The 288,358-nt window shown below is 43.9% G+C and overlaps 2 protein-coding genes across 4 annotated transcripts; one reads left to right on the top strand and one right to left on the bottom strand.

The window, feature by feature from the left end:
* Nucleotides 1-86,942: 86,942 nt before the first annotated feature.
* LOC147626751 (uncharacterized) lies at nucleotides 86,943-203,575 on the bottom strand. 3 transcript variants are annotated; one of them, XM_086816773.1, is made up of 7 exons: nucleotides 202,817-203,573; nucleotides 202,259-202,442; nucleotides 142,703-142,870; nucleotides 142,309-142,536; nucleotides 90,513-90,743; nucleotides 87,569-87,797; nucleotides 86,943-87,473 (listed from the first exon to the last, which is right to left on the bottom strand). In XM_086816773.1, the coding sequence occupies exons 1-7, from the start codon at nucleotides 203,017-203,019 to the stop codon at nucleotides 87,346-87,348; spliced, it is 1,371 nt and encodes a 456-aa protein (XP_086672899.1). In that variant the 5' UTR covers nucleotides 203,020-203,573; the 3' UTR covers nucleotides 86,943-87,345. The 3 variants fall into 3 exon arrangements, with proteins under 3 accessions (XP_086672899.1, XP_086672898.1, XP_086672900.1); XM_086816772.1 differs by having other exon boundaries at nucleotides 202,259-202,445; nucleotides 202,817-203,571; XM_086816774.1 differs by lacking the exon at nucleotides 142,309-142,536 and having other exon boundaries at nucleotides 202,259-202,445; nucleotides 202,817-203,575.
* LOC147626752 (uncharacterized) lies at nucleotides 130,501-132,310 on the top strand. The gene has a single exon (XM_086816226.1). The coding sequence runs from the start codon at nucleotides 130,835-130,837 to the stop codon at nucleotides 132,308-132,310; it is 1,476 nt and encodes a 491-aa protein (XP_086672352.1). The 5' UTR covers nucleotides 130,501-130,834.
* Nucleotides 203,576-288,358: the final 84,783 nt, after the last annotated feature.

Raw genomic sequence — 288,358 nt, 5'->3', positions numbered from 1 at the left:
ATCTTTTTTAGAAGATCGGTTCTTCTCTTGTTTGGGAAGAGACTATTGTTGTGTTCCACTTAGTTCAGGCTTTAGTAGTAGGTTTTGGGTTTTCCCAGTTTTGTGGTTTTTTCCAGACCAAATTTATAGAGGACATCAAGATGAAAGCATGGTAGTCAAATGGAAGATACTTTTGGTTTCGGGATAACACTTTAGGATAGTGGTTGCTTACCTTTGGGACTGGTAGTATTGTCAGCTTTGAGTTACCCAGATTATCCATTTGCTCCGGATTAGGCTTTTGTGACAAGGAATTGATGCTCATGTCATGTTACTTGAGCAGGTCGATCTCTTAGTCAGATTTTCCTTGAGACTATTGGTTTCGACCAATAGAGGGTGTTTCTCTAGTGTTGCGAGTATTGTCAGATTTGAGTTACCCAGATTATCCATTTGCTCCGGATTAGGCTTTTGTGACAAGGAATTGATGCTCATGTCATGTTACTTGAGCAGGTCGATCTCTTAGTCAGATTTTCCTTGAGACTATTGGTTTCGACCAATAGTTTAAGGTTGACGGTATGCATAAGGTATGTGAAGCAGGCCAAACATGCTTTCCCACATGAAAATCATGTCAGTGCAAGGCCAATGGATGTCATACATTCAGATGTATGGGGACCGTCGACCAAGACTCCAACAATTGCAGGTTGCAGGTACTATGTTACATTCATTGATGACCACACTAGGAAAGTGTGGGTTTATTTCATGAAGCAAAAAATTGAGGTGTTTGCTCACTTTTAGAGATTTAAAGCCTTGGTCGAGAAGGAAAAAGACATGCAAATAAAATGCCTAGGATTAGATGGTGGGGGAGAATATTTCTCCAATGAGTTCACTGATTTCCTAAGAAAGCAGGGAATCAAGAGAGGCAGTTTACGTGTAGGTACACTTCGCAACAGAATGGTGTTATAGAAAGGAAAAACAAGCACATTGCAGATGTGGCACGTGCCTTGATGGCTGAAAATTATATGCCACATTACTTTTGGGAAAAACTAGTAGCAATTGCTATCATTATGAACAGGACACCCATTGCAGCTCTTCATGGTATGACTCCTGAACAGAAGTTTACAGGCATAAGACCGGATGTGTCTCACTTGAAGTGTTTGGGTGTATTGTATATGTACATGTTCCTGATGAAGTGAGAACAAAGTTGGATCTAAAGGCAGAGAAATGCATCTTCATTGGTTATGCTATGGAGAAAAATGGTTATAGATGTTATAACCCTACCACTCGAGAGATGTGAGTAAGCAGAGATGTTGTCTTCGATGAGATGAGTAGCTGGTATGCACCAGTAGTAGTGAAGGCAATAGAAGATGCAAATGTAAGAAGTGCTGATGTTGCACCACATGTAGGGCAACAATCACAGGTGCTAAGTGGACCTGAGGAATCCTCAAGTAGTGGATCCAATGTTAGCCCATGGTCAGGCAGGTTGAGAAATGATGAAGGTAAACATGTATCACAAAAAGGGAAGGAAAAGGTAGATCAACCTTTTGTGCCTGATCTTTCAGCAGGTCACTCATATGTGGATGGTGACTCTAGTGGCTCTGATCACAGCCTTGATGAGGAGCTTGGCATTCTGTCTATGGTTACTCTTGGTGAAGGAGGACCAGGGCTGTTTTGAGGACACCTGGCAGTGATCCAGGTGTACATAGGTCTACAAGGGTTAGATACCTTGTTGTTGACAGATTGCGATATGATGGATATACAACCCATCATTATGCTTACATTACAAGAGGTTGAGCCCACTTGCTTTGGGCAGGAAATTGGAAATAAGAAATGGGAAGATGCCATGGATGAGGAGATGGCATCATTGCATGCAAATGCAACATTATAGTTAGTGCCTTTGCCTAAGGAAAAGAAGGTAATTGGATGTAAGTGGGTGTATAAAGTCAAGCACAATGCTAATGGTTAAGTGAGAAAGTACAAGGCAAGATTGGTTGCCAAGGGCTATGTGCAGACTTATGGCATAGACTATGAGGAGACATTTAGCTTGGTTGCAAGAATGGCAACCATGAGAGCTGTTATTGGTATGGCTGCCACAGCAAAGGGTTGGTCTTTACATCAAATGGATGTAAAGAATTCTTTCTTGCATGGTGATTTGCAAGAAGAAGTGTACATGATGCAGCCACCAGGTTATGAGAGTGATTCACATCTAGATTTTGTGCGCAGGTTACAAAAAGCCTTGTATGGCTTGAAGCAGGCACCCACCAGAGCATGGTCAAACAAGATCGGGGAGTATCTTGTTACCATTGGATTTCAAATATCCAATGCAAATTTTTCACTATATGTGAAAAAGACAAATAGAGGAATCATGCTATTAGTCATCTTTGTGGATGACTTGATTATCACTGGTGATATACAGACATACATGATGTCAGGATGCTTTTGAAGTAGAAGTTTGAGATGGACTTGTATTTCTTCAACATAGAGGTGGTGAGATCACCTCATGGCATTTTTGCTATTGCGAGGCAGTATGACTTAGACATGTTGTCCAAGTATGGTATGATAGGCTATAAGACTATTTCAGTGCCATTGGAGCAGAACACAATGCTTTCCACCGCAGATATAGGTGAGCTTTTGGAGGACCCCACTACATATAGACGCATAGTGGGTAGTTTGATCTACATGGCCATTACAAGGCCAGACTTGAGCTATGTTGTTGGACTTAGTTAGTTTATGCAGGCCCCTAGGAAGCCACACTTGGATGCGGCTAGACAGATCCTCAGGTACATAAAGTCCATAGTTGATTATGGACTTTTCTATAGGCTAGTACAGAGATACACTTGCATGGGTACACAGATGCTGATTGGGCTAGTAGTATTGCAGACAGGAGATCTACTAGTGATTTTATGTTCTCATTTGGGAGTGCTACTGTGAGTTGGAGTAGTAAGAAGCAACCAACAATTGCCTTGTCGAGTACAGAGAGGTAGATTACAGGGGTGCTGCTATGGCAGCGTGTGAGGTAGCTTGGTTTCAAAAGCTACTTGGTGGTGACATGGGAGAGCCCATGGATAGGGCAGCTGTCATATATTGTGACAACATGAGCAGCATACAGTTGGCCAGTAACCAAGTATATCATGCTAGAACGAAGCACATTAAGGTGAATTATCACTTTGTGAGGGAGAAGGTTCTAACAAGAGATGTAGATCCAGTATATGTCAGCACAGAGGATCAGGTGGCTGACATCTTCACAAAGGCATTGGGCACAGAGAAGCTCCATAGGTTTAGGAGCTTACTTGGAGTGCAGTGTGTGGAGTTGAGCTCGAGGGGGAGTGTTGAGATATAGAGCTCAACTAGTGCTACGACGGACATTGATGACCCGCTTGGGTGATAGCTTCCATATCTACACCACTAGCATGGTTGGTGAGATTATGGGTGATATGCGGCTAGTGGGATGACAGCCATTTTGGATTACTAGAGACTGGCATAGTTATAGCATCAGCTCATTTAGTCGGGTTCACATTATGGACCGACCCTTGTATGTTGTAGTAGTTCAGTACTAACCCATATAGTGTGTACTCTTATCTTTATGTTATGTTGGTTGAGTAGATAAGAAGAAGATAGAAGATCCTCATAGGACCACATACATCACTATGTATAAGCTATAATTTCTTAACATCTCTCACAAATCCATCCATTGGAATCAGCTATCCATCTCTCTCATGTGTCTTGCTTTCTCTTTTGTGTGTGTGTTTGTTTGCTAGGGTTTGAAGCTCTCCCTCTCCCCCACATTCTCTTTAATTCTCTGCACCCTTTCCCGGGAGTAGTACCTCACAAGATTTTAGATCACATCATTCACCATATCACATCTTAGGTGAGCTCATGAGAAAGCTAAGCGTTCATCACGAGAGAGAGCTGACGAGAAGTCCCGACCCAACAAGCACAGAAGGCTTATTCTCTTACCAGAGGATGAGGAGATATAGATTATGTCTATCCATTTTGTGGATATATACTTTTTATCAAATTTAAAAACCTTATATATACGAGAATGTTATCTTGACCAAATTATCTCTTATTAAAATATGCACTGCATCACATAGCAATGGCACAGAATGTAGTTCATTCTTAAGAACTATTGGCCCTGGGCATTGCATTCCAACACTTGGCCAGCAATCAAAATAGAGCACCTACATTTTATGAAGAATGTAAGAAATATTATTTTTATCATCCTTATCAAGCTTCACTTTTATGGGATCACATCTGGATAGCGCGAGATGAAAAGTTCCCCATCACACCATGGTCTAGTCACCCTCCCGCTTGACCACCACTAGACCTATGGAGCCGGTGTGAACGCACACACCCATTAATTGATATTCCTTTATGTTATGCCCACACGCTAACGACAATAGAGAAAATAATGTACACACACACACACACACACACCCCACAGAAAAAGTCATTAATTAATGACCCTTAATCATAAAAGAAACCTCACCTTGTATAAACATAAATTTAGGCATAATATTTTTCCATGAGACCCTTGAATAGCCTATGATTAAAACTAGACCTTAACTTGATTAGACCTTGATTTAGAGGACTTACCAATATATTAAATTTTCAAGTTTTGAACCTTAGAGTGTAAATTATCCTAAGACCAAAAATTAATGAGTTGACTAGTTAAAAGGTTACTAGTCTAGTTGTGTAAATTTAAGATTCTAGATTCAAATTCAAGAGTAGGATTATCAAGATACCTTGATAAGCATATAAAGACCTTAGAAATTGACCACCATGGTAAAGGTAAATGTCACGGGACCCTTTAATCTTCTTGAAGAGAATAATCAAAAACTCATAAAATATATCAAATATTAAAACAACTACTTGAATTAAATTAAAAATTAAAGCATATAACAAAACATAAGGCAAGAGAAAGAAAAACATCACCATCAACACAAGGCTGGGTGCAATCTCCCCCCCCCCAACGTGAGTGGCTTCTTCTCGCGTGGGTATTTGTGATATATTCCAAAAGTAGGCTTTGAGCCAAAAATAAAGTACACATCCATATTTGGACTTTGCCATTTAATTAGCCTTTGTCCTCAAGCCTTCTAAGGTTTGCACAATTTTCTAATACAATAATCTAACTTGTGCACATATGCACATTACAAAATAAATCAACTAGTGCTCGTACGCACACTGTACAATAAATTGACGCGTGCGCACACACACATCACACTGATGTCAAAATAATATCAAACGCCATAATACACAAAATATTATGAATTTAATAATGAGATCTGTTCACATGCCACGACTCAATCCACCATCCGTGCGACACCTAAATCGGTACCCTCGCACTGTGCAACACCTACATCGGTACCCTTGCACACCTCATCACCTAAACTCATAAACATAAACCACGTCAGTAGTAACAATCAATTGACATTGCATCAATCAATCCTAACGTGTTCATGAGAAATAGGCATCATTAAAAAATATATAAATCAAATATTAAATGACCATGACTATCATTCGTCAAATAACATGGATCATAACAGTCCCCCCTGTTGGGAAGCAACTGTCCTCAGTTGCGCAATCAATGAGTGGATGGCTTCATGGCACAAGTGGAGGACAAGATCATCACATCAAACAATTTCTGAAAATAAAACCAAACAAGTGAACGCATGTGAAATGGATCTAAGTGTCCCATTCCACAGAGGTACCTTTCACATACAAACACTCGCTGGTGAAAGATAGAAGACATAGATACGTCTGGTGTAGCCATGTGAAACCAATCTAATGTCCCATACCATAGATTAATTCCACACGACACTACCTTAAGAACAGAAGTTTGAGACGGAGTAGCTGATTCCCTCTGAAATTTTCATTCTGACATAACTTTTCTCTATCCTCAAAATTAGACTACAAGTCTTATTCCAAAAATGAATTAGGTCGAAATGAAAATTCTTATCAACTTAAGATTGAAAAATAATCACTTACATTACTATCAATAACTTGATGAATTTTGGGGATTTGTTCTTGATCTTAATCTTGTAATTGTCTAACTAAATTCAAAAATTATAATCTTTGAATAGGTTTATAATTCTTGAATTTGTGAATCTTACTTATAAACAATGAAATCTAAAGGGGATCTTGATCTTAAGCTTAATCTTAAACTTGAAATCAAAACTTGAAGAAAGAGAGACATCTTGCGTCCTAGTTAATAGCAAGAACTTGATAGAGCAAGAACTTGTGTCCTAGTTGATAGCAAGAACTTGATATACTAGTAATGAATCTTGGCTTAGATAAAAAAATACTTGAATGGACGAAAATTGAGAGATTAGTCTTTAATTAATCATAATTGCAATTCTTGAATAAATCTTGTTCTTAAGGGGTTTAAATCTTGTGGTTGAATATATCTTTGACTTAGAGCAATTCTTGGTCTAGAAAGAATCTTGTACTTGGATAGATCTTAAACTAGAACACTTGAAAATTTAGACAAAACTTTACTTGAATTGGTATAAACTTCGTAATTGTGATTAGTATACAACTTAAGCTTGGTTTCTAGTCACTTGAGAGCTATTTTCTTTACTTTTCTCATCATCACTAAATTCGATGGTGAAGCAATTGATAACTTGAATCAAAGATTGGAGAAACTTGCTTGGTTCTTGAATCTTCAAATTGGTCTTAATCTTCTATGAAATGTTAGCAATCATTTTTACTTGAATTTGGGCAACTAGATCTTGAAGATAACTTTTGCTAATCTTGTCTCGATCTTTCTAATTAGGTCATGGTATCTAAATTTTTTTTCAGGAGCTAAAGTTTTCTAACTAGGTCTAGAAGAAAAGAATATTCAGAAAAAAGATACAAAAGCAAACGAGAAATTGTATACAATAAATAACTTTTTTACACATACCTCCACCTTTGGTTAATGTGTCGAGTGCGTTAACCTCTTTGGTGTCAAGCATGTCCTTTGCTGCAATTTGGTTCTTCTTTTTAGTTGGGCAAGATTTAGCATAATGTCCCATCATCATTAGGAACTCAATGGAGTCTTTTTGGGCCCTTTAATTTTCCATTGCCTAATGGAGGTGATTAAGAAATAGACAAATAGAGAGATTACATGTGGACTGAAACTAATGGTTTGTAAGAGCCTAGAAGGTAGTGATCAAACTTAGAATAATAGGCTAAATAGGCTCTTTTTTAATTTTTAAAATCACCTAAAACTCAAAAAATTTATACATATATGAATTTTTCCTCTATTTTTTATAGAAAAGGATAGCTGCAGCCATCATTAAGTAAGGTCTCTAAAGTGATAGAGGCCCAAAAACGAGCTCCCATCATCATCTTGCATTCAATGCACATTCCCCTTCACTTTCCACTATCCCTCTCTCCCATCTTCCCTCCAAAATGCTCTCTCTTCCCCCTTTCTCATAGCAGGGCGTTTTTCACTCTCTAGACTACTTCTTTTAGCTATCTACCTCTTGATCTACCTCTCTCTTCACTCACAAACCTAGATCTATAGCTATGGAAGCTTGATCTGCAACCTCCTCTCAGAAGCTATGGAAGTTTGATCCTCACTTACATTTCCTTACTTCATCCTTCTACCTTGTCCAACCTCTTTTCACAGAGTGTAACCGGCAGAGCCAATCTATGGAAGCTTGATCTGCAACCTCCTCTCAGAAGCTATGGAAGTTTGATCCTCACTTACACTTCCTTACTTCATCCTTCTACCTTGTCCAACCTCCTTTTACAGAGTGTAACAGCAAAGCCAAGCTATGGAAGCTTGAGTTGCAAATGCTTTGGCTCTCATAATCTTACTCATTGTCTCCTCTCACCCCCTCTAATATCCTCTTTCAAAGTGCAGTAATAGCATAGCCAAGCCCTTGGAACTTGCTCTACAACTCCTTCTCTTATGTACATCTCCCTAGTCTAAGTTTTTTCCTCACCATTCTATTTTCCTTTGCCATCAAGGTTTATAATCTCCCTAATATATACATCTGATGTCTTCTTCTAAAGCTCGAAGGCCTCCGATCAGTATTCAATCTCTCTCTTGAAGCAGTGGTCAAGATGAGGATGGGCACTGGAACATCAAACAGTACGAGAAGTGGAATTGGATTACGATGTAGCCTAGTACAAGAGGAACCCACAAGGTGTCAAAGCGATACGTTGATATACAAAGTCACCATTGGAAAGGGCGGATATTGGAGCTCAAACAAGATCGTGATGGAAAAAAGCTAGCCAAGGTCCAACATGTTTACAAGGCAACAGAGCTGCTGACACTAGCAGACCATGACAAACGTCAACGATTTCCTGCAAATTGTAAGTCATTTCACCACTTTATATTCTTGTTTTTAAATCAATTGTGTGCTAATAATGGTATACTGAGCTGCTTTGATTGTTCTTGGGTTCCTCTGCGTAGATATTTTTCCCTCAAACTATAGTGAGTGGGAGCCTATGGAGGCAATTTCAGGAACCTTTGAAGCATACCATGTGGAGCTTGGTAGTTTAATCTTTGGAGGGTGTCCAGCTGCACAACTTCTTGCACGAAACATCTTCTTCTATGAGGATACATATGTGGTTCCCATGACAGCAAATGGTATTGGAAAATTAGTTCCAGAACCTACACCAACTCTCACATCTATTGAATGGCCAATTCTAGACAATGTTTCAGTGGCCATGGCTTGTTTGTGCAGATCGAAAGCAAGGTGCAAAATGCTATGAAGTGCACATATGGATCTCACAAAGCAACCATAACCTGCTTCATACACCTCTTTGTGTACCTGTTCCGTACAAGTGACACACATCGCACCCCAACTTTATGGATTGCAAAGGGGGAGAGAGCTCTCACTTGTTTCTTATCACCTGCATGGGATAAAAAAGTTGTTCAACACAATGGAGACACCATCAGAGCAGATGCAGAGTAATAGTTGAGAAGGTTGTGATGCGCTACCATATTGCCAAGCAACAGTTGTCCATTGCGTTTCCTTACAGGTGATGGAAGCTTACAAATGGAGAATGGGAGGCGTTAGACTCCGACACAACCTCTACAGAACAGGGTGTGCTACATATATCCATGCAAGGTGGGGATGTAGAAGATGTTGCTGTGAATGATGATGACTGGTCCCTTGCCAACTTACGTGACTACTTAGTTCTTCACAATTCTCACTGAGTGGTGATTTTGCTTTGATAATCAATGGAAGAGTAGTGCGCAAAAGGCAGGAACGATCTTTTCTTTGTGTAGAGAAATTACTTTCCCTGTAATCTTGGATTGAAGTAAATACAATTTCAATTTTTTTGCCTCACTGTCTTATTAAGGTTTCTCAATTGTCTTGTGCAAGTTTTATTTTTTTGTAATAGTGTAAGGTTGGTCACACAAGCATCTGTGGCTTGAGCCACTAGTAAATTAGAAATGACCTTGTGATGGAAGGATACGTTCTTGCTTTCGCATACCATTTTTAAAAAAAAATTTGTACTTAAAAATTTTAAAAGTTTTTAGAAATTTTATAACAAGGTTGCCCATGTATAAACGATACTTTACTCATTTTCATCAATTGACAATTACCGTTCTCTCCTAACACTTGCTCTCAATTTCGCACACCTTTCTGTATCACACACTCTCTCTCTCGTGCAATCACTCATAGTCATGGCACCTCTACTTGACGCACTTATTACACAGCTAGGAAAGCTTGAGCTACTTCATAGGGTTGACGAGATCGTCCCTATGTTTGAGGGAGCAATTGATGTGCGTGCAACAATGCATCTACATGCGGATGCTTTTACAGATGTCATTGAGTATATGGATCAACACATGAGCACGTACTCCATCATGTTTGAGGGTGATGAGGGCCTATGGGTTCCGGTTGACCTCATCAAGTACTCAGGGAAGACAAGAATTTTAGATTCCGCCTATCAAGGTTTTTAAAATCCCTCACAGAAAAGGACTACAGGAATGAGGAGGAAGACTTGCTCTTGGATCTACAAATGGGCAACATCGGCACTTCTTTCGTGAGCTGGGACATGGTTTTGGTCCTTCTGTTACAAGAGGGTGTAGCGAAAGAAAGTGGCAAGGAAAAAGAAAAGGGCAAAGCAAAGCTAATGGAGCAGGTCCCAAGAGGCCCATGCTGAGGAAGAGAATGTTACAGAACAATGGGAGGCCTCAATGGCATTGGTGGCTCTACAAGAGAATGTCCCCGAGGAGGTTCCAGACCTACTTCTAGAGGGCGATGAAGTACTTGAGGAGGTCCTAGACCTTGTTGTCATGTCTTTGCATCCAATCATTATTGATGGGAAAGAATTTTTGTTTCTGGATGACATTGCCAAGACACTCGGGTTTCGCGAGGATGAGGCACTGTCTATTATTTCCATGAATGCTGGGGGTCAAGACAAAGGGAAAGTGAAAATCTCTTTTGAAGATGACAACCTCACAAAAGCGCTTGCATACGATATTGGTAGTAGCAGTTCCTTGGAAGATGTAGTGGCCAAAGCGCTCGTTGAAATAAAGCAAGATATGCAATTCTATGAGAGCGTAGCTGCCTTTGAACCACACATGCCCTTGATTGCTGGCGATGCTCAAGACCAAGGAAGCATAAACTTGACAAACGAGCAACTAGTTGCAAGTGACGATGCAACTGAGGTATGTCCTAACTTCTTAGTTGTAAAGAAAATTATTTTTAGTTATATCATTTCACGCTTCCTAACTTCTATATTGACATGTTGATAGACTGCTTTTGAAGTGGACAAGTTTGCTATGCGCGTAGGAGGAACGCGGCCAAAGTCAGAGGGTCGAGATGCATCTCTTTGGCACTACATACCTGCCCTCAGAGCCGACATAGTGTGGGTTTTTCATTTAGACTATTTAGAGATCGCCTATGCCGAGCTCCTAAAATGTAAAGCACTTAGTGCAGTCTTGTCGGAGGACCCCTTAGCCTCAAACATAAATAAATGTATTTTGGTAGCTAGGGAAGCTGCCTTGTATTGCTTTACGGGCAAGCATCTCGGCTCAGTTTTACACCATTGTGCCCTTTCTCAAGCTCAAGGAATCAACGAGCCGAGTGATATATTCCAAAGCTTAGGCCAGAAACCAGCCTCTAGAACTCTCTCTCCTGAGCTCTTCCAAGAGCTTATTAAAAAGATGTAATGCAAACTTCTCTTCCAAGTTTAATAAAAAATTTTGTTGTGCATTGTAAGTTGTGATTTTTCCTGGCGTACTTGTGATATACCATTTCAAGCCAATTTCAAGCTTTTGTTCATGTGTTAATAGAAAATATTGTTTAGGATTCATTTTAAATGTGATCGTGATTAAAAAAAGTATTTGGGATTGGGTTAGAGCGGTACGAAAAAATGTTGTATTTATAGATGTATACACACTCACATATATGTATATATATGTACATATATGTATATATATATACATATATATATATATATATATATATATAAGATATATAGGATATATATATATATATATAAGATATATATATATATATATATATAAGACATAAGATATTATAAGATTTTGGGGCTATTATAAGATATATATATATATATATATATATATATATATAATATCTTATATAAATATATAAGATTTTGGGGCTATTAGGGCACCTAAAGGGCCCTATAGGCATCCCAAGACCCAAAAAAATCAAAAAAATATTAAAAAATGGCCATGTGCGCTACGGTGCGAAAATCTGCATTTTGACCTGGTCAAACAGGCGATTAACGCGCCGTAGTGCACATGGCATTTTTTATTTTATTTTTTATTTTTTTGGTCTTATGAGGCTTATAAGGCCCTCAATACGGGTCTCTAGGTGACTTTATAGACTCTACCTTTTTTGTATATATGTGTGTGTGTGTGTGTGTGTGTGTGTGTGTGTGTGTATATATGTGTGTGTATATATATATATGTGTGTGTGTATATATATATGTGTGTGTGTGTATATATATATATATATGTGTGTGTGTGTATATATGTGTGTGTGTGTGTGTGTGTGTGTGTGTGTGTGTGTGTGTGTGTGTGTTTGTGTGTGTTTTTTCCTGTGTGTATAGTGCTTTTATATTTTTTTTAATGAAATGTTCATTGGCATTGAGCATACAAAAAAAATTGGACTCAACAAAGAATTTGACACAACTCAAAAAGATTCCATTAATGTTTGAAAATGCTACAAAGGATTTCGGGAACATTACAAAAGTTTGTAGGGAGAATTACAAAGTGGGTTAGCCTATTGAGGTAGAAGGCTATGCTCTAAACATAGGCGTAGGGCTAGGGCCATATCTACAGGCTTCAAAGTGACTCTCTTTGCATGTACCATACACAGCACTGAGTCTTCAAAAACGGAAACTACAATATCTTCAGCAGCTTCTTGAAGAGCTTCAAGAGCTGTGCTCTATATGCGGTCAACCCTGTCAGTAAACTTTTCCATTGTTTCTCTCACCAGTCGAGAGAATGGTGCCTTGGGGATGAGAAGATCTGTGCTTTTCTGTTATTTCCTAATCTCTCGTAGCGCGACTATCCCTGGCCTCCATTTTCTCTTCTTCTTTATAAAAACCGGTGGAGGCAGTGGTGGTCTTTGATTCTCCCACGGTGGTCGTTCAGACCTGAACTTCTTTTTCTTTTGTGCACGCTCTTCCTCTTCTAGCGGGTCTCGAAACTTGCCCTCCATTCTTTTGCCACACGTCTTGACTAAACGTCTGGATGTTGTGGCTGCTTGTGGCTGTGCTTGGCTTGCCCTCCTTGCGTCCTCTTTGGGTTGCTGTCTCTTTTGCATTTCTTTCTCCCAAGCCACCCTCACAAGAGCAAACTCTTTGTCAATGATATCTTTCGTGATGCCATAGGACAAGAGCTCGACCTCCCTGTTCTATAAGATAACCTCTAGCTGCTCTAGGGTGTCGGCCTCAATAACAATCTCGGCCCTTGACCTTCCTCGGCTTCTTTTCGATGCCGCTCTTCTTTCGCTTCTCTACTAGGCTCTACTTCTTCAGCTTCCTTCCTGCGCTGCACTTCTTCGGCCTCCTTCATGCGCTCTTCTTCTCTCATCTCCTTTGCCTCTTGCTCTGTTACTATAGGTAGATTTGTCCTTTTTGTTGTAGCAGGTAGTGGGCCGAGTTGATCGAAAAACCGCTCGTCTTGCTCCTGTTCTTCTGGCATGGCCTAGGTATGTACGTGTGCGAGAGAAAGTGGGAGGGCAAGAGAGAGTAGAGCACAAAGAAGAAATTGAAATGTGGTGGTTATAAATGAAAAATGACTTAAATATGTCTATAAATATATTTTTTTAAAACTTTTAGAAAATTTAAAAACACAAAAAGATTATAATCAGAGAGTTTAAGCCCATGAGGAACCACACCGACGCTTGCTTGCTACCCACTGCCGTAGTCTCTCCCTAGCATTTGATCGGTTGTGTCCTTCAGTTCTTCTTGCATTAACGCCTAAGAGACAAATTACCGTGAGATTTCTGTCTTTTTTTGCCAACCAGAACGCGATAGAACTAGTTGAACATTTCATGGAGCGCAGTACTCTTGACTTTGCCACCACCATGGCGAGTGCCCTTAAAATATACGGCCTTTGCTTGGTAATGTGATTTCTCCATGCCTTGATTGCTCCAAAGTGCTAAAGAGCCATATCTATCGAGAAAGTATGGCCCATGTGCATACAATATATGCTGCATAGAAAATTACAAAAAGTCAACAAACAGTATGAAGAACATACTACAAGGACACAAGAACATACTACAAGGACACAAGAAATATAACATTACCATGTAGTGAGTAATGTGTGTTTCTCCCCATGCCTCGACCATTTCTTCTATAAATCTACAAGTGGCTTGTTTAAGTGCCTCAATACCATGGTCATCCAGGTGAGGTCGCTCTAGAAGATCGACCATTTTATCACACACCTCCCATACACGTGCACGTTTTAGGCCAAGCCTGGCATCATTTACTCGATATGTTGTAACATCACATATCTTCTTCCAAATTTCAAAGTTAGTGTGGCTATGAGAACCCAAGTGGTTTGATAGCAAGTGTCTTGCCTTTGATCCACCCATGCAAATTTTATTAGGGTTGTCTTGTGTAGGGTTTGATTTTCTATCCTTTGTCAAGACCACTGCTCCAGCATGTAGTCCAATAGAGGAAAGTACACCCTCTAGTGCATGTATTGACTCTTCTCGTCAATCTTCAGGCTCCATGTTCCAGACATAGTTTATGTGGAGCATCAATAGCTTATCCAAAATCCTGAGTCTTGCATGTAATGTGCACATATGCACTTGACATAGTGGAATGTCCAAGATTGGGTTCCAAGCATTGTCCTCCTAGTCACGACTAGGTGGCTTGCTCTGGTCATAACTTAATATGCCATTATGCCATACCTTTGATCCTTTCCTCTGTTCAGCATAAAAAATGATTGCTTTTTTTGCACCCACGTGTTTTTGACTTTTGCCTTTGCTAGGTTGTTTTCCTTTTACTCTTGAGTCTACTGCTGTCTTGGAATGACAACAGTAAACACATGAGAATATAGTATTTGCACCTGCTTTACAACCCAACATACACTTTAAGGTTTTTAGATCGCCACCCAAGTGCCATTCAACGTTAAAGCAGCCTATCCCAGGAACATCAAGCTTTTGACCATTGACCTTACAAGAGACGACATGTTGAATGCCAGACCATTCAAAATTCCACCTCAAGGTATCATGGTTCTCTTTTGGGAGGACCCATGATGCTTGCCACCTGATTGAATGCCGTAGTAGTCTTGCTTATGCCCTTGACCCCTATTATTGCTGTCTTGACTTGCATCCAACTCTTGGGTCTCTAAAGGATTTCCTCTAAGTGCTCGGCTCATCAAGGTTAAACTAACACGCTCCAGTCTTTGACCTTTAGCCACTTGACATTCATCCAGCTTCAATACAAACACGGCATTTCTACCTGTCTCTTCAAGTGTGAGGCCATAGTACTGAATCATTGCTTTTTGTAGCACTTCCATGTCAATGTAGACATTGTTATATGCATTGTATTCAAAGGGTTTGTTTGTTGGCATTGGCATAATATCCTCCACCCACTTGTACCCATTAAACATGGATGCAATATCACCATTAGCACACTTCTTTGCCATCTGTAAGCTATAAAGTGTTGGAAGCAAGGATTGCGTAACTCCCTTTGCTCGCAACCCTAAAGTGATTGACCTATACATTGCTCTGTAACCTTTCTGGCTAATACCTGCTGAGTCACATATATCAAGCATCTCTTTGGGTGTGACAATTTCTTTGATTTCCTTCAAGAAATGTCGACGAAGGGTCTCCCGCAGCTTATCATCATTACCAGAACTTGTTATCATTTCCATGATATCCTTCTCCTAAAGGACATGCTGAAGAAGGGAGACATTAACATTGCCTCAGCTGCATTGTTACATCCTAGTATAGCTGTTGCACATGCCCTACAATCGCAAGAGTCACCCATGAGAGATGCTTTATTCATTAATTGCTTCTCAAAGTTGCTATAATTCCTACAAAAATTTTTACCTGGTTGTTTGAATACGCCTCTTGCATGCGCCTGCTGTCTTAGAAAGTAACCCAACAGCTTTACGTTTTCTTTGCCTTGCATGATATCCAATGGGAAGGTGAGTGAAATGGTGAACACAACGCCAAAGATTATGAGTGGAGTGTTGAAGACGAACATAATTATCAGTAAATTGATTTATTGTGCGCACACGATCCGCTAAATTATTCTTCTGCACCTCAAGCTCCTCTGAGAGCTCTTTAATCCTCTGCATCAAACTATTGATCTGCTTAGTCGACGCCGCTTGAAGCTGGTCGAAGGCAAATTGTGTTTGCCTCTTTCCAGCTGCCTCATCTAGCCACAACATGTGTAATCTCCTACAATAGCCAAGAAGCCCATTGAAACCATCACCAACAAACTTCAAAAAACTTGTAATGCTTTTGAATGGTGGAGGGGCACCAGATATTGGATCTGGTGGATAAAGATTTCCATCAATCCAAAGATCAATGGCCTTTGCTCCTTGCATTCGAAGCTGATCGTATGAAATATTGGGTGCAACATGCCTACTGCGTAGGGTTGCGTATTCTGTCTCCAAATCAACCTGAAGGCGGATCTTAGAAGGCTTATTGGTGATGTCTTGTAGTGCCATATACAAGAAAGTAGGCTTGTAAGCTTGGGTTGAATAGGAGTGGAAGGAGCAGGATATGGAATCAAAAAATAATGGGAAGAATGGAGATGAGGGTTGCTTCTCTAGAGCTGCATTGTGAATAGAGAAAGAAGCTGCAAAGGGAGCCAAAGAAACATAGAGAGAGTTGGCAATGGTGAGAAGGAAATGCAAAGGAGACAATGCATCATGGGAAGCTTCTTTAGTGCAAGCTATGGCTGCTAAGCAATATAGAGAGAGAATACATCATGAAAAGATTCTTTTGTGCAAGTCATGGCTACTACTGTGGGTTTGGAGAGAGGACCAAGTATTGTAGAGAGAATGCTCCTGGTAAGCTTCTTCCTTGCAAGCCATGGCTACTACTGTGGGTTTGGAGAGAGAAGGCTCATTTAGGAGTACAGATCTGCTAGCTATGGAGAGAGGACCAAGTATTGTAGAGAGAATGCTCATGGTAAGCTTCTTCCTTGCAAGCCATGGCTACTACTGTGGGTTTGGAGAGAGAAGGCTCATTTAGGAGTACAGATCTGCTAGCTATGGCTTTTGGAGTAGAGAAAGATGCTTTTTTCCATGGAGGAGTGCAGGGCATTTTAGAGAGAGGATGTAGAGAGAGAAAGAGATCTGGTGCACACACAAAAAAGGGGGGAAGAAAGTGACGAATTTTTGGAATGTTTGGAGTTCGAAAAGGTAGAGAGGCTATGATAACTGACTGACAGCCCAAAAGTAAGCATTAAAGTCACCTAGGTGGCCAGATCTAAGAATATCTCCTTTTTTTTATTTTTCTTATTTTTTGTGAAAAATCAAATATATGCTTTTAGGACTAGGCCTCTAGGCTTGGTCAAAGATGGATTAGCATTTTAAGCATTTCACTAAACGTCCAAATTAAAGGGCCCAAGAAGACTCCATTGAGTTCCTAATGCATCTTACACCTTAAACACTTGACAATAGACAGCTTGGATACGATGTCATTGGTCGGGCTATGCATGTCAGATGCTTCCACAGTTTTAACTTTCTTCTTAATATATTTGTTCATTCTAGACAGATGTCGTTCAATCTTTCTTTGAAAGTTGTCCCGATGCTCTCGTTCTTGATTCAAAAGTATATGGAGAGAATCAAGCTGTTCCTGAATAGTACGATGGTGCTGCGGATATTCATCCATTTCCTGACAATTAAAAGGAATAGGAAAAATTTAAAACAAGAGAAAAGATAGGGTTTCTTATCTCATATGGAACGTCGAGCTAGATGTGAGTCCTGCCAGGTTAGCTCAATACACAAATGTATAATTTTTCAAGAAGTAATCCATGTACCCTTTAAAATTAGAAAACTAGCCGTAGGTTAAAGTGCTCAACATTTTAACGATATCTTCACTAACAAGCTGTTTATATTATTCGTACTTCATGAGGGTTTAGAAAACAACATTATTCACAAGAATTTGACTAAAGTCTCAAAATTTCTCTTGAGGTAAATTCTAAAAATCTGTAGAAGAAATCCAAACTAACTATATGTACATGGGATCCTTTTCCAAAAAATACGATGGGAATAGTCAAAAAAATATTTTCTTTTGTAAAACATTTTATTGATCTCATTTGTAAAGCTTTAAGCTTATTTGAAAGCTTTTAAAGCTTAGTCAAAAGCGTAAAAATATATATATATATATATTTATATTAAATCTATGAAGCTTTTATGCTGATTAATAAGCTTAATAAAGCTTTTATAAGATTTACAATTTCTTTTTCTCCCACACCTATTCCGACAGCGCAACGCGCAAGAGTAAAAAGGGAGAATTTTAATAATAAAAAAATCAGCGGCTACTGAATTTTGTGTAGCCAGCCAAGATTTGAGGGAGAACCCTCTTTTTTTTTTTAATAGCAAAAACCGCTGCCCTTCAGGATGCGCAGGCCGTCGGCCCCGTCGGATGGAGGGAGGTCGGATGGAGAGAGGAGCAGGCTGCAACCTCTTCCCATGAAGGAGGGAGAGAGAGAGAAGATCAATTCGAAATTTTATATATATGTGGCTTTTACGCGCTTTTACTAATTGAGAGAAATTAAGAAAATCCATCACCTCCCACCCTTGATTATAGAGTTCAGACAGCCTTATTGGTTTAGCAATCATGCTATGATCCTCCATGCTCCTCTCCTTGCTCTTTCAATCCGTACGGATAGATTAAGAAGAGGATTAGTGAAAAAGAAGGTGGTTTTATGGTTTTGGGAAACCCACTAATGGTTTTCCACCTAGTTTTACCCTTTGGGCAATAGATTGATGGAGATTGATTACCCAATGGTTAAAAACAAGCTTTATTTCATCCATACATAAACAAAAATCCCTAAACGTGTTCTTCTTTAATTTAAATTCAAGGAAATTATCAAAATCACCTCTGTTTTTGTCTCTTTCACCTCTTTTGACCGCCTTCAAGAAAATTAAATTACACCAAAGCTCTGATACCACTGTCACGGTACCCTTTAATCTTCTTGAAGAGAATAATCAAAAACTCATAAAATATATCAAATATTAAAACAACTACTTGAATGAAATTGAAAATTAAAGCATATAACAAAACATAAGGCAAGAGAAAGAAAAACATCACCATCAACACAAGGCTGGGTGCAATCTCCCCCCCCCCAACGTGAGTGGCTTCTTCTCACGTGGGTATTTGTGATATATTCCAAAAGTAGGCTTTGAGCCAAAAATAAAGTACACATCCATATTTGGACTTTGCCATTTAATTGTCCTCAAGCCTGCTAAGGTTTGCACAATTTTCTAATACAATAATCTAACTTGTGCACATATGCACATTACAAAATAAATCAACTAGTGCTCGTACGCACACTGTACAATAAATTGACGTGTGCGCACACACACATCACACTGATGTCAAAATAATATCAAACGCCATAATACAGCCACAAAATATTGTGAATTTAATAATGAGATCTGTCCACACGCCACGACTCAATCCACCATCCGTGCGACACCTAAATTGGTACCCTTGCACACCTCATCACCTAAACTCATAAACATAAACCACATTAGTAGTAACAATCAATTGACATTGCATCAATCAATCCTAACGTGTTCATGAGAAATAGGCATCATAAAAAATATATATATAAATCAAATATTAAATGACCATGACTATCATTCGTCAAATAACATGGATCATAACAGTAAATGTTTAGTTGAAGGCATAATTAGAATGGTCAAGGCATTGAGGCTTAGAATTGGTTAAAGGATTCGGACAACAAGAAAGCAAGACAAGTAAGCTTATCGGCCTATTGGACTCACGAAACGAGAGACTCGCATTCGAATTAGAAATCTTGCTTGCACTTGTAATGGTTTTCTCTTCATTGGACAGCATGTGTGATGCATGGTTGATTTCCCATGTTTTCTAATATTGACCTCACAAATTATTATTATACCAGATCGATCTCACCCTAGTGGGGGATCTCCTTAAAGACAGCCGATCGAGACCTTGACCCATTTCACACCAACTATGGGTATGCTCCAGATGAAATTTGTGTGTGATGCATGGACAAGAGGGGGCTCCAATTATAAAGGGCCACTATTGCTATGAGAACTGATCCAAGTGACGGTTTCTCTAAGAACCCTGGTGCATTAGTTGGTTTGAGTGTTTGCACTTTGGAAGAGATATGGCTATCAGAATTGGCTTCGTATAGATATGCACAACATCAATACTGTGTGTGAGACATGTGGGCTCATCGTAGGGTGGCTTAGTGGTCCTGCAATGTTTAGGCTCTCAGTAGTGCATATCTTTCCACTCTAAGGATCACAAATCTAGACTCATTTATGGACATATGGTTATTTTGATGTTATATTGCGTTCCAACTTCTAATTAAGGACCGGTTTTTGCTTTGTGCGTGTGTGTGTGTGTGTACATTGTTTTCTCTATTGTCTTAGCGTGTGTGCATAATGAAAAGGAATATCAGTAAATGGGTGTGTGAGTTCATCGGCTCCATAGGTCAAACAGTCGGGAGGGCGGCTAGACCCATGGTGTGATCAAACTAGGTTGTATCGTTGGAGCTGGTCTAAGTTAAAAAAAGAATTAAACCATTGGAAAGAAAGAGGTAGAGTGGACTCGAGATACAGGTGCTTTCCAAAAGGAAGGAAAAACCAAAATTATTGTGAAGTTAGAAGCACTTGGAAAAAGAAACATGATCGTTTGTTATAACCCGTGTTAGCCAAGTAGAATTGTCAGCTCCATAATCGAGGAATAGCATGTCGGTGATGGTTCCTTAAGGCACCGATATGCCTCCTATTTGTGAGAATTATGGAGGGATGCCCCTTGGAGGAATCACACTCATTTCTCAATGATAATCTTACACTAACCTTATGAGATAAAACTATTGGAGTAGCCAAACATTGAGATATTGTAGTGTCGAGGCCTCGACTGAGTTTGATCTACCCTTATGCCACTCTTCTACTAATGAGTAATTATTTTCCAAGTGCTTCTAAGTTCATAATGATTTTGGTCTCAATTTTCCTTCCTTTTGGAGAAAGCATGGTTCAAATCTCGAGTCCACACTGCCTCTCGCTTTCTAGTGATTTAATCCTTTTTTAACTTAGACCAAATCCAAGGGTACGTCCTAGCACCGATCATACCATGGGTCTAGCGCCCTCCTGACCACTAGACCTGTGGAGTCGGTGTGAACTCACACACCCGTAATTTATATTCCTTTTCACTATGCACACACACTAACGACAACATAGAAGACAATGTACATACACACACACTAACGACAACATAGAAGACAATGTACATACACACATACACCACAAAAATAGTCCCTAATTAGGATTTGAAATGCAATATAACATCAAAATAACATATTCGCATAAAATCTCCGTGTCTACAACTGCAATCCTTAGACTAGAAAGATATGCACTGTTGAGCTTGAACACTCCGCGCGACCACTGAGCCACATGGTAGTAGCCCATATGTCTAAAACCCACTACTAAGCCTGAACACTTCGGGACCACTAGGCCACCTAGTGGTAGTAGGAGTCCACATGTCTAAAACCCACTACTTAATTTGTGCATATCCAAACATGGAGCCACTTCTAATAGCCATATCACTTCCAAGGCACGAACGCTCAGGCCAACCAAACGCACCAAGGTTCTTACAGCAGCAAATGTCACTTAGATCAATTGGGGCCGGGGGGCATGAGGGCACGGCACCGGGGTGTTCGGGCACACGGCTCCGCGGGGGCCGGGGAGAGAAAGCTAGGATTTAGAGAGTGAAAAGCCATTCTAGAGAGATAGGAGTTGGGTTAAAGTATTTAGGGAATTATTAAAACCTAGAGTAAAGCTAAGGGTAATTTCTTAAGGTTTTGGTTAAAGAGAAAACCATAGAAACCTCAAATACTTATATTTAGATAAAAACACATGCAACAAATTAGATAACTAGGCTTAAGTGGTCACCTAAGGAATGTCCATGTCAACAATAGGAGATCTAAGGACATGAATGATTCATTGACAAGAAAAGGATAACTAGGCTTAAGTGGTCACCTAAGGAATGTCCATGTCAACAATAGGAGATCTAAGGACATGAATGATTCATTGACAAGAAAAGGGTTAAATTGAAATCTCTAGTATTGTGCATTATCATTTATCCTTGGAAACCGTATTGAGAGGTTAAAGGATTTAAGGTCCAAGTACTAGAATGATGAATTGGAATTCAAATTCATATGACATTAAGTACTTCTTATGAGGATTAAGGAATTAAATTAACATAATATATGCTCATAAATTGGTGATCAAGGTAATGTTGAATTTACAGCAATGTGATGAGCTATGGTGGATCAAATGCAAGAATCAACATGATTAGTAAGTAATTAGAAGGTGATTAAGATAAGATTAGTGCACAATTAATCTAATAGTATAATGTAGGCATGAATACTCAAAAACCCAAAAATTCTCATTAGGCCAATGCCTTAATTTATAGCTTTTACATCCACAAGGTGCCAAGCACCCACTCCCACCCAATGATTTCTCCTTGATTTGTGCCACCTCCCCTACATCTGGGGACACCTTTTCCTAGAATCTTTACACACCCCTATATTCACTCATGCTACCCTTGATTCTCTCATTCAGTAGATTCTTCTCACCTTTTCACTACTACCCACTCAATTACTGACTTTTTACAATCTCTAGCTAAGGGCTTATTCTCGCACACACCCATTCACTTGCATATTTCAACACCTCCCCTCAAGTGAATAACTCTAGCACACTTGGACCCTATACCAAGTTTCCCTCTTACTTGGTAGCCCACAACCAGTGCCTCAAGTCCCTAACTCATAGTCTTGGCACTCTCTCTATGTGTCCAAGGCTACTACAAGTGCCCGTAACTTTGACTAAAGTGCTCACACATACATCTACCACATGGCTACATCATCGGTGGCTCAGAGGTGATTTTACTCTATTGTGGAAGTTTACATTATTGGGTTGTGGGGTCTCTCTTTCCTCTCTCAGAAAGATATTCTGACTCCTCTACCTTAGGAGTCTCCATGAAGTTTGCTGATGCCGATCCTTCTTCATTTGGTTTGCTGTAGAAGCAGTCTCTAGCCATGTGTCCGGGCTTCCCGCAGTTGTGGCAAGTGAAGATCCTCGCTCCTCCCCTGCCTCTTATTCATCCTCGTCCTCGTGCGAGGCCTCCTTGGGTGTAGAGTGCTTTCTCCTCTCCAGTTGTTGTTGGGCCCAATCCTTTCTTCTCTTTGACCTTGTTCTCTTGCTCTAGTAGAGCTCCTTCTATCTCATGTAACTTCAAATCTGGTACATTCTTTAAGGTTGCCACAATGTTCTCATACTCTCCCTTGTCCACACTCTTTAGAAGCACTGCTAGTGGCTCGTCATCTTCTACTTTCTTCCCAATGGCTGCAAGTTTGTTGTTTGATGCATTTATATTTGTTCTTGTGTGTGGTTTGAGGTTCACTTTGCTTCATGTCAAGTTTGTAGAATTTCATTAGTAGATTTATCTTTGAATTCTTTTCTTGAAAGCCAAATAATTTGTTAAGTTCATCCCATGCATCTTTAGCTTGTTGTATCCCTACAATGTGGTGAATGATTTCATCATTTAAGCTAAGTGCAATGAGTCCTAATGCTTTCTCATTTCTTCTCTTCCAATCATTCTCCCCATTATCCACCACTGAACATTCATATCTTCCCTCAACTAGCCCCCATAGATTCTTCCTCATGAGCAAATACATGGTTTTTGTTTGCCATGTATGGAATTGCTCCCCATTGAACTTAGCTACTTCTTGTGCAATGCTCATGATGATGTGAAGGGGTCTTACCTCTTAATCTAATTCAAGAGTCAAGGGCAGTGTCTACCCTTTTACAACTCCAATTTGGTGTTTAATAATGATTACAACAAGTTTACAAGCATGAATACACCAAAACTTGCATAAAGCCAAGAATAGTTGGTTTTGTACTGGATGGTTGGAACATCAAACCAACTTCAAATTGCAATCTAAAGTGATAAAGATCTGTATCAAATACCCAATGGTAAGTTTGAACCATAAATTATACCAAAATATAGTGATTAGTGCTAATTAATCACTAATTAGTGAGATTAATCTCTTGTTTTGTGTGCACAAAATAGAGTGTACGAGGAGGCCAGATTTGGTGCCTTAGAGTTAAAATGAGCTCAAATAATTTTAAGGGCATCAATAACAGTTAGTCTAGTAGAAGATCAAGCCCAAAAATATAAGATTTGACAAAATATTAAATGCTTAATCTCTGTTTTACCAAAGTCACTGCTGGCTGCAGATTTGATCTAGATCTTGATGCCACTTCTCCTAGATGAATTTTTGAAATCTGAGATCATAGGCATGTAGAGCACCCTTGAAAACCCTTGGGATTGAGAGGAATTAGACTAATTCCATCTGTGGAAGTGTGGATCTGCAATTTTCTCTCTCTCCCCATACTTGCCCCATAACCTCTTCAGGGCTGGATAACCTGTCTACCCCTAGCATGCCCCTAGGGTTGTCCTACAGCCCTCCCATGGCCTACCCATGGCTGGTGGGTATAGCCAAGGCCTTCTTGGCCCTTATGGGGGTGGTTTTACACTATCCCCATGTCCACACAAGTACTTCGGGTAGCCCTATGGGCTGGCCCTTTTGCTATATGCAAAACCTAATTGTCTACACACTGATCTGGCATCTAGTACCATACCAGATACACAGAATCACTGACATCATTCCAGAGGGAGACTCACAGCATGGACTGGCACTATTTCATGTGCAGGACAATGCACACCTGACCTTGGACTCATGTGCAGGACAATGCATACGTACCCTTGCTGACTTGTCTTGGACTGGTGGGCTTACATGGGACCAGTTTACCATCCCAAGTCCTACACCTTTTGGTACAGATATGTCTACGTGGCATCCAAGTGCGGGATGCACGTGACAAAGTGTACCCGCCTATTGTTATACCAAGACTATTGAATCATGGTTATTCAAGAACTTGCGCTATGCACATAAGTTTTTGGAAGTAAGTTTTGGTTTCCAAGATTTTTTGGGTTTAGGCAGATGCTTTGGCTGGGATGCTCGTCAAGGTTGTTCTTCTTTGTGTACACAGATGTTGTCTAATCCCTAGACCGAGTTATGATCACTAGTCTCATTTGGAATTCTTCTTTTCGAGAACTTGTTTCGATTTGTGGCACCTGGTCAACCATTGGCATTTATTATTTTTGATAGATCACGACAGATCCACAAATAGGTGTATTGTAGTAATAGTAGCATGGGTATGGGGTGTATCATGGTGGTATGGGACGCCATGATCCATCGCATGTTATGGGGCTACGCAAGATTGTCCAGACTTCAGTCAAACTCTGCGCCTACAAACACAAGGCTATCTCAACATTTTTGAGGGATAGATACTTTACTTTTGATACAGACAGTTATGATAGATGCTAGCTTGTGTCATAACCAGGTCTGTTGGAACAGTTGTTCCTTTCATGTTCAAGGTTCTCATAGACCTTCTAAGGTCTGTTTGGGAAGTTAGACTTCCGAGGTGATGAAGTATAGATTGATGATCTTTTTTAGAAGATCGGTTCTTCTCTTGTTTGGGAAGAGACTATTGTTGTGTTCCACTTAGTTCAGGCTTTAGTAGTAGGTTTTGGGTTTTCCCAGTTTTGTGGTTTTTTCCAGACCAAATTTATAGAGGACATCAAGATGAAAGCATGGTAGTCAAATGGAAGATACTTTTGGTTTCGGGATAACACTTTAGGATAGTGGTTGCTTACCTTTGGGACTGGTAGTATTGTCAGCTTTGAGTTACCCAGATTATCCATTTGCTCCGGATTAGGCTTTTGTGACAAGGAATTGATGCTCATGTCATGTTACTTGAGCAGGTCGATCTCTTAGTCAGATTTTCCTTGAGACTATTGGTTTCGACCAATAGAGGGTGTTTCTCTAGTGTTGCGAGTATTGTCAGATTTGAGTTACCCAGATTATCCATTTGCTCCGGATTAGGCTTTTGTGACAAGGAATTGATGCTCATGTCATGTTACTTGAGCAGGTCGATCTCTTAGTCAGATTTTCCTTGAGACTATTGGTTTCGACCAGTAGAGGGTGTTTCTCTAGTGTTGCGAGTGTGACAACTTCTCCTTGAATTCTTCTTCTTGAGCTCAAGAGTGAGCTCTTTTTGAGGAAGGGGAGTATGTCATGTGCATGCTAGGGCTAGGCAGATTGGTGATCTAGAGTGTGATATGTTGTGGGTGGACATGTGCTTTTTGGTCTGCTATTGATAGCGTGTGCTTTTTGGGCATTCCTTCCCTATTTATTGGGTGGAGGAGTACCAGTTGGGCACACATTGACAGATGGAGCATAGGGGTGCAAAGCGCATGGAGCGGGAGCACCATAGCACAAGAGGCTGTCGTCCTTGGGGGGGACAACCCCGGGTGGTAGGGGACACCAGATGAGGACGATGACAGGGCACTCATAAGGGCATGACACTCTAGCTCGTGGCTCGGTGGGGACGGCCAAGATTGTGAGCCTCGCTCACGGTTGTCATGGTTGGGTGGCGAGTATACCTGCACCGAGATATGTTTCTTCTGCTTTGCCTTCTAGGGATAGGGTTTGCTACTTTGTCTTGCATTTCATGTCTTGTATTGCAGGTTTCCTTCTCGGAGAGATCTCGGGATTTGACATTCCCTTTGCTTTTGTCTATTGGCTTCTTCCCAGTCTCCTCTATCTTTATAAAGCTCACCTTCCTTGGAGTGCCTTGTCACTTATATCTAGCCAAGTTTAACGCTGGGAATGACCTCTTCAATGACATTATAGTCTCTTGTTTTAGTTGAAGAGTCACTTCTGGCCCCTCTTTAGCTTGTTACTTCCCATCACCTTTCTTCTTACTAGTATCTTCCTCCTTGCCTTTGCCCTCCTTCTTTTGGTAGTGGCCTGTTTGGTGTTTCATGAACGCCTTCCCGCCTTGGCTGACTATAGATTGGTGGGTGTTAAATACATGGTGTGAGCTTAGTTATTGAATGAATCAAGCAATGCACAAGATTATCACATAAACAATCTCATATCATTAAAGCAACACATGCCACCACTTAGATGTTAATGAAGTGTAATCAATGAGCAATGGAGTAAACTCAAGGTCACCACAAATGCATCACATAGACAAATACCAATGAAGAGAGCAAAGAGAGAGTATTTCCACAAAGGACTACTTAGTATATTGATTACTAAGCAAGTACACAAATTATGGGCACACTACTCTCCGCTTAGCTATCACTAGCTCTCTAATGTGTGAGTAGTAACCCTCGAATTTACAGGCTCATGAGAGGGAGGCGCCTAAAGCCCTTGATTCTCTCAACTCCCTATGATTTCTCACCTGACTCTCCTAAAAGGTGATGTCCCAATCAAAGGGAGATAACTACTAGACCTACACCCATTTACTCTAGTAATTGAGCCTTCCAACCTTCGAACTTTCCACTCTAAGGTATCACTAAGGAAACTCACTAAGAATGGATGCTAGATCACATATTTTTAACACCCTCCCTTCATTAAGCATCCATACCACAGGGTGTGTTTGGACCAACTGTATCACTAAGATATCACTAAGATAACAAATTTTCCCCATGGGCTATAAGATGTTATACAAACTGCTAGAACAATGAGTTAAAGAAGTTTGCCTCCTCCTTCTCTGGTTGCTTGGCTTTGCCCTTCTCTTTCTCTTCTTCATCCTTCTTCCTCTTGTAGAAATCCTTGATGATGTGGCTCTTCTTTTCGCAATAGTAGTGCATTCGAGGAGCCTTCATCTTATTTTCTTTGACTGTATAGCTGAGTACGCATGCTCCACTGAAATTGAAGGAGTTGACGCTTTGGAAGCCTCCATGTGAGTTTCCTCTGAGGGTAGAAGTCACTGAGGTTAATGTATGATTGTTTTGATTGGCTATGTCGGAGACACACTACTCATAGCAAGGAGGCATGCTGGAAAGCAACACATAGATGGTCTCCTCCTCATCAATAGTCACACCTGCACCACTAAGTTGGTCAATCATACAACGGATGTCATTTACATGAGCAGCAATACTGGTTTTATCATCCTTTTACATCCTATAAAGCTTCTTTCTTAAGAAGAATCTAGTAGCTACATTTCCATTTACGATTCCCCACATGTCTTTCTCAATCATCTGACACATTTGCATTTTGATGCGCCAAGTGTGGTACTTGGAGCCATCAAATTTATTGGTTTTGTCAAACATTTTCCCCACCATGGTTGCCATGGTACTTAACTTGGCACTCACACACACAATGTTACACAAACAAGGAAGTCCTTTATAGCTCTAGGACTTTACAATGGAGCTTGGCTATAGAAATGCTTTTACTCAAGGATCCCTTCACCAAACAGATGAAGATGTGTGCATGTAAACTTAGACCACCCTAGATAATTTGCTTTTGCCTTGATCTTGAAGCTGGTCTTGGATTCTTTAGCTAGTGCAATTTGTGCTTTAGTTTTAGTGTGTAAAAACCTTGGCATTGTGACTAACATCTCACACTGGGCTTTCACACACGAGTGTCCTTGATAACTGGAGGACATTACAAAAAGGGCTTTTCACCTCAAGATGGATGCACACTATGGAAATAGATGACTCACACCACACATATTTTTGTTGTTTTAATTCTAGTGCTCACAAAGAAAGGAAACATACACATAAAGGTCATTTGAGGAGCCCTTGTGAAAGAGCTTTTACAAAGAATTGAGTTTTTCTTCCAAAAGTTTTAACCAAGAAATTATCCCACTATTAAAGGAGAGGAAAAAATGGAAAAAGAAATGCCCTTGAATTGTGTGCCTACTATCAATGGCTCCTTCTGCGCTTGGAATCATGCACACCGTTTGGAAGCAAGTATGGCGACGTGTTGCTACTGCCAGGGAACTATGCTGAGTCGCCTTCTTGTTAGTGTAGAGAGAGCTCTTACAGGCTGAGAATCAAGGCTCACTCAGGCCTTGTGATTCAACCCAAGCAGTGACGCCCTACTTGTTTGTGAAGACTCCTTCTACTGCGCTAGAGCTTTGAGCTACAGATAGCGCATCCGATTACTGCTATAGAAGCACTAGGATGTTGTGGTGTGAGCTCAACACAGCTCAACACAAATCTCACACTCTGATCTTTATGGTGAGCTACACATAGTAGGGTGGGAGTTGCCTCATGCGATTAGTTCCGGAGCAAAAATTGTGCAACCATTGTAACACAAGGAAGCTAGTCTCTTCAAACTAAATGTATAGCACTCATAGAGAGTTGAGCTATTGGCTAGCTCGATATTAAGCTTTCTTGGACAGTGATAATAAGCTCTTCTCACATAGAGAACTCGTCACAAATTGGTAGAGTAGAGCGCATTTTCTTATAAATATCTTCGTGGAGTAGATTACCTTATCTCTTCTATTCTTCTTGCTTTGAAGTATCTCCTTTTTGACCTAAATGCAAGGAACTTCTTGACCTCCTCCTTTCACACAATAGAGAACTCGATCACTGAGTATTTAAGCTCTCTTAGCCGCCTTGAAGATCTATTTCAAGCTTGTTATAGCTCACGAGATTGTTGCTTCTTGGAATTGAGCTCACAAAGAGCTAGAACGCAGCTCACACATAATTTCTTCACATAGTGTAACCTCACAAGTTATGAAACTTCCCTTCCTTAAACTAGTGTGTGCCACCCACACCAATGCAATGAGAAGAAGGTACAAAGAGTGTTGCACAAATCAAGGTTCACATAGAAGCTCACAAAGAGATTTGGATGTTGGCTTTCTTAATGCTCCAAAAATGCTACTCAATTGATGCTCAAATGCAACAAATGCAACAATGAGTCACTCACAAAGAATACCACTCAATGTTAATAAAGAATGCTACCCACAATCACCAAGATGTATCTATCAACTCATGAAAGATTACACTCCCATGGAAAGGAGCTCTGATACCATGTTAAAAGACATGGTGTGGACTTAGTTATTGAATGAATCAAGCAATGCACAAGATCATCACATAAACAATCTCACACCATTAAAGCAACACATGCCACCAATTAGGTGTTAAAGAAGTGTAACCAATGAGCAATGGAGTAAACTCAAGGTCACCACAAATGCATCACATAGACAAATACCAATGAAGAGAGCAAAGAGAGAGTATTTCTACAAATGACTACTTAGTATATTGATCACTAAGCAAGTACACAAAGTATGGGCACTATACTCTCCACTTAGCTATCACTAGCTCTCTAATGTGTGAGTAGTAACCCTTGAATTTATAGGCTCATGAGAGGGAGGTGCCTAAAGCCCTTGATTCTCTCCACCTCCCTATAGTTTCTCACCTGACTCACCTAAAAGATGATATCCCAATCAAAGAGAGATAACTACTAGACCTACATCCAATTACTCTAGTAATTGGGCCTTCTAGCCTTAGAACAAATCACTCTAAGATATCACGAAGGACACACACTAAGAATGGATGTTAGATCATATTTCTAATAGTGGGGACTTCCCATCATCATCATTGGCATCATCTTCATCATTATAATGATCCATATCATATTTTCCATCCTTATCTTCATGTTCATACTCCTCATCCTCATCCTACTTGCCCTTGGCCTCTTTGTCAATATCTATAAAATCTTCATTGGTTGAAGAGCTCTCACCAAAGAAAACCTTTTGAAGTTCATCCTTAGATGGCTTTGCAATTGGGATGGCCCTTGCTGGCATTTGCTCGATGGCCAAGGTGTGAGCCACCTGGTAAAGCTCTTCAACCATCGTGGAGAATACATCTTTATAGTGCTCTTCCACGAGGGCAAGCTTCCTCAATGCAGTCTCTCAATAAGTTTGCTGGTAATCTGCTGGGCATCTCCATGTGGAATCTTTTCTAGCGGTGTTCTATGGTTTCCTGGCTTTAGACAGCTTCTTCTAGTCCAGCAACTCTCGCTTCTGCTGCTTTCAACCTTTCTTCCAATGAGCTCACTATGGCTTCAAGCTATGTCACCTCAGCTTTAGAAACATCCAGCTCCTTTCTCATGCTCTGAGTGGCTTGCATGGCATGCTTGTTCTTCTGTTTCCAATCCTCAATCTCTAGCTACTTTGGATATGTAATCTTGGTTTTTAATCGCAAGCGCACCAAGACATTGGGTTCTTTGTGGTTCTTGGCCATTTCAAGTCCTTTTCTTTTCTCTACCTATGCTGGGTGGCACAGGCACCTTTCCCTGGTATTCAAAGAAGAGCTTGCCAGATATGGCCGCATATGTACAACTTTTGCTTTCCTTAGATAATCCTATCCATTTGTGCTTTCTACATTTGCAGCCAAGCATCCATCAAAATCAAATTTACCACACAGGCCAGATCTCATGGCATTTTTGAGCATGCCCTTGCTGAGATGGGTGTCTACCTACTTGAGGACTATTCTGCTAGCAATAAAGCGTACGTAATTCCTATGATTTGCTTTGCCAAGGCAATCCCTTGCTCGCGCTTTTCTTTGGTGGAAGTCTCCTCCAGATAAGAGATCATCTGGGCATCAGACCATGTGTCTCCTTCTTTGTCTATGCAGAGCCCAAGTACCGCATGCATTACCTGCTTATTAAGATATTGGGTTTTTCCTTTTACAATGTTCTGCTTCTTTTGTGTGTCATAACTATAAGCTACTTCTATTGCAATATCTGCTTGTAGACGTCTCTATAATAAAAACCTGTCAAATCCATAGGGTAATGATGAGAAAGTATGGATTTGCAAATGATCAGTTCTAATTATAGAAGCTTTCCACGTGTCCATCATGCATTGGACAATGGCTCGACTTTATGAAGTGCATTAACTGCTAGCCAGCTGGTCTGAATAGGTACATAATTCACTAGATATAACTGGCTACCTCCAGTCAACTCATCCTGGTCCATCTCTAGCATGTAACTCTTTGGCATCCTTGCTGGCTCAATTATTTCTTCTGGCACTTCCTTCACCTTGCCGCTCATCCAATAACCCAATATCATTCTTCTTTAGTTTAGACCCATTGTATACGCTTGGCAAACTCAACCCAGCCAAGTATTTCAGCTTAACACTGCCATTGCTACTATAGACCTGGTCCACTAGGGATGGCCCAGTCCATGAATTTTTCAAATTAGGCTTCTTGGGAGGTATAAGAGCACTAAATTACACTTAGCAAATTCTTTAGGTTTGATATGTTTATCATGCCAAGTTTTTCTTTTGTTCTGAACTACATGTTGTGTCTAATAACCCTTCGTTTGGTCTCATCTAGATGAAGTAAGCTATCCAGCCTTGCTCTCAATTGCTGGTTACCTCAAACTGGGAATAACAAACTCTAATGAAACCACAATTTCTTCGCCATAGGTGAGTCTCAAAGGGGTGAAATTTTATGCTATCTCATAAGCCCATAGAGCTATCTAGATCCTCACATCCCACTTATATGGCTCATCTTGGATTATCTTAGATAGAATACTCTTCAAAGTTTTGTTTGTACTCTTTGCTTGACCAGTACACCTGGGATAATAAGTAGTAGACCTTCGGTGTTTGGTTATAAATTCTTTGTTGAGCACTTCAATTGTGGCATTAATGAAATACACACCTTGGACATTGACTATTTCCAATGGACACAAATCTGATGATAATCTGGTTAAATACACCTGGGAGTAGCCAATCACCCCGAAACTTGTTGCCAATGTGCAGCAAGACCATCTTGGCTAGCTCGCTCAACCCCAAGTCTCTCGTCAAAGCACGAAGGTTCGAATCAAGAAAAAAAAATACACCTGGGATAATAAGTAGTAGACCTTCGGTGTTTGGTTATAAATTCTTTGTTGAGCACTTCAATTGTGGTATTAATGAAATACACACCTTGGACATTGACTATTTCCAAAGGACACACAAATCTGATGATAATCTGGTTAAAAATAAACCAAGTTGTACTCTAAGTTGTGTTATCTGGCAATGCTTTTGCTTCTTCCCACTTGGTAACATAATCAATAGCAATATGTACTTGTTCTTTCTCAAAGTCACCTTTTTTAATGGCCCCATGAAGTCAAGCCCCCACTTCATAAATGGCTCAAGTGCTTACTGGACTTACTCTTCTATGTAGTTCTGATCTTAAGAGGGTTTCGACCAAATCTCTCTCATGTAGCTCCTAAGGAAGGTTCTTCCTTCCACCTTTGGATTATTAAATGTTTTCATGGAATTCTGGATCAGCAACAATCATAGAATTTATATTCTCCTTGGTGTATAGGCGTTCCTCGGGTACATCAACCATTGTCGGAGGGTCAATTATAGGCTCTTCTCGTGTTGCTAGCTCCCATCTCTTCTTGGGATCTTTCGAGGGGAGGGTGGAATTTCCTCTATTATTGCCTTGGCAACATGATGCGATGTACCCTTAGATGTTTTCCCTCCCCTTTCTTTATGGTTTCACTAGCTGCAGCTCATCAAATTTCCTTTTTTTAGACATTGTTTTGCATGTGTCTAGCTCTTGTTTTTTGATGTTTCAGCATCCTTAAGTGATGCTAGATCTCATTCATTTTTTTTTTCGTCAAGGTCCATTTCCTCCACTTTGTGTGGAAAAAGACTTCGTCCCATTTTTAATGTGCCTTTTACGTCTCGTCTGAATCTAGGAGTAAGACTCCTAGATCCTAACGGGTTTATTTCCTTCCAAACAAAGGCTTGAATTTGTGGCAAGGTTTGCACAATTGTTTTGCCAATGATGGGTTTCAATCCACTGCTTTTTTGATGGACCCTTGTTCGTAGAATGAGGATCAACCTCAACTCCTTGTTGGAGTTTAAAGAATCCCTTTGCCATATCAAATAGACCACCAAACTGGTTTGAGAAGAGGTCCTTGTCTCCTCTACCTGTTCCATGATTCTTCACTACTTGTGTCTATTACCGCTAGGTTTCTCCAAGCAAACATACTCGGTTGAGTGCTTGCTAAATAACCAAAACTAATACTCCTCTGTTAAGAAGATTCTAGGTGATTGGATGCACTATCTTCTAGACATAAGTCATCCTCGAAAACTCTCCTTAATCTCAAATGCATAAAATGATGCAATTAGTAGGCTTAAACAGCACTAGGTCTGTTTGTATGCTTTTGTTCAATCACTGTTAAAACCACATATTATTTCAAATAGTTCACGCACACGTGATTGGCAATTCACGACGTGAATTAGCGAAGAAGTTCACGTGATTCAATTTTGCTAATCTTAGTATGAAATGGCTTCCCCTAGGCTCAGTAAGGTACATAAACACCAATTATATCAATTTAGAAGTAGAATTCACAAAATCCTATCACGTTGTGTGGTCTCTGGGTGATGGCCTCTATACACCACCAGCAGGCACACAAGGAAGAAACAAAAAGGGATTAGAACTGGGGGATGCTAAAATCCCAACTCCAAGGGCTCCTATCAGACCTGCACCTATCCTCTTACCTCCAACTGACTCACTTGGACACTCTTACACCCATCCAACCTCCCTTTTTGCTCCAGTTGCCTCCTCTTGCTGTCCTCCTTGGTTTGCACTCACCTCCAAAAGCTCTGATCATCCACCTAAGACGACCCAGTTGACCAAATGCACTTCTAGCTGACATAGAAAGGGTTGGTCTCCACTAGTCTTCATATAAAAAACTATTTTCCTGACCCACAACATGACCTCCATTGTCAACCCACCTTAAAACTTTGGTTCAGAGATGCATTGAGCATGTCAACTCTTCCCTGCTAACTCCATGTTAACCTTCTGACTTGGATACACTCCAGCTGACTCACTTCTGTCCAAATTCCAACATGACACTTGTCCCTAGTTAGAATATTATCTTCCTGGATCCTCACTTGTTCTCTAATGTCAATTGACCTTATTGACACAACCCCATTACCCCCCTGGACATGCCACTGACCCTCTTCTGACCCCTCTCTGACTGTCTCAGAAATCTGACGCAGAATCTTCTGACCCAGAAGCCTTCACTAAAATAGAATCTTTTCTCAAGTGTCGTCTGACATCCGCAGGCCCTCAAGCTACACTTAGTTCAATAGGATATCACATTGTGGGTTCCCTACTGTGACAGTTGCAAGCTCATAGTTGACTCCAATCTCGCTCTCCTCTCAAGGATGGCAAAACCTACTCAGCTGATGTAGGATTCCTCTCCTTTGCGATCGTTGAGACCTCAAGACATCTTGAATACTCAAACCACACTAGTATCCATCGTAATAGACACTCAGCTTCTGCTGACAGCCTCCGACTCATAGCTGCTAAACAGAAATCATCCAGACTACCTCAATCCCTTCTGACAGCTGATAGCTTACAGTCCCTAAACAGTTAGACCTGATACAAAACCACCTCCCTTTAACTTAGAAAATCTAAAGCAAAGCCAATACACCTTTAGCTGGTAGATCTAATGCTCAACTGACACCTAGCTAACATTGTACCTTCTCAACAAATTCTGACTGAGTCAGAACTAGTTTAAGAATATGTCCCCAGTCATCAGATTGACACCCTCAAGGATTCACCTCCTCAAACTCTATCAAATCAACTCATTCATTATAGTAGAAACCTTAAAACACAAGACTTTGCAATCATTCATAGCTATCTCAAACCAAACACTCTGATTTCATCAGACAAGCAAAAAAATATCAGTCGTCTCAACAACCCTGAGACCTGGGTGATTTCATCAGCAGGCAAAAAAATATCAATCTCAACAACCTTGAGACGACCTGGAAGCAAACATTTCAGAATAAAACACAAAACTCAAGCGTTCCCCTCAAGAAGTCCTTGATGAGAACTCTTCAAATCAGAAGTTTCAATAGCTACAATAGAAGATGAATCGAAATGAATCAAATCTCTGACAAAGGCACTACTCAGAAGTCCCAGGGCACACACCTCCTAGTTGGCTTTGATCTCCAGTTCACCTCTGCTCTAATCCAATCATCTCCCTTCGCTCAACTGCACTGTCTTCCCCTCTATAAACTTGGAAAAACTATAGGTATTCTAGCTTGCAACCCTCACGAAGATAAAAGAAACTGCAAAAGACACACTTTACTACTGCAGTAGCTTCACTGGTGGTATCTCAAGCCCACCCCCTCATCTATATCCCTAAAACTTTCCAATTGTGTACCTTTATGATCCCATCGGCACCTTCACTCCTTCTAGATTGTTGCCACCCGTCTCCCTGGGATCACCCATATCCTTTCTATTTTCATTTTGGGCATGCACTCTTATCCATTTAGCCACCACGTGTTTTTTCATCACTTGGATTGATCACATACTATTATACATGCATTTCACTTATCTACACGCCATGCTTGCGAGGGGTCATGGATTCACCTTACAACGTGAATCAACAAATGAGTTCACACGTGAACTCCATCCAGTTCACGGCATAAATTGATAGATATAGTTCACGTGATTTCTTTCCTCAGTCAAAATGGTATAATTAGTTTTACCTTATCATATGTACTCCAATCAAGGGAAAATACTACATCCCAAATCGTGTGACTTAGTAGAGAAGTTCATGTATGAATACTACATCCCAAATCGTGTGACTTAGTAGAGAAGTTCATGTATGAATTGCAATTCACGACATGAACTTCCAATTCATGTAATTAAGCTGGCTTATTTTTTAAAATTTATCACCTTGGATTAGTTTATTGGAGTGTATGAAAGCTTAATTGACCTTCACTAAAGGATTATCATCAATTTCAAATTGCGTGAATTAGCAAAGAAGTTCACGGCACGAATTAACACATGCAATTCATGTGATTCAAAATTAAGGATAAGGCTGTGAGGGGTGCCAGGATATGGTTTGAACTAAATATAACTTTAAACTTGTCTTACTCTATCTCTCAATCATCTCAATTTTATAATAGGTTTGGCAACTTTTGAATATCATGCATGTGTGATTTGTGGACCATCACTTGTTTTAGAAAGACCCTCTACACTAAAGAAGGTGGTGTATAACAAACATCATTGATTTCTACCTCCTCCACATCTCAAGTATGTGCCACATGATGTCTCACCACTTGTGATGAGATGTGGATATTGGTTTGAGGCATGAAGAAGAACCCTGAATCCACCACCTGATGGGATGTCAAGACACTCAATCTTCTTTCAACTTCCATATTGGTGTGAGTTGAACATCAATCATCTCTTAAATCCCATACATATCTTCAAGAAAGTAGCAACAAATATTTGGGACCATTTAATTGGTAAAAGAGATGCCAAGGGTGCAAGGGATGACTTACAAAATATTGGATGCCTTCAAAGTGCATAGCCAATTGTAGATGAGGGTGGTAACATGGTCCTACCAAAGGCACCATGGGTATTAACCAAGAAGGAACACAATAAGGTGAAAAGTGTGATTGCCTCTTTTCGTACACCAATGGGAGTAATGCATTCATTAAAGGGTGCCTTCACAAAGACTAAAAAGAAAGGAGAGGTACAATTATATCGCGTCAAGACACATGTTTGGCACAAGATATTACAGGTATTCAAATATTCCTTTATTCGTTTTCTCTTTATAGCGAAAAGAGACCATCTTGTTTGTGGAAATTTGATTGAGGGTCAAATGATGTCGGATGATGTGTGGTTGATGTGCATTGATGTGGATGATGTGGATTAATGTGTGTATGATGTGGAAATGATGTGTGGATGTGAATAAATGTGAAAATGATGTGGGATGATGTGAATGAATGTGGAAACGATGTGGAATGATGTGAATGAATGTGGGAACGATGTGGAATCATGTGAATGAATGTGGGAACGATATGGAATCATGTGAATGAATGTGGAAAAGATGTGAATGAATGTGGGAACGATGTGGAATGATGTGAATGAATGTGGAAACGATGTGGAATCATGTGAATAAATGTGGGAACGATGTGGAATCATGTGAATGAATGTGGGAACGATGTGGAATCATGTGAATGAATGTGGGAACGATGTGGGATGATGTGAATGAATGTGAGATGATGTGAATTGATGTGTATTGATGTGGGATGATGTGAGTGGATGAGAGTTGATGTGGGATGATGTGAATGGATGTGAATTAATGTGAAATAATGTGATGCGAATTGATGTAGAAAAATGTGGAATAATGAGAAATCGCGTAGAATGATATGGAATGATGAGAAAGGATGTGGAATGATGAGGAAAGATGGGAATTTTGTTTGGAAATTGTATTTGTATGTGAAACCTTTTTTTAAAAGATTGTTTTATGTCAAGAATGCTGGGGGAAGCACTTTGACTATCTTAAGGTCGCGGTGGGGACCTAAGTGAGAAATGTTGCAAGAAGCTGACGGAGAGTCAAAGAAGGACGTCTCACATGGTAAGGTCAGCCGAGGTCTTGAGTGATGAAAAAGAGGTAGAGGGAGAGGAGACACACACACAGGAGCAAACCCTAATGTATTAGTCAAACCCTAACCATAGAGGGAAGCCATGTCCCATCTCACACAATGCATAAAGACATAATCCAAAAGCTACAACACACTACTTGTGTTGTGTCCACACTTAACTAACCCTAGCTACTACTGTCCACACACTATGAATGACCAGCTGGACGTGGTCATTTATGTCTCACATATGCTAGTACCTAACATGCCAGCACATAGTGCAACTGGCACAAGCTGACATCGAGCTTGAATCTCAATAGCCCCTCTCAAGCTCATGATGTACTGCCATAGATGAAGATGTAGATGAGCTTGGGCTATCAAAGCTCTACACTCCCTGTCAAGCTCATCCCATGTACTCCCAACATAGTACGGAAGTACTCAAACTTCTCCCTGCTAAAAGTGGCTTTGTAAAGATGTCGGCCACTTGCTCTTCAGTCTCACATATTGCAAATCTTCCGTACCATCCAACACTTTCTCTTTGACAAAATGATAGTGGACCTTTATATGTTTGCTCCGTGCATGAAAGACTAGATTCTTGGCCAACTGTATGCTACTCATGTTGTCACAATGAATGACAACCTTGCCATTAAAAGGCTCACCCCAAATCAGCCAAGAGACTCTTTAACCATACTCCTTCACATGTAGCTATGGCTGCACCCCTGTATTCAGCCTCTATACTAGATAAAGCAACAGTAGGTTACTTCTTACTGCTCCAACTCACCACTGCACTTCCAAATGTAAAGGCATAACCACTAGTAGACCTCCTGTCATACGAGCTAACCTGCCCAATCTGCGTCTATGTAGCCATGTACATCCAAGCCTTTACCATGCTCATAAAGAAGAACATAATGTGCAGTGGTCTTTACATAGCGTATAATGCGTCTTACTACATCCAAATGAGGTGTTCTGGGGCTTTGCATAAATTGGCTTACTAGCCCCATAGCATAACTGAGATCCGGTCGTGTGATAGTCATGTAAATAAGACTGCCAACCATCTTTATATACATAGATGGATCATCCAACTCTTCACCAAAATCAGCCTGCAGCTTCACATTCTGCTCCAAAGGTGTACTCATTGGCTTACACCCTGTCATCCCATATTTTGCCAACATATCCAATGCATATTGGCATTGCACTAGCCATGTCCCTACATGGTCTTTGATCACTTCAATCCCAAGAAAATATCTCAAGAAAGGCATTCAATCATGGGTGGGTGAGTACTTGTCTGGTTCTACTATTCCAGTGGTTGGGCGGCTAACCCATGGGCCGGATGGCTGGAATCTATAGAGTTTTAATAATAAAATTGATAGATAGGAATATGCTTAGAACTCGAGTAGTTAATTAGAATCCTGAAGACTTCTCTAAAGAATAAATTAACGGCTGTGCCTGATTCAATCAAGAAAAAAGCATTGATTCATTCAAGTTAAGTCTGTAATAGTTTCCCTTCTATCTGGTTTATTCAGATAAAGATTAGTTTAGTATCTTGATCTCGTTAGAAAAATTCATTAAGAAAATAAAATGGTGGAATCGTCCCTGCTTTCCGGGCATGGGAAATTTTTTCGGTTTCGGTTTTTGGAAGGACCACCAGCTTAGTCTCATGCTCGGACATTCGAGGACGAGGCCCCGAGTGAGAAACCCTGCCCCGCGCAAGAGGAAGGTACTTCCGTTGCTACCATCTCAGAATCTGGTGCGCAGAGGGGGCAGTGTGATCTCACAGTTGGTATCAAAGCACTGTTGTAAAATTTATGTAACAGCAGCAGAAACTGCTTAAAATTTTAAAGTAAATCTGGGAAATAATGTTTTCACCTGTTAATATTATGTTGAATAAACTTCAATTTTTTTTTGAAAACTTATAAATTTAATTGGAAATTATAGATGGAAGTTCCATACTTATCCGGTATTCCCGACCTCACCCAGTCTCAAGATATGACTGCGTTCGCCCTTCGAGCATCTCATCTCTTCCGCTTCAACTCGAACAAGCCGAGCAAGACTCGCACGCCATTTTGAGGATTTATATTTTCCTGACTCAGCGAAGAGACAACAACATAAGTGGTTTGCAGGGTAGTATGTCCATGCCTCTCTTGCGACCGGCGTGCAATGCTGTGACAGAACCTCTCGTTGGCAACGATTCTATTAAAGCGGAAAATTGTACGTGGTGTTATTCTATATCATTCGACACCTTGGAATTTCAAACTTTCATGCCAAGTCTACAGACTCCTTAGTTGTTTTATTCCTAAGGAGAAGATAATAGCTCCCTTGTCAGTAAGTGAACGTTTGTATTAGGGCATGGCTATGGCCCAGTACCGTCGTCTTATGCATCTCCCGAGGAGATTTTGAATTCTGGAGCCGAGCTGCTCTAAACCCTAAACCCTATTGTATAAGTGATTGTTTATGGACGATCTGAGAAAGAAAAATCTGTTATCGGACATATGTCATAGATGTACATGGCCCTCTAAAAGGTTCTGTACAAGGCATTAATAAATAATACATCACTCAACACCACTCAGAGCACATCAGAGCGCAGACTCTGATTCATCGTGACAGCATAATGATTGCACAAACATCAAGAAAGACATAATAAACACTGAGCAAAGACATAGCAAAACTTCTCCTTCATTCATTAGCGATCAAAATCAACGTTCCATCCATCCTTTCCCTAGATACAACTGTCAGGGTAATAACTACTCGATTCAGATCCCAAAGGGTACATTCACACGTAACTAGCCCCCAAGCCCTTTGACTAAGGTCTAGGAATTACATAAGAAAGCCTTAACACTTGGCACAGCCTGGTGGCTAAATTTTTCCCAAAAATTTGACTTGAACCCATCAATCCCTGATCAGCAAAATCTGATTTCTACGGTAGATCTCTGATCATGTAAAGAGAGTGTCTAGAACAAAATAAAATTTTCCTAAAAAGAAAATACCTAGTGTTTGTCTATTTTTTTTTTACAGTGTTGAAAAACACTGTGGAAACATTCCGAGCATCACTATGCCTAGCCCAGTTGGTCAGTCTGAATCTCTAAGACTTGCTCTTGCTGTGCTTCCACATCCATTTGAACCTCCTTTGCAATGTTGATCACCGCCTCAGGGTCTTCATCATCTGGTAAAGCTTTATCCATACCCATCAGCAAGGCCACGTGCTCATGAGAGCTCTTTGTCTGAACAGCTCCAGATGTTTGTCCTTCAGCAGCACCTACTCCTTCTTCATGTGTCTGAAAAAGGGCTCTAATCTTCTTCAGCTTCCCTGCAGATGATTTCAACTTAACAAGCTTAAAAGGATTAGAACTTGGACTTTCTATCCCCATCATATGAGACTCCTCTGGTCTGATTGTGCTTTTCAGAGCAAAACCACTCGGCGTCTTATATTCCAGCATATCCTCTGTTTTATCCACCTTGCTCTGAAATTTGGACTTTTCAGCTACTACAAGCTGTACCACCTCAGCTTCCAGTTGTGCAATGCGCTTCAAATTCACCTCTTGCTCCATTGTGTTCACAATGCCTTTGAGGTTCTAATAAGGCTTGAAAACAAACTGCCCAATTCTTTCTCTCATCTCTTTCCATATCACTGATCCTTCATTAGGACCTCAATGGAAGGCTTCTTGGGCCCTTTTATTTGGCAGTTTAAGGGAGTCAAACCTTTTCTCTTAAGAAAAAACATTTTCTAATTAGAAGCTTCAAAACGGCTACTTTATTCGAATTTGAATTTTAGGGGGAAAATGGAATTTAAAATCTAGCAAACAAAACCATATCATGTAATATATCTATGGAAAGCTCTTGATGCGTAGATCACGGATCTGTAATCTCCGCTTAAATCGGAGCTTATATGTAGAAGTTATGGAGGTCCGAAAATTGTAAAATTGCCCCCTCCCCCCTTTTTGGAAAAAAAGTGCACCCTTTGACCACTCTTACACCTCTCTTAAAAACCCAACATTTCAGTCCACATGGCAACCCCCCATTTGGCTATTCCTTAATCACCTTGATTAGGCTTGGGCAAATTAAAGGGCCCAAGAAGACCCCATTCACTTCCTAATGGTTGAATCATTTCTCATTTGATTCTCCCCACATCTGCTTCAGAGACCAGAACACCTCTTACAGACAGTTCTTCATGCTCACTTAATATTTGCTCCTTCATCTGTTGTAAGGGTTCCAATCTATTTAGAAGCATCCTATTCTCTATTTCAAGCTCCACCTGTCTTTCAAGAAGTCTTTGCATCTCTGACTCTACACTATCCTTCAAAGATGTTGTCCATTCTTCAAACAACTTCAGAGACAATCTATTCTTAACCAACTGACTAGTCTGTTCAGAGATCTCCTTAGCTGAAGAAACTTTCAACTCAGCCATGTCAGCATTCAGAGTTTTAATCTGATTCTGCAACAATTCAACTTCTTGAGCTTTTTCTACAAGCATTTGTCTAAATTTATCATTAGCCTTCTACAACTGCTCTTCCACATAAGCTCTATTTTGATATTCCCTAATCTTTTCAACTTGCTGCAGACAAAACTTCTTCAGAACTTCAAGAGTATCTCCCACATTTTCTGAAGTGACAGTCCAAGACTGCTCTGAACCAGATTTAACATCCAACGGAGTCACCTTTGAAGGCATCCCTTGCATCTTCAAAAGATCAAATCTTTTGCTGCCTCCTGCCACATATTCCTTTTCACTCAACTGCATCTTCTTTGCCAACTTTGTTTGAGAAAGAGTCGGAGATTGCCCTATCCCAGACTTTTGTCCCTCAAAATGGTTCATCATCATCATCTATCCCAGACTGCAACACAGAAGTTGTAGCCTCTTCCAAACTATAACCTGCCTCCAAGAGACACCCTACTGTTTTCTGCTCCTCCTCTGTCAGCTGTCTATCCCTAAGTTTCCTCTTCAGAGTCAGAGCCACTGTATGTGAAGAAAGGCTAAGGTCCACAGGCTTTGCAAGTAAAGCTGTTTGAAAAGAGTCATAATCAAAAAAGGCTTTAAGGAAAGGGCCTAACTTGCTCTTACTAACTGCTCTCCTTTTATTCTTCTCTCCCACTTCAATCATAATCCTCTGATGTACCACAGTGGCCCAATCCACATCTACTCCTGCCTTTGCTGCAGCTAAAGGGGTATAAGATTCCTTTGACATATAATCAACCTTCTGGAGTAAAAGAACGCGCTCCATAAACCATCGCAATTGCTGCTTCCTGGCGGCTTCTACTATCTTCAAATGATAATAATGCCTGGAGCCCACATGATTCGCGAAATGTATTCCCCACCGTTCAAATTTGAAAATCCAAGCGGACTCTGATCCACACACAAGCTCGGAATTTCCTCTGTTCTCTGATCTTTTACTCCGCCCTGATCTGAACATGTACTCTGAACTACAGGGGGAGTGCCCACAAATGGCTTAAGTCTAAACCCATCTACCCCCTTTGGTACCAATGTTCCAAAGGCATCTGAAAGCATGAAGGTTCCTTGCCCTAAGTCTTTTTCAATTTTGTAGGGCCCAATGTACCTGAGCCTCAACTTCCCTGGGTGTGGCCCTAACTTGGAATTGTAAAGCATGACCCAATCTCCCACTTTGAAGACTTTGAACTTGACATTCCTATTTACCCAAGCTTGTCTCCTTTTTTGAATAATCTCTGAAACATAAGCACTCATTGCTCTGTCTTCCTCCAACTGATTCAGATTGTGCTGTCTATAGATCAGAGATTCTCTGAGTGGGAGTCTGCTTTCTGCAGCAGCAACTCTCAAGCTAGGCACCACAAACTCCATGGGTAATACTGCTTCTAACCCATAAACAAGCCTAAAAGGAGTCATTCCAGTGGTTACTTTAAAAGCTGTTCGAAATGACCATAAAGCTGAGTCCAATTTCATATCCCAATCAGACTGTTGTCCTAAACAATCTTCTTGATGATTTTAAGCAGGATTTTGTTTGAACTCTCAGCCTGTCCATTTGCTGAGGATGATAGGGAGTGGACTTCTTATGCAAAATCATATGGGTTTGAGTCAGCTCTCTGATAACATCATTCAAGAAGTGTGTTCCCTGATCACTGACAAGCTCAATGGGACATCCAAACCTTGTCATGATGTTACTATACAAGAATTTGGCCACACTAGCTGCTTTATTGTCTCTGAGAGCCACTGCTTCCACCCATTTAGTACAGTAATCTGTAGCCACCAGAACATAACTCTTACCTGTCTTGCTTTTTGGCTTAATAGGACCCATAAAATCTAATCCCCATTTCTGAAATGGATCTAAAGGTAGCACAGGGTGGTCTGACATCCTATCTTTAGAATTGGGTTGGCCCACTTGCTGACAAACCAAACATTCCTTGGCATATGTGTGAGCATCCTTCAAAACTGTTGGCCACCACCACAGACTTGATTGTAAAATCTTCTTTCCTGTTATTTCCCCTGAGAAATGACCTCCAGACAACCCTGCATGTGCCTCTTGTACCACTACTGCTTGTTCAAAATCAGGAACAAATCTTCTTATTATCTGATCTATCCCGTTTGTATACAATGCTCCAGCAATGACTAAAAATGGTTTGCTTTTTAGCACAAACTTCCTTTTCTGATCCACACTCATCTCTTCTCGTAACAATCCATCAGTGAGAAATAGCAACATTTGATCATAAAAGGAGTCAGAGCTCCAGCTCTGAACAACAAACAGATCAGAGTCAAGGAAATAATCACTAACTCCTGCAGCATCTTCTTTACTTTCAAGTCTGCTTACATAATCTGCCACAGCATGCTGATTTCCTGGAGTATGTACTATCACAAAGTCAAATTCTTGCAACAACAACATCCATCTTGCTAACCTTCCTGTCAACTGTTGTTTCTTCACAAGAAATAATAGAGCTTGATGGTCAACATGGAAGAAGACTTTGTTAGCCAAGAGATAATGTCAAAATTTCTGTAAAGAGAACACCATACCCAAAGCTTCTCTCTCTGTAACTGAGTAATTCCTCTCAGCTGAAGTAAGCATTCTACTTGCATAGTAGACAGGTCTGAACCAATTTTTGATTTTTGCCTGCATAAGAACAGCTCCTATTGCAATATCTGAAGCATCAACAAATACATGGAATGGTAAAGACCAATCAAGGGGCTGCAAAATTGGAGCTACCACCATCATCTTCTTTAAAGTCTGAAATGCCTTTTCTTGGGCCTCACCTAAATTCTACTCCTTTCTTGGTTAAATGTGACAAGGGTGCACATACATCTGACAAATATCTTAAATGTCTACTATGCCACTTGATCTGACCCACAAACCTAGATGTTTCCTTCAGATTCACTGGGCTCTTGGACTTTATGATGCTCTAAATTTTTCTTGGATCCACTTGTATACCTTCCTCTGAAATTATGTGGCCCAACAAAACTCCTCTTTTAACTGCAATTGCACATTTGTATGGATTCAATTACATACCATACTTCCTGCATCTCTCAAAACCTTTCCTCAAGTGCTCCAAATGCATCTCTTTGGATCCAAACACACAGAAATCATCCATAAATATCCTCATAAAAGAAGACAAATAGGGCTCAAACACTCTACTTATCACCTCTGAGAAAGCTGGTGGTCCATTTTTTAATCCAAAGCTCATTACTGTGAACACAAATCCTCCCCACTTTGTAATGAAGGCTATTTTGTGTTCATCATCAGGGTGCATCCTGATTTGATTATATCCTGAGAACCCATCCAGAAAACTATACATTTGATGCCTTGCAACTGAATCTAGCAGAGTATCTGTAAAAGGTAATGGAAAAGGATCTGTGATTGTGGCTGCATTAAGCTTTCTATAATCCACACAAACTCTGATTCTTCCATTTTTCTTGGGGACTACTACAATTGGAGATAGCCATGTTGCTTCATGTACAGGCTTAATGAATCCCACCGTGAGCAGCTTGTCAATTTCATCTTTAACCTGCTTTGCATAATTGGGATTCATTCTGTACCTCTGTTGGATAACAGGCTTAGCATCTTGCTTCAAATTAATCCTATGGGAATAAAATGCAGGATCAATCCCCTTCATATCTGAATATTCCCATGCAAAAATATCCTTGTATTCCATTAATAATTTCAAAATATTGTCTTTAAATTCTCCTTCCACATGAACACTAACTTTGACAACTTTAGGGTCATTCTCTGTTCCCAAATTCCATTCATTCAGATCATCCTCCATAACTCTAGCTGATTTCTTCATACTGTTTTCATATCTTTGCTCTGCTTTTGCAATAGCCTAATCTGTTGTTAAATCATTCTGCATCTCCTCTGACTGTGACAGCTCTGATTCCTGTAAAGCTCTAAACTATTCCTTAGTCATCTCAGTCCCTGTTTGAATATCCTGTAATTGCTGGTCTCTTTCCTCTTCTGCAGCTTCAGCAAAACAATCCTCATAATCTCCCAAAATAGTCATCACATTTATATCAAACACTGAGACAACTGCTGGATTGGCCTTCTCTTCTTCATCATCTTCTACTTCATCTGCCAGGTGTATGCCTTGTGCCCACAAAGCTCTTTGCTCCTTTGGCATAAATATAGTAGATGTCATGGGTAAAGTCTATTTCTGGTTCCCTTGTTTCAAGATCACTATATTAGCTCCCCAATCTTGCTGTAACTTAGCCTGCCTGAACCAGGGTCTTCCAAGGAGCATTGGGTAAGCCAAGTTCCCTGATTGCATCCTGAGTACTACAAAGTTGACCATAAACTTCAATCCTGCAATGAAGATCTCCTGATTTTTTAGCAAACCTAAAGGTTGTAATCTCCTCTGATCAGCCATTTTTACCTGAAAAGGTGCTGGATGCAACTTTTGGCTCCCAAATTGAATATAAACTGACTCAGGAAGTATATTAACTCCTGATCCACCATCCAAAAGAACTCCATGTATGGGCTGGCCCTGATATTTGACTGATATGGCAGGAACTTTGAAATCAACATCTTTCACCTGAACAATATTACTCATTAAAAAATTACTTTGAGGTGAATCAACACCTTTTCTCTGAAGAATTCTTTGAAACAGCAAATCTCTGAACCCTGGTACTAATGTCAGCAATTGGTCAAGAGAAATCTAAATTTCTGAATGTAACAGAGCTTCATAGAGTGAGTCAACCTTAGAAATTTCCTCTTCCTTTGTCTTGTCCTTGTTCTTCACAAACCCCTTCAATTTGTTCTAACATTAGTTCTTCCAAAGCTGGCTTCTTCTTGTCCAGAACCTTGCTTCTAACTTTCTCCTCATCTTCCCATTGAATTGGACCTTTATTCAACTTTGCAGCTCTTGTCACTGCCAAAGCAGGAACCTGTTGTTTCCCATCCTTATCATTTGCATGGACTACACATCCAGAACAATCACAAGCAACATTCTCAACCATATCAGAGTTACTCTGAAACTAGTCCTCTATCACTGTCACTACATTTAACTGTGTTATTTGTTGGTTTTGCTGCATCTTTCCTCTCTGATTTTGATCTGCTATACAGGGTACCTTACAATTGGGATACCCCTCTCTGTCCTATGCTTGCACCATAACTCACAAGCTGGACCCTGTCTATGACCCTCTTTGTCACAATAAGTGCACTTCAATTCTCCTCTAAAATTTGATTGCCATGTTTGTCTAGGCTGTGATTTGAACTGTCTATTTGGTCCTCTAGCTTGAGCAGGGAAAGCTGGATTAGATGAAGTTTTGTTCTGCTCTGCTGCTTTGACCTTTGTACACCGAGGGGAACTCTTCCTCTGAAATTTGGGTTATACTAGTAATTGGTTGCTAAATGTCCTTCCTTTGAGCATATCTGACACACTGGTCTATCATTTGTTAAAACTGAGGCATACTTCAATGCTTTAAGCCTCTTTAACAGTTGTTCATCATCCAATCCTTTCTTCTTCTTTTTGCCCTTATCTTTGGACTTTGAAGATTTCTTCTTCTTTTTCCTTTTCTGGCTAGTTGATTCATCATCTGAATCTGAGTCACTATTATATTCTGAATTATCATCAGAGCTCTGTGAGTCCGTGTCTCCATTAGAGTCAGATTCCAGGTCTCAACCAGACCTCTTTTTCTTTTGTTTCTTCTTAGTAATACCCAACCTCTTTTCTACTCTTGCTGCTGCTTGCACCAAAGCATCAAAACCTGCAGCAATGTCTACATTAGCTACTGCTGTGATCTGATTGTCTTCCTTAATCCATTCAGGAAATAAGAAGCTAACATCTCATTGGAAAGCCTATCTGCTCCTTCCAATCTTCGAGAGAGAACCCTGAACTTCTGAGCATAGTCCTCTACTAGCATTTCTTTTTGTTGAAGATCTTTAATTTTATTTATGATGTGATTGGCTGTTTTCTCCCTTCTGAACCTGGCAAGAAAACTATCTCTCAAAGCATCAAAGTTTCCAAAATGTCCCAAACCATACTGGCTAAACCAATCCATTGCTGAGCCTTCTAAGGTAGCAGCATATTGCCTCTTCTTCACCTCTCCCCCATAAGGTGTGTCATAGCCACTAGCCTCCCACCTTGTTTGTTGGAATTGGGCTACATGGCAGTCAGGGTCCTCCTTGGGTTTTCCCCTGAACTTTGCTGATCTCACCTTTGGGTTCTATGCTAGTGGATTTTGAGGATTCATTGCTGCCCCTCTAACTGGCCTCCTTGCTAAGACTGGTAATGGCTCAAACTGCAACCTTCTCCTACTACTTCCCCTAATAACTCTATTCAACAAGGTTCCCCCAAGAAATGTCCTGAAAGTGCATGAGAATACTGGTGGATTTTGAGCATCCTCAACACTTCCTGCTTCTGCATTAGCATTTGAATCATTATTTAAAATTGGAATACCCAAATCAGATTCAGATTGTACCGAACCTGTCGTTCGGAATCCCTTCTCCTTGAACAGCATCCACAAACTCATCATGTACTTCTTCCTCATCATCAATATCCTCTACTTCTTGATCCAATGTTTCCTCCTCTACATCTTCTTCCAAAATAGTTTCCAATGCTACACTTGTTCTCGGAGGAACTTCATAATCTGAATCATAATCATGACCTTCTTCATCATCATTTCTGCCTGTTAAAGCAGTATCAGCATCTTTGGCCCTTGACCTTGTATAATATCTTCTTGAATTCCCTGAATTATCTTCAGACATCCAAGGCTAGCGGTCCTCTGAATAAGTCATATCCTCCTAGAACTCAGGGCATTCGAACCCGCAGGATCGCCAATGTGTACATGGCCCTCTAAAAGGTTCTGTACAAGGCATTAATAAATAATACATCACTCAACACCACTCGGAGCACATCAGAGCGCAGACTCTGATTCATCGTTGATAGCATAATGATTGCACAAACATCAAGAAAGACATAATAAACACTGAAACTTCTCCTTCATTCATTAGCGATTAGAATCAACGTTCCATCCATCCTTTCCCTAGATACAACTGTCAAGGTAATAACTACTTGGTTCAGATCCCAAAGGGTGCATTTGTTGAGATATCGAGCTCATCTAGTGAGGCAGTGGACACTGATGACCTGCCTAGGGGATAGGCCCCACACTTACACCACTGGCATGGTTGGTGAGATCTTGGGTGATATGTGGCCAGTGGGATGACAGGCTGTGTGACAGCCATTCTAGAGAATGGCATAGTTATAGCGCCAGCTCATTTAGTCGGGTTCACACTATAGAGAACCCGTGTATGTATTGGTTGAGTACCTTTCATATTATGTGTACTCTTATTCTTGTATATGGTGTGTTGAGCGTTGAGTAGAGAAGAAGAAGATTTTCAGCCTCACCTTGTGTGTTCTCTATTAGGGTTTTGTGAGTGTGTGTGTGTGCTTGCAAGAGCTCAAGCTCTCTTCCCCCTGCATCTTTTTATGGTATCAGAGCCTGGTTCGTGCTAAGGGCTGAGCTGCAAGCAAGAGAACCACAGGAAGCGGTACGAGGGTAAGAGCTTCAACTACTCTTTCCTATTTGTGTTGGTGACACCCTTGTCGGGAGCTCTACGGGAGGCACCGGCAACGATCTCTGATTGAGGAGCTTTCTTCGCGGGAGTAAAGCTATAGGGCAACTATACTGTCCTATAGGTCCTATAGGACAACATTTTTTGGACCGAAAAAGCGTTTCGGACGCATCTGGACCTCCGTTTTTCAGAAAGCAGGCGATTTCGAGCACTGCGGGTAAGTCATCGATTCTCTGCAGAATTCTGTTTTAAGAACTGTAGGAAGACAGATTGACTGTGTAGACACTGTGGGTGCTGCAAAGAGGTCTACAGTTGCCATTGGGTGTATGTATGCACATTGAAGTCATTGGTTGTGACATTTGAGAGTACTACAGTACCGCTGTGTAAAAAATACAGCAGTTTGTGCAAAAAAACCAGAGTGCAGTTTCTGGTAAAATTGTGTGTTTGGCAAGATGTCAAATGATGGGATAACTCAGATTGTGGCTGAGAAGCTTGATAAGAATAACTTCCATGCTTGGAGGTTCAGGTTGACGAATTTCCTGATGGGAAAAGGCTATTGGGACTACATAGAAGGTGAGCATGAAGAGGCACCGGAGATACCGGATATAAATCCGACTGCTGTGCAGATGTGAAAGAGTTTAAAGACTGGAACCAAGGAGCCAGGAAGGTTATGTATTGGCTATCCATTAGTATACAGGACACCATGATTAGGCACATTCAGGATGCCAAGTCCCCCAAGGAGGCGTGGGACATCTTGGTAAAGCTTTATGAAACAAATACCAAGGCACGCAAGATATAGTTGAAGAATGAACTTCATACTGTGGAGAAAAAGAGCATGTCTGTGAATGACTATGCGCTGAAGATAAAGGGTATTGTGGAATCCCTTGCATCTATTGGTGTGTCAGTAGATGATGATGACAAGGTGGAAATCTGTCTACGTGGTCTCGGGCCATAATACAAGGCATTCAAGACGTCCATTCAGACTCGGGAAAACATTTCCAACTTTACAGATTTGGTGTCTATGCTAATTATCGAAGAGAAGAGCTTGGGTGAAGACCAACAGTCCTCATAAAGCAAAAACAGTTCAGAGCAACAGGCCTTCTACACGAGTTCAGGAAGAGGACGAGGTAGAGGAGGCCGTGGACGCGGTCAAGGAGGTGGCCGAACAGGTAATCAAAATTATGGCCAGCAGCAGCAACAACAACAACAGTCCCAGAATCAACAACAACAACAACAACATACAGGTGGAAGAGGCAAATTCAGAGACAGGGGGAGTCAAAGAGGCCGTGGAAATTGGCAAAGGCAATATAATGATGCACGTGAATGCTATTATTGTGGTAAGCCTGGACATGTGCAGTCAGAATGTTATAAGAAGCAGGTTGACATGCAAAATGGGAAAGTGCAGCCAAACAACTATGCATCCTCAAGCAGAAATAATGAGGATAATGAAAGGTTGTTTGTTATGCAGCATGTCGTGAATGCCATGTCTGAAAATGTTGATGCAGCACAAAAAGATAATGTATGGTATGTGGATTCAGGCGCTTCGAACCACATGACGAGTCATGGGGAGTGGTTCAAGGAGATGAAAAACCCGGAAAGACCAGGTTTTGTGGAAACAGGGGATGACACTGCTCATCCAATTGCCCACGTTGGAGATGTGCCATTGTCTATGCAGGATGGCAAAGTGAAGTACCTTGCAGATGTACTTCATGTACCGAACATAACAAAGAATCTGGTTTCAGTTGGCCAGATGATTGAGCAGGGTTTGCAGGTTCAGTTTAACCCTGATGGGTGTTATGTTGAAGATTTCAAAGACAAGTGCAGGTTGGTTGCAAAAGGCAACAGAGTGGGCAGAATGTTTACGTTGAATGTAGACATGCCTGAAATGAGTGCTGTGATGTTTGCAAATGGTTCAGGAATTGTTGCAGACACAGACATTTGGCATAAACGGATTGGACATGTAAATGTGCAGAGATTGAAGTCTATGCAGACAAAAGGAATTGTGACAGGGCTGTTAAAATTTAAAGTGGAAGGTATGTAGAAAATATGTGAAGCATGCCAATTTGGGAAGCAAACAAAGCATGTGTTTCCACATAACAGATATGTGAGCAAAAATGCACTAGATGTTGTGCATTCAGATGTATTGCTTGCAATTACTATAGTGTCAAATCCTTTGATTATTGAAGCAAGAGAGAAGATCATGTAGGATATATTCTTTGGCCCTATTGTTACCCTACTTATGCAAGAAAGCAAAACTCCACAGGAGTTGAATCAAGTTCAAGGGTATAGCCTGGGATGATGAAATTATGTATTATCACAGGCTATGTATTCCCAATGATGAGGGAACCAAGGGACAAATTCTAAATGAAGCCCATGACAGCCTTATTTGCAGGACATCTAGGTTTCATCAAAACCTACATGTTTGTGAAGAAAAGCTTCTTTTGGCCTGGTCTAAAAAAGGATGTGCTTAATCATGTACGTCAATGTCTGACCTGTCAGAAAGTCAAGGCCGAGAGAGTAAAAATGCCTGGGAAGTTACATCCTTTAGACATCCCCCAGATGAAGTGGGAATGTATCAGTATGGATTTTATTACTGGATTACCTTCAGTGCAATCAGGTTACAACTCCATCTTCGTGGTAGTTGATAGATTAACCAAAGTTTCCCATCTGATTCTAGTAAAAGAAACCTACACTGCAGTGGATGTGGCCAGAGTGTTTCTCAAGGAAATCTTCAGATTGCATGGCCTACCCCTGGGAAGAATAGTAAGTGATCGAGACCCCAAATTCACGTCAAGATTCTGGACTGCATTTTTTGAAGTAGTAGGAACTTTCTTGGATCTTAGCATAGCCTACCACCCTAAGACCGATGGTCAAACTAAAAGGGTGAACCAAGTAATCAAAGATATACTTTGGTCATGCTGTGGTAGGGAACCCAAGAAGTAGCTAAGCTATCTACACCTAGTCGAGTTCGCCTACAATGCTTCTTATCACAGAAGTATTGGGATGAGCCCTTTCAAAGCTTTGTATGGACAAGATTGCTTAACTCTGTTAACTTGGTTTGACCCATTGATTAGGGTCGAGATGTCTAGACAGATGCTTGATGACATGCTCCTCAATCAGAGATCGTTTGTCAGTGCCTCCCGTAGAGCTCCCGACAAGGGTGTAGTCACCAACACAAATAGGGAAGAGTAGTTGAAGCTCTTACCCTCGTACCGCTTCCTGTGGTTCTCTTGCTTGCAGCCCTTAGCACGAACCTGGCTCTGATACCATGAAAAGATGTAGGGGGGAAGAGAGATTGAGCTCTTGCAAGCACACACACACACTCACAAAACCCTAATAGAGAACACACAAGGTGAGAGGCTAAAAATCTTCTTCTGCTTCACTCAACACTCAACACACCATATACAAAGATAAGAGTACACACAATATGAAGGGTACTCAACCAAATACATACAAGGGTTCTCTATAGTGTGAACCCAACTAAATGAGCTGGTGCTATAACTATGCCAGTCTCTAGAATGGCTGTCACAAAGCATGTCATCCCACTGGCCGCATATCACCCATGATCTCACCAAACATGCCAGTGGTGTAAGTGTGGGGCCTATCCCCCAAGCGGGTCGTCAGTGTCCACCGCCTCACTACATGAGCTTGATATCTCAACAAACTTTTCATGTTGATAGGTTTTTTTTTCGGTGGGGTAAAAGGCCTCAAGATGTGGTCAATGTGCTCGACTTGGATGACAATCAGGCATAGCATATAAGGGTTAATGGGCTTGTGTGATGCATGGACGTAATGGCAAGTGTGAACATCTCCTATGGGGACCAAAGCACTTACATATATCAAAAGCTGGAGAAGCTCGTAGGTGTGAACCTTACACGGCCTATTGCATGAAGTAATTTTGGTGGAAGGTGATTGGTAGTTTTGCATGGTAGACGGCTTCATGAAGCGCTTCATGAAGCTGGAGCATTGGAGACTAGGGGTTTTTGTCGTGGCTTGAGTTGTTGCTGTGGGCCTGTGTTTTGGGCTGGGCTCTACTGAATGCGGAGAGGTGATCCAGATGATTAATTTGCTAATCAATAATTAATCAATGATAATCACTGTATTTTGGTACAATTGAGGGTTCAAATTAACCATTAGGGTTAAACATGCCACCGGAAGCATCAGTGTAACAGTTCTAGAGGTTTTTGATTTGCCAACAAGAGTAGTAGATGGCAAGAGTTGTTGTTGATCATGTGTTTTTGGTGTCCTCAAGGTGTTTGTTGTGGATGAGATGCTATGCATGTCTGGGTTTCAACAAGGGTGAGTTTATATTTGCTTTTGCTAGCTTAGAGAGCTTTTCTCACAATGAAGCATTGGGACGGGGCTATAGAGGCGGTTCTCCTTGCACCTCAATGTGATAAGGCTTTAGTGTGAAAAGATCTACCACATTATCATGTATACTACAATAGATCAGATTGGTCTCTCATGCATGGAGTCTCTCTTTGACATGGTGGTAATGCATCCTAGAAAGACAAAATTCTTGGCAACAAACAACTACCATTGCTCTCTGACTGTCAGTGAGAATATGACTAGGGGCGTCTAAAGGGACACAAAGATCCTTCATCAATATTCTCAACCATACACATTCAACTACCACAATGAATGCTGCTCCGTATTCAATTTCACAGGACGAGGTTGCCACAGTTAGTTGTTTCTGGCTTAGCCAAGATATGCACAAATTGACAAGAAAGAAATAGTTTCCAAATGTGGACTGTGGTATATCATAATCGCTATCATAATTGCCTCATCCTTCATCCAATTTGTACCCAAGAACTCGACTCATTTCCTGAGGAGTCTTGCTTTCCTGCATCAGAAGGGTAGCAATAGGGGCAAAGAATTTGTCCTGCATGATTTTCTCCTTTTCTTCATTGATCAATGGATTTGACACCACTTTTATTGCAAAAGCAAGGAGGTTTTTCTGCTGAGTGCATCTGCAACCACATTTTCTTTCCCTGGCTTATTTCAAAATCAAATTCCTACAGGGTCTGCATCCATCTCCTTTGACACATGTTGAGATCCCTTTGGGTGAAGATCCACTTCAAACTTTGATGATCTGTCATCAAGGTGAACCTTTGTCCCAAAAGATAATGTCTCCACAAATTCAGAGCATACACTGCTGAGAGTAACTCCAAGTCATGGACCATATAATTCCTCTCATGTGTTCTGAGTTTTCTGGATTCATAGGCCACTGCATGACCTTCCTGCATTAGAGCACCGCCTAAGGCAAATCCACAGGCATTAGTAACTACCTCAAAGGGTTTGGTAAAATCTGGCAATTTAAGAACAGGGTTGGTTACTAAGGCTATGTTTAGCTTGTCAAAGGCACTCTGACACAATGTTGTCCACTGAAAAAGTGTACTTTTCTTAAGAAGGTTAGTCAAAGGGGACGATAGCTGAGCATACCTAGGTATAGAGATCCTATACCATCCGGTTAACCCTAGGAATCCTCTGACTTCCTTTATTGACTTGGGTTCTGGCCATTCAACTACTGCTTGGATCTTTATGGGGTCAGGAGAAATCCCATCCTTTGACACTATGAATCCCAAGTATTCAACTTGGTCAACAGAGAAGGAACACTTGCTCTTCTTTGCAAAGAGTTGGTTTTTCCTTAGGATTTCCAAGACTTTGCGCACATGATCTTCATGGTCTAGAGCATTCTTTGAGTATACTAAGATATCGTCAAAGAAGACAAGAACAAAATCATCCAAGTATTCTCTGAGAATATCTTGCATAAGACGATTGAATGTCGCCGGGGCATTAGTCAATCCAAACGGCATGACTGTGAACTCATAACACCCCTAGCGAGTATTGAATGCTGTCTTTGGGATGTCTTGCTCCTTGATTCTGATCTGGTAGTAACCGGATTTGAGATCTATCTTTGTGAACATTTGGGTCCCACTTAACCGATCCCAAAGTTCATCAATCCTAGGAATAGGATACTTATTCTTAATTGTTAATTGATTCAATCCTCTCTGTAGTCAATACAGAGTCTTAACGTTCCATCTTTCTTCTTTTGAAAGAGAACGGGCGCACCTCAAGGTCAGACATTGGGTATGATGAATCCCTGCTCTAATAGTTGTCTTAACTGTTCCTTAAGTTCTATGGCTTCAGGGACTGGCATTTTATATGCACACTGGGCTACTGGCTGAGCTCTCGGGGCTAATTCGATCTCATGATCTACTTCAGGAGACGGAGGCATCTCAATTAGCTCTTTAGGAAATACATCTCCATACTCACTTAACCTCTCTGGTTCTTTAGCCTTGCATTTTATGTCTATCGGATTCATTTTAATGACATACACAGCTTGCCTCTTTCTGAGCCCTTTTAATAATTTGGAAGCCTTGACTAATTGCAGCACTGGGGATCCAGAAATTCCAATTCCTTGATCTTTATTCCCGTGAAGGTCAAGGAAAGAGATGGTTCCTTTGTGACAATGAATGTCAGCCTGATTCTTTTGGAGCTAATCCATTCCAAGGATTCCATCATATATTCCCAGGGGTAGGACTCTGAACTGGCACTCTATTAGGTTCCTATAGGCTGAACTGAATAAGGTCAGTCTCAAGGTGAGTGAAAAGAATCTTCCCACTGGCTAATTCCACTTGCATAGGTTTCCCTGATTTTTGATTTAGGACTAATTTACGCAGACATCCTGGGAAAATAAAAGAATGAGTACTGCCTGAATCAATCAAAAACTTGAATTTCTTACCCTGGTACTCTGCTGGAGTCTGGAGGACTGAGAATTGAGAGTTATTCCCCTGATGCATAGATCTGTCCTTTCTCTTCCTCCACTTCCTCAGCTGCTATGGTGACTGCTCTGGCTGCTCTGCAGTCTGAGGTGGAACTCTCTCTCTTTGGTTATTCCAATTCTGGGAGGGAGTTTGGAGACTGCTTTGCATGGAGGCTGTAGGCTGAGCTGGCACTCTTCTTGGGTTACCCTGATTCTGGCGCAGGGGACCCTGATTGGACTGATATGAAGGAGTCTGTCTCAGAACTCTGGGACCCTGGCTTCCTTGGCCCACAGAAGGAGATGGGCAATCCTTGAGCTGGTGCCCAAGTCCCTGACATCCGAAGCATCTGTTCTTGCTTCGAAGCTCTTCCCTTTGCATTCTGGAGAGAGCCGGAGTTCCTGCTGCGAATGTACTTGGGGAAAGGTCTTCCTTCATTTCTAAAGCTTCCCGTCTCCACATTCTGGTTAGGACCTTGGTGTCTCTTTGGAGGCAGAAAGTTGGAAGAACTTCTCGGAGTCTAAAATCTCTTGAAGGATGAGGGAGCTGGCTTTGGCGGGACTTTTATGATGAAGGCTTTGGAATAGTCCTTCGCCATTCTGATAGCTTCAGCCATGGACACTAGCTTGGCATTTTTGACGAGTGTGTCCAAGGGGTCGTTCATTCCCCGAATGAATCTGGCCATGAGTTGCTCTTTATATCTAGAGGATATTTAAGTAGAAGAGCAAAGGCCTGGTGATATTCCTCGATGGTTTTGCTCCCCTGCTTCAGCTCTAAGAATTCGTTCATTTTGGTTTCCAAAAATCCAAGGGGACAAAATCTCTTCCTTAAATAGGTTTTAAGTTCGTTCCAGGATTGAGTATTTCTGTCCAGACGGTTGGTGTCAATGGTTCCTCCATGCCACCCTGGCTATTTCCACTATTTTCAGCCTGGCAAGAGCCATTTTTCTTTGCTCATTGTAGCCGGTGACGTCAAAATATTCTTCCATGGCTTCCACCCATTTCTCCATAGCCTCGCCCAGGTTCTCCCCTTCTCCTTTGAAGGGTCCTCTGGCTGAGTTCTATGAAGAGCCTTACGAATGTCAGGGTCAAGCTCATCATCTTCAGAGAGAGGGTCTGGCTAACGGCCACGGTTTCCTCGTCTCATGATTCTGCCAAAAATGATATATTATTAAATTTTTATTTTTGATATCGATCCTAAGACTTAAGAGGTTCGGAAAACAATTTCTTAAACAAGACAATTGATCTTATTGGAGATCTATGACATATGTCCGATAACAGATTTTTCTCTTTATCAGTTCGTCCATAAACAATCACTTATACAGCAGGGAATTTTTCTCCAGAAAACATTTCTTTATTTATATAAAAGTTTTAATATGTACATACAGCAGCTCGGCTCCAAAAATCAAAATCTCCTCCTCGGGAGAGACAAATAAGACAACGGTGATATAAACGTTCACTTACTGCCAAGGGAGCTATTATCTTCTCCTTAGGAATAAAGCGACTAAGGAGTCTATAGATTTGGCATGAGAGTCTGAAATTCCGAGGCGTTGAATGATATAGAATGACACCATGTACCACTTTCAACTTTATCAGAATCATCACCAATGAGAGGTTTTTCCTCAGTGTTGCACGCCGGTTGCGCAAGAGGCGTGGACATACTACCTTGCAAACCACTTATGATGTCATCTCTCCACTGGGTTAGGAAAATATAAATCCTCAAAATGGCGTGCGAGTTTGACTCGGCTTGTTTGAGTTGCAGTGGAAGAGATGAGATGCTCAAAGACGAACGCAGTCATGTCTTGTGACTAGGTGAGGTCGGGAATACCAGATAATTACAGAACTTCCATCTATAAAAACAATTTCTTTGATTAAAAATTCATCATTAAAGAAGCTTACTGAATGAAAATACATTATGAAAATGCTTTTTTCTGAGTTTTTATTATCAATTTCTGACAAGAATTCGTTTATCCTTATTAGCTTTCAATAAAGCTCTGATAGCAGCAACTGTGAGGTCCCCCGTCCACTCCGGGGCTCCTGCCCCGTAGCGGCGAAAGTGGCGTCGACCTCCCGCGCGAGGCGGGGTCCACACACTCGGGGCCTCACTCGTCGTGGATGTCCGGGAACGAGAGGCTAGCCCGGGCGGCCCCTCCGAGATCGGTCCCGAAAGACTCCCCTTGCCTCGGAAGGTAGCACGAGCGATTCCGCCAATTGGGAAAAATCTTCTAACGAGGAAATTACTCTAACGAGTCAAGTCTTAACTAGATAAACTGATCTGATCAAACTTGAAGTCACATGATCAGATCAAGAAGAGACTTGCACTTGGTCCATGAAATTAGCGCTTTTTTCCTCATTTACGAGGCACAGCCGATGATCCCCTCCCACACAACAAGGTCTTCTCAGGATTTAAAACTAAATAATGTAACTAATCGTATCTAGTTGTTTCTCAGGAATCCTCCGATCCAGCCTGCCCATGGGTTAGCCAACCACTTGACCAGTGAATTGGTGGGATTTCTTTATAAAGATTTGGTTGGGTTTTTGCTCAGGTACCGAGGAAAAGAGTTCCCAGACCCCCTAACCGGCGATTCATGCAAAAATCAAGGTAGGCATAACACGTACACACCCAATATGAACTTGCCATTTATAACAGATTTGACTGGCTTTAAAAACAATCCTTCTATAGAAATTATAATATATTTGTGATCATAATTTTCCAAAATTTTGAGTCCATTGTATTACAAAAATGTATCCTCTGAACTCTTCGTTGAAGACCAGCTAGCCAACCACAACGAGATCCAGTATCAAAATTTGGTTATCTTTCCTTTTTGTCCATCCGAAATCTTCCTCGACGTATGCATGGGTGTCCTAGCAACCGCGAGCCCATGCATCGCCTGGTCAGAACCCTCTAGGATCCTCCTTAGGTGTCCTAGCACTTCACTTAGGGACCGCTTCGTCGGTCCTCGCCCATCGTACCGAAAGCGCACCATTTTAACCGTACCGAGGCTGGTCAAGACCTCGGCAGGCTTTGCCCGCGAGTAACGTCCCTTGACGACTCCCCGCCAGCTGTTCCAACAACGAACCTCCTCTTAGAAAAACATAAGCCAAATTCTTCCTCCAACATTGTGGCCTAAAACAATCCTTTGAATGAAAAAACAGAGGTTCCAATGCAAGTAAAATTCCAATTTGAGATCGGTTCCGAAAACCCTTTTTCCATAATTCCCAGTTTCATAATGAGGATCCTTGATCTCTCATGAGGGTAACCTACCCATCATTTTGTCCATTTGTCCAACTAGATTCTTGGCGAGTTTGGTCAAGGAAAAACTAGATTAGTTCCGTAGTCTATTCTTTGTGGTTAGAAACTGGAATTGGTCACAAAGTTTTTACTTGATTCAGATCGAGAGATGGACAAGTAGGTTTACTGTCCGTCTTTCTCGTGGTCTAACCAAATTCATTCGGTTTAGTTCTACAAGGATTCCCTTTAGATAAACATCTAGTTTTAGGTAAATATCAATTTAGTGATTTTACCAATTAAAATAGCCAAAGATATTCCTTCTATCACATAATTTCTCAACCTTAATTCATTAGGTAGAATTATGGTGGAAACTCATCTTTTGACATAAAAATTTAATTTAAATCCATCTTTTCTCAAATATCATAAAAATTCTTCTTTTAACTAAACTATCAATACCTTTTTTTTTAATAAACTTGAAATCCTTTTTTTCTCATTTCAATGAGTGCAATCCAATTATCATGAGAATTCCTCTTTTACCCCATAAATTAAATCTATTTAAAATTCTTTTTAAAAATTACATAAAAATATCCATTAATTCTATTAAGCTAAAAATTTCACTTTTCTCATTTAAACATTTGAATTCCAATATGGTGGGAATTCCTCTTTCATCATTTTAACTTATCTATGCAAAAAGATAAATTTAACTAAATTTTCTCTTAAAATCAAATAAAAATCTCCATTAATTTCTTTACACTAGGAATTACACTTTCCTCATTTAAATATTTGAATTCCAATGTGGTGGGAATTCCTCTTTCATTATTTAAACTTATCTATACAAAAAGATAAATTTAACTAATTTTTCTCTTAAAATTTAAATAAAATTCTCCATTAATTTCTTTACACTAGGAATTACACTTTCCTCATTTAAATATTTGAATTCCAGTATGGTGGGAATTCCTCTTTCATCATTTAAATTTATCTATGTAAAAAGATAAATTTAACTAAAATCTTTCTTTAATTTTTTAATAAAATATGAATTATTTTAGCATCACAATTTTTCTCTTACTTCATTGAAATACATGGATTTCCATTGTCGTGGGGATTACTCTTTTAACATAAAAATGGATTACTAGAAATTTCTCTTTTTCCTAATTAACTATTTATGCATAAACATAAAAATTAATTTTCCATGATTATAATGAGAATCATTTAATTAATCTAGGATGATTAATCCTAGAATATGGTAGGAAGTCCTCTTTTCATAATATAAATGAAAATGATTTATGTGTTTATTTTTCAAGAATTTTGCCATAGCTCCATTGCTGTTATTGATAATTCTCAATAAATTTGAAAGAATAAAGTTTAGTATTATTCATGTGATTAGAATAACCACTAATTAGATCATTATCCAATTATGGATTGATTCTTATTTTTACCCTAAATTAAATAGCATAAAAGTATTAAAAAGCTATTATTTTGGCCTCCAATTAGACAAACATAAAAATTACTTTTAGATTAGAGAAATGCTTTATCAGAAGCTTCATTCAAATTGAGAATAGGTCATAAGAATGACCATTCTTTGGGGGAGAGAGAGAAATGCTTAAAAACCATTTTAAATTAAGAATAAATGGAAATTTATGTGTTTCTTCATTACAATACATTAAAGAACTTCAATAGTATTCAAAAGCCATTCAAATTAATGCTTTGAGAAGAGAAACATTTGGAGATTTAAGAAAAAGAAGACAATAATCCACACTTTACCTCCTAAATTACTTGATTCTTTGATCACAGGAGAGGCCCCCAACCAATTAATTGGTTTGGTATGTTGTTGGAGTCTCCAAGGAAGATTGAAGAGAGATAGAAGCTCCAATCTCTTCAATTTGTAGAGGGTTTTTAGAGGATAATAGAAAATAAGCTTAACTTAGAATAATACCGGCATAGTTTAGTTCACAGATGAGAATACAAAGGAATGAGGGTCATTTATAGGTGAGGGAGGCCACTAACTAAGTCCAACTGAGTTCTATAATGTTCCAGCTTTAGTTTGGCTGAATTTGGATAAGATTTGGACTAGTTTGGCTCCCTTTTTGATTTGGTTTGATCCAGGAGAGAGGAGAGATAAAAATATCCTATTATTTTTTAGTTTAAAACTCATCCACACATGTGAAATAGGCGCCTCCTTGAAGGGCCCCCTTTTCCTTATACCCATGTGTCAAAAATGAATGATTACTCCAAAATATCTCATTTTTTTATTAATACTTCATAAATTTTAACTAATAAACCTAGTACTTAGTCAACTCTTCATCTTATGTGGGCATTTACTCATTTTTGGGTATTTTCTTTTATTCTTTGGATTTATCTTGTCCCAACACTTGGATTAATCTTAATGGTCCATAGGAATCTTAATTGGACCAATAATCAAATTTTTTTCAAAAATCTTGACCCTTAGGCTAAGGTCTTCTAAACAATTTTTATTAATTCCAATTGCACCTTGGAAAATCTATTTTGATTTTCTGTTTTAGGAAAACTTTTTTTGATATTTGTAGAATTTATTTATCCGAAAATATCCCAATATTGATTTACCACTCTCTAGAATTTTTTATCTCACTAGGCAAAACAATGAAAAATAATATTTTCTTGTATTTAGAAACATAGAATGATTACAAGGGATTGAAGTAGAGGCTTAATCAATATTCAACCCAAGGAGGAATCTTACACATAGACCAGGCAACCAAGAAATCTTTGTAGCTAAGTTTTGTCAGTGATTCTATTTAGAAATCCTTGTAGTGCTTCAAGCACATGGGATTGTAATTGTGTTTTCCCATTTTCAAGAATTGTGATTCCCAGAAAATCAATTTGTGGTTTGGCAATTTCTATTTTTGTTAGAGAGAGAACCAGACCAACTTGCTTAATAATTTGGTAAATCTGTTCCAAGTGGTTGAGATGGTCATTTATGGTTTTGCTATAGATGAGAATGTCATCAATGTATATTAAGCAAAACTCATGAAATTTTGAGAAGATTCCATCCATCATTTTCTGGAACTCTGCAGGTGCATTTTTCAATCCAAAAGGCACTATCCATTCATAGAACCCTTGTGGGACTACAAATCTTGTTTTATATCTATCTTCTTCTTTTATGGTTATCTGCCAAAATCTTGATTTGAGATCCAATTTAGAGAAGAACCTGGCACCAGCAATTTTTTTCATCAGATAATCCTTATTTGTATAGGATATCTGATGTCAACTAGGAATTTGTTAAGTGGTTTGTAATTGAATACCAGTCTTCTCTTTCCTCTTTTTTTTTCTGAGTGTTTGTTAACAAAGAAAGCAGAACAAGCCTACTATAAGTCTTTTCTCTAGGAGCTCATTGATCAATTTTTGGCATTCTTCCCTGTCGGCTTCTGTCATATCTTTTGGGATTTCTTTGTATGGTTTTGCTCCATCTTTAAGAGGGAGGGTGATTTCATAATAAAACCTGTCTTTGAAAGCTTGTGGATATTTTGAAGAGCAGTCTTTTACTAATTTGTCAATGTAAGGATGCAAAACTCTGCTCTGAAGCACATGCTGCATTTATTTGTGCTTTCCACTTGTTTGTCCTGAATATTTTGTCATCTTCAAGTTGCTTGTAATGCTATATTAGGACATCATCTGGGTTGAGGCTGTTTATGTCATTGATGATAGCATTTAGCCTTTGCTCCTTGGAGATTTTATCATCAGTTTGTTTTTCCCATTCATAGTTCCAAGATTTAATGTTTGTTGATTTTTGGTTGATGAGAGGAACATAGAATGGTTTATCCTTGATGGTGAGGATAACTTTTTCTTTTGAAAGTATCATGGGCATTAATTGGTCCATGAAATCTATCCCAAGGATAATGTCATAGTTGTCAATTTCAGCTTGGACAAACATTGATGGAAACCTATAATTGCCAATACCAATATTTATAGGTCCTGCTGCCTTGTCAATGGACCCTACTGCATGGGCATCAAAAGGATTTTGGAGTGGTTTCCATAAACTGCTTTTGGTATTGCTTTATACTTAATTGTGCTGAAATCTAACCTTGTATCCAGTAAAGCAGTTAGTGCATATGGTTTATAACCTTGAAGATAGATTGTTACCTCTATTGTAGCATACATCCTCTTTTTGCCATATGATTGTTCTTTTTGCTTTCTCCTTTTTTCATGTGGCTGAGTAGCTTAGTATAGGCATCCACTTCTCCTTACTAGAGCTGCATGAGGTGAGTGGGTTCTGTTGGCCCACTAGTAAGAAAATTTACTTCTTCTATAAGGGTAGCTATCTGGTCATAATGCTGGCTTAGTGCATTAGAAGTCTCTTCACTTTGGTCGAGTAGCTGCCTTTCTTGTTCCATCACTTTATTTTCCAAGACCTGCACTCTGTTAGCTAGGGTCTGATACATTTTTAACATTTTAAAGTTCTTTTGGCTAAGAGAGAGAGGACATCATCTTTGAGCTTCCTTACTTCTTCCATTTGTTGCACTTGTGGGTTTATGAGTGTTTGTTGGGCTACTTCAGAACAACTCCCTTGAATTTTTGTTTATCTACCTAGGCCCTTTGTCCTATCCTGATGTCATCATAGAGAGTTTTTTGCTTGGAAATCCAGTATATTCATCATTTGATGAGGTTTGTGGCTTTCTCTTGAAGATTGCTGGAATGATTTCATTGGTAGGTGTTTTCTCTCTTGATTTTTGGTGGGGGATGTCAAAATATCTAGAGAAACCTCTTCTTCTAGTTCAGCCTCTGCTAGCTTGGGGCATTTTTGGTGTTTCTTGATCATCTGAGATATAATCATCAAGATTTACATCTTCCAAATGACTCCAATCTAATTCTCTTTCTAGTTCTTGTGTGGTCATTTCTGGTTGTGTATCTTGCATTAGATCGGGATTTCTGGTCGTGTATCTTGCATTAGATCGGGATCATACCCAACCTGCATTTTGGCACATCAATTTGAGGTGTACTACTGAACATGTAAATGTTCAGCTTTTCTTCCATAGAAGAGTCATATGAGTTAGAGCTTTCATCGAATTTGCTGCAGTTCCAGTAGATTGAAGTATCAGATTTAGTGAAGTATCAGATTTAGATATTTCAATAAAGAGTATCTCCATCTTCTCCTTCAAAAAGAATTTCCCACTGTGCTGGGTCTTTTACAACAAGAATGAATGCTTTGGCATTATCCTATTGTTTGTCCTTGGATTTTTATTTACATTCTGATTTATAATGTCCTTGTTTGCCACATAGATAAAACATTTTACTATTCAAGAATATCTCCTTCTTCTGGCATACCTGAATGGTTTGATCAGTACATTGTTTTTTGATTTTTAGGTTTACCTAGTGAAATAAACTGGCAAATGTAAAATCATCCAAGGTTTTACTAACCTCCATAGGATTTCCTGTTATTGGATCTTGGATTAATTTTGTTGTAGATTCGAGCTCTGTAATAATAGAAGATCCAATATTGTATGGCAAGGAGTAAAGATACTGTCTCTTTGACTGGCTATTGTTGAACAATCCTGCTCTATATACAAGGGAGTGTTTGTGGCAATTGTATTCATCTAGCATATTGAGATTGCAGAGCTCACTAGAAAAATTATTTATACTAGGGGAATTATTTAAAGGTTATTTACCTTTATCCTGTAGGAAGGGCTTTGGTTTAGTAATATATTTAGCAAAAGTAGAGAAATTATCTCTAATGATAGGCTTGAAGTTAGTATTTATGGGTATTTTTGTATTGGGCGATATTATAGGCGAGGTTTAGTGGAATCACCAGGGACATTTTATTGTGCAACAACCCTTTGAGAAATGGGGAATAGATTTCATTGGACTCATAAGCCCAGCTACATGACAAATGCAAGCCGGGTACATAATTGTGGCTATGGACTATTTCACAAAATGGGAAGAAGAAAAAGATACACTGAAATGCATATGCTCACACAACAGATAAATTTTTATATGAGTGCATCATATCAAGATTTGGGTGTCCCATTTTATGAATGAGGTCATTGAGCACCTATTGTTGACGGGATTTATGGTGATATATCGTAAGTCTTCACCCTACTACCCTCAAGCTAATAGGCAGCAGAAAGTATGAATAAAGTCCATTGTGGTATCCTAACCAAGACTATGGAAGCTAGTTGAAATGATTGTGAACATAACCTAATAGCTTTAATGTGGGCCTATATGACCTCATATAGGTAGCCACAAGATAAACTCCCTTTAGGCTCGCCTATAGAATTGAGGCAGTGATTCTTATGGAATATTTAGTGCCCAGCTTGAGGACATCTATCAAAGAATGCCTATGGGACAATGCTATAGAAGAAAAATTGGTTAAATTGGAAAATCTTGATGAGACTAGAGTAATCACTCTACATGGCATGATCGTCCAGAAGCTCTGAATGTAAATGATGGTTTGACCACAAACTAAAATCTAAGGATCTACAGGAAGGCAACCTAGTACTTATGTACGGGGTTGGTACTTCCAAGCAAAAAAAATTGAAATCTTGAGGAGGGTTAGGGCCATTTAAAGTTTCAAAACTCACCCCTCAAGGTGCAGCTTGCATTGAGACAATTGATGGGGCATTGAGATGCAAGGCTACTTTAATGGTAGCAAACTCAAGAAATTTTTTGGGTCCTTAACCCAAGACATGTTGGAACAGGCATGAAAGAAAAAATGAGACAAGAAAGCTTAAATAAAGAAGCACAAGATGAGGGTAGGGTGAGTGTAGCCCAAGCCAAGGCTAAACAAAGTGGGCAGACACTCCACATAAACATGGCTACTCTAACCCTAATCGAGGACAAGGAACTCAAGATAGAGCCTACACAGCTCAGGGTAGGAGTCTTTGTGGGAGAAAACTCAACTAATCTCCTTGTAATGATTGACTTAGGGTCAATTCAAAACTTGCTCTTGTATGAGATTTTGGAGAAAATGACAAAACCTGAGCTGGAACCCACATGAGCTAAGGTTAAAAGTGTGCATGCCAGAACCATCGGAGCCTTAGGTTGTTTGAAAGTTAATATTTCCACCATAAATAATCCTTGGCCATGTATAGATTTTTTCATGCCTGCACTTGCATGAGATGAGGAGATGTTGCTTAGGCGGGACTGGATCTATATTATGAATTGTGAAGTCAATTGGGAGAAAAGGACTCCTAACTTGATAGTAGGAAACTGCAGATACACATTTCCGCTATGGATTCATTAGGCAAAATATGGACTCTCATTTTTTCCCCTTAAGGATTTCCACCTCATCTCTCTAGAAAAATGGGCTCATGGTGACATTTTTCCAAATCAAATCAAAAGCTGGCAGAGATTGCATATTTGGAATCTACTCATCGAGACCTTTCCAATGATATATAGCATGATGGAAAATTTTGATTATTCAAGAAGTCCCCAAATTGGTGATGATAGCAACATTTGGAATCTACTCATCGAGAACTTTCCAATGATATATAGCATGATGGAAAATTTTGATTATTTAAGAAGTCCCCAAATTGGTGATGCGCACACCATAACCAATTTGGGGACTTCTTAAATAATCAAAATTTCCCATCAGTGTGGCACATCTCATCACTAATTTGGGGACTTCTTAAACAATCAAAATTTCCCATCATGCTATATATCATTGGAAAGGTCTTGATGAGTAGATTCCAAATGTGCAATCTCCACCAGCTTTTGATTTGATTTGCAAAAATTTCACCATAAGCCCATTTTTCTAGAGAGAGGACAGTGTGGAAATCCTTACATCAAATCCTTAAAGGGCAAAAATGAGAGTCCATATTTTGCCTAATGACTATAGCAATTGTTGTCCATAGTTTTAAAATTGAGCCACCATAGTCATCAACAATGCTACTATGCCTTCCGGCACCTAAGGCACCACAAGTGTTTAAGAAAGACGCAACAACTATCCCAGATAAAGGCCATAATTCCACTCCACAATAAAGAGCTCCGACTCAGCAACCTCATGTCAAGTGCTATTGGGTTACTAAAAGGCTATTAAAAGCACAAGAGTACTATGAAGGAAGCACACAAATATGGCTACCTAAGTCATGAAATTTTGTGGCATAGCCTCTTGGGCACAAACCTCATACAACCACCACCAGTCACCCCATTCACCAACCATAACCAATCTAGCCCAACAAAAAAGGGGGGGGGGAAGGAAGGCCAAAATGGGTAACCCAAGAAGACTACTATACAATATCAAGTGAGAAAATAGGTATGAGTGCCCAAGGTAAGATCCAATTCAAAACCAGATCACACTAAATCAATCATCAACACCACACCTTGATGGTAATGGAGACGAAAGTCAGTAAATGCTGAAAATGTGGCTGGGAAGCCACAAGAACCTCACAAAAATCCCCAAGCACCTTCTCAACTCGATGTCTCAAAAGATTCCAGATAGACTGAGGTAAAACCGGTGTACTACTACCCAACTCCTTTCCCTACAGAGCTCCCACCATAACCTACTATAGAGATTCAATGGACTAGATAATTCAATGGATGGAAAAAGAGCGACTGTGTGTTCCACAGTGAGGAGTTGCAAAAATTACATCAGCATGCTCCCTCTACATCCAGAGCTTCATCCAAATATTCCTGGGCCTACCCCAATAAAGTATCTAGCATGGAACACCCCTAAATGAACACAACAAGCCAAGAGGACTAATAAGCTCCATACTCTCTCTGCCTAACTCACCAATCTAATTATGCAAATTCATGGTCATGATTATGTAGAATCATGATAACTAACTTCTTCCTATCATCATCATGGAGGGCCATAATCAGTTACCCCATGTCTCCAAAGCCCTATCTAGCCCCTTATTGGCCAACACACCACTCTCTTGAAACCATGATTCACGGTCGTGATTCTCATGTCTGAATAATCACGCCTCACAAAATGATATGAAAATAATCTCTACATAATCATGGTAAGGTTATACGCTTGGATATCACTGAATCTAAACCATCTTAATAATATCACTTACCGTGATTCTTGATAATCATGGCTGGGTTTAACATGATCATGCTGACTTTTTGCCGTGATCATGACTTAAATCCCAATGCCAGTAAAATCATGCCACGTATCATTAGCAGCATAATTCAACCAGTCTCTCGTGATCCCCTTGGCCATAAATAGTATATTTTCTCATTGCTAGCACACTTTTTCAATTATTTCTCTTTCGATTTCACTATTTTTTTTGGATCCCCTTGCTCTCTCCCTGCCTACACTCCCTCTCACCACCACCACCACATCACTCAAGTAGGACTCATGGTCTTTTGCCCTTTTTTGGTTGGCTGATTTTGTTTGTTTAGTTCTTCTATTACATCTAGTTTCATGGTTGCATTTTCAAAAATACCTCGTACATGTTTCCATTGGTAATGTTTTTCAATATCTTTTTGCATTTTTTCACATGTTAATTGTCTTGTTCTACCTCCACCCTCATATCAAGGTTTATAATATCGAAACACCTTCATACACTAACCTCAACTTGTAATTCCATACTAGGGAGTTTGGGAAAATCCCAATTCCCATTTTGCAAGATCAAAAATGGGGGGCATGGTAAACCCTTTTAAGATTTTATCAAAACCCCCTCATGTGACATATCGTTGGAAAGATCTTGAAGAGTAGGTTTTAATTCTACATTCTCCGAAAAATTTTGAGTTGGTATACTCAAGGTAAAACAAAAAGTAAATTGAGAAGAAAATTCCCAAAGTAATGGGATTTTCCCAAAATCCAGTTCACCGAACTATAAAATCATGTCATTTGAACTATGTGCAAATTCACAATTACACATTCCCCACACATTTAACTCCCAATGTCAAAAACTGTGATTCTGCAATCTACAGAATCATGGTGCGTGTCGGTCGGACACATCACTAAGCATGATGGCACATGAGCAATCTTGCCAAACAAATCACGCCATGAATTCCATGTCAGCAATCACAATGACACATCAGTCACAGTAATCATTGTGACACATCACGAATACTGCCAAACAAATCACGTCCTAAATTCCATGTCTAGTAACCATGACGGTGACATGTCACTAGTCTCATAACACCCAATAAATTCATGCCCAAAAATCATGGATACGGAATCACACCATGATTATTGATCACACGTGATTGCCACATCATGCGTGCATAATCATGTCACGATGGTTACCTACCTAATCACAAAAAGTGTTGTTTCTAGATAGAGATTCAATCTTCCTAATCACATATTCTCCAATGTTTGGCACCTTTTTTCCATAAAAAGAATAATGTTTATAACATGTCATGATTATGCAGTCTGCAAAGTCACGATCGCCATGATTGGGAATCTAAAGAATTGTTTTCTCCTCCCGCAATTGTTGACAATGCCATCCTAACTACAACACCTATCAAAGGCTTATGTGCTCCCACCAATCAGTTGACTGCTTTCACTATCTTTTTCAAGTTCATGGCATGAAAGGAGAAAACCTTAGATCCCTTGTATGAGGACCCAAGATCTCCATCTTCCACGAGGGGAGATGACAAGACCCCAAAGAAGAAGTCCAAAGGAAAGATAAAGTAGAAGGAAAACTACCCTGGAAAATTGATAACAAATGCCAAGGAACTATCATCTCTCATATAGAGACATTAGACAATAAAAAGGTCCACTTCCCGTACCACTCTCCTAGTAGCTGCATGCAATTGGTCCATGATGCTGATGTCAAAGCTAAGCTAGAACAAACCAAACTTAATGCCTTGGCAGACATAGTCCAATGCAGGACCAACATTTAACTGTGCATAGAGTTCTTGGCCACCTACCAAAAAGGGAGATGGTTACAGGAGGGTAGATGACACCAAAAAGTTGGTGTTGATCACTAAGAAGCTAATCCATGATGCCCTCCACATACTAGCCAAGACAAAGGCTTCCCTTTTCCCAAAAGGAAGGATTTCTCCAAAAATTTTCCACCCACTCACATCAACAACAACGTTATAGCACTTATGGATCGAGAAAGCGTGCTAGGTCACCTCAATGATCAGCAAAAGTGAAACCTATAGACCGGTACAACCACATCGATATGCACAAGGTTTATCGATTGCAATAGGGGGGAGCTAGATGATTGGACCAATATGCTCCACAAGGACTTCAACCATTACCGCTCCAAACATGGCAACAAGGGATGTTTCAGGATCTCAAGATATACGGTATGTGGATTCTGGTGCCTCTAACCACATGACCAGTCATGCTGAGTGGTTTTAGAGATATGCAAAAAATAGAAAAACTAGGTTATGTAGAAACAGGTGATGATACTGCACATCCCATTGTGCATGTTGGTAAAGTGCCATTGTCTATGCAGGATGGAAAAATGTAGTACTTGGGTGATGTTCTTCATGTTCTGAATATTACAAAGAACCTAGTTTCTGTTGGACAGATGGTTGAGCAGGGTCTGCAAGTGAGGTATCCTCAAGGATGTTTTATGGAAGACTTCAAAAATAAGTGTCGCTTGGTTTGCAAAGGGTAACAGAAATGGCAGGATGTTTACTTTGGATGTGAACATGCATGAGATAAAGTCAGCCATGTTTGCGGATGGAACAGATGTCATTGCAAATATTGACATATGGCACAAGCGCATTGGTCATGTGAATGTACAGCGCGCTATGCAGGCCCAAAATATTGTTGTAAGTTTGCCAAAGTTTAAGGTTCACAATATGCATAAGGTATGTGAAGCATGCCAACTTGGTAAGCAAGCCAAACATGCTTTCCCACATAAAAAGCATGTCAGTGCAAGGTCATTGGATGTCATACATTGAGATGTATAGGGACCAACCAAGATTGCAACAATTTCAGGTTGCAAGTACTACGTTACATTCATTGATACCACACTAGGAAAGTGTGGGTTTATTTCATGAAGGAGAAAAGTGAGGTGTTTGCTCACTTTCAGAGATTTAAAGCCTTGGTCGAGAAGGAAAAAGGCATACAAATAAAATTCCTAAGATCAGATGGTGGGGGAGAATATTTCTCTAATGAGTTCATCGATTTCCTGAGAAAGCAGGGAATTAAGAGGCAGTTTACGTGCATGTACACTTCACAACAGAATGGTGTTGCAAAAAGAAAAAACAGGTACATTCCAGAAGTGGCATGTGACTTGATGAATATGCCACATTACTTTGGGTAGAAGCAGTAGCAGCTGCTGTGTATATTATAAAGAACAAGACACCCAGTGCAACTATTCATGGTATGACTCCTGATGAACAGAAGTTTACATGCATAAGATTGGATGTGTCTCACTTGAAAGTGTTTGGGCGTATTGCAAATGTACATGTGCCTGATGAAGTGAGACTATAGTTGGATCCAAAGGCAGAGAAATACATCTTCATTGGTTATTCTATGGAGAAAAAAGGTTATAGATGCTATAACCCTACCACTCATGAGATGCGAGTAAGCAGAGATGTTGTCTTCGATGAGATGAGTAGCTGGTATGCACCGGTAGTGAAGGCAACAGAAGATGCAGATGTAAGAAGTGTTGATGTTGCACCACATGTAGAGCAGCAATCACAGGTGCTGAGTGGACCTGGGGAGTCCTCGAGAAGTGGATCCAATGTTAGCCCATGGTTAGGCAAGTTGAGGAATGATATAGGTACACATGTATCACGGAAAGGGAAGGAAAAGGTGAATCAACCTTTTGTGCCTAATTTGTCAGCAGGTCACTCATATGTGGATGGTGACTCTAGTGGCTCTGAGCAGAGCCTTGATGAGAAGCTTGGCATTCCGTCTGTGGTGGTTACTCCTGGTGTAAGGAGAACTAGGACTGCTTTGAGGAAACTTGTTGGTAGTGATCCAGGTGTACGCATGTCTACGAGGGTTAGATACCATGTTGACAGGTTGAGATATGACGGATATACAACCCATCATTATGCTTACATGGTAAAAGCAATATAGGAGGTTGAGCCCACTTGCTTTGAGCAGGAAATTGGAAATAAGAAATGGGAAGATGCCATGGATGAGGAGATGGTAGCATTGGATGCAAATGCAACATGGGAGTTAGTGCCTTTGTCTAAGGAAAAGAAGACAATTGGATGTAAGTGGGTGTATAAAGTCAAGCACAATGCTGATGGTTCAGTGATTGAGTAGGTACAAGGCAAGATTGGTTGCCAAAGGGCTATGTGCAGACTTATGGCATAGACTATGAGGAGACATTCAGCCTGGTTGTAAGAATAGCAACCATGAGAGCTGTCATTGCCATGGCTGCAGCAAAGGGTTGGTCTTTACATCAAATGGATGTAAAGAATGCTTTCTTGCATGGTGATTTGCAAGAAGAAGTGTACATGATGCAGCCACCAGGTTATAAGAGTGATGCACATCCAGATTTTGTGTGCAGGTTACGCAAAGCCTTGTATGGCTTGAAGCAGGTACCCAAAGCATGGTCAAACAAGATCCGGAGTATCTTGTTACCATTGGATTTCAGATATCCAATGTAGATTTTTCACTATATGTGAAAAAGATAGATAGAGGGATCATGCTATTAGTCATCATCTATGTGGATGACTTGATTATCACCGGTGATAGTGATGCAGACATACATGATGTGAGGATGCTTTTGAAGTAGAAGTCTGAGATGAAGGATTTGGGTGAGCTGTGGTATTTCTTGGGCATAGAGGTGGTGAGATCACCTCATGGCATTTTGCTATTACAGAGACAGTATGGCTTGGACATGTTGTCCAAGTATGGTATGATAGGCTATAAGCCTATTTAAGTGCCATTGGAGCACAGAACACAAAGCTAGTTTGATCTACATGACCATTACAAGGCCAGAATTGAGCTATGCTGTTGGACTTGTGAGTTAGTTTATGTAGGCCTAGGAAGCCACACTTGGAATTCTCAGGTACATAAAGTCCACAGTTGATTATGGACTTTTCTATGAGGCTGGTACATAGATACAATTGCATGGGTACACTGATGCTGGTTGGGCTGGTAGTATTGCAGAAAGGAGATCTACTAGTGGTTTTATGTTCTCATTTGGGAGTGTTGCTATGAGTTGGAGCAGTAAGAAGCAACCAACAGTTGCCTTGTTGAGTATAGAGGAAGAGTACAGGGTGCTGCTATGGTAGCTTGTGAGGTATCTTGGTTTTAGAAGCTACTTGGTGACATGGGAGAGCCCGTGGATAGGGAAGTTGTTATATATTGTGACAACATGAGTACCTCAGTTGGCCAATAACCCAATATATCATGCTAGAACGATGCACATTGAGGTGCATTATCACTTTGTGAGGGAGAAGGTTCTAGCAAGAGATATAGATCTGGTATATGTTAGTACTACAGAGGATCAGGTGGCTAACATCTTCAAGAAAGCATTGGGCACAAAGAAGCTCCATAGGTTTAGGAGCTTACTTGGAGTGCAGTGTGTGGAGTTGAGCTTGAGGGGGAGTGTTGAGATATCGAGCTCAACTAGTACTATACGATGGACATTGCTTACCCACCACCTGGGTAATAGTTCCCGCATCTACACCACTGACATGGTTGGTGATATTATGGGTGATATGCGGCCAGTGGGATGACAAGTTGTGTGATAGCCATTTTGGATTACTAGAGACTGGCATAGTTATAGCGCCAGCTCATTTAGTTGGGTTCACATTATGGACTGACCCTTGTATGTTGTAGTAGTTGAGTACTAACCCATATAGTGTGTAGTCTTATCTTTATGTTATGTTGGTTGAGTAGATAAGAAGAAGATAAAAGAAAATTTTGCTATTTATCTCTCTCTTGTGCATGGCCCCTATGTTTATGCATGGGTAAATAGCCTACAGCAAAGCAGCGAGATGTTACTACACAACAGCGAAGGAGGAGTAGATATCCCTATGATCTTTGAAAGTATATATATAACAACTTAAAATTAAAGTTCATGGAAGAAAGCCACTGAGAGACCGTCCTCTCCTGGGAATTTGCCCCGAGGAAGTGTGAAGAGCCTCCTCCAGTTCCGTATCCGAGAAGGGGGAGAGAAGGGAGTGCTGCAAATGGGCCGGCACAACCGGTCTCGTAAGCTCCAAACTGCCTCCCGAGCCTCTCTCACCCTGTCATCTGCTGGCTCAGCAGAGAGCAGATCCCAAACCCTGGGGGGATCCACCACAACCTGGCCATCAACCTGCCGAAGATGCCCGAGACCCTCTCGTCTGAAGCGAGGCCCTGTCGCCTCAAAGAAATCTCGAGTCACTCTGTCTCCAGCCTGTGTCCAAAAAGAAGCCCGAGCATGGAATCGGAACTCCACCCTCCTCTCCTCGATGGATCTGATCTCTGTGCGAGCTGACTCCATCTGCTCTGAGATCTAAGGGCTCGTAGGAACCCTCTCCTGGAGTCTCTGAAGGGATGCCAGACTCCTCCGCAGGCTCCTCTCCTGCTCTCTGAAGGCCTCCAGACGGTCCAGGGCAGCCTGCCTAAGCATCCGACTGATCTCCTGCAAGCCCCTGGCAAGATCGCTGGCTGCCGATCCTCTCCTGAACTGTAGCTCCTGCCAGACCTGCTCAACTCTGGTCTCAATCTCGGACTCCTCTATGAGACAATCTGGATTCCGGACGCTCTGGCCTCGCTCTCCTCTCGTAGGATCCTCCATCTAGAGAAGCACTGGAAAATGGTCTGAAAACGAGGAGCCTGCAAGTATGCCCACAGGGCCACCTCTATCACAAGCCCACTCATCAATGTAAAACCTGTCGATGCGGGAAAGGTTAACTCCTGTGGCCCGTCTATCCGAGCGCGAGAAAGATAAACTCCCTTGTAACCTGCCAAACTCCAGGAGAGTCCACGGATCCTGGCCTCTCACCTGCAGCACTAGTTCCTCCCAGGCAGCGAGCTCTGGCCCATGAATGGTCTCCTGGCTGCCCCCCATCCTGTCCTCTGCGTCAGATTGGCACTCCAGGAGATTATGGAGTCGGGAGTCATGCCGGACAGCACGGCAAAGGGGTTGATTCACTTGATCCCCAAAGAGGGAGGAGACAGACTGGAGATTAGACAGTGGAGACCGATCACCTTGCTAGGCACGGCCTACAAGGTCCTAGCTAAGGAGATCAGCATGCGGCTTCAGCCTCACCTTCCGGACATCATCCACTCCACGCAGACAGGCTTCATCCAGGATAGGAGCATCCTGGATAACATCTTCTCTTTCTGGGAGGCTACGGCTTTGGCTAGATTTCGGCAGGAGGATCTGGCAGTGCTCCTTCTCGACTTCGAGAAGGCATATGATCGGGTGGACTGGGCCTTCTTGGAAGGCACTATGGAGAGGATGGGCTTCCCCCCTCAGTGGATCCGTGGGGTCTCTGCACTCTACACATCGGCAGGTGTGCTGATACAGGGCGTGCGCGGAGAGAGGTTCCAGCTCTCGCGCGCTCGGTGCGGCAGGGGTGCCCCTTGGCGCCCTTTCTTTTTCTTTTTGTGGCGGAGGCCATGAGCACTTTTTTGACGGCACAGGATACAGGTTTGCGGGGCCTCCAGCTCCCCATCCGCACCTCGGAGGAGCTCCTAGACTCGGAGTTTGCGGATGACACTGCTGTCTATCTTCAGGGAGGAGAGGAGAACCTCCGCCGCTTCGCCTCAGCCATGGACAGGTTTTGCAGAGCTTCGGGCGCTTTGATCAACTGGCACAAGTCGTGTGGGTTGTGGGTCAGTTCTATGCCCCCCCCGACTTGGAGGCGAGTTGATGGTTTTCAGTGGTTGCCCCCCGGCACTACAGTGCGCTATTTGGGATGCTATGTGGGCATTGATATATCTCCGGAGAGCAGCAGATAGCCCCCCTTCTTCTGAGCATTCGGAAGAAGCTTCTGTATTGGAGTACCGCTCGTTTATCTCTGGCTGGCCGAGTAGTTGTGGCCAACCAGGTTCTGCTTGCTACCATGTGGTACATCACTTCTTGATGGGCCTTCTCTCGGGCGTGCATTGGCCAGGTGCAGCGGCTCATCAGGAACTTTCTTTGGTCCGGTGGCGACGGGCCGCCCACCAGGGCCAAGGTGGCATGGGCTGTGATCACTCAGCCGAGGGAGAGAGGCGGCCTGGGCATTGTTGATCCTATTTGCCAAAGCCGAGCTTTGCTTGGCAAGTTGGTGGTTCGTGGCCTCCTACCAGGCGGCGCTGAGCCGTGGAAGGAGTTTCTTGTTTCCAGGATGCTCAGCCGCACTCCTTCTCTTAGCGGCCCCTGGACCCCCAGCATCAGGTGGATCTTTACAGAGCAGCGATCCAGAGGAGTGGGCCTTGGCTTCGAGGAGCGTTTTGCAGCTAGCCTTCTGAGGGCCTGGGCGCATCTGCCGTCACTCTCCCAGACTCCCCCGGGCACCGATGAGGAGCGCCTGAGGAAGCCATTGATCTGGAACCCCTTGATCCGACTTCCCAGTGGCCATATGGTTGGATCGCGGTCTCACGTGTCGTGGGGCCCGTTGAGCTCCGGCCCAGCCCAGTCCCTAGACGACTGGATATGTTTTCAGCAGAAAGCTGCCTCTAGAGGCTCAGGAGAGGAGACTCAGTGGGATGAGGGGCAGAGAGTTGACGAGACAGGACATTGAGGCGGCCATCCCCCGGGAGTGGCGGACCCCAGTACAGGACTCTCCACCTCCACAGTGGATGGGCGTCTTTACTCAGCATGAGATCCTTCTAGCGGTCTGCGGCACAGCGGAGAGAGTCGCCCCACTCACTTTCGAGGTGGGAGAGGGTGGCCAGCCTTCAGAGGACACGACTAGATTTGGATGAGCTCCAGGGTTGTATTTTTCAGAGGGTGCGGGTGGTCGGCTTTCATCAGAGACAGTGGCATGTAGACCCCTCACCGGCCTCGATAGGGGAGGACTGTTCTTGGAGATTATGGGCTTGGGACAGCAGGCCTCTTATTCGCCTTCAGTGGGATCCAGGTGAGTGGTTTTGGCGAGATCCCTACTCGGCCCCTACCAGCCCAGGCATCCCCTTTTTTCAGTACACAGCGAGGCTGGGGCGGCGGATTCAGAGGCACAGGATAGCGAGCACCCCGGAGGCGGCCGAGCATTGGCGGCGACAGGGGCTCTCCCCTGCCTTTCTTAGGAACTTCTGGCAGCGCCTTTGGGCCAGCTTCCGGCCCCGGAAGGTGACGCTTTTTCTCTAGCTCACAGCGCATAGAGGACTGGCTGTGGGGGCCTAGCTAGCTTTTGGCAGACACCCAGCGTCCTGCCCTCGGTGCGGCCATGCACAGGAGTCGCAGCGGCACTGCTTATGGGATTGCCCCCACAGGCACAGCAGGTCTGGCAACGCGCTCTCAGGATGGTTTTTGCAGGCTCGCCAGGTGAGATGCTAGTGACGTGGGGTGCGGTGGCTTGGGCCACGGACAGCGGCCCGGCCCTTGGATATGAGGACGTCCCTGGCAGTGCGACCATCCAGGTCTCTGACAGGGCGATGGCGGTGGTTCCGACACCAGACTTCTCTTCGGTAGTCCCTGAGGAGGGGGACGGGCACAGATGGGAGATGATCAGCAGCATGACGGCTTGGCACATATGGAGAGCCCGATGCAGGGAGGCCATTGACCACCAGGCGACTCCACCGGCGCGGCGGAGGTCATACAGGCCCTCTGGGTGGACATCATTCACACCTTCAGGGGAAACTTCAGGGCGATCGCATGAGAGGTCGCCGCAAGGCTTTCCTCCGCACTTGGCAGCCTGGCCCTTTCCTCATCGCGAGGGGCGAGGATGTCACTTGGCACTATAGGCCTCCAGTTTGGCTTTTCTCACCTCCCACATGTACTACTAGGTAGCCCCCCCCAGAGAGCGGCCAGCCACCACGGGGGTGGAGCTCAGGTGTTCACTATGTGTTTTTATCCCTCCTTGTGAGGTGAGCTTTGTAGCCTTATGGCGTTTTCTCATTAACTAATAGAAGGATCGTTTTTTCGGAAAAAAAAATTAAAGTTCATTTGATTATATGCATGTAGCTTGAAGCACTGGGATGGCCCCGTATATGTAGGATGAATATGAGCTTACATTACGGCGAGGTTTGGTAGCTCTCTTTGAAAAAGTGCACAAAGAAGGATGGATTATTAATAATTTATGGAGGCCTTGTTTAGCAAGAATGGTAAAGTACACTCATAAACATGTAACCTCTTTGTTTTTCTAAACTTCACTTATGTGAGTTTTGGTGTTTTTTGGGATCATGTTACTACGAACTATGGCCATGTGTAAACCAAAGGTAATGAAAATGTTTAGCCTCCAAGTAATAGTTGAGGATAAAGCCGCAAGGGGGGATAACAACCAGAATGTGTGAGAGGAGAGAAGATTAGAAGATGATCAATAGTGTTGATATTGTTCTCTCCCACTTTGTAGCTCACCATTCGGCAATTTTAGATAATTATATATATTATCATAATTATATATATATGTTTAGTTATTTTTTTGTCATGATTGATGGTAGGACACTTATATCAATGCCTAAACTGACATTGCAAATTGTTCTTTTTAAAGGTAAAATGAAGGAATTTTTCTTACCTGACCATGAATCGCAATCATGAATCATGGTTGTGATTCATGATTGTTGTGATTCATGGTTGGATAGAAGAATTACTCCAATCTTCCATATATATATATATATATATATATATATATATAGTATAAGCACTCACATTGGTGCTTATATTGACTAATATTTATCAGCACTTATATCGAGCATTTTGTACTCGATGTCAATTTTCTTTTCTTCGTTAAGTCTTGATAATAGGCTCATCTCTTATCGTCTTGAAGGAGATGAGCCCCTTCTCTAGACAGAACAAAAGACTCCTAGCTGCTTCTTTATTACAAAGAGCCTTCAAAGCCCTCTCTTGCATGTGAAAATCCAAGAATTCATATCCAGTACAAGAAAAAATATACAAGGTGTTGGATGGGAGAGTAGATGCTCTACACACACACACAAAACACACACCCACACACAGTCGTATCGAGCTCAAAGAGAGAGAGAGAGAGAGAGAGAGAGAGAGAGAGAGAGAGAGAGAGAGAGAGAGAGAGAGAGAGAGAGAGACGAGATGTGATGGCTGGAAGTACTTGATAGAATATAAGAAATGAATGGAGTACAAGGTACTTGTAGTCCCAGGGTTGGTGTGCCCAACACACTAAACTATGTTCACACGAGAAAAAACCCCTGCCAGAACAGGGTAAAAAGTGCTCGTGTATGACTGTTCACACTAGGACTTCTCGAAGACCAAAGGCTAACAAACCCCCCTGAAATGAATGGTGTGAACGTGTACGGGGTGTAGCAGACTTGGTAAACCCATATGCCACATTGGGATGTGTGGACACTTAAGTCAAGGCTCTCTCCTGCATGGAGCCTTTCCCTGACATAATGATAATGCATATCAATGTGCTTTGTTCGCGTATGAAAAATTGGATTTCACATAGCTACTAATTCACTCTGACCTATTAGTGAAAATGGTGTTAGAAGATAGCTATCTAATACCAAGATCTGCCAATAGACAATGCAGCCATACACACTCTAGAGTAGCTCTAAATGTTGCCCTGTACTTAGCCTCACAACTAGAATTGTCCACTCTCAGTTGCTTCTTGCTGAACCATGAAATGCATGAACTTCTAAGAAGGAAATAGTTACCACTAATTGACACCCTAGTGTCATAACATCCTGCCCAGTGGGGCGATGAAGCACTAAGTGTCTTGAAGGTAACTAAAGACACGCTGCACTTCTTGCCATTTCCAAGTGCCAAGGCAATGCATAAATCTGCTGAATTGTGACATTGCATACTGAATATCAAGACAGGTTGTGTGTGTGTGTGTGTGTGTGTGTGTGTGTGTAAGGCATTTGATAACCTACTGATAAGTGGCAACATCAAAAGGAAGAGTCCTCAAGTGAACTGGTGGATACCCAAATAATAATGCAAAATCCCCATGTCTGTAACATCAAATGCATGTTGTAATTCAGCAAGATGAAAGATGAAATTTGTCCCACATCAAGGCCAGCCACGAGCAAATCAACCCAATTATCATCCTCCAATGCATCAAAAGGAGAAAATGGCTCCTCATTTAATTCAAAAGCAACAAGAGTAGAATCAACAAAATGAGATGCATGTCGAGAGGTAGTGCATGTCCAACATGACATAATTGTAGGTAGTAGCGAGGAACTCTCTGAGTCACGAATGGCTGCATCCTCTTCAATTAATGCATCACCCATGGCATCCTGATTAAAAGTGGCTGATCTAGAGCAATATGGGAAAGTTGGGATGCTAAATTGATTAATTGTCATCAGCAGCACAGCGGAAGACTAATTTGGAGATAAAGGAGACTCAACGGATTCAACACCAGTACTAAATAATGGCATGAAGATGTAAGTACAATGGACAATGTGCTATGGCACAATTTCCAACAGAAATGCAAAGGTTGTCAAGGTCCAATGAATGCTAATATGTCAACAAAAGAACTTTAGTAAATGGTCAAGCTGACAGACACAAGGGAAGACTAATTTGGAGACAAAGGAGGCTCAGCGGATTCAGCACCGGTACTAAATAATGGCATGAAGATGTAAGCACAGTGGACAATGTGTTATGGCACAATTTCCATAAAAAATGCAAACATTGTCAAGGTCCAATGAATGCTAATACGTCAACAAAAGAACTTTAGTCAATGGTCAAGCTGATGGACACAGCTGAGTGGCTGACCAACAATAATCAACAATAGATATGGGCTGACATAATAAATTTTCAGCATTGTAAGTGGGCTGAAAATGCTAAAAATAAAGGGAGAAAGAAATTCCATATGAAAATATATGTCAAGTGGGGGTAAAAAGGCATACATCTAGCCATTACTATGAGAGTATATGTCAACCTCTCAATAACAGCGTGCACAGTGGTGTGTATGGCAAAATAAAAGAGGTGGAATCTCACACAGATTGATGTAAAGAAACCCTTGAATTATGCATAGTGACAAGACATCAAAGCTGAAGAAACCCTTGAATTATGCATAGTGACAAGACATCAAAGCTGAAGAGACAATGTAACATATTGATCCATGTAAATGAGCTACAAAGGAGAGGAAACTTAAACAAGAAACTAGGAAAGAGAGGAATACATCTTAGCAAGTAAGCATCACTGCATATAAAACGTGTCTCCAAGACATATCACAATTGAGAGGCCAAATGCATAAGTGAACATGGACATCACCAACAATGGCAATACACAACATGTGCCCCCCCTCAAATGAAACAGCCATAGAGATAACTTAGATGAAAATTTCTATAAAGCGTAATTATCAAAGTATGGATCATCACCAGAATCTATGACTAGCAGAGCAACATCATGCAATTAAGATGTAGTGACTAAGGCACAATCATCATGAGCTAAATTAGCCTCTTCCTTTGCATTAGATGAACCAACACCAGCACCAGCTGACAATTCTACATATGTATCAAAGTACCAATTAGAATCCGATGATGACAAACAAGAAGTAGAAAAATCACTGCATGATGCGACTGTTAAGGCATAGCCATCACGTGCAAAATTTTCTTCCTTGGCATTGCCAGTTGTAGTAGAAGCAGCAAGACCTTGCTCCTTTTTTTTCTCACTCTCTATCCGCTTCCACCATTCCTCAATTACATGACTAGAATTCTGACAATAGTTGCATCTCTTCTTCTTCTCAATTTTCTCCTCTTGGGACTCAGGAGGATCTGAATGGGCTTGTGCGTTGCCCTGAGGTTTAGCACTAGAACCAACCCTAGATTTGCCTTTTCCATAATGGGAGGCACCAAAATCCTGATCGGTAGCAATCATATAGTTCCAATTGGAATGATATTTCTCTTCTTGGAAAACAAGAGAGTTACCAAATCATCAAATGTATACAAATCTGTATTCCTCTTTGTGAGGAGGCGAAGAGTGGTAGCAAATCCTTGATATACGATACAGGAAAACCATTGAGAACTGTAGAGACAAGTGAACTTCCAGGTATCACCTCATCAATATTGATTAACTGCTCTCTCACATCCTTGACACGGGTCATATATTCACCACTTGTTTCACTATGATGAGAGTATCATTATGTACACGTCATCTAGCATGGTGTGAGTTACCACTTGTTACACTCCAATGAGCATGGCACATCAGTTGCATAAACCACTTATTTCACTTTGACCATGTGCAGTTGTTAAGCATAGTCCACTTGTTTCACTTGACTACAATACAGTTGATGGCACTACTTGTTACACTTTAACAACATACACCCGTCAAGCATGGTTGCAAGCTATGCCAATACCACTAGGTGATCATTATTTAATGTGGGATCACCCATGATACCAATTCACTAGGATGGTACACTAGCGTCCGGGCGTCGTAGGGTGGACATTATGTAACATCCCTCCTGCTTGGATAAGCAACTAACCTCAGATGTGTGTTTTCTTATGCGAGAAAAGGAGATCAATTATCATATACTACATAAATTCAAGTATGTTCCCTAATTTATAACAAAATACATTGTATCAAGGACTTCTATGTGTAATAAATTCTAGTGTCCTTTACCACCAGAAATCATCCCACAGATGTAGAGATAAGTATGCATCGGAATCCTTCAGACAAGATTGATCTCGTGTCCCATACCACAAGACTAATACATAGTAAAAAATTCATAAAGTATAATTTAAGATGGAAGAGCCAGTTCCTTCAAGAAGTTTTACTTTTGATGCATAAAAACTCTCCTTGAGTTTACCAAAAAGTGTTAAATAATCAAATGCAATAAATATGTTACCTCAAGAGTCTGAGTACTCGTCGTGGTATTCTTCCTCTTCATCTTCATCGATCATATTGAGTCCTAATGAAATAAACTTTGACTTCCATGGACAATTTGATGCGTGTTGCCAATCTCGTTACACCTGTAACACTTCTTTGAATCATGTTTATCAACCTTTTGTGAATCATCTATCTTAGTGTTAATACCTGTGTTATGGTCATTAAGAGATATGTCCAATGATTTTGGAGAGGTTTTAGGATTCAAATATGTTGATGCCGAGGTTTTAGGATTCAAAAATGTTGATGCCGAGGTTTGGGGAGTCCTTGTTTTCTTAGGAAAACCATTTTTCTTTTCACAATTCAAGACTAGAGAAATAGCTGAGCTAAGAGAATGTTGTCGAAACTTATTTATCTCAAATCGAATGGTTTCAAACCTGCTATGAACTTTCTTCTTTGATCCTTGGTGCAAACCTTCTCGATTACCTTTATTTGTAATAAAGTTTGCCAAAACCTGTCCACATAAGTTGATATATTTTCTTTGTTAAGCTGTTTGAATGTAGACCATTGCTGTCAAAAGGCTTAGCTTTATATTGTGAAGGTAGGAAATGTTTCTTTAAGAGTTTTTGGAACTTTTTCCATGTTGAAGGTCTATGTTTACCTTGTTTGATCACATTCCACTATAAGGCAGCACTTTGGATCAAGTGATTACAAGCACATTTAATTTTCTCATTTTCTGACTTTTTGCCAGAGAAATAATCCTCTAGTTGGCTAATCCATGCAATAAGAACTCATGCATCCTTCTTGCCATCATAATTTTGGAAAGTGAATGCCTTTCGACTGATTCGTCCTAACATTACCATCAAGACAAGATTGGGTGCAATCTCTCTCTCTCTCTCTCTCTCTCTCTCTCTCTCTCTCTCTCTCTCTCCCCTGTTGTATAGCTCCCTTCCACGACATGAGTATTTAGAAAATTTTATTCATAAAAATAGCCCAAGGAGCTAATAATAGTTGAGCGTACAAATTGGGCTTGCTTTTCTCACTTTTACGGTATTGCTTTACATATTTTTAACCATATCAAAATCCCTAAGGTTTGTACGTATAAAAACCTTAGCCTAAATATAAACGCTAATGGACCTTTACACATGAAATAACTTTGTGCACATTTTCACATATAATAATCTTGTGCACATTCGCACATTCCATTAAGTCGATACCTACACACATTAAATCAAGTATATTTTTCTTCGATTACTAATTCATAAAAAAATATGATAAAATTTATACCTGTATAACAGCCCCTCACTTTCATTGAGTAATCAATCATATTCATCTTATTCCTCTACACGTTATGCAGGTCTTGCTTCAAGTGTATATTTCTTACCTTGTACTTGTGCTATACAACTTAACCAAGGTATCCCGTGCATCCTATGTGTTGTTGCATCATAGCATCCAACACGCTAACAGCAGACAACCACATCACTTTGGTGACTCTCTGATTCTACAACTTAAAAGTCTACACTCATTGAGGAGTGACATTTTCTTCTGGGAGCTCTGGCTCCTCCTCGTCACCTAAAATATACACTCCCAATATCCTTTTTCCATGAGAAAGTTTCTCGTCCTAAACTTCCATGCTTGGAAGTTGTTCTTTTCAAGCTTCTCGCTCAGCACAATCTAGGATAGACTGTCAGACATGATTACCTACAACAACATAGCAAACATTGCTTGTGCAAACTTTTGCAGTTATTACAGAGAAAACCTATAATCTTCAACATAATCACCTCATGTGATATTGTAAACATGTTATACTCTAACTGTATATGGACTAGTCACATAAACATACATCCATCAGCACCTGCGAATCTCAAATTCTTTGTGGAGGTTGTCCAATAACCAAATTTCTTCCACAACTTGGTATATCACCATAAAAGCCTCCCCCAACAAAGAGCTACCTTGCATTGGTAGCTACATCAAGCAAAGGGTCAACTCGCCATGATCATCACTACCTAGTAGCTTTTTTTCATTTCCATCAACATCTTCAACAAGTTGAAAAAGAGGTGGACAAAGAGGTGATATGGTCTACAATGCTTTCTTTGTTTTTAATTCATCAATTATCTTGTGTCACCTAATAAATTTTGTGTAAATATTTTCATCATTTATGGCACAACCCTAGTAAAGCTCTTCTTCAATCTTATCCCATGTAACATGATGCCGCGCATCATGTGTATCTTTTCGCAATCCAACCGAAGGTTGCCTGTGGATGCTTGAGTAGCATCATGGATTTTGACATTTTGCTGATTTCTATTCTTTGTTACGAGGAAGGTGCTAGGCAAACTAGAGTCACCTACAAGTGTGCATGCTTTTGAACCCCACAAGGAAGAAGACAACAAGGTTGGCATAAAAAAGAAAACCTCCAAACTACCACAGATTGTTGCAAAGCTCTGATACCAAATGTAAGGTCCCCTTTATGTGGAACCCTAAGCCTAGAAAAGCAACCCTCATGAGAAAACATATGCAAAAAATGAAGATCCCAAAATAGAAACAAGAACCTAGAATGGGATACTTTGTTTAACCACCCAACCATATACAGACAAGTCACCCTAGACGACCTTACTAGCCACTCTCGTGCTTTTGAACCCCACAAGGAAGAAGACAACAAGGTTGGCATAAAGAAAGAAAACCTCGAAACTACCATAGACTGTTGCAAAGCTCCGATACCAAATGTAAGGTCCCCTTTATGTGAAACCCTAAACCTAGAAATGCAACCCTCCTGAGAAAACTCGTGCTACACAACGTTAGGCCCCGTATACTTACCCGTTCACGTAAATAAAATCAGCAGTGATATGCAATCATATGTCACCACCATTGGGTTCCATGATTTACTCTGTAGAGTCCAATGTAAAGCGCGGGGCCCAATGGTGGCAACGTATGATTGCATATCACCGGTTATCAAATTACATGAAAGAGAGAGAAAACCTGCAAGAGTCTTGAAGGTTTTCTCTCTCTTTCATGTAATTTGATAACCGAGTTTCAATAAATCAAATAAATGTGTTAAGGGGAAACTTTAGGTGTTTTTATCCTTTGATTAATATATCTCAGGACTCCAAAATATTAAGGAACTTTTCTCAATCTCTCTCGAGCTGAGAAAAGTTCCTCTTCCATCCATTTCGAGAGGAACCTCTCTCAGCTTTGTGTTTTCTTTTTTGTAAGTGCCATGCTTACTAACTAGCGCTTTCGCAGTAGTTGCTATTTTAAAGGCAACGATGTTTCTTTTTTGTAAGTGCCAGTCTTACTTAACTAGCGTATTGATTTACCTGCAAACATCGGAAGATCTGTTTGCAAATAACATACTGCTAAGAGCAATTAAAATGCCATATTCTGCATGTCACATATATCAGATTGCTGGACAAGCATCCTCGTTGAGTAATTCCTTCTGTTTGAGGGGGAAATGAGACCGAACTAGCATCACGGTAGAGTTACAAGCTTCTCCTGAGTGAAGAAAGAGACCCTTCCATTAGAATTAACTAGCACCACGATCATAGACTTGCAAGAAATAGAGGGTATATTCCCGAGTGGAAGAGTTCAAACTATAATTAAAGTGAAAGTCATCAAGCTTCTTTTATAAATATAATACATTTCACCACCTCTAACTAAAGCTTCAAAAAGATCGCATGCAAGTTTTGGCAGCTGCAAGAGGTGGATCCGCTTCACAAGGCAGAGATACAAGCCTTTGCTAGGAAAAATTCAATGAACAGATCAAGAGAAAAGAATAATTATCTTTAATGTTCGAGTGAATTGACCCATAAATCAGACTGCTACAGAGCGCGCCCAAGGATAAACCAAGTTGTCGTCAACAAGGCACCAACACTAGTGTGTATGAAAAACCTGTCAAGAACAAACCCATATACAGAGATGCCTACAGAACTGCTGGCAAGGAAGTTTACTGCATGATCAGCACACGAAAGTGTGTCAGAACTTAGATCTTAAAGAGAAACCTTTATAAAGCACAAGAGGTACATAGGGTATAGGTGATATTACCGAAAGCTGCCCGTCGGGACCAAGCATCTTGAATTTGGCAAAACTTACTCAACCGTTCGTTGGTCGTATTATCCCCTCCTGAGCATATGTAAGCACAATCCGTAGTTTCAAAAGTGCTGATCGCATGCATTGAAGCTGCAGCTTTTACAATCCGGCGGTGTAAATGTGAAAGCTTGGAAGCCGACCTTAGGCAAAGCCCTACTCCACCCAAGGTGACAAGATTCAAAACCTGTTTACAGTGCACACCACATTAAGGTTTTTGTTTGCTTATAGAAGTAACATTTTCCTACTGTGCTTTTTCTTTGTTGAACCCACTCTTTGTCTTGTTTTTGAGCTCACCTTTTAGGTTTTATCTCCAAGTTGATCTTTATTCTATTGTGAAACATCACATTAGACTACCGTCTCTCTGTATAGGTAGGCAGCCTTGACCCAACGGTCTCTGGAAAGAAAAAACTGATTTCTACTGGGGCACTATCTTATACGGATGCCGAAGCACTTGTTGGTTCAGAAGCCGTGGCTCTCCACATTGTCTACACCTGTACCTTAACATCCCCTTCCCAAGGCAACCTATCGAGAATCTGAGAAGTCCCTGGCCGGGAGGCTTGCCAAGGATCACCCAAGTACATGTATCATATGAGATGCCCACCAGTATACCAGAAGTCCACACCGCCCCCCAACCCAAATATATATATATATATATATATATATATATAAAAGAAGACACCTGCATGATGCAGTCTACAACCCTCAATAGAGGTAGAGAGGTGCAAGGAGTGCAAAAATCCAAAGAACCAAAAAAGGGGAGGGCTCTCCTGCTGGCTGCTCTTGGAGGGAGGCTAAAACATTGGCCAGGGGGGGGGGGGGGGGGGGGGGGAATGAGCGACAGAGGAGGCCTATACAGCAAAACAAGTACCTGCCCAGCCCTCCCAAAAAAAGCCTGCAAGTGAAGGAGCCTGGGCTCCACAAGAAGGCTGCATGGCCCTGCTGCATCCAATCTGAGTGGCATGTGAGGGGCTCCCATTGCCCCCGAAGAGCGCAGATGATGTCCATTCAAATGAAGCAAATAGTCTCCAACAATGGGGCGACCGATCCGTCAATGGCCTCGTTGCATCTTGCATTTAGCACACCAAATATGCGATGCGGCAATGCTAGTAATGAGCTCCCACCTCTGGCTCACACCCAACTCTCAGATTCACTCGGCCACTAGGACCAAGGAGGCAAGGACGAACAAAATCCAAATGTGTGAGCTGAAGGGCAAGACGACCTGTGCCATTCTCGTCGTAAAATAGATCCACTACCACCTCCATGGCCCACACAATCAAATCCTACGTGATGAAGCCGAGGTGAACAACCGGAGAATCCTCAACCAAACTTGATGCACCTTCAAGCAATCCCAAAAACACTGGCACTGCGACTCCTGGAAAGTACCTATCTAAAACTTTCTTTGCTAAGTGATGGACCATGAGTAGCAAAGAAGAGTTTATTACATTTACCACCCATCTGGATCCAAAATGATTCCTGAGCATGGTATCGATAATCTGCCTTCTACTCCATGGCATGCTGCAACTCAGTCCTGACAGTGCAAAGTGTATCTACAATCCAAAGGGCATCAAGATGCTTTTCATGCTACCTCTGCAAGCTGCCAACCTGCACATGATAGCCCTCAATCTCAAAGGGCAAATACTATCTGCAATCCAGAGGGCATCAAGATGCTTTTCACGCTACCTCGTGGCACTGCATTTCTGCAGCTTCAAGGTAGCTGCATTTTCACTGCATCAATGTTTTCTGCATTGGCACCCCTTCCTCATCAGCGTTAGTAGTATACCACCTATCATGATTGTACATTTATAGCATGCTAGACAGTGACTGCATAGTGAGCTGCATATGACTAGGATTAGCTTTTCATTTCAGTTTTTATTTCCATGATACTCAGGACATGGACTTGTTGTATACAGATTTGTCTCCTCATAGGCCAATCTGGCCTTCTGTAGACATCAGTATATCTTTTCTTTCTTTCTTTTCTCTCTCTCTCTCTCTCTCTCTCTCTCTCTCTCTCTCTCTCTCTCGCAAGACAAGACAAATCCTAAATGAAATGACAATTAAGCCTTAATTTGACCTTAATAACTCTTTAATAATACACTAGTAACTTTCTTTTTCTTTTTTCAGAAAGGAGACTTCTATTAAGTATGAAAAATTTTACAAAATGGAGATTTCACACCAAAAAAGGTGGAGATCTCAACCAATCAAGAGCCCTGTGCTGCCAATAGGGTCCCGAATGAGAGGACATGAAAAAGATACCAATGTCCCACTCTCTCATAAACTGGCCGCGCTTCCTCTCCGCAGCCCTACACTAGTAACTTTCAATCTACCTGATATGCCTTGAATCGATCCCTCGTGGTTCTGATACCATGTAACAAATCATGGCTCTAAGGCGGATCAAATAAAATGCACCACATCATGTTGAGAGAGAAAGATAATAAAGCAAGATTAAGATAAGCTTAGCACAATGGCACATTGGTCAAGAAAGACTCTCATAGTCATTCTCATTTCATTAATCAAGCTAAAAGCCCATGCTTATATAGCATTGGGAAAAGGTCCATTTGCCCCTTGGACCCTCCAAAAGCCATGACTCTTTGCTAGCATGAAGCAGTATGCTCCGTGCTATCACCAAGTGCCACCTTTGACTGATTCAACTCATCCATGATGTCATGTGGAATTCATTCATTTTTGAACTCCTCCATAATATTTCTAAGGTTACATGCTCCCCCTTAATACACATTAATGCACAAATGGTTGCACCCTCCACTTGTTATTGGTTCCTCCCAAGGGCCACACAAAAGCATTCTTCTAAGGGACCATTTTCAATCATTCAGCAGTAGAAAATTAGCATAATAAGTTCTTCTTTTCTATTGCAAGAGATATAAGGTGATGTTAAAAGACTTACAACGATCTCTCCAGACATGAGCATGTCAATCCCTGCACGGTCAGCTGCAACAACCTTGTACATCGAAGCTAGAAATCCGATGAGGGTGATGGTTATGATGAGTGCCAAAAACAATCTAAATCGTCGGCTGGTTGCTTGAAGCCCCTTAATGATTCTGACATATTTAAAGTAGTAAAACTCCGGATCGAGTTCATTTCCTAAAAGATCTTTGAACTTCTTCATCTTCAATTCCTGAAATTCAAAATGTGGATTAATAAGAGATTCATGATTCCAAAAATTCAGGAAACCATGCCAGCATACAACCAAGGGAATGGCAATTGTCAATGAAAGATAATATTATGCAAACCGGACCTTGGAGAGAGAACTGTTCAACCTTATGTTATTTTGTGAAGACAAGAATTGAGGAGACACTTTCTATGACCAGCAAAAATTTCTTCTCAAATAACTGGATTCAAGTTGCTTTGCTTGATTGATTTGACTCATGATCAGTGTGACCTGGTAGTAGATGCCATGGACATTCTCAGGGCTAGATCCAGAATAGGCAACCAGATAAAGAGTATGAACCAGGTAGATAGAGCACAGAGCACACCTTTTACAGTGTAGATTGAAGCAAGGCATGGATCAGATGGCTGTCGGCTGCAGGACAGAGGATGCTGGCTGCCAGAAGAGCTGTCGGCTGACGTCAGCAGAGTGTGGGCAACAAGCGCATCATGAATAAGGAATATGAGCAGTCGGCTGCATAAAAAGGGGATTTATGAATATCTGAACTGGCCGACCAGCAGTCTGCCAGTTCCACATGGATTCCAAGGGGCTATAAATAGCCCAAGTGCTCATGGATTATAATCATTCAATCCTCTAGGGATTGGGTCAGTAGGAGTCCTAGTTTGGGACTGATTTTTGGTGTGTTATCACCTTTTCAAGAAGGCAGCCAAGGGCTGCAGTCATGTGTCTTTTTGTACCATAGAATATACTGAATTTCCAGCACTTCTCTCTCTCTCTCTACTCTCTCTCTATATCTGCGTTTTTTGCATCAGATGGTGCGTTTTTGCATCAGAAGGTTTTCCAAGAGTGTTTAGGGCTGAAAGAAGACTCCCAGAGCTTCCGCGTGTTACATTGGTATCAGAGCATCAGGCTCAGCAAAGCTAAACACTGATTCGGTCCCAGATGATGGTGTACAAGTCCAAGGTACAGGAAAGTACACGGATTCGAAGCCCAAGGCGGGAACACAGATCGGGAAGAACTCCCAGGAGGTTTGTTGGTGGTGTTCCACAGTGCCAGATGGGAATGGCAGTTCTGTGAGCCAGATAGGTTCTCACGTAACGGTCCCAAGGGAGGTTGATCCTCCAAGGGTGATGTGAGAGTGCCAGACTCAGTTCCAGGAAAGAAGACCAAGATGGTGTTCAGAGTCAGGGCAGGAATGGATTGCGGACTAGAGGAAGACCAGATGCATAGATCTTCATCAGAGACAGAGTGGTTTGGAGAACAGGCCGGGTTTTTCAGAGAAAACGGTTGCCAAGGATGGATGATGACAGAGGGACTTCGGGACAGGATTGGGATGATGACAGTCATCCAAGAGCAGGTTGGGATGATGACAGTCATCCAAGAGCAGGTTGGATTCCCATCATCAAGTTTAGCAGAGGGGGATGTCATGTGCATCATAGATGCCATGGACATTCTCAGGGCTAGATCCAGAATAGGCAACCAGATAAAGAGTATGAACCAGGTAGATAGAGCACAGAGCACACCTTTTACAGTGTAGATTGAAGCAAGGCATGGATCAGATGGCTGTCGGCTGCAGGACAGAGGATGCTGGCTGCCAGAAGAGCTGTCGGCTGACGTCAGCAGAGTGTGGGCAACAAGCGCATCATGAATAAGGAATATGAGCAGTCGGCTGCATAAAAAGGGGATTTATGAATATCTGAACTGGCCGACCAGCAGTCTGCCAGTTCCACATGGATTCCAAGGGGCTATAAATAGCCCAAGTGCTCATGGATTATAATCATTCAATCCTCTAGGGATTGGGTCAGTAGGAGTCCTAGTTTGGGACTGATTTTTGGTGTGTTATCACCTTTTCAAGAAGGCAGCCAAGGGCTGCAGTCATGTGTCTTTTTGTACCATAGAATATACTGAATTTCCAGCACTTCTCTCTCTCTCTCTACTCTCTCTCTATATCTGCGTTTTTTGCATCAGATGGTGCGTTTTTGCATCAGAAGGTTTTCCAAGAGTGTTTAGGGCTGAAAGAAGACTCCCAGAGCTTCCGCGTGTTACATTGGTATCAGAGCATCAGGCTCAGCAAAGCTAAACACTGATTCGGTCCCAGATGATGGTGTACAAGTCCAAGGTACAGGAAAGTACACGGATTCGAAGCCCAAGGCGGGAACACAGATCGGGAAGAACTCCCAGGAGGTTTGTTGGTGGTGTTCCACAGTGCCAGATGGGAATGGCAGTTCTGTGAGCCAGATAGGTTCTCACGTAACGGTCCCAAGGGAGGTTGATCCTCCAAGGGTGATGTGAGAGTGCCAGACTCAGTTCCAGGAAAGAAGACCAAGATGGTGTTCAGAGTCAGGGCAGGAATGGATTGCGGACTAGAGGAAGACCAGATGCATAGATCTTCATCAGAGACAGAGTGGTTTGGAGAACAGGCCGGGTTTTTCAGAGAAAACGGTTGCCAAGGATGGATGATGACAGAGGGACTTCGGGACAGGATTGGGATGATGACAGTCATCCAAGAGCAGGTTGGGATGATGACAGTCATCCAAGAGCAGGTTGGATTCCCATCATCAAGTTTAGCAGAGGGGGATGTCATGTGCATCATAGATGCCATGGACATTCTCAGGGCTAGATCCAGAATAGGCAACCAGATAAAGAGTATGAACCAGGTAGATAGAGCACAGAGCACACCTTTTACAGTGTAGATTGAAGCAAGGCATGGATCAGATGGCTGTCGGCTGCAGGACAGAGGATGCTGGCTGCCAGAAGAGCTGTCGGCTGACGTCAGCAGAGTGTGGGCAACAAGCGCATCATGAATAAGGAATATGAGCAGTCGGCTGCATAAAAAGGGGATTTATGAATATCTGAACTGGTCGACCAGCAGTCTGCCAGTTCCACATGGATTCCAAGGGGCTATAAATAGCCCAAGTGCTCATGGATTATAATCATTCAATCCTCTAGGGATTGGGTCAGTAGGAGTCCTAGTTTGGGACTGATTTTTGGTGTGTTATCACCTTTTCAAGAAGGCAGCCAAGGGCTGCAGTCATGTGTCTTTTTGTACCATAGAATATACTGAATTTCCAGCACTTCTCTCTCTCTCTACTCTCTCTCTATATCTGCGTTTTTTGCATCAGATGGTGCGTTTTTGCATCAGAAGGTTTTCCAAGAGTGTTTAGGGCTGAAAGAAGACTCCCAGAGCTTCCGCGTGTTACAAGTACAGCCTCTCCTGAAATTCCTGAGACATAAGATACCCTAAGGGGTATGACCACCCTTGTTCTTCTAGTCCATGGTCAGGTGTACTGTGCACTTTAGCACCTCTCACTAATTTGCATGTCAACTCTTTAATATAACTTGTATATTTGTATTCTCTTTGCAAGAGTATGGGCAAAGAGAATCTAAGTATACAATAATGTGCCTGTCTCAAATAACTACGTCCAGTCCAAATTTAGCAGCAAAAATCACAGTGGACATGCTACTGATATACTCCTATCCTTAATCTCTCTACTGGGGGCTGATGCTGCTCTCATGTTTCTATGTTCCTAGTATTCCATGATGAGTTTCCATGGACAGTTGTATCACACCAATGAGATAGCTATGTTTATGTTTTGTTTTTGTTTTACTTTCCATTCCATGATGAGTAGGCCCATTGGGTCTTTAGTAGCCACTTAATATATCTTTCTCCAGCATGCCCGACGCCCCCGGCCCCCCCGTCGGCCACGATCATCTCATCACCTCTAGATCCAGGCCATGCTCCACCGCCATCGAGATACCTTTCCACGTGACATAGCTGAGGGAGACCTCTCGGCCATACTCATTAGCCCCATGCTTGATATTTTCGAGAGTGGTATACCGTCTACTCAGAGCTGATGTTGCTCTCATGTTTCTATGTTCTTAGTATTCCATGATGAGTTTCCAAGGACAGTTTTGTATCACCTCGGTGAGATAGCTATGTTTATGTTTTCTTTCTGTTTTATTTTCCATTCCATGATGAGATATGCCATGGACATTATTGTATCACTTTGGTCTCATAGACGTTAATATATCTTTCTTTCTTCTTTCTTTCTTTCTCTCTCGCTCTCTTCCACCAGTAGTAACCGAGGCCCTATTCCAGACAGATACCTTTTTATAGCGGCTATGGGAGCTCCCTCAAAAGAGGTACTCCCAATTGGCATTGACCTCATCCATACAGTTGGCAGAGGATGGAGATACTCATTGCTGGTACGCTCAGATGAGATCATGCTTTGACCTACATGGTTTGCGGATAGAGGCACTACCACCCTTTCAGTACAGTCTGGATTGTCCATTTTTGGATCTCACCTGCTCAAAGCAAAACCGCGTGATCAGGATGGATATCATCAGAGTGGACACAGAGAAGACATGTACTAGCCCCCTTGAGCCCTTAGGCACGAAAATGGCTCATTACAAGAGCCATTTTCTACACCTCTCACCAGATGATTTTATCACCCGCCTGGCGTACGTGGATGTACACCTATCACATGGGATATGTTGTGCCATTGGACAGATCCGGACCTCATCACACCAACTGCGGATTGAGACAGGGCGATATGTGCATCAAATCTTGGATGACCGCATTTGTCAACTGTGCTACCAGGAGGTAGAGACAGAGGAACACTACATTTGCCGATGAACAGTCTATTATGAGATCCGAGGGAGATATCACTGCCTCTTCCGAGAGGGTTTTGGGCCGTTACGCAGGGTCATGGAGTTTGAGGATCAGAGATGCCCGGGATTGTTTCTACTTGAGCTTAGGAGACACAAAGAGACCTCTTGGCAGACAGGAGGCCGAGCCATGATGTACCTAGACAGAGGACCCTGACAGATTTCTTCGGCACCGGGCACCAGCAACCCAGCCCACACACCTCCTGATACCTCCTCCATTGGGCCATCAGGGCACCGACCACGCTCCCAGGGCGTCACCACTGATAGAGCAGTTATCTTATGTCGTGCTCGTCGGCCACGCCCACCAAGATCCCGACCACGGCATCCTCACCACCGCCAGATCAGAGCCATTATTGCTCGGCATCGGAGGCGCCTACCAAGCTTCTACGACCTCTCCATTCTAGACAGCCCCAGGGCGGAGATACTTGATCTAAGGAGAGGGCAACACTTCAACTGATCAGCATGCATGGATCTACCTAATATACATTTTTCAGTATTTTCTACTCAGTATCATCTGGGAGTCTTACAGTTCTGTTCTTATATCTGTAGGACAATTGTACTTTTTAGTCTCATTTAGTTGTTCTCTTCGATGAGACCAAAACTTCAGATGTACTCTCAGTTTTGGTCTCATAGGCCACTATGGCCTCTTAGAGCTTGAAAAGGAATGGACCGAGCAGATGCATGCCCAAAGGAAAGTGATATACGAAACGCTGAAGGAAGAGATATATGTCCAATTGAAGGGAGAAATGCAAACCCAAGTACGGGTTGAGATGGAATTAGCCCAAGCCTTGATGTACATGGAAATGAAAAAAGAGATGCAGAAATGGAAGGATGACATGCTCCGAGAGATTGGCACAACAGTTGCATCGTATAATGGCACTTTGAAGACATGTATGGCTGACCGCGAAAAAGACATCACAGAAATGCAAAACACTTTGGAATCATGTAAGGCAAAAGTGACTGTAGGTGAGAAGGAAACGCATTCATGGGCTGAAATTGCCAGTGCCACAAAGAAACAAATTGAGGAAGTCAACCCATGGCTTGAAGTAGTAAAAAAACAGAAGGATACACCAGTCAATAAAGTAGAGGTGGTGAATGCTACATTGGAGGAGGAAGCCAAGAGACGGGCACGTGCCTTACATGTACATGTACGTGTAGTTGGGTGGGAAGATAAGGGAAATCCCCAAGAGGATGCAAAAGCTCTTGCAACAAAAATTGGAGCCACTGATGTACCCATTACCGGAGCATGGCGAGTAGGCAAAGATGAAACCAGGGCGAAGATATTAATCATCAGGTTTGGTGACTTGGAGAAGAAGAAGGCCTTCCTCTCCAAAAGGATGGCCCTTAAGGGGAAAAAGATTTATTTGGATGAGGACCTTACACCGGCACAGATAGCACACCGGCAGGAACACATGCCGTGTAACATGCGGAAGCTTCGGAGAAGAATCGGTAACTTCAATGCTCAGAAAATCAGCACTCTTTTCGCGACAGAATTAACGCACAAACTGAATGAAGATGTGCAGAAAATAGAGAGAGAGAGAGAGAGAGAGAGAGAGAGAGAGAGAGAGAGAGAGAGAGAGAGAGAGAGAGAGAGAGAGAGAGAGAAATGAAATGAAATGAAATGATATATTAACGTCTTCAAAAGGCCAAAATGACCTATGAGACCAAAAAGGTTACAACAATTGGTGGATCTGATACAATGTCTGTGTAAGAAAAGCTAAAAACAACTAACTGAAACTGAAATAACTGTGAGGAAAAGTACGGTACTAGGAGCTCCTAATGGATAACATCTGGGAGGAAAACTCCAGCAACAAAGGTAAGCATCATACACATCACTATCCAAAGATGTCTCTCATCGGTCGATGGCGGATATCCTCAATGTCCTCCATGGTGAGTACTCTGACTGGACGTCTCCCATGCCGTGCTAGTATGGGGTATCCTCTGTCATCCCAACAAAATGAAAAAGTACTGAACTAAAAAGCTGAATCTGGGTGTGCAATAAGAGTGGTGAAGGGGATGGAGCTCTACTACTAGGAGAATGCAAAGCTATATGCATGGAGTATACAATCATGATATGCAACCTAGCTAGCTCCATCCTGTACCATACTGGGGGTATAAAATGGTATACATCAATGAAGGGGGTGTCCACAGCTCCCTGAAGAACATGCCTGGGTGTGCTTTGAAGCGAGCCAGTCGCTCCGCACCCTCTCTGTGAAACTCAGCTCTGATCTCTGTCATCTCTCTCTGGTATAGGCGTGGTGTCCGAAAGCCAGGTGTCCTCCGTCTCCTGCGGGCTCTGAGTGTCTCTACTCTCTGGAGAGTAACTAGAATCTGGGATACGGAAGGAGAGGGAGGAGGAGATGGAAAACGCGACACTCGAGAACGGGTACGCTCTTCCGGAGCCAAGATCTGCGCCTTCTGCTCGTCCAACTTGGTTGTCTGTTCTGCGATTGCTCGCATCATCTACTGGAACATGTCTGTAACACTCAAGCCTACTGCCCTAGCTGGGCTGCCTAGTGCACTCTGGTCCCATGGTTCTTGGTCTCTCTCATCGTCGAAGCTCGCCATAGCAGGAAAATGCACTTTCTTTCCGGAACGCAATCTGACCATCCATTATCTGTGTGGGAGACGTCCGGAGGCTGAAAACCAACCGTCCTTCGAGGGATAGGAGTCACTCCGAAAGGGGTAGTCCACCAGCGTCTGAAAACCAACCACACGAGCGAGGAAAAATTATAGTTTCTTTGCTGAATCTTTGCACTTAAAGTAGGCTTTGATACCACTGTAACATGCGGAAGCTTCGGAGAAGAATCGGTAACTTCAATGCTCAGAAAATCAGCACTCTTTTTGCGACGGAATTAACGCACAAACTGAATGAAGATGTGCAGAAAATAGAGAGAGAAAGATTTTATCAACGTCTTCCAAAAGACCGAACTCGGCCTATGAGACAAATCAGTGTACCTGTGTGGGGTATGTTAGAAGTCATCTCCTGTCTATTTGTATACACCAGGGCCTCTGTTGTGGGTGTGCCCGCCCATATATCATTTTTCCACATTCCCCGTATTTTTTCCCTATTTTTCCCATTTTTTCCTAGTGGCTGGAGGGCTGCCAGTTGATGCCAGGAGCACTCTGAAGCTGGCCGACTGCATCTGTAGCAGTCGTGGGCTGTCTGAGTGCTGGCCGACTTGTTTTGTGCAGGCGTGGGGCACCAGATGCTGGCCGACTGCTAATATCAGCAGTCGTGGACATTTATTCAGTCGTGGGCCTCTTTTAGAGCAGGCCGACTGCCCTCATGGGCTTGTATATATTTCCCCCCATCCTCCTCCACTTTCTCATTCAGTTATCTCCGGGATCTTGTGTATAGAGAAGAGTTTACACACATCTCTCAGTGTTTCTTGTGCTGATTATTTTCTGCAGTCTACTTGCTCTTGTCTACCCAAGTTTGGATATCATTTCCGCTGCATATTCTGACATGGTATCAGAGCCCTAGGCTCTAGCAGATCTTGGGCGTTTTTTTGAGCAAGAGGGGGAGCAACAGGTTGCTGATCGGTGGACTGTTTCGGGCTGAACGGGAAGTGAAGGTGCAAGAGGAAGGCGGGCAGAGGGGCTGGACAGCCACTTGCATATATTCTGATTTTCAGATTTTTCCCACCCACCCACCCTTTCAGGTTACTCTCCGAGATGGCGGATTTACTCGAGATGGCTGAGAAGCACGTGAAGATTCCGACTCTCCCCACGTTCCCAGTGGATCGGCAGTTGGACGGGTCCAATTATGGCATCTGGAAGGTCATGATGGAGTCAGTTTTGGAGTCATATGATCTTGCTGATTTTATTATCAAAGGGGTGCCAAGGCCCGAAGCTGAGGAAGGGGAGGTTTTATCAGCGAGGAAGGACCGAGAGGCACAGGCACAAATGTGGGACCGTGTCAACGCCAGGGTCCGGTCATTTATATTCCTCAATTGCACACCACAGGTGATCAACCATGTGAAGCACATGACGCTGGCGAGAGGCATATGGGAGCACTTGGCTTCTTTGTACAATAGGGTGTCACCCATGAAGCGGATATCCTTGGAAGTGCAGATGCGGGTTATGAACCCTGCAAAGTCTTCGACGATGCGGGAACACATTAACAAGCTGCAGGCCCTTCAGCAGGAAGTCCTTCAAGCTGGGAAAGAGATATCGTCCGAAGATATGGCCATCACGTTACTCTCCCACTTGCCTGGTCAGTACTCCGCTTTCTATTCCTCGTTGATCACGAGTGGCAGGCTCAGCACCATTACTTGGGAGGAGCTTGTGCCAATGGTCTTGGACCAGGAGGAACGTTTCACGAACCCTCCTCACGGCGGAGGTTCGGAGGCCTTAACTGGCCAACGGTCGAAAGGCCGTAATACCAACAAGGGCAAAGGGAAGGCTTCACCAGATAAGTCTTCCGAGAAGAAGCCTGATCCAGAACGAGAGAAGCCGAAGGCCGAAAGATCTTGTAATGATTGTGGCGAGAAAGGCCACTACTGGAGGAAGTGCCCTAAGCGGACAGGGAAGAGTGCTGAGTCCTCAGCCTCAGCTGCGAAGACTCCGGCATTTATGCACTTGGAGATGGTGGACTCCGATGATTCATCGTCTTCGAGCGAGGAGGCAGTTGGCTTCACCGCAAAGGATACTCGGGAATGGATTCTCGACAGTGGTGCTTCCAGGCACATGACTCCATCCCGTGACTTCTTCCTGGATCTGAAGCGGCAGTCAGGTCGTATCTTTATTGGTGATAACTCCACTATTCCGATTCATAGTGAGGGCCGGATGGAGATCATTCCCGACGGCAAGGGGGGCAAGCATGCTTCCCGTGTTCTTTATGTCCCTGCTCTGGGCTTTCATCTTTTGTCAGTGCATGAGGTATGCAAGACTGGCTTTCGGGTGGAATTTGAGGAGCATTCAGTTGCTCTAAGGGACCGTGAGACAGGCAAAGTTGTTTGGGAAGGCGGTGTGGAGAACGGCATCTACAAGCTCTCTGCACTCTCCTCACTGACAGGCTCTCAGGTCGGAGATTTGTGGCACTTTCGTTTTGGCCACTTAAATGTGGATGCTTTGCGGCGCGCCTTCCGGGACCAGATGGTGGTTGGCTTGCCAGATGTTGGTAGTAGGCAAGGACGCTGCAGTTCTTGCATACGTGGTAAGCAGCACAGGGAATCCTTTCCGAAGCAGGCTTCCAGGCGGGCTTCGAAACCTTTGGAGTTGATTCACACTGACTTGTGTGGACCACAGCAGATACCATCCTTGGGAGGATCTCTCTACTTCATGCTGCTTGTTGATGATTGTACCAGATTCACGTGGGTCTACTTTCTTTCACAGAAGGACCAGGCTTTTGCTCGGTTCAAGGATTGGCACGTGATGGTGGAGAAAGAGTCTGGATTTCAGGTCAAGACTCTCAGGGCTGACAAAGGAGGGGAATTCTCCTCGACTGTATTCTTTCAGTTTTGTGCAGATCATGGCATCAAGAGGGAATTGGCCAATACCGGTTCGGAGAATGGAGTTGTTGAACGTAAGAACAGGACTGTGGTGGAGATGGCGAGGACCATGCTGGAGCATCGAGAACTTCCTCGTCCACTTTGGGGTGAGGCTGTGGCGACAGCTGTCCATACCATTAACCGCTCTCCGACGACTTTTGTACCCCATATGACTCCATTTGAGGCATATTTTGGCAGGAAACCCGATGTCTCGCACTTCCGTGTCTTTGGGAGTGACGCGTATGTACATATTCCGAAGAAGCAGAGGGGGAAGCTTGACTCCAAGTCCCGCAAGCTGGTATTTGTGGGATATAACTCTCTTTCCAAGGGATACAGGTTGTATGATCCAGAGAGGAACGAGATTGTTGTCAGCCGGGATGTGGTCTTTGACGAGCATGTTCCAGCATCCACTGTCGAGGAGCCGCCACTTCTTGGAGATCCAGAGTCTGATGATGATTCCCCTCCAGTTGATCCACCTCAGTCATCACAGGAGGTTGAGCCCGCAGCTGGAGTTGAGCCCCCGCGATTACAGGAGGCTCCACGATCTGTTCGAGTACCTAGGTGGTTGATGGACACCCTTCGGGAGTCAGGTGTCACGGAGCTACCCTCCGAGTGGACCACAGAGGACGGCCCTCGAAGATCACATCGAGTTCGAGATAAAAGCAACACGGCGGAGCTTCTTCAGGTGAACTATGCTCTTATGTCTCGTATCATGCGGGATAAAGAGCCCACTTCTGTAAAGGAAGCCCTTTCACAGGATACTTGGAGGGAAGCCATGCAGGTGGAACTTGACGCCATCGAGAAGAACAACACTTGGGCGTTGGTACCGAGGCCGTCGAAGCGGTCAGTCATTGGTGTCAAATGGGTCTTTAAGACCAAGTACGCGGCTGATGGGTCGGTGGACAAACACAAAGCCAGGCTCGTGGCTAAGGGTTATGCTCAGCGGCCAGGCATCGACTACGAGGATACCTTTGCACCGACAGCGCGGATGACCACGATTCGGACCGTTCTTGCCCTTGCTTCTTCTCAGAGGTGGCCCGTGTACCAGATGGATGTAAAATCGGCGTTCCTTAATGGTGACCTGCAGGAGGAGGTGTACGTTGAGCAGCCTCCAGGCTTCATTGTTCCAAGATCGGAAGGGATGGTTTACAGGTTACGTAAGGCCTTGTATGGTCTTAAGCAGGCTCCGCGGGCTTGGAATCAGAAGATTGATTCCTTCTTTATTCGGACTGGATTCCAGAGATCGGTTGCAGATCCGAACCTGTATCTCTTTCGGGAACGCGGCATGGTCACACTCATCATCCTTTATGTGGATGATCTCATTCTCACCGGCGGTCATGTGGAGCACATTGGAGTGACGAAGGCTGCCTTGTCAAAGGAGTTTGAGATGACCGACTTAGGCTTACTCCACTTCTTCTTGGGATTGGAGATCTGGCAGACCCAAAGGGGGTTTTTCGTCTCTCAGCAGCGGTATGTTCATGAGTTGCTTGAGGCCTTTGGGATGGAGAACTGCAAGCCTATTACTTCGCCGATGGACCCGAACACAAAGTTAACCGTTACAGATCCTTGTGAGCCAGTTGATGCCTCGCAGTACCGGAAGTTGGTTGGTTCATTGATCTGGTTGCTGAACACCAGATTGGACTTGAGCTTCTCCGTGGGGCTGTTGAGCTCTTTTATGCAGACGCCATTGAAGACTCATTGGGACGCAGGATTGCGGATCTTGCGGTATCTGCAGAGTACGAAGGATCTGGGACTCTTTTACACAGGAGGGAATGGAGTCAAGCTCCAAGGTTGGAGTGACTCAGATTGGGGAGGAGATCCAGACACGAGGAGATCTACTTCAGGATACACTTTTACCCTCGGCTCAGGAGCGGTTTCTTGGAGCAGCAAGAAGCAGCCGACTATTGCTCTTTCTTCGACAGAGGCAGAGTATCGGGCTGCTTGTGGTGCTGCTTGTGAGGTTGTATGGCTGCGGAGGCTGCTTGGCGAGATGGGGTTTCCACATAGGGAGCCCACAGTCATCCAGTGTGATAACCAGAGTTGTATAGCTATTGCTCGGAACCTGGTTTTCCATGCCCGGACCAAGCATATAGAGATACAGTATCACTTTGTTCGTGAGAAGATCTTGGCGGGTGACATCTTGCTACTTTATTGTTCGACGGAGGACAATGCGGCGGACCTCTTCACGAAGTCTCTACCTCAGGTTACGCTCAGGCGGCACTCCAGCTCCCTGGGGTTGGTTACACACCCAGGAGCTGAGAGGGGGTGTTAGAAGTCATCTCCTGTCTATTTGTATACACCAGGGCCTCTGTTGTGGGTGTGCCCGCCCGTATATCATTTTTCCACACTCCCCGTATTTTTTCCCTATTTTTCCCATTTTTTCCTAGTGGCTGGAGGGCTGCCAGTTGATGCCAGGAGCACTCTGAAGCTGGCCGACTGCATCTGTAGCAGTCGTGGGCTGTCTGAGTGCTGGCCGACTTGTTCTGTGCAGGCGTGGGGCACCAGATGCTGGCCGACTGCTAATATCAGCAGTCGTGGACATTTATTCAGTCGTGGGCCTCTTTTAGAGCAGGCCGACTGCCCTCATGGGCTTGTATATATTGCCCCCCATCCTCCTCCACTTTCTCATTCAGTTATCTCCAGGATCTTGTGTATAGAGAAGAGTTTACACACATCTCTCAGTGTTTCTTGTGCTGATTATTTTCTGCAGTCTACTTGCTCTTGTCTACCCAAGTTTGGATATCATTTCCGCTGCATATTCTGACAGGGTATCCTCTGTCATCCCAACAAAATGAAAAAGTACTGAACTAAAAAGCTGAATCTGGGCGTGCAATAAGTACAATGAGTGGGGGAGGGGATGGAGCTCTACTACTAGGAGAATGCAAAGCTATATGCATGGAGTATACAATCATGATATGCAACCTAGCTAGCTCCATCCTATACCATACTGGGGGTATAAAATGGTATACATCAATGAAGGGGGTGTCCACAGCTCCCTGAAGAACATGCCTGGGTCTGCTCTGAAGCGAGCCAATCGCTCCGCACCCTCTCTGTGAAACTGAGCTCTGATCTCTGTCATCTCTCTTTGGTATAGGCGTGGTGTCCGAAAGCCAGGTGTGCTCTGTCTCCTACGGGCTCTGAGTGTCTCTGCTCTCTGGAGAGAAATTCCTTGCTGTGTAGGGGCTGGGAGTGGGATGGATCTCTGAAAAAATGTAGTAATCTGTGTCTGTCGTCCCCCCTCTCGAGCTGTCTGAGCCTGTAATGATGTCTCTCTATGACGCTGTATGTCTAGAATAAATCTCCCCAGTATGCGCTGGTCTGCTGCTCAAAGATTTGGCTTAGGGAATGTGGCTCTCTGAATAAAATGGGATATCTCTCTCTCATGGCTGTATATGTTTTGCATCTGCATACATAATGCTCCTCACTCTCCACCTCCTCTCTGCACAATCTGCATACCCTCTCCTCTCGGGGGATCCGTGCTGCTCTGCCAGTCTCGATCTCCAATCGATGTGATGAGACTCTAAGCTGACCAATAGCTACTCGGGAGCCGTGTGGTAAAAATCCCTCCATGTATCTAGGCCTCTCTATAAATCCATCATCAGTGATACTCATGAAGTGATCTCTGTAGTATAGCATCTTCATGGAAGAGGCTGTGTAGGCAATATCCATGTCTCTCGTGTATAGAGCTGCCATAGGTCCTGTCTCAATACTCTATTCCTCTCACTATGAGAGAGACGGATATGTGGTGCATCCTTGTCATACTGGAATGGTGGTAGATTATCCATGTCTAGGCCATGCTGTGAGAACCAATGTGTGACCTGTGCCTACCATGATCCTCTGTCTCCTGCCTCAGCCAGCTGTCTAGATGCCTCAAAAGCTCTGTATGACAATCTGTCTTGTGGCATCTCTCTGAATCTGTCTAGCAAGCATGTAGTCTAGTAGAATATGGCCTCTACCATCATAGGAGGCGCAGCAAACTCTGCTCGGATAATGTCATGAGGTACTAACGGTTTGCTGCGTATCATGCGTGCCATCATGAGGGCCTGTGGTCTCTCTATCTGTGTCCACCAATGGGTAGCAAGGCCTGGCGCCCATACCGCTGCTCCATACATTAGTGCCGGTGTGACTAATGTGTCAAATAGCCACCCCTTCGTCCGGGGCTCCTGAAAATGCGCCTGGTGGAACTGTGTCTCTACCATAGCCAATGCTGCATATCCCCGTGTCAATCTAGCTCTGGCTGCTGAACCCATGGTGAAGCGCGTGGCTGCTGCTGCAGAGAAGGTAACCCCTAGGTACACATATGATGTCACCACCTCCACCTGGCGTCCTGCGAGAGTGAATGTCAGCTGACTCCTACCTTGTCTCGATGTATGAAAGACCATAACCTTGGTTTTCCCAAGGTTCACAGTAAGACCCCTCTGTGTGCAGAAATCATCAAGTGCATGTAGATGCTGCTGTAGGCCTCTTCGAGACTCAGACACTAATACAATATCATCAGCATAAAGCATAATATGTACTGAGGTACCTGCTAGATCAACTCCATCTCCGCCTCCCCGTGTAATGAAGTCAGCCACCTCATCAATGTATAACCCAAATAGCGTGGGGGAAAGTGGGCATCCTTGCTTCACACCAATGGTGCTAGCAATAGTCTCGGACATACCTCCTGGGCATCTGACTCGCCCAAAAACCTGCTCATATAATGCATAGATGCCCCATGTCATATCTGCTGGTATGCCAAGAGACTGCAGGCCCTGAAAGAGCCTCTCTCGTAGTACTGTGTCAAATGCCTTGCGGAAATCCACAAAGCAGCAATAGAGCTTTCTCTTCCTCACTCTGGCCTGATCAATCATACATCTCAAAGTGAATACATGGTCAGTGGTAGAGAAAGCTCTCCTGAAGCCTGCCTGCCCTGATGAGCGTAAACCTACTCGCTCACAGCATAAAAGCTAAGCTCTTGCTCCAACACTACACCATAGAGTTTGGCCAACACGTGGCCAACCATAACCGTCCTGTAGTTGCTTGGATCGAGCATATCCCCTGTTTTGTGGATCGGCACAATGGTGTGCATCGTCCACTCCGCAGGCAAACCCTCTGCTAGTGCCTTGTTAAACAGGTGTGCAAGAAAAGGAGCCAAAGAATCTACTGCATATATGAGATGCTCACCCTGTAGGCCCATATGGTCGGCGGCCCGTCCATGCTGTAGGCGGCGGATAGCTTCCTTTACCATCGAGTGGGTAAAGAAGCTAGCTGTGGTAGGTTGAGGCTCCTGTGGCTGAGGTATAGGTGGCTGTTGTGGGGCGTGGTATAGGCCCTCTGCAAATGTGTGCCATGTCTGTGGGTCTGCAATGGGTGTCGGTGTCCGGGGCTCTTTGAAGTGCCGCCATGAGATAGGGCTATCTCTACTCATGAAGAAATGGAAGATCTCTAGCTCCTGTATCTCTGCGAAGGCCCGCCTTTTGCGGCGAGTTAGTCTCCTCATCTCTCTCCTCGACTCCTGCTCTGTGATGGCTCCCAAGGCTCCCGAGCATGTCAGCCCTCCTCATCCCAGCCACTGTAGCATCCCGTTATAAATAACGAGACGATGCCTGGCTCCCAACTCTAGTAAGTGGTCCCCATAATGTCCTCTGTCTGGTCGAGTGTCCTTTGATGCCCGACTAGCCCCTATCTCCTCTGGATCCATAGGGTGGAGGATCTCCATGTCATCATAGTCATACACCTCACATTGTCTGCTCTGTGTGTGGGCATTGAAGTCACCCGTAAGAAATACTTCCCCTAGTGTAGAATAATGCATAATCTCCTCTGACAGACAAGTGTATGACGAGGCTCCTGTCTCCTCCTCCTGTGGCATGTCCTCTGTAATGACATAGGAGGATCCTAATGGAGGAAAGTAACATAGGGCTATGTATATAACCCTGTCCTGTGAGAGCTGTAAGCTGATCCACATGTGTCTAGCCTCTGGATCCTGTGCTACCACTCTCAGTCTCCCCTGTAGCTCCCATCTGAATAGAGCTCCTACTCCCCCCGACCCTCTTGAGGTACCCTGGCGTGTGGTCCTCCTGTATGCTGACTCCCACTGGAATCCCTCTACTCGAGGTAGCCCTCTCTCTGGGCTCTGATGTGTCTCTGTCAGAAGTATGATGTCTCTCCTCCCCATAACATGCTCCAGTCGTCCAGGCTGCAACTATAGTGAACCATTACAGTTCCATACTGCCATGTGTATCTCTGTCAATGGCCTGGTTTGTGTTCCATAGGCCCCAAACCGCTAACCCATGGGCCGGCCATCAATGATGACTTGACCATCTCGATAGAAGGCCTTCTTGCCTTCTATCCTTGCGTGTAAGACTCGTGGCATGCAAGCTCTCCTATGCTCTAGCTGCATCCTTGTGAGATCATCATCCAAGAAAATAGGAGCTCCCTCTAAGCCTCGTAGTATGACCCTCTTCATCATGAAGGTGACCCTCTCCGTCTCTCCTGCAAACTGTAGGATGAGGGCTCGCTTGCGTGTTGAGTCTTTCCCGGCTCTCCATGCTTTGGTGAAGGGGAGAGGGTCCTCTTCCCTGTAGCCTAGCTTCATGCATAGAAGCTGTCCATCTTTCTCGAGAGTGGAGTTGGGTGTCTCGGCTATACCTGTGACTCGAATGTTGAGGCGGCGGGCATGCCTCATCTTCTCCTCAATGGTGGTGTGAATGATTTGATGTTCTTCCCTTTGAGTCTCCTCCCTCACTTCTTTACGGATGTTCTTCTTCACCACCTCAACCCATCCTGACTCCTTGGCTTCGAGTTTTCCCTCCGTGTCCTTTGTGATCTCCGCTACCAGTTCCACTTTCAATGCACTCACCTCCTCCTTGAGTGCTGTGTTCTCTTGTTCAAGGTCGGTGACCCATGCTTCGAGGGCCATGATGTGCCAGTGTAGTTTGTTCTCCACCTCATTGAGGTTGGAATCGGATGTCTTCTTGTTCTCCTTGATTAGTGCCTTCATTGCCGTCTCGAGGGCCTCGAGTTTCTCTTGGAGACTCGGGGCCATTCCTCGAGATTACTCTGCAGCCCTTCCCACAGGCAGGGAGGAGAGAGAGAGAGAGAGAGAGAGAGTTGTGTTGCTGCCTTGGGGGCCTGAGAAAGGGTGGGTGGGAAGAGGGAGGCAGATGGGCCAGCATAGCGCCAGCAGGGCAGCGAGGCGGAGGGGCTAGTGGGCGACAGTAGCGAACAGCGGGCGGCGAACAGAGAGACGGAAAGAGAGAGATGGCGGGGTGTGCTGGGCACAATAGGCGAGGCGAAACAGGGGGTGATGGGCAGCATGCGCACAGTGTGAGCGGAGGGGCTAGCGGTGGCAATAGCGAACAACGGGCGGCAATAGCGAACGGCAGTAGCGAACAGCGGGCGCACAGTGCGAGCGGAGGGGCTAGCGGGCGGCAGCAGCAGCGAACGGCAGTAGCGAACAGCGGGCGCACATTGCGGAGAGAGCGAGAGAGAGAGAGAGATGGAGAGGACACAGTATTGGGTCCCAAATACCCTCTGTAGGGCCCCCACCACGGATGGTGTATTTGCTTTCTTAGAATGATGTAAATCTGAAAGAAAATACAGAAATCCTTGACATTTCTTGGCTGGAAATTCCCTGCCCTTGACCTGCAGTCCTTCACCCCTTTGCTTAGCACCTTCTTGGCTTGTCTAGCCTCTCTATGCTTGAGCTCTTGGTGAGAATGAGATGAGATAATGGGATTGTGGGCTCACCCTTTTATACTACTACAATAGCAGTCGGCCAGCATAAATTATTCCCACGACTGAATTTCCAGCATTTAATGCTGAAAATAATCACATAAAATGCTGCGTTTTATTCCCTATCTGGCTGGGCATCATGCGCCTGCTTCTGGGTGGCTGGACAATGGTTTTGCAAACCTCTTGAGGACTGGGCAGCCTGTATGGGCTGCCCCATACCTGCCCTACAGCCATGCAAAGGCTGTATTTTCCTGAAAGTCTACCTTTAGCCTGCCCCTAGGCTGTCCTACAGCCCCTTCATGGCTGGTGGGTTCAGCCAAGGCCTTCCTGGCTCTCATGGGGGTGGTTCCACACTATCCCCATGCCCACACAAAGACCTGGGGTAGCCCTATGGGCTGGCCCCTTGTTCTAAACGCAAACCCTAACTAACTACTCTTTGATCTGGCATCCGGTACCATACCAGATATACAGAATCACTGACATCATTCCAGAGGGAGACTCACAGCGCGGACTCACACTGTTTCATGTGCAGGACAATGCACACCTGACCTTAGACTCTTGTGCAGGACAATGCACACCTGACCTCGGACAACTGAGATGGATCCCTGGCTGACTCGTCCCGGACTGGGCTCACATGGGACCAGTTCACCATCCCAGGTCTTGCACCTTCTGTACAAATATGTCTACGTGGCATCCAAGTGCAGGATGCACATGACATCCCCTTCTGCTTAACTTGACGGAAGCTACATAGCCTCCAAATAATCCGTCAATAACGCCGGATAGTCTTCAAAAACTCTTTGTCAAGCCATACCGCTTCGTGAGTCCCTCGGTCCTGAAACTTCGTGAGGAACTGTCTTAGTCTTCGGCCTGAGCCATGCTTGAAACAGTGCAGAAGGATCTGTTCTGGAACCATAACTTCTGCTTCATCAACAATATCTGGTTCCGCTTCGTCTTTGACTTCTGAAGGGATAGGACCTGCATATGGCTTTAACCAACTGATGTGAAACACATCGTGCATAGTCCAACTCCGAGGTAGCTTTAACTGCATAGACACCTCATTAATCTTTTTCCTAATGGAAAAAGGTCCGAAGCTCTTGAAAGACAACTTTGGGCATCGCTTACCCACCTGTTTCAATCTTTGCTTCATAATCCGAAGATAAACTCAATCCCCTTCCGAAAACTTCATATCCCTTCGGTCTTTATTGGCCTGTCGAGTGTAGGCCTCTTGCGCTTTAGCCAATCTGTCTTTTACTGACTCTAAAATCTCCTGGTAAGACTCCGTTACTCTGTTCGCTTCAGGTACTAAAGACGAGGTCCTGGTCAACAATGACTGGAAAGGTCTTCCAAATGCTGCCTCATATGGAGTCCTGCCAATAGCTGAAGAAAAAGAATCATTCAAAACAGCTTGAACTAAAGGCAAATATGATTCCCACTTACCTTGCTGATCGTGGACATAACACTTCAGCACATCAAAGGCCAACTGGTTGTATATCTCTGTCTGGCCATCCGTCTGCGGGTGGAATGCACTCGAAAAATTCAACTTAGTACCAAAGTTATCAAACAATGCCCTCCAAAAATGACTGGTAAACTTGGCATCTCGGTCTGACACTATGGTCCTAGGAATCCCGCCAATCGGGTACCAATGCCGAATGAATAACTGGGCAACATCCTCGGCGGTCACATTGGCCCTGCAAGGAATAAGCATAACAAATTTGCTAAATCTATCAACAATAGTTAAGCACTGCGTATTACGCTTACTCGGACTGAGAGGCAAATTCGTGACAAAGTCCATGGAAATGTCTTGGAAAGGACCCTCAGGAATTGGCAAGGGCTGTAACAACCCTATCTTCTTTCCACGAGGAGCTTTCACCTTTTGACAAATATCACAGCGTTGTACATATGTAAACACATCTCGCCTCATCTTTGGCCAATAATATTGCCGTTCCAATTTCTCCAGAGTCGAATTCATGCCCCTATGACCACCTGTAATGGCGTCATGGGCATCATGGAGAAGAGCTGCCCTGAACGACTTCATGGCACACAGTCGGCCTTTGTAGAAAAGCCAACCATCGCGTATCAGAAAGTGGCATGATCCTGTGGCATCCAATGCCTATTCCCACTGTGTACCGAACTCCTCGGAATCCACGTACGTGTGCTTCATGTCATCTAGTCCTGTACCAACAAGATCAAGTCTAGTGGTTTGAATCCACCGAATTGCTGGAATATCTGACTCCAACAATGTTGTCGATCACTCCACTGTGCACTTGGCATTGTCTGAATCCACCGTAATGCTTGATGGTCAGTGCAAACCTCAAAGTCACGACCATACAGAAAATGTTTCCAATGTTTCAAGGCCTATATAACTGCTAGGAGTTCACGATCATAGACTGAGTAGTTTTTCTCTGCGGGCAGTAACTTACGAGACATGTAAGCTATTGGATGACCATTCTGTTGCAATACACCTCCAATTGCGATGTTACTCGCATCGGTGATCACCTGAAATGGCTCTTTCCACGAGGCAAGAGCTAAACAAGGCGCTTCTGATAAAGCCGCCTTGAGGTTCTTGAATGCCTCCAACGCTCGTAGAGTCATTCGAATCTTTTGCCTTCTTGCCTTCACTCCCTTTAGCAGATCGGTGAAATCTGCCGAGAGGTCAGAAAACTTGTCGATATGGGTGGAATATGCCTGGCATATACCCACAAATGATCTGATGTCATAGGCTCTCTGAGGTACTTCCCAGTTGACAATCTCGGCCACTTTAGCCGGATCAAGCGAATGCCTTCAGACTTTCTCCACATCAATGTCATGCTGCTCAACCGTAGCTGAAAATACCAGTATGTCGTCCAGAAATATGAACACACAATTTCCAATCAAATCCCGGAAAACACGCATCATCATGCGGTTAAATGTAGCTGGGGCGTTCGTCATCGTGGACCCGTTCCGTACGGAAGGCTGTCTTGGGAATGTCCCCCTCCACAATCCGCACCTGGTGGTACCCACTCTTTAAATCAAGTTTCGAGAACACCTTTGCTCCATTCAGCCTCTCGAGAATATAGTCAATTCGAGGCATCGGGAATCTGCTCTTGATAGTCAGCTTGTTGAGTGCACGATAATCGACACACAAACGGGAAGACCCATCTTTCTTCTTAACAAATAAGATCGGTGCTGCAAATGGCAACACGCTGGGGTGGATGAAGCCAAATTGCAACAATTCTTGGAGTTGGCGGTCCAACTCCGATTCCATTGCCTTGGAAAGACGATACGGAAACTTGCTCGGGATTCCGAGCCTGGGAGGAGGTCAATCTTGTGGTCCTCTGGTTTGGACGGGGGGAGCTAGGGAGAAAAGCTGTCCCCAAGAAAAATCTTCTGGAACTTTTCATGGAGAACCGAGTACTTCTCGGAAGCACTGGCCACCGTCTGGGCTGTCTGGATGTAAATCATCGCACACTGTGCACCTTTCCTGACTGCTCCCTTCGCCTGCAAGTGGCTTATGAGCAGAAAGTTCGGAATTCCTGGCTCACACTTAATGGTCACCGGGGCGTTCGACACATTCCGATTGATCTGGAACGTGTGCTTGTCCCACTTGACATCAGAAAGAAACTTGTGAAACCACTGAATGTCCAAAATTATATCTGCTCCTACAAGAGGGGCAACCATAAAATCACGCACAAATTCTATGCCCTGAACCACTAACTTAGCACCTAGAGCTTCATACTTGACGCTCGTTGTCATGCTTGTGCTAAAACCCTCAACCTGTTTGTTCACCGAAGTTGGGTCGAAACGGGCACGCCTAGCGGCCTGTTTCGTTATACCACATCCTCCGTGCTGCCACCACTGTCAAACAAGACAACGACTCTCTGGCCACCTATGTAGCCAGAGGACTTGAGCAATTCGTTGCGCTCATACTCCTGGTCATGGGCGCCCTTCTGCTTATCTTCGAGCTCCCAGCTAATAATTGCTCCAACTGAAGCACCGGGGTTTGAAGAACTAGGGGTAGCCGCTGGGGTCTGTGTGGGAGCTGAGCTCACCACGGAAGCTATGGAGATGGCGGCGGTGGGCTTTGGAGGCTTCTTCGGACAATCCCGAGAAGTATGTCCTTTTGTATGACAAAAGAAACATCTACCCTCCTCCTTGTACTGAGAAAGCTCCTCAGCAATCAACTTGCCACCTGTCTTGCCTGCCTCCGCTTTCTGGTCTGGAGTAAGCTTAGACGCATTGTTCGAGTTCTTGGAGCCAGAGGCTCCCGGGCTCTGTCGTGGGGAAGACCCCGTCTGGTTCTGGCTTTTGCTCCCCCCTGAGGCGGTAGCCCTGGGAGAAGCCGGCTGGGAAGTCTTGACCATTATGTTTCATTTCTGCACTCTGCGCAAGCGAGAGTGCGTCTTCAAAGGTGGCTGGCCGAAACATACGCACCTCCCATTGGATTTGCGTGTCAAGGCCATACAAAAACTGCCCTTTCTTGTCCGTATCAGATAAGCCTAATTATAGACATAAAGTCGAAATTCTATTGGCAAACTGAAGGACTGGTTGCGCGTTCTGACGCGCTTCCCTGAACTCGTCTTCGAGTCGCTCAAGGTAGTGGGCCGGTAGAAACCACTGCTTAAGGTCATGGACAAACTCGTCCCACACATAAGCTACCATACCTACTCTGGTGTGGGCATGAGCCCACTGAGTCCACCAAGGAATGGCCTCACCTTCCAAGTACCAACCAGCTAAGATCACTCTGTCAGTATCTGTTTTTCTAACTGCGGCAAAGTAAGCTTCAAACTGATGCAACCATGAATAGAGAGTTGTGGGATCGAGTTTACCATTATACTTACTGAAGTTCATTTTCTCGGGAAAATGATTTGAGGGCGCCGCTGGTGTCAATCTCGCGACCAAAGCTTTGAGGTAACGCTCGTGTTCCACGCGTCACATGGCTTCGTCTTCTCGTTGTCGGATCTCCAATGCACGCATCTGCAACTCAAGCAAAGAGCTCGGCTGCGGCTGTGACCCCGCAAAAGGGTCCCTATGTCGAGGATCTGGAATCTGGGATACAGAAGGAGAGGGAGGAGGAGATGGAAAACGCGACACTGGAGAACGGGTACACTCTTCGAGAGCCAAGATCTGCGCCTTACGCTCGTCCAACTTGGTTGTCTGTTCTACGATTGCTCGCATCATCTGCTGGAACATGTCTATAACACTCAAGCCTGGTGCCCTAGCTGGGCTGCCTGGTGCACTTTGGTCCCATGGTTCTTGGTCTCTCTCGTCGTCGAAGCTCGCCATAGCAAGAAAATGCACTTCCTTTCCGGAACGCAATCTGACCATCCACTATCTGTGTGGGAGACGTCCGGAGGCTGAAAACCGACCGTCCTTCGAGGGACAGGAGTCACTCCGAAAGGGGTAGTCCACCGGCGTCTGAAAACCAACCACACGAGCAAGAAAAAATTCTAGTTTCTTTGCTGAATCTTTGCACTTGAAGTAGGCTCTGATACCACTGTAACATGCGGAAGCTTCGGAGAAGAATTGGTAACTTCAATGCTCAGAAAATCAGCACTCTTTTCGCGACGGAATTAACGCACAAACTGAATGAAGATGTGCAGAAAATAGAGAGAGAGAGAGAGAGAGAGAGATGGAGAGGACACAGTATTGGGTCCCAAATACCCTCTGTAGGGCCCCCACCACAGGTGGCGTATTTGCTTTATTAGAATGATGTAAATCTGAAAGAAAATACAAAAATCCTTGACCTTTCTTGGCTGAAAATTCCCTGCCCATGACCTGCAGTCCTTCACCCCTTTGCTTAGCACCTTCTTGGCTTGTCTAGCTTCTCTTCGTAAAGACATAGCAGTTTGGAACTGCAATGGAGCACTTTGGACACATCCTGGGAGAATGGAGGAGGTCATGGAGGGACGGGACATCATACTACTTACAGAGACACACCAGAGCCCAGAGAGGGGTCTACCCAAAGTAGAGGGTTATCAGTGGGATTCTACACACAGGGGGACCACATGGCAGAGCACATCGAGACGATCTGGAGGTATAGCGGTACTCTTCAAGCGAGCTACAGGAGCGCCTACAGGTGGTAGCACATGACCAGGAGGCTAGATACATGTGGATTAGACTGCAACTCTCAGCAGACAGGGTGTTATACATTGCTCTATGCTACTTCTCTCCTAGAGGATCGAGACATGACTCAACACGCAAAGGAGCCCTCATCCTACAGTTTGCAGGGGAGACGAAGAGAGCCACCTTCATGAGGAAGAGGGTGATTCTACGAGGATTACAGGGAGATCCCATCTGTTTAGATGACGACCTTACGAGGATGCACATAGAACACAGGAAAACATGCATGCCGAGAGTCCTATAGGCCCGGAAAGAGGGCAAGAGAGTATTATATCGCGATGGTCGTGTCATCATCGATGGCAAGGCCACCGATTAGCGCCACGCAACCTATGGGACATCGGCTATGGAGGATCCAGATTCACAGATACACACAGCAGTTTGGAACTGCAATGGAGCACTTTGGACACATCCTGGGAGGATGGAGGATGTCATGGAGGGACGGGACGTCATACTACTTACAAAGACACACCAAAGCCCAGAGAGGGGCTACCCAAAGTAGAGGGTTATCAGTGGGATTCTACACACAAGGGGACCACACGGCAGAGCACATCGAGACAATCTGGAGGTATAGCGGTACTCTTCAGGCGAGAACTACATGAGCACCTACGGGTGGTAGCACGTGACCAGGAGGCTAGATACATGTGGATCAGACTGCAACTCTCGGGAGAGAGGGTGTTATACATTGCTGTATTCTACTTCTCTCCTAGAGGATCGAGATATGCCATGACAGCAGAGGAGGAGGAGGACACAGGGCCATTGGGAGAGTCGCCATATGCAGCCCTTTCAAATGAGATCATACACTACTCCAACCTGCAGGGAAGTCCTCCTTATGGGGGACTTCAATGCACGGACACAGAGCCGACAGTGCGACATTTATGATTTCGAGCACCCCGAGGTGATGCACACACTAGAGGTGGAGGACACGGGAGCTTGCAGGGTGTCAGAGGACATGGGGCCGGATAACACCAGATATAGTCATCACCTACTTACCTATGACGGACATTGAGACGTACTATGTTTTACGTCATTAATTTAAATATTCTGAGTCATGGGCCAGGCTTGTCGGCACCATATGTTAAGGATGAAGGGATTGGGTGATCGCCGATGAGAGGCGCACCTTGAATATCAGTAGGATAAGGGTTAGGGTCGGCCAGCCATGTATGGGCGCCTGTGAACGGCCAAGTCACTTATAAGAGTCAAATGTAACCCTAAAATCCTCATTCTCATGTGTTGTGAATACAAGAGTGCTCTTGTCTTATCTCCTTGGTTTCCTTCTCCTGCGTGTGTGAGAGAGAGAGAGAGAGAGAGAGTGAGAGAGCGATCGAGCACTGTGTAGCGGCACGGCGGCGGAGAGGCGGTAGAGCGGCGACGGCGGCTCCTTCTTCACTGCAACGCGGGAATCCTTCAAGGCAGCGGTTGAGCGGTGAGTGACACCTTTTGCATTCTGTTTGAGCTTCCTTCCCTGGTTGTATGCTTGCAGCCATTCGTGGCTCGCATGCGGTGTTCGGCAAGTCCCCAGCTACGACCTGTGCCGCAAAAGCGCACATTTTTGGCGCCGCTGTCGGGGAGTTGCCCTGCACCAAGCTCCAGTTTGCAGCTCTGGCTGCTGCGTGAAGTTTAATTTACACTGTAGGAAAGCGACTGTGTGTTGTTGTTGAGGTGTTTCTGTGTTTTGCAATCTGTTTCGGCAATTTATCTTCTGTATTTCTGTTTCTGTTGTTATTTTTCCGCGCCGCGTGTGGGCGTGCGTTCTGTTATCTGGTTTTCTGCGTGTGAGGGGGGATTTCTGAATCCCCAGACCTGTGCTATGTGCGAACCGCGCCGCGGCCAAGACTGAAACCTAGAAAGAAACCCTAGAAAACTTATCTCAAAAAATAAAAAATAAAAAATAATAATTCCAAAAATTTAAAAAATTAAAAAATTAAATTTTATTTTGAAAAGAAAAAACCAAACGTGTGGAGAGGAAAGATTTTTTATTTGGAAAAAAAAATTTTGAAAAAAAAAAACCCCAATTGACCCACGATCCACAATCCCGGCCCCGGCCTCGGTCTCGGTCTTTTGATATATATATATAGGAGAGTGAGCCTCCATAGCTTTCTTTCAAGTGAGAGCTTATGGGAAGTCATGCCCTATATGTAGCCCACTCCCCACCAAGGAGTAAAGTGAGCATGTGGGATAAAGCCCTCACCCTTTCCTCCACAAGCAAATAGGCTTTTGCCCCTTCCCCCCAAGGGAAACGGACTGTTTTGGGGACCACGAGAGCTTTGGATAGGCGAACACAGTGCTGTAAAGCACACTAGGACCCTTTGAACGATACGCTCGTTTCGAGCTATCACACACCCTAGTCCAAGTTCGACCGTAAGTAAGGGGGTCAAAAACGAGTTAAAAACAATCTAAAAACAAGTAAAACGGGGTGCAAAATACCCAAGAAACCACTTGTGTGGGCTTCAAGGGTAGTTACCAACGCACGTAGAGTACCCACGTCACATGCATCTACGCTCTGGTCGGGTGCTGGAGTCTGAGCCACTAGAAAGCGTTTCAGTCTACGCAGGCTCACACCATCCCTCCACGTTAGCATCTTGGCCTTCGGCTGGAACCCAAGGGAGTGCAACCCAAGATCCACGAATAGTGGATAGTGACTCGTCTTCTGACTCAGAAGCCATGGAAGGACACCCTACCAAGAACCCTGAGGAGACAAGCCAGAACATGCCAGTGTGGGCCCCATAACCCGGATCTAGCATGTTTAGTCGTCTAATAGAGACCTTTAGTAGAGCTACACGCTCTGAACATGCGACAAGCGAAGTAAATGAAGAAGGAGGGATAGTGGATTCGCCATTCACATCTTATGTAGACCCTACCCTCCCAAAGAGTATCCATGTGGATATTCTACCCACTTCGTTTAATGAGGGCCCTACTGAGCTACCACCTTCCGATGCTCTTCCTAAAGTGGAGGTCCCTAGAAGCCAATCCATAAGAAGTGACATTGCGTCCACTTCAAGAGAACCGTTTGGCACACCAAGTCTGGATAGGATATTTCTCAATGAAAATTGGGAATATGATCTACATACAGAGACTCTAACTGACCTATACACGGGTTACACATACCATGTAGGTTGGTTAGAAGTCCTACGATCTACATCTAGCACCACTAATCTAGAGGAGCAACAACACATGATATGTGAGGTTATTCATAGAATTATCCAATTTGAGAGGCAAAATAGGGAAGTGAACCTAGTTTCCACTGGCCCTATGAGATTTTTGGATACGGGCAAGGCCAAACAACCAACCCTATCACAATTGGAGACTCCCTCGGTGAGTCCCATAGACCGTTCGTATGTTGTTTCGCCTGGAGTCTCAATGCAGATTGAGCCTACGAGCAGTAACTTTAGTTTTCCAACCTTGGCTCAACTTTCCATTAAGGAATCCACAATGCCTATCCCAATGATGAGCATGACAGAAAGCGCACCTGTTACCACTGTAGTTAGTACGACACCGCTACCTAGTGGAACAGTACCTACAACAGTGCGTGCCAGTGCCTATCAACCATATGTACCTATCGCTGCTCATGCTCATGTAGCTCCTACGCCTCTTAGTATGCCAATGGCGTATGCTCCACGACCACCTTATCATAACCATTATCCAAGGGGAGCTAGGCCTAGTCACATATCATATCCTACGTCGTTTGCCAACATACTCAGACCAACGCCAACTCCTATCAGCCAGGCTATCCCAGAAGTGCCTCCAACAACTATGCCTGCTCACCTAGGTGATCTTGCAGCGTTTGCTCAGACGATCGGACGATCTATTGCGGAAAACATGCGGGGCATGCCTGAGAGAGAACCTAGAAGCAAGGCAGTACAAGTGGCTAAGCTCACTCAAAACTTCAGTGGTAACGAGGATGTTAGGAAGCACATTGAAGTCTTTGAACACGTGTGTGATTCCTTGGAAGAGCACAATGAGCTGCATAAGTGTAAAGCCTTAGGCTTAACCTTGAGTGGGAAGGCCGGAGATTGGTATCGAACCTTAAGGGTTGAAGAGCGCACTCACTACCCCACTCTCAAGAGATTGTTCTTGAAAGAATACATACGTGAGGGTGTGCTTTGGGGAGTAGCATCTCAACTCCAAAAAGCTGAACGCGAGGAAGGGGAGTCAGTGAGAGACTTTATAAGTCGATTGAAGCATCTAAATTCTCGCTGCACTCCCGATGAACGCTTCAATAATAACCAACTGCTCGATAGATTCATCCGAGGATTGCGCCACGAGGACATATACAATGGCCTAGTCATTAGAGGTCTTACAACGTGGGAAGCAGTCACTCCCAATGCAATCCAGTTAGAAGACAACTTGATGATTGCAGGTAAAAAGGTGTCTTCGGAGACAAAATCCGTTAGTTCGCAAGTATCTGGGCACGAGCCAATGACGGTGAAACCTATTGCCAAGGAGCCCAAGATATCTGAAATGTCTGTGACCGACCTTACTAAGGCTCTCCAAGAATACTTTAGGGGTAATCGAGCTCCTCAGAATAGCCATATGTACCCAAGGAGAGAGCAACAATGGTGTTCGGTGTGCTTAGGACCACATAGCACGAGTGAATGTCCCACATTCAGAGTCAAATTCAATGGGAATTGCAATGCATGTGGTAAGTATGGCCATCAATCTAAAGATTGCCTAGTACTTAAGCGAATGTTGGCAAATCAGGCACCACTAGCCTGGTCAAACACACCTCAAGTACCCGCGCTAATGCCTGCACAACCTGTCGAGCAATCGTCACAGCACATAGTTCCAAGGAATCCGAATGTAGTCCAGTCTGTGCCGTTACCACCACCAGTGCTAGGACCACAACCTCCACATCCAAGGATTACCCCAATAAACCAGATGGGTTGTGAGTCACATAGTGCGTGTGGGGATTATAAAGAGGAGATAGACCCCACTGCTCCATACGGGATTGATACGTTTGAAATGATTCCCCAGTACTACATGGAGGATCATTTTGGGCAAGTTAAGCCTGTATATCAAGCGGCTGCTCTCGCCAACACAAGAGGGCAAAACCTTAATACCTTGGCGAGGAGACCACCTCTTCAATGCTACGATTGTGGTGGACCGCATCGTGTAGCGGAGTGCCCTAATAGGCTACAGAAGATCGCTACTCAAATGCAACCAAATCAAGGGAGCACATCGGGAATGCCGGTACTTACATGTAATCGTTGTGGCATAGATCATTTGATCGCTTAATGTCCACATAATCCTAGTGCACCCAAGATTACGCCATTGAATTTGGTTGAGGTCACCAACCAAGCACGAGGAACCACACCCATTGTACCCGTGAATGTAGTTACACGGTCAATGCTTCAAAATCAAAACTACATTCTTGAAGAGAGGGATACCGCATCAATCGCTCAGGCAAAGAAAAAGAAAACACGACGGAAGAGATCGCTTAACGCCACGAGCTCCAAGCCTAGTTCAAAGACTAACATAGGAACGGGAGACGACCCCGTGTATATGAATGATCCTGAAGATAATTCTGATTCAATAGAAACCATGGGGACCAAAGCCACTACCTTAAGGGAGGAACCCACTCGGGAGCTCAACGAAGGAGAATCAAGTGAGTACATAAATAAGGGGAAACAGAAGGAAACTTCCTCGGCCCCACAACCAAGTCAGTTAATGCCCTCTCGACCACCCAAACTGACTGAGACTCCCCAAGACAAGCCACGTGGGCCAAAAACCCTCAAGAAAAAGATTGGAACTTACCCAAACCCACTTGAGGAGATTGAACAAGTGCAACACTTAAGGGGTTTGGTGGAAGAAACACAAAGAGAACTGGAGCCAAACCCGAGAAAAATCAAATTCCAGACACAGTGTTTCCTACGCAAGTTCAGCCTCACAGGAACCATAAACCGTTAGCTATACCTAGTATCATTCGGGAAGAAAGTGAGGATAGGACATCAGGAAGTGGGCAAACACCCTTTTTGCTGGAAAGAATGTTTAGTGAGGGAATGCCTGATCCCATTGAAGAGGAAGTGATTCCATCTTCACCAGTCCCTAGTCAAGGGGCGCTATCTCGAAAAGTACCGTTGAATGTGTCCAAGTTAATGGATTTCATGTCCTCTGAGATCAGAACCACGATCATATCCAAATTATATGGAGATCCTGAGCTATTCTTAGCTCTTCGGGCATTTCTCAATGGAGAACTAAAGGCGGGGCTACCACAATTTGCAAATATAGATAGACCCGACACGCTTCAAGATGAAGGAGAACATTGGGATCTACAACCCAACCTAGATGAAAACTCGGTCGTTGAAATACCTGTGAACAAGTTGGGACAGTACTTTGAAGGTGACGAATCTAATGCCACCCTCCCCATTACTACCAAGGGATTAACTCTAAAGGGAATCCTTGATGGTGGTGCTGGCGTGAGCATTGTGACTAAAAACTGTTGGGAATCTATGGGGAGACCTCACCTCGAAGTCACAAACATAGTGGTTAAAATGGCAAATGGAACTATTGCTAAACCTATTGGAATGTTAAGGGACCTTAAGATGAAGGTCCTGGGATACAAGGTAAAACATACCTTCATTGTAATGGATTTCTCCAAGCATCCTATGTCATATCAAATGATCTTAGGACGTCCTTTCATGAGGGAAGCACAAATGGTGCATGACTGGTCGAAAAACCATGTCTACCTACAATTCCAGAACTCTGTCATTCGAGTTGATCTTGAGAATGGTCGTGCACATCCTTTAGGAAGCAAGGTTATCATCGATAATCGATCGGATACCACTATTCACTCCGCCCCATTAAGGTATTGCTATACATGCAAAAAAGAGACTGATGATGGGAAAGATTCTCCTTATATGGATGTCCTACCGGGTATGACTGAGTCGGATAACGTGGATTGGGTACACCTAGCGGCAACCATAGACACATGGGGAAATAGAGGCACAAGTTGGGTAACACCTGTTGGGTAACACCTGAGGGGCAAGATATGCCACCGTTAGTGCCAATAAACATGATAGGTGTTATGCACTTGACTCCTGATGGCGAGAAAGTGGCAAACTCCACTGGCACTGAAAGTAGCGAAGACTCTGACCAATGCAACTCTGAGTATGAATCTGAAGAAGAAACTGACTCTGAGCCTAATGGGAGGGATGAATCAAATATTCACCCAAATGTGGAAGCAAGGTGCTCAAGACCTAGGACAGTGACCTCTTGCAGTTCATCCGAAAGTGAGGGGGACACAAGTGAAGATCGACCAAGTGAGTCCGAATCTGATAGAAACAAAAATCAAAAACTTAGTAAGAAGAAAACGAGACATAAGCGCCAACGCTATCGAGCTAATGTACGCACTGCAATAAACAAGGAGAGATCCACCGCAGAATGGCTTAGTTATGTAGGAGCTATTGACGCTCATGGGAAGTTAGCGGATAATTGGAGACAATACCTCCAAAGTGTCATGTGGTGTATTCCGCAACCTCATGACGTCGCCCAATTAGAAATCGAAGAGAAGCCAAAACTAAGTCGTATTGCAAGAAGGCGGCAAAACCAAGAGTTAGCTCAGCAACAAAAGGAGACGGAATTGAAAGAAAAAAGCCTGGCACAACAAGAACCAGTAGACTTACACCCCGCACCCGAGCATTTCAAATCATTCACCACAAGGGAACGTAAAGTGGTCTACACAAAAGCCCAACGAACGCCTACCAATGGGAGTAGCGGTGTCTACGATGGCCCTGCGGCGGCGGTAGTTAAGGAGATAGACTTAGCAGATCCGGGTGAGGAGTCTAAACCAGTTTTTATTGCTCAAGACCTCACCAAGGCGGAAGAAGCTGCACTTACGAAGCTTCTTAAGAAATTCAAGGACATATTTGCTTGGACATATCATGATATGAAGGGTGTTCCACCCTCGGTGGTGCAACACACGATTCCAATGATTAGCACTGCTAAACCAGTCCAGCAACGTCCCTACCCAATGAATCCTAAGTACGCAAAGATTGTACAAGAGGAAATTGAAAAGTTGTAAAATGTGGATTCATATACCCTATTGAGCACTCAGAATGGGTTTCTCCGATAGTCATCGTACCAAAGAAGAATGGGAAACTCAGAGTGTGCGTTGATCTCAAAAAGGTTAATGCAACCACCAGAAGGGATCATTACCCCTTGCCATATTCTGAACATGTGCTTGAAAGAGTGGCAGGCAAAGAGGCATATAGCTTTTTAGATGGGTACTCGGGTTACAATCAGATCACAATTGCAGTCGAGGACCAAGCTAAAACAGCATTTATCACGGAGTTTGGAGTGTTTGCCTTTCGCGTCATGGCTTTTGGCTTGACCAATGCACCTGCAACATTCCAACGATTGATAAACACGGCCTTTAAGGAATATCTAAGGGACTTCTGTGAAGCTTTCTTAGATGATCTTTGTGTTCATTCCTCTTGGGACGAGCACTTGATGTGTTTACGAAAAATATTTGAAAGGTGTAGATTATATCGCATCTCCTTGAATCCTTTCAAATGCCAATTCTGGGTTAAACACGGAGTTATCTTAGGGCATATAGTGTCCAAAAATGGGATTTCCACGGACGAGAGTAAAATCAAGGTCATTCTGGAACTGCCACCACCCACCAACTACAAGGGAGTCCAACGCTTTATGGGCCACGTTGGTTATTATCGAAGGTTTATTCTCTTCTTCGCCGAGATAGCTCGACCATTGTATAAGCTTCTCATCGAGTTTATTTGGACGGAAGAATGTGACCGTGCCTATGAGCTACTAAAGAAGGCCTTGGCGAGTGCTCCAATCTTGAGAATGCCTAACTGGGATTTACTCTTCCATGTGCATATTCATGCATCAAACTTTGCTATTGGGTGTGTGTTGACTCAACCTGGAGAACACAAGCTAGACTACCCCATTAGCTTTGCCAGTCGCCAATTGAACGATGCTGAGATGAACTACACCACTACGGAGCGAGAAGGGTTGGCAATGATATATGCAGTAAGGAAATTTCGTTATTACCTCCTTGCCACCAAGTTTGTTTTCTATGTGGATCATCAAGCATTGTTGTATCTGGTAAACAAACCATGCTCCACAGGAAGAATCACACGATGGCTATTGATTCTTCTTGAGTTTGATTTCATTGTTGTTGTGAGACCTAGCAAAAAACATGTTATGGCTGATCATTTGTCTCGCATACCTAATGGTGAGGCTCCTACGGGGGTTGATGATGACTTACCGGACACTTCCCTGTTCATGGTGGAGACAATGCCTGAATGGAGTGAGAAGATTGTTAACTTTTTGGTTAATGGCTTTCCACCCAGGGAGCTTCGTAAAGATCTAGCTCGAAAGCTAATCAAAGAATGCGAACCCTATTGCCTGATAGCCGGGACTCTTTATAAAAGCGGAAAGGATGACGTTCTTAGGCGTTGTGCCCGAGAGGATGAGTATCTACACATTTTGCAAGAGGCACATATGGGTGTAGCCGATGGTCACTTCTCAGGAGACTTAACTGCGCGAAAGATCTTACAATCAGGGTATTGGTGGCCCACTATGTTCCAAGATGCATCACTCTTTGTGAAGGGTTGCAATGAATGCCAACGATACAAGAAACCCCAGAGGAAAGATCAGATGCCCCTACATCCAATCAAAGTAAATCAACCATTTGAAAAGTGGGGTTTAGACTTTGTAGGTCCAATTAGCCCAGCAGCCGGCAACACACAATCTCGCTATATTATTGTGGCCACTAACTATATGACCAAATGGGCTGAAGCGAAAGCAACACATAAGGCAGATGCAAGGACAACAGCCAAGTTCCTCTTTGAAAATATAATCACACGGTTCGGTTGTCCTTTTGAACTTGTGAGCGACAATGGTACGCATTTTATAAATGACGTGATTAAGGAGCTCACAACAAATTTCATGATATCCCATCATAAATCTACTCCTCATTATCCGCAAGCGAATGGCCAAGCCGAGAGTACAAACAAGACATTAATCTCTGTTTTGACAAAGACAATTGAAGCTCATCGCACGGATTGGGATCTAAAGCTTACGACAGCTTTATGGGCCTATCGTACTGCGTACAAAGTGGCTATTAATTGCACACCATTCAAAATGGTATATGGCCAAGAAGCAGTCATGCCGTGGGAATTTGTCATTCCTAGTCTTCGTGTTGCTACTCAAGAGGGTTGGGATGGTAATCCCTTAGTAGAGCGTCTATATATCCTTGAGCGACTAAACGAAGAAAGACAATTGGTTGTGTACAATGCCCTTGTGGAGAAGGATAGAAGGAAAAAATGGTTTGATCGCCACCTAAAGGACAAAGACATCAAGGTTGGGGATAAAGTCCTGATGTATGGAGTACGTAACGAAAAGAAGAAGCTCAAATACGCTGGTAAGGGACCGTATAGAGTATGTGAAATTACCCCGCAAGGTACCATTAGAGTGGAGACTCTCGACAGAGTTGAAACCATTGGATTCCTTAATGGGAGTAAATTCAAAAGATACTATGACCCCCTGAGCCAAGAGGAGTTACATGCAATCCATCAAAAGAAGGCAGCTAAAGAACAAGTAGAGCTTAAAAAGATACAAGCAAGAGTCGAAGCCAAAGAACGTCAACAGCGTGCTAGGCGCCAACGAGAAGCCAACTTGGGAATTACGCAAGTATTTTTCGAGGAGGCGGAGGAGGATTCACTGGAATCTGACCCACCTCTAAGATACCCAATTGAGTTACAGAGTCCTTACGGGGAGGTGCTGTATAATGCATTATTGGATACAGGAGCTCAACACAATTTGCTATCATATGGCGTGTGGTGTCAACTTGGAAAACCACCTTTATTCAAGAGTGCTATCCAAGTTCAAGGTATCAACAAGAAGAAAACCCCTGTCTCAGGAATTCTGCACACTCCGGTTGCCTATGACAAAGGGACCGTAATTCAAAGCTTTTTGGTTATGCCTGCTGGTACCATAGAAGGCACTGTAAACTTAGGGGAAAATGGATGATGGCCACCAAGTGCAATATTGATTAGGCAACCAGACGAGTCACAACGCAAGAACCAACACTAGGTCTGACCGCTCAAAATCCCGCTCCTAAGCCATCGACTCTGCACAAAATGCTGGATAATGAAAAATCACAAAGTCCAGTGGCAAAACCATCTTTGATTGTTTGCCACCCCTCTAACGCTTCAACGCCAAGAGTGGAAACAGGCAAGGTGGTCTCCAAGGCTCCGCTTACTATGCCAAAAAATACATACAAATGGGTCCCAAAAGCTTCATTAACAGCTACTTTCCCTGCTCAATCTCGTTCAGCCACCAAGAAGCCTCGTAAAAGGAAAGCAGCTACCTACCCGAGAAAGGGCAATGTAACATCGCGATGGATCCCTAAAAAATTATTAGTAGCCCAAGGGTACTACGAGGGGAATGACCAGATTTGGATCCCTAAACATAAGCTGAATCCCTCTACATCACCTGTAAAACCTTGCAAACTAATTGTTGCCACCCCAATGACAATTCAAGACCGTGGTAAGGAAAAGGTAACAGAGTGCTCCGCACCACTTCTTCCAGAGTTAGTTTGGATTCCCAAACGATATCGATCATTACCACCTAGCTCAGGAAGGGGGGAGCCACATGAAGCTTCTAGCTCCTCATGCCAGGCACACACTCATATAGAAGTTTCTACATGCTCTACACCTACTCTTGTCAACACCCAACAAAAAACCGATGAGTCTACGTCTCCCCTTGTAGTAGTATCGTCGGAAACCATTTCCTCCATTCGTCAATGGGAGCGTACACTACCATCTCTGCAATTGGATGTGGCCACAAGGGTCATAAAAAGCTATCTGCCCACATCACAACCTATGACCCGCTGGACAAATTGGTTCCAAGAGGCTGCAACATCATTGCAAATAATATGATCTACCCAAGGAAAGGGGGAGCATGTACTCACGCTCGACATTCTAATGCTTCCTCCTTAACCTTCTCCCCTGACCATGTAATTGCCAAATTCAAGGGGATGTATATATATAGCTTCATACATTTTTTTTTTTTAACAAAGAAAAGAAAAACAAAAAATAGTAAAAAGAGCAAGAGCACAAAAAGAGGAGAAATATCCGTATACAATCAAGAACTAGATTGACCTGTCACAAACCTACTGATGCTATATCTGTGTTTGCAGATATGGCAGATGCACGATCATCATACACTTCATCCACTCCCACCTTTGGTGAGAGGTATCATCTGTACCTTTTTCAGATATTTTACATGTGCTATCCTGTAATTGAAACTGAATGGGATCATATAGATGTACTAGCCAGAGAGGAAAATGTTGAGGAATTAGAATGGCTAATTCGCCTATTGACCATGACTGACCCCTACTCCGTAGAGGAAATATCCCCGATAGCCCAATGCTTTCCTTTTCCACAAGATGACTATCCTCGCATGGTTACATTCTTGATGAGTTTATGTGGATGGGAAATTGAAAAGGAAATATCTGACAATGATGAATGGACGGATGAAACTCATGGCACTACTGAGGTTGACTTTATTTATTTGGATGATGCGGATAGAGGCTTAGCCTTAGGGCTAGAGCCAGGACTCTACAACATCCTCTTACCATATCCTCAGTAGTAGTGTGGTGACTGGTAGGTAGGTTAGTGTTTTCTAGTTTTTTCTAGTTTGGATTCCTTAAACGAGTCTTTAATTTTTCACACTGATGTGCCTCTCGAGGTATAGTGCTTGTTAGTTGATTGTACAGGTTAAAAAGTTTGAGGTGGGTTCGCTTTCAAGTCCTGAGACTGCCGCAACGTTCAGCAAAATATATCTACATCAAATTGCAAGCTGTCTCGTCAAATCAAGGAGATCTCCAATTACAAGTGTAATTCTTCCATACCCACTCTCTTTCGTTTTTACTGTTCAATTAATTGCATAAACTATAATGCATGACCACATGGGAATTGTCAATGTACTACTTAGTTTTTGAAGTTGCTTGCATGCTAGTGTAAATCATTAATGAGCTTAACTTTATTGAAAATATTCCTAGGCAGCATGACGTCTTTAGTTAACCTTGGAATACGATTGTCTTAGGTCTAGGGTCAAACCATCTTAATGTTTGACACCTGGCCATGTGTGTGTTGACCTCTAGGACATAGCTATTACCCCTTTGTCGAAAGAATGCAAGACAAATTATAGTTCAGGAGCGAAGATCAAAAGAAATTTTTTTTTTTTTTAAGCCTACAATAAATGGAAATACAAGTCTATGATGTGCTTTAATGTTGGCCTATCGCCTTATTGATACTTGGTAGGCGAGGAGTATTCTACTCCAGACCGATGCCTTGGTTGGTAGGGGGTAGCCTTGCCTAAGGTGAACTAATAGATTCCTGGATAATGCCTTGTGTTAAACATGGTACCAGGATCGATGTTAGTTTTACCTTAGGAAGGTCGCCATTGTGTGTAAAAATTGTCACGTGCATTTTTTTTTTTTTTAAAGGCAAAAGGCTCCTATAACTCTAATGTTTCTTGTGTCCCTAGACTCGTGGTATTAACTTGTTCTTAGAGTAGACACAGTGTGGTCATCTGTTTATTTATTAAGCTTGGTTATTTTCCTTGACTTAGGCCAGTTATAAACCTTGATTAAGCGTTGACACCTTGCTAACTCTTGATTTACTTTCAATAATTATTAAACTCCTGTTAATTTGCTACACTAGCTCATTCATGTGACCCCTTAAACTAAGTTCTCATAGCAATATCCATTGTGGTCTAACATGCTTGAATTTATACGCTTTATATCTTTTGAATTCCAGCATACTTTCACTCTACTTCCTTGTTTTGCAGACGGTCTACCACAACAACCCTATCGAGCTTACCATATCATAGCTTCCGAGGACGGAATCTACATCAGGAAAGGGGGCATGTTAACCTATGACGGACATTGAGACGTACTATGTTTTACGTCATTAATTTAAATATTCTGAGTCATGGGCCGGGCTTGTCGGCACCATATGTTAAGGATGAAAGGATTGGGTGATCGCCGATGAGAGACGCACCTTGAATATCAGTAGGATAAGGGTTAGGGTCGGCCGGCCATGTATGGGCGCCCAAGTGTGAACGGCCAAGTCACCTATAAGAGTCAAATGTAACCCTAAAATCCTCATTCTCATGTGTTGTGAATACAAGAGTGCTCTTGCCTTATCTCCTTGGTTTCCTTCTCCTGCGTGTGTGTGAGAGAGAGAGAGAGAGTGAGAGAGCGATCGAGCACTGTGTAGCGGCACGGCGGCGGAGAGGCGGTAGAGCGGCGACGGCGGCCCCTTCTTCACTACGACGCGGGAATCCTTCAAGGCAGCGGTTGAGCGGTGAGTGACACACCTTTTGCATTCTGTTTGAGCTTCCTTCCCTGGTTGTATGCTTGCAACCATTCGTGGCTCGCATACGGTGTTCGGCAAGTCCCCAGCTACGACCTGTGCGGCAAAAGCGCACAAACACCATCTCGTTATTTATAACGGGATGAGACAGTGGCAGGATTCGAAGCACTGACATGCTTTCCACCGTCAGGGGGAGGTAGCAGAGTGGACTACATCATGGGGTCCATGGAGACCACACAGGCGGTGACATCTTTCACCATCTCCCCCTGTCCTATCGGTGCGGATCACACGTACCTCTTACTGTCACTCACTGGCGAGCTCCACACCAGCACCCACACAGCCCACACAGGCATCGCACTTTCTACTTCACCCATGACCTGGCAAACATATATGAGCATCATGTATATGACGGGCTACTCCAGATGGATCCCCTGTCACCCCTAGACACACTCACCACTCAGATGTCATCTCTACTACATACGGCCGCCACCCGCAGCTTCCCCCATCATACACATTGCACACACAGATAGAGACAGTGGCAGGATTCAGGAGCACTGACATGCTTTCCACGATCAGGGGGAGGTAGCACAATGGTCTACATCATGGGGTCCATGGAGACCACACAGGCAGTGACATCTTTCACCATCCCCCCCCCCCCGGTCCTACCGGCGCGGATCACACGTACCTCTTGCTATCACTGGCGAGCTCCACACCAGCACCCACATAGCCCACACAGGCATCGCACTTTCTACTTCACCCATGACTTGGCAAACATATATGAGCATCATGTATATGACGGGCTACTCCAGATGGATCCCCTGTCACCCCTAGACACACTCACCACTCAGATGTCATCTCTACTACATACGGCCGCCACCCGCAGCTTCCCCCATCATACACACATTGCATACACAGAAAGATCTCGGGCATGCCCCAGAATCGGTGGTATGATGATGAGTGCAGAGAGCTATACAGACACCTCCGTGCCCAAAGAGCATTGGGGACCATTACACAGATACGCGAACCAACAGATACAGACCCTCACGCGCCGTAAGAGGTGTGCATATGAGGAGGCACAGTACTGGGATATGTACCACCTTCTCATGAGCAGAGATACAGCCACTACATGGCGCAAGATGAGAGAGCCTCGCCCTCGTACCCCGATTGAGGATCCACACAGATGGCACACATGTGCAAAGAGCCTCTACCATATCCCTCAGCAACCGCCCATACCACAACCACAGGAGCCCCACCCTACCACCACCTCTACTTTCTTTACCGCCTAGATGGCAGAAGAGCTATCCGCCGGTTACAGCATGGGAGATCGACTGACCACACAGGTATACAGAGTGAGCATCTTATTTATGCAGCTAACACACTGGCACCCTTTGTTGCTCACCTCTTTAATAGGGCACTAGTGGAGGGCCTACCACAGTTGAGTGGACTATGCACACCATCGTGCCTCTCCACAAAGCGGGAGACATGCTAGACCCCAGCAACTACAGGACTATCATGATTGGTCATACATTGGCCAATCTTTATGGCGCAGTGCTCGAGGTAGAGTTGAGCAGAGAAGGAGGGACTGCGAGCACCAGGGCAGGCTGGATTCCGACGAGCTTTCTCCACTATTGACCATATATTCACTCTGAGATGTCTGATTGATCAGGCTAGGGCGCAGGAGAGGAGATTATACTGCTGCTTTGTGGATTTCTGCAAAGCATTTGACACGGTGCCACGGGAGAGACTCTTCCAGCGCCTCCAGTCATTGGGGATCCCATCAGAGATGGTCTGGGGCATCTATGCTTTATATGAGCAGGTCCTCGGACGCATACGATGCCCCGGGGGGCTATCTGATGTTATTGCTAGCACCATAGGTGTGAAGCAAGGATGCCCACTCTCTCCTACACTATTTGGGCTATACATTGATGAGGTGGCTGACTTCATTGTTCACAGTGGTGGGGACGGGGTAGACATCTCAGGTACCACAGTCCACATTATGCTATATGCAGATGATATTATTTTGGTCTCTGAGTCGGAGATGGGACTACAGCATCATCTCCATGCACTGGATGACTTCTGCACACAGAGGGGACTTACAGTGAACCTTGGGAAAACCAAGGTCATGATTTTCCACACCTCAGGGCCGGTTCGACGACACGCCATCTTCACACTAGCAAGAGGACAGGTAGAGGTGGTAGACTCATATGTGTACTTGGGGATTACATTCGCGACTCCACCAGGAAGATTTACTATGGCACAGGCAGCTAGGGATAGACTCACACGAGGGTATGCAGCTCTAGCCATGCTAGAGAGACAATGTCACCAGGCACACGTCCAGGAGCCCCGCACGAAGGGGTTGTTGTTTGACACACTAGTCACCCCTGCTTTGATGTATGCTGTAGCATTATGGGCACCTGAGCTCGCCACCTCCACATGGTCTCAGATAGAGAGGCCTCAGATTCTCATGCTCTCACGGACGATCCGCAGCAAACCCTCTGTCCCACATGACATTGTCCGAGCGGAGTTTGCTACACCTCCTATGCTAGTAGAGGCCCTCTTCCAGACGATCTGCTTCATACAAAGGATCAGAGACATAGCTTTTGAGGCGTCCAGGCAGTTCACAGAGAGTGGAGATAGGAGATCATGGTATTCACAGATGATACAGTGGCTCACTCAGCATGGTTTCAGCATAGATCACCGGCCACCTTTCCAGTATGATATACATGCACCACACATCCAGCTCTCTCACAATGAGAGGAACAAAGTCCTTCGACAGGATTTATGGCAACGATACACTCAAGAGACTTGGATTACACCCACTCAGCCTCTACCGCCAAAGATGCTATTCTACAGAGATCAGTTTATGCTTATCTCAATGGATGGATTCATTCAGCGACCCGGATATATGGATGTGTACATGCCTCACAGTGCCCGAGTGGCGATTGGCCAGCCCACAGTGTCATCACACCAGCTTGAGATTGAGGCAGGTAGGGCAGCACGGATCCCCAGAGCAGAGAGGATATGCACACTATGCCAAGAGGAGGTTGAGAGTGAGGAGCATTATGTATGCAGATGCAGAGCATATAGTGTCATTAGAGAGAGATACACCACCATCTTCAGTGGACATCCCTCACTCCGCCAAATCATGGAGTCCACAAACCAACGTAGATTTGGCCAGTTCTTGATAGAGACAGCGCCCATAGACACTGCTATAGACTCATACCACAGGGAGAGGTGGGCAACAGCTCCAGCTCACTGATTTCTTCTAGAGATCTTTCCCAGTGCCTACCTTGACACAGGAGGGGGTTACACTTCAGCGCGCTGCGGACCTCTGAGCCAGACCGAGACCGAGAGCACCAAGCTACCAGACTCCCAAACTACATCAGAGGGCGATCACAGAGATACGGACTCGACATCAGCACCATATCCAGGAGCGGCTCACTCACTTACACTCACACCCGAAGATCATGCTCCGAGGGATTTTTGCCTCGCCATCGCCTATGTATCACATATTACATGCCCATTATGGTACTGGTTGGAGCTAGACAGATCTGCATTGCATTCTTGTATACCCTACGCATATAGGTTGCATACTGAGCCTCTAGCAGTAGTGCTCCATCCATCACACCCCCCCACTAGCTCAGTACTTTCATAGTTTATTTCATGGTCATTTTGTCCTTTTTTTCTCGATATCCAGAGGACATCGACAGTTGTACATTGATTTGTCTCATAGATCGAGTTCGGCCTCTAGTAGACGTTAAGCTAGCTCTCTCTCTCTCTCTCTCTCTCTCTCTCTCTCTCTCTCTCTCTCTCTCTCTCCCCCCCCCCCCCCCCCCTCCTCCTATAAGGGTTTTTGTTTACCTTCCAGTTCCAGTTTCATTTTCTAGGTGCCAGTAGTATCATCTTTATTTTTCATTTTCTGGTTTTTTATCTAGACATTGTATCAGATCCACCATGATGTAACTTTTTGGTCTCATAGGTCATTATGGCCTTTTGAAGACGTTAATATAACATTTCATTTCTCCCATCATCGCAGGACCTTCTCGCGCGCCAGCTCAGTTTTACCACCTTGACCACCATGTCACAGCGGCCCATGAGGGATGTTTTAGGGTGATATGAGAGCTCTCTACTCATGTACCTAGATCAGATTTTAAAGTTCTAGATTTTTGTTATCTTTCTTTATTACTATTTTGTACCCAAGATTATGTACCTCATGGATATGATGTAACCTTTTGGTCTCATAGGTCATTTTGGCCTTTTGAAGACGTTAATACAACATTTCATTTCATTTCTCTCTCTCAGAGAGGGATTTGGACCACTGGCTAGAGTCATGGACTATTGTAATCAGCGATGCTTGGGTTTTTATCTCCCGGAGATCCGCAGGCTCAGAGAGTCCATTATCAAGAGAGCAGACGCCCGACTGGCAGGGAGTCCACACAGAGACAGATTACTGACTTCTTTAGAGGGACTACCCGGGAGGACACACAGCCGACAGCCCAACAGTGGGCACCCCGTGGGACTCTAGTTGAGAGAGCTATCCAGTTGAGCAGATCCAGACGCCGGAGGGTTCGCGGATCCTCACATCGGAGACAGTGCCTACACCAGAGGATTCAGAGCATCATTGCGAGGCATCGGGCTCGTCCGACCAAGCATCTCACTATGGCAGATATCCAGGCCATCCGGCAGAGACCCATGCTAGAGCTCCTAGGATGATTACCACTCCAGCCATTAATGTTGTACTCACTATCACTTTTGTACTCCCCCATATTCATGTATTCATGTATTCATGTACCAATGTACTCATGTACCCCATTTTGACTAGTAGCATTAGCTTCCCAATCTCCCTAGTTGGTGCTTCTGGATGCTCCCTACTGATGTATTGTAGGGCTAGATACTTGCCTTCAATTCTTTCTTTTCTTTTCCAGACAGTCTATCAGATGTCACATGGTTGTAACTTTGGTCTCATAGGTCACTTTGGCCTTTTGAAGACATTAATATAACATTTCATTTCTCCACAGAGCCACTGAGTTATGCAGAGCTCGACACCCCAGACCCCATGGCCCTCGCCCACGGCCACACCACCACAGGAAGATCCGGGCCATCATCTCCCATCATCGCAGGACCTTCTCGCGCCAACTTAGTTTTACCACCTTGAGCACCATGTCACAGCGGCCCATGAGGGATGTATTAGGGTGATATGAGAGCTCTCTGCTTATGTACCTAGATCAGATTTTAAAGTTCTAGATTTTTGTTATCTTTCTTTATTACTATTTTGTACCCAAGATTATGTACCTCATGGATATGATGTAACCTTTTGGTCTCATAAGTCATTTTGGCCTTTTGAAGACGTTAATAAAACTTTCATTCTTTCTTTCTTTCTCTCTCTCGCGCATGGGGGGGAGGCACTAGTACGGTGGATTACCTCATGGGGTCTCCCGCTCTTGTACCACACATCCCAGACTTCACCATCCCTCCTCCCCCAAACTAGCTGACCACGCGTTAATTTCTTTCACAATCTCATGCCCCACCTTACTACCCACACCCACACCCCCTACAACCCTCACCCGGATTCATTTCGATCATGATCGTGACCACAACTATGAGAACCACTTCTCCCACCACATTTCAGCTCTCGACTTATCTGTCCCCATCTCCACTATTACATCCCAGTTCTCCTCCATCATATATGACTCCGCCCACGCCAGCTTCTCCACAGCATGTTACATGCACTGAGCTTTATCGTGATAACGCACAATAGGGCCTTCTTTATACCTTTATGTGGTGAGAATCTTTAGCATCAACTTTAGAGAGTAGAGAGAGAGAGAAAGAAAGAAAGAAAGATATATTAACGTCTACGAGAGGCCAAAGTCGGCCTATGAGACAAAAAATAATACAACTGTGTTCTTCCAGTCATCGGAAGAAAAGAAAGAAAAGAAAAAGTGTGCATGTGTCTGGATACAACTGTGAATCATCATGGATCGGTGGAGCCCATATACAAACAATATAAGGGGGGGTGGGGATGTGGATGGAGTGCTAAGGCAAGATGCATCTCTATATGCTGAAGGGGTAGTACAAGCATGCTATGCAGATCTATGGCTAACTCCATCCAGTGCCATAAGAGGGATATAAGATATCATACATCGCCGATGCTGAGGCTATGAATGGCGTGAACATGTACCCTGAGTCTGAATGAAAGCGAGCTAGCCTCTCCTGTGTCTCCATCTGGTGTCTCATTTGGATAGCTGCTATTGCTCGGTGACGGAGTCGGGGTGCTCTATGTCTAGTTTGTCTAGGTCTCCTCCTGGCTCTCAATTCCTCTCCTCTCTTTGCGGTTACCCCACGTGGTACATCAGCTAGCACTGGCATAGCTCTCTGGAAGAAATCTGTGAGCTGGGACTGTCTCCCACCCCTAGTGGGAGCGGGTGTCTGGAGGAGTCTCTCTCGAGAACTATGAAGCTCTAGTAGTAGTTTGCCAAGCTGTCTCGCTGGTCCGAGGCCTCCATCAACTGATGTAGTGAAGAGTGCTCCTCAAACAATCCTGCATATCTATCTCTGACTCCCTGGTGTCTACATCTATATACAAAGTGATCCTCAGTCTCCTCCTCCTCGCGGCACAATCTGCATATCCGCTCAGCTCTGGGAACCCGTGCCGCTCTCCCAACCTCTATCTCTAGCTGATGTGATGAGACTCGTAGCTGTCCAATAGCAACGCGAGAGCTGTGTGGCATGTATACATCCATGTACCGCGGTCGATGTATAAACCCATCCCCTGAGATGCTCATAAAGTGGTCTCTACCGCATCTTCGGTGGTAGTGGGCTCTCTGGTGCTGTCCATGTCTCCTGTATGTAGTGCTGCCATATGTCCTGTCTCATCACTCTGTTCTTCTCATTGAGAGAGAGGTAACCCCGTGGAGCGGACTGATCATACTGAAAAGGTGGCAACCGCTAAATGTCTATCCCATGATGTGAGAACCACTGTAGCATCTGTGCATACCAAGATCCAATGTGTCCAGCCTCGGCCAGCTGTCTGGATGCCTCAAAAGCTCGGCGGGATAATCTCTCCGTGGGCATCTCCCTCATCCTGTATATAAAGGAGATCGTCTGGAACAATGCCTCCACTGCCATAGGTTGTGCACCAAACTCAGCTCGAACAATGTCGTGCGGAACGGATGGTTTGCTGCGTATCATCCTCGAAAGCATCAAGATCTGTGGTCTCTCCAGCTGTACCCATGTGGAGGCTGCAAGCCTTGGTGCACAAACCACTGCTGCAAACATCAAGGCTGGTGTCACTAATGTATCAAAGAGCCACCCCTTCATGCGGGATTCCTGAAAATGTTCCTGATGACACTGACGCTCAAGGCCAGCAAGAGCTGCATACCCCCGGGTCACTCTGTCTCGGACTGCCTGAGCCATGGAGAAGCGTCCAGCTGAGCTAGTAAATGTGATGCCAAGGTAAACATAAGAGCTCACCACCTCGACCCGCCCTCCAGCTAATGTGAGAGTAGTGTGGCTCCTGACTTCGGGTGAGGTGTGGAAGATCATAACCTTGGTTTTCCAAAGGTTCACTGTGAGCCCGTCCTGTGCGCAGAAGTCATCAAGAGCCACAAGGTGTCTTTGAAGCCCAACCTGCGTGTCGGATACCAAGACGATGTCATCAGCATAAAGCATAACATGGACAATAATACCTGATAGCTCAACCCCAGAGCCTCCTCCCTGTGTGATGTAATCGACCACCTCATCAATATGGAGCCCAAAGAGCGTGGGGGAGAGCGGGTACCCCTGCTTCACACCAATGGTGCTAGCAACTGTGTCGGACAAGCCTCCTGGGCATCGGACTCTCCCAAAGACCTGCTCATATAGCCTGTATATGCCCCACATCATGTCTGAAGGTATGCCTAGTGTTTGTAGTCGCCGAAAGAGGAGCTCTCTGGGCACAGTATCAAATGCCTTGCGGAAATCCACAAAGCAACAATAGAGTCGTTGCCTCCGTGCCTTGGCCTGATCAATCAGGCACCTCAATGTAAAAATGTGGTCGATGGTCGAGAAGGCTCGACGGAAGCCTACCTGGCCTGCTGCTCTCAATCCCCCAACCTCTGCATGAGTGCTCAGCTCTGCCTCCAAAACTGCCCCGTATAGTTTGGCCAATATATGGCCAATCATGATGGTCTTGTAGTTCCCGGGGTCTGGTACATCTCCCGCTTTATGGATCGGCACAATAGTGTGCATCGTCCACTCAGCCGGAAACCCCTCTGACAGAGCTCTGTTGAAGAAATGAGCAAGAAATTGTGCCAATGTATCAATAGCATAGATGAGATGCTCTCCCTGTAATCCTGTATGATCTGTCGCCCGTCCATGTTGGAGTCGGCATATGGCCCTCCTAACCATAGGTGGGGTGAAGAAGGTGGAGACTGTGGAGCATGGCTCTGTGGGCTGTGGTATAGGGGGCTGTGCAGGCACATCATAAAGTCTCTCTGCATATGTCTGCCAGGTCTGAGGATCGGCAATAGGTGTGGGAGGACGGGGCTCTCTGAGTCTCCTCCAAGCAGCAACAGCATCTCTGCTCATGAGCATGTGATATATGTCCCAGTACTGAGCCTCCTCATAAGCTCGCCGCTTACGGCGGGTGAGAGTATGCATCCTCCTGCCTGCCTGCCTCTGGGAGATCTCCCCGCGAGCCCTTGCACTCGGAGACTGCGGTAAAGGTTTCTGCACTCATCATCATACCATCGGTTCTAGGGCATGCTCCCAGATGTAGGTGGCTGTCCTGTCTGTATGTGGTATGGGAAACTCCTCGCGGGGCTGCGGAGTGCAGTACATGTGAGAGCTGGGAGGTGAGCATGGCCATGGGTGCCGATGGATCTAAGGCAAATAGCTGATCATGAACATGATAGTCGTACACCTCGGCTAGGTCCTGAGTGAAGTGAAAAATAGTGCGTGGTGGCTGTATGATGGGTGGGTGGGTCTCCAGTAAGCTCCTGAAAGTGAGGGATAGGTATGTATGATCCGCCCCAATGGGGCATGGTGGTACGGTGAAGTGAGACACCATATCTGCTGCCTCCCGGGATCCCATCACATAATCCACTATACTACTGCCGCCTCCCACTGGAAAGCAAGTCAACCCACTTGAATCTGGCCACTGAGTCATCCCGTTATAAATAACGAGATGGTGTCGGGCCCCAAGCTCCAGCAAATGTTGCCCATATCCAGTGCTGTCAGCTCCTCCATCAGCGGAGATCCGAGTGGTCCCTGTATCCTCTGTAGCTAGCGGCTCTAGTCTCAAGGGATCCTCAAAGTCATAGATCTCGCATTGACTGCTCTGAGTCCGTGCATTGAAGTCCCCCATCAAGAAGACTTCTCCCAGTGTCGAATAGTGTAAGATCTCCTCAGATAAGACAGAGTATGGAGACTCACTAGCCTCTCCTCCACCCGGCTCCTCGGTGGTGGCAAACCGCGACCTCTTCGGAGGAAAGTAGCACATTATAGCACCACCAAGTCCAAGGCTCTGCTGAAGACTCTCCTTGGCCACTAATACAAGTCCAAATAGTTGTAGGAATGCACATATGCTGGCTGAATGTGAAGAGTATCTTCCTTCCTTAGCCTCCAGTTGATTGGATGCTGCAAACTATGTGTACTTTGCTGAAATACCTGAATGAGTGATGTGGAACTGAGTTCATGGTTTTATACTGCCTAATGGCTGCAGTCGGCTGCCTATAGAGGGTTGTCGGCTGATGAAAAAGTCCCGTGACTGATTTAAATGACCAGTCGGCTGCTCTAATGCCTGGTCGGGTGCTGTCGACTACTATGTAAGTCCACGACTGCAAACTGTGGCCAGTCAACTGCTGTGGGGCTGGTCAGGTACTGGCCGATTGGACCCCAAGCCTCATGGGCTGGCCGACTGAATGTAAAAGGGCCTTGGCTGCCCCTTGCAAGGCTAGCCCATGTTGGGCTGCCTTGGGGTTGCCCCCTTCTATGTGCAATGAGACCTAAAATGCCGACATGCAACTACTACTATGGCTGACAACTATAAGCTTCTGAATGATGCTTTCTCCAAGTGGGTTAAGAGGACTGACCTCTAAAGCTTAGAGACTGACCTATGTAACTCTTGCCTGATTGTCCCTGGACTGAGGGCTCACAATGGGGTCATGGCGTATGACTGTCAGATTCTTCGACCAGATCCATGCTTCCATCTGTGGAGGAGAATTTGCTTTGGGTCTATGACTTCAGCTTCGTCTATCATATCTGATTGTTGCTCTTCGGATATATCCTGCAATGCTAGACCTACATATGGCTTCAACCAAGAAACATGAAAGCACACTGGACTCCTACAATGTCTGAATAGTGCCCTTTCGACTAAGAGCATCGGCAACGAGGTTGTTTTTGCTCGAGATGTATTCAATCATTCCCCCAAATTGTTGGAACAATTGACTCCACCTAGACTGCCTGTCACTCCATTGGGCACTCGGCATGGTTTGCAACCATTTAAGTGCCTGGTGATCAGTATTAACTGTGAAGTCCCTCACGTAAAGGGAGTGCTTCCAATGCTTAAGAGCGGTCATCACCCCCAAGAGCTATATCATACACCGAATAATTCTTTTCGGCGTTATCCACCACTGGCCTATCATCTTGCTCTAAAACAGCTTCAATGGCAAGGTTACTGGCATCGATAATCACCTCGAAAGAATCATCCCATGATGCCAACTTCAAAACTGGTGACTCAAAGCCAACTTTCTTCATTGCCTGGAATGCCTCTAGAGCCTTACCCGTGACGGACACTTTCTGACGACGAGTCTTCACGCCCTTGAGTAAGTCAGTACGAGGTGCTGCAAGGTCAAAAAACTTGTCCATGTGGGTGCTGTAGGCCTAACAAAGACCCACAAATGAGTGGATTTCCTAGGCGGTAGTGGGAACATCCCAACTGAGAATGGCCTGTACCTTTTCAAGATCGAGGCTAATATCTGAAGAACTAATGATGTATCCCAGGTAATGGATTTCTTGTACTCCAAACTCACTCTTCTTGGCATTGATAAACAACTCATTGGCCTGCAAGAGTTGCAAAACCTGTGCCACATCTTGCTCATGCTGCTCTACAATCCTTGAGAAGATAAGAATGCCATCTAAGAAGATGAAGACACATTTGCCAATGAGATCCCAAAAAACCCGAGACATCATTTTGTTGAACATCGCTAGTGCATTGGTGAGACCAAATGGCATCACCAGAAATTCGTAGTGGCCACGCTCGGTCCTAAAGACCGTTTTTGGAATGTCAGCCTCGAAGATCTGAACCTGATGATAGCCACTCTTAAGATCATCTTAGAGAAAATCTCTGCACCGTTGAGTCGTTCAAGGATGTACTTTATTCTGAGCATGGGGAATCTGTTCTTCAATGTTAGCTTATTGAGCGTCCTATAATCCACACATAAGCGTGCAGACTTATCCTTCTTCTGGACAAACAGAATGGGAGCGGCAAAAGGTGAGAGAGATGGTCGGATAAATCCAGACCGCAGTAGTTGGGCTAACTGCTACTCCAGCTCGCTCTCCAATGCCTTGGAAAGGCGGTAGGGGAACTTGCTTGAAGGTTCTGAACTAGAAACCAACTCTATGCGATGGTCCTGGTCTATGCGATGGTCCTCAGGTCTACTGGGTGGGAGAGTGGTTGGGAGGTCGTCTCGTAGCATGATGTTGCTTTATTGAGACAAAAGACCAGCCATCCGCTGCTCCCCTGAGGATGCTACTCATAGTGGTTGAGTACTTTAGGTTAGGTACGGTATGGTACGAGTACGTGAAGTATGCATCAAGATAAGTACTTTAAGTACGTTCACGTTTTTTATTTTATATATATATATATATATATATATATAAGGAATATCTAGCATCCATACAAAAATAGCATGAAAGACAATGGTAATACTGAAATGAAAACTAATCTATTAACTACTGAGCAATGACCACCGACTAAAATAATTAAAAAACGGGCCAATACATTGAACCTCATATTTGGTACAAAGACCTTATCCGTACAAGGTACGGTACATACGGAGTGGTACGAGAAGTACTGAAGGTACACATCGGATGAGTACGAGTGCGGAGTGCAACTATGATGCTACTTGAATTGCATTAGACTAAGAGCGGACATATAACAACGCACTTTGCTCCTTTTCTAATGGCTCTTTGGGCCTGAATGTGGGAAATGAGGGGAACGCCAGGAATGCTCCGATCCCCGCGAATCATGAGAGGCTCAAGAAAGCCTTTAACTATGGTGAAAGAGTCCTACCTCCAATCAGGAATGGGAGCATACTGTGGAAACCACTGGATCCCGAGGATCATGTCACACCCTAAAAGAGGGGAGATAATGTAGTCCCACTGGAATGTGGCCCCCTGAACCTGAAACTCAAATTGCTGAGCTTTCTGAGTGATGTGTGTACGTAGACCAAGGGGTAAAGCCGTCCACATCTAAGTGATAAGGAACCAAGGTACAGCTCATCTTGGTAGCCAATTACGGAGAGATGGCATCCTCAGAACTGCCCATGTCAAAGAGGACAATGAACTGTTGTCACTTTGCAGTGCCATAGGCACGGATGAGAGCCTTTGTCTTGCCCTTAGCCTCACCCTCATGCTTATCATCAAATACCACGGGTGGCACTGAATTCAAAGAGGGTAAAAGCTGAATGGCATTTGAGGCTGATGGCGGAGGTGTGGATGATGATGCTATGGTTGCTACTGTGGAAGTGAGATAACTTATAATGCTTCTCTATATGCATGACATTGGAATCCTTTGGTATCCTCAGATGCACCCACATGCCAACCTCCAAGACCCTCGGAGATTCGCATTGGCATGCAAAAGTTTGGGCACTTTCTTGAGCCGTTCTTATGCTCTCCTTAGCTAACTTGAGCATATCCTGCTATCTTGCATGAAATCACAACCTTGCCGGTTTTGGATTTTACTCAATCAGGGGTTGAAAACCATGCATAAGCATGAAAGGGCTATATCCTGTAGTTCAATATCACATGTACATGGGAGGCAGTGTAGTACGCAGGTCTCCTTTTCATCTCATAGACCCATTGGGTCTTTTGTAGATGTTAATAAAATCTCTTTCTTTTCTTTCTTCACGCACATCAACACCAGCACCTGCACCAATTGATTGGAAATATTTCATTAACTACACTATAACAGCACATTGAAGCTTCATTCATCTGCACAAAATTACCACACGTATTAGAAAAGAAATACCTCATTTCGTGAAGCACATGACAAGTTACCTGTAAGGCGCATACTGTTGCAAAGAGAATACAAGTATACAAGTATGTAGTTGTCTGGAATATCCAAGATATTGTAGTTAAAATAATAATAATAGTGAGGCTTGTTGCACTCATGGTTTCCTCAAAAGGCAGTGGCTCCAACGCAACCTCAATGTAGAACCACACTCTGAAGATGGTATAAATAAGAAACGCTGGAATAAACAGTTTCGCAAGAAGTATCCTGCCTTGCTACACCAGAATATGGAAGTATTATCAGTGGAACACTCAACAGGCATTATAAATCACGAATGAATAGCTTGAAGTCTCGTGAGCAAACAATTTTTTGCCAACTTGAAAGCCATCTCAAAAATTACAACAATAAAAAGAAAATTGAAGCAAGTCTTACTGAATGTACCTTAATGACACTTTCATACTCATTCTGAACTTCCATCATTTCTTCTTCTGCAGCATCCATAAAGAGAACACCTCGAAGTCCATGCCTCCTTATAGCTTGACTCAGAAAGAGAAAAGAAACCATTGATAGTGCAATTCCCACCACCACAACCAAATATTGGAAAACCAACTGTGACATGTAGTGGCATGATCAGAATCTAATGGACAAAACGAACTGTTTCTCAATCTTCTCAAAAGCACAAATACCTTGGCCTCAAAACACACAAGAGTAGCTTAACATCTATCAAACAATGGATATTTGCACAAAAATGAATTTCAAAACCCTAATCCTACTATACGTTACAACCTGTAGGTTCAACAAAAATCAACACAATAGATTTACAAACTCTAAGAAAACGATGATTCAAGATATCAGGGCAAACTGCATTTAACAGCAACTCATCTCTCAATCACATGCAGCTGGCCTTTGATGCACAAGTCATAACACTAAGGCCATGCACAAGGTAGGTTCAGTAAGAGAGAGGGGGGAAGGGGGGGCAGAGAGAGAGAGAGAAATGAAATGAAATGATATATTAACGTCTTCAGAAGGCCAAAATGACCTATGAGACCAACAAAAAGGTTACAACAATTGGTGGATCTGATACAATGTCTGTGTAAGAAAAGCTAAAAACAACTAAACAACTAACTGAAACTGAAACAACTATGAGGAAAAGTACAGTACTAGGAGCTCCTAATGGATAACATCTGGGAGGAAAATTCCAGCAACAAAGGTAAGCATCATACACATCACTATCCAAAGATGTCTCTCATCGGTCAATGGCGGATATCCTCAATGTCCTCCATGGTGAGTACTCTGACTGGACGTCTCCCAGGCCGTGCCAGTATGGTCCTGATCCTCTGTTGTAGTCTCCGCCGGTGTCGAGATGGGCCTCTCATCTTGGGGCGCCTGGACCGCCCCAGCTCTATAGCCCGATCAATCAGTGTACCTCTGGTGCGGCTATACTCTGGGGCTAGCTGCAATGCCTGCTGGCCTGACTGCTCAATCTCTGGTCGAAAGAAGTTTGTAATCTGCCTCTGTAGGTCTCTCCCTCTTTGATCCCCTCCCTCTCAAGAGACCCTCTCTATGTCTACGAAGCTCCAGTAAGTATAATCCGAGGCATCTCTGATCCTGGTATCTCATGACTCTAGAAAGTGGTCTGAAACCCTCTCTAAACAGGCAGTGAAAACGGCCTCGTATCTCATAATATACTGGACAGTGACATATGTAATGTAACTCTGTCTCTGGCTCCATCTGGCACAGCTGACAAATCCTGGCCTCAGCTGGTACTCCTCTGAATCTGCCAGTCTCAATCTCTAGCTGGTGTGAGGAACACCATACCCCATGAGAAAGATGAGTATCCATGTAGCTGGGTCTAATCACAAACCCATCCTGCGTGAGCTGGAGAAGATGATCTCTATAGAAAGCCATCTTCATACCAAGCTCGTGTGTCGGCTGTATCCATGTCCTCCTAGTGTCCAGCTGAATCAAGTCCTGCCTGATAAGTCTGGTAATCTCTGCCCGTGTGAGAGAGAGGGAGGGTGCATCCAAGGAGTACTGAAATGGAGGTAGCCTGTCCATACTAAAGCCATGCAGCTGGAACCAAGCTGTCATCTGTGCATACCAACATGATCCGTCTCCCTGTGATGCCAACTGTCGTGAAGACTCCAGGGCTAAGCGAGCATATCTGTCTCTAGGGAGAGCCCAAGTGCTATGTATAAAGGAGACTGATCGAGTGAGTGCCTCTACTACCAATGGGGGGGCAGCCATCTCTGCACGGATAATATCATGTGGTACGGAGGCCTTGGCCGGGAAATCATAGAAACCAAGGGCCTCTCCATACGTCTCCATCCATCAGTGCTACCAGCTCGGCTGTGGTGATCCACTGAGGATCCCCATATCTCCATTGCATACAGCATGGCTGAAGTGACCAAAGTGTCAAAGAGCCAAAGCTTTGTTCGAGGTTCCTGAAACTGAACTTGCGAACACATCAAATCTAGTCTCCCCAATGCTGCATAAGCTCTGGTCAATCTGGTCTCCGCTGCTCTCCTCAGGGAAAATAGTGAGCCACTAAAAACCACACCAGGGTAAGTATATGCATCTGTATACTCCACTGTCTCCTGACCATATGTAAAGGTGGGTACTGACCTCCTAACCCACTGTGCTGTGGTGTTAAACACCATCACCTTGGTTTTACCAAGGTTCCTGGTTAACAGACAATCCACTGTCCTGTGCAAACGTGTGCAATGCATCCAAATGATGCTGCATCCCCTCTGGAGAATCTGAGATCAGCACAATATCATCAGCATACAATAACAGCGGAATCCATGTCCCTGCTAGCTGTGCTCCTCTGTCACCCTCCCGCTCTACATAGTCTGAAACCTCATCCACATACATCCCAAATAAGGTGGGAGAAAGGGGGCAGCCTTGTTTCACCCCAATAGTGGAGTGAACCATCTCAGATATACCCTGAGTAGTACGTACCTGTCCCACAACTGTCCTGTATAAAGCCATGATTCCCCAAATCAGCTCTGTGGGCACTCCCATCTCGTGTAGTCTACGCATCAGTCTGGCTCTCGGTACTGTGTCAAAAGCTTTGCGGAAATCCACAAAGCAACAATAAAACCTCCTGCCATATAATCTGCCCTCCTCAATAATAGCTCTGAGTGTCAAGATATGGTCAAGAGTGGAGAAACCTCTCCTGAACCCTGCCTGCCCTGATGCACGTATGCCCTCTCTCTGCCCATCTACTCAACTCCTGCTCAAGAATAGATGCATATAATCTAGCCAATGTGTGACCAATCATGATGGTACGATAATTCCCAGGAAGCATGGGATTCCCTGACTTGAAGATAGGCACAATCGTGGACATATTCCAAGTCTCAGGAAAACCCTCACACATGGCTCGGTTAAACATCATAGCAATAAGCTCTACAAGCATATCTCTGGCATGAATAAAGTGTTCTGCTACCAAACCATCATGATCATATGCTCTCCCAGTCCTCATCCTGTCAATAGCTTTCCTTACCATCTCAGCAGTAAAGAAAGCACATGTCTCTGGGCATCCGATGGGTCTGGCAGGAGCGGCTGTCCTGCTGCTGTGTACAGGGATGCTGCATACTCACCCCAAATCTCTGTGGAGGTAATGGCTGGTGATTGTGAATGCTCATGGAATAGTCTCCATGCCTCACCTGAGTCCTGACTCATAAATAACTGATACAAATCCCTCTCTAACTGAGCAAGATAAGCCCTCTTCTTCCGTCGCACTAGGTGCCGGAAGGTAATCCGTGACTGTCTGTGAGTGGTAACACCCATGAGCACCTCTCTCTGTAATCTGATCCTCATCTCTCTGCACTCCTCATCATACCAACTGTTCTGGGGCATGTTCCCAGATCGTCTCCGTGTAGGCTGACTATGGGGATATGCCTCTGATGCTGCAGCATGAAGCGTCTCTATCAATATCTGAGTGAGCTCATCTAATGGCCGTCCCGGCTCCTCGGCACATAAGTCTGTATATCTCATCCGTGTATACGGTGTCAGTCTCCCTCATAAAGGTATAACGAGTATGTGTGGAGACCTGTCCCAATGGAGCTGTGCTGAACTGAAATGTGAGAGTGAAGGACAAGATAGCATGATCCACTGCTATTCCAACCGGCCTAGTGCCTACCATAAAATCCTGAAAAGAGGGAATGAGACTGGGCTGAGCCATAACATAGTCCACTGTACTAGCACCATGCCTATGTGGAAAGCTAGTGAAACCGCCCGATGTCGAGAATCTCTGTAGGCCATTCAGGATGGCCAATCCATGTGCAGTCCCCATGTCTATCAAATACCGCCCATACACTGTATGTTCCTCATCCTGTGAGAGTCTAGATAGGCCCATATCCCTAACATCAAGCTCCCTCAACATCTCCTTTCAGGTATCATAAAATATTGTCTCGTTATGGGCGGTCCTAGCATTGAAGTCCCCCAGGAGAATGATGTCACCATCCCTGGAGAACTCCCAAATGTCATCATCCAAAATAGAAAAGGGAGACTGCCCGCTAGGTGATGCATACACTGATGTACTAGGAGCAAAATAGCATATAGCAATGTAGAGATATCTGCCCGTCTCTGCCCTCAGTCTAACCCACATGTACCTAGCCTGCTCATCTCTGCGGACTATATGTATCAATGGCTGTAGCTCCTCTCTAAACAATATTGCCACTCCTCCTGAGCCCCGTCCTCTATGCTCTGAACGAGTCTCCTGTCTACAAGCTGTCTCCCATCGGTATCCACTAACATGTGGCATGGACTGTCCAGGAGCCTGATGCGTCTCACAGTAGAAGATGATGTCCCTCCCAGTGAAACTATCCTCAAAAGCCCCTACATCAAGGCGTAGAGATCCATTACAATTCCAAGTAGCAACTTTGAGTGTAGTCCCATAGGCCTCGCGTCGTCATGAAGAGCGCCTCTCCATAATCACCACTCTACCATCTCTATAGAAGGCCACTTTCCCTTTCTCTCGGGCTGCCCTCCATAATCACCACTCTACCATCTCTAGAGAGAGAGAGAGAGAGAGAGAGAGAGAAATGAAATGATATATTAACGTCTCTAAGACGCCATAATGGCCTATGAGACCAAAACTGAGAGTACATCTGAAGTTGGTGTCTCATCAAAGAGAACAACCAAATGAAACTGAAAAGTACAATAAACTGATTATCTTACAGTTATACGAACTGTAAGTAAGACTCCTAGATGATACTGAGTAGAAAATATTGGAAAATATATATCAAGTAGATCCATGGCGATGGTGAGGATGTCGTGGTCGGGATCCTGGTGGACGTGGCCAACGAGCACGACATAAGACGACTCCTCTATCAATGGTGACTCCCTGGGAGCGTGGCTGGTGTCCTGATGGCCCGATGGAGGAGGTATCAGAAGGTGTGTGGGCTGGGCTGCTAGTGCTGGTGCCAGTGCCGAAGAAATCTGTCAGGATCCTTTGTCTAGGTACATCATGCCTCGGTCTCCTGTCTGCCAAGAGGGTCTCTCTGTGTCTCCTAAGCTCAAGTAGGAACAATCCCAGGCATCTCTGATCCTCAAACTCCATGACCCTGCGTAACGGCCCAAAACCCTCTCGAAAGAGGTAGTGATATCTCCCTCGGATCTCATAATAGACTGTACATCGGCAAATGTAGTGCTCCTCTGTCTCTGCCTCCTAGTAGCATAGCTCACAAATGCGGTCATCTAAGATCTGATGCACATATCACCTTGCCTCAATCCGCAATTGGTGTGTGATGAGGTCCAGATGAGGTCCAGATTTGTCCAATGACACAATGTATCCCATGTGATAGGTGTATATCCATGTATGCCGGGCACGTGATAAAACCATCTGGTGAGAGGTGCAGAAAATGGCTCTTGTAATGAGCCATTTTCGTGCCTAAGGGCTCAAGGGGACTAGTCCATGTCCTCTCTGTGTCCACTCTGACGATATCCATCCTATATCACACGGTTCTGCTCTTAGTGGGTGAGATCCAAAAATGGACAATCCAAGCTGTACTAAAAGGGTGGGAGTGCCTCTATCCGCAAACCATGTAGGTCAAACCATGATCTCATCTGAGCATACCAACAATGAGTATCTCCATCCTCTGCCAACTGTATGGATGAGGTCAATGCCAATTGGGAGTACCTCTGCTGAGGGAGCTCCCATAGCCGCTGTAAAAAGATAACTACCTAGAATATGGCCTCGGTCACTACTAGTGAGGCACCCAACTCAGCCTGAACAATCTCATGTGGTGCCGATGATTCGCTCTGAATCATGTGGGCAATCATCATAATCAGTGGTCTTTCCGTATGCCTCCATCCCTCAGCTGTCCCTCTCTGAGATCTATGATGTATGTTGGGCCCCCAAATTGGAGCTCCGTACAAGAGGGTCGGTGTGACAAGTGATCAAATAGCCACAATTTGGTGCACGGCTCCTGAAATTGTATGTGTGCACACTGCCTCTCAAGTACCCCCAAGGCTGCATGCCCTCGAGCTAATCTAGTTGCTGCTGCCTCCTTCAGGGAGAAACGCGGTCCTGTGAAAGTAACTCCCAAATAGACATATGCCTGACGTACTCAACCAGCTCCCCTCAGAAAGTGAACTGATACTCTGATCTCTATGACTTGATGTACTAAACCAGCTCCCCTCGAAAAGTGAACTGATACTCTGATCTCGTCACCCATGCCTGTGTGGTGTTAACACCATAACCTTGGTTTTCCGAAGGTTCACTGTCAAATCTCTATCTGCGCAGAATGCCTATAATGCATCCAAATGTCTCTGTAATCCCTCCGGAGAGTCTGAGATTAGAACAATATCATCTGCATATAACAAGATGGGTATCAACACCCCTGCCAGGCATGCCCCTGGGCCTCCCAATCTATCTACATAATCGGAGACCACATCCATGTACAATCAAAAGAGGGTGGGTGACAATGGGCATCCCACACCCCTATCCTGCTGGTCACCATATTGGATAGTCCGCCTGGAGCTCGGACTCTGCCTGTCACAAACTCATACAAAGCATATATCCCCCACTGCATATCCTCAGGTACCTCAATGTCCTACATTCTGTGCGTAAGCCTGGCACGTGGTACAGTATCGAAGGCTTTGCGTAAGTCTACAAAGCAGCAGTATATCCTTCTCTTCTGTGCCCTGCCCTCTTCAATCAATAAGTGCCTAATGAAGGGCGCAGGATGCAAGCGATGGAGGTTCGAAGTGGAGCTGTGCAGAGAAGTAGAGAACGCGATATTTCTTGTGTGCTCAATACACACGTAAAATTCACACACTATTATTATGTTTAGGGTACAAAAGTTATAAGGCCCATTTAAATGGCCTTAGGGTTGGTATGGCCTTAGGGGTGGTTCACACCCAGTATATGAATAATGTACAAGTGAGGGCCTTTAGACCCAACAACCTCCCACTTAAAGGCCCGATGTGGTACCTTTAAGTAACTCCCACTAAGTGTAAGCAATGCTGATGTTGTGTCTTAGCAAGACACTTAGTGAGAACATCTGCGGGATTATCCTGTGTTTTGACCTTTGTCAATGTGACAAGGCCATCATCCAATACCTGTCGTATAAAATGGTACCGCACATCTATGTGTTTGGTACGAGCATGGAGCATGGCATTCTTAGCCAGGCATACAGCACTTTGACTATCACAACCAAGCACTGGAGCATGTGCTGGAAGACCAAAAGTCCTGAGAAGACGACCAAGCCAAATGGCTTCTTTTGAAGCCTCTGTGACTGAAATATATTCAGCCTCTGTAGTGCTCAGTGCAACAATCTTCTGCAATTTGGAACACCAAGAAATAGCTCCACCAGCCAATGTAAAGACATAACCACTGGTAGATTTCCGAGTGTCAAGATCTCCTGCCATGTCCGAATCACAGAATCCCCGCAATGACAATGTACCCTTTCCATAACATATGCATGTGTCCTGTGTACCTTTCAAGAACCTGAAAATGCTCTTCACTGCCTCCCAATGTGGTTTGCTAGGATTAGACATAAACCTGCTAACAACTCCCACTGCATAAGCAATGTCCAGGCGTGTAGCAACCATGGCATACATCAAAGAACCACAAGCTGATGCATAAGGAATGCTTTTCATAGAATGGGCAGCTGCATCATCTTTTGGGCAATCATGCTTGCTAAGCTTTGTGTGTGGCGGTAAAGGCACACCAAGAGGCTTAGCATCAGCCATATTAAATCTCTCAAGCACTTTCTTGATGTACTTGTCTTGAGAAAGGAATAAAAGATGCTTCTTTCTATCCCTTGCAATGCGCATACCCAAAATATGTTCAGCTGCACCCAAATCTTTCATAGAGAATGCTGAATTCAGCTCCTTTTTCAAAGCATTCAAAGTTTCCGTATGCTTGCCTGCAATCAGCATATCATCCACATACAGAACTAGCACAATAAGACTACCATCAGGAGCCTTTTTAGTGTAGAGACAGTGATCTGCATGGCTGCGTTTGAACTCATGGTTGAGCATGAAAGTATCAAACTTCTTGTGCCACTGTCTAGGGGCTTGTTTCAGCCCATACAAGCTGCGTTTTAGTTTGCATACCAAATGCTCTTTCCCTGGAATGACAAAGCCCTCAGGCTGCTGCATGTACAACTCCTCATCCAAGTCACCATGTAAGAAAGCAGTGATCACATCCATTTGATCTAACTCCAAATCCAAGATAGCACATAAAGCAAACAAAACACGGATCGTAGTCATCTTCACCACAGGTGAAAAGATCTCTTGGAAGTCTATGCCTTCCTTTTGTGCATAACCCTTAGCAACTAGACGTGCTTTGTACTTGGGTTTGTCATCAACACATTTTACCTTATAAACCCACTTGTTAGGAATAGCTTTCCTACCTTTGGGCAAAGGCACAAGCTCCCATGTATTATTTGCATACAGTGACTGCATCTCAGATTTCATAGCAAGCTCCCACTTACCTTTGCGTGTAGACCTTCTAACCCAATGATCCACATTGACGATGAGACTCGTAGCTGTCCAATAGCAACGCGAGAGCTGTGTGGCATGTATACATCCATGTACTGCGGTCGATGTATATACCCATCCCCTGAGATGCTCATAAAGTGGTCTTTGTAATACAAAATCTTCGGTGGTAGTGGGCTCTCTGGTGCTGTCCATGTCTCCTGTATGTAGTGCTGCCATATGTCCTGTCTCATCACTCTGTTCCTCTCATTGAGAGAGCGGTAACCCCGTGGAGCAGACTGATCATACTGAAAAGGTGGCAACCGCTCAATGTCTATCCCATGATGTGAGAACCACTGTAGCATCTGTGCATACCAAGATCCAGTGTGTCCAGCCTCGGCCAGCTGTCTGGATGCCTCAAAAGCTCGGCGGGATAATCTCTCCGTGGGCATCTTCCTCATTCTGTATATAAAGGAGATCATCTGGAACAATGCCTCCACTGCCATAGGTGGTGCAGCAAACTCAGCTCGAACAATGTCGTGCGGGACGGATGGTTTGCTGCGTATCATCCTCGAGAGCATCAAGATCTGTGGTCTCTCCAGCTGTACCCATGTGGAGGCTGCAAGCCCTGGTGCCCAAACCGCTGCTGCATACATCAAGGCTGGTGTCACTAATGTATCAAAGAGCCACCCCTTCGTGCGGGGTTCCTGAAAATGTGCCTGATGACACTGACGCTCAAGGCCAGCAAGAGCTGCATACCCCCGGGTCACTCTGTCTCGGACTGCCTGAGCCATGGAGAAGCGTCCGGCTGAGCTAGTAAATGTGATGCCAAGGTAAACATAAGAGCTCACCACCTCGACCCGCCCTCCTGCTAATGTGAGAGTAGTGTGGCTCCACTGCGGGTGAGGTGTGGAAGATCATCACCTTGGTTTTCCCAAGGTTCACTGTGAGCCCCTGCTGTGCGCAGAAGTCATCAAGAGCCACAAGGTGTCTTTGAAGCCCAACCTGCGTGTCGGATACCAAGACGATGTCATCAGCATAAAGCATAACATGGACAGTAATACCTGATAGCTCAACCAGCCTCCTCCCTGTGTGATGTAATCGACCACCTCATCAATATAGAGCCCAAAGAGCGTGGGGGAGAGCGGGCACCCTTGCTTCACACCAATGGTGCTAGCAACTGTGTCAGACAAGCCTCCTGGGCATCGGACTCTCCCAAAGACCTGCTCATATAGCCTGTATATGCCCCACATCATGTCTGAAGGTATGCCTAGTGTCTGTAGTCGCCGAAAGAGGCGCTCTCTGGGCACAGTATCAAATGCCTTGCGGAAATCCACAAAGCAACAATAGAGACGTTGCCTCCGTGCCTTGGCCTGATCAATCAGGCACCTCAATGTAAAAATGTGGTCGATGGTCGAGAAGGTTCGACGGAAGCCTGCCTGGCCTGCTGCTCTCAATCCCCCAACCTCTGCATGAGTGCTCAGCTCTGCCTCCAAAACTGCCCCGTATAGTTTGGCCAATATATGGCCAATCATGATGGTCCTGTAGTTCCCGGGGTCTAGTACATCTCCCGCTTTATGGATCGGCACAATAGTGTGCATCGTCCACTCAGCCGGAAACCCCTCTGACAGAGCTCTGTTGAAGAGATGAGCAAGAAATGGTGCCAATGTATCAATAGCATAGATGAGATGCTCTCCCTGTAATCTTGTATGATCTGTCGCCCGTCCATGTTGGAGTCGGCATATGGCCCTCCTAACCATAGGTGGGGTGAAGAAGGTGGAGACTGTGGAGCATGGCTCTGTGGGCTGTGGTATAGGGGGCTGTGCAGGCACATCATAAAGTCTCTCTGCATATGTCTGCCAGGTCTGAGGATCGGCAATAGGTGTGGGAGGACGGGGCTCTCTGAGTCTCCTCCAAGCAGCAGCAGCATCTCTACTCATGAGCATGTGATATGTGTCCTAGTACTGAGCCTCCTCATAAGCTCGCCGCTTACGGCGGGTGAGAGTATGCTTTCTCCTGCCTGCCTGCCTGTGGGTGATCTCCCCGCGAGCCCTCTGCACTCGGAGACTGCGGTAAAGGTTTCTGCACTCATCATCATACCATCGGTTCTAGGGCATGCTCCCAGATGTAGGTGGCTGTCCTGTCTGTATGTGGTATGGGAAACTCCTCGCGAACATGTGAGAGCTGGGAGGTGAGCATGGCCATGGGTGCCGATGGATCTAAGGCAAATAGCTGATCATGAACATGATAGTCGTACACCTCGGCTAGGTCCTGAGTGAAGTGAAAAATAGTGCGTGGTGGCTGTATGATGGGTGGGTGGGTCTCCAGTAAGCTCCTGAAAGTGAGGGATAGGTATGTATGATCCGCCCCAATGGGGCATGGTGGTACGGTGAAGTGAGACACCATATCTGCTGCCTCCCGGGATCCCATCACATAATCCACTATACTACTGCCGCCTCCCACTGGTGGAAAGCAAGTCAACCCACTTGAATCTGGCCACTGAGTCATCCCGTTATAAATAACGAGATGGTGTCGGGCCCCAAGCTTTAGCAAATGTTGCCCATATCCAGTGCTGTCAGCTCCTCCATCAGTGGAGATCCGAGTGGTCCCTGTATCCTCTGTAGCTAGCCGCTCTAGTCTCAAGGGATCCTCAAAGTCATAGATCTCGCACTGTCTGCTCTGAGTCCGTGCATTGAAGTCCCCCATCAAGAAGACTTCTCCCAGTGTCGAATAGTGTAAGATCTCCTTAGATAAGACAGAGTATGGAGACTCACTAGCCTCTCCTCCACCCGGCTCCTCGGTGGTGGCAAACCGCAACCCCTTCGGAGGAAAGTAGCAAAGGGCAATATAAATCCATCTGGTCTCTGAGAGGCGTAAGCTAATCCACATGTATCTCGCCTCCGAGTCTCGTGCTACGACTCGAACATGCTCATGTAACCCATGTATGAAAAGCACTGCAATACCTCGTGAACCTCCGGAGGTGGCCTGTCTCATCCCCTGTCGGTGAGCTGACTCCCACTGATAACCCTCAACCCGTGGTAAGCCCCTCTCCGGGCTCTTATGTGTCTCTGTCATCAAGATGATATCCCGGCCCTCCATCACCTCCTCAAGTCTCCCTGGATGTGTCCATAGGACTCCATTACAGTTCTAGATTGCTATGTGTATCTCTTTGTCTTCATGTTGTTTCCTCCGTGTCTCATAGGCCAGATGGCGCTATTCGACCCTCTTCCCATCAATGTAGATGTGACCATCAATATAATGTGCCTTCTTCCCTTCTTTGCATGCCGCCTTGATCTTCGGCATGCATAATCTTCTGTGCTCCAGTTGCATCCATGTGAGGTCATCATCGAAGTAGATGGGGTCCCCTGGCAAGCTCCTCAAGATAGCCCGTCTTCTCATAAAGCTCATCCTACTCTCCTCGTCCGGGAACTGTAGCACTAAGGCCTTGCCTTTGGTGGAGTCCTTTGGGGTTGTCCTCCATACTCTAGTGAATGGGAGCGGCTCATCCTCCTCTAGTCCTAGCTTGGTACATAGGTTCCGCCCGTCAATCTCGGGCGTGGAGGTAGTGCTCTCTGGTATCCCTGTGACTCGGATGTTGAGGCGCCGGATCCGTCGCATCTTCTCGTCATCAAGAGTAGACTGCATCATGTGTACATCTTCTTGTACCTCCTTCTTGATGTTCTTCTTCATCACTTGTACATCTTCTTGCACCTCCTTTTTGATGTTCTTCTTCATCACTTCTACCCATCCTTCGCGGGCCGCCTCCATTTTCCCCTGGATTGTGTGGGTGAGAGTTTTGGTGATCTCTTCTTTGATTGCCTCTTTGTGCATCTCAAGAGTCTCTCCTTCCTCCCGTGGACGATCGCGTAAGGATGGCACTTCGCCCTTCAAAAGGTTGATTTCCTCCTGCATGGCGAGCTTTTCCTTCTCCCACTCCTCTTGCATGGTAAGCTTCTCTTCCTTCCATATTTTCGCTTCGGCTTGATGGCGGTGAGGGTGCTGTCCAATGTCTTCTTCTGGTCCTTGATAAGATCCCTAAGGATATGATCAAGCTGGTTGATTTTGTCATCTACAGACCCTCCCATTGTAGAGGGAGGGAATGTTTGAAAGGAGCACTCAGCAGGTAAATATGTGGGAGAGAAAGAGAAGAAATGGATGAAAAAAAAAAAAGGTTTAGGGTTTAGGTGAGAGAGAGAGAGCCAGCAACGGCTCTCTGCCGTCCCCTAAAAGGGCCATCCCCCACCGGCGTCCCCGTCCCTGTCCCTGTCCCCTGTGAGTGACGTGTCGTGGGGGACGTCCGTCCGTCCCCGTCCGTCCCCATCGCCGTTCCGTCCCGATTCGCCGTCCCCGTCCAAGCAGCCATCCCCTCCGTCCCCTATGACTATGGATTTGAAGCATAAACCAAGTGTTGAAATACATCTTTGCATGAAGTGATGTGGCTCGAAGCACCACTATCAAAATACCATGATGCATTCTGTCTGTCAGATGCAATGCAAGACATATCAGTGTTTGAAGCACTTGGTGTGTCACTAGTGCATGTGACCAAAAAAGTGTACTCTTCCTGGATTACATTAGCTGATTGCTGTGCTTTGTCATCAGAAGAGTCTGCTACTGCATTGCCTGCTTCTTTCCTTTTCTCTTTTGCAATCCGCTTCCTACATTCACTGATGTAGTGTCCAGGCTTATGGTAGTAGTGACATTTGCCCTTCTTTTTGGGCTTGTTTGCATCCCCTTTGTCAGACTTTTCACCACCAGAAGAGGGCTGTCCATGACCAGCCTTGCTAGACTGTTGTCCCCCATGCTTAAAGCTCTTTGCTTTTCCCTTATCCCTTGCTGTAAATGCCTTGTCTCCACCACGGTTGCTCGATAAGTTTGCTCTTGTTTGCTCTTCCTACAAGAGTAAACCCACGAGCTCTTCAAAAGTGATGGGATCACCACCTCCTCTCATTGAGAGGTTGAGAGAGGTGTGAAAGCCCAAGTAGGAAGGCGGTAAAGAATGAAGAGTGTTGGTGACCATCTGTCTGTCTGGGATAATCTCATCAATGTTGAGCAATTGTTCTTGCAAATCTTTCACTTTGGTGAGATGATCTGCCATGGAGTCACCCTCATCCATAGAAAGAAGATCCAATTGCCTCTTCAAGTAGGCAACTCTTGCCTCGTTGCGTACCTGATACATTGCTTCCAATGTGTCCCATGCAAGCTTCGATGTCTTGCAAGAACGAATGTGCAGAATAATAGTCCTTTTCACTGAAAGGGCTATCAATGACATGGCATGTGCATCTCAAGAGTCCCATCTCTTCTGCTCTTGTGTGGGAGCCGGTTCTACATCAGGAGCTCTTTGAGCACCTCCCCTTTGAGGCGTGGCTGGCTGTATGGTAAGTGGGCGTGTGTCATCACCACACACGATGCCCCAAAGCCCTTTGGCTACCAACAAATTACGGATCATGAAACTCCAGAGGGAGTAGTTAGATCCATCCAGCTTGTCCTCCTGGGTGAGCACACCAAATACATCTGTAGCATTCTGTGCCATGTCAACAAAATACACCTGCAAGCAAACCAAGCACCAATGTGCACTGCCAGGCAACCAAATGTCCTGTGCAAATGTATGCCTGCAAACCAAAGCAAGTGTAAACCTGCACCGAATTGTCCAATTACACACAATGTGTATACATACGCGACAAATCACAGCTGTAATGCCCAATTACATGCTCCAATCTGAAAATCCCCAATTTTTATGCACTCCAATCGCTTCAATGTGCATCTAATTGGCCAATTTTCACAAAAGCCCCAAATTTCTGCAACTGAAAGAGGTTCAATTTGCTGATTTTGACCTCAATTTTGAAAACCCCCAAATTGCAATTTTTCAATTTGGCCTCAAATTGAGAAATCCCCCAAATTGCAATTTTTCAATTTGGCCTCAAATTGAGAAATCTCCCAAATTGCACCTGCAACTTTCCTTTGAATCTGACTTGCACAGAAGTGTCTGCAAAATCTGCATATGACCTGCACTGAAATGGCTGCAAATTTTGTATTTGGGTTTGACCAAAAATGTGTACTAGGAATACCTTGTAGTTGCGGAGTGTAAATGATGTTAGGCGGGGAGCACACAGGCGAGTAGAGTTGACGGTGGGAGCCGGCGGAGCTGGGAACTCAACGAGGAGAAGCACTTGGAGCTGCAGGCGGGTGCATGTACGTGGCAGCCAGGTGGAGGCGTGCAGAGTGCGCCGGAGTTGCAGGTGTCGAGGAGGGCGCACACAACTGACGAGGCAGGCGGAGGCGGGGCGGCGCCAGGGGCTCGACGGTGGCGGAACACAGGACGGGCGGGCCAGGCGGAGGCGCGCCGAGGAGCTGGCGGAGGCGGAGACCTGCCCACTATCGCAGCCGGCCGGGTTGGGCGGCGGCGGGCTTCTATGCAGTGATTGCGCCGGCGACTGGGCTGGGTGGTGGTGGCTGGCTGCGCACTAGAAGCGCCGGCGAGCAGAGGACCGGAAGCGGCTGGGCGGCGGCGGCGGCAGGGCGGCGAAAACCAGTGAACGTCCCAGAGCTGAGAAATGGACGGAATTTCGCCGGGTTTGCTGCAGATTCTCCACAGGCAGAATTCCAGGGCCAGCTCCCAGCTCTGATACCAATTGTTGGGTGTTGGACTCACACACTCACACACACAAACCTGCACATTAGGGTTAGGTGCAGGATAGAGAAGCTCACACACAGAAATGAGAGAGAGAAAGAGAGCCAAAAGTGTGGTATCCACAAAATGCAAGTCAACCCTTGCATGTGTGCCACATCCATATAATATAGAAGTACAAAATATTATATGTTAGAGTGTCCTTTCACACTTGATGTCCAAGGGGAAAAACCACATGGGAAAAAGTGCCCTTGGTTAAGCCCTGTTCACACATAACACTACCATAAGTGAGCATATGCCTACAATTAAGTTCCTCAGAGCCTCATTTGATACATCCTCAGGCACATCCCCACGGAAAGGTCTAAGTAGACTCACATGAAATGCATTGTGAATCCTCCAGTGATCTGGTAGCTTCAAACGAAGGCCACCTCACCAATCTTTTCCAATACCTGAAAAGGTCCATAATAGCGCATGCTCAACTTAGGGAATAAGCGCTCTTTACCCTTTATCTTTTTGAGCCTAGCTTTCTCAAATCGCAAAAGAACCCAATCACCCAATGCAAACTCTAATGCACGTCTGTGACGGTTTGCTGCCTTCTTTTGCTTTTGCTCAGTTTTTTGGAGTGCCAACTTAACTCTCCTATAAGCTTCATCCATGTTCTCCACATACTGGTCAGCCTCAAAGATCTTATCCTTTGTGTGCAAAATGGGTGGTACCTTCTTTCCTCTTTCCACAATGTCAAAAGGCGCCTTGCCCTTCGAGGTATGGATGGTGTTGTTATAAGCGAACTCCACCAAAGGAAGATACTTTTCCCATTGTTGCTTGTGCTCTAACACATAACACTTGAGAGGATCTAACACTATGGAATTAGCCTCTTCCGACTGTCCATCTGTCTGTGGATGAAACGATGATGAAAACTTGAGTCTTGTACCCATGTTGTCAAACAACCCTCTCCAAAATAAACTCGTCATTCGTGGATCACGGTCACTAATGATAGACGAAGGCATGCCGTTATACTTGAAGATGTTCGCCATGAACAACTTCACCATGTGATCAACTTTGATCTTCTTAGGCTGAAGCTCCCGCCCCCTCTCCCTGCTCGCGTTGCTGCACAGCGCCCGTCGCCCTCCCTGCCTGCTCGCCCCCTCGCCTTCCCCTCGCTCCTTCCCCCCCCCGCCTTCCCTGCATTGCCCGCCGCCTTTCTTTTAGCCCCCCCCATCCCCCCCCGCGGCCTGCATTCACTGTTGCGCCCCCTTCTGCCAGCCTTCGCTGCCGCCGCCCTGCTCTGCTAGCCGCCTTCCTCTCCTTCGCGCCTCCCCCCCTTGTCTTCGCGCCCTCCTCCCCTCTGCAGCGCCTCATCCCCCCCCCCCCCCCCCCCCCCCCCCCCCCGCCAGCTCGCTTTCCTCCCCTCCCTCTTGCGCGCAGCTCCCGCCCTCCCTCCCCTTTAGGTTTTCTCCTTCGCCTGCTCCCCCCCCCCCTCCCTCCTTTTTCTTGCTTCCGCCCCCTGGGGGTTTGGTTTTCCTTTTTTGCTCCGTCTTCCGCCTCTCTGTGTGCAACTCGGTTCCAGCAGGATCCCGCCTTCGCCGCAGCTTCAGACTCTGATGGAGGCTCCTCCCGCCCCGCCTCAGAGGGACTCATCCGCAGCCCCCTCGCCTGCCCCTGAGGACACCCCCATCAAGCTTTCTCTTTCGCCAGAAGAGGAAGCGAGCCTCACCGCAGAGGTGGAACGCCTCCAGGCTCATTCCACCATCTGCCGTATAGTCGGCACTCGCCCCAGCAGAGGGGAGATCAGGGATCTTCTTCAGGCCCGCCTTCTTGCAGATGTGGGCAAGATCCTAGATGTACAGCTCCTGGGCCGGGGACATTATCAGATCGAGTTCGAGGCCGCCCAGAGCGTTGCCAAGGTCCTTGCCATGAGTCCCCTTGACATCAGGGGTGCTCGGGCTTTCTTCAGACCCTGGCAGCATGGATTTGACCCAGCAGCGGCGGAGCAGGGAGAGCGCCTCTTCCATGTTACAGTTTGCTTCCCTGGACTCCGCCGGGAGTATCTTCCGCTCCTCTCCAGGCTCGGAGCATTGGTGGGCTCGGTACTAGAGACTGGCCCCTCAGCAGCTTCAGTGGTGGCCAGAGCAGCTGGGCTACCTTCGGTCAGAGTGTTGGTGTCTGACATCTCCTCCCTTCCTAAGGTCATTTAGCTACCTACTAGGATAGGGGGGGGATGGATAGATCAGACAGTGGAGTTCTCAGGGCTCCCGAATCAGTGCTTCATTTGCAGGCAGGTCGGTCATCTGGCCAAGGCCTGCCCTCGCAGGAGACCCCGACCCTCACCACAGCAGCAGGCTACTGATGGCCCGCCCACAGATTCGGCTCGGCAGGCTGCCTCCGGGACACCTGCTCAGGCCACAGAGACCTCGGAGTGGCAGCCTGGACAGGGGCGCCGCCGAGGGAGACAGCCACAGCAGCACGCCCAAAGACCGCTGCAGCAACAGCCACAGTCTCAGCCTCACTGGGTTCCCGTGAGGAACAGCTTTTCTCCCCTCCAGGAGGAGACCCCCGCGGCGACGACTGAGGACCAGGAGATGCCAGCACCCCGTCCTTCACCCCCCCCACCCCCGTCCCCTCCCACCGCCTCGCTACCACCAGCGCCTCATCCCGTCCCCGCCGCTTCGGTTTCGGCAGCGGCTCCCTCTCCACCCCCCTCGCCCCCCCCTCCTCCCCCACCGCCCGCCTCACCTTCCCGGGAGGCCCTGGCAGTCCCCTGGCGTTCACCTGCAGTCCGGAGGGCGCTGAGCACTGATCTCGCTCGAGCATCACAGAGGAGACCTCCTATGCCGATTCGGGCTTCACGGATTTCATCTATCCGCAGTCGGCTGAGTCGCCTTGGCATTAAACAGCGCTCGGAGGCTTTTGATTATGCCTTCACACGGCTTTTTGGAGCAGAGGCCCCCCATGAGCCAGCACCCATCCGAGTTCATGTAGTGATACCTCCGGCCCGCGGGCAGGAGGCACTAGACTCAGCGGTGGCCTTCTCGTTCCCTCTGTGTGGCCCTTGCGACCGCGAGTGGACTCTAGAGCTCGCTCTCAGCACTTTGAAGACTCAGGCAGTTGAGTTTTCTCATCACATGAGCGATCTAGAGGTGACAGATGTGATAGGCCGACTCTGGGAGTTAGCTCATTTTTTCTTGGATCCCGGGAGTGTGGATACTGCTGTAGGGATTCGGCATTTGGTCGTGCGCATAGTGGCAGACTTAGCACGCGACCCTGGATATGTGTGTATACACGAGGTTGCTCTGTCAGAGCGGGAGGCAGTCGCCATGGGCCACAGCCACTGGCGCCTGATCCGGGATTCTTGCAGTACACCGGGTGGGCAGATTCGCAGCCGCTCGGATGGGGACAGTCTTAGTTTCTCTCGGTCGGATCGCCGGCAGGGAGGGACTAATCTATCACGGATTGATCGCTTTTATGTGGGCGACTGGTTAGGGGAGCGAGGGGGCTCCGTCGGCATTCTCGCTGGCACCTCATTTTCAGATCATGCACCAGTTATATTGACATTGGAGGAGGGGACACGGGAGCCCAGCTTGCAGTTGAGAATCCCAGAGAGGGTACTTACAGATCCCAGTCTCGCTGAGGACATTGAGAGGATCTGGCATGATAGTCAGTGCTCTGACCAGGATGCAGCGGGCCAGTGTGCCCAGGGACTCACCGATCTTAGCTCTTTTCTACACGCTGCAGCTTTGACACAGCTGGGAGAGATTCGCGAGCGGGAGCATCGGCTGAGACGCAGCCTTGCTTCGCTACAGCGCCTTCAGGAGCAGCAGCCTGCATGTGAGTGGGTGGCGTCCCAGCTGAGCCAGGCACGCCAGGAGGTTAGAGAGGCAGAGGAGCAGAGACATGAGTTTTACTATCGTCATCAGGCCTCTCAGTGGACGCAGCTTGGTGATAGAGTGACTGGAGAGTTTTTTGAGATCACTGGACCCCGTCATGCGCGAGCAAGAGTCCGCCAGCTTGGTAGACCGGATGGATCGGTAGCTACTGAGCTCGGGGAGATCAGAGCCATTGCCACTGCATTTTATAGAGACCTGCTTTCAGCGGAGCCAGCCACTGAGGATCGAGATGTTTGCAGACAGACTGTGTGGGCCCATGTGCAGAGGAGGGTCACAGACCGTATGCGTACAGTTCTAGCTGCACCTCTGTCAGAGATTGAGCTTGCCGAGGCCTTGAGGGTCCTGCCGCAACATAGTTGCCCAGGGGAGGACAGACTGACGCCGGCCTTTTTTATGCGCTATTGGGACCTTTTGGGGCCAGGCCTCCGCAGGGGCTTTCAGCATGTTTTGGACACTGGGGTGATGCCGCAGAGCTTTTCAGAGGGCTTGATCTATCTTATCCCCAAGGGGGAGGGAGTATCAGATGATATTCGGCATTGGAGGCCTCTTACGATCCTCAATACTGTCTACAAGGTCTTAGCAAAGGCCTTGAGTTTGAGGATCCAGCCCTTCCTGGGGGAGTTGATTCATGCTACTCAGACAGGATTTGTCAAGGAGCGCAGTATCCTTGACAACATCTTTACTTTCTGGGAGGCGACGGCCCGAGCTAGATTTCTTGGCGAGGACTTGGTCGTGATGCTTCTCGATTTTGAGAAGGCATACGATAGAGTTGATTGGGGTTTCTTAGAGGGCACTATGCTTCGCCTGGGCTTTGAGCCAGGATGGATCAGAGGGGTGGCGGCTCTGTATTCCACAGCTCGCAGCCAGGTGCTGATTGCAGGAGGACGGGGGCCGAGTTTTGAGCTGACCAGATCAGTCCGTCAGGGGTGTCCCCTCGCCCCTTTTCTTTTTCTCTTCTTTGCAGAGGCTATGAGCATGTATTTGACGGCAGAGGAGGTTGGTTTGAGAGGACTTCAGCTCCCAGTCCGGGGGGAGGACCTGCTTGATGCTGAGTTTGCAGACGACACGGGCTTATTTTTGCATGGCCAAGAGGCCAATCTTCTTCGGGCAGAGCAGTCGCTCCAGGTTTTTAGTGCAGCTTCGGGAGCATTGATCAATTGGCGCAAGACAATGGCCTTTTGGATCAGTAGTGCTCCCACTCCGGCATGGAGCCCGGACCCCGGTTTTAGATGGATTCCTCCAGGCACAGCAGTGCGGTATTTGGGATGCCAGATTGGCCTAGATTTGTCACCTGAGCAGCAGATTGCCCCGCTTCTTCTGAGCATTCCGAAGAAGCTTTTGTATTGGAGTATAGCTCAACTATCCTTGGCTGGGTGGGTGGTGGTGGCAAATCAGGTGTTGTTAGCGACCATGTGGTACATTACGTCTTGCTGGATTTTCTCGAGCTCTTGCATCAGCCAAGTACAGAGGCTGATCAGGAACTTTCTGTGGTCTAGGCGGGACGGTCAGCCAGCTCGTGCAAAGGTTGCATGGGCAGTTATTACACTTCCGCTGGCTCAGGGAGGTTTGGGCATTATAGATCCAGTCGATCAGAGTAGAGCCTTATTGGGGAAGCTTATTGTTCGGGGGTTGCTTCCAGCGCTGAGCCTTGGAAAGAGCTCCTCTTGCAGCGGCTGCAGCCTCGGGCGCCCCCAGCAGGGGGTACTTGGGCACCAGAGATTCGCTGGATCTTCATAGAGATGAGGAGGACAGGCCTCAGTAGAGGATGGGAGGACAGATTTGCTTTGAGTATCCTGAGAGCTTGGGAGCTGCTGAGACCGGGGCTCTCTCAGCGACCTCCTTCTTGTGTTGAGGAGCAGGCCAGACAGCCGCTCATCTAGAGCCCAGCGGTTCGCACGGAGCAGGGTCATATGCTGGGTTCTCGGCCTCGTCTAGCCTGGGGACCTTTAGTGGCAGGCCCAGCTCGTAGTTTTGGAGACTGGCAGGCCTTCTGCAGTCTCCCAGAGGAGATCCAGGTGGAGAGGCTGAGTCACTTCAGAGGGGGGTTGATTATGAGGGATGATATTCAGGAGGCACTCACAGAGGAGTGGTTCACGCCTCTCGAGCCAGTGGCCCCACGGTGGATGGGAGCCTTTACACAGTTGGAGATCCTGATTGCAGTCAGAGCTTGCACTGAGGATGGCAGTTGCCTCTACTATGAGATTCAGGATGAGGGCAGACTCCAGAGAGTAGAGTGCACCTTTCAGAGGATTCGGGTAGTGGCCGCCGCTTCTCGGAAGTGGCATATTGACCCCGACCCTGCAGATGTGCTCCCGGATTGGCGCATATGGGCATATGCAGCGCGTCCCTTGGCCCGGCTACAGTGGGACCCCGGGGAGTACGAGTGGCATGATCCTTATGCATCCCTTGAGGCCACAGAGATTACCTTTTTCCAGTATACTGTTCGGCTGGGGCGGCATATTTTGACGGCGAGGAGGACAGTCTCTCCAACGGCAGCGGGGTATTGGCGGCTACAGGGACTCTCACAGGAGTTCCTGGAGGATTTTTGGGCTCGGCTCTGGGCTAGTCGACAGGCCCGCAGGATCTCGACTTTTCAGTGGTGGCTGGTCGCCCACAGGGGCTCAGCAGTTGGCACTTGGCTTGTTTACAGCGGTCTTCCGGCGGCCTGCGTCCGATGCGGCCACCCTATGGAGACACAAAGACATTGCCTTTGGGATTGCCCTCAGGCGCAGCAGATTTGGCTGCGGATGCTGCGTATTCTGGCTCCCCTCTCTCCAGAGGGTATGTTTACGTGGGGTGCCGCTGCTTGGTCGACCTCGTCAGGGCGCCTGCGATGGGCTATGAGATGGAGTAGGGCAGTCAAGCCATCAGATTTATTAGGGGCTAGCCTCGCCTGGTTCCGGCACCGGATTTCTCGTCCGCCAGCTGGACACAGGAGAGGGATTTACGATGGGAGCTCCTCAGCAGCCTCACCATCTGGTTCACCTGGAGGGCTCGGTGCTTCACGGCCTTTGAGGGGAGATTGGAGCCACCAGCAGAGACTGTACGAGGGATTTGGCAGGAGTTGACCCACACCCTGCGAGGACAGTACGACCGCATCCGGGGAGACTCGAATGAGGCGATCTTGCGGCGCCAGGCCTTTCACACCACTTGGCGCTGTGGCCCCTTCTACACCTTACACACGGGATTCCCCCGTTGGCACTACAGGCCACCTGTTTGGCTCTTCCCCCCCCCCTATTGTATGATTTAGCCTCTCAGTCCTTTGTGCTGATGCTTGTATTTTGCAGCACCTAGGGAGAGTCTCCCGGGCTGCCATGCTGTATTCACTGCTCTTTTTCTCTTATGAGCAGGAGAGATTTTTTGTAGCCCTACGGGCGTTTTTTATATAACTAATGAAAGGATCTTTTCTTGGAAAAAAAAAAACTTTGATCTTCTTACGCATGGAAATGAACCTGCATATGATAGTCCAAATGCCATCATTCCCCGTTTGTGTCCTCGGAAGATCAAATATAAAATCCATGGCAATGCTCTCCCATGGCCTATTTGGAATAGGTAAAGGCTGAAGTAACCCTGGTGTCTTTTGACGGTCATACTTCACCTTCTGACATACGATGCATTGCCTAACAAAAGCATCAACATCTCTTCTCAAGGTCGGCCAATAAAAGAAAGCCTCAACTGCCTTACTATGGCGTCAATTCCTCTATGACCTGCATACGGTGGAGCATGACTTTCAATCATAACCTTGAGTCGTAACTGCCTGGTAACACAGTCTACCATGCATCAACAAAAAGCCATCCCTGAGAGTATAATGATCATGCCGCTGACCCTCAGACATATAATCATAGACCTTACCAAAATCCTCATCCTGGGCATACTGCTCTTTCATCTCATCAAGCTCATGATGATAAGCAAGTGAAACTGCTGAGACCTGTGGCTTGCGTGACAACACATCTGCCACAACATTGCCTTCGACATGTACAATCTGAAAGTGGAACATAGACAAAAAGTTGGCCCATCTCATATGCTTCTTAGAAAGTTTAGTTTGCGTGAGGAAATAACGCAAGGTCTGATGATCTGTCTGCACAGTGAAATCAGCCCCAAGCAAATAGTGTTTCCATGTAGAAAGAGCATGAATTACAGCCGACATCTCTTTCTCATAAACTTGTAAATGCTTCTCGGCATTCTGCAATATACGACTCTCATAGGCTATCACAAGTTCTTCCTGCATGAGAATTGCCCAAATGCTGTTCCCACATGCATCACACTGGACAATAAAAGCCTTTCGGAGATCCGGTAATACCAATAGGGGATCCGAAGAAGTAAGCTTTTCTTTAAGCTTTTTAAAGGCTGCAATTTCCTGATCAGTCTATCGAAATGGAGTTCCTTTCTTTGTTAAAGCATGAAGGAGCGAAGCAATCTCAGTAAAATACCGTATGTACCGCCTGTAATAGGAACACAAGCCCAAAAAGCTGTGTACATCATGCACGATCCTCAAATTTGGCCAATTGAGAATTGCTTCAACTTTGGAAGGATCCATATGGACTCCATCTTTAGACACGATATGCCCCAAAAAGTGTCTCTCTTTCAAGAAGAACTCACTCTTCTTGCCATTAATGACCAACCTATGCTTCTGGAGTTCTTCAAACACAGTGGCCAAATGCTTTCTATGCTCCTCCTTTGAGCGTGAATGCACAATCATATCATCAAAGAATGTGCCCACAAACGCTCTATGAGACCGGAAAATCCTATCCATCATCCTATTAAAGGTGGCAGGAGCATTTGTCAAGCCAAAGGGCATGACCAAACTCATATAGCCCGAAGGTGGTCTGAAATGCTGTCTTATGCACATCCTTGAGTCTAATGCGTATCTGATGATACCCGCTTTTCAAGTCTATCTGACTAAAGACTGTGGAGTCCTGTAAGCGGTCCAATATGTCATCGATCCTCGGAATAGGGAATCGATTCTTGATGTTCTTCTTGTTTAGCGCCCTGTAGTCAATACACATGCGCCAAGAACCATCTTTCTTTTGCACTAAGAGCACAGGTGAGCAAAAGGGTGATGAGCAAGGTTGAATCAACCCCTTTTTCTACAACTCCTGTACCTGGCTTATAATTTCCTCTTGTTGGGCTGCACAAACACGGTACGGCGGTCTATTTGGTGGGATACTCCCCGGAACAAGATCAATAGCATGATCTTCTGGCCTTTCCGGAGGAAGTTCTCTTGGCAATGACTCGGAAAAACAATCCTGGTACTCACGTAGGAAATCAGTCCTGTCTTTTTCTAACATAGACAAATTAGATTTAGACATGGTATTCTTCTCCTTAGGTAATAAAATAATCCAACGGGAGGTCCGCCCATTTTGGCCTCTATGTGGTGTTAGATGTGCACATCTCTCTTGTACAATTTTGTGGAATTAAGTGGCATATGTTTAAGGTTGTGGCCAATTTATGGTCAAGTATTTTGTGAAACCCATTCTCCCACTCGTAATTACACTTCATCGGTGGTTTCTTTGACAACAGTGACGTTCAAGACATGTATGTGGATCTTCACCATAGGCGGACCTATTAGTGGATGTGCCTTCACCGTTGGAACATGAGGGCACGTCAATGGATGTGTCTAGGACATGGAAGTCGTTGTGTTCTTTACTAGAGATGGTTTCTTCAGCTGCAGTGACGTTCAAAACATGTTTGTGGATCTTCACCATAGGAGGAATTGTTAGTGGATGTATCTTCACCACTCAAACATGAGGAGGATACGTCAAGATCTGTCTAGGGCATGGAAGCCGTTGTGTCTTTATTGGGGATGGAAGCAAGTTCTTTGGAATTGGGTGTAAGGCAATGGATGTGGCATTTATTGCTTGGTTTATTTCCTCGAGTGTGTTCCACAAGAGGGTGTCCTTAGGAAAGATGGACAATCTAAGTGCGATAGTGGATGTTTGGTTTGAGCATGCATAGCCATAATAAGTATAGGTGGATCCACCAATGAGGTGATAGCTCAAGTGATAGAGATGTTTGTCTAGGACGACTGCCATGAAGTTATAAACTGCACTTTTCTATGTGATGAGTTTGGGCATTTTCCTGGATTCATCTAGGTATATCTTTCTACCGTATTAGCAGACATGCAAGGTTCCATTTGTGAAAATTTCGTCCAAGTTGTGGCCAGCTGATATTGTGATAATTCTTTCTATCTTTAGTGGTGCATATGCCTTATCAGCTACCCTTAATTTTGTAATAATTATTTCTATTCTTTTTTTAATTTTTTTTTGGGAGAGACTAAAATGAAATGATAAAATTTTCTTCATAAGCTGTTTTCATCTTGGATGAAGAGTTTTTGGACTATGGTTTGATTAGCCTTCATGCAAGGTTCCATTTGTGAAAATTTCGTCCAAGTTGTGGCCAGCTGATATTGTGATAATTCTTTCTATCTTTAGTGGTGCGTATGCCTTATCAGCTACCCTTAATTTTGTAATAATTCTTTCTATTCTTTTTTTAAATTTTTTTTGGGAGAGACTAAAATGAAATGATAAAATTTTCTTCATAAGCTGTTTTCATCTTGGATGAAGAGTTTTTGGACTATGGTTTGATTAGCCTTCTCCCTAAGTGCTAGCCTTCATTATGGCTAAGTCTGCCCTGCATCTTTGGAGCTCTGACAGAAACTCAGTATGCAGACCTTTGTATGAATGTATGCTCGAGTGTGTGTGCGTGTGGGGTCTGAGCATACATTGATACAAAGTTCTACACCCACTACTGGGCGCTGATGAGGTTAGTGGGGATGTCATAGTAGCTGGTCCCTACTATGCATAATGAAGTTGATGGTTTATAATCTAGTGGATGACTGCTATGAAGTTATAAACTGCACTTTTCTATGTGATGAGTTTGGGCATTTTCTTGGATTCATCTAGGTATAGATGTTTGTCTAGGACGAGGAGGTCTTGGGTTCAAAACTCCACATGGTGCTTCCTCGGTGGCATCACCTACGGGTGGACAAAAAGTGCCTACAGGGAGGCGTCTAAGGGCTGTGAAAAATGGTAACTATAGGAGGATCTTGGGCCTAGGACCAGTTGGGAAAAAAAAAGTATAGGTGGATCCAATGGATGTTTTTGCAAAATAGCCAATATCGTGATGAGTTTTTCATTGGTAGGATCTTTTTGGAGTGTGTAGAGTTTTGATGGCCATAGGTGTAGGTGCAGTGGTAAATGGAAATGCTTCAGTGTCTTGAGAGAGTTCTCAACAAGAGGTGGCTGTTAGAGCTTGTCAAGATGGATTCTCTTCAATGGCACATAAGTCATCTGGAGGTGTGTGTTCAGCAGGTTCATCATACATAGAGGACCATAACTCCAACCTCCATTTCTTGGTGTTGTGTACATGAGGACCATATCTCTAACCTCCCACTTCTTTATCTTTGAGCTTTCACTTCTCGTTCTTGTTGTTATACACGAGGACATGTGCAGGTTCTTGTGTTGACAAGATGAGGGCATACTGTAAGTTTTAGAATGGGATGCGAAGTGGTCTCATGGTTTGTAGGATTGTCATTATCTTGGGTGAGATCCGATAGGAGTTTTTGTATAGCAACCTTTTGGACCCCATACAGATGAGCACAGTTGTAGTCTTATGCAAGATGCTCATGGGACAACAATGTTGACAGTTGCCAGGCAAATCTGGGCGCTCACTAGTATGGAAGGCCATGGCAGTTAAATAACTTACAATAGCTGAATAGTCCTAACTTGAATGCTAAGCACATGAGAACTTAACGCTAATTAAAACTTAGAAAGACACGGTAGCGAAGAGAGAGTAGCCCTAATCTACTACTTTATATTGCAAAACATGCTATATTTACAATGATATCTTGGATCTTGACTTAGATCTTGCTCATGCATACCTATCCACTGATGCATACAAAAGGTCACTGGCTGTTCTCCACTTGTGCATGCTCTAAAAAGTCATCAAAAGGCCCTTTATTGTGTTCATATTCTGCCCAACTTGTGTCCCAACTATTGGTCCATGTCTTGGGCACCTCTTGGTGCCTATTGGGCTGCCAAAACTGCCCAAATTGTGCCTTAGTCTACAGTGTACTTTACCTAGAAGGGCTACAAGTATGAAGTGTGTCCACGTGGCACTCAGAGGTGATGCACATGACTTGGAAGAGTCCCACACTAGCTGAATAGCCCACATGGGTGATGCACATGACATGAAGAGTCCCACAGTATCTGAATAGCTCACAACAACTGAATGGCTAGAACTGAAAGGTCACATGGGCTTCAGCCTAAAAATAGGCCCCTCAAACCCCCAATTCATCAAGTAATGATCAAGCCTCCTACAGCATTCAAGCAGCAAGAGAGGGCCTATACATGTGTTGAAGGCAGGATTTAGTAGCAAATAGTGAGTGTTTGGTGAAAGTATGGCTGTTCCATCAACTTGGGTTAGCTCTACAATTGATTAGCTTTGGGATTAATTTTGAATTAATTGTACGGAGATTCTATTTTCCGTAACACGAGATTAGGGCACTTTCTAGTGTGCATGATTGTGTTGTGCACAGTTGTTCATTCTAAAGTTTGGACACACAAAAGATCATTGACATCAGTGAACAAGCAGTCCAAAAAGAAAAATCATCAGTATGTTCAGCCAACACTACATTCTTGTAGGCTGATTCCTTTGGGTACTGAATATCCCTTCAGAGGCATGCATCTTACTCTACCCATTTGTGACCTTCTGTCTTTATCAATAGGGTTAACAATAGTCTCTCTTTCTCTCTTTCTTTCTTTCTTTCTTTCTTTCTCAGAGGATGTAGGGTTGCAGAGATCAGCAGAAGACGAGGGGGAGATTACAGATTATGGCAGGAGTGGTGACTCCCTAGGAGCGTGGTCGGTGCCCTGATGGCCCAATGGAGGAGGTATCAGGAGGTGTGTGGGCTGGGTTGCTGGTGCTGGTGCTGAAGAAATCTATCAGGGTCCTCTGTCTAGGTACATCATGGCTCGGCCTCTTGTCTGCCAAGAGGGTCTCTTTGTGTCTCCTGAGCTCAAGTAGAAACAATCCTAGGCATCTCTGATCCTCAAACTCCATGACTGTGCGTAACGGCCCAAAAACCCTCTCGGAAGAGGCAGTGATATCTCCCTCGGATCTCATAATAGACTGTACATCAGCAAATGTAGTGTTCCTTTGTCTCTACCTCCTAGTAGCATAGCTGACAAATGTGGTCATGCAAGATCTGATGCACATATCGCCCTGTCTCAATCCGCAGGTGGTGTGATGAGGTCCGGATCTGTCCAATGACACAACGTATCCCATGTGATAGGTGTACATCCATGTATGCCGGGCGGGTGATAAAAGCATCCGGTGAGAGGTGTAGAAAATGGCTCTTGTAATGAGCCATTTTCGTGCCCAAGGGCTCAAGGGCGCTAGTCCATGTCCTCTCTGTGTCCACTCTAATGAAATCCATCCTGATCACGCGGTTTTGCTCTGAGCGGGTGAGATCCAAAAATGGACAATCCAGACTGTACTAAAAGGGTGGTAGTGCCTCTATCCGCAAACCATGTAGGTCAAACCATGATCTCATTTGAGAGTACCAACAATGAGTATCTCCATCCTTTGCCAACTGTATGGATGAGGTCAATGCCAATCGGGAGTACCTCTGCTGAGGGAGCTCCCATAGCCGCTGTAAAAAGGTAACTGCTTGGAATAGGGCCTCGGTTACTACTGGTGGGGCACCCAGCTCAGCCCGAACAATCTCATGTGGTACTGATGATTTGCTCCGAATCATGCGGGCAATCATTATAATCAGTGGTCTCTCCATTTGCCTCCATCCCTCATCTGTCCCTCTTTGAGATCTGTGATGTATATTGGGCCCCCAAATTGGAGCTTCGTACAGGAGCGTCAGTGTGAAGCATATCAAATAGCCACAATTTGGTGCGGGGCTCCTGAAACTGTATGTGTGCACACTGCCTCTCAAGTGCCCCCAAGGCTGCATGCCCTCGAGCTAATCTAGGTGCTGCTGCCTCCTTCAGGGAGAAACGCGGTCCTGTGAAAGTAACTCCCAAGGAGACATATGACATGACGTACTCTACCGGCTCTCCTCGAAAAGTGAACTGAGGCTTTGATCTCATCACCCATGTCTGTGTGGTGTTAAACACCATAACCTTGGTTTTCCCAAGGTTCACTGTCAGATCTCTATCCGCTCAGAAAGCCTGTAATGCATACAGGTGTCTCTCTAATCCCTCCGGAGAGTCTGAGATTAGAACAATATCAGCAGCATATAACAAGATGGGTATCAACACCCCTGCCAGGCATGCCCCTGGGCCTCCCAATCTGTCTACATAATCAGAGACCGCATCAATGTACAGTCCAAAGAGGGTGGGCGATAGCGAGCATCCGTGCTTCACCCCTATTGTGCCGGTCACCCTATCAGATAGTCCGCCTAGAGCTTGGACTCTGCCTGTCACAGACTCATACAAAGCATATAGCCCCCACTGCAACTAGCCCATCATGATCCCGTGCCTTTCCATTCTGTAACCTGTCTATCGCATCTAGCACCATCTGCATAGTAAAAAAGGTGCTGCTAGCCGCTCTAGCTCCCAGTGGAGGGGGGGTGGGGGGCTGTCCTGGTGCATCATATAGCTCTCTAGCATAAGTATGCCATGCCTCAGGTGCAGTAATCGGAGTACCAGGCTATCTCTCTTGAAACATCTTCCATGCCCTCTTGCTGTCTTTCCCCAGGAAGAGTTGGTAGATCTCCTCCTTTAGCTTAGCCAGATAGGCTCGTTTCTTCCTCCGCACAAGGCGCCGAAAGATCATCCTGGCCTGTCTATGCGTGTGAGACCCAATGGCAATCTCACGCTGTAGCTGTGCTCGTGTCTCACGACACTCATCATCATACCAACTGTTATGTGGGGCAGTGCTACGGGGGTGGAAGGGATCATAGTGCAGGGAAACGCATATGAGGCGGATGCATGTAGTACACCTGCCAATCCTCTCGTGATCTCGTCCAGAGGGCTATGCGGGTCTAAAGCGAACAAGCCATCAGATATTGCATCTCGATAAACCCCAACTGTCTCACGTGTAAACTGATATCTCGGGTACCTAGGTAGATGAGTGGCTGGCCCATCTCTCGGGGATCTACCTACTAGTGTGAAACTCAGTTATGCATGATCGGCTGCTATGCCAATGGGCCTACTGGAAATCGTGAAACCCCGCACATCAGGTATCAATGAAGAAGATCCCATCAAGTAGTCCAATGTGCTCGCTCCCCCTTTAGAGTTCCAGTGTGTGAGAGCATCTAATCCTTGCCATCTCGATAAGTTATTGTATATGACCAATCCATATGCATTCCCGAGTGTGAGAAAATGCCTGCCATAATCTGTAATCTCCCCCTCATCCTGTGCTGATCTCTGCAACCCTACATCCTCTGCCGTGATCTCCCTGTACATAGCCTCTTGAGTATCATACAACTCTGTCTGCTCTGTGCCTGTACGTGCATTAAAGTCTCCCAATAGTAATATGTCTCCCATGTTGGCAAACCTCATGATATCATCATATAGTGGTATATAGGGCGACTCTCCTGATGGTGCAAACCTGGAGTGGGCTGGGGAAAGTAGCATACCACCACATATAGCTCGCAGAGCCCCCCTCTGCATATTCGGACCCACATGTACCTCGCATCTGCATCTCTATGTACCACATGTATTTTGTCATGAAGTTCCTCCCTGTAAAGTATTGCCACTCCTCCAGATCCTCTGGTACCTCCCACTGTGCGTGGCTGAGGGCGGAAAACTAATTCCCATCTATAACCCCGGATGTCAGGAAGCCTCTTGTTTGTGCACTGATGGGTCTCCGTATACATAGCAATATCACTGTGTCTGAAAGTATCGTGCATCTGTTCTAAGGGCTCCATTGCAATTCCACACCGTGAATCGCAAGGTCTCATAGGCCGCGCACCGTCAAGCGGGCCTCCTCTCCGTAATGATGACTCGGCCATCTCTGTATACCGCCCATTTCCCCTCTTTCCTTGCCTCAAGCACACGCGGCATGTGTTCCTTCCAGTGTGCTATCTATGCCGGTGTAAGTTCCTCATCCAAATAAATCTTTTCCCCCTTAAGGGCCATCCTTTTGGAGATGGTCTTCTTCTTCTCCAAGTCACCAAACCTGATGATCAATATCTTCGCCCTGGTTTCATCTCTGCCTACTCGCCATGCTCCGGTAATGGGTACATCAGTGGCTCCAATTTTTGTTGCAAGAGCTTTTGCATCCTCATGGGGATTTCCCTTATCTTCCCACCCAACTACACGTACATGTAAGGCACGTGCCCGTCTCTTGGCTTCCTCTTCCAATGTAGCATTCATCACCTCTACTTTATTGACTGGTGTATCCTTCTGTTTTTTTACTACTTCAATCCATGGGTTGACTTCCTCAATTTGTTTCTTTGTGGCACTGGCAATTTCAGCCCATGAATGCATTTCCTTCTCACCTGCAGCCACTTTTGCCTTACATGATTCCAAAGTGTTTTGCATTTCTGTGATGTCTTTGTCGCGGTCAGCCATACATGTCTTCAAAGTGCTTTTGTACGATGCAACTGTTGTGCCAATCTCTCGGAGCATGTCATCCTTCCATTTCTGCATCTCTTTTTTCATTTCTGTGTGCATCAAGGCTTGGGCTAATTCCATCTCAACCCGTACTTGGGCTTGCATTTCTCCCTTCAATTGGACATATATCTCTTCCTTCAGCGTTTCGTATATCACTTTCCTTTGGGCATGCATCTGCTCGGTCCATTCCTTTTCAAGCTCCTGTCGCATGGTGTTCATCTCTGTCCTTATGTGAAGCTGTAGCTCCTCATAAAGGGCCTCATCTCGTCAGGCCATCTTCTTAATCCTTCGTGAGCCAGGGGACATGATTCCTTCCCTCAGTCTTTTGCGGTAGGCGTTTGGTGCCTTCGTGGGGGTGTGAGAGGTTGTCTCACTATCCTGTTCCCCCTCAAGGGGTTGAGACATGTTTTCCCCTACTAGTTGCTGCCTTGGGGGCCTGAGCAAGGGTGGGAGGGACAATCGGACAAAAATGGGACAAAAATGGGAACTGGCTGTGCATAGAGTAGGCGCACAAGTCAAGCCCACCAGCCTTCTCACACCAAAAAGTCTTACCACGTGCAGTCCAGACTTGTCGCTGAGAGAAGATCGTTTCTCTCTTGTGTGCCCAGCCGACCAGCTTTTTCAAAGAAAAACCACCCACGTATGCTGCGTAATACTTCTCATATGCGCGTAATACTTTGGCTCCGCTGATTGTACATGTGTTTAATCGTGCCATTTGTGAGGGTTTGATACTTTGGCTCCGTTGATTGTACATGTGTATAATCGTGCCATTTGTGAGGGTTTCCCGGCAAGCTGGACAGAGCATACCATTGTACCACTCTCTAAGAGTGGGGACCCCATGGTACCAAGCAACTATTGGACGATCCTGATTGGTCATTACTTGGGCCAAACTATATGGCTCTATATTGGAGTCGGAGCTGAGCCGTTGGGCAGAGAGGCATGGTCACCGGGCACAGGGACAAGTAGGCTTTAGGAGAGGATTTACTACCTTGGATCACATACTTACACTTTGGGTGTTGGGTCTAAAGGCCCTCACTTGTACATTATTCATATACTGGGTGTGAACCACCCCTAAGGCCATACCAACCCTAAGGCCATTTAAATGAGCCTTATAACTTTTGTACCCTAAACATAATAATAGTGTGTGAATTTTACATGTGTATTGAGCACACAAGAAATATCGCGTTCTCTACTTCTCTGCACGACTCCACTTCGAACCTCCATCGCCTGCATCCTGCGCCCTTCAAATTGGTATCAGAGCTGGTCAAGGTACTCGCCTACACTCCTTGCAGCCTATAGAGCAGGTGTTTTCTCTCTCTTCGACTTCAATCCTGCTCTTTCTCTCTCTTCGATTTTCAGCCCACATGTTTTCTCTCTCCTCTCACTACAGCCCATGCCCTTTCTTTAAAGCTTGAGGCTGTGAGAGTCTTTCATTTGCGACATAGCAGGGATTAGCAGGCAAAATCGACTACAGGAGAAAAGGGAAAGTTACAGGTGGCTGAAATTTCAGCATTTTTACAGCACATTGAGTTCTTACAAGCTCAAATTGCACTTACAGGTTAAGAGAAATTGGGGGTTTTGTTTTATTTGCAGAAATTTCAGAACTTGGACCGCCAAAATTTGGGGCTTTTGCTGAAATTTCAATAATTTGCAGACATTAGTGAATGTATTGCAATTTGTGGACTGATTGAGCAGAGAATTTGACCTTTATTCTTGAATTTTTCAAGAAATTACAGGAAAACGCAGGTGTTATATGCATCAAGAAATTTATGTGGCACACATTTATGTATCTTACATGCGGAATACTTGCCATTGAGTTGATGTATTGCTGAAAATACATTGTGCATCAGCTTTTAATCCATTTGCAGATTTGAGGTTATTGCATATGCACTTTGGTTTTACTGCTGAAGTGGGAGTATTTATGCAAGGGATGTATGCCCTGTTTGTGTGCTGAAATTTCAGCTTTTATTGCTGAAATTTATCCTTTTTTACTGCTGAACACTTGGGATAAAGTGCTGGTAAAGCAGTGTTACTACTTCTTGCTCTTCTACACTGAGTTCTGAGCCTGTAAGAGGCTGAAATCTCAGTTTGCAGCCTGCTGTCAAAAATTACAGCGGTGTATTTTTTGGTCCTTTTGCACCAAAATGGCCTCTAATGCGTCTACTAGTGGTGAGTCAAAGTCTCTTCTTGAAATCAAGAGGTTTGACGGCTCTAGCTTTGACTTGTGGAAGGATAGAATGCAGGGAATCTTATTTTTGAAAGATTGTGATGATGCACTTTTGGAAGAGAAACCTGCAGGTTTGTCAGATGAGGATCGGGCTAGGCTTAATAAGAAAGCTATTGCTTACATCAAGATGGCTGTGTCTGATGAGGTGCTCACAGACATTAAGCGTCTTGACACTGCATACAATGTTTGGAAGAAACTGACAGATACGTATGAGAATACAACTCCTGTGAATCAAGTGCATCTTATGCGTAAGCTTGTAAACATGGAGTTGGATGAGTCTAAGCCTGCATCTGAACATTTGAGTGCTTTCACAGGTATCTTGAGTCAGTTTTGCAAGACTCTGGTTTGCAGCCTTTTAGTGACAAGCTAAAGGCTATTTTCTTGTTGATGACTTTGCCTGACAGCTGGGAAGCCTTGGTTGTTTCTTTGAGCAACAATGCTGCTTTGACCTTTGATGGTGTACGTGGTTCTATTCTAAATGAAGAGATTAGAAGAAAGACCAGTGGTGAAAGCAGCGGGTCAGCATATAATGTTAGAGGCAGGTCTGAAAAGAAGAATACTGCAAATAATAGAGGCAAGAACAGGGGTAAGTCCCAGGATGTTACATGCTATCAATGTGGATGCAAAGGGCGTAAAAAGCCCGATTGTAGGTACTACAAGCAAGAACTTGAAAGAAAGAAACAGCAGGGTAAGAAGAAAAAGGATGCTAATGATGCTAAAAGTGATGTCCATGACTCTTGTTCCAAGGAAGTTCCCAAGGTAAACATTGCTTCTAATGTGGTTATTGAAGAGATTGTTGATATGGATGATGCACTTGTTGTTGACTCATGCTTTCATAATGGGAGTGTGGCAATGGCAAGTGACATATATATCACAAAACTAGAGGTAATTGATGCATTACTTTCAGCACATGGACTGTCACAATCATGGATAGTAGACAGTGGTGCCTCATTCCATGTTACTCCATCTTTGGAGTCTTTTGCTTCATACACTGCAGGTAGTCTGGGTAAAGTTTACTTGGGCAATAACCATGCATGTGAGATTGAGGGTGTTGGCACTATACACTTGGCTATTGAAAATGGCCAAGAGCTGATTTTGCATGATGTTAGGTATGTACCTGGCATCAAGAAAAGTCTACTTTCAGTTGGGCAACTAGATGTCAAGGGTTACTCCACTATCTTTGGTGGTGGCTCTTGGAAAGTGCTTAAAGGCTCCATGCTGATTGTAAAGGGCAGCAAGAAGGGAACTCTTTATTACTTGCATTGCAAGGCACTACCTGGCAAGTTTTTGGTTGTGGCTGAGGTTCACTCTCAAAAGGAACTTTGGCACAAAAGACTTAGCCATATGAGTGAAAAAGGGCTTGATGTTCTCTCCTCTTTGGGGAAATTTGATGTAAAAGGCCCTGGCCTTGACTTTTGTAATGATTGTATCCATGGAAAGCAAGTGAAGTTCTCTTATTCCTCTGGTGTCGCTCGCAAATTGCATGTTCTTGATTTAGTACATTCTGATGTCTGCACTATGCCTGTGAATTCGCTTGGAGGTGCACGATACTTTGTGTCTTTCATTGATGATCATAGTAGAAAGACATGGGTGTATGTACTAAAGAGTAAAAGTGATGTGTTTGACTCATTTAAGAAATTTCATGCATTTGTAACCACACAAAAGGGACTCAAGTTAAAAGCTATTAGGACAGATAATGGGGGAGAGTATGTATCACGTGAGTTTAATAGATTTTGTGAGATGCATGGCATTAAGAGGGAATTGACACCCCCTTATAATCCATCATCTAATGGTGTGGCTGAAAGGTATAATCGCACAATCTGTGAGAGAGTGAGATGCATGTTGTCCACAGCTAATCTCCCTCAAGAGTTTTGGGGAGAGGCTCTTAAAACTGCAGTTCATGTGCACAATCACTCTCCGAATCGTACGTTAGATAATGGCATCCCTGAACAGGTTTGGTCTGGCAAACCGGCTTCATATGACCATTTACGAGTCTTTGGCTGCAATGCATATGTGCATGTACCTGTTGATCAAAGGACCAAACTTGACATGAAATCTATCCAGGGCATCTTCATGAGATCTGGAGATGAGGGAGAGATGGGTTACCGAGTTTGGATACCTCAGTACAGGAAGATAATACGCAGCCGAGATGTAGTTTTCAATGAGGTTAAATTGCTGAAAAATACTACACATGTAGATAATGACAAGAAGAAGGTCAAATTTCAGCATGATCAGCCAGCCATAAAGCCACCTTTGGCTGAAAATTTCATTCCTTTTAATGCTGAAAATGAGCAGCAACCCATTGTGCAACAGCCAGAAGAGAATGGACAGCAAATAGGTGCACAAAATGGGATTATACAACATGACCAGCTTGCTGAAAATGAATTACGGCAGCGAGGTAATGCTGAAAATCAGCCGCCAATTGATGGTGTGTAGATTCCGAATGATGTAGACCCTTTGCCGAAGCCTCGGACCAGCGACAGCTTGGCAGACTACTACTAGAGCTTCATAGTTCTCGAGAGAGACTCCTCCAGACACCCGCTCCCACTAGGGGTGGGAGACAGTCCCAGCTCACAGATGTCTTCCAGAGAGCTATGCCAGTGCCAGCTGATGTACCACGTGGGGTGACCGCACAGAGAGCAGAGGAATTGAGAGCCAGGAGGAGACCTAGACAGACTAGACATAGAGCACCCCGACTTCATCACCGAGAGATAGCAGCTATCCGAATGAGACACCAGATGGAGACACAGGAGAGGCTAGCTCGCTTTCATTCAGACTCAGGGTACATGTTCACGCCATTCACAGCCTCAGCATCGGCGATGTATGATATCTTATATCCCTCTTATGGCACTGGATGGAGTTAGCCATAGATCTGCATAGCATGCTTGTACTACCCCTTCAGCATATAGAGATGCATCTTGCCTTAGCACTCCATCCAGTGTGTATCCCGTCTCTCTCCACCCCTCCCGCTGCTTGCCCTTTTCCTCCCGCTTCGCTGCCTTCCTGCACCTGTTCGCCGGCATTCGCCCCTCCCTTGTGTGTATCCCGTCTCTCTCGGCGCCCTTCTCCTCCCGTTTCGCTCTGCGCCCATCCCTCCCGCTGCTTGCCTGCACCCCTCTGCCTGCCTGCACCTGTTCGCCTGCATTCGCCCCCCCATCTGTGTGTATCCCGTCTCTCTCCACCCCTCCCGCTGCTTGCCCTTCTCCTCCCGCTTCGCTGCCTGCCTGCACCTGTTCGCCTGCATTCGCCCCCCCCTTGTGTGTATCCCGTCTCTCTCGGCGCCCTTCTCCTCCCGCTTCGCTCTGCGCCCACCCCTCCCGCTGCTTGCCTGCACCCCTCCCGCTTCGCTGCCTGCCTGCACCTGTTCGCCTGCATTCGCCCCCCCATCTGTGTGTATCCCGTCTCTCTCCACCTCCCTTTTCCAACCGACCCTTGCTCAGGCCCCCAAGGCAGCAACATAATGGGGACTTGAATTTCATCCATTTCTTCTCTTTCTCTCCCACATATTTACCTGCTCCTTTCAAACATTCCCTCCCTCTACAATGGGAGGGTCTGTAGATGACAAAATCAGCCAGCTTGATCATATCCTTAGGGATCTTATCAAGGACCAGAAGAAGACATTGGACAGCACCATCACCGCCATCAAGAAGGACTTATTGACACGCATGGGGAAGCTGGAGGCCGAAGAGGAAATATGGAAGGAAGAGAAGCTTACCATGCAAGAGGAGTGGGAGAAGGAAAAGCTCGCCATGCAGGAGGAAATCAACCTTTTGAAGGGCGAAGTGGCATCCTTACGCGATCATCCACGGGAGGAAGGAGAGACTCTTGAGGTGGACAAAGAGGCAATCAAAGAAGAGATCACCAAAACCCTCACCCACACAATCCAGGGGAAAATGGAGGCGGCCCACGAAGGATGGGTAGAAGTGATGAAGAAGAACATCAAAAAGGAGGTGCAAGAAGATGTACAAGTGATGAAGAAGAACATCAAGAAGGAGGTACAAGAAGATGTACAAGTGATGAAGAAGAACATCAAGAAGGAGGTACAAGAAGATGTACACATGATGCAGTCTACTCTTGATGAAGAGAAGATGCGACGGATCCGGCGCCTCAACATCCGAGTCACAGGGGTACCAGAGAGCACTACCTCCACGCCCGAGATTGACGGGCGGAACCTATGTACCAAGCTAGGACTAGAGGAGGATGAGCCGCTCCCATTCACTAGAGTATGGAGGACAACCCCAAAGGACTCCACCAAAGGCAAGGCCTTAGTGCTACAGTTCCCGGACGAGGAGAGTAGGATGAGCTTTATGAGAAGACGGGCTATCTTGAGGAGCTTGCCAGGGGACCCCATCTACTTCGATGATGATCTCACATGGATGCAGCTGGAGCACAGAAGATTATGCATGCCGAAGATCAAGGCGGCACGCAAAGAAGGGAAGAAGGCACATTATATTGATGGTCACATCTACATTGATGGGAAGAGGGTCGAATAGCGCTATCTGGCCTATGAGACACGGAGGAAACAACATGAAGACAAAGAGATACACATAGCAATCTGGAACTGTAATGGAGTCCTATGGACACATCCAGGGAGACTTGAGGAGGTGATGGAGGGCCGGGACATCATCTTGATGACAGAGACACATTAGAGCCCGGAGAGGGGTTTACCACGGGTTGAGGGTTATCAGTGGGAGTCAGCTCACCGACAGGGGATGAGACAGGCCACCTCCCGAGGTTCAGGAGGTATTGCAGTGCTTTTCAGGCATGGGTTACATGAGCATGTTCGAGTCGTAGCACGAGACTCGGAGGCGAGATACATGTGGATTAGCTTACGCCTCTCAGAGACCAGATGGATTTATATCGCCCTTTGCTACTTTCCTCCGAAGGGGTCGCGGTTTGCCACCACCGAGGAGCCGGGTGGAGGAGAGGCTAGTGAGTCTCCATACTCTGTCTTATCTAAGGAGATCTTACACTATTCGATACTGGGAGAAGTCTTCTTGATGGGGGACTTCAATGCACGGACTCAGAGCAGACAGTGCAAGATCTATGACTTTGAGGATACCTTGAGACTAGAGCCGCTAGCTACAGAGGATACAGGGACCACTCGGATCTCCGCTGATGGAGGAGCTGACAGCACTGGATATGGGCAACATTTGCTGGAGCTTGGGGCCCGACACCATCTCGTTATTTATAACGGGATGACTCAGTGGCCAGATTCAGGTGGGTTGACTTGCTTTCCAATGGGAGGCGGCAGTAGTACAGTGGATTATGTGATGGGATCCCGGGAGGCAGCAGATATGGTGTCTCACTTCACCGTACCACCATGCCCCATTGGGGCGGATCATACATACCTATCCCTCACTTTCAGGAGCTTATTGGAGACCCACCCACCCATCATACAGCCACCACGCACTATTTTTCACTTCACCCAACCGAGGTGTACGACTATCATGTTTATGATCAGCTATTTGCCTTGGATCCATCGGCACCCATGGCCATGTTCACCTCCCAGCTCTCACATGTACTGCACTCCGCAGCCGCGAGGAGTTTCCCATACCACATACAGACAGGACGGCCACCTACATCTGGGAGCATGCCCCAGAACCGATGGTATGATGATGAGTGCAGAAACCTTTACCGCGCAGTCTCCGAGTGCACAGGGCTCGCGGGGAGATCACCCACAGGCAGGCAGGCAGGAGGATGCATACTCTCACCCGCCCTAAGCGGCGAGCTTATGAGAAGGCTCAGTATTGGGACACATATCACATGCTCATGAGCAGAGATGCTGCTACTGCTTGGAGGAGACTCAGAGAGCCCAGTCCTCCCACACCTATTGCCGATCCTCAGACCTGGCAGACATATGCAGAGAGACTTTGTGATGTGCCTGCACAGCCCCCTATACCACAGCCCACAGAGCCATGGTCCACAGTCTCCACCTTTTTCACCCCACCTATGGTTAGGAGGGCCATATGCCGACTCCAACATGGACAGGCGACAGATCATACAGGATTACAGGGAGAGCATCTCATCTATGCTAGTGATACATTGGCACCATTTCTTGCTCATCTCTTCAACAAAGCTCTGTCAGAGGGGTTTCCAGCTGAGTGGACGATGCACACTATTGTGCCGATCCATAAAGCAGGAGATGTACTAGACCCCGGGAACTACAGGACCATCATGATTGGCCATATATTGGCCAAATTATACGGGGCAGTTTTGGAGGCAGAGCTGAGCACTCATGCAGAGGTTGGGGGATTGAGAGCAGCAGGCCAAGCAGGCTTTCGTCGAGCCTTCTCGACCATCGACCACATTTTTACATTGAGGTGCCTGATTGATCAGGCCAAGGCACGGAGGCAACGGCTCTATTGTTGCTTTGTGGATTTCCGCAAGGCATTTGATACTGTGCCCAGAGAGCGCCTCTTTCGGCGACTACAGACACTAGGCATACCTTCAGACATGATGTGGGGCATATACAGGCTATATGAGCAGGTCTTTGGGAGAGTCCGATGCCCAGGAGGCTTGTCCAACACACTTGCTAGCACCATTGGTGTGAAGCAGGGGTGCCCGCTCTCCCCCACGCTCTTTGGGCTCTATATTGATGAGGTGGTCGATTACATCATACAGGGAGGAGGCTCTGGGGTTGAGCTATCAAGTATTACTGTCCATGTTATGCTTTATGCTGATGACATCGTCTTGGTATCCGACACGCAAGTTGGGCTTTAAAGACACCTTGTGGCTCTTGATGACTTCTGCGCACAGCAGGGGCTCACAGTGAACCTTGGGAAAACCAAGGTTATGATCTTCCACACTTCACCTGCGGTTAGGAGCCACACTACTCTCACATTAACAGGAGGGCGGGTCGAGGTGGTGAGCTCTTATGTTTACCTTGGCATCACATTTACTAGCTCAGCTGGACGCTTCTCCATGGCTCAGGCAGTCCGAGACAGAGTGACCCGGGGGTATGCAGCTCTTGCTGGCCTTGAGCGTCAGTGTCATCAGGCACATTTTCAGGAACCCCGCACGAAGGGGTGGCTCTTTGATACATTAGTGACACCAGCCTTGATGTATGCAGCAGCGGTTTGGGCACCAGGGCTTGCAGCCTCCACATGGGTACAGCTGGAGAGACCACAGATCTTGATGCTCTCGAGGATGATACGCAGCAAACCATCCGTCCCGCACGACATTGTTCGAGCTGAGTTTGCTGCACCACCTATGGCAGTGGAGGCATTGTTCCAGACGATCTCCTTTATATACAGGATGAGGGAGATGCCCACGGAGAGATTATCCCGCCGAGCTTTTGAGGCATCCAGACAGCTGGCCGAGGCTGGACACACTGGATCTTGGTATGCACAGATGCTACAGTGGTTCTCACATCATGGGATAGACATTGAGCGGTTGCCACCTTTTCAGTATGATCAGTCTGCTCCACGGGGTTACCTCTCTCTCAATGAGAGGAACAGAGTGATGAGACAGGACATATGGCAGCACTACATACAGGAGACATGGACAGCACCAGAGAGCCCACTACCACCGAAGATGCTGTATTACAGAGACCACCTTATGAGCATCTCAGGGGATGGGTTTATACATCGACCGCGGTACATGGATGTATACATGCCACACAGCTCTCGCGTTTCTATTGGACAGCTACGAGTCTCATCACATCAGCTAGAGATAGAGGCTGGGAGAGCGGCACGGGTTCCCATAGCTGAGCGGATATGCAGATTGTGCCGCGAGGAGGTGGAGACTGAGGATCACTTTGTATGTAGATGTAGAGCCCACCAGGGGGTCAGAGATAGATATGCAGGATTGTTTGAGGAGCACTCTTCACTACATCAGTTGATGGAGGCCTCGGACCAGCAACAGCTTGGCAGACTACTACTAGAGCTTCATAGTTCTCGAGAGAGACTCCTCCAGACACCCGCTCCCACTAGGGGTGGGAGACAGTCCCAGCTCACAGATTTCTTCCAGAGAGCTATGCCAGTGCCAGCTGATGTACCACGTGGGGTGACCGCACAGAGAGCAGAGGAATTGAGAGCCAGGAGGAGACCTAGACAGACTGGACATAGAGCACCACGACTCCGTCACCGAGAGATAGCAGCTATCCGAATGAGACACCAGATGGAGACATAGGAGAGGCTAGCTCGCTTTCATTCAGACTCAGGGTACATGTTCATGCCATTCACAGCCTCAGCATCAGCGATGTATGATATCTTATATCCCTCTTATGGCACTGGATGGAGTTAGACATAGATCTGCATAGCATGCTTGTACTACCCCTTCAGCATATAGAGATGCATCTTGCCTTAGCACTCCATCCACATCCCCACCCCCCTTATATTGTTTGTATATGGGCTCCACCGATCCATGATGATTCACAGTTGTATCCAGACACATGCACACTTTTTCTTTTGTTTCTTTTCTTCCGATGACCGGAAGAACACAGTTGTATTATTTTTTGTCTCATAGGCCGACTTTGGCCTCTCGTAGACGTTAATATCTCTCTCTCTCTCTCTCTCTCTCTCTCTCATTCCTCAAGGCTCAAGAGTCAATCCATCTTCAACCATGGCATCCTCCTCACGTGTCGGGGCTTCTCGTAGAAGGACAACGGGATGGACATGGTGGGAGGAGGTTAACTACACCCCATCCACTCATGGAGGCGGTTCTCAGCCATGGGTATGCAAGCTTTGCCCGTACCGGCGAACGGGTGGCGCCGACAAAGTGCGAGCCCACCTCTTGCATGAGAGTGGGCATGAGGTGAGGTTTTGCACGAATGTCACGCCCGAGAAGAGACAGCAACTTCTTGACAAGCTTAGCGTCTACGAAGCGGTCGAAGCGACAAGAAGGACACCACGAGTGGCGGCCGTGGATCCTGCGACGATGGGGAGAGGAACTCAAGCCTCTACAATGGAGTCATGTGGTGGATCGGGATCATGCACACCATCACCTTCACCATCAAGTCGGAATGTTACTCCATCCACGATGCCAGCACCCTCCATCTCCACGGCCTCTCAATCATTACGTGGCCCACGGCGACAATCTACACTTGGGGAGAATTGGAACCCCAAGTTGAAGGAGGAGGTGGATATGGCGGTGGCCCGCTTCTTCTTCCACGACCACATTGCCTTTCAAGCGGCTAGGTAAGTGCAATCGATCATTGCCAATTCATCATTCATGTTTTCATCATCCTAGTCCCCTTCTCATTAGTAAATTACTTTCTTGAATAGGTCGGAATACTTCAAGGTCATGGTTAAGAAGATTGGGGAGTATGGCTCAACCTATACGCCCCCCTCATCCAAGAGCTTGCGCACTACATTGCTCGAGAAGGAGAAGCACATTATTGTAGAGCAAGCGGCCGACAACACAAAGCGGCAATGGGAGAGGAACGGAGTCTCCCTCATTGTGGATGGATGGAGTGACACCCGCAAGAGGAGTATTCACGGCATGGTTGCATATTCCCGCAGAGAGATGTACTTCATCTCATCTCATGATGCATCCGGCACTGGGAAGAGCGCGGATGTGCTTGCGGCGGAGTGGGCTACCACCATGGAGATCGTTGGCCCCGAGCATGTAGTGGGCTTTGTTGTGGATGGGAAGCCTTCCAATAGGACAGCGGGAGCTATTCTCCAAGGTATGTATGGACATGTCACGGTGTCCTTTTGTATGGCTCATTGCCTAAACAACCTCCTCAAGGACATCGGGGCATTACCATGGATCAGCCCGCTCATTGAGGAGGCCAACACCATGGTCTCCTTTGTCCTCAACCACCAAAGACTTCGGCATGAGTTCAACAAGAGGTCCTGTCTCTCTCTCCTCAAATATTCCGACACCCGGTTTACCTACAACTTTCTCATGTTGGGCTGGTTGAAGGATTGTAGCAGTGCTTTGAGGGGGCTTTTCCTTAACGACGAGTTTGTTGCCATGCAAGAGTCCAATACAAACACTGGCCAAGAGTGTAGGCTACAGGCGGATGACGCCTCTTGGTGGGAGCGTGTGAAGACCACAGATGCTATGGTGAGGCCCATAGTCCACCTATTGAGGATTGTAGACGCTATGCAACCATGCATAGGCAAGGTCTACGAGGCCATGGATCGCATGATAGAGAAGTTGAAAGACTTCGTGCCTGACGAAGACAAATATGAGGAGATCCATGCCTTGTGTCTAGGAAGGTGGAATTCCTACTACTCTCCATTGCATGCAGCAACTTATGTGGTGGACCCAGAATTCCAAGGCAACAAGCAGGAGAGCGACCGGGAGGTGAGCGTTGGATGGAGGATCATCTTGGATCGTCTTGTGCCTGATGCATCGGTTAGGCGCAAGATCAGGGACCAGCTTTCGATGTACAGGTCATTTCATGGCTCCTATGGCTGTCATGATGCACAGGTTGACCGCTCCAAAGTTGGTGCTACTCTATGGTGGGAGGACTTTGGTTCAGATGGACCGGAGCTGCGCCAGCTTGCCATCCGCATACTTAGCCAGGCCGTCAGCTCCTCTTGCTTGGAGCAACTTTGGAGTACCTACAGCCACATTGCCTCTAGAAAGAGGAACCGACTCGGGGTAGAGCGTGCCAATGACCTTGTCTTCGTCAGCGCGAACTTGCGAATGCTTTGCAAGAGCGTGACCAAGAAGGCAGATTCCTTCACCGAGTGGGAGATGAGTCAACAAGAAGAGCAACAAGAGGATGAGGTGCAGGAGCAGCATGCCAGTGAGGATGAGACTGAGGATGAGCTTGATGCTTCTTTGGCACAAGCTACCCATGACCATGAGGCGAGCACTTCACGTGGATGATCATTCATGGATCATGATTCATGGGCCTTACTACTTAGCTCTAGCCTCTAGCCTCTAGTCTTCAGCACTTTTTTGTCATTGACTCATTTGAGTCCGTCCATGTATTCTGCCTCCTTAAGGCTTAGTCCTGACTCCTGACTCTTGAGTCATGACTCATTTTGGATCTACTTAATTATTAATATGACTCAAAAGCTTACCATTTTAGTGTAAATTTGTGCTCATTTTGATGTACTTCCAAAGTAGAATAAGTGTAGAGTAGAAAAATTTATTAAAAAAAAGTATTTTTTGAGTGCGGTTCCCTCCCCCGTCCCTGTTCCCTACTTATGGCCGTCCCCCGTCCCGTCCCCGTCCCCCGTCACCGTCCCCCGTCCCTTGTGACTATGTTCAAATGGCCGCACTGTATCATGTGCAGATCATACCACATATCGGATCAGTTTGGGAAACTCTTCCCAGCCTGCTACATGATATAAAACTTTGGTTAGAAGGGATGAGGCTACCATCTTGCCTTGTGGATTTGTACAATTTGCATGTAGCTCCTATGCATATATTACGCCGAGTTGACGAGCATGCCTTGATGAGCACGGGCAAGGGTGGAGAGGTGGCAGTGGTTGAAGCGGTCCACCGTTCATGTGGTGAGGAGAAAGGAGAGTGCCCGTGCTGGCCTTACCAACTCCTAGCAGGTGATGTTGTGCCACTCCACGCCATCCTTGGTCGTGGGGCCTTGGAAGGTGTCGCACGCACATGCCACATGGCATGGCTATGGTGCACATAGGGTTGCTCTATCCTTGGGAGTTGGAGGGCTTCTCTAACCAAATCCAAACTGAGGTGCACTGTGAGAGGGGCGCCTTCAGAATCTAGTACCTGTCATGTTGCCTGGACAACATTGTAAGTTTCAATGAAGTGCAGATATAAAGAAAAATCTGCTCTCCGTCTCAGCCATAAACGACCAAGGTTTAAAGGTTGAATTTGAAGATGGGAAGTGTTTGGTAAAAGACCCATCAAAGGGTTATGAAATAGTCACTTCTGGAACACGATACAAAGGCTTGTATAAGCTGGACAGCTATGACAAGCGCACTTATGATGCAAATACAGTGGCTGCCCACACTCCTGCTATGCATGATACAGAGCTATGGCATGCTCGTTTTGGGCATGTAAATTTTCAGAGTTTGATGCTTTTGCAGAAGCATCATATGGTTGATAATATGCCGCCTCTTGAGTCTCCACCAAGACATGTATGTGAGGGGTGTATTTTGGGAAGATGCAACGAAAACCATTCCCCAAAGATGGAGCTGTTAGAGCTGAAAGTAAATTACAGCTCATACATAGTGATGTATGCGGTCCAATGCGGACACCATCCATAGGGGGGCATCTTTACTTCGTCACATTCATTGATGACTACTCCAGGTTTGCTTGGGCTTACCCCTTGAACGCGAAAGCAAATGTGTTTACATGCTTTCATAGCAATGGCTGAAAATATGTGTGGATGTAAAGTCCAAACACTCCGCTCAGATAGAGGTGGAGAATACATGTCAAATGCATTCAAGGATTATATGCTTCAAAAGGGCATCAAACACCAATGTACTGTGCCTTATACACCGCAGCAGAATGGTGTAGTTGAAAGGAAAAATAGATCTCTCATGGAGATGGCAAGATGCATGGTGAAAGCACAAAAGTTGCCTCACAAATTTTGGATGGAAGCTATAATGTGTGCAACTCATGTGTTGAACAGGTGTCCAACAAAAGCTTTGAAAACCATTACACCATTTGAGGCTTGGTATAGCCGAAAGCCAACAGTGGATTATATGCGTACATTTGGGTGTTTGGCATATGCACATGTGCCAGAACAACTCCGAACAAAGCTAGATAACAAAGCAATTAAATGCATTTTTGTGGGCTACAGCAATGAGAGCAAAGGATACCGTCTTTATAATCCAACTGCACGAAAAAATTTTGTTAGTAGAGATGTGGTATTTGCTGAAAATTCAGAACAGCCCATGTACAGCTTGTATAAAAGCAATGATACAAGCATACAGGACATGTTTGATGGACTTTTACCCATTGCAATTAGGGGGGATTCAGATCAGCCAGCCATTCAGCCCCCTTCTATGGAAGAAGTGGAAGATCTTGTCAGGGAAGAGCAAACAGCCAGACACAGCCAAGTCAGTGCCAAGATGGTTGCTGAAAACTTTGCAAGAAAGCAAACTTGCAGCTCCACTCACAGGTAGAACAAGGGCTAGTTCCAACCATGCTTTGAATATACATCGTGGAGAGTCTACATTAGCAATGGGTGGTCTCTTTGATTCAGAAGAGCCTTCTTCTTATGAAGAAGCACATGAGAATGAGCATTGGTTGCAAGCTATGCAAGCTGAAATTTCTTCTATCATGAAGAACAATACATGGGATCTTGTGGAATTGCCTAAAGACAAGCATGTCATTGGAACAAAGTGGGTGTACAAAGTCACAAGAAAGTCTGATGGTACTGTTGTGACAGGTACAAAGCAAGACTTGTGGCTAAAGGCTACTCCCAGAAAAAAGGAATAGATTATGAAGAGACTTTTGCTCCTACTTCGAGAATGACCACAATAAGATCAGTGATTGCATTGGCTGCACATAAAGGATGGAAAGTGCATCAATTGGACATCAAAACTACATTCTTAAATGGGGATTTACAGGAGGAAGTATATGTAAATCAGCCGATTGGTTTTGTAGTTCCTGGTGAGGAACATAAAGTATGCAGGTTACACAAAGCATTGTATGGGTTAAAGCAAGCTCCAAGAGCTTGGTATGATAAGATACATGCTCATCTAACCAGCCAAGGTTATGAGAATAGTCCAGCTGAAAGCACTTTGTATGTGAAGAAAACCGATGCCGATATTCTCATAGTCATCTTGTATGTAGATGACATGCTCATTACAGGTACTAGCAAAGCACAAATTTCAGATTTCAAAGCTGATTTGAAAGCTGAATTTGATATGTCAGATTTAGGGCCTTTACACTACTATCTCAGCATACAGTTTATGCATACAGATGATGGCATTGTTATGCAGCAAACTAAGTACATAAAAAGTTTGCTAAAAAGGTTTCACATGGATGAATGTAAGCCCATTTCTACTCCGGTAGAACCAGGTGTACAGCTTACTATGCATGATATTGGAGAGCCTTTTGAGGCCGGCATTTACAGCCAGGCAGTGGAATGCCTCATTTACTTGTGTAACACAAGGCCAGACATATCTTTTGGAGTGTCTTTGTTGAGCAAATTCATGCACAACCCAGGCACAAAGCATTGGCAAGCAGTCAAACGCATTTTTCGTTATCTTAAGGGTACCCTGGATCTTGGTTTGTTCTATCCCAGGGGGGGGCAGCTTACAGCTTTATGCATACAGTGATTCAGATTGGGCTGGTGATTATGATACCAGGCAATCCACCAGTGGGAATTGTTTTTTTCTTGGCAGTTCATGCATATCTTGGTTGAGTAAAAAGCAACCCACTGTTGCTACATCTACTTGTGAGGCTGAGTACAGGGCAGTCTTCACATCTACAGTAGATTGTGTATGGTTGAGGAGACTATTGGCTGATCTTTGTGAGTGTCAGCAGACACCCACCACCATTCTCACTGATAGCCAGAGTGCTATGGCCGTGGCACAACATCCAGTATTTCATGCACGGAGTACTAAGCCCATTGAGATTCATTATCACTATGTCAGAGAGAGGCTACATGCAGGGGAGATCAGTTTATCTTACTGCCCTACACACGATAATGTTGCAGATTTATTCACAAAGGCTTTACCTCGAGAAAAGTTTGAAGCTTTCCGCAAAGCTTTGGGCTTACTCTCATACAGAGTGTGATCTGCTACCTTGTACAGGTTCACACTTCCACTACAGGGGGGATTTGTAGGCATATGCTCACTTATGGTAGTGCTATGTGTGAACAGTGCTTAACCAAGGGCACTTTTTCCCATGTGGTTTTTTCCCTTGGACATCAAGTGTGAAAGGACACTCTTTAACATATAATATTTTGTACTTCTATATTATATGGATGTGGCACACATGCAAGGGTTGACTTGCATTTTGTGGATACCACACTTTTGGCTCTCTCTCTCTCTCATTTCTGTGTGTGAGCTTCTCTATCCTACACCTAACCCTAATGTGCAGGTTTGTGTGTGTGAGTGTGTGAGTCCAACACCCAACATTAATGAGGTTCTTATTCCCGAGCAGATACTGGCACATAAGGAAAGAAAGGTACGAGGTAAAGTTTCCCGTCGTTATCTTGTGAAGTTCAAGAACTATTCACCGATGGATGCAAAGTGGATGGAGGAGGGTGACTTAGCAGATTCACCTCAGGTATTGCAGCTTTATCTCGATGCCTTTGAGTTGGAGCCGACTCTTGCTACGGCTCATTCAGGTTCAACCGAGCATGGGTCTAGAGCATTGCCTGATGCTCAAGAGGGGGGTAGCACCTCCGCTCCCTTGATACTATAGGCTCAGATGTCATCTAGAGGTCGCTTGGTGCAGCTTTTGTCTCACCCAAAGGTACTGACAGCTGACAGTACATTTGCTTATGGGACTTCTATGATATATGTGTACTAGTCACATTGGATGTTGTGGTTGTGTATGGTTCACAGTGGTATACAACTTGGTGAAACCGATCCCGTCAAGTGGGAAAGACTCCGTTGGACACCCACACGCTTAATAGCACAACTTTAAAACCACAAATTTGAAATGGACAACTTAAAACAACTTGAAATTTAAATGAAATGAAATGGAAAAATGGACACCAGCACTGGGGCCAGAACGGGCCGACCCCCCCCCTCAATATATGATATATTTATTGGGAGTATTTAATAAATACAATGCTCCATGGGTTCCAAGAACCAGAGTCCATGTACATATGAAAACACTACCAAACAAATAGGCTCGAATTTCGATGTAGAAGCTCGAAGCAGAACAACCACTAGTGTGGTCCAATCGCTACGGTCCTGTGCTTTCACTGGATTCCGCGGAGAGCGCCTCACTGGTGTTCCGAGACCACGCACAAACAGGCGCTCTCGTACTAACGCCCGGCTCTCCCGATCTCAGCACCTTTGGACCGAGGTTCGCCAATATAGCTTGGACAACCCGGCACCGAACGGGTGTTGGCCGAGCGGGATGAATCCTTTATCAGATTTAAACATAAAATACTTTATTGAAATCTGAAATTCACTGACTAGGTAAAGCAAGCCTGTAGGACACTTCATTGATCTTCTGAATCACCTTGAAGGGTCCATAATAGCGAGGAGAAAGCTTAGGATATGATCCTTCTCGTCCTGGCCTCTTTCGAAGCCTAGCCTTCTCAAATTTCAGCAATACCCAATCACCTTCTTTGACTTCCATGTCCCTTCTATGCTTGTCCGCAGCCATTTTATGCTTATCCTGAGATCTTGCAATGGCTGTCCGCACCTGACCAAAGGCAACATCCAAGTCACGAACATATTCATCAGCTGCAAAAATCTCATCCTTAGTACGAAGGATGGGTGGCAATACCACTCTGCCATAAATAATCTCAAACGGAGCCTTTCCTGTGGAAGCATGGATTGTATTGTTGTAGGCAAACTCAACAAGTGGAAGATACTTCTCCCATGCACTCTTTTGATCTGCTACATAACACTTCAACAAATCCAACACGGCTGAATTTGCAGCTTCACTTTGGCCATCCGTTTGGGGATGATAAGCTGATGAAAACTCAAGCTTAGTACCCATATTATCAAACAAAGCCCTCCAAAATAGGCTTGTAGTCCTGGGATCTCTATCCCCAACAATGGATTTAGGCATACCATGATGCTTGAAAATATTAGCAAGAAAAAGCTTTACCATATGATCAGCTTTGATTTGCGATCTGGGCATTGCCGAAACATGTGGTCTTTGCTACCACAAGAAAAGCATTTTCCATCCTTGGCATATTGCTCTCTTTGCTCCGGGGTTAATCCATATTTGTTCTTCCTTGGGCCCTGTTCTTTAGATGAGTTATTTTCAGCTTTGCCACCCTTGTAAGGCTCCCGGAAGTTCTTTTTAGGTGGCTGTCCACCCTTTTGCTGATTTGGGACAGCCTTGTCCTTCCCCTTGGAACCTCCTTGATCCTGCTTAATCTTGAGCACCAATTGCTCTGTAGCAAGAGCAGAAGCTGTGAGTTGTTGCAACGTATGTTTTGGGTGCAATTCAATACCCGATCTATATGCTGGTTGCAGTCCAGAACGAAACTTCCTCTTTCTTTCATCCTCTGTGATTTGCATAAAGGGAGTCACTTCCAGCAACACTTTCCACAATTTGTTAACATACTGTTGCACACTCTCATTATCTTTTTGTTCCAGCCTGTCCCACTTTTGAGTGAGAGTTTGCTCCGCATTGGGTGGCAAGAACTGAGCATAAAATCTATCTTTGAATTCCTTCCAAGTAGAAATGGGATCCTTGGTGATCTTTTCAGTGATCCACCAATGGACAGCAGTCCCTTTCAAAAACATGCTAGCATGGCGCACCTTTGACTTTTCTGTGAAATCCTCATCACTGAAAGCAATGTCGAACTGTGCCACAAATGCTAACACCTTAGAAGCATCATGTTCACCATGAAAGACATCAAATTTGACAGATTTATCACCTGCTTTGAATTCCTTGAGCTTCCTGGCATGAGGCTCATGGTCTTCTCTTTTTCTTTTCCCCTTATCCAACGGGGTAGCCCTGTCTGCATGGGCTCCATGGGCCATCATAGGAGCTTCATGGGGCACGGTGGCATGTGCTCCACGAACTCGAAACTCAGATGCATGTGACTTACCTACATATGGCATGGTCTCTCCATGAGACAACTCAGAAGGCAAAATTTTTCTGGAAGTAGACCTGTCACCATGAGATACATATCTTGCATGCATGTGACTTTCATGCCCTCCATGAGCACTGGCATACATATATCTGTCAGGCTTAGTGCCTTGGGGAGAGGATGCATGTCGAGAGGTGACAGTCACCTCTTCCTTTTGCATAAAAGATTTCAGCCTCTGGGATGCGGGATCTCCATGCTTCAAACGAGGTGGATTTCTGAATTTCAGCTCTCCGTCATCCCCCTCTTTGATATCACCTTTGCGAAGGAGATAGGCAAGTGCCAACTCCCTTGGTTTCTTGCCCACTTCACGAGCCATTGATTCAAAGGTTACATCTACCATAGCATCAGCCTTCCTGGCTTCAATAGCACTTTGTAGATGGGGATCTTCATGTAAAAACTTTAACTCTTGCTCTTGAGCCTGCAAAAGTTTTCTCATATGTTCCATTTCAGCCCTCATAGCATCAGGCTCTTGTTCAAGCATAACTGTCTTTCCTGGAGACAGTTGACTCTTTGATTCACTATCAAGAACCCTTTCAAGGGGCTTGTGCCTACCACGCAGGGCATCAGACCCACGAGAAGCACTAGATGGACCCCTCGAATTTGGTACTTCCAAAGGGTTGCCTTGGCTGTCCATTGTGTTCAAAGTTTGCTAAAAGCGGGATGTCCAGTACACAGGTTCGTTTCCCCACTAGGAAGAGGGAAACAACCGTGCTCTGATACCAATGAAACCGATCCCGTCAAGTGGGAAAGACTCCGTTGGACACCCACACGCTTAATAGCACAACTTTAAAACCACAAATTTGAAATGGACAACTTAAAACAACTTGAAATTTAAATGAAATGAAATGGAAAAATGGACACCAGCACTGGGGCCGGAACGGGCCGACCCCCCCCCTCAATATATGATATATTTATTGGGAGTATTTAATAAATACAATGCTCCATGGGTTCCAAGAACCAGATAATGTCCATGTACATATGAAAACAGTACCAAACAAATAGGCTCGAATTTCGATGTAGAAGCTCGAAGCAGAACGACCACTAGTGTGGTCCAATCGCTACGGTCCTGTGCTCTCACTGGATTCCGCGGAGAGCGCCTCACTGGTGTTCCGAGACCACGCACAAACAGGCGCTCTCGTACTAACGCCTGGCTCTCCCGATCTCAGCACCTTTGGACCGAGGTTCGCCAATATAGCTTGGACAACCCGGCACCGAACGGGTGTTGGCCGAGCGGGATGAATCCTTTATCAGATTTAAACATAAAATACTTTATTGAAATCTGAAATTCACTTACTTGTAGATGGTTGATAGAAAACCAATACTTGTGGTGTTTGTGTAGAATATGAAGCCACCCTTGTTGAAGAAAGCCTCGTGTAGAACTATCAAGACAAGCATCACCACAAAAGACCACAGCCGCCTGCTGTGAGAGAAGGAGCACAACTTACTGGTGGTGGACAATGTCCTGGAAGCAAGATGCCATTTGTTGGTGATGCACACGCAGCCTGCAGGTGTTGGACACACACAGCCAGTTGCTTTGGTGGGCTGCGTAGAAGGAAGGGGATGCAGTCGCCTGAGGGTAGAGGGCTGCAGGCTGGAGAACAGGCGCACAGCCGGTTACTTTGGTGGGGGGCAGCCCTGCTGAATGACCAGCGCAGCCACCAGCCTGTTGCTTTGGTAGTGGGCAGCCCTACTGAATGTCCAGCGCAGCCACCAGCCGCCTGAAGCAGAAGCGCCTGACTGCAGTGTGATTGGGGCAGAAACGTGGCCTTCCGCCTGCAGCCTGTGATGATGCAGCCGTCTGGATGAGGGTATGCGCAGCAGTACAGGGGGAGATGGCAGCCGCCTGCAGCAAGATTCAGTCGCCTGGTAGAGAAGGGAGAAGCAGCCGTACAGCAGCATGCACAGCTTGCATGGAGAAGGCAGCAGCGAAAAGGTGGTCGCCGGTTCCTTCACGTAGGATGAAGCGATGATGATGAACAAAACGCCAGATAGAAGCGATGGGTGTCCACGCTTGAAGGAGAGAGTCCCTTGTTATAAAAATTAAGGTGAAGTTAACTTTGGTGATACCCACGCATGCATGTGGGGGGACTAGTGGGGGTAGGTGACCATGCCCACCCCCACACTCACTTAAAAGTGGGGCTCCCCACCTTGGCCCCAAAGTGGGTGCCCAAAGGGGGTGCCCACTTTTAAATAAATGTGAACACCTAACCTTATAAAATAAGAGGTTAGAGATAAAATAATAAAAACAACATGTGCAACATACTTACCACCTGTTCACATGCACCAAAACTCGTCAGAATACAGAGCAGACTTCACGACTCACTGGCAGGCGTCCCCGCTCAGTAAGTAACACGTCAAGCAGGCAAACACACAAATACATGTCATGCGAAAACAGTTTCAAACATGCAAAATATGTGTGCATGTGCAAATAGTAACATGGACATATCTCCCGTTCATGGAACAAGTACAAAATATCTGTCGGCACAAAACTGGCACGACATAAAAACATAAAAACCTGGCCTTCCTATGGAGTGGCAGTCCCATAGGTAAGACACAGTTCCAGGCACGAGTTTCGCTATGGTGTGACAGTCCCATAGGCAAAACACGGCACGAATACTGGCTCTTCCATGGCGTGACAGTCCCATGGGTCGAACACAGTCCAGGTCATACACGGGTGGCACTGGTCTGGCTCCCGTCCATACGACACCATCCTGCTAACACACGGGTGGCACCAGTCTGGCTCCCGTCCATGTCAGCAAAATACTGGCCTCTTCACATGAGACACCGGCCTGGCCTCAAGTGAACGAGACGCAAAAACTGGAGATGGACCAAATGGTCGGCCAATTGGTGACACTTGGACTATTACTACACCATTGGTTTGCAAAGAATGTTGTTACATATGCATGGCTTAGAGAGATTAGGACGCTGATCTTGCCATATTGAACATTTCACTTTTAGTTGGATCACATGGCTGATATCTTACTGTATTGGGCAGCCTTTGTTATCAGTGTGGTTCCGCTTTGGATGTCTTGCTGTATCACCAGATTGCAATCGAGGACGCATGCCATTTTTCAAGAGGGATGTATGTCATGACCCTGTGAAATTGGTGTAGCACAAGTGTGAGCATGGTGGTCGGTGAGCAAGATAAATATTTAAAGGTTCATATTTGGGGCTAAGGTTTATTGACCCATGTGTGGACAAGCCCAGGTGTGAAGGGGACAAAAGATTTAAAACTTAAAAGGTTTTATAACCTTTGGGAAGGTTTTATAACCTTGGGTGGCCTCTAGAAAGGTTTTAAAACCTTAAGTGGCCCCTACGTTATTTATGGGGAGGGTTATTCTACTTTGGAGCACACGCCTCCCTCTCTCTCTCTATCTCATGCTTTTTGGAAAAAGGGGGCTGGGGGCAGCGTAGAGTTCTGATTTTCGGGGAAAAACAGATGCAGGCAGGCTGCGCTTCACTTACTCTTGCTTTTGGAAGAACTATAGGCGGGCAACTCTGGATTTAGTCCTGGAAAAACAGCTGGAGGGAGATCTGTGCTGCTGGTCACAGATTGCTTTTTGGAAGAGCTACAGTCAGGGGCTGTGCTGCAGTGTGCAGAGGCGCAGCCTAGTACTTATTTACACATGCTTTTAGGAGATTGAAGTCGGCTGCTGTGCTGCGCTACAGGGCAGAGACACAGGCCTACTTCTCTCTCAGCCCAGCAACCCAGCCCACACACCTACTGATACCTTCTCCATTGGGCCATTAGGGCACCGACCACACTCCCAGGGAGTCACCACTCAGTCATCTTATGTCGTGCTGGTCGGCCACGCCCACCAGGATCCTGACCACGGCATCCTCACCATCGCCAGATCAGAGCCATTAGTGCTTGGCATCGGAGGCGCCTACCTCGCTTCTACGACCTCTCCATTCTAGACAGCCCCATGCCGGAGATACTTGATCTAAGGAGAGAGCAACACTTCAACTGATCAGCATACATGGATCTACCTGATATACATTTTCCAGTATTTTCTACTCAGTATCATCTCGGAGTCTTACAATTCTGTTTTTATAACTGTAAGACAATCAGTTTATTGTACTTTTTAGTCTCATTTAGTTATTCTCTTTGATGAGACACCAACTTCAAATGTACTCTCAGTTTTGGTCTCATAGGCCATTATGGCCTCTTAGAGACGTTAATATATCATTTCATTTTTTCTCTCTCTCTCTCTTTGGCTCTTGGAGGATTGGTTGGCTTCTGTGTGGCTGAGTATACAGGCGCCTACAGGATTCTCCTCTTTTCTCTCCTTTGTTTTTGACAAGAAGCTGACTGTAAGCTAATAAGTGTGGACTGTAAGAGGGGAACACAAGGATGGACAGCAATTTCCCTCAGGTTCTCTCTCTCCCGGCTGCAAGACAAGAGGGCAGGACAGTACGAGGCCTTTCCTCGCGTCTTTTCTCTCTTATGAAAAGCGACATAAAGACTGTAAGTTTCTCTCTCTCTTTGCGAGCAAGTGGGACTGCACGAGTTGTCTTATGGGGTCTCTCTTTTCACTGGCTCATGACTGTTCCGGAGTGGTTCTCTCTGGCCCTTTGTGAGAGGAAGGGTTTGGCAGTTCAGAGGGTGGAAACAGGACAAGATTGTGGCCTGATTTGGAAGAGTTTGTGGACTATTTTCATGGCTGAGCTTGTGGCTATGTGCATGGTTCAGTCAGATGCATATTCAAGGCCTCATGGATGCACTGACTTAGCAGATTAGAGGAGATAACAGTGTGGTGTTCTTGGGACACAAAGCTGTGTAACCTCTATATGCTAAGAGGTCCTGAGGATTGGCAAATTGGACTTGCAGACATACGAGCCATGAATGGCCATGTTGTAATCATTTAAAACTTTTCCATTGAAATTGAATAAAGAAATACCGAAAGGGGCGCCAAGCTTTGGGGCCAACAGGTGTCGTTCTCTTTCTTCTGTTGGAGCACTCTAGCTCCTGTTTATTTGTTTATTGGCTCGACTACAATTGGATTGGGTGACTGCTAGTCTACCGCACTTTGGTTTCTACCAGAGGCCGGTTTCATTCGCCTTGTGGAAGGACCTCCGTGTGAAGCCAACAATGTGGGCTGATTTTCAGCATGTGTTTAAGACACAGTTTGTCTCTGTTAACAAGATAAGAGCCTGGACAACTATTCCCAGGATTTTAAAGACCTAACTATTCCCAGGAGTTTAAAGACATGGTGAACCGTTATAAGGCCCTTGAGGAGCCACATGTGTTGGTTTATATGCTATTCTTGTTCGCCCTTCTGCCAAATTATCAAAATGAGGTTCTCCGAAACAATATTCACTCACTAGACGACATCTAAATTTATGCCAATTTGATGATACCCTTGCAGTTAAAAGGGGTGGTGAGCCTACAAGTGATACCTCACGCAAGAGCCAAAAATCCTCTAAAGACAGAGGGCGAGGGTATGTTGCAGCATCCCAAGATGGTCAGTTGTTGCAACGCAATGTCAAGAAGCACTTTAGAGGCAAGAGAAGGACTTCAAAAGGAACAGGTGGCGAAGACACAAAAGGACCACTTGTGCTTCGAGTGCAACCAACCCAACCATCACTACAAGGATTGTCTGAAAAAGTAGTCTTTGGGGAGGTAAGACCTCGGTACACATTATGGAACTACAAGGTAACTCTTTGATCTCTTTTGTTGAAGTTTATAATCTGGATAGAAGTAATTGCCAGGGGTGTTAGATTAGCGAGTGTGCCTTTGGTCCGGACAATCTCCTCCAAGCTAAGCGACCTGTAAGCAGTCATTGGGTGTGGATTCTGTTTGACAACGGCTCTACTCACAATTTTATTTCTTCACATTTGGTGTAGACATTCCAGCTACCCACGGTGACAAGTGATCACCATTATGTGGAAAATCTTGCCAAGGTTACACACGTGAAAGTGTGGGATCGAACAGTGCCTAGGCTAGAGGTCCAGATTCAAGACTATCAAGAGGCTTTGGACTTCCACATCATGAACCTTGACAAGGTGGACGTGACCTTAGGAATGTCCTAGTTTTTTAATAAGAGCGAGACAATGATGTTAGATTATTAGTCTCATAGGCTCTCATTTGTTCACGATGATAAATTGTATGTAACTCAAGGTGATGTCCTTTGTGAATTTTGTGATGTAAACTCAACTCATGCTTCAGCCGAAGATGTATATGAAGCTCTTTTTTATCCAAATTCTTATTCATAATGTTGTTTTCATGATCTTTTCAATGCTGCAATTTGGTTAAGATCATCTACTTGTGAATGTAATTCAATCTCAAGCAGTGAGGTTTCTAAAATTTTGTTAAGATCATCTTCTTGTGAATGTAATTAAATCTCAAGTAGTGAGGTTTCTAAAGAACAACAAATTTTGGATGATATTTTAAAAGAGTTTTGTGATGTATTTATGAGCGAGTTACCAAAATAATCCGCCATCTCGGGGGCGTTGATCATGCGATTGATTTATTGCCTCGTAGTAATCCCGTCTCCCGGCAACCTTATTGGTTTAGCCATAAGGAGGAGGACAAAATTGCTTAGCAACTGCAAGATTCTCTTAATAAAGGTTTTGTTCAATCTAGTAAGTCTCCATGGGGCACTCCCGTTCTTCTGTCACGGAAGAAAGATGGTAGCATGCACTTCAGTGTAGATCATAAACGTTTCAAAGGTTTTTTTTCAAAAGGTTTCATCATCTATTGTTAAAAAAACCACACCTTAAGTGCCTGACCAAGTGTGGCGGTGGCTTCTCATCTTCCAAGAGTTTGACTGAGAGATACTTCTTCGAACCAGTAAACACCAGGTGATGGCAGATCACCTCTCCCACATCGGCACTAGGTATGGCATTCCTCTCAAAAAGGGAAGTTTTCATCCTTTCAACATGGAGGCCTAGTAAGGCCCCCAAAAGTACACGTGAAAGACCCTACGGCCACATGCCTAGGCCCCATCCCCCATGTGCACGTGCATACCCTCAGGGCCTCTTGGATGAGCATTGAGGATACAAGGAGATCACCTACGGCCAAGAGGTCAACTTCTATGAAGAAATAGAATGACAGATTGTTATTTACCACCTCTCCAACTGGTTTATCATGATGTTATCATCTCTTTAACTGGCTTCACCTGATTGTGTTTTAAGCACTGTCTCACAGGGTTTCAGGCTGGTTTTTGGTGTTTTTTTTATACTTAATAGAAGTCTCCTTGGGAAAAATGGATTACTCAATGCCTTAAAAGAAGAGTGAAGGGATATGGCTTTATATAGAACCCAATGTGACACTGCATATGTCCGCCCAATTGGCATGACACCAATCAATCCATCTGACCATCCAAAACTGATGGTGAAAAGCTTGCACATTAGGGTCTTTTGATCCCATCCAGAACCATCTGGGCCCGGCCCCAAATGGACCTACAAATCAAAGACGATTTGTTTGATTAAATAGACAGTTTAGTAGAAATATTTTATTGAGTTTCATCTCATTATCCTGGTGTGAGAACACCAGACCACCTATGTACGCCACCTGTTTCGCAGTGAGCTAGATCTTCACAAAGCACAAGCCACCAAAGTAAGCCTACGTTTGCAAGTGGCCTGTCTCTATTGAAAGAGCTGGGTATGGTGTGCATGCTTTGATGATGATACTCTTTTCGCCATGGCCTTCATATGCACATAACCCTTAATGTTTGAATTGCTTGGACATCAAGTTTGCAAGCTTCTAATTATTTGCCTTCTCTAGTGACAGTGGGATTTCTCTGCCAGCCATTGTTGCTGAGGCAGCTATGAATTTGGGACCTAGGAGAGACAGCTACTTTAACTGTCAAGTGTTACCACAAAAATGATATGCCTGTTTCTAAATTGCAATAATTACCATTTTTGGTCCCTCTCTTGAGGTCATTCTTGAGCTTTGGAAATCTTGGCCTTCAGATATACAACTTTTTGTCTTTCATAAATCTACTAAAGATTACATTGATAAGGGGACAAAGCTAGGTATGTTCGTCAACAAGTTGATTACACAGTACAGAAATCACCGTCTAGGGATGCATCTCGATATAGGAAGATCACAAGAAGATCTCTAAGCCAAATGATTTTTAACCGATAAAAGTCCATGCCATATGCAAAATAATGTGGCATACCTCATGGCTTGAATCATCGGAAGCCACTTTCACAAAACATAGTCTTAGCACAGGGACTATCACCACTAGTAGCAGCCCAACTATCCATGACAGTAAACTCGTACAAGCCTGAGAGTGATCCAACTGCAAAACCCTTACAGTCTTTCGAAAGTTCTGCACTCTCTGTATAGAGGCATCTGGAACTCTTCTGAAATGCCATTGATCACCCAATAAGTAGAACAAATCAAAATGCATCAAACTACAAGCTGTAACAAGTGAAATTTAGTGCCATACCAGCCGGCCCTGCTTTTGATTAATGCTACATGTTTTTCTGCTATAGCATGCAAAAATGCAGCCAAACAAACATTTGTGCCTTGTTTGGGTCCATTTTTGGTCCAAATAAGAGGCCATGGCAGGTCCTTTGACAACATACCATAGTCTGCACCATGTCAATTGCTGTTTTCACACAAGTACTATGCCATGTGGGAGGGGGGAGGGTGGGAGGGTGTGTGGATGGGTGGGGTGGTTAAACTCATCATAGTTAAAGAAAACACATAATGCTGAGTGATGCAAACCTACCTAGCGTGTGTGGCCAGGCAGAGTGAATTGACTGTGATGGAAACCGCCCTTTTTTCACGTTTGTTCCTGTGCTGATGCTGATGATGATCATGATGCTGCTGCTGCTGCTGATCCTTGCCGTTGGAGGAGGAGCTGAATCGGGCTTCTGGCTGCTGATCCAGAAGAAGGGGCACAATGAAGCTGTTGGGATCAGGTGCCGCCATTCGGTCTCATCAAACCCGAATCAGCTTCAGTAATCTCCACTGTTTTGACAATTAAGGGCTACCAGAGCCAGATAATCCAAGTTCTCTTGGGTTGTGTGAACGCTATTGTACTACCTAAAATTGTAAGCACGACAGACACCACTGCGTTACTGGCGCGAAAAGAGATCTTCCTGGGTTGCACCTTGCCACTTCTCACGGATACAAACTAATAAGAAACGCTTTTATATATATATGTCAACGCATCAAAGTCTACCGCTCCAAAGCCAGATGTTTAAAGAGCTCCTGGATGGTTGCGTGAACGCCAGATGTTTAAAGAGCTCCTGGGTGGTTGCGTGAACGGTATCGTAATCATAGGATCGTAACTTTAAATTGTGAGCACAACAGACACCGCCGGCGAGCTTTTTATCTTGCTAGATTTCCTTGTCACTTCAGACTCACGGAAACAAGCTGATGATAAACGCCCCTGACAAAAATAGGCGGGATTCTTGCGTCTGCACAAGGCACATACTATTTAGGGAAACATATCTTCTTCTTCTTTTTAATATGAGACTCCCCACGAAAGTTGCCAAAATTGGCGGGTTAGTGCAGTGGAGTTCTACAGTCCTCTCGAGTGTGGCGTAAGAAAATTGCATGTGTTAGTGTAATGGTTAGAGTGGAGTTCAAGAGTCCTCTCAAGTGCGGCATAAGAAAATAGCACAATGGTTAGAATGGAGTTCAAGAGTCCTAGTTCAAATCTCCCCAATGCGAGCGATGGCACTTATGTGTGTGAGAGAGAGATAAAATGTGTACATTCTACTTTCAAGTCATGATTAAAAAATAGATTAAATATGCAATGCGACACGTGGTTTCAAGTGACAAGTATTCGAAAAAGATGTTTTTCCCAACCAACATAGAAAACCTAGAATATACTCTTTTCGTCGTTCGAAAATAAACACAAATTCAGTAGAGTGGATTCTGACTTCTTCCAGTGCTTTGGAAGAAAATTTGGCATTTAGCTCAAAAATATCAATAAGGAATTCATAAAAGAACAAGGTAGAACTTGTTACGCACGTATCAAAGCATGCATACTACTATTATATATGTATTGTTATATCTATATCTATCTATACTTCTATGCTTCTATATCTAGATCTCTACACTATTATTCTCACTATTCTTGCCCTTACAACACAGCATTCACCCACGTGTCACTTTTTGTGGCTATCTCATTTTGCCATATGGCAGGAGTGTACAAGCAGGGATAGACTTCTAACGTGCAACAACAACAGGTCCCCACTAGTCTATATCTATATCTATACTCTTATTAAACACAAGCTATTCCCCCTTCCACATCGCCAAAAGAGAGAAGAGAGAGGGCCAAGGAAGAAAGGGGAGCTATTGAGGCTATTGAGACTGTCCCTTTTTCAATTTTGAATTTTCTCACGTCATCTCAATTTTCAAAGGAGAGCTATCCCTTTTTACCTAATGAGTTCTTTGAGAAAAAAAATAGGGGCCTCTCTCTTTAGAGGTGAGCTTCATGATGAAAACTTAAGAGTGTAGGTGTCTCTCTCTTTCATTATAAAGAAAAGACAAAATACAGTACATGTAAGTTGCACTTATTTGAGAGTAAGCAAACCTCAACACTCATCCCCACCTATTAAAATTTAAACTAAATATATGTGTGTGTATGCTATATGTAAATTTATCTATATTTATAAATACACACACATATGTGTGTGTGTGTGTGTGTGCATGTGTGTAAATATAATAAAACGTGATATATTATATATAATATATATTTGCATATGTGTGAAGCAATATTAAACTTGTGACAACTTCCAGAAGAGATATCATGTGCAAAATACCATTTTTCTCAACTATGTGTTAGATAAGGATAAAAAATCTTTATATAATCAAGGGTACAAAACAAGTATGAAAAATTTTATTTAAAAAAAAACCAATTAGCACCACAATACAAGATTGTAAGTTTACATAAGATTAGTATCGGTATTTTGTGTGTGTGTGAAAGAGAGAGAGAGAGAGAGAGAGAGAGTGTGTGTGTGTGTGTGTGTGTATGTGCATGTGTAAGAGAGAGAGAGAGAGTGTGTGTGTGTGTGTGTGTGTGCATGTGTGTGCGTGTGTGCGTGTATGTAAGAGAGAGAGAGAGAGAGAGAGAGAGAGAGAGAGAGAGAGAGAGTTTCTCTGTATGGGAGAATATGTGTAAGAAGAGAGAGGGAGTGTGTGTGTGTGTGTGTGTGTGTGTGAGAGAGAGAGAGAGAGAGAGAGAGAGAGAGAGAGAGAGAGATTTTCTGTGTGAGAGAGAGAGGGAGTGAGTGTGTGTGTGTGTGAGAGAGAGAGAGAGAGAGAGAGAGAGAGAGATTTTCTATGTGTAAAAGAGTGTTTGTGGGGGGAGAGAGTACATGTTTGCATTAGTGGGTGTGTGCATATGTGTGTGTGTGTGTGTGTGTGTGTGTGTGTGTGTGTGTGTGTGTGTGTGTGAGAGAGAGAGAGAGAGAGTGCATGTGGGGGAGAGAGTATGTGTTTGCATTAGTGTATGTGCGGTGTGCAGGTGTGTGCATGTGTGTGTGTGTGTGGAGAGAGAGAGATAGAGAGGGGGGGATGCATGTGCATGTGCATGTGTATGTGTGTCTGTGTTTGAGAGAGAGAGAGAGAGAGAGAGAGAGATTACATGAAAGATGCATTTATTTGAGAGTGAGCACATCTCACCACACAACCCCACCTATTAAAATTTAATAAATTGAAATTATAGTGTATATGTCTGTATATATAAATTTATTTATATTTATAAATACACATATATAAGTATATATAGGTATATATGTCTAAATATGAAAAAATATAATATTATATATAATACATATATTTGCATGTGTGTGTGTAAGAGAGAGAGAGAGAGAGAAAGAAAAGAAAGAAAGATATATTAAGCGTCTACTAAAGACCCAATGGGCCTATGAGACCAAAGTGATAGAATAATGTCCATGGCATATCTCATCATGGAATAGAAAATAAAACAGAAAGAAAACATAAATATAGCTATCTCATTGGGGTGATACAAAACTGTCCATGGAAACTCATCATGGAATACTAAGGACATAAAAACATGGGAGCAACATCAGATCCGAGTAGATGGTATACCACTCTCCAAAATGTCAAGCATGGGGCTGACGAGTATGGCCGAGAGGTCTCCCTTAGCTATATCATGTGGAAAGGTAGCTCGATGGCGGTGGAGCATGTCCTAGATCTGGAGAGCTGATGAGGTGATCGTGGCCGACAGGGGGGGTTGAGGGCGTCGGGCACGCTCGAGTGCAGAGGCTCAATCCAAGGTAAGTCCTCTCCAATCCGCATGGCATGGGACATGTGAACACTCAAGTAGCCCGGCTACTGGATGAATCCATCCTCAGTGAGTGTGAGGAAGTGGTCTCTATAAAAGTGCATCTTCGTGGGGAGCTCCGGGGGTGTGATCCATGTGCAATGTGTGTAGAGGTTAAGAAGATCTGACCAGATAACCCGGTTGGTATCCTCGTGAGACAACCGAAGAAAAGGGGAGTCCAAACTGTACTAAAGGGGGGGTAGGCGGTCCATGCAAAGCTCATATATACTAAGAACCAGGTGGAAACTAGTGCAAACCATACTCTAGAGTGCCCCTCAAGTGCTAGCTATCTGGAGGACTCCAAGGCAAGCCTCGAGTACCTGTGAGGATCCATGTGACTGATGCGAGATGGAGGTATGTGACTGTCTGGAAGAGTGCCTCCACTACCATCAGGGCTGCAACAAACTCTGCCTGGATAATTTTGTGTGGGACTGATGGTTTCCTGTGGATCATACACAGGAGAACATCATGACCTTGGGCCTCTCAACTTGCTAGCCAATGATAAATCTGGCCCCCAGCAAGCTGCTCCATACATCAAGGTTGGTGTGACGAGGGTGTCAAAAAGCCAGCCCTTCGTTCTGGGCTCCTGGAAATGTGTCTGGAAGCACTGTCGCTCAAGTAAGCTCAAGGCTGCATATCCCCGCGTCACTCTGGCATGTGCTGCAAGAAGCATGGTAAAGCATGGGCCACTGAAAGTGACACCAAGGTAGACATAGGATGAGACAATCTCCACAGGATCCCCTCTATATGTGAAGCTCAATCTGGATGTGATGGGGCAAGAGGTATTGAAGACTATTACCTTGGTCTTACCAAGGTTAACAGAGAGGTCCTGTTGAGTGCAAAAGTCATGTAAGGCATCCAATTGTCTTTGAAGCCCTTTGGCTGAGTCTGAGAGGAGGACGATGTCATCTGCATAAAGTAGTATGGGGATCAATATGCCTACCAGTGCGGGACCAGCCCCGCCTAATCCATCAATGAAGCTCGAGATCTCATCAATGTAGAGGCCCAAAAAAGTGGGTGATAGAGGGCAACCCTGTTTCACCCCACTAGTGCTGGAAATCTCCTATGATGTACTCCTAGGGCTCTCACTCGTCCGGTGAGACGGACTCATAGAGGGGGCGATGATGCTCCAAACCATGTTAGATGGGACTCCAATCTCCTATGATGTACTCCTAGGGCTCTCACTCGTCCGGTGACGGACTCATAGAGGGGGCGATGATGCTCCAAACCATGTTAGATGGGACTCCAATCTCCTGTAGACGGTGTAAGAGGCGGGCTCGGGATACAGTACAGAAGCTTTGCAGAAATCCACAAAGCAGCCGTAAATCCTTTTGTGTCATGCTCTACCCTCCTGGATGATGGCACGAAGGGTTTGGGGAAGCCCTCGCCTGTAGCCCCCATACTCGCACATGCAGGGCCCTATCAGCCTCTGGCATTCCTGTTTGTTGCAGCGCTGGGTCTCTTTCAACATCTGAATCACCTCTTATTGGTGGTTCACTTGGGCTGTCAGCTCTTCAATCTTGTCGTTCTTTCCCTGTATCTCCTTGCGAAGGCCTTCTAACTGTTTTTCGTGTTGGTTCAGAACCCTGTCCAGCACCTTCTTTTGTTCGCCCAGTAATTTCTTGTGGTGTTGTCCTCCATTGTCTTGATGTATGCCTCCAGCTCCTATAGGCTCATTGTGCTATTTTCCCCTAGTTGCTGCCTTGGGGCCTGAGCAAGGGTGGTGGGAAAAAGGGAGGCCGGCCACAATGCACAGTGTGCGGGCACGCGTAGCATGGCAGGGCACAGTGTCGCGCAGACAGCGCACAAAGCAAGAGAGGCGAGCATGCGTAGCGCGACAAGGGCGCAACGTGAACAGAGGAGGGCACGCGTACAATGGCAGGGCACAATGTCGCGCAGCACGTAGGCAGCGCGCGCAGAGCAAGGGAGGCAGGCACACGTAGCGCGGCAAGGGCGCAGCGTGGAGAGAGAGAGAGAGAGAGAGAGAGAGAGAGAGAGAGAGAGAGAGAGAGAGAGAGAGAGAGAGAGAGAGAGAGACTTTCTATGTGTGGGAGGGTGTTTGAGAAGAGAGAGGAAGTGTGTGTGTGTGTGTGTGTGTGTGTGTGTGTGTGTGTGAGAGAGAGAGAGAGAGAGAGAGAGAGAGACATAGAATATCTATGTGTGTGAGAGTGTATGTGGGGGAGGAGAGTTTGCGCTTACATTAGTGAATGTGCGAGTGTGTGTCTGTGAGACTCTGTGTGTGTGTGTGTGTGTGTGTGTGTGTGTGTGTGTGTGTGTGAGAGAGAGAGAGAGAGAGAGAGAGAGAGAAAGTGTTACTTTCACTAATATTGATTTTTATGTATAAATAGATGCATACAGAATTTTTATATCAAAATAAGAGTTCTCTTTAATCCTTGTTTAAATCCCATGAATATGGGTAAATGAATTAAGTAAATACTCTATGGAAGAAAATTTTGCCGTTTCATATTCTCTAGGATGATAATGAGAAAATTCAGAAAATCTATCGAAGTCGAAATTTTAGTTAAATAATTAATTTATCCCTCATAGGAATTCGTGATTAGTTTTGAGTTTAGTTAAGCAAATACTCAATGAATGAAATTCAGTAAAGTAGTAATTGAAATATTACCCTTCGATAAAGAGAGTTCAGAGAGAACCTTTCCAGAGTTCAGAGAGAACCTTTCCAGTTTAAAACATGAATCAAACTATGACCAAGACATAACTCCTTCGTCAGTTTCAAGAATAGATGATGTGACCAGTTCAGTAATCTACACTCAAATCACCCACCAAATCTGAAACTAAGTTGAGACCTTTGATTTTGATATGAGGATCAAGATTACAGAATTCGAGGAATTCTGCTCGGGAATCTAGACCGGAGAACACACAAGGTGAGAGGCTGGAAATCTTCTTCTTCTTCACTCAACACTCAACACACCATATACAAGATAAGAGTACACATAATATGAAAGGTACTCAACCAATACATACACGGATTCTCTATAGTGTGAACCCAACTAAATGAGCTGGCGCTATAACTATGCCAGTCTCTAGAATGGCTGTCACATAGCCTGTCATCCCACTGGCTGCATATCACCCATGATCTCACCAACCATGCCAGTGGTGTAAGTGTAGGGCCTATCCCCCAGGCGGGTCATCAGTGTCCACCGCCTCACTAGACGAGCTCGATATCTCAACACTTCCCCTCGAGCTCAACTCCATCTCATGTACACCAAGCGAAGCCCTGAATCTGCGGAGCTTCTCTGTACCCAATGCTTTGGTGAAGATGTCAGCTACCTGATCCTCTGTGCTGACATAAACAAGGTCAAGTTCTCCTGCCAAGACCTCTCTGACGAAATGGTAGTGAACCTCTATGTGCTTCGTACGAGCATGAAAGACTGGGTTCCTGGCCAACTGTATACTGCTAATGTTGTCACAGAAAATGACAACTTGTCTATCCACTGATAGACCCAAATCTGCAAGTAGCTTCCTCAACCAAGCTACCTCACATGCTGCCATAGCAGCTCCTTTGTACTCGGCCTCTGTACTCGACAGAGCAACCGTAGGCTGCTTCTTGCTGCTCCAAGTCACAGCAGCACTCCCCAAAGAAAACATGAATCCACTGGTAGATCTTCTATCTGAGATACTACCAGCCCAATCAGCATCTGTGTACCCATGTACACATATCTCTGTCCCAGTCTCATAGAATAGTCCACAATGCAAAGTAGACCTCACATACCTCAGTATGCGTCTCAATGCATCCAAATGGTTTCCGTGGAACCTACATAAACTGACTCACCAACCCAACAGCATAGCTCAAATCTGGTCTCGTGATCGTCATATAGATCAAGCTTCCTACTATGCGCCTATACATAGTAGGATCCTCCAAGATCTCTCCTGAATATGCACTCAACTTGCCATTCTGATCCAATGGCACAGAAATAGGCTTACAGCCTATCATACCATACTTGGACAACATGTCCAAGCCATACTGTCTCTGCAGTAATCCAATACCATGTGGTGACCTAATCACCTCAATGCCCAAGAAATATCTGAGCTCCCCCAGATCCTTCATCTCAGACATCTGTCTAAGCAAGATCTTTACATCAAAGATCTCTGCATCATGGTCCCCCGTAATGATCAAGTCATCTACATAGATGACAACAAGCACAACCCCTCTATCACCATGTCTCACATATAGCGAGAAATCTGCATTGGCTACATGAAAGCCAATAGTGACAAGATATTCAAAAATCTTGTCAGACCATGCTCTTGGTGCTTGTTTTAAGCCATACAAGGCTTTCTTCAACCTGCAAACATGCTCGGGGTGACTCACATCCTCATAACCAGGTGGCTGCAACATAAACACCTCTTCTTGCAAATCCCCATGCAAGAATGCATTCTTTACATCCATCTGATGTAAAGACCATTGCTTTGACGTAGCCACTGCTATCACAACTCTCACTATTGCCATCTTGGCAACTGGGCTGAAAGTTTCCTCATAATCAATGCCATATGTCTACGCATATCCTTTGGCTACCAATCTAGCCTTGTACCTGTTTATGCTTCCATCACTGTTATGTTTTACTTTGTACACCCACTTGCATCCAATGGCTTTCTTGCCTTCAGGCAATTGCACTAAATCCCAAGTTTCATTTCCATATAGTGCATCCATCTCCTCATCTTTCTCCCAACACACATTTCCAATAGCCTCATCAATGCATGTGGGCTCTACAACCTGCACAACCTTTGCCATATATGCATAGTGATGTGCTACATAACCACATAGGTAAACCTCTGCACCGGATTTTTCACTCTCCCAGATCTTCGCAGCTTTTCATTCATGGCTTCCATAGCCTTCTTTACACCAGGTGTTCTCATAGCTTGGATCCCAAGCTCCTCATCAAGGCTCATATCTGAGCCACTAGACTCTCCATCAACATGAGAATGCAGCATAGACACCAAATCTGTAAAGTTGGGAATGTTTTCCCGAGTCTGAATAGACGTCTTGAACGCCTTGTATTGTGGCCCGAGACCACGTAGACAGACTTCCACCTTATCATCATCATCTACTGATACACCAATAGATGCAAGGGATTCCACAATACCCTTTATCTTCAATGCATAGTCATTCATAGACATGCTCTTTTTCTCCACAGTATGAAGTTCGTTCTTCAACTGTATCTTGCGTGCCTTGGTATTTGTTTCATAGAGTTTAACCAAGGTGTCCCACACCTCCTTGGGGGACTTGGCATCCTGAATGTGCCCAATCATGGTGTCCTATATACTAATGGAAAGCCAATACATAACCTTCCTGGCTCCTTGGTTCCAGTCTTTAAACTCTTTCACATCTGCAGCAGTCGGATTTATATCCGGTATCTCCGGTGCCTCTTCATGCTCACCTTCTATGTAGTCCCAATAGCCCTTTCCCATTAAGAAATTCGTCAACCTGAACCTCCAAGCATGGAAGTTATTCTTATCAAGGTTCTCAGCCACAATCTGTGTTATGCCATCATTTGACATCTTACCAGACACACATGTTAACCCATGACAGACATTGCGACGTACTATGTTTTAGTCATTAATTTAAATATTCTGAGTCATGGGCGGGCTTGTCAGCACCATATGTTAAGGATAAAGGGATTGGGTGATCGCCGATGAGAGGCGCACCTTGAATATCAGCAGGGTAAGGGTTAGGATCGGTCGGCCATGTATGGGCGCCCATGTGTGAACGACCAAGTCACCTATAAGAGTCAAATGTAACCCTAAAACCCTCATTCTCATGTGTTGTGAATACAAGAGTGCTCTTGCCTTATCTCCTTGGTTTCCTTCTCTTGCGTGTGAGAGAGAGAGAGTGAGAGAGCGATCGAGCACTGTGTAGCGGCACGGCACAGCGGAGAGGTGGTAGAGCGGCGACGGCGGCTCCTTCTTCACTGCGACACGGGAATCCTTCAAGGCGGCGGTTGAGCGGTGAGTGACACACCTTTTGCATTCTGTTTGAGCTTGCTTCCCTGGTTGTATGCTTGTTGCAGCCATTCGTGGTTCACATACGGTGTTCGGCAAGTCCCCAGCTACGACCTGTGCGGCAAAAGCGCACATTTTTAGCGCCGCTGCTGCCGGGGAGTTGCCCTGCACCAAGCTCCAATTTGTCTTTTGCATTTCTGTTTCTTTCGTTATTTTTTCGCTCCGCGTGTGGGCGTGCGTTCTGTTATCTAGTTTTCTGCGAGGGGGGATTTCTGACCTGTGCTGTGTGCGAACCGCGCCGCGGCCAAGGCTGATGAACCCTAGAAAACTTATCTAAAAAAAAAGAAGAAAAAAAGAAAAAAATTAATTTCGAAAAATAAAAAATAAAAAATAAAAAATTAAATTTTATTTCTAAAGAAAAAACAAAACGTGTGGAGAGGAAAGATTTTTTAATTGGAGAAAAAAATTTTGAAAAGAAAAACCCCCAATTGACCCCGACCCCGGCCTCGATCTTTTGATATATATATATAGGAGAGTGAGCCTCCATAGCTTTCTTTCAAGTGAGAGCTTATGGGAAGTTGTGCCCTATATGTAGCCCACTCCCCAAGGAGTAAAGTGAGCATGTGGGATAAAGCCCTCACCCTTTCCTCCACAAGCAAATAGGCTTTTGCCCCTTCCCCCATAGGGAAACGGCGGACTGTTTTGAGGACCACAGGAGCTCTGGATAGGCGAACACGGTGCTGTAAAGCACGCTAGGACCCTTTAAACGATACGCTCGTTTCGAGCTATCACACGCCCTAGTCCAAGTTCGACCGTAAGTAAGGGGGTCAAAAACAAGTTAAAAACAATCTAAAAACAAGTAAAAACGGGGTGCGAAACACCTAAGAAACCACTTGTGTGAGTTTTAAGGGTAGTTACCAACGCACGTAGGGTACCCACGTCACATGCATCTACGTTCTGGTCGGGTGCTAGAGCCTGAGCCACTAGAAAGCGTTTCAGTTTATGCAGGCTCACACCATCCCTCCACGTTGGCATCTTGGCCTTCAGTTAGAACCCACGGAAGTGCAACCCAAGATCCACGAATAGTGGATAGTGACTCGTCCTCTGACTTAGAAGCCATGGAAGGGCACCTTACCAAGAACCCTGAGGAGACAAGCCAAAACATGCCAGTTTGGCCCCCACAACCTGGATCTAGCATGTTTAGTCGTCTAATAGAGACCTTTAGTAGAGCTACACGCTCTGAACATGCGACAAGCGAAGTAAATGAAGAAGGAGAGGTAGTGGATTCACCATTCACATCTCATGTAGACCCTACCCTCCCAAAGAGTGTCCATGTGGATATTCTACCCACTTCGTTTAATGAGGACCCTACTGAGCTACCACATTCCGATGCTCTTCCTAAAGTAGAGGTCCCTAGAAGCCAATCCATAAGAAGTGACATTGCGTCCACTTCAAGAGAACCGTTTGGCACACCAAGTCTGGATGGGATATTTCTCAATGAAAATTGGGAATATGATCTACACACAGAGACTCTAACTGACCTATACACGGGTTACACATACCATGTAGGTTGGTTAGAAGTCCTATGATCTACATCTAGCACCACTAATCTAGAGGAGCAACAACAAATGATATGTGAGGTTATTCATAGAATTATCCAAATCGAGAGGCAAAATAGGGGAGTGAACTTAGTTTCCACTGGCCCTATGAGATTTTTGGATATGGGCAAGGCCAAACAACCAACCCTATCACAATTGGAGACTCCCTCGGTGAGTCCCATAGACCCTTCATATGTTGTTTCGCCTGGAGTCTCAATGCAGGTTGAGCCCACGAGCAGTAACTTTAGCTTTCCAACCTTGGCTCAACTTTCCATTAAGGAATCCACAATGCCTACCCCAATGATGAGCATGACAGAAAGCGCACCTGTTACCACTGTAGTTAGTACGACACCGCTACCTAGTGGAACAGTACCTACAACAGTGCGTGCCAGTGCCTATCGACCCTATGTACCTATCGCTACTCATGCTCATGTAGCTCCTACGCCTCTTAGTATGCCAATGGCGTATGCTCCACGACCGCCTTATCACAACCCTTATCCAAGAGGAGCTAGGCCTAGCCACATATCATATCCTACGTCATTTGCCAACATACTCAGACCAACGCCAACTCCTATCAGCCAGGCTATCCCAGAAGTGCCTCCACCAGCTATGCCTGCTCACCTAGGTGATCTCGCATCGTTTGCTCAGACGATCGGACGATCTATTGTGGAAAACATGCGGGGTATGCCTGAGAGAGAACCTAGAAGCAAGGCAGTACAAGTGGCTAAGCTCACTCAAAACTTCAGTGGTAATAACGAGGATGTTAGGAAGCACATTGAAGTCTTTGAACACGTGTGTGATTCCTTGGAAGAGCACAATGAGCTGCATAAGTGTAAAGCCTTAGGCTTAAACTTGAGTGGGAAGACCGGAGATTGGTATCGAACCTTAAGGGTTGAAGAGCGCACTCACTACCCCACTCTCAAGAGATTGTTCTTGAAAGAATACATACAAGAGGGTGTGCTTTGGGGGGTAGCATCTCAACTCCAAAAAGCTGAACGCGAGGAAGGGGAGTCAGTTTGAGAGACTTTATAAGTCGATTGAAGCATCTAAATTCTCGCTGCACTCCCGATGAGGACATATACAATGGCCTAGTCATTAGAGGTCTTACAACGTGGGAAGCAGTCACTACCAATGCAATCCAGTTAGAAGACAACTTGATGATTGCAGGTAAAAAGGTGTCTTCGGAGACAAAATCCGTTAGTTCGCAAGTATCTGGGCACGAGCCAATGACGGTAAAACCTATTGCCAAGGAGCCCAAGATATCCGAAATGTCTATTACCGACCTTACTAAGGCTCTCCAAGAATACTTTAGGGGTAATCGAGCTCCTCAAAATAGCCATATGTACCCAAGAAGAGAGGAACAATGGTGTTCAGTTTGCTTAGGACCACATAGCACGAGTGAATGTCCCACATTTAGAGTCAAATTCAATGGGAATTGCAATGCATGTGGTAAGTATGGCCATCAATCTAAAGATTGCCTAGTACTTAAGCAAATGTTGGCGAATCAGGCACCACTAGCCTGGTCAAACACACCTCAAGTACCCGCGCTAATGCCTGCACAACCTGTCGAGAGCAACCGTCACAGCACATAGTTCCAAGGAATCCGAATGTAGTCCAGTCTATGCCGTTTACCACCGCCAGTGCTAGGACCATAACCTCCACATCCGAAGGATTACCCCAATAAACCAGATGGGTTGTGAGTCACATAGTGCGTGGGGATTATGAAGAGGAGATAGACCCCACTGCTCCATATGGGATTGATACGTTTGAAATGATTCCCCAGTACTACATGGAGGATCGTTTTGGGTACGTCAAAAGCCTGTATATCAAGCGGCTGCTTTCGCCACAAGAGGGCAAAACCTTAATACCTTGGCGAGGAGACCACCTCTTCAATGCTACGAGTGTGGTGGACCGCATCGTGTAGCAGAGTGCCCTAATAGGCTACAGAAGATCGCTACTCATATGCAACCAAATCAAGGGAGCACATCGGGAATGCCGGTACTTACATGTAATCGTTGTGGCATAGATCATTTGATCGCTCAATGTCCACATAATCCTAATACACCCAAGATTACGCCATTGAATTTGGTTGAGGTCACCAACCAAGCACGAGGAACCACACCCGTTGTACCCGCGAATGTAGTTACACGGTCAATGCTTCAAAATCAAAACTACATTCTTGAAGAGAGGGATACTGCATCAATCGCTCAGGCAAAGAAAGAAAACACGGCGAAAGAGATCGCTTAATGCCACGAGCTCCAAGCCCAGTTCAAAGACTAACATAGGGACAGGAGACGACCCCATGTATATGAATGATTCTAAAGATAATTTTGATTCAATAGAAACCATGGGGACCAAAGCCACTACCTTAAGGGAGGAACCCACTCGGGAGCTCAATGAAGGAGAATCAAGCAAGTACATAAATAAGGGGAAACAGAAGGAAACTTCCTCGGCCCCACAACCAAGTCAGTTAATACCCTCTCGACCACCCAAACTGACTGAGACTCCACAAGACAAGCCACGTGGGCCAAAAACCCTCAAGAAAAAGATTGGAACTTACCCAAACCCAGTTGAGGAGATTGAACAAGTGCAAACTTAAGGGGTTTGGTGGAAGAAACACAAAGGAACTGGAGCCAAACCTGAGAAAAATCAAAATTCCAGACACAGTGTTTCCTACGCAAGTTCAACCTCACAGGAACCATAAACCGTTAGCTATACCTAGTATCATTCGAGAAGAAAGTGAGGATAGGACATCAGGAAGTGGGCAAACACCCTTTTTGCTTGAAAGAATGTTTAGTGAGGGAATGCCTGACCCCATCGAAGAGGAAGTGATTCCATCTTCACCAATCCCTAGTCAAGGGGCGATGTCTCGAAAAGTACCGTTGAATGTGTCTAAGCTAATAGATTTCATGTCCTCTGAAATCAGAACCATGATCATATCCAAATTATACGGAGATCCTGAGCTATTCTTAGCTCTTCGGGCATTTCTCAATGGAGAACTAAAGGCAGGGCTACCACAATTCGCAAATATGGATAGACCTGACACGCTTCAAGATGAAGGGGAGCATTGGGATCTACAAACCAACTTAGATGAAGATTCGGTCGTTGAAATACCTGTTAACAAGTTGGGACAGTACTTTGAAGGTGACGAATCTAATGCAACCCTCCCCATTACTACCAAGGGATTAGCTCTAAAGGGAATCCTTGATGGTGGTGCTGGAGTGAGCATTGTGACTAAAAACTGTTGGGAATCTATGGGGAGACCTCACCTTGAAGTCACAAACATAGTGGTTAAGATGGCAAACGGAACTATTGCTAAACCTATTGGAATGTTAAGGGACCTTAAGATCAAGGTTCTGGGATACAAGGTACGACATACCTTCATTGTAATGGATTTCTCCAAGCATCCTATGTCATATCAAATGATCTTAGGACGTCCTTTCATGAGGGAAGCACAAATGGTGCATGAGACTGGTCGAAAAACCATGTCTATCTACAATTCCAGGACTCTGTCATTCGAGTTGATCTTGAGAATGGTCGTACGCATCCTTTAGGAAGCAAGGTTATCATCGATAATCGATCGGATACCACTGTTCACTCCACCCCATTAAGGTATTGCTATACATGCAAAAAAGAGACTGATGATGGAAAAGATTCTCCTTATATGGATGTCCTACCGGGTATGACTAAGTCGGATAACGTGGATTGGGTACACCTAGCGGCGGCAACCATAGACACATGGGGAAATAGAGGCACAAGTTGGGTAACACCTGAGGGGCAAGATATGCCACCGTTAGTGCCAATAAACATGATAGGTGTTATGCACTTGACTCCTGATGGCAAGAAAGTGGCAAACTCAACTGACAGTAGCGAAGACTCTGACCAATGTAACTCTGAGTATGAATCTCAAGAACAAACTGACTCTAAGCCTGATGGGGGGGATGAATCAAATATTCACCCAAATGTGGAAGCAAGGTGCTCAAGGCCTAGGACAGTGACCTCCTGCAGTTCATCCGAAAGTGAAGATCGACCAAGTGAGTCCGAATCTGATAGAAACAAAAATCAAAAACTTGGTAAGAAGAAAACGAGACATAAGCGCCAACGCTATCGAGCTAATGTACGCACTGCAATAAACAAGGAAAGATCCACTGCAGAATGGCTTAGCTATGTAGGAGCCATTGATGCTCATCGGTTGATGCTCATCGGAAGTTAGCGGATAATTGCGGACAATACCTCCAAAGTGTCATGTGGTGTATTCCGCAACCTCATGACATCGCCCAATTAGAAATCGAAGAGAAGCCGAAACTAAGTCGTACTGCAAGAAGGCGGCAAAACCAAGAGTTGGCTCAGCAACAAAAGGAAGCGGAATTGAAAGAAAAAAGCATGGCACAACAAGAACCAGTAGACTTACACCCCGCACCCGAGCATTTCAAATCATTTACCACAGGGGAACGTAAAGTGGTCTACACAAAAGCCCAACGAACGCCTACCAATGGGAGTAGCGGTGTCTACGATGGCCCTGCAGTAGTTAAGGAGATAGACTTAGCAGATCCGGGTGAGGAGTCTAAACCAGTTTTTATTGCTCAAGACCTCACCAAGGCGGAAGAAGCTGCACTTACGAAGCTTCTTAAGAAATTCAAGGACATATTTGCTTGGACATATCATGATATGAAGGGTGTTCCACCCTCGGTGGTGCAACACACGATTCCAATGATTAGCACTGCTAAACCAGTCCAGCAACGTCCCTACCCAATGAATCCTAAGTACGCAAAGATTGTACAAGAGGAAATTGAAAAGCTTGTAAAATGTGGATTCATATACCCTATTGAGCACTCAGAATGGGTTTCTCCGATAGTCATCGTACCAAAGAAGAATGGGAAACTCAGAGTGTGCGTTGATCTCAAAAAGGTTAATGCAGCCACCAGAAGGGATCATTACCCCTTGCCATATTCTGAACATGTGCTTGAAAGAGTGGCAGGCAAGGAGGCATATAGCTTTTTAGATGGGTACTCGGGTTACAATCAGATCACAATTGCAGTCGAGGACCAAGCTAAAACAGCATTTATCACGGAGTTTGGAGTGTTTGCCTTTCGCGTCATGGCTTTTGGCTTGACCAATGCACCTGCAACATTCCAACGATTGATAAACATGGCCTTTAAGGAATATCTAAGGGACTTTTGTGAAGCTTTCTTAGATGATCTTTGTGTTCATTCCTCTTGGGACGAGCACTTGATGTGTTTACGAAAAATATTTGAAAGGTGTAGATTATATCGCATCTCCTTGAATCCTTTCAAATGCCAATTCTGGGTTAAACACGGAGTTATCTTAGGGCATATAGTGTCCAAAAATGGGATTTCCACAGACGAGAGTAAAATCAAGGTCATTCTGGAACTGCCACCACCCACCAACTACAAGGGAGTCCAACGCTTTATGGGCCACGTTGGTTATTATCGAAGGTTTATTCTCTTCTTCGCCGAGATAGCTCGACCATTGTATAAGCTTCTCATCGAGTTTATTTGGACCGAAGAATGTGACCGTGCCTATGAGCTATTAAAGAAGGCCTTGGCGAGTGCTCCAATCTTGAGAATGCCTAACTGGGATTTACTGTTCCATGTGCATATTGATGCATCAAACTTTGCTATTGGGTGTGTGTTAACTCAACCTGGAGAACACAAGCTAGACTACCCCATTAGCTTTGCCAGTCGCCGCCAGTTGAACGATGCTGAGATGAACTACACCACTACGGAGCGAGAAGGGTTGGCAATGATATATGTAGTAAGGAAATTTCGTTATTACCTCCTTGCCACCAAGTTTGTTTTCTATGTGGATCATCAAGCATTGTTGTATCTAGTAAACAAACAATGCTCCACAGGAAGAATCACACGATGGCTATTGATTCTTCTTGAGTTTGATTTCACTGTTGTTGTGAGACCTGGCAAAAAACATGTTATGGCTGATCATTTGTCTCGCATACCTAATGGTGAGGGTCCTACGGGGGTTGATGATGACTTACCTGAGACTTCCCTGTTCATGGTGGAGACAATGCCTGAATGGAGTGAGAAGATTGTTAACTTTTTGGTTAATGGCTTTCCACCCAAGAAGCTTCGTAAAGATCTAGCTCGAAAGCTGATCAAAGAATGCGAACCCTATTGCCTAATAGCAGGGACTCTTTATAAAAGAGGAAAGGATGACGTTCTTAGGCGTTGTGCCCGAGAGGATGAGTATCTATACATTTTGCAAGAGGCATAGCCGGTGGTCACTTCTCAAGAGACTTAACTGCACGAAAGATCTTACAATCAGGGTATTGGTGGCCCACTATGTTCCAAGATGCATCACTCTTTGTGAAGGGTTGCGATGAATGCCAACGATACAAGAAACCCCAACGGAAAGATCAGATGCCCCTACATCCAATCAAAGTAAACCGACCATTTGAAAAGTGGGGTTTAGACTTTGTAGGTCCAATTAGCCCAGCGGCCTGAAACACACAATCTTGCTATATTATTGTGGCCACTGACTATATGACCAAATGGGCTGATGCGAAAGCGACACGTAAGGCAGATGCGAGGACAACAGCCAAGTTCCTCTTTGAAAATATAATGACACGCTTCGGTTGTCCTTTTGAACTTATAAGTGACAATGGGATGCATTTTATAAATGACGTGATTAAGGAGCTCACAAGAAATTTCATGATATCCCATCATAAATCTACTCCTTATTATCCACAAGCGAATGGCCAAGCCGAGAGTACAAACAAGACATTAATCTCTGTTTTGACAAAGACAGTTGAAGCTCATCGCAAGTATTTTTCGAGGAAGCAGAGGAGGATGCACTGGAATCTGACCCACCTCTAAGATACCCAATTGAGTTACAGAGACCTTCTTACGGGGAGATGCTGTATAATGCATTATTGGATACAAGAGCTCAACACAATTTGCTATCATATGGCGTGTGGTGTCAACTTGGAAAACCACCTTTATCCAAGAGTGCTATCCAAGTTCAAGGAATCAACAAGAAAAAAACCCCTATCTCAGGAGTTCTGCACACTCCGGTTGCCTATGACAAGGGGACCGTAATTCAAAGCTTTTTGGTTATGCCTGCAGGTACCATGGAAGGGACTGTAAACTTAGGGCACAAATGGATGATGGCCACCAAGTGCAATATCGATTGGGCAACTAGACGAGTCACAACGCAAGAACCAACACTAGGTCTGACCGCTCAAAATCCCGCACCTAAGTCATCCACTCAGATATTAGATAATGAAAAATCACAAAGTCCAGTGGCAAAACCATCTTTGATTGTTTGCCATCCCTCTAACGCTTCAACGCCAAGAGTGGAAACAGGCAAGGTGGTCTCTAAGGTTCCGCTTCTATGCCAAAGAGTATATACAAATGGGTCCCAAAAGCTTCGTTAACAGCTACTTCCCCTGCTCAATCTCGTTCAGCCACCAAGAAGCCTCGTAAGAGGAAAGCAGCTAACCACCCGAGAAAGGGTAATGTAACATCGCGATGGATCCCTAAAAAATTATTAGTAGCCCAAGGGTACTACGAGGAGAATGACCAGATTTGGGTCCCTAAACATAAGCTGAATCCCTCTACATCACCTGTAAAACCTTGCAAACCAATTGTTGCCACCCCAATGACAATTCAAGACCGTGGTAAGGGAAAGGTAACAGAGTGCTCCGCACCACTTCTTCCAGAGTTAGTTTGGATTCCCAAACGATATAGATCATTACCACCTAGCTCAGGAAGGGGGGAGCCACATGAAGCTTCTAGCTCCTCATGCCAAGCACACACTCATATAGAAGTTTCTACATGCTCTACACCTACTCTTGTCAACACCCAACGAAAAACCGATGAGTCTACGTCTCCCCTTGTAATAGTATCGTCGGAAACCATTTCCTCCATTCATCAATGGGAGCGTACACTACCATCTCTACAATTGGATGTGGCCACAAGGGTCATAAAAAGCTATCTGCCCACATCACACCCTATGACCCGCTGGACAAATTGGTTCCAAGAGGCTGCAACATCATTGCAAATAATATGATCTACCCAAGGAAAGGGGGAGCATGTACTCACGCTCGACGTTCTAATGCTTCTCCCCTGACCATGTAATTGCCAAATTCAAGGGGACGTCGAGCATGTACTCACGCTCGACGTTTTAATGCTTCCTCCTTAACCTTCTCCCCTGACCATGTAATTGCCAAATTCAAGGGGATGTATATATATAGCTTCATACATTTTTTTTTAAAAAAACAAAGAAAAGAAAAATAAAAAATAGTAAAAAGAGCAAGAGCACAAAAAGAGGATAAATATCCGTATACAATCAAGAACTAGATTGACCTGTCACACAAACCTATTGATGCTATATCTGTGTTTGCAGATATGGCAGATGCACGATCATCATACACTTCATCCACTCCCACCTTTGGTGAGAGGTATCATCTGTACCTTTCTCAGATATTTCACATGTGCTATCCTGTAATTGAAACTGAATGGGATCATATAGATGTACTAGCCAGAGAGGAAAATGTTGAGGAATTAGAATGGCTAATTCGCCTATTGACCATCTGTACCACTCCCACCTTTGGTGAGAGGTATCATCTGTACCTTTCTCAGATATTTCACATGTGCTATCCTGTAATTGAAACTGAATGGGATCATATAGATGTACTAGCCAGAGAGGAAAATGTTGAGGAATTAGAATGGCTAATTCGCCTATTGACCATGACTGACCCCTACTCCGTAGAGGAAATATCCCCGATAGCCCAATGCTTTCCTTTTCCACAAGATGACTATCCTTGCATGGTTACATTCTTGATGAGTTTATGTGGATGGGAAAATGAAAAGGAAATATCTGACGATGATGAATGGACGGATGAAACTCATGGCACTACTGAGGTTGACTTTATTTATTTGGATGATGTGGATAGAGGCTTAGCCTTAGGGCTAGAGCCAGGACTCTACAACATCCTCTTACCATAACCTCATGTTACATATCCGTAACGCCGCTACGGGCCTTACCACAAGAGGGGACGGCCTCTGGCTCACCACCCAGCCATAGAGGAAGAATGAGGATTGCCCCTCATCCCCCAAGCTATATAGTGTGTGACCTGCCGTCCACACTAGCCTGGCCGCCCATGACTCCGCACGGGCGTCCTCTCCCACTGAACCCCGGACATGGCCATCCGGTCTGCCGTCGGTCACAGGCATTACAGCCTACGTGACATTACCCCCCCCTTAAGAAGAGTTTTCGTCCTCGAAAACAAACTGGGGAAACCTTTTGGAAATTGCACTACGGCGTTCCCAGGTTGCTACTCCTCATCCCTATCTGTCTATTTAACAAGTACCTCCTGGTACACTTTATGTCGGGTTTGTCTGTCACGATACTATAGAATCTTTTCAGATTCATGTGGTATCTTTGGTGGCTCTATCAAGTCCACCAAAATCTCTGGAGAAACTGCGTTCTCTAACCCGTGAACTTATATATTCAGTTTACTGACATGGAAGACAGGATGAACTTGAGAACTCTCCGGTAACTCAAGTTTGTAGGCTACGTCCCCAATATCTTAAGGACCTTGAAAGGACCGCAATATCTAGGAGAAAGTTTACACACTTTCCCGTTTTCATGGTTGCTGACTGCGCAGGAACCTTTAAAAATACAAAGTCACCTTCTGCAAAGGTCACTTGTCTGCGTCCTTTATAGGCAAATGTTTTAGCGCGATCCTGTGCGCTACGAATGCTCTCGTGTACAGCTTTGAGCATATCATTCATATCTTCAAGGAAATCCTTGACAGATTGAATCTTTTCCTTTTCTAGGCCTACAGCCATTGGAGATCTCGGCTGGAATCCATACATTAACATGAATGGTGTAAATCCAGTCGTCGCTGAATGCTTGGAGTTGTATAAGCAAACTCCAATATGGGCAAATATTCTTCCCAATTTGATTGCTTCTTACTTACATAAGAACGCAACATATCCTCGAGTATTTGGTCAACTTTTTCAGTTTGACCATCAGACTCCGGATGATCTACCATACTCATACTCAGAGTAGTATCCAACTTTTTGAAGACTTCCCTCCAAAAATGACTGTTGAACTTTTCTCTATCCGACACTATATCTGCGGGCAGGCCATATAGCTTGTAGAGATGTTCAATAAAGAGTTTTACCAACTCAGGCGTTTTTACAGTTTTCTTCGTGTGGTAATAAACTTTGCCAGTTTAGTTGTCCACTACTACCCACACCGAGTCATTCCCTCGACTCGTCTTGGGTAAACCGGTAATGAAATAAGTCTGGACGTTCTTAAACAAACTAGGCCAATAACACTGTCCTTTACTAGTGCATAGGTCTTCTGAATCCCAGGGTGACCCGCACTTGGACTATTAAAACTTCCCCGAAGGCTCGGCTAGCCTCTCCGGACTAACTCTCGCCTCGCTACCGTCGCACCTACGGCCAGTCTCTCCGGACTAGCATTACGTGCCGGCGAGGAAGGTGGGCGAGGCTGTGACAAAGTGCGTACGCGTACAGCACGCCAGACCTCTGTAAAGACAGGATCATACTCACACAAGCCATGATTTGGTATTTCAACCAAAACCCCAAGGCAAATTTCATGCCTTGATTTTGCATCATGTCATTAGCACAGAAGCTAATGTACTGGAGAGCACTCTAGTAGCGCAAATGCTACTAGATATTTGTAGACTACGCTACCATGTTGCATCACCAACTTGTTAAAACTTCTCCTTGGAAAGCTCTACAGCCATAGGAGAAATAAACTAGAGCCAATCTAATCATGCATCACAAGGATTAGTTCCAAGGCTGAGAGATACTTCTCTCTTAGAGTAACATCTTTGCTCTAGAATCTTGTTGAGTTTCTAACTACCATCAATCTACGGATGGTTAAACTCCACTCTAACTCAGAGTAAATGTAACTTTTGAAGATTTCCCTTCAAATATAACAATCAAACTTCCTATCTCTTATGCCATAGTATATATGCGGGGACCATATAGTATGTGGAGATGTTCGATAAAGATTTTTGCACCACTACGGGTGTCTGGAGTTACATCCAATCACTTACAATTCTTTGTTGCTATTACCAGACACATCCCTTCAGGTATTGTCTGGACTCACACAACTATTCCAGTTTATGTGATATTTGAGGATATCCCTCAAGAAAGGTTTTTGTCCTCAAAAACTCTACTCTCAAGCGGACTACGCGCTAGTGTCATGGGTCCAAGAACAAATCTAGACCGTGTTTAATATATTTTTATTCTTGAGTCCTTCCAAGAAACTTTTAAACATCTTGCAACGAAGATGTGGTATAGTGTCTACGCACATATGGTGGTACTATTGATAAACTGATTTGCAACAGATCAGTGGTTTCACACTTGTAACAAAGTGTTCATTGTTGCATATTATTACCCTTCATAAGTGGTTACACACTTATGAATTATTTGGGTGGGTTGTACCATCTATGAAGAAAAATTCCAAACTACTAATAACCACATTATCAATCCACAGATAATGACTGAGCTTGCTGCGAAGCCATAGGTTGCTAGATAATTGATGGTAATTACACAAGCCCAATGTCTCATTACATCATACATTCAATATAAATGCAAACATCACAGTACTTCGTGATGATAAACTTAGGAATTTCATCCTATCCCTGTTTGGTGTTGGTATGAAGTGTAACTATGAGAACATTATTTGCTGCCTCCTCATCATAGCGGCAAAGCTACCTACCCATCACAGGTGGCAATCTCTACCAAGCTATAACCAATGACTAGCAAATAAACAAGTACTTTTGTAAGAACTTCATAACCATATCTCACACCCAACTCATAATCACTACGGATTAAATGCTAGGGCTTGCAAAATTGAATGTTATCTGATAGGCAGAGGGGATCATCAAACTACGGATTACCTCGACAACTCACTAGGACTAGTGATGTGTAACTTTTAAGTTACCTTACTCTCTTGCTAATTCCATACCATCGAACAAATCGGTCCCTCGATTTGAGCAACATCAACATATTTATGAGTACCTCGATACTCATGGATTGTGGTTCGGTAATTTAAAATGTTGATCTAGAGTATCTTTCACTCGAGGATCTTAATGTTATTAGCAGCTATGTATTAGTAGTGAGTAACTACGTACCCACTATCATCACACTAGTAGCTCCATACTAGTTTGTGAGTAACTCCCTACTCAATGGCGTACCTCCCCCGAGTGAAGGTACCATATACAACCATCTATAACAAGATGCTTAAGTCACTTGCTGCTAAAAAGTGACTACACAAATTGACCCCTCCATTGCACATTGCAGTACAATTTCTGGTATTACAACACAAATTTTTGGACGTCCTTATCATAGAGGTCAACTTAAAAACTAGTGCATAGGTCTTGTGGAGTCTCGGCTGACCTAACCACACCACTAGTGACTTTCTACAAAAAATGTGGCGCCAAAGTCACCACCTATGTACTTTAACTCCGTAAAGTACATGGTTTCATCTATCATCTATGGAAAGTTGTAAAACATTCCTGCGATGGATATTTATCACCCTAAAATCATTGTGCACTATTTTAGTGTGAAGAGCTTTTTTCCTGGGTACCATGGTTCACCCCAAGCTCATCTTTTGCTAAATTCTCCGATTTAACAAAAGATATGTCTGCCTCCGAACACTCCGGTTCAGCCCCAGACTTTGAGTTTACTTCTTAACACTCCGGTTAAGTCAAAACTCACCAGATACAGTAGGATTTACCACTAAGCTCTCCGGCTTAGCCTTCTATCCTAACTCAGCCCTAGTGAATGTACACTATATATGTCGGATCCGATTAACAACAACCAGGCTCATCTGGAGTGAGATACTACTCACTATTGCCATGTAAAACCTTATTAAATCCATGGAATGCTCCACTCATTCCCAAGGGGTCTTATGACTTATAGGGTTTACACGCACATGAACTTTGTAAGCAAAATAGCCTGTCATGCAATATTACAATTGCTTATGTAGGAAAGTAATATATTTCCCAAATTCATATGGTAGCAACAAAAATGTGCTCACAATCGCACACTTATGTTGAACATAGGCAAGACTACGCTTGCAAAAGCTATAGGGCGTCCCCCATGCATGAAACTGTCCATTAAACTAGTTTTACTGCTAACCTCTAGATTTAGATCACTCCGGAACTAAATCACTCTGTTAGCACTAGCACACTACATGGTCTTGCTACCTAGAGCTTCTCCGAACTCTATAACTGGCTTTTATCCCAACTCATGGCTATATTTGTAATTGTCAAAGTTCAAATTTTATCTTGCACACTTTATCACTACAGACAAGTGTACATACAACCTGCCAAAGAGTTAAGTTACATGCACAAGCCTTGGCGTCCCATTCCACCAAGACTACAATCGATTCCGTGAGAATTGATGTCCCATACCATCAAATTACCACCAAACCAATTGATGTGACATATAAAAAGGCTCTTTCCCCCCTCGAAAGATCACCACAAACTCTCGAGCAGTGGGATGTCGACGCATGGCAATAAAAAGAAGAGAAAACCATGCTTAGTAAGTTTAAGAACAGTTCTCTTCGATCAAATTGTATAAGAGCATTGAGCATTACATCTCAAGACTATACCCCTTCAGATTTACCTTTGATTTCTACAAATCAATCCTAAATCTGCTATTATATCTAGGCGTATGCTAATCCCTCAGATTAGTACTCCTAGATAAACCATTCAATTTAGTACTGCTAGCAGCACTGCTAGCCCCTTTATCCCAAGTAATACACACCTTAGGGATTACTTTGACAAGGCAATCTCGTGACTAAATCAAATTAGTCACTAATCTCTAGGCCCAAGTAGTGACTCTATTTTGTTACTACCAAAAAGGGCCAGCTTGCCTCTACAGGCCAAAGCTCTCTTGTTGCTACAAACAGTAAGCAACTTGTTTGGACACAAGGCATAACCACATCAAGACTACGCTTGTACATGGTTCTCATTTGCCAAAGTTTATCACAATCTTCTAGCAACTGTTAAAAGATTGTGAAGGGTTATGAGCACTACGGCTCAATTAGGCTTACCTTGATTTCTCATGATAAGCTCTGATACCAGTGTTACATATCCGTAACGCCGCTACGGGCCTTACCACAAGAGGGGACGGCCTCTGGCTCACCACCCAGCCATAGAGGAAGAATGAGGATTGCCCCTCATCCCCCAAGCTATATAGTGTGTGACCTGCCGTCCACACTAGCCTGGCCGCCCATGACTCCGCACGGGCGTCCTCTCCCACTGAACCCCGGACATGGCCATCCGGTCTGCCGTCGGTCACAGGCATTACAGCCTACGTGACACCTCAGTAGTAGTGTGGTGACTGGTAGGTAGGTTAGTGTTTTCTAGTTTTTTCTAGTTTGGATTCCTTAAACGAGTCTTTAATTTTTCACACTGATGTGCCTCTCGAGGTATAGTGCTTGTTAGTTGATTGTACAGGTTGAAAAGTTTGAGGTGGGTTCGCTTTTAAGTCCTGAGATAGCCGTAACGCTCATACATAAATATCTCATCAAATTGCGGGCATTTCTCTCATCGCATCAAGGAGATCTCCAAAATACAGGTGTAATTCTTCAATACCCACTCTCTTTCGTTTTTTCTGTTCAATTAATTGCATGAACTATAATGCATGACCACATGGAAATTGTCAATGTAATGCTTAGTTTGTGAAGTTGCTTGACGTGCTAGTGTAAATCACTAATGAGCTTAACCTTATTGGATATATTCCTGAGAATGCATGACGTCTTTAGTTAACCTTGGAATACGATTGTCTTAGTTAACCTTGGAATACGATTGTCTTAGGTCTAGGGTCAAACCATCTTAATGTTTGACACCTGGCCATGTGTGTGTTGACCTCTAGGACATAGCTTTTACCCCTTTGTCGAAAGGATGCAAGACAAATTATAGTTCAGGAGCGATGATCAAAAGAAATTATTTTTTTTTAAAAAAGAGCCTACAATAAATGGCAATACAAGTCTATGATGTGCTTTAATGTTGGCCTATCGCCTTATTGATACTTGGTAGGCGAGGAGTATTCTACTCCACACCGATGTCTTGGTTGATAGGTGGTAGCCTTGCCTAAAGTGAGCTAATAGATTCCTGGATAATGCCTTGTGTTAAACATGGTACCAGGATCGATGTTAGTTTTGCCTTAGGAAGGTCGCCATTGTGTATAAAAATTATCAAGTGCGTAAAGAAATAAAGGCAAAAGGCTCCTGTAACTTTGATGTTTCTTGTGTCCCTAGGCTCATAGTATTAACTTGTTCTTAGAGTAGACACAGTGTGGTCATCTGTTTATTTATTAAGCTTGGTTATTTTCCTTGACTTAAGCCAGTTATAAACCTTGATTAAACTTTGACACCTTGCTAACTCTTGATTTACTTTCAATAATTTTAAACTCCTGTTAATTTGCTACACTAGCTCATTCATGTGACCCTTAAACTAAGTTCTCATAGCAACATCCATTGTGGTCTAACATGCTTGAATTTATACACTTTATATCTTTTGAATTCCAGCATACTTTCACTCTACTTCCCTGTTTTACAGACGGTCCACCACAACAACCCTATCGAGCTTACCATACCATAGCTTCCGAGGACGGAATCTACATCAGGAAGGGGGGCATGTTAACCCATGACGGACATTGAGACGTACTATGTTTTACGTCATTAATTTAAATATTCTGAGTCATGGGCCGGGCTTGTCGGCACCATATGTTAAGGATAAAGGGATTGGGTGATCGCCGATGAGAGGCACACCTTGAATATCAGCAGGGTAAGGGTTAGGATCGGCCGACCATGTATGGGCGCCCATGTGTGAATGGCCAAGTCACCTATAAGAGACAAATGTAACCCTAAAACCCTCATTCTCATGTGTTGTGAATACAAGAGTGCTCTTGCCTTATCTCCTTGGTTTCCTTCTCCTGCGTGTGAGAGAGAGAGAGTGAGAGAGCGATCGAGCACTGTGTAGCGGCACGGCGTGGCGGAGAGGCGGTAGGGCGGCGACGGCGGCTCCTTCTTCACTGCGACGCGGGAATCCTTCAAGGCGACAGTTGAGCGGTGAGTGACACACCTTTTGCATTCTGTTTGAGCTTGCTTCCCTGGTTGTATGCTTGCAGCCATTCGTGGCTCGCATACGGTGTTCGGCAAGTCCCCAGCTACGACCTGTGCGGCAAAAGCGCACAACACAATTTTACCAGAAACAGAACTCTGGTTTTTCCTGCACAAACTGCTATATTTTTGCAGCGGTACTGTAGTACTCTCAAATGTCACAACCAGTGACTTCATGTGCATACATACACCCAGTGGCAACTGTTGACCTCTTTGCAGCACCCAGAGTGTCTGCACAGTCAATCTGTCTTCCTGCAGTTCTTAAAACAGAGTTCTGCAGAGAATTGATGACTTACCCGCAATGCTCGAAATCGCCTGCTTTCTGAAAAACGGAGGTCCAGACGCACCCGAAACGCGTTTTTGGCCCAAAAAATTGTTGTCCGGTAGGACAGTATAGTTCCCCTATAGCTTTACTCCCGCGAAGAAAGCTCCTCAACCAGAGATCGTTTGCCGGTGCCTCCCGTAGAGCTCCCGACAAGGGTGTAGTCACCAACACAAATAGGGAAGAGTAGTTGAAGCTCTTACCCTCGTACCGCTTCCTATGGTTCTCTTGCTTGCAGCTCAACCCTTAGCATGAACCAGGCTCTGATACCATGAAAAGATGCAAGGGGGAAGAGAGCTTGAGCTCTTGCAAGCACACACACACACTCACAAAACCCTAATAGAGAACACACAAGGTGAGAGGATGGAAAGCTTCTTCTTCTTCACTCAACACTCAACACACCATATACAAGATAAGAGTACACATAATATGAAAGGTACTCAACCAATACATACACGGGTTCTCTATAGTGTGAACCCAACTAAATGAGCTGGCGCTATAACTATGCCAGTCTCTAGAATGGCTGTCACACAGCCTGTCATCCCACTAGCCGCATATCACCCATGATCTCACCAACCATGCCAGTGGTGTAAGTGTGGGGCCTATCCCCCAGGTGGGTCATCATCAGTGTCCACCGCCTCACTAGACGAGCTCGATATCTCAACAGAATCTAGCGCAACGAGGTTTTTATAATTACTTTTGGCTAAAGTAAAGGTTGTGAGCAATGGATTTCACTTGACGTGACACCAACACACCTATTGTGCACCTAGATTGTGATTGACGAATGGTATTATCAGGGAGTGTTTGGCATACCGGCTTTCCAAACATACTCATGTTACTTTTATATAGCCTTGGGAGTAACTTGTTGTGGAAGTTATTTCATTAATTCTCGTTGTTGTAGGAGATGTTGCCATGTAGTTGCACTCCAAAGCTCCGGCCACCGTTGGCGTACTCTAAAGAAATCTCGACCCTCCTCAGAGCTTAATCTCCCACACTCTCTCTCTAACATACAAGAGGCAAGCACACATAAGAGCTCACACAAGCAAGCAAACAAGTAAGCAATAGCATAAGATAGTAATAGAGAAGAAGAGTACTCTATTGAATTAGCATAAAAGAATAAGTCATGAGAGTTACATTTTAGGTTTTGTACATGACTTCTAGGGTTCACACTCTTGGGTGGCCAAAGTTAAAAGTCTGGTCCTCCAACTCATTTGGCCACCCTACCTAGTGTAGACACCTATTCTAAAGCTAGCACTCATCACCTAAAATTCTGTAGTGCGCCTTTAATATACAAGTGATGAGCACACACATAGAATATATAAAACATGGTTTTCACACTCGGGCAGTCAAAGTTAAAATTATGGTCCTCGAGCTCATTTGGCCACCCTAGCTAGGGTCAACACCTATTCTAAAGCTAGCACTCTTCTTCTAAAACCCCGTGGTGCACCTTTAATATATAAGCGTTAAGCACATACGTAGAATATATAAAAACATGGTTTTCAAGTGAATTCTGCACATTTCGGAGCCTATCGCCAAAAATTGGTGAAAATGATGCGGTGGCTAGTATCAACAATCGCGGGGGTGCACTACTCAAAAACCCTATGTATCACGTGCATTCAAGGGGTATTTTAAAAACCCCTTACCTACTATGAGGTTTCTATGAATAAAATGACCCCTTTTTCTTTATCGACTTATGGGTTTTTTAAAAAATTGATTAAAAAACCCCTTATGTAAATGTATTTCTATAAATCTATCTTATAATTTTGAACTCACGTGGTATACTTACATATTTTTAGGTGAACCCCCCTAGCATCAACGCCACATAGGTCTTCGTGAGGGCAAGGGTTAACATACCCCCCCTTCCTAATGCAAATTCTATCCTTGGAACATGTTGATGAAGATGCGCGAGGCTGATGCTAGATGCATATGGGCACTACAATTGTCAGAGGTTTTGAAAGGTCTGTAAGGCAATAGGGTATAAGGAATAAGGTGCTCTTGTGGAAAATAATTAAAACTTAAGCATAATGCAAACACCTAATCAAGCAGTGAGGAAAGAGTTTTTTGATTGGTCAAATTTCTCTAGTTATGACAAGGGTAATATTAAGGATAGTCCAAATTTGATCTAGAATAAGATGGAGCAAAAAGCATGCCTTGTGTTATGACCTTAGTCTCTACACACTGTCACTTTGGTGAAACCATCTCTAGCTATTATCTAGCCTCAGCTCCGCCGCTTAGCGCAGGCTTCTCCTACCACCCAGTACTCGGTCGATAGCTCGCTAACCTTTTGCTCTGCCACCCGTGAGCCTTTCTGTCTACATTCGACATCAATAAAGCCTTGTTTCTGCTTTATTTCTTTTCCAGATTCTCAGTGGTTTTTCTTGAAGCCTTTTGCTTGCCACCTCCTCCTCTCCTCTAACGTTACATCATGTATGGCTTGTTGAGATTCAAGCACTATGTGCTGGCATGTTAGGTAGTAACATGTGTGAGACATAAATGACCGCGTCCAGCTGGTCATAGTGTGTGGACATTAGCTAGGGTTAGCAGTGTGTGGACACAACACATGTAGTGTGTTGTAGATTATGGATTATGGCTTTATGCATTGTGTGAGAAGGGAGATGGCTTCCCTCTATGGTTAGGGTTCTAAGTGATTATTGTATGTGCTTGTTTGGATTATTATATGCACTTGTTTGGATTCTTTTATTTTAATTTTTTTATTTAATAAGAAGATAAAGATATAAAAGTAGGGCACCACCCTTTAGAGACCCAAGCAATGGTCCAGAGACCTCAATACAAGTAGAGACCCAAGCAATGGTCCAGAGACCTCAATACGAGTAAGAACTTCCAAGTACCTCTACTACAAAGATGGTTTTTTTTAGATTCCTTTATTGATAGATTTTTAGCCATAAGGTCCCATCCAATGGAGATCAAGGCTACAGTCCCAAGGATCCATCATTAAGAGCTAAAAGTCCTACCTAGATCGCGCATGGCAATGGTTATCTTCTTATGGGGTTTTTTTTGTTTTGTATTTTTTCTTTGTTTTTTTATTTTTTGTTTTTTTTTCAAACTAGTTTCACTTTCACAGTTCACCTAGAAGGCTCTATTATATTTCAAGAGGGTACACTAAGGAACGTGGAGTACTTGGCATACTCCTTTGGCATACTTTAAGGTCGATCTCAGAAAGGATTGAACTAGGACCAAATCTTGAATGGTTATCCAAGGAATAACTAGAAAAGTGATAGATCAGCCACATAGAATGATACAAGCAAGCACTCAAACAAACACTAAATGGAGAATTAGAAAAAATATTAAAATTTAAAACAATAGCAATAGTTGAGGATGGGTTTAGAATACACCTCAGAAAGCTTGGGAAAATATGTCTATATCGAGGTTGCACGTCCCCTATAAGTTGTAAATTTGTATTTGATCTAAACGATTGCACCTCAATAACCTATAAGTCAAAATCATCTAGCAAGCTGATCATCAAATAGCCATAGCTCATAAGCATGCTCCAATTCAACATCACTAGGTTGATTTTCCCCCCTCACTTGGGTTTGCTTCTAATATATATATCTCCTTTGGTATACAAGGGAACGGTCTGAGTGCATTCTCAGTATGATATGGCATGGGTACTACAGATAAGTGATCTAAGTAACTATCTAGGAAATCACCCACCATCCTCCAGGAGGGACAAGGAGTCGATGACATTATTCCATAGAATTACAACATGCCCTCCTCCCCTTCTCTGCAAGCTCTTCTTGTGCATTCCTTACTTGATATAGGGTCCTCCCATTAGGTTAAATACACTCACGTTATCATGTCATGTCTCTCCTACCATGGACTGTAATAGTCCTATCCCACAACGCCTAAAACAGGTTCTACAGTGCCAGCATAAGTAGAATGCTATGTACAATATGAGACATTCAAAGGTAAAACATGGTACAAGGGGATGAAACTATACGTAGAATAGGTCCACAATAGGCTTGCAGTCTTCAAGGCCAAATCTCCGCAATAATGTCTCAATATACTTTGTCTGACACAAAGCAATACCTCCATCACACTGCTTAAATTGTATCCCCAAATAATGATGCAAATGCCCCAAATCTGACATCTCAAAAGAGGCATTCAAATCAGCCTTAAAATCAGCAATATGACTTTCATTTGGTCCTGTGAGCAGCATGTCATCGACATAGAGAGCAATGATTAGATGTACATCATCCACACATTTAACATATAAAGTGCTTTCTATTGGACTATTCTGAAAACCATGTGCAGTCAAATATGCATGTATCTTTTCATACCAAGCTCGTGAAGCTTGTGCTTTAAACCATATAAGGCCTTTTTCAACCTGCACACTTTGTTTTCCTGCCCTTTTTGAACAAAACCACGAGGCTGCGATACATACACCTCCTCATGCAAATCTCCATTCAAGAACGCAGTCTTTATGTCCAACTGATGTACATTCCAACCATTATGAGCTGCCAATGCACAAATGCTACGAATGGTAGTCATACGACAAGTGGGAGCAAAGGTCTCATCAAAATCAATGCCCTTTTCTTGAGCATAACCCTTTGCAACAAGTCTAGCCTTATAGCGATCAACACTGCCATCTGGCTTTCGTTTCAACTTAAAAACCCACTTACATCCAATGGCCTTTTTTCCAATAGGCAAATCACATAAAGACCATGTACCATTCTTCATTATAGCATCATATTCACTTTGCATTGTAGCCAACCAATTTTCTGATTTTTGTGCCTCATCAAATGAAAGAGGTTCTTCCTCTTCACACATACTAGACACAGCCAAAGCATAACAATCTGATGCATAAGAGGCATGCTGAAAACCTGAATGAGTACGACTAGATATAGGTGCATCAATTTTACTATCACGCAAGGTTTGCACCAACCATTTAGGCATATTTCTAGCCTGCTCATTTTCAGCCCTATCCTCAGAAATTACATCCTGTAAATCTGCATCAGAAATAGGCTGATCTATGATGTCGTTTGAAATTTGCATAGGCTGAATATTTACCTCATTAGGACTTACATTTGAATTCCCACCTGTAAATAGAGACAACAATGTATCAAATACATCCCGTGAGCTCACACCTGTCTCTTTGGTACATGATAACAAAGGCTGCACAGCATCTTCCATAAAAACAACATCTCGACTAATCAAGATACGCTTTGACTGCGGATGATACAATCTATAACCCTTGCTCTCAGCACTGTAACCAACAAAAATGCATTTGACAGCCTTATCATTTGACAGCCTTATCATCCAATTTTCTGCATTGTTGCACAGGCACTAAAGCATAGGCCAAGCAACCAAAGACACGCAAGTGACCAATAGAAGGCTTCCTGCCATGCCAAGCTTCGTATGGAGTAATAGACTGCAAGGCCTTAGTGGGACACCTATTGAGTACATATGCAGCACACATGACAGCCTCAAGCCAAAACGCATGTGGCAAAGCTTGGCTCTTGACCATACATCGTGCGATCTCCATAAGTGACCTGTTTTTCCTCTCAGCAACACCATTTTGCTGAGGGTATACGGCACTGTACATTGGTGTTTTATCCCACGACTAGCTAGAAATGCATCAAACTCTTTAGACAAGTACTCCCCCCCTCGATCAGAACGGAGGGTGCCCACAGTACAATTGGATACATTTTCAACCATAAGAAAAAACTGTTTGAAGCACAAAAACACTTCGGACTTTGCGTTCAGTGGATATACCCATGCATGCCTTGAGTAATCATCAATGAAAGTCACGAAGTACAAGTGTTTACCAAATGACGGAGTTTGCATAGGCCCACATACATCACTATGTACAAGTTGCAATTTGCGAGTGGCCCGCTCAGAACCATCCTTTGAAAACGCAGGACGCTGCATTTTGCCCAAAATACAGCCTCAAGAGGGGGCAATGAAGTAACCATATCAAATTTCTACAAACGCAGCAAACTAGCAAAGTTCAGATGACCAAAACGAGCATGCCATAGTTTTGCATCTGAAACTGCCTTTTCATGAGAAACTGCATTTGCTGAATCTTCCACGCACTTGTCATAAGAATTGAGCCTATACAGCCCACGAAACAAGGTGCCAGATGCAATAATCGTATCACCAGAAGTCAAATCATGAACAGTACATCTGTCATCCATAAATTTGACTACAAATCCAAGTCTAGCAAGCGCAGAGACAGACAATAGATTCTTCTTTATCCCTGGCACATACAAAGCATCTGAAAGTATGAAAGCGCTGCCATTTGCAACAGTAAGCATAATTTTACCAACGCCCTTCACTGGGTAAGAAGCATTATTGGCACATGTGATAGTATTCCCATTAGAGATAGCCTCAAGACAAGTGAACATATCACGATGTGAGGTAATATGCTTTGTAGCACCACTGTCAAAATACCATACATTAGAGTCAACAAAAACTGCCAAACATGCATCATGTACAGATGGGTCATACTGGCAATACACGCTAAACGCCCATTCTGTATCCTACACAACATTTGCAGAATCTGCATTTGTAGAAGCATCCGCTATTGTGGCTGCATTTGACTCTTTCTTCTTTGTCTCTTTAGCCTTTAGCTTAGGGCAATTCTTAATGACATGATCATTTGCCTTACAATAGTTGCACCTAGTCTTTTTCTTACCTTTATCAAGAGCCTTCTCAGACTTATTATTGCTACCTGTGGAAGGGCATAGGAGAAGAAACAGTGGAAGGGCAGCAATAAATGCTTGATCAACTGCACGCTGCCTGGCCCTGTTTTGCCTGGACTACGCTTCTTGCAAGAGCTTGTTGACTAAAGTATCATACTTGACAGCATCAGGTCTGTCCTCAGTAAGAAGTCTCCACGTGGAAGCAAAAGTCTGATATGTCTCAGGTAAAGCATCAAGAGCGGTCTGCACAAGAGAATGATCAGGAATAATCTCACCTACAGAAATCAACTATTCTTTGAGATCTTTAATCTCAGTAAGAAAAACATTCACGTCATCATCTTCCATAATCTTCAATTCTAGCTCTTTACACAGGTAAGAGATTTTTGCCTCGTTACGACCTGCATACAAACCAGCTAGAATATCCCAAGCCTGTTTTGTTGTTTTAGCTGAACGAATATGTGGGGTGATGTTACGTTTGATAGAAAGTGCAATCAAGGCATGAGCCTGTGCATCTTTACCATCCCAACGAGCTTGTTCAGCACTGGGTAAAACAGCAGCAACAGTAGAGCTGCTAGAACTTGCAACATCCTCAACAGATCCTACATCCACCACAGAACCTGGATGTACATCCATACCCTGCACAATGTTCCACACTCCTTTTGCAACCAAAACATGCTGCATCATGTATGCCCAAAGTGGGTAGTTGCTGTCTCCATCCAGTTTGTCTTCAGCAGATAACATGTGAAATACATCATTTGCTGTTATCAGCCATGGCCACTGACTGAAACTGATGCAAAAGCTGCCTGTAATGAAGCAAAGATTGAACAGAAAACAACTCGTGCTATGTAGCACGGTCCACAATAGAATACGTATGCCTATTTTGCAGAAAACTGCACTGTCGAAATTTCTGCAGAAAGCTGCACTGTCGAAATTTCTGCAGAAAATGACGAAAACACCTGTGCAGAACTTGCAATGCAAAAACGGAGCCTGAAACGACCTCAGATGCGATTTTTGAGAACGCAAAGCCCTACGGGTTTATTTGTAGAGTATAGGGACCTGCAAGCGATTGTGAAAGCTCACCTCAATCAGAGAACGTGAGTCGGAGGATGCTGGCGACGTAGCCCTGGGAGCCGATGCCTGCTCTGATACCAATTATTGGAATTAGGGTTGCAGGAAAGCACACAAAGCTTGGAGAAGAAGAAGCAAGAATGCACACAACACAAAGTATTAGATTGTATCAATGTACAAAAGATAAGTTAGCCCTAGAAGGATGGGCGTATATACAAGCCGGGGGAAAAAACCTCCTAAAGAGGGAAAAAGTGCCCCGGCGGTCCTAAGTGTGTTCACACACATCACTGCCTATATATATATGGCAACAATAGCACAGCGAAGCTATGGTAATTTTTTTCAGAAAACAAAATACATATCTTATTTTTATGCATATTACTAAAAGAGGAATTCCTACCATATTCTAGGTTTAGATATTTTATACAAAAAGAATGATTTTTATCATATTCATGGAAAATACTTTTTTATATTTATGCATAATTATTTAATTAAGAGAAAAGAGAAATTTTTGATAAATTTATTTTTATGCATAAGAATTTAGTTGTAAAAAGAGGAATTCCCATGATATTTGAGATTAAAACATTTAAATGTTAAAAGATGAATTTTTGGTATATTCCAAATTATGGATATTTGTATTTATTTAAAAAGAGGAATTTTCATTGTATTTAAGTAGAAAAAGATCTAAATTAATTTTGATATTAAAAGAAGAGTTTTCACCATAATTTCACGTAGGAAATTAGGGTATATTAATGTTGAAGATCAAATTGATGGAAAGAATATTTTAAGATATTTATATGTGGATAAATCAACAAAATGATATATACTCAAAATTGGATTATTGGAAGAAGAGTGTTTTTATAAAATCTCGTTATTCTCGTATAGAACTATTTCTTTAATTCTATTGGGGCTAGGAAGGAATGAATTTCATAAAGTTAGAATTTTCCTTACAGTTGGAAGTCACCACCGTTAGCTTATTTGAAGAAAATCTTTAGGAATCAAAGTTAGAAGTAAACCGAATAATTTTTTGCTAGACCACGATCGTGAGAATGGCGGCCAATAAATTACTTGCCCATCTGTCGAATCTGAATCAAGCAAAAACCTCATGACCGATTTCAAATCTTCAGACTACTGTTGAATTAGAGACGTTTTCATTTAAACCGAAATCACCAAGAATTAAGTTAGAAATTCAACGAAATTGATAGGTAGATTACCCGCGAGACTAGTGATTCTCATTAAGAAAATCTGAATTGTGGAAAAAGGATTTTTTGTGGAATCAAAATCAGGAATTCTACTTGCATAGAAACTCTACTTTTTTTTAAAGAACTGTTTTATGCCAGAATGCTGGAGGAAGCATTTAGCTGTGATGTAACTAAGAGAGTGTTGGAATTAGGGCTGCAGGAAAGCACACAAAGCTTGTAGAAGAAGAAGCAAGAATGCACACAATACACAATATATTAGATTGTGTCAATGTACAAAAGATTTGTTAGCCCTAGAATTATGGACGTATATACAAGCCGGGGGAAAAAACCTCCTAAAGAGGAAAAAAGTGCCCCGGCGGTCCTAAGTGTGTTCACACACATCACTGCCTATATATATGGCAACAAATCCCCCCTGGGAGTGATGGTATGAACGAGAGCTGGCACTCATGTATAGGGAAGTGCCATGCCCGAAGTAGATCAGTCCACAAAGGGGAGCAAGCCCAAAGCTTTACGGAAAGCTTCAGACTTCTCATCATCACGAGGAAGCGCCTTTGTGATGAAAAGATCGGCGAGGTTGTCCTGTGTTGGCACATAGGCCAAGCTGATCTCTTCTGCTGCTGAGAGTCTCTCCCTGACATAGTGATAATGCACCTCAATGTGCTTTGTGCGAGCATGAAAAACTGGGTTTCTCGCAACTGCCAATGCGCTCTGACTGTCAGTGTAGATAGAGGTGGCAGACTCCTGTCCAACACCCAAGTCAGCCACCCATAAGCACCGTCTGAGCCACACACACTCAACTGTAGCTGTGAAAGCTGCCCTGTACTCAGCTTCACAACTAGAAGTGGCCACAGTAGGTTGCTTCTTGCTCAACCAAGATATGCATGAGCTACCGAGCATGAAACAAAAACCACTTGTGGACACTCTTGTGTCATAGCAACCAGCCCAATCTGAGTCCGAAAAAGCATGTAAATCTGGCGGCAACGATCCCCCCTTGGGATAAAATAACCCAATGTGTATGGTGCCACTCAAGTAGCAAAAGATGTGTTTAACTGCCTTCCAATGCTGAGACCCTAGGCTATGCATAAACCTGCTCACCTGTGAGACTGCAAACTGAATGTCCGGCCTCGTAATGCATACATAAATGAGGCAACCAACAGCTGTCTTATAGAGTGTGACATCAAAGTGATCTCCAGCATCATGAAGACTCAACTTCAAACCTGTCTCCATTGGAGTAGCAATAGGCCTGCAGTCTTCAAGGCCAAATCTCCGCAGCAATGTCTCAATATACTTTGTCTGACACAAAGCAATACCTCCATCACACTGCTTAAATTGTATCCCAAATAATGATGCAAATGCCCCAAATCTGACATCTCAAAAGAGGCATTCAAATGAGCCTTAAAATCAGCAATATAACTCTCATTTGGTCCTGTGAGCAGCATGTCATCGACATAGAGAGGAATGGTTAGATGTTCATCATCCACATGTTTAACATACAAAGTGCTTTCTGTTGGACTATTCTGAAAACCATGTGCAGTCAAATATGCATGCATCTTTTCATACCAAGCTCGTGGAGCTTGCTTTAAACCATACAAAGCCCTTTTCAACCTGCACACTTTGTTTTCCTACCTTATTTGAACAAAACCATGAGTGATCAAAGACCATGCAGGGACATGGTTAGTGCAACACCAATATGCATTGGATATGTTGGCAAAATATGGGATGACAGGGTGTAAGCCAATGAGTACACCTTTGGAGCAGAATGTGAAGCTGCAGGCTGATTTTGGTGAAGAGTTGGATGATCCATCTATGTATAGAAAGATGGTTGGCAGTCTTATTTACATGACTTACGACTAGATCTCAGTTATGCTATGGGGCTAGTAAGCCAACCCAGAACCTCATTTGGATGCAGTGAGACGCATTATGCACTATGTAAAGGCCATTGCACATTATAGTCTTCTTTATGAGCATGGTAAAGGCTTGGATGTACATGGCTGCACAGACGCAGATTGGGCAGGTAGCTAGTATGACAAGAGGTCTACAAGTGGTTATGCCTTTACATTTGGAAGTGCAGTGGTGAGTTGGAGCAGTAAGAAGCAACCTACTACTGATTTATCTAGTACAGAGGCTGAATACAGGGGTGCAGCCATAGCTACATGTGAAGGAGTATGGTTAAAGAGTCTCTTGGTTGATTTGGGTGAGCTTATTGATGGCAAGGTTTTCATTCATTGTGACAACATACAGTTGGCTAAGAATCCAGTCTTTCATGCGCGGACCAAACATATAGAGGTCCACTATCATTTTGTCAGAGAGAAAGTGTTGGATGGTATGGTGGATTTGCAATATGTGAAGACTGAAGAGCAGGTGGCTGACATCTTTACAAAGCCACTTAGCAGGGAGAAGTTTGCGTACTTCCGTACTATGCTGGGAGTACATGGGATGAGCTTGAGGGGGAGTGTTAAGAGCTTTGATAGCCCAAGCTCATCTACATCTTCATCTATGGCAGTACATCATGAGCTTGAGAGGGGCTATTGAGATTCAAGCTTGATGTCAGCTTGTGCCAGTTGCACTATGTGCTGGCATGTTAGGTAGTAGCATGTGTGAGACATAAATGACAGCGTCCAGCTGGTCATAGTGTGTGGACAGTAGCTAGGGTTAGCTGAGTGTGAACACAACACAAGTAGTGTGTTGTAGCTTTTGGATTATGTCTTTCTGCATTGTGTGAGATGGGACATGGCTTCCCTCTATGGTTAGGGTTTACTCCTGTGTGTGTGTGTCTCCTCTCCCTCTACCTGTTTTTCATCAGTCAAGACCTCGGCCGACCTTACCACGTGAGACGTCCTTCTTTGACTCTCCGTCAGCTGTTGCAACATTTCTCACTTAGGTCCCCACCACGACCTCGTTCCATAAGATAGTCAAAATGCTTCCCCCAGCATTCTTGACGTAAAACAATCTTTTAAAAAAAAGGTTTCACATACAAATACAATTTCCAAACAAACTTCCCATCTTTCCTCATCATTCCACATCCTTTCTCATTATTCCATATCATTCTACGCCATTTCTCATTATTTCACATTTTTCTACATCGATTCTCATCACATTATTTCACATCCATTCAAATCATCCCACATCAATTCTCATCCACTCACATCATCCCACATCAATACTCATCAATTCACATCATTCTCACATTTATTCACATCATCCCACATCGTTCCCACATCGTTCCCACATTCATTCACATGATTCCACATCGTTCCCATATTCATTCACATGATTCCACATCGTTTCCACATTCATTCACATCATTCCACATTCATTCCACATCGTTCCCACATTCATTCACATGATCCCACATCTTTTCCACATTCATTCACATGATTCCACATCATTCCCACATTCATTCACATGATTCCACATCGTTCCCGCATTCATTCACATCATTCCACATCGTTCCCACATTCATTCACATAATCCCACATCATTTTCACATTCATTCACATTATTTCACATTGTGCCCACATTCATTCACATCATCCCACATCATTTCCACATTCATTCACATCATCCCACACATCAATCCACACATCATTTCCACACTACCCACACATCAATCCACATCATCCACATCAATGCACATCAACCACACACCATCTGGCATCATTCGACCCTCAATCAAATTTCCATAAACAAGATGGTCTCTTTTCGCTTTGAGCAAATCAGGTTTGATTATCAACTTTCCTTGATCTAGTTATCAGAACTTTGTTCCACAATCAACCAGGTTAAAAGTATAGTTACTCTACTTGACAGAACTTTCTAAGTCTCAGCTTACTTGGCTCAGTTAAATGCTACTTTTTCTCGACTTAATTCTATTAAATCTAAGTTTCTGTTCACTTTTGGATCCTCGATCCTTTCAAGTATTCCAGATTCCTTTCCCAGGGAATGTAGGAATAATTCAGTCACAAGTAATTACATTCATTCACTGAGCATGTTTTTGATTAAAAATTATCCATGTTTTCTCGATGCATTCCTATGAATATTTTCACATTCTTTCTTAATTTTTCCAAAATAAAATATCATGGAAATCCCTCTTTTAGTATAAAACATTTATGCATGCCTACTAATCCATTTTTATCTAAATGAATTATATTCCTCATAATTTTTATAATTCTCATAATTTTAATGAATCTAGATAAATTATGCATAACTTCCTTTATTTTTCTAGTAAATGCATAATGCTCAAAACTCCTCTTTTAACATAAAATTAATTATGCATAATTTTATTTTCTAATGATATAAATTCTACCATAGTTTCCCCGCATTTTCTATGAAATGAGAATGCCTGAAATTCCACTTTTGGCATAAAATTAATTTATGCAAATCCTTCATTTTCTAATGATAAAATTTTGCCATAGTTTTCTCGCATTTTCTATAAAATGAGAATTCTTAAAATTCCACTTTCAGCATAAAAATTAATTATGCATAAAATTTATTTTCTAATGATAAAACATCTGCCATAGTTTCCCCGCATTTCCTATGAAATAATAATACTCAAAGTTCCTCTTTTAGAATAAAAATTATTAATGCATAAACCTTCATTTTCTACTGATAAAATTTTGCCATAACTTCCTCGCATTTTCTATGAAATGAGAATGGTTAAAATTACACTTTTAGAATAAAATTTATTATGCATAAACCTTCTTTCAACTTAAAATGAATAAATATGAATTTTCTTAACATAATTCAACTTAAATGAATTAATCCTCATTTTAATTAGATTAAAAATCATAAAAATGCTTAATCTCTATCTCCAGCTTGTTAGGCCTAGAGTTTTTGTTAAGAAAATGAGATTAGGACTAAGATCTATCCTTCCAAGAAGGATTAATCCATAAAGGTGAGTATTCTTACAAAAAGAGAGATTTACAAATCAAAAACATTACATTTAAGCATAAAATAGTAGCATTAATCCATTTAAACAATATAAATCAATAAAAGCATGGTTTTAAGAAGAAACCATGGATTAAAATGCTTCCCAAGCATTAGAGGGGTTGGGAAGAAGATTATCATTGAAGAAGAGAGTAAAACACCATTGTTTTAGGCTTACCCTTGGTTTTTGGCTTGATTCTTTAGAGAGAAGTGAAGCCCTAAAGAAGAAGCTTGGCCATTAAGAAGAAGAGGGTAATCTCCAAGAGAAGAAGAGGATTAGTGAAGCTCCAAAGCTTCACAATGGAGAGGCAAGGTAGAGAGATAATGTAAATACACTAAACTGAAAATTATAGTAGCATAGAGTTACTCTAATATGAAAATACAAAGTAATGGGAGTCTATTTATAGATGAGGGAGGCCACCAACCAAGTCCAACTAAGATCTAGAGACTTCCAGCTTCAGTTTGATCCAATTTGGATAAGTTTTGGACTAGTTAAACCCATTTTTTGATCCAGTTTGATGAGAGATAAAATATCTAGCCACTTTATGATTTTTTTGAATAAAAAAATACCCCTTTGATGTGATTTCTAGCCACCTCCTTCATGAGGTCCACTCCCCTCTTTTGAGGTGTCAAAAATCTAATTTTTTAACTAATTAATATGCATTTTTTTTACTATTAAGTCTTGTACTAGTTAACTCTTCATCTTATGTGAGAATTTACTACTTTTTGGGGGATTTTATTTTATTCTTGTATTTTTCTCATCCCAACACTTGGATTAAACCTATTGGCCCTTTAGAACACTTTTTGGATCTTAATCCATATTTTTTTGAAAATGTCTATAGACCCTTAGGCTAAGGTGTCTAATGCACATATTCAATTAAATTCTAATGCATATTAGAAAATTCTTTTTGAAATTTTGTTTCAGGGGAATTCATCTTAAATAAAAGGATAACTTTATATCCAAAAATATCTCAAAATTTTATTACCTCTCTCTATAATATTTTCTCTCTCTAGGCCAAAAATAAAGGAAAACAATGTTTTCTTGCATTCTGAAATAGGGGATGATTATAGAGACTAAAGGGAAGGTTCTTACACCTTCACATCTCAAAAGATGGAGGGAGGAATCTTACACAGATGGTTGATGGCAAGGGTAATAGCAGCGGCATGGATGTCGATGCAGCGACATGGGTGTCGATGGATGTCGAAGATGGTGGTGAAGAAGGGATGATAGTCAATGGGGGAGAGGTCAATGATGAGGGAGAAGATGGCAACTACCTAAGGACATGGGCCCAGGTGCGAGGTCACGAGGGTGTACTAGGTTTTGATGAGGGATGGCACTTAGGATGAGCCACCGAGTGAGTGTAAAAATACCGTGCAATATGTGTGAAGAGTGGACCAGTAAAACATAAGGTTGGTGTGCATGTAGAAGTGCAACCTAGTAAAAGGGACGAGTGGTGTGCAAAGAGAGGAATGCATCAAACAGGGGAAGGCAAAGTACTCCTGGCTGCTAGGGATGAGGGGCAAGCCAGGTGAGGATATAGTAAATGAAAGAATGTTGGGGTGAAGCGAGTCAGCAGACACCAAGGTGCTCGCGTTAAGGGAGATGATGGGGGATGCAGGGTCATGAGGGGATTTCCACTAAGGAATCATGCGAGGGACTGACCCCTAGAGGTTAAGGAGCTAGTCATCCCTCCAGAATCCTAGAATACCCCATCCCGTCTGCATGCTTGAGAATGGTGGGAAAGTTTAAGATCTCAGCTATGTAGGTGGTGGGAAAGTTTAAGATCTCAGCTATGTAGGTGGTGGTGAGGGTGGGGATGTCCAATTCTTGCCATACGGACAAGTTTAAGATCTCAGCTATGTAGGTGGTGGTGAGGGTGGGGATGTCCAATTCTTGCCATACGGACAAGTGGAGATAGTTCCATTAAACTCTGGCCCAACTCACAATTGCCAAACCAAAATGCTCAAAAAGAAAACTGCTGGAGACCCACAGAGGCAATGAAAACTTAAAGGCAGCATCACAGGAGGCATAAGACTTGTGTGATCATAAAATTGCACTAAACTGTGAGGTACACTAGGAAGGAGTGACATAAGTCCTCGGATGTCATGTCTAAGGAATAAAAACGAGACAACCCTATTGATGATAAAACACGAGATAAAGAAGGACACAGAGGGTGGCGAGGAAATGATACCTCAGCTAATGGTGGCAGAGCCAATGATGTGGTGGTGACGGTGGTGACTGTCGAGGAGGAAGTGGTGCGAGACATGATGGCAATGGTGATGGAGGCCACAAGAGAGGTGGGCACGAGTGAGATCCAAGAAGTCAAGGCGACGGTCGGTGGTGGGCCGGAGAGGAGCGACACTCCCGGGGGGGAAGTCCACCCATGGGTGTAGGCCCGCTGCTGGTTTGCCAAAGTGGTGGTGTCCATGTGAACAAGGTGCTCCTCCATGGGGACGAATGGTCTGGCTATAAATGTGGGGTGAGAATGCGAGAGAAATAAAGAAAGATATATTAAGCATCTACTAAAGACCCAATGTGCCTATGAGACCAAAGTGATACAATAATGTACATGGAATATCTCATCATGGAATGGAAAAAAAGGAAACAAAACATAAACATAACTGTCTCACTCGGGGGTGATAAAAAACGGTCGGTGGGGAGCAAAAGAGGGGGGTGGACATGTGTGTGTGTGTGTGTGTGTGTGTGTGTGTGTGTGTGTGTGTGTGTGTGTGAGAGAGAGAGAGAGAGAGAGAGAGAGAGAGAGAGAGAGAGGGGGGGGGGGAGGGAGAGGGGGGTTGGTCAATGGGGGTGGTTGGTGAGGTGAGAGGAAAGCGGGGTGGTGAGAAAGGGAGAGGGGGATGCGGGTAGGAGAGAAAAAAAAAGGGGAAGAGGGAGGTCGGTGTGGGACAGAGAAAAAAAATAATAAAGAAAAAAAATAAAAGGGGGTGGGAGAGGGGGGTGAAAGACGTTTTTTTTTCTTTTTCCTTTTTTCCCTTTTATTTGGGCGGTGGAGATAGAGGGGGGTGGTCGGCGGTGAGAGAGAGACATTTTTTTTTGGTTTGTTGGTTGTAAGAGAGAGGGGGGAGAGGGGGTGGCGAAGGAGAGGGAGAGAGGGGGCTGAGGTGGGAGATGCGGTGGAGATAGGGAGGAAGAGGGGGTCACAAGAGAGAGCAAAGAGAGGAGGTGGCGAAGGAGAGGGAGAGAGGGGTGAGGTGGGAGATGCGGTGGAGATAGGGAGGAAGAGGGGGTCACAAGAGAGAGCAAAGAGAGGGGGTGGCGAAGGAGAGGGAGAGAGGGGTGAGGTGGGAGATGTGGTGGAGATAGGGAGGAAGAGGGGGTCACAAGAGAGAAAGAGAGGGGGTGGCGAAGGAGAGGGAGAGAGGGGGTGTTGGGTGCGTGGGGGAGAGATGGAGAGGGGGGGTGGTGGGGTGTACCATAGAGTGGGGGGAGAGGGGGTGGGGGTGTGAAGGAGAGAGAGGGGGTGGCAAAGGAGTGGGAGAGAGGGGGATGAGGTAGAATGGAGATAGGGAGAAAGAGGGGGTCGCAAGAGAGGGGGGAGAAAGGGTGTGCAGGAGGAGAGGGGGTGGCTAGGTCACAAGAGAGGGGGGGAGGGGGGTGGAGAAGGAGAGGGAGAGAGGGGAGAGAGAGGTTGGTGGGGAGTGAAACAAGGGGATGGTGAGGTGAGGAACGAGGGCTCGGGTGAGAGGGAGTGGCTGGTGAGGGGGGGTGGTGGGGTGAAGAAAGGGGGGCCGGTGAGGGGGGTGCAGAGGGTGCATAAGGGAGAGACGGAGAGGGGGTGAGAGTAAGGGGGATGACAAGGGCTTAGGTGAGAGGAGTGGTCAATGAGGGGGGTGAAGAAAGGGAGGCCGCTAAGGGGGCTGTGTGGGGTGTGCAAGGGAGAGATGGAGAGGGAGGTGAGAGAAAGGGGGGTGGGGGTCGAAAGAGAGGGAAGGTGGTGGGGGGCGGAGGGGAGAGAGGTTGGTGGGGAGTGAGAGCAAGGGGGTGGTTGGTGAGAGAAAAAGATAAGGAGGTGGATGGTGAGCCACGAGGGGGGGGGGGAGTGCAAGACATAAGGGGTGTGTGGTGGGGAGTGCAAGAGAGGGGGGTGGGGTCGGTGAGGGAGAGTAGGGGGTCAGTGAGGGGGGGTTTGCTAGAGGGAACAAGAGAGGGGGGTGAGAGTGGTTGGTGAGGTGAGGTGAGAGAGGGGCATAGGTTGTGAGAGAGGGACATTTGAGGTTTTGTTTTGTTTTTGTGTGTGTTTTTTTTCTATGTATGAAGGACGAAAATACTTAGAGGGCGGGAGTTTTTTTTTGTTTTCTTTGTTTTGTTTGTGATTTTTTGGAAAAAATAGTATGAGGGGCCTCTTTGTATTTTTTAAACTTGTAATGGAAAAAATACTAAAAAAGGGGGATTTTTGTTTTTTTGGGTTACTCTTACTCATTGACAAAGCTATAAGGAACTTATGCTCTCCCAAGTTGTTTAAACTCATAAACATTGGTCGGTGAGAGGGGTGGCATGGGAGGTGAGAGCAAGGGGGGTTGGGCACGGTGAGGAGGTAAGAGGAGAGAAGTGAAAGGTGCAGGGGTAGGGTGGTCGATGAGATGGAAGACAATTACCCTACCCAAGGGAGAAAAGAGAAACAAGAAAAATACTAAGAAAAGCAATAAAGTGATAAAGAAGATTTAAAAAAATAAAATAAAAATAAAAATATGTACAACCATTGTCATCACGACCCCTTGGCTCAAACCCCTTGGCTGCTTGTCACATTGGAGGAGGCCAATACTTCTTCACTCTTGATCCATTCACCAACGGGAGAAAGGCACCTTGGAGAGTTTCTAGTAATGAAAAATAAGCACATTACAGAAGTGGCACGTGCCTTGATGGTGGCTGAAAAGAATATGCCACATTACTTTTGGGCAGAAGCAATAGCAACTACTATGTACATTATGAATAGGATACCCACTGCAGCTATTCATGGTATGACTCCTGAATAGAAGTTTAAAGGCATAAGACCGGATGTGTCTCACTTGAAAGTGTTTGGGTGTATTGCATATGTATATGTTCCTATGATGAAGTGAGAAAAAAGTTGGATCCAAATGCAGAGAAATGCATCTTCATTGGTTATGCTATGGAGCAAAAAGGTTATAGATGCTATAACCCTACCACTTGTGAGATGCGAGTAAGCAGAGATGTTATCTTTGATGAGATGAGTAGCTGGTATGCACCAGTAGTGAAGGCGGCAGAAGATGCAGATGTAAGAAGTGCTGATGTTGCACCACATGTAGAGCAGCAATCACAATTGTGCTGAGTGGACCTGGGAAGTCCTTGAGCAATGGATCCAATGTTAGCCCATGGTCAGGTAGGTTGAGGAATGATGCAGGTACACATGTATCACGGAAAGGGAAGGAAAAGGTAGATCAACCTTTTGTGCCTAATCTGTCAGTAGGTCACTCATATGTGGATGGTGACTCTAGTGGATCTAAGCAGAGCCTTGATAAGGAGCTTGGCATTCAATCTTTGGTTACTCCTGGTGTAATGAGAACTAGGGCTATTTTGAGGACACCTCACAGAGTAATCCAGGTGTACGCAGGTCTATGAGGGTTAGATACCTTGTTGAGACAGGTTGAGATATGATGGATATACAACCCATCATTATGCTTACATGGTAAAAGCAATATAGGAGGTTGAGCCCACTTGCTTTGAGAAGGCAATTAGCAATATAGGAGGTTGAGCCCACTTGCTTTGAGAAGGCAATATAGGAGGTTGAGCCCACTTGCTTTGAGAAGGCAATTAGAAATAAGAAATGGGAAGATGCCATGGATGAGGAGATGGAAGCATTGGATGCAATGCAACATGGGAGTTAGTGCCTTTGCCTAAGGAAAAGATGAAAATTGGATGTAAGTGGGTGTATAAAGTCAAGCACAATGTTGATCGTTTATTGAGCAGGTACAAGGCAAGATTGGTTGCCAAGGGCTATGCGCGGACTTATGGCATAGACTATGAGGAGACATTCAGCCCGGTTGCAAGAATGGCAACCGTTGAGAGCTGTCATTGCTATGGCTTATTGAGCAGGTACAAGGCAAGATTGATGGTTTATTGAGCAGGTACAAGGCAAGATTGGTTGCCAAGGGCTATGCGCGGACTTATGGCATAGACTATGAGGAGACATTCAGCCCGATTGCAAGAATGGCAACCGTTGAGAGCTGTCATGGCTATGGCTACAACGAAGGGTTGGTCTTTACATCAAATGGATATAAAGAATGCTTTCTTGCATGGTGATTTGCAACAAGAAGAAGTGTACGTGATGCAGCCACTAGGTTATGAGAGTGGTGCACATCCAGATTTTGTGTGCAGGTTACGTAAAGCCTTGTATGGCTTGAAGCAACCACCCAGAACATGGTCAAACAAGATCAAGGAGTTTCTTGTTACCATTGGATTTCACATATCCAATGCAGATTTTTCACTATAGGTGAAAAAGACAGATAGAGGGATCATGCTATTAGTCATCTATGTGGATGACTTGATTATCACTGGTGATAGTGATGCAGACATACATGATGTCAAGATGCTTTTGAAGCAGAAGTTTGAGATGAAGGATTTGGGTGAGCTATGGTATTTTTTGGGCATAGAGGTGGTGAGATCACCTCATGGCATTTTGCTATTGCGCAGAGGCAGTATAGCTTTTGGACATGTTGTCCAAGTATGGTATGACAGGCTGTAAGCCTATTTCAGTGCCATTGGAGCATATAACACAAAGCTTTTCGCACATACACATGTGAGCTTTTGGAGGACCCCACTACATACATGCGCATAGTGGGGGTAGTTTGATCTAAATAACCATTACAAGGCCAGACTTGAGCTATGTTGTTGGACTTGTGGTCAGTTTATGCAGGCCCCATAGGAAGCCACACTTGGATGTGGCTAGATGGATCCTCAGGTACAAAAAGTCCACAGTTGATTATGGACTTTTCTCTATGAGGCTCGTACAGAGATACAACTACATGGGTACACACATGCTGATTGGGCTAGTAGTATTACAAACGGGAGATCTACCAGTGGTTTTATGTTCTGATTTGGGAGTGCTACTGTGAGTTGGAGCAGTAAGAAGCAGCCAAAAATTGCCTTGTTGAGTATAGATGCAGAGTATAGGGGCGTTGCTATGGCAGCGTGTGAGGTATCTTGGTTTCAGAAGCTACTTGGTGACATGGGAGAGCTCGTGATAGGGTAGTTGTCATATATTGTGACAACATGAGAAGCATACAGTTGGCCAGTGACCCAGTATATCATGCTAGAACGAAGCACATTGAGGTGCATTATCACTTTGTGAGGGAGAAGGTTCTAGCAGGAGATGTAGATCTGGTATGCGTCAGCACATAGAGGATCAGGTGGCTGACATCTTCACGAAGGCATTGGGCACAAAGAAGATCCACAGGTTTAGGAGCTTGCTTGGAGTGCAGTGTGTGGAGTTGAGCTCGAGGGGAAGTGTTGAGATATTGAGCTCAACTAGTGCTACAAGGGACATTGATGATGATCTGCTTCTGCATCTACACCAGTGGCATGGTTGGTGAGATTATGGGTGATTTGCGGCCAGTGGGATGACAGGCTGTGTGACAACCATTTTGGATTACTAGAGACTGGCATAGTTATACCGCAGAGCTGATTTAGTTGGGTTCACATTATGGACCGACCCTTGTACATTGTAGTAGTTGAGCACTAACCCATTAGTGTGTACTCTTATCTTTATGTTATGTTGGTTGAGTAGAGAAGAAGAAGAAAGAAGAAAAATCAGCTATCCATCTCTCTCTTGTGTCTTGCTCTCTCTTGTGTGTGTGTTTTCTTCCTAGGGTTTGAAGCTCTCCCTCTCCCCCACATTCTCTTTAATACATTGGAAAAATCCCCGCTCATGAACTCTCCACTCAACTATCCCCTTAGTTCCTTATCCTCTAATCCACACATACGAGAATAATCCCCCTTTGCTGCTTACATCCATCCAAGTACTACCGTTTTTAAGAAACCATTAGGTTTTTACAAAGCAAGAAAGATCAAACCATAATAGTTTATTACACAATAGGATAGTTTGGGTGGCAGCTTGTGCGATGGCCAAACGGGCTAGTTGGCCATCCACCAACACCTAGCGATCATGGTGGATACTGTGTCAGCAAAGGCCACAGTTGTTGCTCTAAAAAAATTTTCTAGATTCGGATTGCCTGTGACTCCAGACCATGTCATCCAAATGGCTATGGCCTATTCCATATGCCTTATTTTAGTTCAGCCTCTATGGCGGTGCCCCCTTGATGAAAAACAGGTAGAGGGAGAGGAGACACACACACAGGAGCAAACCCTAATGTATATTGCAAACCCTAACCATAGAGAGAAGCCATCTCCCTTCTCACACAATGCATAAAGCCATAATCCATAATACACAACTCACACACTGTGTTATGTCCACACACTACTAACCCTAGCTAATGTACACACACTATGACCAGCTGGACGTGGTCATTTATGTCTCACACATGCTACTACCTAACATGCCAGCACATAGCACAGCTGGCACACGCTAACATCGAGCTTGAATCTCAACAGCCCCTCTCAAGCTCATGATGTACTGCCATAGATGAAGATGTAGATGAACTTGGGCTATCAAAGCTCTCAACACTCCCCCTCAAGCTCATCCCACATACTCCCAACATAGTACGGAAGTACTCAAACTTCTCCTCCCTACTAAGTGGCTTTGTAAAGATGTCGGCAACCTGCTCTTCAGTCTTCACATATTGCAGATCCACTATACCATCCAGCACTTTCTCTCTGACAAAGTGATAGTGGACCTCTATGTGATTGGTCCGTGCATGAAAAACTAGATTCTTGGCCAACTATATGCTGCTCATGTTGTCACAATGAATGACAACCTTGCCATCAATAGGCTCACCCAAATCAGCCAAGAGATTCTTTAACCATATTCCTTCACATGTAGCAATGGCGTATTCAACCTCTGTACCAGATAAAGGAATAGTAGGTTGCTTCTTGCTGCTCCAACTCACCACGGCACTTCCAAGTGTAAAGGCATAACCACTAGTAGACCTCCTGTCATACCAGCTACCTGCCCAATCTTCACTCGATTCTAAACCTCTTAGAGTGGAGAGATATCATTGCCATTGATCAAGGTAAGAGAGGAGTTTGATGTGCTTGATCGTTGTGTGTGAAGTTCTTGCAGTGCCTCAAGGTCCGAATGCCTTAACGTCTAACGTGGCGCCCCTTGGATGTGCTTAGCGACTTAACGGCGGTGATGGAATAGGCTTCAAGAAAAGTAGCACCTTAGACTGCGAGAGACATATACTCTATTGCTCCAATACAGATGGGCAAATGGTGATCAATACCAGAGACTATAATAAGAATGCTTAAAGAGAGATTAACAAGCTCTGATAATCAAGGAAAGCAATAAGGATTAATGACAAGAGGATCGCAAGATCGGAGCTCAGATATATATTGGGGTGGCATTCTCATGGAATCGAAGGATGGAAAGGATGCGTAACCCCAAAGACTTAGTGACTTTAACTAGCTTTTATTTCTTTGAGCATGTATGCCTTAAGAGATTTTATGTGCTAAAGTCTTCATTTTGCCTAGTTGGAGTGCAAATCCAACGGTTGGTTGCATGTTGTTTGAGCTTGTTGTTTGTTTGATTGATTGTGTTCAATGGAGCTATGGAGGTCAACCAAAGCATTGGAGCATTAAAGTCTTCATGAAATGCGGGAGACACAAGTAGGTGTTCAATTTTTGCTCTTGACATTTTTACAATTTTTTATTTTTGTTTATCTTTTTTATTAAGTTTGCACAACAGTTTAATCATCAAATTAATCTTAATTTATTAGGTTTCTTTACGGATTTTAGGTATTAATAGGTAGCTAGAGACTAGTTCTAGCTCGCATGAAAACAAAAATTCAAAAAAAATATTTAGGATACACCTGAATCTGCAAAAAACAGAGGAGGGAAGTAGGCAAAAATTGCATTCTAGATGAACCTCTGAGAAGTGAATGCTCACTCCATCCTCAGCAGCGAACAGTTGTGGGGCAAGTTTGCCACACCTATTCCATTTCTCCTGGGTAAATCTTGTGAGATATCCAGCAATTAATTTGGAAGTGGGCATTAAAAAGGAAATAATTACATTGATTAAGCATTAATTACATTTTAAAAAAGAGAATATTTTTAGGTGGTAGTCACTTGCAGCATTAAAATCTATGAAAACTAGAAGAACGCCCGTACCACTTACAGCGTATGCCCGTACCATTTGAATCACATGGTCTTTCCTTCGCGTATGCCCGTACCACTTACAGCGTATGTTTGTTCCCTTCAACTTGCCACACCTGTGTCAGTTTTGCCACACCCGTGTCATTTTCTTTTTCCTTGGATATAACAAATGTATGTCCATGTTAGTTTTTCCATGCCCAAACCATCTCTTCCTTCTAAAGTAGTGTATGCCCGTGGCAACCTTACCACACCCATACCCTTTTTTTCCACGCACGTACATTCCTCATTCAAAGGCGCATGCATGTTCCTTCATGAAGCCATGTTCATGTCTTCCAGGAAGTGTACACCCATGCCATCTTCTTTGAGAAGTTTACGCTTGTGCCCTCAATGAAGCGTATGCCCGTACCATCTTAAAGCGTACGGCCATACCATTATAAAAACAAAAAATAGATTGTTCACAGGGAGTCTTGCACAGTAATTCCACACATTCATGCACCTACATTTGGGAAGATTTGTTCAAATAAACCTCTCTTTGACAATCTAAACTCTCAATCTCCCTCACTCATAAGCTCAAACCCAACGTGGTCAATGAAGCTTGGAGCCAAATGGTGCTCGTCTTTGACAGCACCAATGAGAGCGAAGAGCATCCCAACATGGGACGAGACACTCCTGACCTCAAAACAAGAGAACTTAAGGCTCCATATACGGACAGACCACCTGTCGAGGAGCAAGACCCGATCTCTCCTACACATTCACACATAAGCCTTGCTTTGAGGCTCCACAACTTTATCCAGGGAAATGCACAGTCGGAAGAGCCACATCCTAGGCAAGAGGTATGGAACACCAATAGGAAAGAGAGTCCACACTACCTCTAGATCCTAGAGAGGAAATAGGTCAAAGCGAGAGCCATCAGACCTAGACTCATCCACCAGTCTGGAGAGCCATGCCCATCTCATGGTGGGTGGCCGATTCATCCCGGGTCTAGAGACCCACACAAAACCTGGGGCCAGATCTAGCTCCCCAAGGGCCCAAAGCATTGTATCAGATAGAAATGGCCTACCCACCCTGACGGACATTTTTGAAGAAGGGGATGAGGGGGAAGTTCCCAAAGGTCCTACCTACAAACCTTTGGATCCAACCAGTCCACCCTCCCAAATTCTAAGCCACTACATGATGGAGGGCGACCAAATGTTCCTAGTGTACTTAGCTGACCCAATCCCATGGGGCTGGGACATGAATACAATGGCTAAATGACCACCCATGCAATACTACCATTGTGCAGGACCTCACCGAGTGGCTCAATGTCCAATCAAGAAAGGGATAGCAAGTACCTTTGTAGGCGCTTCTGCATTAACCCCTTTATGCATTGGGTGTGGGATAGACCATATGTATAAGGATTGTCCCCATTGAGAGCACGAAAAACATGAAAATCTTGTGAAGCTAATCTAAGCACCAGCATTAACTTGTTGATGAGTTTAAGACACAGCTTCATCCATATAGTCCCTCTCAATGTCGTGACTAGATTGCAGAACAAATAGAGGGCCACAGCTCATGTTGTAGCAGAGGCATCAACCTCCCGAGACCAGGGGACAAGCAAAGGTCTTATCTTCAAAGAATGTCCCTGAAGAACAAGCACAAGAAACTAGATGCTTGAGAAAGAAAACCATGAAAATTGACAAAGGGGATAGCCGGGTAGTTATTAAGAGTGGTTTGGAAGATGACACGACCACACATGCATCAACTTCTTCGTAAAAACAAGAACATTTGCTACACTCAACCACCGGATCTATGGAATCGATTGACACTAACCAGCTCCCTAAAAAGCTTTCCGAATAACCTAACCCCATTGAGGAGATGGAAAGACTCTTTGCAGCTTAAGAATTGGTCAGGGATTTCCAATCTCAGATAGAAGATGAGCCTCCGACCACTTACCTTGAGCCGAGCTCTTTGGTCTCCAACATGAGACCTACTGAAGAGGCTCAAGTATATGATGGAGATCTCCCAGACCAATCACTCCCTCACCCCCCACTAGGGAAACTTGGTAGCTGAATATCTCAAAAATTGGGTAGCTGAATAACGTAGAAACCTGGGGGATGACCATCTTAAAAGAACAGAAACAGAGATCCCCATCCAAACACCTTATACAAATAAGATCTTGAGAACAAGAGAAGGCAACCTTCCTCTCACAGAATAGTCTCTGGTCTCTATTCCTTCCTCTCTTCTTAGATCTAGATCCCCATTGACACCTTGCTTCAAGGTAGCCCAAGCTTATCTGAAGGATTGGGATGGAGGGATGCCTTGGGGCAGACATGAAAGAATCCATAGAGCTAGACAGCTCTAATAAGACCAAGGAAGATTAAATTGAACCCCACAAAAACAATAAACGATGAAAGGATAGTAAGGAATGTGTGCCTATTCCAAAGCCAGAAGACTCTGAGAATTGGATGCATATCCTTACTACCTTGGATATACTTCCAAGACACACAAGATCTAGGTTTGCTACAACCAACGGGTAGGAGATCACATCTCTCTACATGCTTAGCACTGCATACCTGCCTAACGTTGCCACTCATGAACCTGAACAGGTCGATAAAGAGGAACCATCATGGGGAACACGCTCACATAGAACTCACATGCCCGATGGATTCCCTGGGCCAGAACGCTATGTTTTCCCCTATCGATTCAAACACCCCCACTGGCTAAAATATGTAGGGGAAGTTGAAGCACATAACCACTTCAACCAAATATGGCAAAAATAGTTCACAAATAACTCCCTTTTGGTCCACACAACCACCCCAAATCCAATGGAACCCATTGATCTCCCAAACCCAAACCCAAAAATCTTTACCACTCTGCGCACAAAGCACGCAATAAGAAGTTAGTGCTAGCGAAAAAAGAAACCAAGAAATTAATAGAAGAAGAAAGCACTAGGGAAGAAGAGACCAAACAAGTGTCCAAACACTTCAAATCCTTCTAGATGGATGATAGATTTGTGCAATATGACTCGACCCAAAAGTCCCACAAACAGACAGCGAGGGACTGCATATATGATGGTCTAACCAAGGTGAAGGAAATTAACCTGGCAGGCTTGGGCAAAGACCCAAGGACAATATACATCAAGGATAACTTCTCTACCAAACAAGGAAGAGACCAAGCTCATTGCTCTATTCACATAATTCCAGGATAGCTTGCCCGGAAGTACACGGATATGAAGGGTGTACCTCTCAAAGTAGTCAAGCACACCGGTCCGATAGAGCAAGGCCAATCAAACAATTCCAAGATGGTATGGGAAGAAATTGAGACTCATTGATGCCAGATTCATCTATGAAATAGAACACACATAGTGGACCTCAAAAAGGTCAATGCCACCACCACACGACATTTCATTGAACCCACTTAAGTGTCGGTTTTGGGTTAGGCATGGAGTTATCCTGGGACACATTGTCTCTCGATAGGGAATTTCCATGGACGATAGCAAGGTATCCCACCCACCAATTTTAAGGGGAGTCTAGTGTTTCATGGGACATGTTGGCTATTATCAACATTTCATTTTTATGTATGATGATATAGCTCGACCCCTTTACAGACTCTTGATACTTTTTGAGTGGATGCAGGACTTCCAACAGGATTATACCACCCTCAAGAAAGCCTTGGAAAGTGCTCCTATTCTAAGGTCCCTCAATTGGGACATTGTCTTTCATGTCCACATCGGCGCCTCTGCCTTTATTGGATGTATGCTGGCCCACTTGGTGAACACAAGATGGATTTTCCCATCAGCTTTGCCAGCCACCAACTAAACGAAGCCGAAAGAAATTATACCATAATTGAAAGGGAAGGGTTGTCCATGGTTTACACCATTAAGAAGTTTTGCCATTATCTTCTTCGTAGAACAACAAGCCCTGTACAATAGGAAGAGTCACCAGATGGTTGCTAATCTTCCTTGAGTTTAAATTCACTATCACAATGTCATAGCATGTCTTGGCAGACCACATGTCAAGAATCCCCAACAACGAGCCGCCCATGGAAGTTGATGATGATTTACTAGATGTTGTCATGTTCCAATTAAATTTTTGAATGGGGCGAGGAGGTATCACACTTTCTAGCCAATGGCTTACCAGCTGACCAAGAACGTGCCTGATACCTCATTAAATAGGCGGCCCCCTACCAACTCATTGGCAGGCCAACTCTATAGGTAGGGGAATTACAAGATTATCATACACTGTGTTCGTGAGAAGACAAATATGTCTTCCTTCTACAACAGGCTCACTTTGCCTGTGGAGGGGGGCACTTCATGGGTAGATATCACTGTATGAAAAGTCCTCACAACCGGATTATGGTGGCCCACGTTAATGGCTCATGCAGCAGAATATGTTAAGCGGTGCGATGAATGCCATAACGAGAAACAATCCCTCGCTTTAAGCACAACATGCCCCTAAACCCTGTTGTGTGCTTGCAACCATTCAAAAATTAAGGCATTGATTTCATTGGGCCCATTAGTCCCGCAGCCAGATACACTCAAGCCTGATATATTATTGCTGCCACCCCATGGACTATTTCACAAAATGGGTCACCCATAAAGCTGATGTGCGCTTAGGCTACCTGTAAAGCTGATGCATCCTCTACGTAAAATTCTTGTATGAGTTAGTAATCATACACTTTGGTTGCCCCCTTGAGCTTGTGAGTGAGCGACAATGGAACACACTTTATAATGAGGTAATCCAATTCCTACTACAAGAATTCCTTGTCACTCATAGAAAATCTTCCCCATATTACTCCCAAGATAATGGCCAAGCAGAGAGCAACAACAAAGTTCTATGTGCCATTCTCATCAAAATGGTTGAGGCCAGCCCACAACGATTGGGAAACAACGTTTCCAGTCGCACTCTGGGCCTATCAAACTTCCTACAAGGCTGCTACCAATGTGACACCCTTCAGTTTGACCTATGGTACTAAAGCGGTTATGCCAATGGAGTTCTTGGTCCCAAGCTTATGCATTGCTATACAAGAAAAACTCACAAGGAATGTCTTAGGTTGTCACCTATTTTAGCTTAAAAAGCTTGACAAAACATGCCTCCTAGTTGTATATAGCATGTTTGTTGAAAAGTTAAGGCATAAAAATGGTTCAATGATGAGCTGAAGAACAAGCAAATGAACGAGGGTGACATGGTTCTCCTATTTATCCCCAAAAAACATAAAAATAAACTCAAGATCAGAGGCTTAGGACCTTTCCTAGTCACTTTGATAACCCCACAAGGCGTTGTGCGCATAGAGATACTCGATGGTGTCAAAATGGCGGGATATTTCAACAGTAGAAAATTCAAATGCTACTATGGCCCATTAACCAAAACCACCCTAAGGGCCATTCATGAAAGAAAAAACAAAGAAAAAATTACCACAAAGAAATGAAACAAGCAGCCTGATAGAAGGTTAAAGCAAGGCAACCCAAACTTAGGTAGAAAAATATAGTGGTCAACATGGCCCAAGTTGTAGACCTCGAAGAAGAAGAATGGGAGGTGAAGCCTACTCCATTATGGTTAGGAATGACCACCCCAACAAGATTCACCCAAAAATTAGCTCTTGTAGATACAGGGGCTAATTACAACTTAATGTCTTATGAGACATGGCTTTCCCTCTGAGAGCCCCCCCTGAAAGAGACTCCTCCCATGGTCACAACAGTGGCATCTCAAGAAGTTCACTACTTAGGCACAACCACATTAGAAGTTCACTACTTAGGCACAACAGTGGCATCTCACGAATCTTCGAATACATACATTCTCATCACCCGCAATCCATTGGTGAATCACATCCTGCACTCTCATGATACTATATATTCACAAAAACTGGTTGCTACATACGAATCTTTTGTTTTCGTGACCTACCACTTCATAAACTACACTCACCCATTTACTCTTCAACAGGGTATCCCCCTTTATGCTATGAGAGTTCTTGCTTTTGTCTTGAGAGAGAGATTGAGAGAGAGTACTCTAGCACATGTGCCTTCTCTATACTTCTATGTTTGTATGCTTGTATGGAGGAATGAGAGAGAGTGATTGCCTTGTGTGGTGGTGTGAGCGACTCTACGGTGACAACATGGAGGTGGAGCTTGGAGGATTTGAGCTTCTCAAGTGAGCTTGAAGACCTCAAGGGACACGAGCTCAAAGCATTGGTAAGTGCCTTGCGCGGCGACAGTTGTGTTCTATTGCTCTTTCCAAAAGAGAATGCATTGAGTTCCTTCTTGGAGGTGTGGTAGCCCATATTAGCAAACCTTGTACCACCTTGATTGATTCCATTTCTTTTTTTGGTGTCTTTGTTTCTTCTTGCCTAGCCTTATTTGCTCTCACCAGCACACTCGAGCTTCCCACCTCCAAAATTTTCCCTGAAAACTAAGGGAACGTAAGGGTCTTTTTCACTAGTTGCAAGCTTCTTGGTGGGGGAATTTGCTACAAGTTTTCCTTTCTTGCCACATCTAAAGCCACATCTAAAGCAAGATAGCCTCCCTCATGCATGTCTCCTTCTTTGGAATTCCTCACCATGTTGGTGTAGTAAGAGCTGTGACTTGCCTGAAGGGATTAGGTTGGATCAAAGTGATCAAGAAACACCATGATGAAGCATAATGAAATACTTAAGCAGGAAGGATTAAACAAAGATTAACATATTTTAGGTGTGATTAGCATAATCAAGCACACTTGTATTAGATGAGTGGAATTTTTAAATAGGCATCAATGGTACATTTCTTTTATGATGAAACTTGTGGGAATAATCCTAGAGGGCAACTCCTACATCACCTCCTAAACCTCCTCCAAAAAGCCTAGATTCTCTCCACCATTCCATAATTCATGGGCTCTGACTTTTGGCTCTATTACTGGTGCGTTTACATGGATAAAATCATAATGAACCTTTCTTTATCTTCATGGTTAGCTTTCCCACATAAGTTACAAGACTTCTTAGGGAACTCCTTTTTTTGAAAAGATCCTTTGATATATGTCTTTGATCCATGTTTCTTGTAGCCTCTTTGGTTAAAATAAGCACCTGTAAGTGTGACCTTGCATTTGCTTGATCTTCTTCTCTTGTTCAAGTAGAGAAGCCTCTACATCCAGTAGAAGGGAGATTGGTGAGTGTGGTAGCAATGGTACCATACTCATCTTGTGGTAGACTCTTTAGGATTATTGCAGTAACTTCATCATCTTCAATGTGTTTGTTGATTCTTGCAAGTTGGGTTAGATTGCTCTTCATATAGTTTAGATGAGTGGGAAGAGAATCTCCCACATTCATTTTTAATTCAAAGAACTTTATAAAAGAAGAGAGATTTTGGAGTTCTTGGCTTGTGCTTAAAAAAGCATCTCGAGTGTCTCCCAAGCTTAATTTGAGGTTTCTTTCCCATCCATATGGTGGATGAGATTATCACATCCTAGGGCTATAATGGCAAGTGCCTTTTCATCTTTGCTTAGCCATGTAGCCTCTTCATTCCTTGTGCTTGGTTTTTTATCTTTACCATTTGCAACATTTCATAAAATTTTCTTCATCAAAGTAAAACCTTAGTTTGCCATATGTGGAAATTTTGTCCTTCAAACTTCTCTGTCTTAGGTGAATAAGCCATTGTAAGGAAGGTCTTACTTATGGGATGAATACCCAACAAGGATTGTCTAGTCTCTTATAAAATTGAATGGCAATACAATCTAGTAAGACTATATAGAATTCACCCTCACCAAACACATTCATTTTGTTGCTCAAAACAAAAACTGAGACCCATAGCCCTTTCATAAGCATAGTACCATGGGGTTGATGCAATGGAAGGCTATACATACAATTGGCATGCATTATGTTATACTTTTTATGTAAGGTAATGGGGTAAGTAGAGTGAAAGTTTCACCACTTAAAGTGGGTAATCTAAATTAATAATTCTAGGATTCTAATTAATTTTAATGACATTAGCGTGGTACTGCAAAGTAGGTGAATGAATTGTACTTTGAGATTTGCATGAGTGTTTTTGTGCATGTGAGATCTGGCATAGCCACTCCTTCTCAAAGGGCTACCCCCATTCAAACTCCTCACAGTATCCCCTACAGACAACTTGCTCCCACCTAAAGGTAACTTTGAGCTCTCTCAACTACACGTTAGGCCCATCAATAGAATCAAAATTCCATGCATGAGAGTAGAGAGAAAATGCAATAGGCGGTTAAATGCCTCTACACTCAAGCATGGAAAATAGTCCATTGAATTGAAACACTAATTGGACACACACACACAGAAGAAAAAGAAGAAAAAGAAGAAAAAGAAGAAAAAGAAAAAAAAGAAAAAAAAGAAGAAAAAGAAGAAAATCTATTTTTCCATGTTAGCACCCGCATAGGTGATTTCACACACAGAGAGAGAGAGAGAGAGAGAGAGAGAGAGAGAGAGAGAGAGAGAGAGACCACATTTTTTTCTAGGAGCTCACACTGAATGTTTTATGTGAACTAAAAAATGAATTAGCAATCTCATTAGAATGTTTTTTCCCATGTTAGCATCTTTTGTGATGCCACATGCCATTTAGATGCAGTACAAGTGATTAAAGAGAAATGTGACATTTTGTTACCGAAGCTAACTACAAATGTTTTATTTTCCAATGTATGTGTTATACTCTCTTTAAATGGCATCTCCAAAGAATTGTCATGGCAAGAAATCCCAAACACAAGCCGTTGAAGAATTTCTATTACAGTACACAGTCACACAGGTGCATTTGACTTCATGTGCTTTTGTCGTGCCAAGCCCACAAACCATGTGAAGCTATAAGAGTGGATGAGAGATGTCTGGGGTAAGATCAAACCAGATAGCAGGAGGGGTTTTCATATTAAAAGTTTGAAGGATACTTGTGTACCCAAGTTCTTAGAGATGTACCATTATATTTATGGTACAATAGATGTTGTTAGCAATGAGCTGGGGTCAGTTTTGGCACGTGCCTTTCTAGCCCACAAACACAGAGTTGTGGTAAAGTGGGAAGACTTCTAGAAGCGCAGGTTGGAACATTTTTGAGACTCTATTAGTGGAACAAGGTTGAGGGAAGAGTCAGATGTTAAACACAATGTGCATCACCAAACTACTTGCAATGCAAGTCACTGAGAAACAATTGGTAGATGGTTTCCATGTGGTGTAGTGATGTAGAGTCCCAGAGACCCTCTTTGGTTGCAAATTTGAAAAGAATACAAGTGAAAGAGAGAGAAGCACAAAGAGAAGTAGATGTCCATACAAAACCCATGCTTTTATATACAAAATTCCAGTGTGTTAGAAATGAAGTATCGAAAGAAGACTATCACGAGTCATTAATTTAACTTGACGTTACATTGCAAGCTGCAAAGGAAACCTTGGGGACTCTTCAGGATGAACGCATGAATATTGAAGAGGAGGTAGACAAGGTAGGGATGATACACCTATGTAATTTAGAGGAGATGACAATGTCTCTTATATTGAACGTGGCTTGAGCCTTGTGAAGCCAAGTCTATTAGCACATCCCAAACATTCTTAAAAGGACATTAAGTCCACATTGACAAGTTTGAATGTGCATCGCCAGAGTCCATTAATTGAAGACCTTTGATTTATAGTTTAGTTCTTTAATCGTACTGCATTTATGTTGTGCATCATTTTCACGTGTTGTTTCTGTGGTTATGTATTTGAGCAAGACTATTTAGATGTACTACTTACTCCTTATTTGCATGCACACCACATGTTTTGTGTGGCAAACACTTTCTCACATAGTGCACATTGTCATGATCCAACGTGTATCAAGGAAGAAGTGCCTGCAAAGTGGTTGGATACTATGGGTAAGGCATTTGGTAGATTATCAAGTGCACATATGTGTTCACAAACTACTTTTTCAAACTTCTAGTGTAGTAAGGTATTGACCATGTTTAGTTTCTGGTTGTAGTTCAATACCTTGAAGTATTAGTATAAGTATTACCTACTATTAGTGGTACATAGTACTTGGATAGGTTGCCTTGCATGTTTTTGATTTCATTTCTAGCACTCTAATGTACTTCCTACATGTACTAAATAGGGAGTATATCATCTATTAGATTAACTTGTGATGTTTAGTACTCCCAAAGCTAGAATTCCATTGAAATAGTGCTCTTCATGCTCTTAAAGTAGTCAAATGCACTAGAAAAACATCATTTAGTATGACCAAAGTCTTGTATTGTGCTAAAGAACTAGCCTTGTCCTTGAAATTCATTGACACATTTAGTACTTTCAAAGTATTGACATGAACTAAATAGCATAGTGAATTTTACATAGTGACACGTTCAATACTTTCAAAGTATTGATATGTACTAAATAGCACATTAAATGTATTTGTTTCAACAAGTTTACATAGTACTCTCAAAGTATTGTTGAGTACTAAAAAAGGCATCATTGCATAATTAAGGTTTAAAAGGTATTTAATTAGTAATGCCAAAGTTCTTATATGTTCTAAAACCAGCTCTGCATAATTAGTGATAGTTCTTTTAGCACTATCATAGTAATTTTTAGTACTATCAAAGTACTTAAAGTATAATATACAACCAACATTATATGCAGTACATTACTTGAATACTATTTAGTACTTTGATAGTATTTTTTAATCTTATCAAAGTACTTAAAGTGTATGATACAACTAGCATTGTATGTACTAGATTACTATATTGGACTTTTATAGTACTATTTAGTACTATTAAAGTACTAAATAGTACTATATAGCCAACATTATATCAAAGTACTTTTATAGTACTATTTAGTACTATCAAAGTACTTAAAATGTACTATATAGCCAACATTATATCAACTAGATTACATCAACACTAATTAGTACTTTAAAAGTACTATGCTAAGTAGCATCTCCTTAACATGATTTCTTTTATTTTCTCTCTATGTTCAAAGTTGATTATTTTAACTTCATGTTTTTTGTAAATACTCTACAGGTGTAGGGACTCCACACTCTACAAGTATGCTCCTCCAATTGAGAACATTAATAAGTGTCATGTAAAGGCACTATAAAAGTTGTACATTATGAGTAGCCATCCATAAGAACCTATTGCTCGCAAGGTGGTAACCCAAAAAAAAAAAAACCAAACCAAAAAAATAAAAAAGGAAAAACACAAGAGAGTCACACAAATGGACTGCCTAAAAATGGTAGAATATCAAAAGAAACTCCCAACGATCTTCAATAGCCCGGTGTTGCTAGGATGATTGATCAACCCAAACATATCTCACTTGTCTCCTATGATTAATGGTTCCTCTTCTCCCTTCAATCTCAGAACAACCTAGCCCAATTGTTTTCCAACTAAACACTCTCTGGGTATGTACACAGTCCCTCATTTAAGTCTAGGTCTGTCCAGCTTCACTCTCATCTTGGCATCAGATTTGCTTTAGGTGGGTTCCTCTCTTGGCAACTCAGAGAATCCTGCCTTCATTACTCCTCACATGACATCTGGATCCAAGACAGAGCAGTCCTTCTAGTTGCTATGCTTCCCCTGAGAATCCTACCTTCATTACTCCTCACATGTCATCTGGATCCAAGACAGAGCAGTCCTTCTAGTTGCTATGCTTCCCCTGATTCTGTCCGAGCATAAACCTCAGGTTACCCAATCCAGATCCAGCTACCTATTGTCAATCTCCCTTGAACAAATCATACAATCCAGAGACCCAATGCCTGCTAGCAATCCATGCTTAATTTCCGAAGCCTACCCAAACACTGTGAATTGATGCAGTTGAACCCATACCAACAGAGTTTGATCTTTGTTGCTCAGGACATACACAAGCTTAAGACCCAAAATTCATGATCCATTATACAAACATAAAAACATCAGATACAGAGCACTTGGTCACAGTTCGCAGCACCTTTGTTATATATAAAACTTACACAGCAGTCCCTCCTCAATGGAGCTTGTAGAAGCAAGATGGTAACTTTACGCTTCAAAGGATGAGTAGCTTGATCCAACTGAAGAAGATGGAGACCTCTTTGATGAGCTTCCAGCAGGTGTCAACCAGGCCACAACTCCATTCACCAACAAAAGGATTGGGGAAGAACCAAATTCCAACAGATGCCATAAACGTGATCTTCTTCCCACCCACTTTGCCTAGTTTCTTATTCCAACGGTGATGGAAAATCCAACTTTCTGGAAACCGTTCGCTATCAGCATCCACTTCTACCGATAACTTGATGACCTCGTGAATTGACTTATGCAGATGTACGTTGTCAGGCTGCTCAGAGGCCACCTGCTCAAGGTGAATTCTCGCCTGATAAACCCCTGTCATACCAAACTGGCCATGGGTGACCGTCACAAGCAGCAACCAGAGATTCTTGCCTTTTTGTAGGGTGCCCAAGATTGTCCGGCGAGCAACGCTGTCGATGACTATGGGGTCATCCACAACACTTGCTTCCAAGATGACTGTTGTCATGCAAGGCCCTCCTGCAGGCACAGCCTCTACCTCCGGAAGCTCGGGCATGTCCCTTGTTTCCCTTGGATGCACATAGCAATGCACCATCATCATATACATGATCAATCATGGGACATTCTTAACATCGTTTTACATATCCCTCACCATCCCCACACCATGGTCATTCTATGATCATCTAAGACCATCCCCTCCTAGACTCATACATCCCCAGTACACCTCTGCTGCTATGTGAACAAGTTCCATGTGGATGTCGGATGCATATGGCCATGTATCATCATCATGAATATCATAACCTATAGCTTGTTTTCATCACCCTCTACATGCATCTCAATCATCTTCCACCAAGCACCACTCCATAGAAATCTAAGGGTTGCCTATAGCTACTCTTTCTCATATTTACACCTACCATGGGCTTTCTGTTGGGACTCTGATCCTTCTTACAAGCATCTTCAAAATTCTCCTCACATATAGCCCAACCCCCCCTGCTGGAACACTTTCAAGTGTTTCACAAAACTTTTGTACTCTGAACAATTGATCCTTCCACGTAGATCAAAAGGGATGTTAACCCTCATTGTACACCTCCCCAGCATTGACGCCATCCATTGGCAACTGTCACTTCATTCGATCGTTGACATTAAAATGCTAACCCTGTATATTTTGCGTGTACAATCATTGCTTGCCTATGAAAGACGCACCACAAGATTAATTATGGAGATTGCATGCTTAGATTAAGTGTTTGTGCAAGCCTAGCCAGCCTTGGATAGCCATGGACCTATATTTTAAGTATGGCCACCCAAGGTGCGAAGGTTGGGGGGCCAAGATAAGGGTCATTTGGTATTCTCACCATTCATTCTCTTATGCAACTAATAGAGTGCTCTTCTTCTCTACTCTCTTGCTCTCTTGTGTGTCTTACTTGCTTGCCTAATTCAATTAGAGCTATAATATACTCATTATGTATGTGTGAGTGCATGTGAGAGAGGGACATTGAAGTGAGAGGAGGGTCGAGCTTCCTTTAGAGTGCGGCTGCGGCGTTGGAGTGGAGCTTTGGAGTGTGGTTGTGCAGTAACATTGTCTCCTACGAGAATCCGAGCACAAGAATTTACGAGGTGAGTGACATGCTTTACCCATGCTAGATTATGGAAGATTAGCTTCTGAGTTGAGCTGTTTTATGCTCCCGAGTGGAGTTGGGCAAAAACCCCACGACCTTGGTTAGTTCATGCACTCTTTCTATGATACAAGGGCTTCCCATAAATGGCACTGCTGCCAGGGAATAGCCCTACCGCATAGCCACAATGCATTTTGAATGCATGTGTGTGTATGAATGAATTCTATTTTCTATTTTTTCCAGAAGTATAGAAATGAATTGCTAAAAATGTGTCCATTTTGTGGCATTGTTGTTAAAAGCTACAATTTCTACATGTTTCTCAATTTTTGCATGTTTTTCATTTCCTGTAAGTTATTGTGAATTTAGGTTAATTCTCCTTCCACTGATCATTTACAAGTTCAATTTGTGGTTTTCTGCATTTTCTATTTTTCTGCCGCATAGTCACGATGCATTTTGAATGCATGTGTGTGTGAATGAATTCTATTTTCTATTTTTTCAAGAAGTGTAGAATTGAATTGTTGAAAATGTGTCCATTTTGTGGCATTGTTGTTAAAATCTACAATTTCTACATATCGTTCAATTTCTACATGTTTTTCATTTCTAGTAAGTTATTGTGCATTTACGTTAATTCTCCTTCCACTTATCATTTACAAGTTCGATTTTGTGGTTTTTTGCATTTTTCAACTTCAAAATTAAGAAACAGTCAATTGAAGATTAAATTGAAAGAATTGGGTTAAAAAGACCACAAAATCGATTTCCTAGCATAGCGTTTATCCCAATTTTGACTCGTAACAAAATCAAAATTAAAAAAGAAATTAGGGAAGGATTAACAACACAGATATTTCTGTGTTTTCTGCACATTTTGCATTTTTGCATTAGGAATTTCTTAAGGATATAACACCAAAGACTCTTTGATGTCCATAGCTGACTTTCTGATTGGTTAGTGGACTGAACTGAGTGCTGACTACTGTTAGTCTTTTGACTATTAGACTAAACTCAAAACTACTTCCTTCAACCCAAAGAGATCATATCTATCACTTTACCTCTCCAACTAATCACCCTTGAATCACCCTTGATGCATAGCTGACTGTAGCTAACACCCTTCTGACTCTATCTGACACCGAATCCTCTCAACAGAAGATTATTGTTTCAGCTATAAGTCAGCTCTGACTACCAAAACATCAGATATACACCCATAGTTGCTCTATCTCAACAAAATCAATCAAAATAACTCAAACCAAGCTCCATATCACAAATTCTCATCAATCACAATACAAATTCAAACTTTGAATTCTCATCTCTCTTCTCACGAAAACAAAGATAGACTTTGTCTTGCAGCTCAAGCAACCGACGAAGGTAAGGAAAATGAACCTAATTTGCACCTAGCACCTGACCATTACAAGTCATACACCATAGGGGAATGCAAGTTAGTGTTTGATAATGACAAACATAATCCCACAAGTGAGAGTGGAGGATTTTATGATGGGCCTACAAATGTTAAGGAAATAGACTTGGCTGAACCAAGAGAAGACCTTAACCATGTCTACACAGCCAAGGACTTAAATACAGCTGATGAGGAGGCTAAACTTATATCTCTCCTTGAGGAGTATAGGGATTACTTTGCATGGACAGACCGTGACATGAAGGGAGTTCCTACAAAGGTGGTACATCACCCCATTCCCATGGTACCCAAAGCTAAACCAATCAAACAACAACCCTATCCAATGAACCCCAAATATGCAAGAATTGTTAAGGAAGAGATTGATAAACTCATTAAGTGTGGATTTATCTATGAGATTGAACATTCATTATGGGTTTCACCCATTGTGGTTATGCCCAAGAAGAATGAAAAACTTAGTGTGTGTGTTGATCTCAAGAAAGTGAATGTTGCCACGCGCAGGGATCACTACCCCTTGCCATATTTACAACATGTTCTCGAACGAGTTGCGAGCAAGGAGTCTCATAGCTTTTTGGATAGATACTCAGGCTATAACCAAATTTTGATCGCACCTAAGGACCAAGCCAAATAGCTTTTGTCACTGCTGCCTGAGAATGGTGTATATTCTTACAGAGTTATGCTATTCAATCTAACCAACGCACCAGCTACATTCCAAAGACTTATGAATACTACTTTTAAGGACTTCTTAAGAAAGTTTCTCGAATCTTTCCTAGATGATTTATGCATTCATTCATCTTGGAAAGAGCACCTAACATGCCTAAAAAGGGTATTTAAGAGGTTTCAATTTTATCGCATATCCTTAAACCCTTCCAAATGTCAATTTTGGGTGAAACACGGAATTATTCTTGGACATATAGTGTCCAAAAATGGGATTTCCACTGATGAGAGCAAAATCAAGGTCATCTTGGAATACCCCCACCAATAAACTACAAGGAAGTCCAAAGATTCATGGGCCATGTCGGCTACTACTGCTGTCAGTTTATTCTTTTCTACGCAAAAATAGCTCATCCTTTGTACAAGCTATTTATTATATTTATATGGACCGAGGAGTGTCAACAAGATTATGATGCGCTGCTGAAGCAACCTTGGCCAATGCTCCAATATTACGAACACCTAACTGGGAACTCATCTTCCATATACACATTGTTGCCTCTAATTTCACAATTGGATGTGTCCTAGCACAGCCAGGGGAGCATAAATTGGACTATCCTATTAGTTTTACAAGTTGGCAACTAGACGAAGCTAAAATCAATTGCACCACCACTGAGCATGAAGGGCTAGCAATGGGTTATGCTGTAAAGAAATTTTGGCATTACCTTCTTTTTCTAATAATTTGTTTTCTATGTTGATTATCAAGCCTTGTTATATCTGGTAAACAAACCATGTTCCACGGGAAGGATCACAAGGTGGTTGTTAATTCTTTTTCGATTTTACAGTGGTTGGTGAGTCCTAGCAAGAAACATGTCATGGCGAATCGTCTATCTATCCTGCATACCTAATGGCGAAGCACCAATCGGGGTTGATGACAAGTTATCGGATGCTACACTCTTCAAGGTCGAGGATATTCTAGAATGAAGTGAGAAAATTGTTAACTTTTTAGCTAATGGTTTTCCAAAAGGAAAGGAACTGAGGAAAGATTTAGCAAGAAAGTTGCTAAAATAGAGTGCACCTTACCAACTTATTTTTGTAGCAGGCGACGTTATAACAAGAAAAATACTCCAATCAGGGTATTGGTGGCTCACACTCTTCAAATATTGTGCACTATTTGTTAAGGGATGTGGCGAGTGCCAACCTTGTGCAAAGCCACAAAATAAGGACATGATGTTACTACATCCTATTAGAGTCAACAAGCCTTTGGAAAATTGGGGCTTATATTTCATTGGCCCTATTAGTCCTACTATACATACTGTACATGGCACACAAGCACGCTCTATCATTGTTGCCACAGATTATGTAACCAAATGGGCTGAAGCAAGATGCCATGGCGACTACTAAGTTTCTTTATGAGAACATCATTATCCGCTTTGGATGCCCATTTGAGCTAGTGAGTGATCAAGATAAGCATTTCATCAACGATGTAATAACCATAAGTCAATGCCATATTACCCACAGGCAAATGGCCAAGCAGAGAGCACCCCAGCACCAACAAGGTTCTTATTTTGATACTAACAAAGACTGTTGAAGCTCGGCGCACTGCCTGGGAGTCTAAGCTCATAGCAGCTTTATGGGCCTATTGCACATCATACAAAGTTGCAATTGGCTGCACGCCATTTAAGATGGTGTATGGACTTGAGGTAGTAATGCCTTGGGAGTTCATGATCCCTATCTTAAGGGTAGCTGTAAGTGAAAAGCTATATGGTAATGAATTGGCTGACCCAGTTATTTTTTTAAGAAAAACTTACGAAGAAAAGACAAATTCTAGTGCAAAACTTGCTGACAAAAAAGGACCAACAAAAGAAGTGGTTTGACCAAAATCTCAAGGACAAGTAGATCAAGGTAGGAGATCTTGTACGTATGTATGGGGTCTGCAATGAAAAGAAAAGGCTTAAATATACTGGAAAGGGACCATTAGGGTTTCTGAAGTTACTCTACAAGGAACTATATGTGTTAAGACTCTTGACGGAGTTGAAACTCTCAATTTCCTTAATGGTTTAAGTTTAAAAAAATACTATAAACCCCTTACCGAAGAATCCTTACATGCTTATCATGACAAGAAAGCCGCCAAGGAAAGGGCTCCTCAAAAGAAGACCCAAGCCCAAGAGAAGGAAAGGGAAAGACGAGCCAAACTGCAACAATGATGAGAAGAAAACCTTAAGCCTACTACACAAGCCTTTGTGGGAGAGGTTGAAGGAGACACAGAAGAGCACATAGAACCTGTACAAATTCAATTGCTTAGCCCTTATGGTAAAATTCTTTATAATGCATTACTTGATATGACGGCTAGTTATAATCTAATTTCCTTCAATTCATGGAACTAGATGAGAAAACCCCAACTCGTAGATACCTCCTTCAAGGTAAAAGGTAGCTGAACAACTCGTATGATTGACTAGTCAATAGGCTACGTCTCTGTGAGTGACCCATAGCTGAACAATCTACTCATAAACCCCTTCCACCTCTCACTATTATTGAGGGTCACTAACAAGGAGGAAGCTTCAACATCCATAAAATCTATGGAAATCCCCTCGACTTCAATGTCCACTATTCAAAAAACTCTCGATTCTTCTTCCTCCACATAGCAAACACTTGCATATCAAAAGAATGAACAGATACGACGAGCTATAGAGTGGCAACCCAAATCTAGCTTGAAATGGGTTCCCAAGATTTCTCCATCCATACCAGCTCAACCAACCAAGCAAAAGGGACTTCAACACAAGAATCAGCACAGGAAGTCCAAGTTTCAACCAACCAAGCAAAAGGGAGTTCAACACAAGAATCAACACACGAAGTCCAAGTTTCAAGCTACCCCAAATAGATCCCCAAATGCTTATTAAAAGATCAAGGCTTCTACGAGAGTAACCATTGTATTTGGATACCAAAACATAAAAGTATACCACTAGTTTCACTGCCGCCACTCCTACAATACCTTCTGAGAGGACAAGGTATGATAGAAAGCAGGAAGAGGGAAATTATAATAATATCATTACTTTTACGCTCCACGTTTTCCTCCCTGACAAAGTTCATGTCCATATCGAGGGAGCCCTTTGGAAAAAAGCTAACTCATGCCAATATAGCTCAAACTAAGAGTGTACAGCAATATAGCAACTATACACATACTAAAAATCTAACTAACCATAAAAATTAAAAAGAAATTTAAAAGATGATGAGAAAGAGTACATGTCAAATAAAAGAATGAATTGCGACTCTGATTTGACTACAATCCGTGAGCATGGACTTTTCGTGGACCGACACGAGTGACCCTATCCTAGACCCGGATTGCTAGGAATGGTATTATCAAGGGCAGCTAAGGATTCCTTCTTTCCAGACCTACTCACGCTATTTTTATGTACCACTAGGGGAGATATATTGTGGAGCCACCTATGTGGATCTGTTCTACATACAGTTCCATCCCCTTGCATCATGCATTGCATGTTGTACGCAGTGTCTTGCTTATGTTGACATTGTAGAACTTATTTTAGGCGATATGGGATAGGACTATTCACATATCCATGGTAGGAGAGACACCACAACGATACGATCACGTGAGTATAAATTACCCAATGGGAGGACCCTATCAAGATAGAACTGCACAGGAATAGCTTGTAGAGTAGGGAAGGAGGGTAAGAACTTATGGACTTACACCGTCATATTTATTGCAGTAATGTTTTTGCTTCCTTGTCCCTTCTGAAGCACGCCCTTCTGAAGCACGCGGTGGGTGAGTTCCTAGAAAGCTTAGCTCACGGTAGCTACTTAGCTCACTTACCTATAGTAGCAATGCCATATTACAGTGAGCATGCACACAAACCATTGCCTAGTATACCCAGAGGACACATATATATATGAAGCAAACCAAAGTGAGTGGGGAAATCAACCTAGTGAGACGAAGAATAGGAGCATGCTCATGAACTAAGGATATCTGACGATGAGCTTGCTATATGAGTTTGATTTATAGGTTATTGAGGTGCAGTCATGTACACCAGATCCAAATTTACAACTTACATTGGACGGGCAACCTCGATATGGATAGGATTTTCCTCATTGCCCACGTGTATTCTAACCCATCCTCACCTTTTCCTATTGTTTCAATCTTTTTTATGATTCTCCATTTAGTGTTTGTTTGAGTGCCTTCTTACATCATTATGTAACTAGTCTATCAATTTTCTAGTTATTACTTGGATAACCATTTAGAGTTTAGTCCTAGTTCAATCCTCCTTGAGATCAACCTTAGAGTATGCCAAGTACTCCACCTACCTTAGTGTTATCTCTTTAGTCAGAATAGAACCTTCTAGGTGAATTGTAAAAGTGAAACTAGTTTAAACCCAAAAAAAACACACAAAATAAAAAATAAAAAATAAATTAAAAAACCCACAAGAAAATAACCATCGCCATGGGTGATCTAGGTAGGACTTCGAAGGTCATAACCCGAGGCATGCTTTTTGTTCTATCGTAGTTTAGATTAAATTTGGAGCAACCTTAATATTACTCTTGTCTTAAATCTTTTCTCATTGCTTGATTAGTGTTTGCATTATGCTTAAATTCCATTATTTTCCATAAGAACACCTTACTTGTGGTATCATGTTGCCTTGCTTGCAGACCTTCGACATTTCCAATGCCAATATGCATCCAGCAAAAGCCTCGATGAATCTTCATTGACATATTCTGAGGATAGAATCTACATCAGGAAGGGGGCCATGTTAACCCTCATTAGACACATCTCTAGCGTTGATTCCATCCATTGGTAACCATCACTTCATTTGGTCGTTGACATTAAAAATGTTTACATTGTATATTTTACATGTGGGATCGTTGCTTGTCTATGAAAGGCATGCCACGGGATTAATTATGGAGATTGCATCATGCTTAGATTAAGTGTTTACACAAACCTAGGCAACCCTGGTGGATAGCCATGGACCTATATTTTAAGTATGGCCACCCAAGGTGTAAAGGTTTGGGGGGCCAAGATAAGGGTCATTTGGTATTCTCACCATTCATTCTCTTGTGCAACTAATAGAGTGCTCTTCTTCTCTACTCTCTTGCTCTCTTGTGTGTCTCGCTTGCTTGCCTAATTCAATTAAAGCTATTATATGCTCATTGTGTACGTGTGAGTGCATGTGAGAGAGGGAGATTGAGTGAGAGGAGGGTCTAGCTTCCTTTAGAGTGCGACGACAGTGTTAGAGTGGAGCTTTGGAGTGTGGCTGCGCGGCAACATCGTCTCCTATGAGAATTACAAGGTGAGTGACATGCTTTGCCCATGCAATTGTGAGCTGTTGAAAATACAAGTGAATAGGGTGTGTGCGGGAACAAGAGAATGTGTAGATGTGAAAGAACCTGTGAAAGGTGAGAAGAATCTACTGGGAAAGGTGAGAAGAATCTACTGGGAGAGAATAAAGGGTAGCATGAGAAGATTTAGGAAGTGTGGAGATATTCTAGAAAGTGTGGAGATATTCTGGGAGATATTCTGGGAAAAGTGAAGAGGTGGAGAGAATCAGGGAAAAGAGGTGGAGTGAATCATGGAGAAATCAGTGGGATTTGATGCTTGATGTAAACTCTATAAATTCAGGCATTGCCCTAATAAGAATTTGTTGGTTTTTTATTATCCATGCCTACATTAATCTATTTGTTAATTACCCACTAATTATATCTTAATTATTTGCTAATCACTTTGTTAATGATGTTGATTCTAGTGTTTGATCCACCATAGCTCATCACAATGCTCAAATTTCAACATGGTATCAAAGCCATGTCTACATTAATCTATTTGTTAATTATCCACTAATTATATCTTAATTATCTATGCCTACATTAATCTATTTGTTAATTACCCACTAATTACATCTTAATTATCCATGCCTACATTAATCTATTTGTTAATTACCCACTAATTACATCTTAATTATTTATTAATCACTTTATTAATGATGTTGATTCTAGTGTTTGATCCACCATAGCTCATCACAATGCTCAAATTTCAACATGGTATCAGAGCCATGCCTAGAATCCATCAGATTTATGAGCCCATTATTTAATTAATCAAGATTAATAGATAATTAGAAAATAATCCAATTTTTAGTTATTTTTCAACTAGGTTCTGTACCCCCACCCAGTGGAGGAGTTCATTCTCCTTGCACACTTCAAATTAGGCCAAGCCCTTTTAGGAGCTTAAACTACACTCAAGGGGCTACAAGCTACTTGAAGGAATTGAAGCAAATCAGCGCGAATCGCCGGCGGTAGCCCGAATTACAGGCACGTTTTTTTCTGAGAAAAATTAACATTGCAGCTTCTACAAATCAAAGGTCTCTAATTCCATTTGGCCCAAAATGTTTTCAAGCATGCTCTACAAGCTGGTGAAGACAGAATTCAATTTCATCAAGTCTACAGTGAGATCCAAGCTCTTCATCAAATCTGCAGGTGACTTTGGTAAAACAGAGATTAAGCTTTCAATATTTGGTCAAATCTTGTGTTTCTTGGCTTAATCCTCTACTAGACTCATTGGCTATTGATGCCTTTGAAAGCATTTGAGCTCATTTGAAGTCTAAGGCACCAGATCTGGACTCCCCGCATACTCTGTTTTCTACACACAAAAGAGTGGATTAATTTGCTAATCAGTGGATTAATCAATGCTAATCACTATATTTTGGTGCAATTGAGGGTTCAAATTAACCATTAGGTATCTCATACAGATCCCTATAACTTCATATTGCAATTCGGAGTTGGTTTGATACTCCAACCATTCCGTACAAATTGGTTACCCTTGATTTAATGTAATTTTTAGGAAAATTGTGCTGATAAAATTGTGATAATCAACATTTTGCATTTAACCCTTGGTTAATGCCTGTAAATCTCACTCAAAATCAAGATTATTCATAGCCAGAGTTGCATTTGGGAATGTGCATAAGAATGGATGCTATACGCATTATGTATTGGGCACATTGCATCAGTGTAAATATGGGATCAGACACTGCCCTTGTCCAGAATAAGGCAAGAGGTAAGACCTCTCGCATAAATTTGGGTTTGCATTACATAATGACACAAGATGAACATCAAAAGCCCAAAGAAACTGTCAGCAAAACATTTAAACATACTGCTCACATGGAGCAAGAAGACCTGACATACAAGCTTATGGCCCCAGCCCCATGAAAGAAGAAGAACATCTCCTTCCAAGAGGAAGATCCACACCAAGAAGATCTAGAAGAAAAGCTAAAGGAAGACATGGACACCAGAAGAGAAGCTGCCCCAAGAAGACTGAAAGAAGAGAAAGACATGGACGCGCGAAGAGAAGCTGCCACGACAAGAAGACCGAAGACAAGAGAAGATGTGAGGCTCCAAAGAGTGAGGAGCCATGTGAAAATCTCTGAAAGAGAGAGAGAGAGAGAGAGAGAGAGAGAGAGAGAGAGAGAGAGAGACCCCACAACCCAATGTAACCTGCCCCAACAAAGTAAAACCACCTCTGAGCCACCGATGATGTAGGCCACGTGGTAGGTAGATGTATGTGTGAGCACTTTAGTCAAGGTCGCGGGCAACTATAGTAAGCCTTGGACACATAGAGAGAGAGTGTGTCAAGGACTATGAGTTTAGGGACTCGAGGCACTGGTCGCAGGCTATCAAGTAAGAGAGAAACTTGATATAGGGTCCAGGTGTGCTAAGATAACTTGAGGGGAGGTATAGGCACTAGTCGCGGACTATCAAGTAAGGGGAGGCAAACTTGGTATAGGGTCTAGGTGTACTAGGAGTATTCACTTGAGGGGAGGTGTTGAAAATACAAGTGAATGTGTGTGCGGGAACAAGCCCTTGGTTAGAGGCTGTAAAAGAGAATGTGTAAATGTGAAAGAACCTGTGAAAAGGTGAGAAGAATCTACTGGGAGAGAATAAAGGGTAGCATGAGAAGATTTAGGAAGTGTGGAGATATTCTGGAAAGTGTGGAGATATTCTGGGAGATATTCTAGGAAAAGTGAAGAGATGGAGAGAATCAGGGAAAAGAGGTGGAGTGAATCATGGAGAAATCAGTGGGATTTGATGCTTGATGTAAACTCTATAAATTCAGGCATTGCCCTAATGAGAATTTGCTGGTTTTTGATTATCCATGCCTACATTAATCTATTTGTTAATTACCCACTAATTACATCTTAATTATTTACTAATCACTTTGTTAATGATGTTGATTCTAGTGTTTGATCCACCATAGCTCATCACAATGCTCAAATTTCAACATGGGCTAGGTTGTGGAAGATTAGCTTCTCAGTTTAGTTGTTTTATGCTCCTGAGTGCGCTTGGGAAAAGCCCCATGACCTTGGTTAGTTCCTATAGTCTTTCTATGGTGCAAGGAATTCCCAAGGGAATATATACAACTCCATTCCCTACAACAGACTACCGCCACTAGGATCTAATCGCCTATATATTTGCTTTGCATCCTCCAAGACATCACATATGATATGGGCTTCAAAGGTTCCCTGTAGCTGTATCCCTATCAACATTGTGGACCAAACATCACGACCCTCCCTACAAACATCTTCTTGACACACAACAAAACCTACATCTCCCTGATCAAAACTCTAATCAAAATCTTGAACTCTCTTGCAGCTCATACAAGCCCACTGCATCTCGTCCCGCACATACTCGTTATCATAGTCCTGAGAGCAACCATCAACATAGAGACTCCTTAGCATCCAAGAAAACTTAAGAAACATACTCATTAAATTTCTAAGTTGTCCTACATTCCTCACCAGCACACTGTATCCAGGCAGCATCAAACACAAAAACTAAGGCATCATAAGAAACAACATTCCATAGAAGAGCTTCATACCTATCACACACTGCATGCATATCTTTTGCAAACTTCACATTTATCCACTCACCACACACTAGTGGCTTAGCAATGTCCAACATGTTATAAACCCCCAAATCCTCTAGAACATTAGCATCATCATATGACAGTCTAAAAAAACAAACAACTCGACTACACTATACCTGAGACAAATACATTTGTATCTCATTCAAAAGCAGTGGTGCATGACCCACCATGCAAGGCAAGTACTCCTTGTGCCCACAGTCCTCTAGGTCCATCTCGGAGATCCTCTCCATGATCATGGCATCTTCAACTGTGCCAAGGTCCTCCTCCATGTGATCTTCCTGATCCAACCCTATGATTACACATACAACATGCTCTGTCTCCTTAACCAATGCATCTACACAATCTACAAACATATCCCCAAGAACTTCATGGCAACCCTTGCCAACACTATTATGCTCACACACTGACACCATCTCATCTAGCTCATCATAGCCACTCGGCTGGACATCCACACCACCTATCTCCAAAGATTCAGCATCAACTGCAGCAACACCCTCAGCAACCTTTTCAAAGCAAGCAAGCAACATCAATCTCATTAAAGAATGTACTAATAAAACATGGAGAAGCATCATCTAACTCCACTTGACCACACACATCATCTTCAATAGCCATTGAGCTCCATGTCACCTTTAGAGCACATTCAGATTGTTGTCTCACAATACCATCCTCCAGATCTATACTAGCTCTCTTAGAAGGCATCTCAGCATTCAGCTCCATAATTCTATGAATATCAACACATGGGCCTTCTACCATTGACTCCATCAAACTTTGATCCAAATTTTTTCCATCATCTAATCCATCCAAATACCTTTTCACACAAACATCAAGGCTTATCTTCTCACTAGTCAAACCTGCATCTTCATTTGAAGATCCAGTAAGGTTACCAACATAGCCCACTCTGGCCAAAACATTAGCTTCACCCACTTCTTTCGAGGATGTTTCTAGCAAATTCACATGATCAATCAGACCTTGGGGTGTTCTTAATTCCAATCAACTCCAAGCATCTCCAACACAACCAAATTCAGACTTCTCACTTGTTAAGACAACTCATGAACCTCTTGTATGCAGCCCACTCTGCCCTATATTGACAACCCTTGGGACTTCCACATGGACTTCCCTCTATACATGCATACCCATAGCCAAGGTAGCCTCCACAAGTCTGCTTACTTTCTTGTCTTTCCTAGCCAGCTCCTAATTCCTCAGCTTCTTTCTCCATTGCTCAATTGCCATCCTCACAACCTCATCAAATGTGCCTAGGTCCTTCAGTTCCACCTTCTCCTTAATCCTCCCATGCAGCACTTCAACAAACTTTTCCTTCTTCAGAAAGTCAAGAGTAGCTTGGTTCTCTTAACAAAAGCTCTTCATTCCTCAATGGGGGCACCAAAATGTGAACGCTCAGGTGATGGCCTGTATAAGAACACCAGACACATAAGTGAGAGATATACAGATACAAGAGATTGGGACTCAAAAATCACCTATTCCAAAAGCATTTACCAACCCAAGTGATATCATCATAATTATTGTGAACCAAAAGAAGCCTAAACCAATAGTTGCAACCTCTTTGGATGGATGGATGCAACTCCTTGCTCTTCCCTAGTCCTCTAGACCAATCGATTTTCAACCTCTTTAAGCCCCATTAAACCTCCTATGATCATAGCTCATACTTTGACCACTTTTTTGACTATATAACAACCTTCCTACTTAGACTCAAACCTGTCTTACTTGCTTTGAGAAAGTTGACCCAACTCATGGCATCTCCCCCATCCTTTAAGTCCAGAGATTCTCACACCCCTCAAACTTCATATGAACACCATCCTATGATTCCTTTCCATGATCATCTTTGCTATTATACCATCCTCTCCGAGTAAGATCAAACCTAAGGTGCTAGTAGGATGATTGATCAACCCAAATATATCTCACATGTTTCCTAGGATTAATGGTTCCTCCTCTCCCTTCAATCTCAAAACAACCCAGCCCAATTGTTTTCCAACTAAACACTCTCTAGTTATGTACAAAATCCCTCATTCAAGTCTAGGTATGTCTAGCTTCACTCTCATCTTGGCATCATATTTGCTTCATGTTGGTTTCCCTCTTGGCAACTCAAAGAATCCTACCTTCCTTGCTCCTCATGACATCTGGATCCAAGACATGACAGTCCTAGTTGTTATGCTTCCCCTAATTCTCTCCCACCATAAACAACCTAAGATTACCCAGTCCAAATCCAGCTACCTATTGTCGATCTTCCTTCAACAAATCATACAATCTAGAGATCCAATGCCTACTAGCAATCCATGCTTCATTTTTTAAGCCTACCCAAACACTCTGAATTGATGCAGTTGAACCCATACCAATAGAGTTTGATCTCTCTCGCTCAGGACAAACATAAGCTTAGACCCAAAATTCATGTGATAATAACCCATTATACAAACATAAAAACATCAGATACAAAGCACTTAGTCACACTTTAGAGAACCTTTGTTATATACAAAGCTTACAGCAGTCCCTCCTCAATGGAGATTATAGAAGCAAGACAAAAAAGTGATGGTAACTTTATGCTTCAAAGGATGAGTAGCTTGATCCCATTGAAGAAGATGAGGACCTCTTTGATGAGCTTCCAGCAGGTGTTAGCAAGGCCACAACTTTATTCACTAACAGAAGGTTTGGGGAAGAACCAAATTCCAACAAAGTAGGTACTACAGATGCTCTGAGCCCCGACAGTTATAAGTGTGATCTTCTTCCCACCCACTTCTCTTGACTTCTTATTCTAAGCGATGATGGAAAATCCAACTTTTTGGAAACCGTTCACTATTAGCATTCCCTCATGACTGACACACATCATGAATCAGGAGGGATCTATGGTTGGAAAGAGGCATCGCGATCAGGATTTGATCAACACCGTTGGATTCCCAAGTGAACTAAGTGTGCCCTTCACCTCTGGAGAAGTGATGGAAGTATAGTTTGATGGTTTATCCATGAAGATCTTTGTACAATTGTGACATACTTGTATGCATGAACTTGCACCTACTCTTGGACGCTGATGATGTGAGTGAGGATGTCATAGCACATAGCTATGCTCTACATGATGAAGTTGATGGTTTGAAGCTTTGTGACTAGATAGACTCTCACATGACACATGGAGTCAAGCTTGCACTTTGGCTTAGGTAAGTTTGGGAATCAACCTGGACTTTCCATTGGTATATCTTTCTTTTGTATTGTTGGACATGCAAATTACTTTCGAAGTTGTCATCCAAGTTACGACCAGCTAGTTTATGTTAATTCATTCTATTTAAAGCAGTGCAATCGCTATTAGTGCTAGCCTTCATCATGATTGAGCTGCCTTGCACCTCTGGAGAAGTGATAGAAACTAGTTCGATGGTTTATCTATGTATATTTGTCTAATGCGATGACATATCCGTATGTATGCAATTGCACCTACTCTTGGGTGATGATAACATGAATTTGATCCTAGCAATGATCTGTACACCGAAAATCAAGATTGTCAGTTGGTGCTATGCCTAACATTTCTCCTAGTGATGATCTGTCCTCAGTTGATTATGCTTTGTAGCAATTGTCAATAGAGTTGTCTCTATGATTGATGGATTTGAGGGGGGACACATGTTGTCTATAATTGGTGATGTCTTCAGTCACTTATGCATTTGACCTCTTAGTTTTGTGATGTCTTGGAGACACGTATGTCTTGGAGACATACGTGTATGCAGTGATGTTTACTTTTTGCTGATATGTATTACTTTCTTTTTGAGCTCCTTGATTTGAGTTACCTCTCCTTTGTAGCTCATTGACATGGATGCTAATGGAGTCATAGTGTTACATTATCTTCAGCTTGGTTATCTTGTCACTATGCATAATTCAAGATTTCTTTACATCAATCTGTGTGGGATTATACATCTCTTGTATATTGTCATATTGAGAGGTTGCCTTATACTCTCATGGTGTGGCTGGATGTATGCTTTATTGCGCCCACTTGACATATTGTTATATTAGCACTTTCTTGGCCAAGGTTTACTAAATCAACCCAATCTGCCCACCCCACTGATTCCACCTTAACGGCTTGACCATTGACACATGTTATTTTTCTGATGTATTGGCATTCAGTGGACCTTGACACCTTATACATTGATGTTGTCCCACAATGCCTACATCCTCTGCTTATTGCTGACTTAGCTGAGCCCGCTTTGGCTTTGAATCAGCCTTCTGCTTTTGCAAATTCAACAGCCCCACTTTCCCAGATTGCTCCAGCTCCACAACCCTTTGATCATCAGGATGCCATGGGTGATGCATTAATTGAAGAGGATACAGTCTTTGAGTTCTCTGCTGATAACGTGTCAAGTCGGACATGCATTGCCTCTTGGACATGCATCATATTTTGCTGGTTCCACCCTTGTTGTTTTAGTTTTAAATGAGAAGTCTATTTATCCTTTTGATGCATTGGAATATGATAATTGGGCTACAGCCATTCATTCAGTCTTCTATTGCTCTGCTGACATTCAACAGATTGAGCAGAAATTGGCCTTGATGATTTGCTTGTGACATATAGCATGTATTTTCAATTACAGACATTGGGTCTTTGCATTACTATTTGGGTATCTAGTTTATACCACTTGAGGGGGGGCATCTTGCTATCTCAAAGAAGCTTTTAATACTACCCCTTCTCAGCAAACTATTAGATGCCTTTATCTCTATGCAGTACCCGTCTTGTCATAGTTAAGCACATTTCAAAATTTCCCTAGCTTCAGCATTGGCAAGCAACGAAGCAACAATGTGTTTTCTTTATGCTTGTCCACCTACACTGACAACTATTGGGCATGATGTTCTAACACTATGGTGTCATATAGTGGTTTTTTCGACAATAGCCACTTCAAGTTGTGAAGCTCAGTACATTAAGTAGCATCCTTGTTATTGAGGAATGTGTATGGCTCCACCGTCTGTATTAGTAGATCTTGGTATTTGATAGCTGTCTTCTACCACCATTTTTCAATGACAATCATAGCGTATATGTAGTCACATGGAATCTATTTTTTCATGCAAGGGCATAGTAGAGGGGAAGAACCTAAGCCAATCTTTATAGCAAAAGACCTCACTCCGAATTAGAAAGGTTAACTTATTGATCTTCTCAAGGAATATAAGGATTGCTTTGCATGGACTTACCATGATATGGAGGGAGTACGCTGAGATTGTGCAACACACAATCCCCATGGTACTAAACGCTAAACTTGTCCATCTCAGTGACCTTATCCAATGAATCCAAAGTATGCTAACATTGTTAAAGATGAGATAGAAAAGCTTATCGAATGTGGATTCATCTATGAAACTGATCATTCAGACTTGGTGTCACCCATTGTGGTTGTATCAAAAAAGAATGGAAAATTATGAGTATGTGTCGATCTCAAAAAGATGAGCACAGTAATAACAAGACAAGATCATTATCCCTTGCTGTATTCAGAACACGTACTCGAATGAGTAGCTGGTAAGGACGCATACAACTTCTTAGATGGGTATTTAGGACACAGCCAAATGTCCATTGATCGTTGGGAGGATCAAGCGATAACTACTTTTTTTATAAAACATGAGTTTATGCTTATAGAGTTATGCCATTTGGCTTAACAAATACACTGGCCACATTTGAATGACTTATGAACACTACCTTTAAAGATTTTCTAAGGACGTTTCTTGAAGCTTTCTTAGATGATTTCTGCATTCATTCGTCATAGAAAGAGCATTTATCTTGCTTACAAAAGGTATTTGAATGATGCAGACTTTATCACCTATCTTTAAACCCATTCAAATGCCAATTTTGGGTTAAACACGGAGTCATCTTAGGACATATAGTGTCCAAAAATGGGATTTCCATAGATGAGAGTAAAATCAGAGTTACCTTGGAATTATCCCCTCCAACAAACTACAAGGGAGTCTAAAGGTTTATGGGACATGTAGGCTCCTATAGACAATTCATCATCTTCTATGCCGAGATTGCAGCCCTTGTACAAGATTCTCATTATATTTGAGTGGACAAAAGAATGCCAACAAACCTATGACCCATTAAAGTAAGCTCTGGCTAGTGCTCTCATACTACGAGTACCAAACTAGGATGTTATCTTCCATGTGCATATTGATGCTTCTAACTTTACAATTGGATGCGTCCTAGCCCAGTCAGGTGAACATAAACTGGAATACCCTATAAGTTTTTCCAGTCAACAGTTGTGTGAGGCTAAGATGAATTATACCACTATAAACCATGAAGGTTTAGGAATGTATTTGTCGTGAAGAAATTTTGACGTTACCTTCTAGCTAATAAATTTGTTTTCTATGTTGATCATCAAGCCGTGCTATACCTTGTCAATAAACCTTACTCCACAAGAAGAATCACTAAGTGGCTATTGACGCTTCTCAAGTTTGATTTCACAGTAGTGATAAGACCTAGCAAGAAACGTGTCCTTGCTGATCATCTATCTCCTGTACCTAATGGTGAAACACCGACTGGAAAAGATGATGATCTACTTGATAATACACTATTTAAAGTTGAGGCCATACCAAAGTGGAGTCAGAAAATTATTAACTTTCTTGCTAATGGTTTTCCAGAGGCAAAGAAGTTAAGGAAAGATCTAGCAAGGAAGTTGCTTAAAGAAACTTACCAATTAATTGTTGTTAGAACTCTTTATAGACGAGGTAAGGATGATATATTAAGGCATTGCCTAGGGAGGATGAATACTTGTACATCATCGAACAAGCACACCAGGGGGTAGTTGGTGGACACTTCGTAGGAGATATTTTACGGCAAGAAAAATACTCCAATCAGGGTATTGGTGGCCCACTCTCTTCAAGGGTTGTGCACTATTTGTCAGAGGATGTGATGAGTACCAATGATGTTCTAAACCACAAAAGAAGGACATGATGCCCTTGCACCTTATTAAAGCTCTAGAACCCTTTATGAAATGGGGCATTCAATTTGTGGGACCCATTAATTCAGCTACACGTAGCACCCAAGCATGTACATTTTAATAGCTACAGATTATGTCACAAAATGGGCCAAAGCAAGAGCTTCAAGAAAAGCAGATGCTCTGGCAATAACTAAGTTTCTTTATGAAAATACCATTACTCACATTGATTGTCCTTTTAAGTTGCTTAAGGGTAGCAGCTGAGAGACTTGAGGGTAACATGTTGGCCGACCAGCTATTCATTCTTGAACAACTAGAGGAAGAAAGATAAATTGCTATGTAGAACATGTTAACAAAAAAATATCGACAAAAAAAAATTGTTTGATAATAAGCTCAAGGATAAGTAAATCAATGAGGGAGTCCACAACAAAAAAAGAAACTGAAATATACTAGAAAAGGACCATTTCAATTTTGCAAAATAACACCTTAAGGTACTATGCATGTTGAAACCCTTGACAGGGTTGAAACCGTTGGCTTCCTAGATGGTAGTAAATTCAAAAAGTATTACGGAGGAAGCCTTGTGGGTCATACATGATAAGAAGGCCGCCAAGGAGAAAGCAGAACTAAGAAAGCTAAAGCTCTACAAGAGGCTAAAGGCAAATCCGACAGCAACAACGATAAGGATCTATCCTTGGATCCACACAAGCCTTTGTGGAAGAAGTTGAAAGAGACACAGAGGAGCACATAGCACCTCTACAAACATCCATTCAATTACCTAGCCCTTATGGTAAAGTGCTTTACAATGCATTACTTGATATACGAGGGCTAGTCACAATCTAATTTCCTTCAATGCATGGAACCAGCTGGGAAAACTTCAACTTGTAGATACCCGTTTAAAGGTGAAAGGTATCCATGCTAGAACTACCAAGGTTCTTGGGCTACTACAAATAGAGATATAATGTGATGGCAACAAGCATCTGGTGGGAGACTTCCTAGTTATGCCTACCAGAACATTACCCGAACTAGTAATACTTGGTCGCACATGGATGAAGGTTGCTAAATGTATGATTGACTGGTTGACAAGGTGTCTCTCTGTGGGTGAAGCCACAGTTGAACATTCTACTCATAAACCCTTGCCACATCTCACTCTTATCAAGATTCAAACAACGAGGAGGAAGCTTCAACATCCACAAAATCTAAGAAAACTCCCTCCACTTCATCGACCATTATTAAAAAAACTCTCGATTCTTTTACCTCCACATGGCAAACACCTACATGTCAGAAGGACGAGAAGATAAATGAGCTAAAAAGTGGAAACCTAAATCTACCTTGAAATGGGTTCCCAAGATATCTCCATCTGTACCACCTCAACCAATGAAGTCTCAATACAATAATCAGCGTTGGAAGTCCAAATTATAGGCTACCCCAAAATGGATACCCACGTGCTTATTGAAAGCTCGAGGCTACTACAAGGGTAACCATTGTATTTGGATACCAAAACATAAACGTATACCACTAGTCTCACTGTCGTCGCTTACAATTTTCCAAGTCTCCTCAATGTGATAGACAAAAGATTTAGTAGCTCAAATTCAAACAAAGGGAAGACTATTGTAAGGGAACCTTCACCACACCGACACCCAAGCAACAAGTCTGGATTCCAAAGAGAAACCCTATCACACAAGACACGGTGATTGATGGTGAAGCTTCTATATCACAAAATGTTACAAAACCATTGTTGGCTATCCAAGCCCCAATCCCATTGGTTTCCCTAGAGCGATCCACTATGCAAGTACAAATTGCCTTATCGCAACAATTATCAACTCCACCACACATCTATAAGGGAGAACCCACAAGCTTCATGCAATCTTATAATAGCCCCTTACCGTCCTTAAAGGTGGAGATTAATATAACAAGTAGCAAATGGTGCTCCTAGAGCCAACAACAAGCACTGATGGTGAAAAGTTAGAAGGGATGGTTACAAAAAACCTACAATAACTTCCGCGAGGTCAAGGTATAATAGGAAGAAGGAAGGGGGGACTTATGCTAATATCATTACTTTTACCCCCCACGTTTTGCTCCCCAATAAATTTCATGTCCATATCAGGAGGAAGTCTATTGGAAAAAGCTAAATCATGATAATATAGCTTACACTAACATATACAACAATATAGCACCTATACACATACTAAAAATCCAACTAACCATTAAAAAAAAAAGATGATGAGAAAGAGCACATACCAAAATTAGAGGATGAAGTACGACTGTGTTATTACTACAGGCCGCGAGCATGGACTTTTCGTGGATTGATACGAGTGGCCCTATCATGGACCCGAATTGTCTAGATTGGTACTATCGAGGGTAGCTAAGTATTCCTCCTTTCCAAACCCACTCACACTATTTTTATGTACCACTAGGGGAGTGATGTTGTAGAGCCGCCTTTGTGGACCTGTTCTAACTATAGTTTCATC

The sequence above is a fragment of the Cibotium barometz genome, chromosome 22 (assembly GCF_041138505.1).
Source record: "Cibotium barometz isolate CiBa-2024 chromosome 22, ASM4113850v1, whole genome shotgun sequence".
NCBI classification, from domain to species: Eukaryota; Viridiplantae; Streptophyta; class Polypodiopsida; order Cyatheales; family Cibotiaceae; genus Cibotium; species Cibotium barometz.
The sequence above is the reverse complement of the archived record's forward strand: the minus strand, read 5'-3'. Positions and strand labels throughout refer to the sequence as shown.

Coding starts and splice junctions, on each gene's coding strand:
- LOC147626752 (XM_086816226.1), top strand. CDS start 130,835: ATGGTCTGGGGCATCTATGCTTTATATGAGCAGGTCCTCGGACGCATA.
- LOC147626751 (XM_086816772.1), bottom strand. CDS start 203,019: ATGGCGGCACCTGATCCCAACAGCTTCATTGTGCCCCTTCTTCTGGAT. Junction 202,446..202,816: donor TGCCTGGCCACACACGCTAG/GTAGGTTTGCAT, acceptor ATGGCATTTCAG/AAGAGTTCCAGATGCCTCTA. Junction 142,537..142,702: donor AGTATGAAAGTGTCATTAAG/GTACATTCAGTA, acceptor ATTCTGGTGTAG/CAAGGCAGGATACTTCTTGC.